Genomic DNA, 241,919 nt, shown 5'->3' on the forward strand with positions numbered 1-241,919 from the left:
GGAAATGTGTGAAATACATTGTGATTACATTTAGTTATATCACTATTGAATGAATCTTTTGTTTTGTATTCCCAGACTCCATAGTTTCTTTGGGCTTTGTAATAGATGAACAGTTGTCTGCCAACTCAGCCAGACTGAGATGAAATTCATCATTAAAAATGGAGAGATGGCAGAATATCCATTAAAATCCTAAACACTGTGATTACTAAAGATGGCAAAGGTCTACGTCAAAAGGATGCTATCAAGCCTCAGAGCTTGAAACAGACCTCAAAAACACCTTGAAATGTGAAAGGATATCAAAATCATCATTTATGTTTGAAGCTGAGGTAGATATTACTGAATACAGTGCTGCTTTCAACTAAAACTACAATATAGCCAAACTGTTTTTGAAACCAACCAAACCTGCCTATAACTATCTACTGTGGTTAAGATATTTAGCTGATCTTTTTCTGAACTTATAACATGATAAATTGTGTTTAAAATTAATTCATGCTTTGAACAATTATTTCTTTGCCTTTCTCCTTTTCTTTCCAGAGCAGCCCTAACTATAACATATTTCCTATTCTATATGAGCTGCACTAATAACATGATTTTGCAACGTACAAGCTGCGGATCACAGTTAAAGCCACCCTTCAGCAGCTTTTAAATCTGGGAATGTTCATTCTGAAAGATTTCTGAGAGGGTAATTGCTCTTGCCTCACACTGACAGGTGTGTCTGGGAGCAGGGATCATGTCTCATCAGTGACACATCTCAGGAGTCATCTTGCTTTGTCTAATCCCTTGCGTCAAACAGTCCTGTGTCACTGTGTTGGACTTTGAAGATCAACTGAATCAACAGCTGCGGGTCACACTGCTCCGTCACTTCCTGAGTAAGAACCGGTTCCACATCTAAAACTCTGAAAAGGAAATTCCTGCCCTCCTCTAAATGAAAGGGACGTCGTCTGTGGCCTGGTCAGGAATCTACAGTGTTTGTTCCCCTGTCATCAGATGTCCCCTTGTTTCCTCTGACTTAAGGGTTTACGGGGTCAGAGTGAGGATGTGTGATGGGTCATTGAGATCAAAACTGGTACAAAGAGACAGGAAATGGGAGCTACTGAGTTTACCCACTGACATGGACACACTAGTTTGATTTGGGAAATGTGTTTAAATATTAGGCAATTGTCAGGTAGAGCTCAGACTACAGAGGTCAGAAACTGACACATTGGTTTTGTGTTTGAACCCAATAATTTAGAACTATAATAAAAAGCTTTTCCTGAACAATTTTCTCATAGAACTTTAAATGCCATACATATTTTCCACTTTTAAGATGTTTTCCTAAGCCCATGCATGTTTCAGAAACAAATATGCATGAATGACACTAGGTGTCACTATATTAATTAATTTAATGACTTGACTACATTGTTCAATCAGAGTTCCAGTGTTTGGAAGTGTAGATGGGTGATGTATGTGAGCAGATGAGCATCCCAGGGGGTGTCAGTGCTGTTTGCAGGTGATAATTGGAACTGACAAGGTCCTCTGCACCTCTTGTCCCCAAAGACCGTTTATTTCACTAGGGGAAACAGAGGGACCAGAAGGGTCATTGATGGGCGGGGCACATAGGGAGTAATAGAGAATGATAACAGTAATGAGTGTTGGGAGGGGGGTTTTTTAGACTGGTACATATATTGAGGAGGAGGAAGAGAATCTCTACAGTAATACGCCTGTGAGACTGCGAGATATTGTAAGATACCTTAGCAACCAAACAACTGAAGGACAAGCAGAGTGAGCCTCTGGAGGGACCTTAAGACGAGATAAAGTTATCAGTTGAGACTACGGTAAGACACTTGTTTACATTCCTACAATGTTTTACTGCATAAATAATAAATATCATAGCAAATATGACAGTGAATGTTGTTGGAGCCCCTGACTTAATAGAGTGGGACTGTTGATATTCAGGGGGCAGTACTGTTCAGTACTTTTACATTTCCTCTGACATTTATATATAATGTGTATCTTTAATTATCATCATAATAATCATTAATTATCATTATCTGAGTATGAGAGGCTAGGAGAACAAGGACATTCCATATAATGAGGTTTTATGTAACAAAGTTCTTGCAAATGCAATGAACATAATGTGTTTGTTAAGGGCAAGCAAGCATTTTAAATTATTACTGCAGTCAAAGGTGAGAACATTTTAAAAGATACTTTATAAAAATGCAATAAATTGCTGGAAATATCAGAATTCTTATAGTTGTCTTCAAATATTAAAAAGCATGTTTGTGTCTTAGCCAAAATCATGATATTGTAAAATATTAGAGCCTTCTTGTGATAACCTTCTCTATCAACCCAGTCTCACATTAAAATGTGTAGAGCTGCCTTGGTCCACAGTGCAAAACATATTAATTTCACAATAACGGCTCTAAAATGGTTGGTGCTAGATTGGATGGGCAGGAGGGACGATTTGCAAAACTCTTGAGAGATTTGTACGCTAACCTTAACCCTAAGAGAAGAGCTAGCTGCAGACTCACCCTACATGACACACCCACTTTACTACACGACACACTACCTGTGATGTTTGTACCTTAACTGTATGTTACACGACACACCCCCAAGCCTAACCCTAACCCCCTGACCTCTAACCCTAACACTAACCATTCCCCTCCTCATGCCTAAACCTAACCAAGTTGGTCTGTCATGTAGTAAAGTGGATGTGTCATGTCATACATTTTGGTTGCCAAGTTCCTTTTTGTTTTACATTTAATTCAGTATTCCTGCTGCAACTGTCACAAAAGATAGTCCAAATATTGTATGAACTGATTGACAATACTGTATATTTTACATTTGTTTAATAATTTAAATATTTTTGATATAGTTTAGATTTCTTAAATCAGATGCTGAAGGATGAAAGAAAAAAAAAGATGATTGTCTCTTTTCTTATAGGCTTTGAATGAGCAAGTGTCATTAATGGAAGTCCATCTCTGTCTGTAGGTAAAGAAGAAATACCATGTGTGTATCTCGGCTGGTTTTGCTGCTGGGGCTGCTTCTATGTGTTGGAGCTCAGCTGTCCAACGCTCAGCACTGGTCCCATGGTTGGTATCCTGGAGGCAAGAGGGAGCTGGACTCTTTTGGCACGTCAGAGGTCAGGACCAGTGTTTGTGTGTGCCAATTTGCATTGTTTTGTCATTCACTGAGCATTGTCTGTTGAGAATGGAGATATTCATAACCTCTTTACTTTTTTCTCATATCTCCACTGTTTCTCAGATTTCACAGGAGATCAAGCTGTGTGAGGCAGGGGAATGCAGCTACTTGAGACCTCAGAGGAGGAGTCTTCTGAGAAACATTCTTGTAAGTGAAAAACAGAGACTAACAGTACCCTGTTCAATGTTGTTTAAACCCGATACAAACAATAGCTGCCTAATGTCTCACAGTAATCATTCAGCATAAGCAGTCATGCTAATAAGGTAATTAATTGATCTAGTAAGGCCTTATTTAGCTCATAAATCTCTGTCAATATAATGTCTTTGGTTGATTTTAATATAAACGTTATAAATCAGCTGAAGATGCCATCCTAATGATATAATATCTCATGTATTTACTGGCTGGACATGAAAACAAAAACTTATACTAAAGCAGTAAGGCTTACTGCTTTGAGTATAGTGGGTGATTGACTCATGTTATATGAAATGACTGTCTTCACAGTTGGATGCCTTAGCCAGAGAGCTCCAGAAGAGAAAGTGACAGCTTTCCACCCTTCACTGCTTTTCTACTGAGTGACCTGACTCTCCTCTTCAGTGTCTTTGTCTTGACTTGTAACAGCTTTATGTTGATCCTATGATCTGGTCTATTGGATCAATCGGTCATATTTGTTATATTTGTCAGTAAATGTGTTTTTCAGCATTAGTTGGATTCTCCCTGTGAAAAACAAATGTTGAAAATATGTCCCATAATAAAGTAGTCTATTTTGATATGAATTTATTTTTTTCTTAATTTTTGATCTCCAAAATTGTCTGTGGCATATGGTGTGAATATATTTCAAGGAGGATCATATTGTAGAAGTAGCAAAAAATGTTTTCGACAATTCAAAATAGTGGGAAAACCATTCAGACACATCTCTTAATAGAGAAGAGTGTTAATGATGGATTACTTCACAATTCCTAATAAAAAGAGCATTCATGCAGATATATAAAACAAAAACATAATAGGAAAAATACAGAGAGCTTTGACTGTCGTGGCAAAAAATAGTCACAGAAAAAAATTAGAGAGAGAGAGAGAGAGAGAGAGAGAGAGAGAGAGAGAGAGAGAGAGAGAGAGAGAGAGAGATAATTGACAAATTATATTTAGAGAATGGGATGAGGGTTGGGGAAGAACTTTATAATAACTTGATAATATTATTCATTTATTTATTTGTTTATTCATTCATTTATTTTAATTTTATTTTATATATAATAATTTAGATTAGATAGGGGAATTGGGTCTTATTTTCAATCCAGTAGAAGGCGCTAATGCTACGTTTTTGGTGCAAAGCGCCTCTAAAAATCAACGAAGAAGAAGCAGCAGAATGACTTCACTGCGCATGCACTGAACAGATAGGGAAAACGATGGACGACAGAAGTGTCTGTACTCCACACTTTGCGGAGTCAGACGCTCAAAATAACACTACCAGTACCCCTATTGCGGCTTCTGCCACAGATGCTGACAAAGTAATAAACACTAAAATAGATAGTACCCAGGTTGAAGGTGAGTTTTGTCTAGAACGTGAAACTTCAGCTGTGCTGCTTTCTACCTGTCGAGCCAACGTTAGCTTTTTAGCTAACTGGCTAGCCACCTCAACTCGCTAGCTCCTTAGCTAAAGACGCTAATGTCAACTGTCTGACGTTAGGAGTAACTTAACATTTTATACCGTCCGTGCGTACAGGACTCGTGAAAGTTATCGCCCACCAAATCACCCTTTTACTCCTTAGACCATCCTGATAGGAAAATCATGCAAAATGAAAAGGTTCCTCGTTATCCCAGGCCTGGAGGTGGTTGGACGGTTGCTAGTGATTTTGCGAGCTAACTTGCTGTCTGCAAACTCAGCCCCCAGTCCGAACAGCGTTTAATCATTTGAACAAGCTGGATACTACAGGTTGACCTATATAACAGGTCTTGACAAATAACATACCATTTAGTGAGTGGCTGACCTAAGTATTAACTTGCCTCAGGCAATAGATTGTGACGTAGTCATTATATACTGAATCAGCCAAAGCAGTGAACTGGAATAAAATACACTACTGGCTAAATGAAAAATGTAAAAAGATGCCGTACTCAGATTGACTGTGAGTTTGAAGGATCACAGATTTCATCAGCTTTCATTCAGTCAAAAAATGTCCATCTGTCCCTGACTGGCCTCGCTTACCTGTAGAATAAAACTGATGTCAAGACAAGGCTGTGGATATAAAACATTTCCTCTTATTCAACATCTGTACACATACTTTTGAGATACCCTATCTTCAATCTCTTTTCTTGTTAACTGCTACTGTGATAATCATTTGGTAAGTACAATATTTGAAATGTATCCGCAGACATGGACATATTTCAAGCAATATCAAGGTGTATCTATCTATCTCTCTATATATATATTTTATTTTTTTTACTTATTGCAGATTAGGTAGGTAAATTAGATTAATTGAGCCATAGATAATATTTTACTGAGATACAGATGCTGTCTTTTAGTGTATAATTGTCTTATTGCATCATATAGTAGAGGTTGGCAAGTTAAACTTCTGCCAGCAGACTGTTAGTATTTCATAATAATTACTTCCAACGCCTTATTTTTCTTCCCCTCAGTTTTGCACTTCATTGTGCTGCAATGGTTATTTTCAATATTGATTAATATATCAGTTTATTTGTGAGTAAATTGTTAATCAGTTATTTACAATGTCAAAACCAGTAACAATTGATCATGGTATATCATCAAATTGTTGATTTCTCATTGATTTTTTCCTGATCAAAATCCCTAAAATATTCATTTTTCAGTTACATTATATATGGACAAAAGGCAAGCATGTGTTTGCAGTTGAGACGCTGTAAATTACAAATATTTATTTAAAATGATCAATTACTTGACAGTTTAAACTGTTAAAAATTGTTAATTATTTTTTGTTGACTAGCTAACTGATTAATCGATTGATCGTTTCAGCTCTACTTACACATTTTCTGTGAGGTCATAAAAGCATGTTTATTAGTCATGTTTTATGGTCAGCTCAATAGAGGATACAGTCTCACACCATGCACCAAACCATGTCATTGTTCATTAATTTAGACTTGTATTAATTAATGGAAAAATTGATTCATTTTTTTTTTTACAGTAATACATCAGCTGCTCCAATTTATTGTCATTTTAACAGAATCTCAAAAAAATGAAACTGAACACACTTTACAAACCGTGTCTTAACTATTTTGGAAAACAAGCCACACCAGCTCTAACTAAATATAAGCCCAACAAAGAGTGCCAGATAAAGGATAAAGCTGTTTGGAAAAAGCTATCAGCTACTTTCTTCACCAGCGTCAGTATCAAGACCACCATGTTTTTCTTTTCAAAAGTAATCCGCTAAATATGTATTGCAAAAAAAAACTAAATTACTGTCAAGTAGAACTGAGTATTCAACAACAAATTAGCTTATTTAAAGAACATAAGGCATAACTTTGGTTCATAAATCAAACTGGTTCTTAAGATTCTTGTTGAATTGGTGCAGTGTCAAAATATATTTGTATACTCTGAGCTCTTATAGGTCACATTCACAAAGTGTTTCATAATTTGTTTTACTCATAATCAAGTAATATTAAAAATGTATGTAATATTACCATTAAATGAAAACCAGTAGCACAACTCACTGAAATTCACAAGCCTGTTTTTAAGTATAATAGGTTTTTATTGTTGCTACAGGAAATCACTTTGAGTAAGCTTTCATATTCCACTGTATTTGACTTTAAGTCTGTCGTGTTAGTTTTGCCTGGGGGTTGTAAAAAAAAAAAGTTTGCATTTCACGTTAGATTTGGGCATTGAAGCAGGCCAGTGCATGTTTCAAGTTAACATGAACAGAGCACGATCATGTCAGAGTGGCAGACCTCCTTCCTACCCACAGAGGTTGACGGCAGCAGTGCAGTGAAACGTGAAAATGCATCGGGCATTGAACGAGCAGTATGAGTGCAGTCAAGTATGAAATCCTGATTTTCTCACATGGTAGCGATAACGTACATGCAACAAGTGTTACGAGGTATTGCTGAATAGCACTATGAGAGGTCAGTGTTGAGTGGGAACGATCCAAGTAATTTTTTTTTTTATGGGGTATAAAATCTAATATTGGAAGAATGCCATGTTTGCTTTCATCCTAAAAAATATTTTTGTTTGTTGATATATAAAATGTTTTGCAATGGTTAATCTCTTGCTTTAGGAAGGGAGTGGTTGAATCTTGTATTTGGAATTCAGTTGAACCTACACCTCTGATTTAAGATGGACTACTATGATTTTAAAGTACAGGAAGTTATAATGTAACGGAGGAGAAGCTGTTTTCGTGTGCTGGGCAGAATTTGTTGCCTACAAAATAATTTTGAATTTTTGATGAGACCTTTATCACATCCAGACAATGATGAATAATGTACCAATTAGTATTTAATTTATGTATTTTGCCGATGCGTTTTTTTCAAAAACAAATTTGTCCAGACAAAAACTCATTTATCAAAACCATCCAATATGACTTTTTAAAGTACAGCTCTTTCTGTATCATCCAATGTAGGTCTGCATTGTCTGGACCTAAATTAGAGACTGTGAAACTATTGCTTAACATTTTAACATTTTTTCTGTGTGTGGAGAAAATTTAAGTTAGTTTGGTGAAAACTTCCAAATAATCTAATTACATAGCTTGTTGCTTGGCCATCATTATCTCCTACTTTATTCAGTGTGGCTTAATTGTAACATTATATTTTGCCACACAGGAGACCAGAGTGAAGAGGAGCTCCTGAAGGGTCTCTTGACTGATGATTACTGCCACGTGTGTGAGGCTGTGCTACTGTTTGAATCTCAGCGCCTTTCCCATTATGAGGTTTGTGCTGTTTCCCAGGCACTAGTCATGGAAATGTGGAGCAGTTTTATTAAGCTCACAAGGTCAGAGCCTTTACAATAACATCTCCTGTATCCCCCGACTGCAGGGAAAGAAACATGCCCAGAAGCTAAAGGTCTACCTGCAAGCCAAGAGAGCTGAGAAGATGAACAAAGAGGCTACCGGACCCCAGGTTCACACTTATATTAAAGATTTTACTTTTTACATATTTAGGTGGCGTCCTTATCTGTAACATCAAACAATGATTGTAACAATAGAATGCAATTAAACCATAATGCTCCAAGCAGCCAGTGGTAAGGAATACTAAGGGTCATAACTGTAGTGCTCTTATTATGTCCTCCTCAGTACAACATGATCATGCAAGAGAGAGATGCACATGAAAGAAATGTAAGAACTAGGCAGAGTTAAGAGGATAGTGGATTGATGCTGAGCACAGACTGCTGTGTAGGAATGAAGGTGCCAAGTCCCGGCTGTGAGTGCCAGCACAAATATTTTGAACTAAATAAAAGCAGACAAGTAACAATGGAGAGTATATACAATGGGAGTGATGTGGTAGAACTCGGAGGGGTTTAAGACATCTTTATTATCTATTACGTTATTAGATATCTTGTGTAAGAAAGCATAAATCTGTCTCTTGCCAAGCCAGTCTTGTGCCTGATTTTTGCAGTTGACAATGATGGCTGATAAGGACCGTTTCTGTGAGCTGTGTAACATGGTGTTTAGTTCTCCCGTTGTGGCAAAATCCCATTACGAAGGCAAAGTCCACATCAAAAATCTTCGTAAACAAGGCCTTCAACCCTCAGGTAAGTGGTAGAATTGTTACAGAAAAGTATTAGTGATCTGAATTACAATATTTGCTGAAGCTCTGCTTACATTCAGAAGGTCAAACACGAAGTAAATTAATAATTTCTCATTGCGCTTACAGACAGGTACAAAGAGGTTTGTACTTCACCAAGTCTGACTCAGGATCCTGGTAATGCTGACCAGCAATCTGCCTCAGAGGGTGATATGGAGCATCTTCTGGACCCAACACCCACCACAGCCAGCGCAGAGGTGGATCTGAAGGACTCTAACAAGTACTGTGCCCTGTGTGCAGCCTCCTTCAATAATCCCCAAATGGCTTTGCAGCACTACAATGGACGCAAACACCAGAGGAATGCAGCTAGACAGGAGCTGCTCAGGGAGCTTGGAGACGATGTTCAAGAAGGTAACACAGAGTCCTGCTGCTCAGCAGAACAGGATAATACAAAGGGCATCAGGCCCTGCAGGAATCAAATTAAAATTTTATCAGTGGCACATAATCATACTGAGTGTATTTTAAGAGGCAATATTGATGTGAAGAAAAATATTTCTTGCGATGCATTTTTCCTTTGTTAGACACACTGTATGTCAGTGTTACATAACTAAGATGCAAGGCGGTAAACAATATCAGTAGAAGCTGAAAACAGCACAACAGCCCGATGCCAGCACAGAGACGATCAACATGAAAAGAAAATAACAGATTAGTGCCCAAAGAAAGGCACAGTAAACAAAAAAACACAAAAAAGCAGTTGAATTTGCTTCCAAGCTTCCTAAAACAACTCGGAAAATCCCTTCAGCCATGAAGATTTGATCCCATCAGAGGTAGCAGGAGTAGGTAGGAGATTAGCAGGTAGGTGTGAGCTTGATGGCCTGTTGACAATAAACTGGTGTTAAGAAGAGGCGGTTAGTCTTATTGTAGTGTTAAATAATTACATTGCAGAGTTTCAATGAGTTAGTAACTGTTTGCAGTTGTTACACAGTGAAATACACATTTTTATTTTTTATTTGATGTATTTCCTTTTTACGTGTGCATTTACTGAAAAATGTAAAAGGACAGTTATGTAGCTTTTGATCTTTAATAAATGATTGCGATGTTTTTTAGTGTGATGTGAATTTTCTGTGCTATGTTAAAATCAAACCATGTTTAGCTGATTTAGAAACTCACTGGACTAACTAGAATTAGAGAAAAGCAAAGGAAGCAGTACTGTATATCTGAGTGCTTATAGGCCATTATTTCATGTTTTGTTCCTCCTCACCCACTGTTTGTTTGTCTGCAGCCGACTCCCTGATGTGTCACATGTGTAGTGTGCAGTTTAACTCTGTGGAGATGTACCAGGCCCACATGCAGGGAAACAAGCACCAGATTAGGTAAGATCAAGAATTTTCTGACAAACACAAGTCAGATGTTATATTGACACTTTCAATCTCTGCTACACTGCACTGTACTAAAAAGGAACCAGATGATTATTATCACCTCAACTCTGCAGCTGTATGTAGTGTTTAGCCATTTTTAGTGGCTAAATGCTACATACAGCTTCTGTCCTGCAGCTGTACCTGTACTTTTAGGTACAGGTACAGGACAAAAACAGCACGTAAAGAAAAAGCAGAGGTTGTTCCCACACTGAATATTGCAAACTCCATGTGAACATAAATTATTTCCTAACGGAGATTGGAGTTACGATATGCAGATCCAAAATATTTTTTCAGTATTCAGTGTGTGAACTACCTTTCCCATTATTATATATACAGCCCCCTTGAAGGGACATATTGCTGTGTGTCTGCTGAATGTAGACGTTGGGAATGGTTTGATGAGCTGTTAAGTTAAGGCACTTGATAAGCTGATGATTTATAAGTTTGTTTTTCTGCTCTCTTGATGTAGCTTTAATTTGACATCAACATTCACTGCTTGATTAAATAGAAACTGAATCCATGTTAACATGTTCTTGAACAGGGAGAAGAAGGTCATTGACCTGTGCAAATCCCAACAGAAAGCCCACAGCACATTTGCAGATGAACTGGCAGATTACATTCAGGTCCAGAAGGCGCGAGGAATTGTCCACAAGACTGGCCATGTTCTTCCTCCGGCTGACGCTGAAAAGGAAGATGAGGAAGATGAACAAGAAGAGCTGAACAAGGGGGATATCGTACAATTGATCAAACCTATGCCCAACCTTCCTCCCACCTCATACCCTCCTCATCCCTCCCACCCTGGTTGTTTCTACCCAGCTGAAGGGTGGCGTCCTCCATATCAGGGCCCACCACGGCCGCCCTGGGGCTGGGACTCCAACTGCCCCCCTCCAGTCCTCCCAGGCTCAGATTCTCCACAGTTCTCTAGTCGGCCCGTAAAGAGAAAGAGGCGCAGAAGGCAGTCAAGCTCTTCCTCGTATACTACCTCATCATCTTACTCCTCCTCATATTCTTCCTCCTATAGCAGTAGCACAAGTGACAGTGACAACAGCGAACACAGGCGAAGAGAAAGGAGGAGGATTAGAAGATCCAGGAAGAAGAGAGGCAGAAGGGCAAGAGATGAGGACTCAGATAAAGAGGAGAGGAGGGGGAAGCAACGGAGGAGAGTAAGAGATGACTCAGAGGAGACAAGGAGAGAGGAATATGGAGAGTCAGAAGAAAAGAGGAGGAGGAAAAAGCGAAAACATCATGGCAAGCGGAGAAGACAAGAAAGGAAATCCCGGGATGAGGACTTTGAGGAGGATGGAGAGGAAAGGGTGACGGACAATTTACAGCAAGAAGACATGATAGAAAATAGAAAAGAGACTGAAGTGCATATTCAGACTGAAATTAATGTTGAGCAGCGAGAGGGTGGATGGGATGAGCCAGCCAAACCCAAATACAGGAGAGAGAAGAAGAAAGCAAAAGAGAAAGCAGACACCAGGACGGAGGAGGAGAAGCTGTGGGATGACTCCATCCTGGGCTGTTAATCTCAAGAGGCTCAGTTTAAGTCTTTTTTCTGAACTGCTGACGTTGAGGCAAAAAATTTAAGTTATGATTAGCATGATATTGAAAATCTCAAAAACTGTATATTAAAATAATCTTGATAGCAGTTAACAAAGCATTTTCCACTATCTGCTTCAGTAGTCCAACAGTGTTGTTCTCCATAGGTGTGCTAGCTGGCTAGCAATGTTTATGCATCCATCTCATTCCAGTGTGTCAAATTTGGTTTCTCACTCATAACCACAACTATATCAGCTTTATTTTTTGTTATGACACTTTATAATGTCTTTGAGTGAATTCATGTGCACAGTTATTAATTGTTGGCTGTAATTTTTTTAAGATCACATATTATTTTCTTGCCTATCTTTTGAAATGATCAAGAAGTCCTCTTGACCTCTTAACTCATCAATAAGTTAAATTATGTGTGATTATTATGTATTTGCACCTGTCAAGAATTTGTTAGATTGTGATACCTTTAGCAGCCTGTGGATGGCGCTGTTGAGCTTCAGTCCGAACATTAGTATACAACATAAAAGCCCATAATTGTTAGAAGCTTAGTCATTTAATTTTCTTTGAAGCTGTTTGTGCTTTCACTCAGGCAGACAGGCCTAAAGGTTGAAGAGGGCTGTTAGAGATGTAGAGAGGCTCAGCATATGTCAGATATAGTGGAATGATAAAATATAACTGTGCCTGTTACACACACTGTAGCACATATTTAAAATTATTATTTAAAATTATTTCTAAAAACAGGACAGTGCAAAGACATTGCCTATCTACAGTGCATTTGTCTGTGTGTTGATGTATTTGCACACCAAAACAGCACATTGGTCAGACAGGTGCAAAAGTTCAAATGAGGACAGTGTTTCACACACTTCAAGATTCCTGTTCAGAAGCAGTCAGTGATGGATTAAACAAAAGCAGTTGAAGATTCTTTAAGGTAACTAAAAAGAAGCAGTTCTTTGTGGATAAAAGGTGACATAGCCAGCCGTTGTTGGAATAAAAAGTAGGGAAAATGGCTTTATTCATTAATTCCAAGCATTTTCTCAGTTCATAATGATCAGCTGTAAACAAAAGGAATGGTAGTTATACAGTAGTCCAAACATTAAGGGTTGCCAGACTTCAGCACTGCTAAATTCACCTCTGTCATCACCTTTTAAAATCCATTAAGTGGTTCACAGATTTCATGAGCCTGGATGCATTACGAGTTATGGCAGTGGTCTAGTTTGGCTTTGTTAAAATTGAGATTTCTAGAAAAAAGTCTTAAAATTCAGTACAGAATAAAGTGGTTGTCTAATATTTACAAACTACTGTAGATTCAAATGCCATGAAAAGCTTCTCAGACAGACAGGTTTTAAGGTTGAGATGATGGACTATCAGGCTTTATCTGCCTCCCTACGATCACATTATGATGCTGGGAGTACAATGGTGCACATTCAACGTCTAGAACAGAGATAACGAGAATGCTCATTAATACGAGGCGTAAATGCAAAGGTCTGTTGATCAGCAGCCGTGATCCAGATCGCATGTTTATATCAGGTGTAAATGGGGCCATCAATACAGGCTTCAAGCCAAAGTAGTGTATTAAATTGCTGTTATAAGGAAAAAACTACATGCATGAAACAGTTGAAAATTGTTAGTGTGTTTAAAAGTTACATACATTGTGAGAAAATTCCAAGAAAACCTTAAACCTGTGACATAATATGAACATTGCTGATGAGAGCTGTAAAGACATGAAATGAGAGGCAAACAACTTCTCAGCGTTTGACTAAAGCGTTGGAGCAGAGAGACCAACAAAGGCTTTATAGCTCAACAATGTGTGAAGAGCAGCTCTGAAGCCCCCTGAGCTCTCCTGTTTTCAAAGAATCCTGTGGTCTCGCTCCCTGTTTCGCTCGAATCTTCGACCCCCGTAGCGCTGTACGGTGCCCACATCCTCTCACTTTAAGACCCCCACCAGATCGTTCCACGCACTAACCTTCTACACACACACACACAATCCACAGACACCACTCGGGTGATTTAAGCAGTCTTAATTTTTTACTAAAAGTTCTGTGGATAATCAGACATCTAAGCAGTCACCCCTCACTTTTTTTCGGAAGGCTGTGTCAAAATGTAATATAAATGCCGATCAATGGGATATATTCCTTTTAATGTGGAGGAAGGTAAAAATGAGGTTTTTAAGTAAGCTATCAACTGCAAGGAAATCTCAAGTGCCTCCTTGACACTTTCAAATGCAGTGAACCACCATAAGTCATTACTGCTCATAAATGCCAACATCTCTCGGACAGTCTGTTGATATATTGTTGGTTTGATGAAACAACGTCAGTGTATCTTAAGTTTTCTGGATTTTCTACTGAATACAACAAACCAAAACTGTTTATTGAAGAAATTTGAGGATGTCACCTTGGGCTCTGGAAAACTGTGATGGCCATTGTTTCACTATTTTCTGACATTTTCTAGCCTAAACAATGAATTAATTGGCATATGAATCAATAATGAAAACAACTGGCAGTCACAGCCCTTATTTACTTATTCCAAAGTCACATATTTCTAACACTGAACCTTTTCTGTCGTGTTTTCATACAACGCGTCTTAACTGCTGGATGGAATTCAACTTAGATGCCAATCAGTCCGTCACCTCTGCATTTTTTACACGAAGCAAAATGAAGACAGTGTGCTACTTTTTACAGCTGAGCGTCTTCATTTTATTTGTGCAGAACAGATATTCTGAGTTATTTAGATAATAAATTTCAACATTTCTTTTAATGATTTAAGCATTTATAAGACAAAACATGGATTGAGGACAGTATGCTGTCAACTGGAGAAATTCAGAAAGGAGTTTCTTTAAAATTCAAATTGAATTGAGAAGCTTAATACAGCTAAATATCTCAACATATTCAGTCTGTTAAAATAAGGGAGAATGAATGATTTCACTGTTAAACTCATTTTATTTTATTCTCAATGATTGAATTGAAATAAATGGATCTTTTCACAAATTATAACTATTCTGAATACATATGATTTACTTAAAATTGCGATGAGCCAGTGTTTTGTCCTTCGCATCACTGTGTTTGGCGTTGATGTTTTGTTAATGTATGTGTTAATACTCTTTAGACCGTACTTAATGCAAAGTTTAAGTAATGTGAAAGAACTGAAGAAGTTGTATACACACACCAGTTGATATTTTACAATAATCTACAGTATTGTGGATCAGGGTTTGTATCACTGATCCTTTGTTTCCACTTAATACCTGAAGTTTAGACTCCGTATATTGGTATTCCCTTGTCGTGCTCTGCAGTGAGGCGGGAAGCTGTGTATGTAGGACTCTGCTGAGCTCTAGGTCATGCACCTGGGCAGAGACCACAGCACTGCAAACTGCAAACTACAAATACACAATTTTTTTATTGCTTGATATGTGGCACTAAGTCAGCTCTGATCAAACATCACCACATCTTTTCAGCTGTTTGTCATGAGCTCGGTGATATAACACTTGATGCCTTGTATGTTGAACTGTGTTTTTCTTCTTTAACAATCCGCATCTCTCTAAGGTGAAAACACAATTTATAATTCTTGGTTGCTTTTTTTAAGTCAAGAAGGTCACAATAGATGAGTTAGCTTTCTGTTTATGCTTTACATGGTACCACTCTGGTGTGTGTTTTATGTGTAAGTCCTCACTCTGATAGGCCCTGTGTGTGTGTCACATTGGGGTGTTACCTTGACGACTCAGGGCCCTGTCAGCTCAGTTCCTCTTATCATCTCTGACAGATAGATAGCAGGAACAGAAACTATCAGCATTATCCCTCAGCTACCACTCAAGATATACACACACACTCACGCGAACACTGGTGACCGGGCAAAATGTTCTCGCTGCCCCTGGTATGGACACTGTTGACAGTATCCCTGTGGACATCAGGTGAGTACATTTCTTTCATTGTTGTTTTTGTAAGCCCCCGGCGTTCTCGATATATATATCTCACTCAGGGGCCTGTAGCGAGGGATGTGTTGTTGTCTACTCAAACTCAGGCTTGTCCGTTGTTTAACTTAAATTATGTCTACATTTATCAAATACAGTCCTAACCATGAGTTGTGCTAAAAGGATGAATTCATTTTTGACAGTCCAACAGATGTACAGTTTAAGTAAACGAAATACAACGCAGCCTTTGGTTCATTTGTTAAAGCTGCTATGGTCGAACTGCCATGCAGTTATAATAACTGTAATTTTAGAATTGTACTATAATACTGACATAAGTTATTGATACTGATATAACATTAATGTAATGTGTACGATGTGACTGGAAGCTGTAATGATGGTAAAATATGAGGGTAACAACACACAACCTGTTAATGCTCGACAGTAGGGCCATAAAATTGACACTTCTGTATTTACTTGTTTTTAAAAATATAGCTCTATCGAACTATTAAAATGAATCATATTTGAGCCATATTGTATTTATCGCAATACTCGGACTAAGATTAAATCGACTTGGTGTATTCTTTAACGACACGCAACTTGTATATTTCGTACATGTTGGCAAGAACAAAAAAAATCTTCCAACAGACTTGAGCATCAGTGAGCTTTAACCTTTCACACAGGCAGGCTTTGAATTGCCTACCTTTAGATATTTCATAAGACTAGTGATTGCAACAGGTATATGTCTAAATACCTGACTCCAAAACACACAATATAGGCATGGGAACTGATTCTAAAATTAGATTAAATAGCTCTTACATTGCATAAATGTTAAATCAGTCTCACCATATAGCAGTTTCAAAATGTCACCTTCATAGTTTTGAAATTTTTACCAGAGGTTTCTTCATAGTTCGGCTTTATTTCCATTCTTGCAACACTTTTGGGGATAGTTTTATTGTTTCTATCCCATATTGGCAGTTACGATTGCACTTTCTCCTGCCTTGCTTGAAGAATGATAACTTGTATGTGCATTTACTTCACAATGAATTTATTTAAGTAGGAGAAACTGCACACACATTGTTGCTAAAGACTTGTCAAACCTTTCTAAAGACCAGCCGATGGACAAATTGGCTTGTAACGTAAAAACAAGACTGAGTAGCCCTTTTGAGAAAAAAATCACAATTCTTGGAAGTTTGGCCTCAGGTTTGTAATTGTGTTATAGCCCCAAATGTTAAAGGTATACTACCCAGAGCTCCTGAGCACCGTCAGAGTTGTTCAAAGTACTACAAGCTTGTGTCCCTCTATTTCCACTCATAGGTTCATGCCACACCCTGCGACAAGAAGCCCTCAAAGTTGTCTACCCCAAGATCCACAGTGCAGAGAATATTGAATGTAACTGTGCCGGCATCTCCTGTGACTCTGTCTACTGGTTCCGCAGCATTTCCAACCATAACAAAGTAGAGTTCCTCGGCAGATATAACAACGCTGACCGTGCTCATTACGCGGACAAAGACAAAGAGGCACAGTTCAAATTCACCAGAGGGAGCAGTGCGTCCTTTATGCTACGCATCAACAATGTGACAGGAGAGGACACAGGAATTTATTCTTGTGTTCTTAGGAACAGGACACACCACGACATGTGGAAACCTGGGGTTCTTCTTCTACCGGGAGGTTTGTATCCTCAAATCTCAAATGTTTGATTTACAGTGTTAAGTGTTAAATATCAGGCGGCACTCTGAATTCATTTGGCCGGTGGAGGAAAATTAATTTAAGGTGCTAAACGCAGATTTGAACCAAACCTCTCCATTTAAATATGTTGCAGTAAGACATTCAACACAATACATTAAAACTGATTATACAGTGAAGATTGTGAGTTCAAATGATTATATGCCACAATGTGTTTAATGTAACTGCCACGGCCCCAGTTTGAGTTTGTCAAGGCAACTTGGTCTCATTTCTCCCTCTCTTCTTATGTTTCTCACAGTACAACTCTGAACTGTCTACTATCCTTTAAAAACTTTAAAATGTACTGTACCTGTGTGTATTATCTTGCTGGACTAGAGTGTTATTAGTCCTGCTTATAGTTTGTCTTGCTCATCTGGTGTGCCATTCTAATACACCACATAGACTAAGTGGAAAACAACCTCCAAACAACCTCAGTAGCACTTAAAATGGTGACTGCTGTCGTTGCTGTTGGCGAGAGATGTATACATATAACAAGTACGCATAATAATTATAGTTCATATGTTTCTCGGGTCTGTGGTTGATCAATTCTTTGAAATAAATGGATGATAAAAGTTTCCAGATCATGGATAAACAGAAACTACATACGGTAGATACAATAAGTGAGCAGATCCTATTTATCTTGAGTTTTCTTGAGTTTTTGAGTTTATTCATCAACACCTGAATGTCTCTTGAGCTGAAAAGGAAAAATCTGGCGAAAAACTGTCCGCTGGCCTAATAGGACTGTACTAGAGAGTCACACAGACAAACAAGACACAGGATGTATTCGTAGAGAGAATCTGTAGCTGAGATCCTGGTCAGAATAATTTCTTACGCTATCTAATGTGCGCTTGGTAAGTAACAAGCTGAATGAATTCATGGCCAGAGCAGAATAGGATAGGGAGCAATCTTATCTGTGTCACAGAGACTTAATCATGGTGAAGTGTACTATATACTTAAGTGTTTTTTTGTTTAGTTTGGTTGTTTGTTTTGTCTCAGCTGTCTTTTGTCACCACATCTGTTTTATATGTTACATACTCTTTACCACTTTATCAATTTATCAGTCTGGTTGACAATAAAGTTCTGTTCTATTCTATTCTAAAGATTGGAAAAGACAGGTCAAAAATCGGCGGGTACTGCTTTCATTTCTCTTAAAAAGATTCCTTATATGCTTGTTTTACTACTTATGTTTATGCTTATGTCACTCGTCTTTATGGCTGTTTGGTCTTTATCTGACAGTGACCCCTCCAACAAAACCTCCTGAGATCAAGAAACCTCAAAAACCCATAAACACACGCTGTAGCTGCAACAAGAAGAAACCTTCACAGAGTAAGTTATTAAGGATTTTTCATTAAAGGAAAAAGAGCACTTGTATGTATGTTGTATAGCAGGTTGCTCTGTGAATATATGTATTATAACAAGGTATAAATCTTGTGTAGTGTATCATATTGCGATGATGTAAATGCAATAGAAGAAGTATTTTTCTACAGCCAATGTGATAACAGGTTGTACTGAAGGTATTAACCATCTACTGATTGATTAAATCATGTGACTTCAGTGCAACAAGATATAATACATCTAAATCAAACCATGCACCGTGTATATTGTGTGTTAGCTCCAGATGGCTGCGGCTCAGTGGTTCTGTGGTCGTTGGTTGGACTAATTGTGGTCCTGGCTCTGGCTATCATCTGCACGCTGTACTACTTCAGCCGTGAGTAGTCCTTCAGATTAATGCACTAAATAATGTGAAGTCAGGTAGGGAAAAGCACACTGTTTGCAGAGATTCATTCCAAGTGATGTACGGAATTATGCTCACAAATGGTTGTGAAACCATTTGCACAGCCGTCATGCTTTGAAATGTAAGTGTTTGAATAAAAAGACAATTTTATTGTGTCTGAAGATTTTTTTCTTTTGTTTGAACATATTCTTGCTTACAGGGCTGCCCAAAAAATGTCGGCACCACGTTGTGAGGTAAGTAGATTACTACAGATGGTGTAAATAACTTATATTTTTTTGTTTAATCCAAATATGTTCCTTTGATTCTTTAATTTTTGCTTTTGCAGTTGTATATGCTGTAATTGACAATATTTTAATCTCTTTCCTATGTTATATTTTCTGTTAAGGAAGAGATAGAAGACCTCAAGCCCTCCATTGACAGCTTATATCTCACTCAAAGTATGTACCTTATGTGTGTAATGTAATATATTTATATATGAAACATATATGTATGTGTAATATTTATCGCCATACAAAATATTTTCAGGTATAAGCAAAATTGCTAAAGAAGTTGTGTATGCTGTATGAATATGAAAAATCTTTCATACCTACTAACACTTGTTTCTGTGATTGCAGTGGTGGAGGTGTTTGACTTAAGCTGAGGTCCAGTGGAGCATAAAGGACATGATTCACCCCGAAAATCTACTCTGTTCACAACGTGTCATGTTTATTTACAGAGAAGAGTTTTATGTTTTCATCAGCCATGTAACATATTGTATTATATTGACTGTTTTTGTTACAAATATCACAAGACAAACAGCTCTACCATGTTCATTCCGAAGCCCTGCGCTGTAACTTGTCATCTATAATATTTTAGATTTGTCAATCAACTATGTTTTCATCAATATGCAGATTATATCATTATTTATCAAGATGCTTTTCCAATTCAGCAGATTCTGTAGCTTTGGTTTTTAGATTATTATTAAATCAACAACAACAAGGCAGTAGTTTTTCCTCAAAGTCCAGATTGTGATACAAATGTGTTGTGTACCTTAACAGAGAAACATAATCTGTCTATTTACATTCAAAAAGCAGGCAGACCACAAAACAGCTGAATAGAATTACTGTATTTGTGTTTTGATCTGTTCTGTAAATTATTTGTTTGTCTTTTACAATATTTTTATGCATTCTGTTCACATATCTATCTTGAAGAAAACAGTAAAGTTGATTTTTCTAATTCTGCATAATTCTGTTACATAAATAAAATTGTGTATTTCCAATCAGTCACTGTGGCAGCGGACTTCTTCTGATGAGTGATGGTGATCATTGCATTATTGCAATGACCATATTATTGCATTATGCATTGCATTATACATTGCCTCCTATACATACAGACAAGTGCCAAAAAGCAGAGACACCCACAGATTAGGGTGCTTAGGGTGTGACACCTTACTCGAGGGCACTTAAGCAACAAAAGGAACACTACAGGTGTAACCTTGAGCCCAAATGCTGTGTGTGTCTCAGATGACAGTTACGACTTGTGCACAGATGACTGAAGTTCGAAATGTTTGTTGTGTTGTGTTGTACCTCTGACAGACGTCTGTGCATGTCTATGAAAGAGAGGTTTGGAAGTGGGTGTTGTACTTCCATTGTCAATATTGTGTTTTGCGGAAGTTGAGTAGGTGAGTAACAGGGTTTGGTTTCTTGCTTTACTTTTGATGTGTAAGCTTGCATCACATTCAGTTTCTGTTGAACTGCCTTCAGTATATGCCAGCAGACTTCATTGTTACAGTCTTAAATTACAGGCTACAAAGTCATTTGGTATGGTATAAAGGATGTGTCTCCTGCTCTCTTGCCCTCTCTCTTACTCTCACACTCAAGCTACACACATGCACACCTGTGCGATTGAGAAGTGTAAAGAATCGACTGTGTTGGTGGTTGTTCAGGTCTCAGGGAGTGTGCGCGACCCTTTCCTGTGTGCTGGAGACAGAGGAAGAACAGAGCCATGCTCACTGAGATGGTATCGCTTCGCTCAGCTTTTCAGCTCTTCATCTAGTCTCTGAAACAAAAAGACCACAAAAATACCACAGACACAACCACAAGCACTGACAGAGATGCAGAGCGCGAAAGACAGACAGAGCGTTACAGTTTTGAAATGAGAATACATTAAGAAAAATGAAAACTTTAAGACAACTTTTTGTTGGAGTGTGTTTTATTGTGTATCATTCAATACAATGTATATTACAATTACCAAATGCATTTAAACACAGTTTAAATGACTACATATACAGTATGTGTGTGTGTGTGTGTGTGTGTGTGTATGCTGTATCAACACTATTTTCATTTTTAAAGCCACAGCCTTTATTTTATACCACATACATACAAAAACAAATTAGACCACACTTAGTTAGATACAGCTACCTCTATTGATATAAATCAGTTGGACAAAATATTAGAAATATCTCTCAGTATAATGCAGTACAGGTTCAACAGCAGCATGAACTACAGTCTCCGCAATGACCACAAAGTTGAATCAACTCACTTCTCAGTTCAACACAGAACTGAGCATCATGAAGGTAGGATTTATTTTAAGGCTGTTGTATTAGCTGGCTTTAGTTTTCTCTTGAATGTTTATCATCATCTTGTTTTAGCATTTGAGGAAATAATCTATTCACATTCATCAGTTCCAGGAAATATGAATGAATGCAGGTAGCAGCAGTAGACTTGTAGATCGTGTGTTGATTGATTTCTGCTATTTTCTGATGACAAATAGAGATGTTTATGATTAAATCAGCAAGGTAAGAATGAAATACATGCAAAGACTATATATATAAACTATACACAATATTTTGCTAACCATTTGTGTGTGTTGTATCCTGCACTATCTTCTGATAAATATATATCACAAAATGACATGTAATTTATATTGTTACTATCTGCAGTATGTTTAATATTATCAAAGTGTAAATAAATTATCAGTTAAAAATGTAAAGCTTCAGAGAGAAACATTAAAGCATAGTTATCTTAGTGTTTGAGAGTTTAACAATTTTAATTTTAACAAATGAATACGCCCTACTCTAATTAGATTTCTTGTTGATGTTAACCATAAATTGTACATGAAGGTGTTAAGTTTTCACAGAAAATATTTTTACTTTTAACTTAAACTGAATTCAGTCTGTTCATCTGAGAAACAGAAACATAACCAACAGAGGAGCAGATGTTGAACCGAAACAGAATATCATGTACAGTAACTACATTACTGCAAAATTAAAAAAAAAAAAAGGTATCACATATGAGATAATATACAGTTTACATGTGAAATGAGGAACTTCATATTGAAAAAGACTAATGTCTCTGCTTTTTTTGCAAGATAGTAAACACATGTTAATGAGTATAAATAATACATATTAAAGACATACAGCATTCTGTATATTCGTTCTCTTGTGTCTCACATTATTTAAAGCCATAACGTTTAAATAATGCAACGCGAAAACACAACAGCATAATATTAAGACAGCCCTGAATGGTAAAAATGTTTGATTTTAAATATGTGAATGTAAAGCAACAATGTTGAACCATACAAATACCACGACACTGGGCCATTTGTGATGAAATCCTGCAGAAAACATATTGTGTAATATATCAGATTGTGCTTTACAGGATCAGTTGTCACAGGATACAGTAAATTTATAGGTCAAATTTGTCACACATTATATAATTTAACAATCACTATCATAAACAGAACAAGAGAGTCCACTGGATGTGTACCCTATACTGTGTACTGTATACTGTGAATTAGAGTAAATTCAGCTTCTTCACCTGTACGATGTCACATTTTGTCCATTAAACATAAAATTCCCAATTAGACACATTTGTCGACTTAATTTCAACATTCTTGGCAAAAGCCAATTCAAGCAAATTTTATTGTAGATGTTATTTGCCCAAGACCAGACATATACAGTAGCATCCTAACAGGAAGTCTTGGTAACATAAGAGATTATGATGTGCTCAATTCCTCAATTTCCAAGCTCTCCGTTTCTACTTACTTCTCTTGATGCTCTCGGTTTCCTTTTCACAACTTGATGCCCCATAATGCCTAAAACTGCCAGTTCAGCAACAGAACAGTCACAGTTGAGCCAAACTGATGAACTAGTGAACAAGCAACTGGTATTAATGTTGATTTACTAGTATTAAGCAAGCTGCTATTTTCAGAATGGAAGGATGTCTCCTATTTTAATGTCAAGCTACGCAGTATTGCTGCACAGGGTTCTCTCTTTCTCACTGGCTTCCCCTGATCACTCACTACATACATCCACACACACCAACACACAAATGTAAGTTTCAGGTTGGAGACCCCCTGTGTGACTAAGATAGGGAAGCCCATGCAGGTGTGTTTGTGAGTGACTCAACCCTGAAACAGAGGGATGGAAAGGTGAAGTGGGCTAACTGAGACCGTTTTGACTGGGTCTCCCCTCTATCAAAGAAGTATCAACAGAATCCCCTGCTTACTGAAAACGATGCAAAACCTGAAACTGACATGGTTTCCATCATGGTTTCATTTGAAATAAATGTCAAAGTAATTCATGGAAAACAAAAAACGAAGTTAAGTTAATAATTAGCATCTGAATTTTGAAGTAATAATGTGACAGGGTAAAGAAAATGCTGAGCAGCACAACTTAATGCAACACAATATTGTCTCTTTCTTTCTGTTAGTTTCTCTCGGTCTCTTGCCACCCACCCATGGAACAAACAAAACGCCCACAACAGAGCAAAATGTCAGCATTTGTTGCCCATTACCAAATCGGTGCATCTACTTTCCATCACTGAACAGGAAATAGGACAAGTCTTGAGTTGTGCCATAGCTGCTGTCGCTCTTCTCAGTTGATCTGAAGGGAGTTTCACTTACTTAGTGTTAGAGCAACTTTCACATGAGAATTATTAATGTTTCATTGACAGGCCTCTCTGTGGGGCAGGTGAGACAAAGCTTGATTTGTTTAGAAGCTACAGTGTGTGTCTTTGTTGATCATGTGAAATTCTGTTTTAAAACCTGGTTTTGGTCATCATCCCTATTAGTTGTGCTAATAGATTACATACCAGTTCAATCACTGAGCTACACTGTAGGGTTGTTCAGGTTCTAATCTCTAATCACTCAGGCAGGATTGCAATTGACAGTTTGGGTTTTATGTTTCTGTTTCTTTTCTCGTAGGAGACTTAAAAGTGACCTGTGGAATTTACATTCAGAATCTCTCACCAAGCGCATTTTGTGTACGCTTCAGGTGTAACAAATGTGTTGAATGCATTTCCACATTTTTTGAACTTTTAGAATTCTGCATTTTGTATATAAATCTTTACTTGCTAGCAGTCATCTTCCTTCCTGCCTTTATTAGAGCACTGCTGCATATCTTGGTGCATTACCGCCACTTCCACACTAATGAAATAGTGTGAAACCAGTGGTAGGATTGTGTATTGTTCATAGGCTGTATATAAAGATGGACATAGCGATGTATGACGTCACCCATTGGTTTGCATTGGAGCCGGTTTGAAGCCAAGAGTTGCTGCTTATGATCAGCGCCATCTTTTCCCTTTGGAGCCAGGACCTTTAAAATAAGGAGTGCAGGGTGTTGCCTTTCACACTCTGGAAACACTCCCCACTACCTCAGACTGAAGCGAACACCAGCTTACTGGAAACACCTAGCAGTGCAGACTTGGGCTAACATTAGCTACTTTGGCTAAATTGTGCTAATAGGGCAGGTATAGTAATCAAGTAACATTGAACTTACCAAAATATTGTGACCCATGCATGGGACAAACAAAACAGGGACCCACTATTTAAAAAACTGCTTCATAGCAGTTTTTTAAGCATTTACTAGACACCTTTAATATTGCTATAGGATTTCTATGCACCCTTCTTTATGCACTTTTTCAATTTGTGTATGAAAAAACATGAGTGGAAACGCTGGAAATTCGAAAAAAAGACAAAATATTCCAAAAAAAAAAAAAAAAAAAAAAAGTTTTACGCTTGGATGAGATGGAAAATTTGATGTATCAATAAAAGCGAAATACGACAAAGTGCAACAGAAACAAATTTTGCAAAAAAAATGATAATGTAGAGGAAGCATGTGATTTAAATGTTCCTGAGATCTCTGGGCAGCATAACGGGACACAGTGCTGTTATCAAAACGCTCCCAAAAGCAAGAAGCTGTGATGTTAGCTGTTCTCTCTATGTCCACTGTCCATCATGCTCTCTATCACCAGGATTTGTGTCTTGTTTCCATCATGGATTTATCAAGAGAATTGGATACAGCGTCGGATGCAGGCCCATTGCCCCATTCATTCCTATGAAAGTTGCTCAGTGGCATGTGAAGCCAAAAAACCCACTTCCTGCTGTAAAGAAATTACCTGTATGAAAACAAACTGCGCACACTCTGAGGGCCCCAGCGCTCATAGAACATGCTCACTAGAAACTTCTACTGGCTGAGACAGCTAACTTCTGGTTTAGCCCTCCTGTAAACTTGAATGGGGATAAAATGATTAAATTGTGCAGCTCTTCCGGACTTTTGAAATGTGATCAGACCAAATGAATCAAATTCTGATAGTGAAATGAGTCATTTTGCAGAGGTTGTGACGCTCAAAAAAATATGTCCACTGTTTTACAACCATCCCTTTTCCCATGATTGTGTGGGAAAAATGCCTTTTGGGCCCCTCTCGGACCTGGAGTTGTAATTCCATAGTTTGGCCACTACGTCAAATTGGCGTCAAAGCCCAGTGCTTTTCCTTGAGGCTTGGTTTCTATCACTTCAGCTTTGACTGTCGCTCTCTTGATTGCATCATTGCGTTGTGCCATCTTCTTCTTTTTGTGGTTTAGAGCATTCAATCACTGCCGACTGTTTTTTTACATGCACTCGACTATTAATATTCACACAGCAGGAGTGGATGGAAACACACATTAATTCACATTTTCTTTTATTGATTTTCTGAATCCATTTGGATGGAAACCTGACTTATGTGACTGTTATCCAGGTTATCTACCATTTCATCGATTTTACACAAGGTCCAGCTCCCTCATCATGAGGAGTACTACACAGCCTGTGAAGACAGTCGTATAATGTCTTCTGTGGCTCTGGAGGCAGCTTTTCTGAGAAAACAACCCTGGCGATGTCATCAGAGTATAAAGTTTCCACTTCACACTTTAGTAGCTGGTTAAGCACCACACTAAAGAGAGTAGAGCAGCAGCAGTTTGGTGGCTCATGAGTCAGTGATTCACTATTAAACAATGACAAAGGCTATTAATCCTGCTTTTGCTGCCATCTAGTGGTTACAGTTTTTATGTTGCTGCAGTGATGAACGACTGTACGATAATGCAATGTTATATTGGGTGTTGGGTGTGGTTAGCTGCGCAAAACAGATGTATTATGGCCATGCTTTAAATCATTTGAGCTACTGCCACAACTTGACAGGTTTATTTCAATGATGTCTATCGGAATGATATAATCAGCAACTATTCTCTTAATGATTTACTACTTTACACACATTTACGTGTTACATTCTGTAAAGCCAAATATTTTGAGCACAACCTGGCCCAAAGTAAGTGACAAAAAGTCACACAAAACATGTATCATCAGTAAGCTAGAATTGAGTAATACGTTTGTTAAATTGGATCATAAACTGTGTGGATGAGTGGAAGACAAAACTCAGAGCTAGAAGGTAGAGAGGCCTGGACAGAAAAGAAAGATTAGAAACCTCACTATAAATAGGCTCAAGCTACTCAGGTGTAGACCATTTCCTGATGTCTTATACTCCACTCTGCCTTTGTCTTCTGAACAATGAAACCACACCAACAGCAGGCAGCTCTTACTGTAAACTGTTCATGACTTCCTGCAGACAGTAGCCTATATGAAATCAATGCATGTTTACACATGGACATTTTTTTCAATATATCACATTGTTTTATTTATCTATTACTGATATTTAGTTAATATTGTCATTATGATTATTTCTTATTTCACTTTAAACTCAGTCAGATTTGTTGCACCAAGAAGCAATTTCACCGGTAAAATCAACAAAATCTCATTTTTGGAATCCACTGGAAGTTTAACTGATCTTCTGTGTTACAACAACATTTAGGAAGAAGGTCAAGGTCAAAGTCAGCAACAGAGCAGTATAGCTGTAGCTGGCAGGAAGTGAATGTCTCACACAGGACAGGTTAGCCAGACAGATTTTTTTGCCAAAGTGTTTGCCAACTGTTGTTTATGAAGACAAATTCATGTTGATGCTTCAAAGAAGTCAAATAACGTCATCAGAAGTTTACCATTTGATTTTTGCAGAACAGTGTAGTTTTTGTGGGCTGCTCAGTTTTACACTTCCCACTCCATCCTTTTCAGCCTACACACTGCACCTCAGCATTTGTTGTGTGTTTTGTTACAGGTCGCGCTGTTCGATGCTTCAAACCAGAGGCAAAGTGATGTGCAGATCGGTGGGCTCCACTTCAAAAAAGTTGCAGATCACGACCGTGCTGCAGTAGGTCTCTGCAACACTCCGCTGCATGGATCCCATTTGATACAGCCGAGAAGAAGGTTACAGCTGGGGCGTGGTTTGATATCTCTTTGAATGATCTCCTATAGCAGGCTCCGACAAACAGCACGAAGACGTGTTCAGCAGCTTATTGTCGTGTGCAAGATTAAAATGGACCAAAAGTGGATTCGTGTTCTAGTGGTTCTGGTGTTTTGTCAAAGTAAGTTCATTGTAAATTTGATTTAAAAAAAAAAGTCTTTTAAGTGTTGTGTGGCAGTTTTTAAGTGTCCCATGGTCTGTTTCCAGGTGAATGATACTTTTCCCATTTTATCACAACTTTCAGAAATGAGCTCAACAGCTGATGAAGTCCAAACATTAAAAGAAGGGGTACCGGCTAACATTAAGTGTGATCCTAACGCGGGACAGAGCATCGTCATCTGGTATCGGATGCTGGACACATCTCACATGGAATTCATTGGATCTTTCACCAATGGCATGCAGAAGACAGAGCCCTCTTCCAACTTCACTTACTCAAAGATTGGCTCGAATACCATAACGCTGAAGTCATTCAACAAAATTAAAGACAGCGGCACTTACACCTGTGCGGCCTTTAAAAGTAACAGATTGATATTTGGCCAAGTAACCCGACTGCAGGGAGGTGAGTTTTGTCCTATAAATGTGTACTAATCGTCATTTGATTAACGCTTTTCAGTAACACTTCACACTTCTTTAGAAAAAACTGCAGTCGCGACCAAAGCACCGCCGACCACCACCACCAAACAACTCACGACCACCACACCGTGTGCTTGTAACGGTAAAAATAAGAAAGGTAAATGTTAAAAACATGAACATTTCTGACTGTGTAATCCTAGATTACAAACATGTGTAGTATTATCAGCTGATAGATGCTGTGGGTGGTAATTTGTCTTTGCATGTTTAGTAGTGGAAACCAGTCTTTCCGAGATATGTTCTCCAATCATATTGGGCCCACTAGCTGGCAGCTGTGGCCTTCTTCTTCTGCTCCTCATCATCATCAGCGTGTACTGCAATCGTAAGTTCACATCTGATATCTTAAACCTAGAAGAGCAGCCTTACATTTAATATGCAGCCAATAAATCTCTGTTATTTTGTTATTTTAAATTCTACAAAATTTCCTCAGAAATTTTCAGTCCATTTTTCTGCTTTTCTTGATTTTACTTGGATGACTTTGCTTTCATATGTAATAGTTTGCAATGTGTTTAACTTTTGATTTGCTGTAGGAATAAGGACACGGAGATGCCCACACCATTACAAAAGAAAGTAAGTTTTTTTTTCTTATTGTCTTTTTTTATCTAATATTGTCTTTCCATTTAGGGTCGTAGCCAAAATTTTAAATACTGAGGTCCTTATTCCCCCCATCAAGCCCCCACCCCACCTCAGACATCTAACAAAAGTAAATCTGAATTTTTGTAATTATTCAGTTTTTTTCATATTTATGAATTGAGTTGGATAAGTTTTAAGTTTTAATTAAATAAAGCTTCATCAAAGTAAATTGCTCTGAAAATCAACAACTGCTCATAAACCGGCTAACTAACTAAACTCTGACTTCAGTGACTGTCAGAGCTTTGTCTCTATTTTCTCTGTAATTATTGCCATATTAAGAAGTTCCTTCCAGTACTCCTGCTAGAAAATTATTAGGGAATTACAGGCTGATAAAATAAATTTTACATGGTAGCTACATGCTGTGTTTCCTTTTCTGATTCCACTGAATTGAGTCACTCAAATAAGCTGCTTATTATTATTATTTTTAAAATACTTTTACTTGTTTATCTCATATAGGCCTCGGACGGTGGCTCCTGAAAAACAAATGATGACCAACAGACATGTTTAATATACATGCAATTTCACGGACCATGCTATTTTACAGCGTTGTTTTCTTGCTATAGAAATAATTTTTCATCTTATGTTGAGTTTAATGACAAATTCTTGGTAAATAATTTCTTTGCATCTTGTTTTAACTGCATTGTGGTTTGACGGCTGACAGCAATGCGCTATTTGTGCTGTTTATATACATTCAGATTAACTTTTTACTAAACTTTAATGAAATTGTATGATATAAAATGTTGAGTGATCCAATCACCATGAATGTGGATAATAGAAACCACTTAAGTCCTGAGAATATTTGAATTTAGAACCCTAATTTATGTGAATTTAATGAAGCAAAAATTGCACATAAATCATTTTATTTTTGTATAGATTTTATTTTCATTTATTCTTATTCTTTTAGTGTATTCTTTTAAGAGCTGATTTTTTGCTGGGTTTTTTTTTTCAGCATTGCCTATTCTGTGAAGACTTTTTTAGCCAAGCTTTTGTTTAGTTTTTGTTCTGAAAAATAAGATTTCTGGTGATTCAAATTCTGTGGTCTCAAAGTACCAGAAAAACAACAACAAAAACCCCACAATATCAACAAGTATTTTTATTGTTTGCATTTGTTGTATCTCATCCAATGTCTGATTTTTTTGATTGAGATATTGTATAAAATAAAATATCACTCAGACAATCACTTTTTCTTGGCGGCAGTGAATTGTATTTGTCTTTATTTATGTTCCTTATTTTATTTTATTAATAGAATGTATAAAACTCAATCATTTGCAACCCCATCAGTCATTCAGGGTGTTGGCACAATTTTTACATTACGTCTGAGCACATTTGTTTTGTTCTAAGCCCTGCGAGTAAAAGGGAAGTGGGCTGTTGAGTGAAATACCACTTAAGTCAGGAGAAACAAGAAGATCTTAAAATACAGTTTCTGTTCTTATAAATTCCCCCTTCAGCTTTCAGGAAACACTGTTTAATGATTTTTTCCTGCAGTACTTCTCATAGGTCTGCATATAAAGGTTGTTTTTGTTCCTTATTTTGGACACTAATCGTACAGAGAGAAAGTCATGTAAAAACCAGACTCTACATACGATACAGCAGCTACAACAATCCAATTTTTACATTTTTTTTATTTAATTAGTTTTCCCACATGTAAAATATCTCTCATATCTTTTGACTCACACCCACACAAAACTTTTGTCATGAAAAAAAAAAAACTTGGGGAAAGTTTTGATTTTTGACTTTACAGTTAAAAGCAAAAGCCCTTTGTAAATTATACAGTGTTGTCTTATATAGAGCAAAAATCTTTTTTTACAGTATACAAACAAAGGTAATAACCACCTTTGCTCACTAAGTGCACTTCTAGACACCAGTATTTTTTTTTTCTTACAAGGCCAAATACATAAAAAAGACCCTCCTCTTGACGGATATCTCTCTACACAAAGTAAAATGGCATTTGCAAGAAGCTCTTGGATACAGAATTAAGCAGAACACCTCCTGAAAATCCTCCACATATTTTAAAATGTAAACTATGAATTCTCCAAAATATAAGCAAACTAAGCTGTACACTAGTGTCTTAATGGCATGTGACCACATCATGATAGAAAACTTGGCTTCTCTGTGTACATCAAGATTGCACAAACATCCCGATACTATATACCCACTCTGTACAGCTCCCACACCAGCTGACAGTCACCACTTCTACAACCATATTATGGCAACATCACAACTCCACCAGGCTGAGACGACGGGTGCGTTGTGACATTAGTGTATCGTTGGAAAAATAGAAACTGTCAGCTGAGATGCACATGCAGGACTCTGACGGGCAACGCCTTCCTTTCCTCAACTTGCTCAACACACCAACCAGCAAAACAAAAATGATTATCACTTGTCTTAAACTCTTCTCTCTTCATACATTTTCCCTCTTTTTTTGTCTGTTCATCACTCGTTCTTTATCTCCATCTTTGTCTCTCTTTTTATTCTCTCTAAAGACAGAAAGCAAAAGCTTCTCGTCTTTGACTACATGTGAAACCGAGCAAGTAAGGCGCTGCACGCAGAGCTGTTGTGTGTGTGTGTGTGTGTGTGCATGATGAGCAAGTGTTATGGGTACGTCTAGGTTTGTCTTTCATCCAGTCAGTATACATTCTTGATGATTTAGAAAAATAGAATCATTATCCAGAGACCAGCTCCCTCACTGGAGCATTCCTCTGGCCTCCGGAGGACAAACTGCATTGACAACCTGCAACATGAGACACATTCAACGGTCAGTGGGAAGGTGACAACGTTTGCTGCATTTTTTATCAGGTCAAATTGTGTAAAAGATGATAGCAAACTTTACCAAGTGGTCTAGCTCTTGCCTCCCCGCTTTGTGGATGTTGGCACCACGTCTGAGCTTAGCTGAGCAGACAGCTCATCAGTGGCAGACGGTTCATCTGAATGATGTTTCTGTAACACAAGGTTAATGTTAAAAAAAAAGTATATATATATATAAAAGGAAGAAAAAGCAGGACTTCTGCATGCAATAATTATACAGATGTCATCTAATTATTTGGGGAAATGAACATGCATCACATGCAGCTGTGTGCCGACACCAGGAGCAGACAAGCTCCACTGATAGAGATTGTTTTGGTTTCAATTATAAGCACACAGATTAATTTTGTCCATTATAGTTCACGTCCAACATAATTACAGTCTTCATGCAGCAGGCAGTTTGCTTACTTTAGACTTTGACTTTGACTTGCTCTTGCCCTGTAACAAAGGTGACACCTAGGTTAGGCTGAACAACTCACTGAGTGAGGGGGTAACCTCTGATACAGTGAGTCCTAGTAAACAACCTACAGAGGGCGCCATGTAACAGTCAAAACAAACTATGTAACATCAGTAACCTTACTCGTCATTAATCAGAAGAAGGTTTTTACCATTAGATGCCAGGCTCTACAAAGATTTAGATTCAGATCATTCTTCAGTTACTCTTTTATTTGATCAATGATACATCTTCATCTTACAGAGATCTTCTTTTTACCTTTGGTTTGTCTGCCTTAGACTTGAATTCTGGGGCATCTGGGAGCAGTGTGCCAGCCATGGAGTCCAAGACAGGACCAGCCATTGGCTGATAAAGAAAAAAATAGTTTTATTTAATTAATAAATGATAAACAAACTTATCAGACATTATCAGCTCATTTCTAAATACTGTAAATGAATGTTTAACTCGCAGTTGTCAAACACTGATATCACAGAGGAACGATAATCATTAGACATACTGTTCCAGTGTTGGTAAAGGTGGCATGTTTGAAGTGATCTCTGGGAAATGAAGTGTAAAACCACCATAACAGACCTTTTACTACTGGACTTGCAGTGGATAACCTATCAAGTCATTTTTGAAGTTTGTGAAATTTGGTTTTCATCTATAAGAAAGATTGTCATATCTTCTGCTAGTTGTGAAATTTTAATTTCTCTATTGAACACTTTAATACCATTTACTTCTGGGTCAATTTTAATTTTTAACTATAACAATTCAGCTAACATCCAAAACAAAAATGCTGAAGTTGAATGCAGCCTTGTCACACACTTCTAATGATTGAAAATCTGTTAGAAGTGTTTTTTGGTGGTAATGTAATATAGAACTGTTAATATCATTATTAGTTACACCTGTGCTTTTGCTGTTATGACATTAAGTTAACTTGTTTTTCTGCTACCTTCAGGGGTTCAGAGTCCAGCACAGGAGGTTCCAGCTTTGTTGAGGCTGCAGATGATGCGGCCGGTGCAACAGGCTTTGGATCAGTAGAGAAATCACTGGACAGCAGGTCCAAAGCAGTATTATCATCCATAGTCTTGTACAGGGCAGAAGAAGACAGGAAACCAAACTCAGTCTGCATGTTGTGTCTATGTGTCACTTCATCATCATTGTATTGTGTGAGGGACTCACCTCCTTGGGTGCTGTGGCGGCTTTGGCCTTTGCTTCTGCCATTTTCTTGAAAATGAAATTGACGTACATTAGACACCCAGTAAGGTAACATTGTACTACTACATACTGCAAATACTGTAAATACGGTAAGTATGTCCTAGTTCACATTAAAATCAACACCCTCACATAGTATTTTAGCCCAGGACTGGAAGATTAACACCCTGCATATCCTTATTCACATGTAGAATAATTTCCTCTTTCTTTATTACATTTTGCATTTGACAAGTTGAAAATGTTTTATTGTTGTATCAGCATTAAAAAAACACTCAAAACTGGATTTACCATTATATTCTTGTTTCCCACAAAATATTCACCTGCACTGTGACTCAAGCTCACAGCAGCTGCTTCCCAAAACTCAAATTCTCCATTAAAACAGATTTTACTGGTTGTAGCACAAACTTGCAACAAATAACACTCCAGCAGGACTGACAACAGGTACAAAGAATAACGTCTTTTTTTAGCAAAGTCATATGAATGGAAATTAACTAATCAAAGTAATTTGGTCTGTTATCCTCAAACAAAAGTCATACAGGGTCTGTAAGCATCTCTGTCTATCACATGTTGCAATAATTAAGCTCAAATGTTATTCATATTGTAAAAATGTAGACGTCTGTTACCTTGCGATCTTCCTCGGTGGGTCTGTACTCTGGAGGCAGTGAGTCATCTCTGTCTCCCATCTTAATCAGCCTCTCTTCAACTGCCTTCTTCTCCTGCAGCAAACACACAAAGGTTTTTTTTTAATGATCACTCTGAAAGTGAAAATATTCTCTGCTTTCTTTCTTTTTTTCATGACATGCTGGCTACCTTGACAATGTCTTTGGCAGGAACAGGGGTGATGGGCTTAGGGGTGGGATTGATATCCTTCAGAGTGTCTGAAAGAGCATCCAGGGCATTGTCTGCATCTGCTGCCAGCTGAGCACAAACACACACACACAGACAAAATGTTCAGCAGGATTGTAGATAGTTTAAGTACTTAAAAAAGGCTTCAGTTATAATTGTGTCTTTACATGTGGGGCGGTTTCTGTGGGAACAAAAGCAGCAGACTTCACTGCTGGGGCAGCAGTTGAGGAGACAAAATCTCCTGCCAAGGCATCCAGAGCAAAGTCTGCAGAGAGCTGAGGGAGAGACACAATGAAACGTATCAAATCTGTGCACACCGTGAATTACATTATTACTGCTTCTGTTGGACTTTTCTATTGCAAAGAGACATCTGTGCATCACATTGTGTTATTTCAGCTGCAGTAACCATGAACAGTTTCATAGTGTACCTGTGCAGGAGGAGCTGAGGGCTTGACGGCAGGAGCCTGTACAGCAGGAGCAGATGAGGAGGTCATGAAGTCTCCAGACAAAATATCCAGAGCCTCACCAGTATCCATGGAGGGCTGCAGGCGGAGGGGAGGAGAGAAAATTATGTGGTGCTCTGATTATGATAAATTTATCAGACAGTGTTTTAAGGTGAAATATGTGTGAGCTCTTTGTCTCCTCAATGCAAATAATGTTTTTCAAAACTGCGAAAGTGCCTCAGAAAGGTTTCAGTTGAGCCCCTTCTGCACTGGATAATTACCTATTTTGTTGTCTTTTAATGTAAAAAATCCTTTTCTAAGGAGGGACTTTATAGTGTTTTGATCTCTGTCAGAACAATCACACTCTGATAGTAAAAAGCAGCTTATATCAATTTTAAAAAAGAGTCTACTCTGTGGACTCAGTATTTTACATCCCTCTAAATGAGACCTCACCTCAGGTTTAGGAGCAGGCAGTTTTTTGAGTTCGTCCTCTTTAAACCTGTATTCTGGAGGAAGTGTGTCCTCCCTCTCTCCTACACGCACACCCTTCTCCTTCTTGAGTTTGTCATGCTATGAAAAGGAAAGTAAAAAAAGACATTACCTTGTGGGAACATTAGTTACTACAAGTGCATACAAACTTTTCTAAACATGGACCACACCAAAACCACAAACACATGGAAACTGTCCAGTTCTCTGGCTCTCTCAGATAATTTGATAAGGCATTTTAATATTTTTTTTCTTTATTGCAATTTTTTTTATATGAAATCAATGAATTTTATATAAATGGAATGTTGATTTTTTTTGCCACATGATAAAATGTTGCAGATGCAGCAAAACAATAATGTGGTTTCTGATGAGTGGGCGCTGAATGTGTGAGTGTGTGTGTTAGTGTATGAGTGACCCATACCGAGACCATGTCCTCAGGTCTGAGTTTGGGGGGTTCAGGTTTTGGTTCTGGTGCTGCCAACATGTCGCCTAGAGCACTGAGAGCATCCAGAGACATAGGGTCACCCTGAAAAGAGAACATTTAGCTGCTTAGGCTAGTCTCGAAAACAGGTGAAAGAAGATATAAGTAGGAAAGGGTAAGTGGCCTATATTTAAAAAAACATGTTATACAGATATAGGCAAACATTAATATTTACAGTAAAAATAAAACATTTAAGATAAAGATAAAGTCATTTTGTATCCTCACAGTCTTGGGTTTTGCTTGCTGTGGTGGTGCAGAGAAGACGTCAATGGTATTAGGTCTCTCCAGAGGACAAACCATTTTCTGCAGAAACACAGGTTCATACTGTGAGACATGTAGACTGAAAAAAGACATGATGATAGAGGATGCAAGGACAGTTGAGAATACAAACAAAAAAATATTTCCATTTATTCTATAAACTCAGTAAGCAGACACACACGACGGACAAAACGGTTCACAGACATGCAAACGCTTTACCTGTGGTGTCTTCTTGGTAGACGGAGGGGCAGCTGCGTGAACTCCAGAAGCTTTAGTTGGAGCCATAAAATCTCCAGAAAGAAAATCCAGAGCTGACAAATCCTCTACTTTAGTCTGAAAAACACAGACAACAGCTTTCAGGGAGAACACGTTGTTGTAATGGCATTAAAACAATAAATTAGGACATCTTGATTCAACATGTAGTTTTCACTTGCTATTAAAATACACATAGTCGCATTCTTGCCCAGAATTCGATGAGAAGATTGATACTACTTGAATATTTGTAGACTGAATATTAAGCTAGAGTCAACAGCTGGTTTGGTTAGCTTAGCTTAGCACAAAGTTTGGAATCAAGGTTCAAACAATGAGTCCTTCTCTGTAAAAAGGTTTTTAAAAAATCCACCTATCAGCACCTATAATGCTCACTAATTAACATGTGAAGCACTAGCTAGCTGTTTCCATCTGCTTCCAGTCTTTATGCTAAGCTAAGCTAATCAGCTCCTGGCTCTAGCTTCAAAATTAACATACAGACATGAGAAAGATATGAGTCCTCTCTAACTCTCAGCAAGAAAGTGAATGAGTGTATTTCCCAAAATGTCAAATTATTCCTTTAATAATTACTCAATGACATAGGCCCACTCTATTTCTCTACATCGCTACCACAAAATCTGATGGATAGAAAGGATATTCAATGAGAGGAGAGCAAATAAGATGTGATGTAAACTTGCTGTTGTTGAGGCAAATAGTTAAAAGATACAGAAGAGAAAAAAAGAAGGTAAAGAAGAAAAATACAACAAAACAAACAAGAAAGTGAAACTTGTACTAAATATAACATTGAGAAAGAAAGAAATGACAAACATTACACTTAGACCATGTAAGCTCTCTTCTACAAAATGTGCATGTTACACAAGTAGCAGGCAAAACTACCAAATGCTTCCATCACTGTTTTATCATGTTCTGATAGGATGATTTATGTGTACATTACACTGTAGATTGTGTCTGCTGTTACCAGTAACAGATCACCAGTGTACCTGTGCAGGAGGAGCTGAGGGCTTGACAACAGGAGCCTGGACAGCAGGAGCTGCTGAGGAGGTCATGAAGTCTCCGGACAAAATATCCAGAGCCTCACCAGTATCCATGGAGGGCTGCAGGAGAAGGGGAAGAGGGAAATATATTATATATCTACATCCTTCAGTTATTATTGTGTTTCTATCACAGTCATTCTTTAAGACCCTTACAGTGACTTTGTCCCAATCTCACCTCAGGTTTAGGAGCAGGCAGTTTTTTGAGTTCGTCCTCTTTAAACCTGTATTCTGGAGGAAGTGAGTCCTCCCTCTCTCCTACACGCACTCCCTTCTCCTTCTTGAGTTTGTCATGCTATGAAAAGGAAAAGAAGAGGAAATAAGGAACTGTTTGGTGGGGAAGTTTTTAATACTCCAAGGGTGAAGACATCAAAGGCTGTGAGAAAGCGTGAGGACAACAGTGTGACTGTTTGTGCTCTTACCGAGACCATGTCCTCAGGTCTGAGTTTGGGGGGTTCAGGTTTTGGTTCTGGTGCTGCCAATGTGTCGCCAAGAGCACTGAGAGCATCCAGAGACATAAAGTCATCCTGATGAGAGAATAAGAGATTGAGTTTTTGCTCTACTGGTCTGTCATTCATGTATATTGTTTAATTACTGGAATAAAATGTTTATCCCACATGGAAGGATCACAAGACAACCTATCGAAAGACGACAGACAAGAAACACGAGAGGGGAAAAAGGGGAGACAAAAAATGAAAACAAAAAATTTGTACATCTCCTGTATCCCACCTGATCAGTCTTGGGTTTCTTGTCAGTAAGAGGAGCAGGACTCACAGCCACAGGAGGAACTGCAGAGGATTCAACTTTCTACATCAAACAACAGAGATGACATTAAGGGTTGCAGTCTGTAAAGTTATCCCATATATACATAAAGTTATGCTTAAATCTCTTTCAAATACCTTACAGTAGTATTTGCCATGATTGCTTTTATATTAGTAATTATTTGGTGTAGGTACTGTCATATCTTGCAAACAATCAATAGTTCATATTGGAATGAATACTGTAGGTGTGTAACACAAAGCTGCGTTTTTTATCTGCATCACAAAAAAGTCAGTATTCAGATTTAAACTGGTGGGTGGATCCTACAACTGGAAATTGTTAGAAATTGTCTAGACAGCTTTACTTTCGGTGTTAAATTGTTTTATACTGCCATTTGTGTATGTTAAATCATGTACGTGAATTAATCAAATAAAACATGATTTGTATTTGAACCCCACCTTCAAAAAAAAGAAAGAAGTTAGTTTAAACTGAAGTAAAAGCTCTTTAAGTTGATGAATGGGGTTTCAGTTTTAACAGTGTGAAATTTCAAGTCAGAATTGCTTTGGGCCAAGATGATTCATGATTTTTCTTTAAAACTAGCACTTGTGTATATACTGGGAGGTGGTCCATTTGGAAATTACATTGATCTGAAGTTTTTGTGAATCATGTCTGGTCATTTTGCATGAACCTTTGAGTCAGTCCCTTACTTCAGCTCTTCAGTCCAATCTACTGTCAAGTTACTCAAAGTGCCAGGCTTCAATATGAACCATGAGTTAAAAATAATGTCAGTTAAGCTTTATCCTGTACTGCACAACAAATCTGATGAAGACTTGTGAAGTTATTGAGGTTTTAACATGCTGAATGTCTAAATATTGAACTTAAAACTATGCACATGGTCATAGAAAATTACGCCTCGTACAGACAACAACTGTCTGGATTACTTTGATACTAAAGAAACGCCTGAATGTGATGAATATGAGCCAAGATCTGAAATTATAAGGAGCACCTTTTTATGATTTCCTAAAAGATTTATGGACGTTTATCCTTGATGAACATCAGAGATCTTGCCACCACTGTAAAGACTGAGTGTGTTATGATTTAACCGAGTTATGATTGAGAAGAAGTGGTGTGATGTTTGTGGTAAAACTGAGTCAATGGGGTGACAGGTCAGTGGGAAAACTCATATCATACAACAATATTCCAGCCCAATTTGGTGGTCATATCTGTTTCCAGTAAATTATCTGTTCTATGATAAATATATGAATGTATTCATATTCGTTTAAGCTTTACAACATCAGTGGAGATTTGCCCAGTGTCTGCTGTTACCAGTAACAGATCACCAGTGTACCTGTGCAGCAGCAGCTGAGGACTTGATAACAGGAGCCTGGACGGCAGGAGCTGCTGAGGAGGTCATGAAGTCTCCAGACAAAATATCCAGAGCCTCACCAGTATCCATGGTGGGCTGCAGGAGAAGGGGAGGAAGGAAACATATTGTATATCAACATCCGGCAATTATTATTCTGTTCATATCACAGTAACTCTTTAAGACCCTTACAATGACTTTGTCGCAGTCTCACCTCAGGTTTAGGAGCAGGCAGTTTTTTGAGTTCATCCTCTTTAAACCTGTACTCTGGAGGAAGTGCGTCCTCCCTCTCTCCTACACGCACTCCCTTCTCCTTCTTGAGTTTGTCATGCTATGAAAAGGAAATAAAGAATTGTCTGGCAGGATATATTTCAATAAATGTTTCTGAGAGGAAATGAGGGGACATCTACTGAATTGTCTACTAGAGAAGCCATCAACGGCTGTGACGACAAGCCAGTCTGACTGTTTGTGCTCTTACCGAGACAATGTCTTCAGGTCTGAGTTTGGGGGGTTCAGGTTTTGGTTCTGGTGCTGCCAGTGTGTCGCCAAGAGCACTGAGAGCATCCAGAGACATAAAGTCACCCTGAGGAGAGAACAGGAGAGGAAGTATATAATCTACTATCTGTCAACAGTCTTCCTCCCATGTGCAAAAAAAGCATGAAAGCAGGAAGAAATGCATCGGATTACTGCACTCCATCTCCTGTTTCTCACCTCATTATTCTTGGGCTTGGTGTCCATCTTTGCTTTTTTATCAGCAGGAGGAGCAGGACACACAGCCACAGGGGGGACTACTTTCTGCAACAGCCAACAGAGATGATGTTTAAGTTTTTTCACATCATAGTCGCATGCATAACAAAGGCGTTATTAAATGACGAGTATAATTGATGTATGATTTAGGAAAGGAGATTACTATACCTTGGGAGGAGCAGAGGGAAGCCCAGCCTCCAGAGAGAAATCATCTGAGACTTTCTCCATCTTTGCTTTTTTATCAGCAGGAGGAACAGGACACACGGTTTTGTGGGGAACTCCAGCAGGGACGTCAGTTTTCTGCAACAGAGATGAGATTAGACTATAAAAATCTATAACTTAAAATAAGTATAATGATATCTCAGAGATGTGAACGCCTACTGTACCTTTACAGGAGGTGGTGCAAAGTTAGTGGGACCAGCAGATGAGGCAGTGACGCTATCAGCATGTTTCTATGTATGACATGTTAGAAAAAAGATGGGACTTTGTGAAAAGCACTTACAATTTATACAAGAAACAGTATACATATACTGTCAAGAAGGTACAAGGGATGAAAAGGTGGAGGATGAATTAGCAGCTAAGTGTAACATGCACAGTTTTGAGTGCCAAGTGTCTGACCTCTTGTTTCGTGGGTGCAGCTAGAGCTGTTGAAGTCATGAAACCAGCTGAAAGGGAATCCAGGGCCTCGTCTGTGCTCAGTGGTTTCTGAGATGAAAAACAAAGCACGCATCATCACCACATGATCAGAGGTAAAAACGCAACACTGAGACATGATCAGATTTTCAACAAAAACCCAGAATAATCTTAGCTGACTGATTAAAGAAGAATTATTCCATGCTATGCTCCATAACAGCCTCCACTAGAGGGCATGTATGACCAAGTCAAAAAGCGAACAAAAGGGCAAAATAATGCAAACCAGACTATGTAGCAACAGTGGAGGAAAAGAATAGACACACCCTTCACATTCCATGGCGACAGAAAAATCTTCAATAAACTTCTCAAAAAGACGCATTTGACACATAGAACTTATTTGATTTAGCAAAAACATTACAAAAATCAAAAGTAAAAAGCACAAAACTCACACTGGAGGTAAATATCTGGGTGGAAACAGGTAGTGAGACACAGAACCAAAGAAGCCTCTTGCAAGACGACGTGATAAAGAGGGAGTAGGCTATGATGCAAATGTGGGTGTGTTGAGGGTGAGTAAATAGTTACCTACATATTGATATCAAAGTATATAACAGACGTATCAGTGTGTGCGTTTGTCTATCTGGTTTGCAAACGTGTGTGTTAGGGTTTGGTCAGACAAGAGTCAACGAGTTCCAGCAGGGAAGGTGGGTCCTGTGCTGTTGGTGGAGACAACACCCACCAGTGCAATGCAACATTCCCCACTCTAGAGGAACCAGCAGATCATACTGTGTGTGCCTGTGTGTAATGTAAGGGTGTGCTCATTTGCTTACACATGTGATAGAAAAAGATTACAAAGAGTGAGTATAATTCTCTGTCTGAACTGTATCTGTGGAAAAGTTTCACTTACAGGAACGTCCTTGGGTTTAACACCTGCAGGAACTGGAGGCTGGAAAATACAAATTCATTTTAGTTCATTTAATTCAGTTTTGTAAGAAAAGAAAATGAAATCCTGAAATAATTCTGGGGGTAAAAATGACTGCCTTAAAGACTCAATTCACCCCAATTGGAAAATAAACCCCATATTTTCATATTTTCTGCTAATGTGTCCAGATTTTGAGATATCTGTCTCTAAGACTGACTTTGAGAGATAACACATTTTTCTGCAAGAAGCCAAACTTCACAAATGCTAAATCTAAACAGAACTTTGCCTGAATAAAATAGTCTGAATTTGGCAAAAAAGAAAGATGAATCTGACTCAATATTCAATGCCAGCTTTCAGGTATGCTACAGACGCATTTCAGTTTGTGTAAAAGAAGTCAGGTTCAACACTCATCCCTGTTTATCTCCACCCCAAAATAATGACGGTGAATGGACTCTTGCTCATGGTACTCACAGCATTGAGAAATTATATTTTAAAACTACCCCTACTCTGGATAATCCACAGAGAGAACAGTTTTCATAGGAACTACATCCTAGTGAAGAAATAGGAATATATTAAACCTACTGACAGTGAGATTGTCAGATGAGACAAATAATACTCTGCTGGCACTGTGACAAAGCTAAGGAGTGAATCCAAAGAAGTGATAAAGTGAAGGAGCCTGGAGAGAACTAACCATATCTTCAAATCTGTAGCCAGGAGGCAGCGTGCTGTCTCTTTCTCCACACTTTTGACCCTTCTTGGAAGTGATGTCATGCTGTGACACATGCAAAACACGCGGTTACTCACAGCAGAGCCATGCTGCATCTCAGCGCATTCTCACACCTGCTCAGTTTTAAGTGTAAAGACTTTGTACACAGACACACAAATGCACACACTGTGGTTATAATGTACCTCTTTGACCTCTGGCCCAGTGTATACGGGCTGTGGTGGTGCGACAGCATCATTTGATGGTAAGCTGCTGGCGAGGGCGTCAAATGGATCCAACTCAGCTGCCTGCACATGCAACATAACTCAGCACACTGGAGCAAGCAACACACTGACATGCTTTTCAAACCCATGAGCACAGTGAGTCTTTACCTGTTTGGCTCCTTTAGATTCTATGGGAGGAACCTCCACCTGCACCTGCAAACCAGACCCAGAATCAGGACACAGGCCTCCACGACATGAAACGTGCAACACAACAAGCTTTTTCATATGATATGATTTCCATGTAATTGTGCTTTTAATCAAGGAAATGACTAAAAAGAGGCATTATGAAAAGTGTTACTGGGTATTTTCCACACTAATTGATTGCAAATTGATCAAATTGTAAATTGTGTGCCAGGCCAAACCACACTTTTCCTCATTATAGAAAGATAGGAACAAGAACAGAAAACAAAATGTGAAGTTTCATATCATTTTAAACCCCATGACATTTCACTAAAGTTTTACACAAATGAAAAATCTTTGCAGGACCTGAAGGCATCTCATGAGCACAGTAGTGCTCTATTCAGTTCAACACAGAGAAGGGACAGAGAACACCACAGAAATATTCAGTGTAGCACATGGTATCCATTCATCTGCTAGAGAGGCCATATTGTACAGACAGGAAGTACAGAGGACAAAAAGTGTCAGACAGCCTCCACCGTTGTTGGTTTCAGGATCATCTACCTTCGTTTGTGTCGGTTTAGCTTCTTCTTTCTTCCCCTGTACAGACACCTTTCCAGCTGCAGCCTTGGCTGCTGCAGCTGGCTTTGATGTTTTGGCCGGATCAACTTTAGGTGCATCAGCTTTGACTGTTGTAGTGGCAGTGGCACTCTAAAATACAATGAATTTGAATGTATTATAGACTGAGTACATGTCAGAAATGGTGGATATTTTTTGAAGAATTTAAGTGGAGTATAATCACAGTTCCACTGTACACAAGTCAACAAAAGAAATAAATGAAAGACAGACAGGAACTGAGTTCAGCAGAAGAAAGCCTCCACCAACTTGATGACAGTGATTAGTCTTTCACTAGGTACTGAGTAATAAAACAAGCACAAAAAGAAAAGCCCACAAACTGTGTGTCTCTTTGCATTTGATCTCTGTGGCTGACTCATATTTCTGACGTGTGTGTGGTGTGGACAGGTGTGCACCATTCGCAAATACAACAACAAGCGTAGGCATGCTGAGTTAAGAACAAAAAGTCCTTGATACTTCTGGTTATTACATCTGGTCACCTCCAAAGTAGAAAAGGCAAGGCCAAAGCAGTGACTTGTTTTAAAAGAAACTCCCAAAGCAAACCATTTCCAAAGCAAGAATCTGAGTGCTCTCAGGTAAAGACAAAATATAAGACTGTGATAGGACTCTGCGACTCAAAGGTGTTGCAGAAAGAAAGAAAGAAAGCAACTGCTGAAGCAAGGCTTGAAAAGTAAACCTTGAGAGAGTCGTGGAGACACTGAAGGGTGTGAGAAGCCTCTAGACGTTGAGTCTACCTTGGCTGTGTCTTTGGGTGACTCTTTAGGTTTGGTCACAGCAGCAGTGCCTGCTGCTGCAGACGCTGTCGCACCAGCAGCTGCAGCTGCTCCAGCAGCAGGAGAAGGAGCTGTAGCTGAGGCTTTGACTTGGGAGACAGGTGTCGTCTACAAACATGTAGCCAAATGATTACTCCAAAACACAAGGATGAAAGATTTATAGCATGTCTGAAGCCAGTAGACATATTGACAAGAGACGTGGAAAACATTTTCAGTGTTAGTGAAAAAAAAAGTAGGAAAAAATGTACAATGATCTCTGGTCAGATCTGTCACTGTAGTCTGACTAAAGCAAAAATACATGTTTCCAATGTGCTGAGTTCAGGCTCTCTGAGATTCAGGACTGAGACTAATCTGACCCTTGATCAGTGTAAATGCTGGTGCTTTTTCTTGCTTTTGCCCATTTATAAATGTATATACTTGACACAAGTGTATACGCATTTGAAACAGTCTGACCTTTTTCCAAACATTTCAGAATGATTTTCTGGCTTCAGGCATCTAACTTGTGGGAGATATGTGATGGAAATGCAGCGAGCACATATTTAGGAAGCCTTCATATCTAAAATTTGAGACTCAGCTGCCAAAAGACTATGAGCAATAAACAATAGGAGCATCATGGATGTTGTGGGAAGGATCACGTGAATTTTCTGGTTTTATTTAAAGGGCTGTTGATGAACAGCTGATACACAAATCATGTATGTTGGAGTTTCCCACCAGCACACGCTGTAGAAAGCCTTTTAGCAGTACCTGAAAGCTGCCTTGTTGGTAGAAAATCAATCTAAAATTTCAGGTAAAGGCTCAGAGGTACTGTAAAAACACAGAATTCATAGTTAATATGATAATCGGGTTAAAGCAAGAAAAAGCACTGACCAGCGCTTTGGTCATGATGACACCATTACCTTGGACATCTCTTTAGTACCGCCTCTCGCCCCAGCTGATGTCATGTCGACATGAGTAGTCCCAGCGGAGGACATGTCAATAACAGTAGCACCTGCCGGCGTAGTGTTAGTCTACAAACCAAGGAGCATGTGTTTAAAGAAAGTTATTCATGAAGTCAGCCCAAAAAACAGTTTGTGAAGAACATTCATCCCAAGCGTGATGATAAGAGAGTTCATTAATGTGACGCAGGAAATGCTCAGCTTCTGATGCAAGTGAAAGGTCAACATGTGTGTGGATGGCTGAGTCAGAGAGAGAACACACACAGAGAGAGGTAAAAATGTTTTGCAAGATGAAGCCAGTGAAGAAGAGATGAGGGCTGCTTCGTGTTGAGACCAGAAGAAGGAAGCAGTGATTCATGTTACGTCACATCAGACATCCAACAGACCCTCCAATTGTACTTAGGGATCCAGAGTTCATCTACCTCTGGTTTGGCTTTAGGTGCCTGTTTTCCAGCTGTCCCAACTGAAGCACTTCCTCTGGCCCCGCCTGTTGCTGTGGCAACCCCCCCAGGCTTTGTAGCCATGGTGGATCCTGATGGTGCTGTCTGAAATGCACCAGGTGTGGAGAAGTCCATCATCTAACTTTATTACCAGGTCATTAGATGCTTACATTCCTTATGTGTGCTCATGGCAACTGCTGATGTATTTTTATAAATTGGCCAGTTTACTGTATATATACAGAGTATAATGTCTTGTGTAATGGGGGAGAAAATTACTGATGATGTCATCTAGGGATGCAACTAACGATTATTTTTATTATTGATTAATCGATTTCTTGTTTGGTCTATAAAATGTTAGAAAATGGTCAATCACTGTTTCCCAAATCCTAAGATACAACCTCAAATGTCTTGTTCTGTCCCAACCAACACAAAGATGTTGTTTACTATCACAAAGGACTAAAGAAACCAGAAAATATCCACATTTAAGAAGCTGGAACCATAGAATTTGGCATTTTTTCTTAAAAAATTACTCAAAGCGATGAATCAAGCATCAAAATAGAGCAATTAAGGCGATAAATGTTTTGTCAATTGACTAATCGGTTAAAGTTTGAAAGACTTGGGGCAGTTACCAGGCAGGGTTTAATTAAATTATTCTATTGGCTGCATTATAGGAAATGTTGGATCCAGTGGTTTTTGGAGCTTGCTTCATACTAGGGACTGAAAGTCGAGGTATCTCAGCCCTTGCTGCTTCAATTTTGATATTTGAAAATTTTTACATCTTTTTTAATCTGTGTCCTGTGAGTCTTTCAACTTTATGGAAGTGCAATACTTCGCTGAAGTATCGCTTTAAGTTTAAGAATAAAAGGAAGGGAGCATAGCTAGGCTGAGGTTTTGAATATGCAAACATTATGTCATGCAATCTGGAAAAAGATTGCCTGTATTATGTTCCATACATAGTCATGGGTTTCTGTGGTTCGATATCATATACTGAACCACAGAAACACTGTGCTACACTGCACTGCTCATACACACTGCTACTGAAACACAGGCAGCTGTTCCCCACTATAGCAAAACCGAGCAACAGGTATGGGGCACCAAGATCAGCTGCTAACAAGCGTCACTTATGATATATGATTATAATAATAATAATAATAATAATAATAATAATAATAATAATAATAATAATAATAATAATAATAATAATAAACTTAATTTATATAGCACTTTTTAAAAACAAGTTTACAAAAGTGCTTCACAGACATAAAAACAGAAAATACACAGAGCAATAACAAATAGAATAAGTTCAATGCAATCAAGAAACAAAGATAAAAGTCAACAAATAAAAATCTTAAGAATAAATAAATTAATAAAAGCATAAAACAAAAAGGAAAACTACGAGAGTGAGAAGGTCGATAATGTAAGACAGGGCAAGGCCACTCAGTGATTTAAAAACAAGCAATAAAATTTTAAAGTCAATTTTGAACACCACAGGTAACCAGTGCAGTGAGCCGAGAACAGGGAAAATGTGCTCATATTTTCGAGTTCTTGTAAGAACCCTAGCTATGGTATTTTGTACAAGTTAGAGGCAGTTGATGGATTTCTGGGGCAGTCCGCAAATAATGAGTTACAGTAATCCAGATGGCTGGAGACAAGAGCATGAATGAGAGTTTGTGCATCACTGAATGAAAGAAATGATCTAATCTTGGCAATACTCCTGATTTGACCGATAGCTGATTTGGTGATATTGTTAAAATGCTTAGAATTGTTCAGGTCCAAATCAAAGATTACTCTCAGATTTCTGGCCTCTTGAGGTCTGATGAATTTATGGACAAATAGATTTGTGTATCGTCCACATAAAAATGGAAAGAAATATTGCAGTTATGGATAACTTGACCCAGTGGTAACGGCAAAGGGCCAAGAATAGACCCTTGAGGGACGCCGCATGTGATATTTGCGTAGCTAGAGGAGACATTCCCAACTGATACAGAGAAGGTTCTGTCACTCAAGTTAAGACTTAAACCAGTCTAGAGCAGTCCCACTCACACCTACCCAGTTTTCTATTAATCAATTGATATTCCATGATCAGCTGTTTCAAATGCAGCAGAGAGGTCTAACAACACCAAAACAGTACAACAGCCAGCATCTGAATTCATAATGTCATTTAAAACTTTTAGAGGTGCAGTTTCTGTATTATGATGAATTCCAAACAGAACTGACACTTTTCAAAGAGTGAGTGGTCATTCATATAAGATCTGAGCTGAGAATAAGCCACTTTCTCCAATACTTTAGCAAGAAAGGGTAATTTAGATATGTGTCTAAAATGATTAAGATTGTTGGTGTCAAGGTTTGATTTTCTCAGTAGGTGTTGAACAACAGCTGATTTAAAAATAACCCCTGAAGATAAAGACTTGTTAAAAATTGTTAAAATATCTGAAGATAAAAAGGCAGAAACCTCTCTTAAAATCTTGTGGGTAAAACATCTAAAGGAGAGGAGGAAGATTTCATGCCCTTAATCATCCTCAGTAAATCTGACTGGGATACTACATTAAATGAATTAAAAATCTGATATAACTCACTGTGTTGTAGAATTAACAGAGATGCCATGATTTGGGCTCTAATGCTGGAAACCTCATCGACAAAAAAAGGACCAAAATGTCTCACATCTCTCAGCAGAGACTTCACTGGATGTGGGAGGGTGGTAGATAAGGGAGTTAATGGTCTTATATAGCAACTTGGGGTTGTGAGGAGTTGCAGCAGTAAGATGTGAGAAGTATTTTGATCTTTCTTCCTTTACAGTGTTGTTAAACTTTTTTAAAAGCTCTTTCATGGCATTTAAATTGCACCTTAATTTGGAAGCTTTCCACTAGTATAACAGTGTAAACTAGTGTAATTAATGACTGTGTAATATGAGCTTAGTACATTTAAAACATGCCATTCTCTCACTCTATGATTCATTACTATTTCAACTATTGTTGCCCCTATTTTCTGCACACAACTAGTTTGAAGGTAAGTTCAAATATCCCACCAAAGCCTTTCTCTACAAGCCAGACACCAAAATAGGCGGCATATAAGCCCTGTTGATGAAGGCCAAGAAAAAACACATTTGTCCTGTTCAAACACTGACTGGCCCGATGACAGCGTGCCCTTAAGAGGATATTCCTGAAAGACAATCAGGCAATGGACTCCCTGTGTCATGGAGCCAAAAGGAGGTTGAACACAAATCCAAAAATTAGTCATTAAGAGACTTTTATACTTTCACTAACAGAGCTGTAGAGAAATAAACTTTCATTTTTTTTGAACTGTCATTGTCTCAAATAAATGTTAAACAGAATACAGATTATACCAAATACCTATAAAGTCTTTGTTGAAGTCAGATCCTAAAAATAAACATCCATAATAGTCACAATTACCAGTTAACATACTGGTCAATTACTTTAGCATGTTCCCTTCCTGAAGTTCTGCAAAACAAACATTTTTGAACTATCTTGACATCTGGAAATTACCTAAACAGATCCTACCTAGCAACAGATCAGACTGAACACGAGAGGACAATCAGTTTGATCTGAGACCATTGTTTGAAACCACCATTAAGGGGTTAAACTGTTTCCAACTGACTGAGAAACTGGGTGTGACGTCTCTTGTTCATGAATGGAAGGAAAAGGAAAGTTTTCTTTTCTGCGTGCTACTGTTCGGATGGCAACAGTTAAACCTATTCCCTGACTCGACTTAAAAATGGTGCAACTATTAAAAACATTGAGAGCTGGAGTAGGAAAGGAAGTGACAATGCAACAGAGAGTCCAGATAACAGGAGGGTCAGGAACAACAGCCAGACAACAATTCACTGACTGAACAGAGGAAGTTCACAAACAGAGTGTGTGACATGAGAGAGAAGAGGTTAAAGGGTATGAAGGTGGAACGTTTGATAGATACAGTACCTCAAACTGTGCAGGCTTCGCAGTGGAGACCTGAGCCGCCGGTTTGGGTGTGGCCTGGCTAGGCTGCGACTAGAGACAGAAAGAGACACAGAGAGAGAGAGAGAGAGAGAGAGAGAGAGAAAAGTTACACATGTGTAGTGAAAAATCCAACAAAAATCATAATCACTTCAACTTTCACACAGAGCAACATCTCACTTAACAACATTTGTGGAAAACAAAACATTCCATGCAACTTATTTCTGGATCGAGAGGAAAATATGCTGTTAATGTCTGTTACCACAAAGAAAAACTTCATTTTTTGAGACAGTGACAAAGACAAAGACGGAGAAAAAGACAGTAATGTAAAGGAGTGGCGCAAAATGCGAATATATGCTCAAATATATTCATCATACAGCAGTCTGAGGTGGTTGATTTAAGCACTACATGCCAGACTGAAGGGTGTGACTGTTTGACAGCAGACAACAAGAAGACGGAGTGTTATTGTTGTCTGTGGTCGCCTTAGCAACTGACGACAGTGAGAACGAATGGCAGATACACAAGTTACTCTTCAGCTGATGTCACAGGGTTTAAAATTAAAGCAGAGATAATTCACATTCGTCTTCAAAGAGACCCAACGAGGTCTGACTTTGACCTCCATGGTAGTGGACTTGAACACATAACAGTGATGACCTCATATCCTCACACACCAACTATCAGTCAGACGGTGTCAGCGGTGCTGTGATCTTTTGCATTAGATTTCCTCTTGATAACATTTCAGTTCCTGTAGCTACTTTATGTGCATACAGGATTTTACTCAGGAAAGACCTCACCAGCTCTGGATGTTCAGGGCAGCAAGTTCAAGAGTTTTCCTGAGTTGAACTATATGCTGTGTTACATCAGTCAGTGGCAAATTTATTGAGTATGACAAATTATTACTTTTATATAGTAATATTAAACATTTTACTGTAGTGTACTTTAGTGAGAAGAGGCATACTGACAGAATACTTTTACTAAGTGACCTATTTAGTCTATTACTTTTTAGTTTCAAAAGCTATACCACAGCTAATGTTTAACTGTATGATACTACTTCATCATTTAAAGCGGTATGTGTATTATTGGTCAGTTATTATATATTTCATATTTCCATCTGTAAGGTATACTCTGCTAGAATTGAGAAACGTTAATGAATTTGACAATTCTGGTTGTCAAAACAGCATCAGTGTACTAGAAATAATGACTTTCACATAGTCATTCAGATACACAGATGATCACATCCTGCTAAAAAGGTCAATTTGCAAATGAAATATATATATATATAGTCATGTGTGATGAATCACTGCCCTAAGTGTCTGAGTTCACGCATGGAGACGTCTCAGCTGTTCGACAGACAATGGTTACTTCCCTTAACATGTGCAACCTTTGTTGGGTCAAATATTTGTTTCTAGCCAAAGTGCATTTGCATTTTTAAATGGTATTTTCTCTTTACCTCAACCAGAAGAACCGACATATGATTTCAGCACCTCCTAAATTTGACACATATGTGAACCACTGTATTCATTCAGGCAGGCAATTAAACCCAAAGCCCTACTGTGAGGTGACAGTGTTAACCACTGAGCCACTGACAACATGTTCCATGTATATGTATGTGTATTTTTTGCAGCTTGAAAGCCAACCTTCAAAAAATATAAATATCCAGTAGATCCCTTCATAGAGGGATTAAAACGAACAGCACAAGCCCAACAACACTATTTACTCGCTCTCTGCTCGAGTCCACTTGTATGGAAGGATGACTGAAAAGAGTGTGTTTTTACTTTAAAATACACTAACAATGTACTAAATAAACTCCTTTTTCGAGGGCAGTCGTACCTGCATCTCAGGGTTTTTGAGGTATGCAGCGGTCTCCAGGTGGAGCCCAGCACACTGCAGAGCCCAGCCCAGTTCTTTCAGGTAGTGTAAATAAAGAGCAGAGAGCCTCCACCCGGCTGACACCAGGTCAGGAAAACCGCAGTTAGTTTCACATCCAACCCAATGTATTGTGTGATGTTGTTTCATTGTGAAGTCAGACCTGACCCAGCCAGTTAGTGAACATTACTACTCTATTGCCTGTTTCTCCAACTTGTTGCAGAATGCCATGGGGTTTTCTGGAAATAAACACACAAGCTGTCAATCACTGCACTGTAAAACATGCTAACGTTTAATCACAGATTACAGTTTTTACGCTGTGTTGTGTGTTTATTATGAATTTCAAAGTATTCTTGACAAATGCTGCAGAGTCCTGTGTCAAAAAAAATATGCTCACAAATTATCATTATCCCATTTCTGTGTACCTGTAAGCCTCTGAGTGAGTTAACCTGTCAAGCCAGCTTTGCATGTATGTTAAACTGAGCCGGCAGGATGGATGTGTGTGAGTGAAAGGTAACAGAGAAATGAACAATAGGAGAGTCACACAGAGTACATAGTGAATTACATCACTCTGAATCTCTGCAATCTGGGACCTGTGATTATGAAATGATTGCAGCTCCACACTGTCAGTGCTTGCCTCACACACTGGTGCTAATAAGGTCACAACCCACCTCGAGTTAGAGCATCTAAATCATATACAGTGTTTATTCTTGCTTTGCGTCAACTGTAGGGAAGCTGTGAGGCTGAAAGTATTCCTCAAAGTTTCCACAACTGATCAGCTTAGAGGGGAAATGAGTGTGAAGACTGTTGAAAACAAACAAAATCAATAAAGTACCTAAGAGACATCTCATATATTACTTCCCGTTTTTCTCCTTTGACGTATTTTTCTGTTTAGAAATGATGTTAATATTAACTGACTGAGTATAAGAGTGTTGTAATGCTGTTCAGAGGATATGGCACAGAGGAGGAAATGAGGTCACAAACAGTCAGGGCATCCCCCAGCTACAGCAGAAGTCATGTTGCTCCTGTGGTTACAGTAAATATGAATTGTTGCTAAGTTACCAAAAAAAAAAATCAATAACTGAAAAAAGGAAGTAGAGTGATACTGCATGCTGGGTGGTATGCATGATAAGTCAGATGTGTTGTACAGATTGACTTTGCACATGAAACAAATATCTGTCAGCCAAGATTTCAAAATGATGAAGCTAACGTTGGAAATTTTCATGTTCTGAATTGTGCTAAGGTTTAAAAGTCCCACATTGGGACACTAAATGATCGAACTAGGCCTGGGTGGTTTTTTTATAACTTTATTTTTCAAAATGTGAGGCACCATAGTAAAAACAAAGTAAAAACAGCAACAAAAAATAAAAAACTGCCCACATTTTTATACTGGTGCTAATATAGAGTACCTGAATTTCACCATCCATACCAAAACAGCACTTTTGACAATAGCTTACGTACACATTTTTAAGATGCTTTTGTTTTCATTTGAAGGAATAATTTGATATTTGGGGAATATTTATTCGCTTTCTTGCAGAGAGTTAGAAGATTGATACCACTCTGACATCTGGTACCGATATTCTCATCTAAGAAAACAAATAAGCGTATTTTTCAAAATGTCTGTGTTGTTGTCTTAATACAAACAGTTGTAGAGGAAATTTGCTTCCTAAATAAAATACAGGATAATACATAATATCGCTCACTTCTGATTTAGGTCATTAGTTAGCAATATCTGATCAAAGAATAAATAAACCCAACAAAGAATCTGACCATGGTTTCCATTCTAGTTTATGGTACTGTAGACAATTTCTACTCAAGTAGTTCAGAGGTTTGGTAAAACCACTTAAAGAAATTTAAAGAAACAACAGTAACATGCTGCTTACACACTGATGCTTCACTATTAAAAATCTAATGAATCGTATATAATAATACATCAGTCAGAGGGACCAAACCACTACTTTTACTGCAATACCTTAATACATCAAGCTGATAATACTTACAGGACTTTACTTGTAATGGAGTTTTTTTACATTGTTGTACTAGTACTTTTGCTTAAGTAAAGTATCTGAATACTTCTTCCACCACTGCATGCACATCATGGCAAACCAAAAAGTTCTCTAAGACCATGTCCTCCTGTGTTTATCATGTCCCAGTTGAAATCAAAGGAAGTTGGCCAACAGGATTTGGTGACTCATTTATCCCTTTAGTCATATGAGCGCAGTCAACAAACAATATGTTCAACCAAAAGCATGGAAGGATGAGACCTACAGGAATGTGCTTTTTTGCTAATCTCAAGCTAATGTGACATAGCTTTTTGCCCTTTGACCCCTCACACACATTCAATAAGTTGCTCTTCTACTAGAGGTCAGAGTGCAAGTATTTCTTCTTACAGAGCTGCACACATGCATGCATAGAGAACAGTGCCACGGTCAGCCTGGATGCATCAGTTGCAAACAAATGGAAAAATTGATAGATACATGACAAGACATTATAAAATGAGCGCCGTCCTGCGTAATCAGTTTTTACATGAAACACCAGACAAAACATACCACAATTTACTGCATAAATGAACAACCACATGCATTTGCATAACCTTCAGTGAGGAGACCTATTTTGAAACCATGCTTCACCATACACAAAGAAAAATCTCCCCTTGAGGCTCAGTCTGACAGCAAAACCATTGCACAAGTTCACCACCAGCTCTGCCTTCATTGCTTGTCTACAGTATGTGTGTGTATGTGTGTGACAGATTCCAGTTTTCAATGACAGGTTAGGCAGCACACACAGTGAACCGCCCAGATATCTCTCCAACAGGCAAACAAACAGGCGGCTTATTTCATTCATTGTCCATTAAGGGAAACAATAGACTGTATAACATAAAGGAAGGGGATTATACAGCTCAATAGATCAGTGTGTTGTTAGTATCAGATGATCATAAAAATGATCAATGAGTAAACATGCCAAAGAGTGAAGCATAAAGGTAACTTCTCTGTACTGTATCTTGAAATCAGAGGTGATATCACCAGAGCTGAGTTTGGCATCTTAAAATGAATTGTTTTGTCCAACATACTCAGTTAATTATCATATATGACAAAGAACAGTGGCGGTGGGCCCCATCAAAGAACAACAATGGTAAAAAGGCTACATCCCCAATTAAGATGAACATTTTATAGAGTGACTCAGAACATAAGGAAAACAACACCTCTGCGTTATTTTGCAAACATCTCTGTAATAAAATACAGGGGATGGATAATGTTTTAAATGTTTTTTTTTCCAAACACATCTGTAGTAAAGACATGGAACTATTAACATTTTGAGAATGAGCTGTTTTAAGCATCTTGTCAGGGAAGCGAGAAGAAAGATTGGTGGAATCAAAGGAGAAATCTTTTGGCTATGAGTTTGTTAATGATAATGACCTCGTTATGGTCAGTTGGGACGTCCCTCTCAATGGACGACAGCAGAAGATCTGAAAGTGTCTGATTCTAAGCTGGGTCTTGATCATCTTCAGTTTGGAGGATGATCGGTTGACTGATGCAGTATCACCAGCAATGTAGCATTTATTTTAAGGAGTTTTGTCTGTTAGGGTTACTCAAGAGGTTCTTTTCAAGATTTCATGACAGGATACATTTTTTAAACTTTTTGTGTTCAATGTTCAGTCTGTAATCATAAAGTAACCCAATGCTAATCTCCCTCTCTACAAGTGCAAGTTAATCCAAGCTAAAGGGTTGTAAATGCATTTTGATAAAGAATACTCTAATGATTATGAATAAAATGTATTCCATACAATTGTCTTAATTGCAATAAACCTTGCTATGTGACCTCCATCACAAATTGTAGTAGGATGAAGGTTACAGCTTTGACTGTACTGACACAAACAATCTAAAGAGATGTGACATGTTCTGTACCAAAATCAACTGAATGGAATAATGTCAGCTATACAACATGTTTTAAGGCTGCTTTATTTTCCTAATGGTCAGTTTCTCATGTTCTTTACTGAAGGGGCACTTCCCCATATTTTTTCTTTCGTTGAAAGAGCACCCAATTCTGCACTTAGGTGAACCCTAAATGGCACTTTTGCTATTTTTTTTCACCAGAGGAGCACCCATACAGAACCTCCAACAATTACAACAGCATAGGGTGCAGCATTACATCTTGTGGGAATACTTTACAGGGAACTGTCACATTTTCTTCCACAAAGGGCATCCATGAGGGCACGTCATTCCAGCATGTCACATATATAAGAACTCTACAGGGCATTTCATCCTGATTTACCCATAACTAAGACAGTGATCACAGAACTTTGGTATGTTTTCTCCTTTGTCCTTTGGCAGTTTAGAGGGCATTTTATCATGTTTGCTGTACTCTGGGGGCACCTTTCAGCATACTTAACGGTATTTTTCTGTCCTAGTGAGCACCAATGATCGATTCATCATTTCAGCTCAAAGCAAAAAAATTATACTGTAACTTACAAATCATACAACAATCACTGTAGACGCAAAGTGCTGTCGATATAACTCAGTTTTCGTTTAGTACTAATTATCTCCTCCTAGTCCCTGAGTTTCAGTTGAACTTCTACCTGGCTAAACTGAACTCTCTGTGCTCACCTGAGACCCACCCAAACTGTTTGCAAGCTGTCTGTCTGCTGAGACTCCCAACAGCAGCATTCCTGCATTCCTCACACCTCCTGTAGAGCAGGCTGCGCTGTGCTTACAGATAACATGCTGTCCATCCACACACACACACACACACAAATAGAGCACATTCCTGGTGATTTTAAAAAACACATTCCTCACACGTTATGCCATTCCAATCACTGCTTTCATCCAAAGCACCATTAAGTGAGATTAATGCTTATGTTTTTGACGCAGGTGACTCCTTGTGCCAATACAATACCTGCTTTTTGGTACTGATTTCAAAGTGTTACTTTTGATAATTTGAGGGATATAAAATTTTCTCCTTATAATTCTACAAATGTTAAATATAGTCTCCAGCCACACATGAACTTCACCTAAATAAAAATGCAACTATCTGATCACAGAATAAGTAAACAACACTACAAATCTGACCAGACAGACATGCAATACCGACTTTCAATACTTGGATACAGACACATTTAAGTCCATATCTAAAAAAGTATTGAGGTCTGATAAGTAGTCATAACCATGAGGCTTAGTCATAGGTGTGCTACCAAACTGTCATTGTGGCTGTAGTTGGTAAATCCTAATAAATACACATAATGCTTTTGTTCAAATGAAGAGAGGCTCATATTTTGCTTCAAATACAGTACTAGATACTGACTGACCAGAAAAATCCCTGAGTCATATTTAGCTTTTCACAAAAACCAAAGAGAGAAAGTGTGTAAAACCACATACAGGAACAAAAGCTAAACTTAATACGAGATTTTTACAGAACTTTCCTCATGCAACTAACAACGGCCATACATGGGGTGGAAAAAGTAACTGAAACACCTTACACTGCAGCAATTTCTACCTTGGTACTTAAATTGTGATAAGATTGTTAAAGAGGTGTTTATTTAACAGCAGAGTCATTTTTGAGGCTTTATGTTATATGCTATATTTCTGATGTTAGTTCATCGATTTAATTATGTTGTGAGGTGTTCCTGTTATTTTGTCCAGCCCGTGTACATAGACAAAATAAAAGTGGTGCAGATGGTAGAAATTTCACACAGCTGTACCTGGTTGAAATTTTGTCTGGGCAGGGGAAGGGGCCGATAGTTGCCATATATCTGTTTCATAAGGGAAATATTAAGGCTGTTAAACAGACGTTCACAGCTGATGGACAAACAGAGATCCTGTCAATCAGTGCACATATAGACTGAACAACAGTACATATAAACACAACGATACATTTGAATCCACACACAAACACATACAGTCATCTCTCATCTTCTCAAACAAGGCCATTACAGGTAAAGCTAGAACACCACAGCTAGACCAATAAATTACCCAGGCAGATATATTGCAGATTTTTCTGTGTATATATCACCTGATAAATAAGCAAAAAAGAAAATGTGCAGTGCAGAAATGCCAAATTAGGTTTGAGGAAATTTAGACACAGTGTCTCCATTACATGCATTACATACATACAAAAAATGGCTATTGGCTGATATACTCATGTTGATATTAAACTCTTAAATATCACTATGAGTATTGACTTCAAAAAATCAGTATCTGTTTAGCTATCGCTATAACCTATATGTTTCAAGTGTGTTCAGGTGCTCTCAGAGACCCACAATGCAACACGGCTTAAACTACAACAAAGGTAGATACAGTAATCCAGATTCAGTAAACAGCCGATGTAAAAACCAACGAGAGGAAATTCTTTCAAAGCAGCAGCAACATCTGTTCAACAAAAGCTCAGAAGTCAAGCAGACTGGAACCAAAACCCAACTCTGTTTAAGGCCACTCAGGTTAGCGTTTGACCATATCTCCTGTGGTAGCCTATGATACATCATCATCATTTTATTTATTTAAAACCTCAGAAAACTCACTGAGGGATAACCCAAATCTTCAATGGTGCCAAGGTAGTAGATGTACAATAAATACAGACACAAGTAAAATCAAATAGCAATAAAAGATGAATGACTCTGTAGGAATTTATGGTTCTTGCAGGGTGAGCCGTGTCTGTGAGCCTGTACAATGGCTACCAGCATTCCAAGATAGGGAGGGGAGTTTTTGTAAAAAAGCTTTATAAATAAATAAAAACAAATGCTGATCGCTCCTTTCTGATGGAGCGGAGAGGCATGATACCCACCCACACACGCACACTGTGCATGCACATAGACAGAGGAAGAGAGCTTTAGCTTCTTTAGCAGTAACCAGTGAGTACAACACTCACTGACGTAGCTGATAACTGCGATAAACATCACGATCATTCTGGGAGACCTGAGCCCAACACTGGCTGAAGCCCAAGAGAGTGAGGCCAAAATAGACACATGAGTTTAAGGCTGAAGTGTTTCTAGCACATGGCCTGGAAAACCAATGATGATGCAGTGAGGTAATGTGGATAATGGTGATATTGCGCCATTTGAACCCATTTCAAAGTGGCATTCTTTCAATTCGACAAATCATCAGATGGAAACTGTGAAACAGTCTTACTCTGAGAGATGCACATTGTTACATGTCTGACCCGAATGCACTCTGAGGCAGCCAACGCATCATACAAACCAACAGCATGACGTACATGAATTCATCATGTATGTGTCCGACAGAAGTGAAGAAACAGTGCAGTATATCTCAGGCGTTACTCAATAACAGCTATTAAAGCAGTAGTTTTGGGCATGTTTTAAAAACTGATGACTAATCCTGGGCCCCACCCAACAAACCACAGACATGCACATGTGAATAGGGCTGGAAATGGCCCCTTAGTTAGCTGCTGCCACGACTTAAAAATAGCACTGGCAACTTGTCTAAATGGTCAGTGGTGATAAAGCGGATCACCTTGGCTCAGAGGTGGAAATGACGGAAGCCGCAGTCAGTGTTACAAGGCGAGACTGAAAAGTTATCTGACTGCTGTTTCAGTTCAGAACTGAAAGAGGAGGAATAGTATCGCTGTAGGGAAGATTTCAAGACAAAAAAGACAGCTGGATAAAGTCAAGAGTGAGGTCATAAGTCAAATCTACTGTGAAATCTGGGCTAATACAGACAGTCACAGTCTTTGTGCTATCAATAAACAGCTGAGAGAGAAAAACATTGCACATATTTTTAGTTTATCACACTGCCCTCACAATATCAGTTATTTCTCACTGTTCTGTTAAATTAAATCAGCCCTCAAACTAAAAGAACCTGGCAGGTTAGAAAGATGCAACTATGGATCCTGAGTACTGCAATGGCAGCTGGCTCTCAATCACAGATGAAAAAAGAAGAAGCACTGAACCTTTATTTAGTTGTATTTGTACTATATTCTATCAATATGCTTTTTTTTAAAATCATCAATAAGCAAAAGAGCCTGACTAACAGAAGAACTAGTTTAAAGATGATTTTTAATCCACATTAAGAGTAATTGTCAGACCCTGAAGACATATGCAGCGTATTAATAGAACCGAATACATAAGTATACATACACAGTTGTTTTTTATTTGGATCCTCTGTCACTGTTACCTTGGCAACAGCTCTCGGGGTCCATAAACATAGCAATTAAAGTAAAAGAGTCATTTTTAGTCCTTTGCCAACTTTCCATAACTTAATACACAAATGGAAGCGAACTCGACCTAAACGCCACATCACGGAGAACTGCTGTTAAAATGCTGACTCATTAAAGATAATCTGCCAAACCACCGACTGTAACAACTGTTCTCAAAGCCATCCAAGTGATTTGACAGGTATCAGTCAAACAGGAAGCCCGTCCACACACAGACATTAACGAAAGAGTGAGCATGAAGAGAAATACAGCTCAGATACATACCATAAGTTTGACTGTGGGTGTATATCCTCTATATATGCTGCTGTCTATACTACTCTCTTCAGGCTGGTTCACCTCAGATCCCCGCTATGGAAACACTTCAGTCCACACTCAAGCACACACGCATGCACATACACACACATACATGTAAACACACATACCGTATTGACACACACCCAGCGGTGGAAAACCTCGCTGCTCCGCCTCTTGGAAGCTGTACAACAAGCCTGTACTGCTCAGGCACCTCCTCACCCACAAACCAGCAGAGCATGCTCAGTCAGATCGGACAGTCCGACACACAGAGACCCACCCACTCCTCACTGGCTGCCAGGAAAAAAACATAAGTCAGCTTGAAGGAAACTTTGGGGTGGGCCTGGGCGGGCTTTTGTGACGAGGGATGTTGCAGCTTGATAACAGACATGATGGCCTACATCAAGATCTTTGCAGGAAGAGTTACTGTACTGGCAGAGCTGAAGGTTACAAGGCAGATGTGGATTTGCTGTGGCAACGTTTGGCCGAGTCTGGGTGTGTCTGATAGACTCACTGCTTAGGAATCTAGACTGCAGAGCAACTCACGGAGTGTGTGTGTGTGGTAGGAAAAGAAAAGAAGAAGAGAGGGAGGGGAGGGGATCACATCACATGCAGTCCAAACCACACCCTAAGACAGAGAGAGAGAGAGAGAGCAGAGAGGATGAAAAACTAGTACGTTTTTTAAAAAAGGCAAAGCTGTTTCTTGTAAGGAACTGACCATAAACAAAGTGATCATCAACACAAGTTCAGACATGATCTCTCTGGCTTTCACTGATCTTAAAACACATGCAAGTAGCCCCAGAACAGAGAAGAACAGACAGGAAACACAAATTCTGGACAGCAGCCAGATGTTATGTAAGAATGTTACAAAAACATAACAGTGTTCCTTCCCCTCGCTGCATGCACACATACACACACATACATACTGTCGGCTTTCAAAGCACTGATGGTTCAATATCTGCTTAAATTAATCCAGAGAGATTCCTCTACTTCTCAGATAAAACACACCACACACCACAAACATGTCTGCAGGCCAAACATGCTAAAAAAAGAGGAGGTATTCAGAGAGCGGCGCCCCCTTGTGTCTAAGAATACTCATAGCATGTAGGTGAAAATGAATGGAGGATTGTGCCGTAGGGGCTTAGTGTGTCTGTCAGTTTATGTATCAGTCTGTTGTTTTATGCTGCACGAAAACAAGGCTGACATAAATGTGTGTCACTGTTGTTTTGTCTCTGATTACATAGTCTGTAAAACAACAGAATACAGCAACACCATGTGAATTCTTGCAAAACAATGGAATAATGTCTTACTTTTGAACAACATTTATATATAAAGTTATACATAAAGGACAAAAAGTTTCAGTTGTTGTTTTTCAGCATTGAAAGTCTGCAGAGATTGAGATTTATGATAGCAGTCTGTGACAGTCTGAGAATTATGGTAGCGTTTGCTCAGTTCCTGTTCTTATCGAGTGCTGCTATTATTGAGCGCTTTATTGATTACAAAGCCATTTATCGCTTTGCTTTTATGTGTGGATCGGGCGGTAGGGGGGACGCTTTCCCTTTTTTGTGGCCTCACAATGAACTCCAAGAAACATTTTGACTTCTTGGAAGCATCTCTGACGAATACATGAATAGACTTGTTTCAACATCATCCAAAGCAAGCTGATGATTTAAAGACACATGATTATTGCTACATTGAATAAAGATACAAAGAACTCAGGAGTGATGAGGTTTTTTTTAAAGTGGTACCTCAGTATCTTCTTCTAGAGAGGAATGGTCTACGTTGTGTCCGAATTGTTCTGACAGTGTCCTATTTCTCTAAAAATATCTTTAAAAGGACAAGTAGACAGACCCCTGATCCCCTTGACTTGTTGCACAATCCTTGTCCAGGCATCTCCATGGTGGAAATATTTGCGTCAATTTTTGGACCTGTCTGAATAAATCTTCTTTAACAGCTTTGCCCAAAATGACTCTTCCGAGTGTCTGACTGCCTGTTTGTGTGGGTGTGAAAGAGCCTGCATGTTTCTAAAAGAAAACATGCATGCTCACACTGGATCCAAATGCCTTACTTGGTAACCCCTGGTAACACTTATCTTTGTTCAGCTCTAATGAGCTAAAGCAGACTGTGGACACACCCATCCAGAGCTGAAACAACCAATGACAACTCTGAAGCTTGAACCGGGAGGTTTCTATCTGAATCTTTGGTTCTGTTTCTAGGAGTTCACAGGCAAACTTGAAGTGGGAGGCTGTATGGTATCATGTTTCTTTCACTTAGCCTGTGGGAAAGTGCAAGACTGATGCTGTTTATTTTAAGGGTAAGTGATTATAGTGAAACTATTTTTACATCAACAATATGTAGGAGGGTTGAATTGGTGAATAAAGATGTGTTTGCCAAAAAGATTTGGAGGCTGTAAGAGTGTGTGAATCAGGTCTTCTTGGTTATACAAAATAGCTGCCAGAAGGAATTTGTCTACTCAATAGGAACCTGTTACATAAACATTTAGCTGTAATATGCTGACTGTGCAGAAAAATAAACAGGAATACCTGGATAACTTTACAAATCAGACAAAAACTGCTTTCACACTAACGCAGTGATATGGACTAAACTTGCATCGGTCTCAAGCATTCATTCTTAATGACTTCTTAACAATCACTCAAATTACTGTGTGTAATGTTTAAGGGGTCACTGGCAGTGATGAACCCAGAGAATGATCAACCAACTGCAGCTCTACGCAGCTTTTTAGCCCATATTAGCCCATTCTTTTGATTGCCCGTTTCCAGCCGCAGCAGGCAGCCTTTTTCAGCAAACAACTGAAACTTAAAAATCTACTCATATGGTAGGCCAGCACCAAATAGTAAACAAACAAAGTCAGCAGTTAGCTTGTGAAGAAACAAGATAAAATATTCGTTTTAACAGCCAGATATTTCCCTCAGGATCCTGTGCAGATCAAAGTAGAGCTGAAAGGAAAGTGAATATCAGACTTGGACATGACTGGACCAGACTCCAAATAAACAGACAAATGTTTGCTAACACATGATACCTTTATATGGTGATCTGTCTGGTTTGGAGATCCTCTACCCCCTAGTCTAGTGGACATCTATTATTACATTACATACTTATTTCACACTGAGCGTATCAGATTAGCTCTACATAGATATTCAGACATTTTCAGTTTTCATCAGTGTGAGCTTTAATTTGTCAGGTTAAGCTAAACATCCATCAGACTCAGCTGTACTTTGTCAGGCTCTGCTGTATAGGTTCAGCTTATCATTGACATAGTAACACAATCACATTTGCATGTGACTTATTGTCATTTGTTTTATCTTATGGACAAGTGGAAACTTCGACCTGCTGCTGGCATTAGATGATGACTTCAGGTATCATCATGAGGATTTATCCGCTGTCTGTATCGAATTTCATGGCAATCCATAAATTCACAGGTAGCAATATTTCATTCTGATCCAAAACATTTGAGCAATAGACTCAACCTTCTTCACCATCCCTTGAGCCACAACACTAGTTTGGCTGCTGAAAACACTGGCGATTTTCCTTAAAATCTCCTCTTTGAAGGTAATATGCACTTATAGATTCAGATATAAGTTGATCCTTATGGCATAAATTTAAATTTAAATCAGCATTTTTCCGGGTGCTGGGCTGCTTGTAATCCTGGTGATTGCTCATATTTCCTTTGAAATTACCCTCATGTGTTCTCTTCCACTTAAATTTTAATTTGAGATGCATTATGAAAATGTTAAATAAATAATGAAGACAATTGTACAATATCTTCTGTCTGCATCAACCTAAATTCATCTTCTGTCAGCGATGTTTTTAAAAACAAGTTCCATATATGATCAAACTTCTGAACTTTTAATATTATTATGGAGGGAAAGCATACTGTAGCTAGTCTGCTGAAAAACACAGAACCAACAAATCACATATTCTTTACATCACTGTCAAACATTTCTGGAGCAAACAGTAGTAGTGTAGTGTTATTCTTGAATGTGTCTATGCAGCTGTTGGTTTACTCATTCCAGTATTGAAAGTTGAGAATCAACCTGATGGACTCTCTCACAGTAAACATCTTCATGTACTGTTTACTTCTGAGAGGTAATCATGTCATGGTTATGCATTTTAAGGTCCAGGCTTACAGGAAGTCTGAACCTCTGTTATCTTTTGGTGCATTCAAGTGCTTATGAGATGATTGGAAAATCTGAACCATGAGAGTTGGCTGGTGAAGAGCACTGTGTGTATTCACAATGTAATATCAAAGCAAACCCAGATAACACACACAGCCATGATTACAAGAAAATTTGAACTTTGACAGCTCCATTCATTAAAAATCACTGTTTAGCAGCTAACTTTGATTGCTTTTTAATCATTATAAAACCAAATCATATGAATATCTTTAATAACTAGAGTTTTATGTCTATATTTAGGTACAAATACAAGTTGTGAGTCTCTGGTTCCCTCTTGTGCATCCGCGTCCCCCACACTAAAAGTAAACTATAGATGTCCTTTGCTCTGCTGCATGTCCACGCACTATCTCTAAATTTAGCACTGCACTCTCCCCCTGGTTTGTTGACCCACGCTCCACCCCACACCAGAAATGCACTCTAAAAATTTCTACTCACCTTTCTACTGTCAGTATATGTTAGCTAAGACCTGTCTTACATCTGCATGACAGAGTAAATAAGCCTCAAACTGTTTGTCATATGTTACAGGATAGAACAGAATAAATCTTTGAAGCACAAGAGCCACAACACCATCAATATATAGTTAGGACTTGTTTTGAAAATTAGCTCATAAATATCACAAGGTTGTTTATATGCCATCACCAACTTTAGCTTGTTACTTTCATGTGTTTATGTGACGTCTAATCCCGAGAAACTCAGTCATTATATCATATTGCAGTTTCCAGTAAGTGTGGGGCTGCAGAGGAGTCTTCATGACTCATCCTTACTTATCAAGAAAAACATCATGTGGTTACAAGCTCTAGCTTTTCCTCAAGCATGGCAGATGTAAACAGGCAGGAGAACAAATTTGCAAGAAGAGTTTGTGCTGAACAACAAGCACATTTTTCAGGTGAGCCCAGAGGCCTGGAGACTCTCCCAGAGTTGATTTTACATAACCAACGTGACAAAAGCTTTCGAGCAACATTTGGATCAGCAGTCAAACTCGAGCCAAACTGACAGTGAAGCGAGAAATCTGACAGCACAAATCCCAGAGTGCTGGGAAATAACAAACTGCCAGCCGACGGGATAAGCACAGACATTCCAAAACACATTTAACAGGAAATAGGAGGGCACTATTTCCCTGCACAGGATATGTGTCAATAAAATTGCCTGTGTATTTATTCCCACATGTACACAATGTGCTCTCTCTCTCTCTTTCTGGCCTGAGGGTTTATTACTGTGTTCCACGTGCTGAAGTATCTCATCAATACTGCTGATTCCCTACTACCTTTAGTCTCTTTAAAACATTTGATTTGTAAGTTTGTTTTTGCTCACATTCAGAAACTTTGCACATACTGAATGGAATTAAATAGCAGACTAAGTTAAATGACTTTTTATGACGTTCAGTATCCAGAAACCTTGTGACACGTAGCCAGTAAAGTGCACAAAACACAGGTTCATTCTAACCAACCCAGATGGTTCTGTGGTGATTTAAAGTGCATTCATTTCCTGACAGTGGAGACGTGCACGTGCATGATATCAGACTTTCATTTGTGTGAATGAATCAGCAGTCTCAGTTTTCGGGGATAACACACTGTTTTGTACTCAAAGTCCACTTTGTGATTTGATTTTGGTCGATTCATCAGGCATGTTTCTTCAGGAAAAAGTGTTTAATTCATTTTAAGTACCTCTACTGAGATTGCTGCCCCCTTTTTTGTTTGTTTGTTTTTGATATTTACTACATTTCAGAGACAAATATTTTACTTTTTAACACCACTGCATTTATATTACAGCTATAATTACTAGTTACTTTGATTTTACACACAAAATCTATGATTATCTTATGAAATAGGATGTATTGTTACAGATTACATTACCCAAAATGAGTTCCACCTCAGCTAGCAACAATAAAATGCTGCTCACATATTTATCCATGACTAATAGTAAGACAGTAATCTAAAACATAATGATATGACAGTGAAAGGGATCATTCCGCCTGCATAATGAGTATATTTATTTATACTTTAAGTACATTTGCTAACAATACTAATGTAATTTTACTGAAATAACATTCTGAACGCACAACTTTTACTTGTAATTTTCACTTCCTGCCAGCATCAATATGTATGAACAATGAAAAAAGAGCTTTGATTAAAATGAAGAAAAAACATGAAAACTGTTTAAACAGTGCTACTGTTTACTTACAATATATTGTTTACTTCACAGATATTGTAAAGTTTGTTCTCAGTAGGCTTTGAAAGATTGAGACCAATGCTGCAATGCAGAATATCGATTAGAAATCAATTAGAAATCCAAATTTTTATTACCCTGCTAATTGTATCACATGCATGCATAAGTGTCGAATGTCAAGACTAATGTGTACAACATCTACTCATCTTGTAATGGATGAATGTGTTTGACAATGAGGAAGTGGACTGGATATGTGTTTAAGTGTTATACTATTATCTTCCTGTCATTCTTAGACTTATACATGTGCCAAAAGACATTTTCCCAGTGGCCATTTCCCCTCAGTCTAATGGTCTAATGCCAGACGACTGAGAGTTGTGGGGGAGGCAGACCACGGCCCTGAGCTGGAAATTTTTGGACCAAACCTCAGCACAGATCCTCCCACTATAGGATCTAACGCCGATCTGTGTACAGATACATTTGCTATTTAACCTTTCACACATAAAGTGACGCAGAACAAACTAACACAGCCCTGATAACAAAGTACCAGCAGCAGAATAGCCAATGTGGACCTGTCAGATATCACCATACAGTCACATTCTCTGCCAGATGTGAAAATCTCACACAGTATAATAAAGCTACAGGATATGACCTACATACAATTTTAAGTTGTGCAAATTAGAAAAAAAGAACACTTAAGCTCATTACAGCTACACCCTTTCAGATTGCTCCCTCGCTACACATTATCACAGGACAATGCTATTTGGGCGAGACAGAAAAACTCAGAACCCTTTGCTGAAAAATAACAAGCAAAGCTTCCAATGCTTCTCTTTATGAAAATAAAATAAGGATACACTCAGCACAGTCTCCACAAAACGAAAACACACCTATTTCCTTCCAAACATCATTAACAGAGATGTATCACTTTTTCCGGTGGTTGGACACTTGCAACAAACAGTAGCAAACAATGCAGGCCTTGTCCCAGCCTTGGTTTAATATCTCACTACTACAAAACACACACACACACACACACTGAACTCGCTGAGGCTGACTGGGAGCCTCACATTCCAGCAGACAGAGAGAGAGAGAGAGAGAGAGAGAGAGAGAGAGAGAGAGAGACAGAGAGAGAGAGAGAGAGGTTTGACTTGGATTAGAGCCAAGACACTTTTCCTCCTTATGTGTGATTCCCCTATAAGTCCTTACAGTACAAACCAGGTTAACAGAACGACAACTGCAAGCAGAGCATTACAAACACACGTAGCTTTATATTTGCCGGCTGACTTACATTAACAAAACAAAACCCACGTGGATACTTTGAAATAGTTGCTCAACACATACCATGGCACACACACACACACACACACACAGATACATATATACATACACACATTCGCACACACCTGCTCTTCCACGGCCACATCCTGAAGCACCGGGGTGTCCCGAGGGCCTCGGATCCAGCTCAGTATCTGGCCCATGTTGGCTGAGAGTGCCTCCGAGTGAGTGTGTGTTTGTCTGTCAGCCTCTGCCTAGTCTGTTGGCTTGCATCATGTTTCCAACAGGCAGGGAAGGGAACGGGAGAGAGAGAGAGAGAGAGAGAGAGAGAGAGAGAGGGGTGGAGGGCGGAGGGAAGGGGGGGCGTGGTTGAGGGGAGCAGAGGGGGCAGAGGGAAGGCTCAGATGTGTTTAAGTCACAAGAGGCCGGGCTGTAACTCTCTGGGCTATAAAGGGAAGTGACCTGACCGTGGACTGACACCCACCCGATGAGGGGACACATCAGGGAAACAGATACTGCTTCTAACACACACACGCACATACACACTTGGGCACACATGCATAAAAATACATGTGTGGGTCTAAAAGTCTGAGACCACTTTCCCATTCACTTGAATGGCTTTTTTTTTTTTTACAGTATACTGTGTCTAAAATACCGTCAGTTTTATCTGAGATAATATCCGATCTACTTATCAACAGACACCCACCCTGATTTGCGATGACATACACACCTTGAGCACACACAGGCATAGAGACGCACATACTTAGGTACACACTTGTTATGTCCTCACAGCAATAAACAAGAGCTTGTGTAACTATCCTGACTGCCTAATTGCTTATGAGAATATAGGGAGGGGTTTGACAGTTTTATATTACATCTGCATCAACTATCTGCCAAAAAAGACGAGGCTTCACTCGAATTCTTGATACCGTTTTACAGAAACATAACCTCTTGAGGATGTTAGGAAATTTTATTTGATTAGATTTCAACATCTGGTCACCTGGTCAAAATGTTTACTATCGAGTAGCCACTGACTGGCAAGTGGATTCAATTTCATCATGATTCCGTGCATTGAAACAGGAAAAAATGTGTTTAAGAAAACAAAGATTGTAGGGAGTGTTTCTGTAGGAGTCAGGACTATTGGATTTGCTGAAGCTTAAGGCATGGGTGTTGGCTTTCTGAACCTTCACCTACCTCAATATTCAAAAGAGAAGTTTCACTTCATTTGAACAACATTTTCTACAAACTACAGAGGTGGAAAGACAGGAATAGACTCTATAGCACCTACAAAGGGGTTTTCAAAGACATTATGTTTATACCTGGTTATTTCATATCATATAAAAGTAATGAGAGTGCAAAGTGCAATTCCAGTCATATCTCTGAGGCTTTACCTCACCTATGACATGGGTGTCCCTATTGGGTCATTCCTGGGTGGGGTGTGTGCTGACAACACAGTCTTTGAGTGTGTCACTGAATGAATCAGTTTATGATCTGACAGCTGAGCTTTTCATTTATGAGCAGTCCTTGTGTACAGGAGCACACCTCAGCAAAATATGGAAATAATGTTGTGTTCTGTACTATTGATGAGTTTAAACCAGATGGACAGGAAACTCCTGTTTGTGCAGCACACAGGTCACTAAAGCTAAAAGTCCAGGATCGTCCTTTAAAGTTTGCCATAAACTGTAGAAGGATTTAAGGATGCCAAATATAAATGACTGGCATTGCAACCTGTAACATCATAGTAAATGCGATATGACAATGAAACTGAGCAGTAGTCATCCACATGGACGTTGGATGTCTTTACAGAATTAAAACATCAACACTTTATTATGAATTCAGGGTGATAAAAAGGCTATTAAAACCTCTGTTATGCTGATACAATTACTTTCTTTCTGATCTGTTTCAATATAAAATGAAATAAAATTAGATAGAAAAACCTATAACTGATGTACAGTACATTTTGTTCACTTATGTGTTATGGATTCCACTGTTACTTTATCAGCCTGTGTGTTCACACAGCGGAATGAAGTCATACAAGTCTGATTTTTATCCTTTTTTTCACATCCGACAGCTTAAGTAAAAACCATGTACAGCACAGGTACATTGTATATATGGTCCTACAGCATATTTATATATATAGACACATAGTTAAGAAAATATTCATGCTTGCACATGTATGTACACATGCACACACAGGCTCTTCCACGTCACCCACAGCATGGTGCACTCCCTGTCAAGCAGACACACCTTCGGCGGCGTGACGTGCCAACTTACTGAGCCTGTAAAACTAGCTGGTGTGCCGTAGGAGACAACAGCATCTTGTAGACACTTGTGTGGCATGTTGGTGGTGTTGCAAATGCAGTTTTGTTTTTTCAACTGTGACTTGAGATTATTAGCTTTGCACAGGAAGATTCTATTCGAAAATAGAAGTGTGACATGAGAGGATTAAGTTAATTAAATGCATCATTAGAATGGAAATAAAATACAGAATATCAGATGTTGGCATAAACGTATTTGTGTGTGTGCCTGTGCCACATACATGTGTACATATGTAACTGGACTCCCTCGCTAAACTGGAGCTCATCTTTATATTTAGATCCATACAGCCACAACTACTGTATCTCCACCTCAGTGGTTCAGACATCTACAGTCTCTGCCCAACACCACTTCACACGCCAGGTCACCTACATATGTATGGCCATGTTCACAGACAGACATGCAGTGCTTCATGTGTGCATGATTGACAACTCTTATGCAAACTATAGAAGTCTGCAAAAACACAATTGTAAGCTTAAAAAGACATGAGAAATTAAACATGGTTTGGGTAAGAGCTGGTCCTGGTGGTGAAATTCTGAAAATAATCTTAGAATAACAGCATTCAGACTTTCTAAGAAGATGAAGATTAATTCCTAGAAAAGATAAAAGGGATTCCTAATAAAGAAATGAAAGCAGTGCACCTCTGTTAAGAGCACAGACAATGACTTTAGGCAGCTCAGGAATTTCTTAAAGGACAAATTCAAGAGTCAGACTGAGGAAAAATGTAAAGTACAGTACAGGATGTTATAAAAGGGCAACACATGAGACTGATGATTGTGCAAGTTCATCTTATCAGATGTGAACTCTCATTTTCCACTCCATGAGTAACACCATTACACCCAATTAACAATAAAACAAGCATTTTTATCTTTGGTTTCAGGAAAGACACACCTGTCAATCAACACACAAAAACTGTCACAGACAGCAGATTTACAGATAGACAGCTCTTATCTGAGAAATCAATCAGCAGAGGGAGACAAACACAAACAGAACTTCCTTCCTGTCTAGGCTGTAATCCTACACTTGGCTTTTACATTACAACAATAGCATCCCATTTAAGGTAATGGCAGTAAGTCAGAGGGGTCTCATTTTTAGGTCCTACTATTAGTTCATCATCATGTAGAAATTACAAAATGTTTCTAACCTTTTTCAAGTTTCATCTATTCTAAATGATCTAAACTGAAGGATGTGAAAACTGAAACCCACGTGGCACATTTAGGCCTCAGTAAACTTTTTTATATAATCAACCCTGCAAGTTTCAGCCAGTGTGGGAAACAAAGTGCTCACTTCTTAGCATCTATGACACAGCAGGAGGAGATGAAGTCAGTACCTTGACACTGTAGGACCCTGCAGTGGGATAGTAGGTTGAAGACCTGCTGCTATGATGTACTTCCAGTGGGGAAGCAGCTGCTTCACCATGCTATACACACACATACACACACAGCAGTTTGTTTTTATAAATCTGAGGGCTTTGATGGCTAAATGAGTCTTTACAAATAAATTCAATGGAACTGACAGGATGCAGTGACTTCAACCTATTGTCTCATTTCAATTCATTTAACATCTGACAGAAAATTTCTTTCAGGTATTTTTTCAAAAAGTATTTTATATATTTTGCATGTGTGTGTGATCAATAACAGCTGCATGTCATTAGAAAATACATTCTAATCTTGAATGTCCAGTTTCAATAGTTTGGAATGAGTTGAAACTAACAAAACACTGCAGAGAATTCTGATCCAAACTCTAACCTCAGGAATAACTGGGACTAATTTACAGCTGCAAGAAGTGTGCGTGTTGCAGCCTAGCTCAGTTTAAACAGTCACACACCCTCATAAATAAATACGGTGCCTGACAGCACATAGACAAAGCCCTTACAACAATATATTTTAATTCAAAGGCGATCTTGTGCAGCCTATGCCAAGTTTTAAGGAGTTTTCAGTCCAGCTGGTATACTTTTTTTCTTTCTTGTGCTGGTTTCCATGCAACAAAAGCACACAAGCGTCTATACAGATGCCAAGCATTACCTAAGACTTATTAAAACGTGTTTGCCAGAGGGTAAAACACAAGAGCGAGGAGGGTGAAAGTAACAGATGTACTCACAAGCCTCATCCAGTATGCTGCATACGCCATGAGGGATCAGGAAACACTGGTCTGAGATAAAGCTTCACCCTATGCTGCCACTCTCTCCTGTCCTGACCGTAAGATCTTTCTCATGCCTTCCTAAGCAGTTGTGCCACTCCCTCTACACACTCCAGATAATTATCACACCAAGCTGTCTGTACTGAATCCTCTGACAGTGAGATTACACAAAATGATTTATATTCCAGCGGGATCAGCTGGCTCTTCCGCATAACCAAAGACTAATCAAGCACTGAACTGCATTACAGCACTTATACCACCCCTTCACTCCCACACACACACACACACACACACACACACACACACACACACACACACACACACACACACACACACACACACATTTTTACAAGGAAGGGAAGGAAGACTACTGTAGCGCTTGTTCCCAGCTAGACTGCGTGCTGGTGGGGTGGGGTTTGCCAAATCTTTGATCTGATGTTTCTCTAGTTGCAGCAAACATCAAACATGACCATCAACATCTGTTCAGCCATCGACACAAACCCCTTATTGATCTATGATGCAGAGTCATGGAGCAACAATTGATTTAAACATCATACAACTGGATGACAGTAAATTACAACTTATTGACTGGCATCACATTTTCTCATGCGCGTATGAAAACAGTTGCAAAGTTGTGTTGCATCTTTCTAGTGAAGCTGTACCATCTCTGTTCTTCATATGCATCCAACGCAACAAAAAAAGGGGTGCTTACCTCTTTTTCCCCCTTTGTGTGTTTATGATGACCATGGCCTCTCTTCTTATGTGGCATCTTTAAATCACGAATGGTTGAACTTTTTAAGTTCCCTGTGCGCACTCAGTCCTCTGTTGGAAACCAGAATATATTCAGGATGATCTGCCCTTCGGAGCAAAATAACTTGCTCCTCCCCGGAGAAAACTTTCGGGTCTGATGAATGATCAAAGTTGGCATAAGTGTTGAGCAACATGCGTATGTGTGTGTGTGTGTGTGTTGGTGGGTGGGTATATGTGTGTGAGAGAGAGGCTTTGAGAGGGGGTTGCACTAACAATGCATTGTTCTTTATCAGATACAGGTCCTTCCTTTTCCATGTCATGTGCAGTAATAGTGGAGAGACTGCACAGAACTTACTTGAAATGCACATTTGACACAATTTGGTCCAAATAAATCCCATTAATCGCGTTATTCAGCGCAGATTCAAAATTCTTATTGTATTTATATGCTTGAAACTAACATGCATCACTTCATTTCTGCGGGAAAAACTCTGGAGTCTGGAGCTTTGTTATGATGGGGCACGCCCCACAGTTGAGGGAAGAGTTGACTCATCATGTTAACCTTTTCTTCTAATTGAGCTGGTAGCTTAATATGACGCAATGCTGCCACCTAGTGGGTAATAAGAGATTTGTTTGACTCGTTGACCCACAGCAGGGTTTATGACTGGACTGTGAACTGTGGCACAAGACTCACTATCATTCTGTCTGGTGTAACACAAAACCTAATGAAAATGCGTTGCATTTTTAAAGCAGCTGGTTGTCCTTGTGTGGCAGATCATTTGTACTTGACAGATTGTAATACAATAGTTTTTTTCCCCACTTCACAGACTCATCACTTTATATATATATATATATATATATATATATATATATATATATATATATATATATATATATATATATATATATATATATAGTCCATGTACAGTACAGTAACTCTGGAGGAATACACAGAGGCCAACTGCACTGTGATGAGTTGTGTGCATCTGAGCGACGATAGTGTCCGTCACACAGATGCCCTTTTGAAGACAGAGTCCACCTGACCTTCACACGTCTTGATAACAGCATGAACCTCAGGTTACATCCCCACGTCAACAAACACTTTCCTCAGTCTGCAGAGTGATGACAATCTGGATGACACATGGACGACATTTCTTCCAGCATCCTCTGATAACAGATGACATTTGTACAACGTTGGCTGAGCTTCAGTGACATGAATTGCTTATTTTTTCTTATCTAGTATTACTCATATCTGCAACAATTGAAACATTAATACAGTGAGTAATTCTCCAACTATTCAGTGTTGTAGACTGAATTAGTTTCTGCTGCTTCTCCACTATAATGACCGACTCCAGACACAATCATCTGCATACACTGTGGCGACTTAGCTACCACTAAAGGTTAAAGTATCAGAGCAAGAAATAACGATGGATTCAATGGCTTTTATTGGATATACTTAACTAAAACCAGAAAACTGTAGTCAGGAGTGTTTTAGTCAGATGCAACTCTTAAGCTTTTAATGAGCATCAGTGAAGAGACCACATCACACCTATCAGAGCATCATTTCTGTAGTTTCCTATACATTTAAGATTTTATCTTAAAATTGTATTACTTACTTTTAAGCACAACTCAGACTGGACTCCATAATATATGATAGATTTAAACCCTGTGAGCCTGATCATGGTCTTATATTATCTAAACAGTTGCTTCTTGCTATTCCCAGGTCCAGCTTTGTAACCAGAGATTAGGATTTTACTGTCAGAGCCCTTAAACTCTGTTTATTTTAGGATGACATTCACACAGATTTGCAATGTATTATTGTATGTGTGCATATGTGTATGCCACGTCTATATACACTCACCAGCCACTTCATTAGGAACACCTGTGCAATCTAATGCAATCCAATACAACAGCTCTGCCATAAATTCTACTTTTACGAAGCTTATAGATTATATTGAAAAGTGCTCCTAATATTTTGCCCACCTCATGTATGTTAATGGAGTGGACAAAATATTAGGAACACTTTTCAATATAATGCACCCCAGTACACCACCACCACCCACTACGACCTCAATAATAAACATGAAGTAGAATTATCACCTTTCTGACAATGTCAACAAAAATTGAAAATGTAGAAGCTTCATAAATGTAGCATAAATGTAATGTAGTGTAGCTTAATAAATGAGTGTGTACATACTGTATGCATGTATGTATACATATGTTTTTATTTCCTTGTTATATTGTTTTTTAGTTTTATTTCTGTTTTTTTTTTTTTTTTTTATCTTTTTCTATCTTCATTCTATCTCGTTTTGTCTTTTATGTTTTTTTTTATTCATGTCTTAACTGGTTTCTGAACACTGTCTATATCTGTTTTGTAAATTTCTATATAAATGAATTACTATTTTTAACTTGCAGCAGAAAAGGATTTCTTTATGTATAAATGTATATAGTGTAAATATGTATTAAATAACAATGTGTTTGCGATATAAACGTATTATCACTCCATTATTTGCATACTTGAACCTTGACTTTACTCTTATATATCCTTTAAATGGCTTTGAAAGTAGAAAAATGTTGCTGCTGTCTTTAAGAATGTCAAATACAGTACATATTTTGTCCTTGCTAGATACAAACACTTCCTAAAACTAGATGATGCTTACATACAATACACAGTAGCATTAAATGGTTTCAGTGTCACATTCAATTGACAGTCATATAATATATGCATGATTCTATATATAAATTTCAGTCAAAATGGCTTTGGGATGTTGACAAGCATCTAAAGCACAGTTGTGTGGGTTTGATCAGTGTTGGTTTGCACAGCATGTTAAAATGTCCCAACCTGATGAAGGTTATATTTCAGTTAAACACCAAACTGAGTAACACTAATGAAAGACAAAATGTTTCTCTTTTAAACTTCAACATCAGACATTAACACAGGTTTATTTTTTCTCGACAACTATTCAGATGTGTGAGTGAGGATTTGCCACTCAGTTGCACAGTGACAGTAAAGATGACAAAGGGAGGGTGTTGGCATGGCAACCGTGTGTCCTTGTTGAGTGTCACAGGCAGCAGATTTCACAGACAGTCACATGTTAGTGAGTGACACGGGAGTATATCGATCCCATTCACTAGTATAATGTGTCTCTTTACTCCATCATATTAGACTACAGACTACAGTTTAATTTTCTTTTAATATCAAACCATTTTAATATTATGTCTTTCTGTACTTGGAGTTAATTTAGAATTTTAAAAAGCACGGTCATGGGGAAACTATATTTAATATACACATGAAACAGACAACAATATATAAGTAAACAACTCTGAAACTGCACAATAGTGTAAAACAGAAACGCTGAACCATAAACTAACCATAAATGTACTCTGAGTTTAGCAGGAAGTGCAGTTGAAGTCTTTACATCTATTTGCCTCGCCTAATTGATTTTAGCTGAATTGCTGTCTGTTGAGGTGGTTCACCAGTCACTGCGGCCTCATCTGCGTCATACTTCAGCTAAAAGCAGCAGTTTTCCTTCACTGTCTGCCTCTGGAGCTGGAAAAATAATTAGCTGATGACACACGGTTAGACTTCTGACCTCATTTGACGAAACTGGTGTGTGTATTGGTTTTGTGCATTGGTGTGTGTGTGTGTGTGTGTGTGTTCTCTCAGTGGAATAAGGAAGGCTGCATGAGTGATCTCAGGTCACTATAATGAAAAGAATAGTGAAACGAATACTCAGAGATAAGGACGGATGATGCAATGAATCAATGAAGACAGATTTAAAGATTTTAAAGAGCCCTGTAATGAAACTATGGCCTGTTGCAAACAACTGTCCATCATGCTGTTTTTTCTCTGCAGCTCTTCAGCTGTTTGTGTCTCTCTTGCGTGACTGAGTGTCTTTGTCAAAGCAAACATTTGTTGCTAGGTAAAGGTGGATTATACCGCTGATCTGGTGCAGACCTGTTTGCACACAGCCAGATGACCGAAGGTATCAGTCAGTATGAGTTATGATAAGTTTAAATCACAATGACTAACAAGCTTATTCTATTTTTAAATAAACAATATTTCCCTGAAATTTGTACATTGAATATAAAATAAAAGAGTCCTTTTGTATAATTGTTGTGTAGTTTGTGTAGCTCTTTTTGCTGTGTTTGTTTGCTCTTAATTAAACAGTTTGTCTGACATGAACTGTGTCTCCACATCCTCCATTGTGTCAGAGAGGGGAAAAGAACATCCACTCTTACAACACCTTTATCTGCGTATCCTTGTACACACCTGTAATTAGAGCTCACTGACCCTCTGTTTCCATCAGTAAACAACTTGAATAGCATCTGAGGTCGGCAATAATATTGTCATAAAAGACTTCAAATAACAGCCTGCAAACAGGGTGCAGCAGAGTGACAAAATAGCAGAGGGACACATTATTCTCTATATTTTATAATTTAAAAACAATACACATTAAATTATCCAGTGCTCTTTGATTTCCTGAATGAAATAGTAGCAATGCCTCCAGAACATTTCTCATTGAAGCATTTGGAACCATAAAGTGTTTTACATTCACATTAATCTCATCGTGATTGTTCCACCATAAAGTTGAGATATTCATACATACTCTCACTGCCTCTTTTCTATAATAACAAATGAAACAATAACCATTTTGATCATTTGTACCATCATATATACTCCCAAAGTGAATGTGCATCCACAGAGCTGGTGACTTTTAAGTAATGATCACATAGTGATCATATGAAGCAATTAGTGGTAAACAGCAATTATAGTTACTCTAGTATATAATTAAGAGCAATTTTGAGGTGCCTGTACTTTATTTCCATTTTACGCTGCTTCATATCTCTAATCCTCTACATTTCAGAGGGAAACATTAAACATTTTTATCACAATATATTTATCTGACTGTCATAGTTAATACAAATATTAACATTTCACATTCAAAACAAATGATAAGTTAATAAAAAAGATTGTATTATTATTATTTAAATGACCCAAAATGATTTGATTTAGCACCACCAGCTACAACATTAACCCTCACATGCTGTTCATATTCTGATCCTTCACAGTATCCCTTGATCATTAGTCTCTATACCAAACTTCTGAACCTTCTCAATACCTTATCAGTCATTAATAAATGGGTGATTAATCCGTAATGAAGCTTTCAGAGAGCAGTGATTGTATTCTTTAGGGTTTACACTATTCGTTTATTTAACTTATTATTAAACTTATTTAACTCGGATCACAGCTGCACAAAAAAAAAAAAAACAACAACAACAACAACAGCAACAAAAAACAAAAATAAACAAAATAGCACCTTGTGTATTGTATGTATTGAACATAACTGTTTTAGTGTTGTAAATAATTGTTGTAAATAATGTAATCTCTCTCAGACTTTTGCTGCTCTTCTTTATTATTTAATTTTTAACTTAATCTATTGTAAATTTGTTTTTGCTTGTTTGCTTGTTTGTTTGTTTGTTTGTTTGTTTGTTTGTTTGTTTGTTTGTTTTTAAAAAACTGACTGGATGAACCAATGAGCATGTACCTTGTGTCTGTGCAATAAAGTCTCCTCAATTCACCTTGAATGTTAATGTTGGTCTGTTTGATGAATTTATTCACAATCAGTAGGCTGACAGGTTGAAATATTTCCATTTTTGTTTCCCTTCCTAAAGTGATCCAGAATATGATTTCAGTCTAAATGAATGATGTTTAGGGTGTTTTAATGCTCTCAAATGTAAAAATTTGTCCAATTTGACCTGAACAGTATGTAAGGATTCAAATGTAAATGCATCACTAATAACAGTCCAATAAAATAACACTACAAGTACGTGTAGCTGATAATACTTCTGTTCTTTACTTCAGTAGCATCTGTAACGCATTTTCTCTGTTGTATTTCTGTTTTTTTTTCTTACAGTAAGTAAATTATCTGAATACCACTCCCACTACTGCTTGTCTCTGACTAATCACTTGTAATATAATTAAGTGAGTCACACTGGAACAACTAATGAACATCTGCTGTTTTATTCTGAATGTTATAATTGTCCTCTGACCCAGTTTCCTCCACATCGCTGTGTTTGGTTTCAGTTTCAGCTCATCTTCTGACATCAATGTGCGGTGTGGACGAGGAGCTGTCTGCGGTGCTGAAACCTCTCTCTCTCTCTCTCTCTCTCTCTCTCTCTCTCTCTCTCTCTCTCTCTCTCTCTCTCTCTCTCTCTCTCACTCTCTCTCTCTATCTATCTATCTATCTATCTATCTCTATCCTGGTGACTCGCCCACAACCTGTGGACAGAGAGAGACCTACAGTATTATCGATCGAGTCACATTTCTTGTCTCTTCCGTGTTTTCATCAAAAAACAGCATAAGCGCAGATACATATTGTCACAGCCTGTGTTAGTCTCATGCAGATTACGCAGACATTGGTTGGGGGATGCGAAGGAGATGCAGTAGAAAGATGCTGCACCACAATCCGCCTCAGAATGATAAAAAAATCTACAAGTAAACACGTTTATATGATCAAATCAGATGTATCTTTTTTGTTTTATGTCTTCCCTGTCCTCTCCTCCTCTTCTTCCTCCTCTTCCTCCTCCTCATCCAGGTAGAAGCTATGGGATATTTTTAGTCGGATCTCCCCCCTCCCGTTTAGACTTTCTCCCAAAGGGACTCGAACTCACATCTTAGCAAAGGTAGACGCCAAACTGACGTCAGAGCATCCGTAATTTGACGTGTGAACACCCCCCATCGCGACCACACACACACACACACACACACAAACACACACACACAAACACAGAGCGCACAAACCAGCCCTCCCCATCACCAGTATTTCCTTTCCCACGTTCCCTCCATCTCAGCCAGCTGTGTCTAGAGGAATACGACAGAAACAGAACACAAGGAGATTTCTTCATTATCACCACAAAAAGCAATTATATCTCTGAGTTGCGGCTGCTTTCTTGGGAGCATCTAAGGCTGTGAAGAGGCTATTCTTTTTCTCCTCTGGTTGAATTCGCCCTGAGATGGAAGTGAGATGTCGTCCAGCGGTGATGTGTTGTGTTTTCGCCATCCTCTGCTCCGCGGTTCCTCCGTCGGTGGGATACAGGGACAGACAGTACCTGAACGAGTGGGCAGTGGAGATCCCAGGCGGACTGGCCGCTGCGGAGGCGATCGCCAAGGAGCTGGACTACGACTTTGTCCGACAGGTAGGCACCAACGCTCTGGAGCGGTTCCCAAACGCAAAAGCATCAGTTTAGACCTTAAAAATAAAGCTTTAAATTACTCTAACGTGAGGTGTGTTTGTTGGCATAAAAGAAAACCTGAAAAATCATCCAGCACAGCTTCATTTTAATATCAAACATCTAATTGAACACTCTCCAAATAGAAACAATAAAAACAAAATGAATCATGAAATATTAATTGAGCCTCAGCAATCTGTAAGCTTTGGACTGTGTTGTAACAGCAGACCAAACAATAGCTGTATCAATTATTCTGCTTTGCTAGATAAGGCCATTAGTGTTGGAAACTCATTGCTTTTATGATGGTCCAAAAGCACACATTGCATTCAGCACCCCACTAAATTAAAGGAGGTGGATTTAATCAATCTATGACTCACTGTTTACACATTTCTGATAAACCACAACTGGGACGCGGGTGTTCATTTCCCTCTTTCCCAGTATTATAGTCTGACTCATGTTGTTCTTTCCTAACCAAACACATCGGGTTCTTTGTCAGTTTTAAGTCGAGCTCATTAATTTCTATGAAACCTGTAGCTCTGAACAGCAGCCATCAATGATTAACAGATCTCTCAGGTGTCACAGACACTGAGACACTCTGCATCCACTGAGTCAGAACTGTCATCAATCTGTGCAAGCTTGTTTTTATATCATGTAGCATTCATTCTTTTGCCCAAAGCAAATGACAATAAGTGCATTCATCCTCACCAAAAATGTTATAGTATGCATGGTTCAGTTGTAGAATGGACACATTGTCTTATCTTACTGCTCAGCATCAATCCATGGTATTAATGTAGTGACTTGATATCCCTACAGAGTGATGTAATATATCCTGAGTAAAACATACACACCTGTAGGTTCTGTACATTCTGCTTACTTTGTTTTCAATAGGAATAAAACCTGCAAATAGTGTATATCTCCTGGTGTGGTAGATTGTTTGTGATGTCCAACCATGCAAAGTAGATCACCATCCACATAATTTAAAAACACATACACTGTATCACAGATAACATATGTTTTGCCATCTGGAAACGAGTGTGGTTGCTGGTGGAATAGAAATACAGTTTCAGATGTAACGCTGTAGTGATGTTATAAATAAGTCACTCTCTGAATGAGCAAACTGTTTTGTGTTTGTTCCTCTCTCAAAATTGAATTCCTGCAGCTTTTGTTAGAAATAATTATGTTTCTAGACTTGCACGGCAGGCCCCGGTGACCAGATGGCTGGTATTATGTCATTTCCTATCAAACACTCAGCTGCGTCTCTCGTGTCTTCCTCTGTGCAGATTGGGGCCCTGGAAGACCATTTCTTGTTCAAGCATCGCAAACATCCTAGCAGAATGAAACGAAGTGCCGAACACATCACCAAGCAACTGTCGGAGGATGATCGGGTGAGCGGCATTTTTTACTCTTATCTGTGCAAGTCAGGTCTTCTTGTCTCACCATAAGACATTAAAGTAACCACCTGTATGCGTGTAGGTGCTGTGGGCAGAGCAGCAGTACGAGAAACGTCGCAACAAGCGAGCATCCCTCGGGGAGTGCAGGGACTGCCCGGTGGACAAGCTGTTTGATGACCCCATGTGGAACCAGCAGTGGTACTTGGTGAGTCTTTGAGAAAGCTTCAGGATCATACAATAAACACACAACACATAACACTGCATTAAAAATTACAAATTAAAAAATACATGAGGAATTCAACAAGTGCCTGGATTTAAAATCTAGTTTGTGCTAGTTTAAAGATGTCTGTACACATGTCCTTTCCAGTGCTCCATAAACCACAGATCTAGGTTGATACTCACTTTACCAGTCATATGTTGCCTACTTTGTGTCTGGTTGGGCTGTCTGTTCACCTGCAGCCAATCTGTTCTCCTCTGAGACGTACTGATGCCCTGCGAGTGCTGGACAGCTCCACACTGCTCACTGCTCTGTCTTCTCTGGGCCCTCATGCTTCTAGCATACACAAGCAGTAAAAACTATCTACTCTCTCATAACCCCCCCCCCCCCTCCACCACCACCACCACCAAAAGACAAAAACACACCCAAAACAATGAAACAATAGCATGCTATCAAGCAGTTCTAGCCAAAAGAGCCATTTGCTTAATTGGTAAAACAGTCTGTGTGGAGATGAGAGGGGTGGAGAGACCATAATCCAGCAGGATGGAGTAGAGTAGAGCATTAAGTCCCAATTTACCCTGAATGGGATGTTTTAGCCCATTGAGGCTAAGTAGTAGCAGAGAACAGTAGATTGTCACAGCTGTGCATGCCTGTGCAGATCCATTACTAACACTTTCACTTTATCCTGACCGTCAGCTGACCCTGACATTGCCACTTTCAATGACATCTTTACTGATTTTGATCCATAAGCTTAGAATGAACTGTCCCGTTGACCACAGTGTATACAAAGTAGTTAAATGCATGAGAGGGGAAAATATGTCTATTTTCTGATGCTGCTCATATATTTATCAAAGCAGATTAACTCAACATATACATCAAACCACCAGTAGCTCATAATTCTGAACATCTTTTACAATATGTAATACATTTCTACCAACATGGAGCAATGACTTTTCATCTAAATGTATTATTAATCAAACAAATTAAAACTCAAGAATCAAAATTTCACTATTACACATCATCTCACATCACCAGGAGTAATGGGTAAATCACGTCAGCCTGATTGGCTATTAAATTGATCACATTCTGCAAAGCAGGGTCACTGAATCATCCTTAGCTCAGTCAACGCCATTAGTTTGTCCATGCTTTACCACAAGATGAAGAAGTGTATGTAAATGTGTGTTGCATCAGCGTTTGTGTGTGTGTGTGTGTGTCTGCATTTGGGAAAAAGAGAGAGATACATATTACGTTCTCTTAGCGTCCACTTCTCCGCACCTGCTCTAACTGAACATGAGTCACACGCTTGTGAAGCATAAGAAAACAAATTGAGATGAATCATTTTTGCCGATGAGGGATGATGACACTAATGGAATTGGCCTTAAAGTGCCGCTTAGTGTATTTCCACATGAGCCCATGTCTGTGTCACTGCAAGGGTCATCTAAAGCATTGTGATTCACTCGCCTCGTTCATTCACAGCTGAAAAAGCTACGTAGGAATAGGTAAGACACTGGAGTGAAAAAAGGTTTTTAAATCAGCCATTTCGATGTGATAATCCCACAGGGAATTGGCACCAATATACCAATATTTGCAAATAAAGACGCATATTATATCTCATTAAAAGGAAACAGGGGGTAATAGTATATAGCCTATGTGTGTGTAGGGGGGTTAAAGGGATTGAAAGGGAACAAAAGATTATAGGCGACTGATGCAGTGTAAAGAGGTGCCACAGGTTAGAAGACGGTGACGTTGGCAGACCTGATGATCACTGACATTAGGGGGGGGAGGTGGAGCTGTGTGACAGGGGCAGTGGCCAGTGGCTGAGGGATGTAATGGCAGAAGGGGGGGGGGCTGCATGGGCCCAAGAACCGGATGAGTGTCTCCATCTATCACGAGTGGGTGACTGCCTCATAATTTAATCAGGGAGTGACTCATACTTGTAGCTTGAAATTCCTCTTGCCTGCACGGCTGTGTGTGTGTGTGTGTGAGAGAGAGAGAGAGACACAGAGTGTGCATGGAGGGATATGTTTCTCCTCTGGCGTGTGTGTCCACTCACTCGTTTCATATGCAATAGGTGCAGCGAGACTTGCATAAGCTGCTGTGTTTGTTTGCTGTGTACCATTAAAATCTATGCATGGCTGACCACTGAGAGCCCCCCCCCCTGCTGCTTTACCAGCATCAACAAGTGAGTCATTTGGCGTCACAAGAAAACAAGCAAACTGTAGATATGAGCTGGTTGGGAGTAAAAGCCTCTCTGGCAAATTGCTACCCAAACACATTGTCTGAAAGTGTGATGTGCTGCACATTTACATTGAGATCTGTGTCCGCTGGAACTGATGCTGTCCAAAAAGAAAGAGATGTATGATAAAGAGATGCCCCTCGCAAGACGATAGGGTGAAAAAAAGAGAATGAAAGTGGGAGCCGAGGAGAGGAAAAAAGGCGATACATCACAGGGATGAGTCACGTCTTGGGGTGGTGTTCTGCAGTGTCTGTGCATAATGCGCAAAGAGCAAAGAGAGTTCTTTTTTTAGTCTTAGCTGTTTCCAGCTCTGAATCATACTCTTCCCCAGGCAGGCAGGCAGGCATCGGCTCTGTTCGCTCTCCATTCCTCCCTGCTGATTTTCCATTTAAAACAGGCTCGGCACCCCCCCTTCACTCCTTGCATGTAATATTAGATAGCCTCAGAGATGGATTTCTAAATAATCCGACAGGGGGATTGAATGTGAGTCAAGCCAGAAGAGCAGTGGGTTTGAAACACAGCGCATCTCTAGGCACTGCAAGGCATCTTGTGGGTTAAATTAATCAGGGGAGCTGTATTGGGCAGCTCAAAAGCCTGTATCATTATGACTCTCTGGCAGCAGTCTGCCTACAAGTGGCCGTAGGAGTGGACTCGAGTCCTGACAAAAGAGAAGCCAACAATCCAGTAATGAATTTCTGTAAAGGTCAGTGGAAGAACTGGCAGGCTGAGTAAGCTGGAGGACTCTACTGTGGCTGACCTTTTTAGCATATATGACAACACTTAAAAAGCCTGTTTAGATGAAGTACTGAGATATAATCATAATTTAGTTTTACAGATGTGTAATTTTGTCATTTTGTCCCTTTCTTCCAGCAAGACACACGGACCTCTTCTTCTCTGCCAAAGCTGGACCTGCATGTGATCCCCGTGTGGCAGAAAGGCATTACAGGAAAAGGAGTGGTCATCACCGTGCTGGATGACGGACTGGAGTGGAACCACACAGACATCTACTCGAACTACGTAAGACACCGTTTCCATGGAGACAGCCCCGTCGTCTGGGCCTGCCGTTGCCATAGCAACGCTGCTGGTGACACCTTACAAGGCGATTCATAAAGACAGTAATAAATCTTCTATATGATAATGTCTGCCTCTAAGGAGCTTTTTGGTTTTTAATTTCCAGATGCAAAAAGGGCATTTTGCTGTAAAGGCAGTTCAGCTATGAATGACTATAATCCTCATGTTTAGGGATGCAGAATTTGAAAATATTTCTCATTCCTCCAATAATGTTTTTGACAGTCTGCAAGGAGATGCAGATAATTATGTGCTAATGAAAGTGAGCGTGGTTGAGGTTCCATTCTGGCATAGTTTTTCCTGTAACTCTAAAAGCCTTAAAAAGCCCCATCTGTGGTTTGGTTTCATACAGTGCTGTTGCTCTCAGAAGCCAGTGCAGAGAACGAAAGAGAAAGAGATGGACTGTGAGGGAGGGGAGAGAAGGAAATAATGTATGACAACAGAGGTGATGGAAACAACTCCCACTCAAATTAAGTTAACACTTACTAATCAAAGAGGCTCAATCAACCGAGACGTTCATCCTTAACAATCAAGGCATATGAGTGGCATGCATTTGCATCACTTAATACCTGTAATTCTAAAATGACAGACACGGGCATCTGATTTCAATCAGATATTAAAGCTGATACTGTGAACTAGAAACTGAGAGGAAGCTTTAAACTGAATAATCATTTAAATGTACTTTTTTATAAGAATAGGCCTACACTAAAATGTTTACATTTTATATTATATTTGCTAGTGCAGGAGAATGATAGGAAGGCAGACATGACTCATAAAGTGTGACAGAGAATGTAACATTCATGACGTACCACACACAGTGTAGCATCTTCTCCAGTCATGACATGACTCTCAGGCAAAAACAATTGTTTCCAGCAATCTGAATGCATCAACAGCTCACCGTCATCCTCAGAGTGACTGCTTTCATATATTTGTTGTTTCACTACTTGGTCAACTCTATCATCACCAATCATATATCTCTATGACAGCAGATTGGTCGCTGAAAAAACTGTACTGCACACTGACATCATCCCAGCTTTTTGAAAAGAGATGCCTGATCATTTTCTGTCTGTTGTTTTTAAAGGACGCAGCAGCCAGCTTCGATTTCAACGACAACGACCCGGACCCTTTCCCCAGATACGACTCCACCAATGAAAACAAGTAAGATGACTGTTGAGAAGTGCAGGAAAATTGAGACAAATCTGCCACTGCTATTTATCAATTTAAGACAACCTCATAATGTATGGTTTCTTTGATGATGTTCTCTGATTGGAATGTGCTTAAAAGGACTTTGTTGCTTTGACTATTGCAGTTTGCATCCCAGTGTAATAATAAGTCCATAATAGACATGAATTGCTGGAACATGGTCAGAGCAGATTCTGCCAGTTGATTGAAAAACTGTTGGATTTTACAGCTTTTAGACTCAAGCACAATTGCTGCTCTTTTGTTAACAGAATACTCAACCATTCAAAGCCTATTCTATTAATATTTGCAGCACCATACAATTTAAGTACCTCCATTTTCAGATGACGCAGAGGACCCTGTCATTACGATCAATACCTTCTGCTCTAGACATGAGATTTTGTGAAAGAAATTATGTAACCAAACAATATAGTGGGCGTCTGTAATGGGTTTTGCATCCTCTGAAATAATAAGGGCAGGCCAAATTGTTCAAAATAACCATCAGGGAAACTGTGCAGTGAAATTCCTGCAAAAAGCAGCATGTGATGTTTTCTTTTTTAAATTTCTTTTGTACAGAAAATATGAAAGAATATGTATATATGTCCAATAGTGTATATATATGTCTAAGAGTGTTTATGACATAATAAATGTTAATGTGTTATTTGTCTGTAGGCATGGGACCAGATGTGCTGGGGAGATTGCCATGCAGGCAGACAACAATAAATGTGGCGTTGGAGTGGCATACAACTCCAAAGTTGGAGGTAAGAGTTTTTTTTATACATATTTTAGAAAGCTACATTACATCATATAATCTATGTCAAGGTGCACATTTGTAAAATAGAGACTTATGACTGAGAGTGAAATGTTGCAGCTCTGCTTGTTGTTGCTGTTGTGGGATTTAAATGATTGTGAATTACATCGGTTTATGTATCAGAAATGATAAACAATAGAGGCGTGTTTTCTGAAAGCTGTGTCTAGTGGATGCTTGTGCAACCATGCTTGTTAAACAGGATACAGAAGAGCAGGACGTAATAAAGGAATTAATTTATGTGGGCGTCACTTTTCCTTTAGATACCCTGGCTGCAACAATTTTATTTATTTTATTTATAGCCAGTAGAGAAGGAAGATTTCCTGATGGAGACCTAATTTTTTTTACACCAGATGGTTGCATAATGTCACTCTCCAAAATTACTGAGCTCCAATCCACCTGAAAAATGGTTTGCATATCAAGGCTGGTTCTTAGTGTCCCAGCAGCTCCTTAAAATATAAACATTACAAATCTTATTTCCCTAAAACAAAATAATTATATTCATAACCTTTAAATTAAGGGCTTTAATACATTTTCTATTATTATCTTTCTCTTAATTTATTGTAACGAGGTAGTAAATTGCAATAGTTGATCATCTTTACTCTCTTCCTAAGGAGAGGCCATAAATTGTCAATACCAGAAAATGATGAATAACCAAAGGGATAACTGATCACTCTGGTATAATATTCCCGTCTCTTTCTGCTTAGGAATTCGTATGTTGGACGGGATTGTGACTGATGCCATCGAGGCCAGCTCTATTGGGTTCAATCCAGACCATGTGGACATCTACAGTGCCAGCTGGGGACCCAATGACGATGGCAAGACAGTGGAAGGTCCAGGTCGGCTGGCTCAGAAGGCCTTTGAGTATGGTATCCAGAAGGTAAATAATGAGACAGGCCTGATCTCAGACTGAAGTTCCTAAAGGGAGCTATTATCTGCAGCACTGATGAATCAGATAGAACAGAATCAATAAGGACGATGTCATTAGTTGCCAAGAATAACTCTTCTAATGATCAAGTACCAGTGGTTGTAGTTGTTAGCAAAGGTTTTGCATTGGTTTATGTCACACCAAATTTCAGTCAAAACATTAAAAACACTGAAACTTTGTGCTTTATTACACCAAATACCATCAAATCTTTTAGATTTCTATATAGTATTATGAGATCATCAGCATCAGTATTGTATACATGGCATAAAATATGTTTTTAGTGACAGCAATAAGTCAAAATTCGATACAATAACACATGTAGCATTTCTTGCTTCAGCTCTCTCCATCATGTCTTCTGCAGGGTCGTGGTGGGAAAGGCTCTATCTTTGTTTGGGCATCAGGTAATGGTGGTCGCCAAGGCGATAACTGTGACTGTGACGGATACACAGACAGCATCTACACCATCTCAATCAGCAGCGCCTCCCAGCAGGGCCTGTCCCCGTGGTATGCTGAGAAGTGCTCCTCCACTCTGGCTACAGCGTACAGCAGTGGAGACTACACCGACCAGAGAATTGTAAATAACTACGCTTGTTTTGTTTTGTTTTGTTATGTTATGTTATCTTATACTGTATTTTATGTTGCGCCACATTATGTTACATTACGTCATGTCAAGTAACGCTATGGGAGTGTTGTTCAAAGGACATCATGTTATTCAAGGTTATCTTAATCTGTGAATTTCTTGTTCTTGCCTGTTTGCTTTCAGACGAGTGCTGATCTGCACAATGAGTGCACTCAGACTCACACTGGAACATCAGCCTCTGCCCCACTGGCTGCTGGAATATTTGCTCTGGCACTGGAACAAAAGTATGTAATACTGCAGATGAAAGGCTCAAATAACCTGTATATTATTATTTTTTCTAATGTTAGGGTCAAAATGTATATCAATATCATACTCACTGGCCTCCCTGTCCATCTTCCCTCCCTCAGTCCAGATCTTACCTGGAGAGACCTGCAGCACATTGTGGTCTGGACCTCAGAGTTTGATCCTCTGGCCAATAACCCAGGCTGGAAGAGGAACGGAGCAGGGCTGATGGTCAACAGCCGCTTCGGTTTTGGCCTTCTCAATGCCAAAGCCCTGGTGGACCTCGCTGACCCAGCCACCTGGAAGCATGTACCAGAAAAGAAGCAATGTATCGTCAGGGATGACTCGTTCCAGCCCAGGTATGTGAATGTCTGACAGCTGCTCTCTTTTACCTGATTTTGTTAGAATGATACAGTTGTCTAATGCAAGAGAGAGGAAGAGGGAAAGTGAGTTTTATTTGACCTGACATTTTGGGTCCAACAAAGCAAACAGACAAAACCATCTGTGTTATTAAAGATGCATCTGTTGCTTTTCAAATGGAGTCATAACAATAACAATAACTCTTAAGCCTGGGAGGGTTTTCTGTGCCATGATAATGAATGAGAAAGGGTTTTTTTTTTTTTAAATGATGACAGCTGTGATCATTTAATTTTGAGGTCAATCATCAGCCATGAGTACTTGTTGATAAATGCTAATTGCTAAATGGGATTAAACGTCCAAATGCAAAGCTGTCAAGCACAGACAGAAACTCAGAGGAAGCATTTCCCCTTCTGTTGTCTCACTAAATGCTCTGTTTGCAATGCTTTTTGGATTAATGACCTGAGGAAATCAAGGGCAAAAGATAACTGCAACACTCTATCCTCGAAACAACCTTTTGATTTTTGCATTGTTCCACCAATAAGCAGCAGCTTTGGCCAGCTGTAGTTGACAACTCTGTGCTCCTTTAAGTGTCCATTTTGCAATTTGCTTTGAATTATGAGACTCAATAGCACCGTCACCCAGTTTCCCCATTACCTTACTACATCCCTGTTTAATCCAGAGGATTTGGCTCTACATTTCCGTCAATGCTTAGTGGTCTACAACTCCCTCCAGCTTTATGCCAGCTTGAACACGAAAATCCTTTCATTCATGTCTGGGAGAGTTAGGGATTAATTGTTTTTTGCAAATGAATGACCAACGGCATTCAAATATGCCTGTACATCTTATGTATGCTTGTGATGTGCTGAATATGTCCCAACGACTTCATTGACCCCATTCAGAAATTGTTTTGGGCTCACTGTGCATTCATTTTTTTTTAACAGTGTTCCAGTTTTTTTTTTTGCATGAAGGTTAAACTGTTGGATATTTCACCATTATTATACAATAATATGTAATGTGTGTATGTGTGTTGTTACCCAGACTCTTGTACAGTAATGAGAGCTTGTCAGGGAACTACATGGCACAAATGATAGACTTCTGTTGTTATGGGGAGCTGTTTGTGTGTCTCATTCGCTGCTATTTTAATGCATCCCATAGGGAGCTGAAGGCAGCAGGGGAGATCACTATAGAGATTCCAACCAAAGCCTGTGCGGGGCAAGAGAACGCAGTCCGCTCATTGGAGCATGTGCAGGTGGAGGCCAGCATTGAGTACACCAGGAGAGGGGACCTACACATCACACTCACCTCCCCAGCAGGTTAGAAACATGCGCACACACATGCAAACACACATGTGAGAGTGAAATAACAAAGCTCTCAAATGATCTTTCCCTTTTCCATTTTCCTCAGGCACCAGTACAGTGCTACTAGCTGAGCGAGAGAGGGACACATCCTCTAATGGCTTTAGAAACTGGGACTTCATGTCTGTGCATACGTGGGGAGAAGACCCTGCTGGTACATGGACCCTGAAGATCACTGACACTGTGAGTTACACACATATTTGGTGACAAAATACCCTTTCTGCTCTTGCTTGCTCGACTATTTGCTGTTAATACAATTATAGAAAGAATTGCCCCTGTTAAACACAAAAAAGCAGTTACGAAAACTTTTATGAAAACAAAAAAAAGGCTTATATGCATTGTGTTATTATGCAATATGTTGGCTTGTTTGAGCTCCTGTCAGTCCCTTCTGAAATTAAAGCATCATTATTCCCATTATTCCACAGTCGGGGCGTATGGAGAATGAGGGTCGGATTTTGAACTGGAAGTTGATTCTTCATGGAACATCAGAGAAGCCAGATCACATGAAGAAACCTCGAGTGTACATACCCTACAACGCCGTGCAGAATGATCGCCGTGGTGTGGAACATATGGATGACATGATGGAGGTGAGTATAAGTGCAACTGCGGTTAAAACTAGAGATAAATGCCCACATAGACACCTGGTTTGGATGTTAGGGGAAATATATGTCGTATGATGTTAACATGTGGGTGTATTTTAGACTTAAACACATAACATTGGAGGCTGAATCTAGTGATGCTGAAATTACACTTGATTACACAAAGTTAAGTTAACTCAGGCGTGACTCAAATGTAACAGTGTTATCAAATACTTGATAATGTGAAGTGTGACAATGCCACAATAGTGATTTACGTAACTCCCAATGGCATATATGAGCAAAATCTCAAATAAAATGCTGTAGACATGATTAATACAGAAATGTATTTAATTGGTAAGGTGAACATTTCAGGATATTTTATTGTTTATTGTTTAGTCCCTGTGTGGAGGCTACCATAACTATTATATTTATTTAGAGATCCTAGGTAACTAAAAACACACTACAATCACAAATGAAGCAATAGATAACAGTGAGTTGTGGTGAATTAAAATATTACACTTTGAAAACACCATCAGTAATGTCAACATCATTGAATACAAACAATTAATTCAGCAGTACAAGAAATTTCCAACCAGACACGCAGAACTAATGCTGGCCAACATAATCAGTGTATCTCAGCTCAGTGACTGCAGATCTGTGTAAAAGTACTGCATCCTCTGATACTCAGTGGTAAATAAATTCCACATACCAGCTGCTGAAAACAAGAGTTTTGACCAAACTTTGCATGAACCTTGTTTAGGTCTGGTCTGTAACATGTGATCAGGATAGTGGTAATGACAACCTGATGTCCCTCCTACAAATGCAAATTATGTCACAGAGACATTTTGGTACATATAAAGGTTTTTGGAAATATATTACATACACAGTGTAGTGTATTTGTGTGTGAAATATTGTCTTTTCCCTTGGTCCTGTTCTCCAGCACATTGGATTTGAAGTGAAACAATGAGGTTCAAGTGTTAAAAGTGCAAGTAAAATTCTAAAAAGTTAGTTTACATCCACACTGGGTAAGCAGTTTAGAAATTATATCCCTTTTTATACCCACAATTTTAGCACTGTGCAAAAAGACAAAGAGAAAGTTTAACTTCACATGCACTGTGCTGGAGTACAGACACATACTGTATCATGAAACTATAACGCTACATGACATATCATTTCACGTGGAGCCAAATAATATGGTACACAGTTATGTCGTCTATCTTTAGATGCGCACTCTGGGATCATTTTTGTCTCATGTCTCCTCTCTGTCTGTCTGGTGATACAGGAGCCAACTCAGGCCCATCCACCTCCAAAGACTCAGACTGCACAAGCCTCCCCTCCTTCCAACCCAGAGAAGGAACCTCAAATTCCCGCAAATTCACCGTACTCCCCCACCTTGGCCCTGCTGCGTCTCCTGCAGACGGCCTTTAACAGGCAGACCACAGCACTACAGCAGCTGCAGTCCATAACCAGGCCCTTCTCTGCCTGGAGGAAGCAGCAGCCGGGCAGGAGCCTCTCCCCTCCTGCTACAAGACTCCCTCCACAGAAGCTGTACCAGGCTCTGGACATGATCAACAAGTACCGCGGCCCGGAGGACAGTGTCTACAGTGACTACAGTGATGGCTTCTACAGCACCAAACCATACAGGCACAGAGATGACCGACTGCTGCAGGCCCTGTTCGAGATGTTAGATGATGATCAGAAGTGAAGGTGTGGAGGAGAGAGGAGAAGAGAGGAGAGGAGAGGAGAGGAGAGGAGAGGAGAGGAGAGGAGAGGAGAGGAGAGGAGAGGAGAGGAAACACGGAAGAGGGGAAGCATGGTTACGTGTTGGTTGGGGAGCAGAGGAACAAGGCAACGAGAAGAGAGAAAGCAGAGGGAGATGAGAAAGGAAGAAGAAATGCAAGTTTGTGTAACTGTTTTGTTCCCCAAAATGCTGCATATCTTATCTCCTGACCTTCATTTGCCAAACACCACTGATAATTTCTTCTTTCATTAATTCGTTCAGTTGTGCAAAATTTCAGATACTTTGTTCCATGAGTCCACACGTGATTCAAAACATGGATTCTCTGCTAAAAACCGTTTCTCCATGTAGTAAAGTGAAAGCATTTAAACCACAAGAAAGGAGGGGTGGGCCTTGTCTCTCTTCTCTTCACTGCCTGCTCAAGCATGCCACATTTAGAATATAATTTTTGTAATAGTATCTATATATTATCTATATATTATACAAAGACAATGATTGTAATATGGTTTTGAAAACACTTTACATCAAAAAATATTCACTTTCTGACTCAAAAATCCTGTTTCTGATCATATTTTGCCATTTTTCATATGTCCTACATATTGTAGTTTGTTCAGTGTGTTTTACACTATAACAGGACACCTACTCACTTTATTCACATTGGGGGACAAATTGATTTTAAAATAACAGACATGAATCATTTAATTAGAGTCAATTAGAGTCATTCAAAATGGAACAAAGATTTAGATCGCCCACATATTTGAAAAATTTGAACTGTGTTGACAGATGATTTATTCTCAGGGTGTCAACAAAGCTCAAGTGAGTTGCAGAATTGTTTTCTGAACTCCTCTAAGAGAAATATATAAAATATGAAAGATTATATAATATAAAAGTATGCAGATGAGATGATACTATTAGAAGAAAAACCTTAACCAAACTCCACTCCAGTAGAATTGTATGACAGAACTGTGTAGCTATACATTTAAAGTGAGAAAAAAAACACTAACAGATGATTCTTCTTCTTGTGCAATTTGTTTAATTTTGTATAAGTACAATGCTGCATTAAATGAAATATTTTTCTATGGATCCTCATAGTTTATGGAAATAATATATAGAGTATCAAACCCTTAAACAGTTTATTTTCTTGTGGCATAGTTCACTCGATTACTGCAAAGTCAGTGTAGTTACAACTACCAATGAACACTGCCAAATTCTTTGCTGTCAAGCTTCTGTGTATTTCAGTGAATGTGCAAATGGCTAATATGTTGTTTGTTCATCATCTGTAATATGCCAACTATAAAAAGTTCCTTGAATCCTCATATTTGCAACTGAACCACTTCTCGGGTATTATTTATTTGGTATTAATGGACCTATCACACTTCAGAAGCCAACCAGATACTGTGTAGAATAGGGGCTCTGCACTGCAACCTTCAAGCACATTCATCCTGAACGCCTTAATATATGCTGTAATAAATGTGCATACTCATCTCCACATGGTGTCGATCAATTTACAGATGCTAGTGTAAGTTTTTATGACATGAATAGTTATGAAGCCTCTATGCAGAGTCTCTATCCTCCAGCATGGAACTGCCTGCCCCGCTTCTCTGCCAACAAGGTGACAGGAAAAAGATGATGAAAGAAAACGCTTCATGTGCACCCTGTAATTTATCCATTCTTTAGTGTAGCCTGTGCTGTTTTTCTTTATGTTTTTTGTTTTTGACTGATGCTTCAGTCCAAAGTTGTTTACACAAACCAATATTATGTTGCAAATTCTGTATGGATGTACAAAAATAAGAGATTTATCGTAATAAATTGCAAAGTGACATCTTGAGTCTTTTTGATTAGCAGCATACAGTTTCAGCAGCTATGGCTAAAGTTAAAGTAGATAAATTAGACTAAAGGGCTGCAATTAATGAGAAATTAAATTTTTATTTTGTTCAATATGTAAAATGACTATATTATGAAAATTGAGTAATTAAAGTGCAAAATTCTAATTTGTCCAATATTTAAGTTTATGACCAAATACCTGCAGAGCTAATGACATTCCCATCAGCCTCATCTGTAGGCTACCTTGTGTTTAGTACTAATTAGCAAGTGTTAGCATGCTAACATGCTAAACTAAAAATGTGACCAGTGACCAGGGAAAAAACTTACCTGCAAAACATCAGCATGTTAGCATTGTCATTGTGAGCATGATAGCATGCTGACGTTAGCCTTTAATTCAAACGGCCGCTGTGCCTAAATACAGCCTCACAGAACTGTTAGCGTGGCTTTAGTGTAGACTTAAGTATGCATGACAGTAAACACCATTGCAAGTGTCCATTCATGTTTTAGCCCTCAGTCTTTCTGAATTAGTGCAGAAAATAATTGTTTCACTCAAACGCATGTGAAATTTCATCATGTAGAATTCAGGAACTAGATGATAAACATCCTTTTGAGGGCTTTTTATTCATATAAAAGTCATATCTTTGACAATATATCTTTCTGACATGGTCTTTCAATATCCTCTTTGAAAATAACATTACACAGTATAATAGCTTGATAAGGGAGATTACAAAAAAAAAAGTGTGTTATCCATCTATGTTTACTGTTGACATGCTTTTTTCATTATATTTTCTATTGAGTGCCACCACCTTGTGGACAGAAAAAATACAACATTACAACACAGTATGGTTCATAATACAGTTTTATGTCTTTCTACGTCCTAATTATTCTCTTATTCTCCTCTACACAACATCATGAGATGTGTAAACTGACATCTCAATGTGAAGAGAATGAATGTTTAGCAATAAAGGTCTACAGAGCTTTTATTGGGATTGGGAGTTGTTGAGCTGACTGAAGTTTTTTTTTCATACAGAATCTACTTCTTTCTGCACTGTGTATATAACTTTACCTTTCAATATATACTTTTTTCTTTCCTTGTTTGTGTCTACTCTTCCTGTTCAACTCCTCCCATTTGCCCAGATTCCCAACACATCTGGTGCTTTGGTTTTGCTTCAAAACTGAATACTGCAAAAGCTTAAGGAGGAATGGAGGGGGGGCAAATACGTGAAGAAAAGGGAGTGGAAAATATTTAAAAAGCCAGGAGAAGAGAAGAGAGGGAAAGAGAGGAGGCAAGGCATAAAAAAAATAATCATGGGCGGAAAACTGTGAGTTAAACAGCACATTTCCAGGAAGAGACAGAGTGAGAGCATTAGAGAGAGAGACAGAGAGAAGCAGGCAGAGATTTTTTTGGCAAAAATAGTGGCCTCAGACAAAGGTTTGTGTGTTTGTTCAGCAGCAGGTCACAGTATGGCGCTGTTCCCATTCTGCAAGACGCCCGCAGGTCAGTACAACCTCAACAACTGCTCCACCTCTTCTACTTGTGTCATTGTTTTCCCTCACTTGTCATTGATTTGTGACTGCTGTATTTGTTCATGCTCAGTTAAAGCACTTGCCTTTAAGACGAGGAGACTCAGGTTTGAGCCAGCAAGCAAATGAAATACCAACGATTTTCAAAGCTTTTCTCAGAGATTTTCTATGAGCAATTTGATCCTGAAAATATGTCCAGGAAGGCAATTCGAGCACTTGATTATTTCAAGAAGTCTTGTGCATTCGTCTTAAATCTCTTGGCTGGTGATGCACATCAGGAGAACGTATGTGGTGAATAAACATCTACTTTCACTCAATTGTGCTTCCACTCAAGTTCTATCTCATGAAGTCATGTGAAACTTTTGGCTCTATTCCAATCTATCTTCTTAAATCTCTAACAGCCATCAGTCCTGTCTGCCCTCTGCTATTTATCTTTACTCATGCAGCTGTAGATGGCAATGTTTTATTACGTTGTATATCCCAGCTTGTTCAGTTGAGGTATCACTTAGCGTTTTACTTAACTTCCTCAAAATCAGAACAGGACTTTGCCCTGTCCTTCACTCTGTACACTCTTATTATCTTGTTGTACATCAATAGTTAGACAGAATTCTACGAATTAGAATTTTATTTAAGTATATAAATAAAAACACTGTCCCACACATATCCATGTCTTACACTACTACCTGATACATTTCAATCCATCGTACACACCTTTTGGCTTGAATAACTATCAAGTAATGTTATATAGCCTATACACATGCAGTGTATTGTGTAGGCTATAGTGTAAAGCATATATATTGCAGTATTGCACATGCTTTGACGATTATATTACATTATTGGTGCAATCACAGGTTGCTACATTTTCTAAGGGAGATATTACTTCAGCAGCACATTCTTTTCATTCCGGTGAGTTCAGGTCTTTCTACCTGATAGGGTTTTAAAGGAACATTTATAAGTAGCATGTATTTAATTGAAGAGCATAGCAGCTATCACTGATTTCATTACATTTGCTTTTATATGCAACCACTTTTGTGTAAATTTTGAATTGCATCAAGGAAAATTTAACATGAGCCTACAATCGAGATATCAAAATCTCTTTTATTTCAGTTATCTCATCTGTATATGTGCATGTGTTTATCCATGTGCATTTGTGTGTTTGTCCTCCAAATAGGAGCAGTCAGAGTGACCAGACTACAGCTGGTCCTGTACGGCTTTCTACTGTCTCTTATCATATGTAAGTGTACAGAAGAATTTGTGCTGCTCTAACATGTTGTGCCAGAACACTACAAATGCACATAAATATTTTGCTTCTAGCACAGTAAATGTAAAATAGTTGTCCAGTTTTACAGTCACCTCAGTTAAACTAAGCGAAAATAGCTTTTTGTCTCTTTCAGAAAGGTTCATTCCTTTCACCGACAGATTGCAAATATGCAGCATGTATGGTGAAAATCATTTCAATGACAACAGTATACTTTGTAAAAACTGCCACTGCTATTTCTTCTACAGACAAAATGTTTTTTTGTGTTGAAATAGTAAATTGTGTATTTTGACTCCTTAGACTTCCTCCATGGACGTAAAGTCGGTGTCAGTGTGAAGTCACCTCATCCTTACTTTCACGCCGTGGAAATGGCTGGGGGAAGAGGAATGACAGACATGGCCGCTGTCAAGGCAGCACCAGCACAAACTCCTGTAGAGACACCTTGGGGTGCTCCTTTAGTGTGGGGTGACACCCGCAGCTCAGCTTGGCGTAGGACCAAATATGCACAACAGGGAATTCGTACAGGTCTACTAGCCCTAGTGGTGGGAACTTATGCGCAGTACATCCGGCGTTTCCTCTCCTCAGCGGAAACCTACTTTCTCCCTGGTCAGATGGTCACATACTACATTCTCACAGATAATCCCCGTTCATTGGATCCTTCCATTGAGCTGGGGCCTGAACGAGAGCTGAAGGTTGTTCCTATTGCGGAGCTGCCTGGGTGGGGAAGGTTGGCGCAGCGCCGTATGACTCTGCTCGCTGATGCCATCAGAAACCCAATTGGCAGTGAGGTTGAATATATCTTCTGTGCTGACGTTGACCAGGAGTTTGTGGCCCCTGTGGGTGAAGAAATCTTTGGAGATCTCGTGGCCACGTTGCACCCAGAGCTGTATGGGATGCCACGAAATGCATTTCCTTACGAAGTCGAAGAAGTCTCATCAGCTTGCGTAGAGGAGGATGAAGGAGACTACTACTACACCTCTGAGCTGTATGGAGGGCTGGTTTCTGAAATGTACAAACTGGCTCGTGCCTGTTCTTTGCTCATTCTGCAGGACCAGGCTAACGGGCTAACGGCCAGGGGCCTCGAGGAGAGCTACCTGAACCGCTACCTGATCGATCACAGGCCGACCTGCGTGCTGTCACCAGAGTACAGCTGGTGGGACTCGGACCTGTCTGCTGATGTACCTGTGCAGAGGCTAGTCTCCTTGGGGAGGCAATGTGAGGCTTTCGATAAGGAAAAGAGAGAGCAGTACAGATGTTGAGGACAACTGTTTTTGTGTTAAATTTTCTTTGGAGAGGATCTCTGCTCAAGCACGCATTTGCATTTTCTTTACCGCACTTTGGAATTGTCTTTTCATTTTCTGATCTCTTTGCTAGTAAATGCTGCCTGAAATAACACAGAAGCAAACTGCACAATCTGCTCTCAATTAAAGAGCCATTTGTGTGAACGGCATCTCTACATGCTCACTATCTCCCCCACACCAGACAAAAAAGAAATTGACCTGTCTCTTTAAACGAAACACTGTCCTCTCCATTAATGTCAGCCTCGGAGATACTGCTCCAGTGGCTTTGTGGTCAGCTGCGATAAGAGTCAACAGTGTAAGTGCACACTTTCCCCGCAGTGGCCAATCATTAACTGCAAGAGCTGCTGTTTCAAGGTCTTTAAATACCAGGTGAGGGGGAAAATGGATACAACATGATGCTGGTTCTCCAAGCTACACATGTATAGAAGCTACCGTGTATAAGCTTCAGCAAAAGCAAAAACAGTTTTGAAACTGGTTCAGGATCTATGTAAGACGTTTTTCATAAAAACTGTTATTTTCCCCCGTCTATGCGGTGAAGTAAAAGGTAAACTCAAATGGCTTCATGTAGGTGGTTGTTATGTTGTCTATGTGTCTGCCTCCCTCTCCCTCTCCCACACACATACACACACACACACACACACACACACACACACACACACACACACACACACACACACACACACACACAAACACACAAACACGCTCCCACATTCACACTCTGCTTTCTCATCCTTGTGTGCTGTGTTTTAATGGGAGGGTTAAACAGCAGCAGATGGCTCTTTCTCACTGCCAACAGAATCTGTCCTCAGGGCCAGATCGCCACGTGGAGTTGAAGTTGGAGGTGAACTGCAGATAATCCTATGAGACTAATTTTCAATTGTTTTTCACTAAGAATCCAGATGATCACTGCTGGCCACGCACATTTTTTTTTTTTTACACAGGCTACCTGCTGGCTATCCATACTGAGTGCCCCTTTTCATGCCATAATGCAAAGCAGTTTAAAGAATTATTGGCTTTAATCCCTGTCATGTGGTTTACTGGTGGTCAAGGAGCCTGTTGGCAGCAGCATAACTTAAAGCAGAGGAATAGGCAGTATAGGAATCCTCAACAGAAAAACCAACACGCCTTGCTTCCAAGATTATCAACATTAAAATAACTTTATTGAATGATAACAGATGGAAATCTCCCATGTGCAAACAAAGATAACAAATAGGCCTCTGTAGCTATACAGAGAGGCTCACGTGCAATTATCATAATGTAAAGAGTTCTGACCTCTGCAAAAACAAACGGTACGGTCTAAAAGCTGTCTGACACTTGTTGTATTTCTTTTCCTATTATAAAGCAGTCAGCCATCCCTATAATGACACTTGTGAGTACACTAGCCAAAGTAGTAGTTGTAGTAGTTACACTAGCCAAAACTACATTAATAAAAAAAGTGAAAAAAAGTAACTTTCCTTCAATTTGCTATCGGTCAACACAGTGTAGTCTGTGTGTTTGTTGGTTTAAAACAATTGTGACCTGCTCAAACACAACTAAATAAAACCCATCAATTAGCACAACTGTTTATTATGTAATTGGCTAATTAATAGTTTGTCCCCAAAATAATGAGCTCAAGGTGTAACTTTTGTTTTTTACCACCGGTCTTGTTTTGTTTTTACTCATGTGAATGTGTCTGGCATGGGCCTGTACCAATTTATGACTGCACAAACAACAAGAGCAAGTCAAGGTGAGTCAACCTCTCCTCTCTTTTGTGCTATAAATCAGTCCTGTACATTTACAGACAGTGAACACGAGGATAATTTGGCAGTGTGGAGTCTTCAGCTCACCTGTCCTGCATGTGTTTGTGCTGAAGGAGGGCGCTGGAGCATCTGGACAAAACCCAACCCCAGGATGTTGCTGTGAGGCAACAGTGCTTGCTAATGAGCCACTGTGCCACCGCCACGCCTGCTTATTAGTCTCAGTTACAGGTCACTTACAGGTACGCTGAACTGCTGGAGGCTTTTTGATGATGGTGCAATTACTCAGTCACGAGTAGGTGTTGATGATTTAATTCCCCTTCGCCTCAGTTGTGTTGTGTACTCAATCACAACATTGTAAATACATATTAAGGTAATTTAAGTAATGAGCCAATTCAGGTTGTACATCACATGGCAGATTCTCATCTGCCAAAATGCCACAGACAAATCATACAGTATGATCTCAGTAAGTACCGCACTTAACCCCAGCTCTATTAGGATGACCTATCTTTGAACTTACATGTGAATGTGTTCAGTCAATACCTCTTTGCCTAAAGTTGACTAAACCGCGTAGACAATATTTTAAAACCGTTATTGTGCAAACATACTGTAGTTCCAACAAACAACTCAATTGGCAACGTAGATGAAAAACTAATTCAATCATTATCAATGTTTAACCATAATCAGAACCACATGAACATATGACCAGACACAGAACAGCAAAGTTTGATGATGACTGATTGACTTAGTTGATGTTCATCAGAGAAGCTTTTCATTCACTTTTTTCAGCGGGTGTGGGTAGCACTACTTGCTGGATTTTCCTTCATTAGCAAAATAGTAAAGGGTCACATGGGAAGGACAAATCAGATTTTGAAAAGAAAACAGCAATTGTAAATGGAAAGACTCTGACCTTGCAACAGAAAAGTAGCATCTTTACTGATTTTTGGCTCGAGGCTCAAGCCACTAAAACATGTCTGATTAGCACCAAAACCGGAGTCTGGCCGAATAATACACTTACTAATGATTAACCTCTGTAGTTATTCAGAGGAGCTTGAGGGGTAGACGGATATCTCTGGTGTTACTCAGAACTTTAATGAAAAGTAATATAGAAGAAAAAAACAGTGAGTAAGGACTGAGCAATGTTAATTCACCCCTATGTTGAACAACTAATTTAGCCACCTTTGAAAATACTAGTCAGTGCTCCCTCTTCATGGCAAACTAGTAACACAATTAAGAAGAACTTAACAGTTATCAGTAGTCTTCCTGGGTTTAATGTTTAGCCTTAAACAAAGAGTGTGTAATTTTAACTTATTCTTCACACTGTGCCCTTAAGCTTCCATCAGGTGACACCTTCAGGGCTTCAGTAAACACAAAAGCCCTAAAATCAATGAGACCTATCCACCCTAAAGCCTTTATTTAATTGTTTGCACAGCAGGCGGCCTGTCAGACAAACCAGAGCACCTTCAGGATTAAACAGACTTGGTATTTAAAATTAGCACGTATTTAAACAAAGTGAAAGCACAATACAGGAAATGCAATGCTCTGAGGCAAAGCTGTCAACCCAGTCAGAGTTGTGTTTCATTATTGTTGAGTAGATAAAGGTGTTGTTACAGATTTGACACTGTCCACATGTATGAATTTTCAAACAGACTTTATTAACCTCACACAGTGCTTGTGAAGTTTATTGCAGTTTATTTTGAGAAATAGGAAGAATCGATTTGTTGATGGGTTAATGTGCAAGAAGTTTCCAATAGTTTAACATCTGTGTGTGTGTGTGTGTGTGTGTGTGTGTGTGTGTGTGTGTGTGACTTGTCAGGGGGATGGGTGCGGTGAACAGCTATGGTAATCTGCTGGATTCACACAAGCCTTTCCCCACCCTGCCCGAAGCTATGCCACACCAAAACATGCTGCCCTAATCACTAGGTCAAGGGGAGTGACACTGGGAGATAGTGGAGGTGCCACTCACTGGGGGGCACACTTTGTGCCCATTGTGCTGATGTCACATTATATCCCACATCATTAAAGAAACCACAAGAAAGAGGATTATAAGCCAATTATGGCTCTGAAAAAGTGGTCCAGGGTGACTCTGGCACATTATAAGAATTTAGTGGGTGCATGGGGGCTACAGCTCCTAAAAGTAGCTCAAATAAAAGATTGAATGCATTACTGCTTGGTAAAACTACTAAGCAGCATTTATTACTTTATTAACCTCACAGAGTGTTTGTGCATGTTTGTGTTTGGCAGTTTATTTTGAGAAATAGGAGGAATCCATTTGTCAACTGATTAATGTGCAGAAAGTCTTGTACATAACAGGCCAACATACAGAATAGTGAAGTAGTTCACTATCTTGTATTTAGATTAGGTCAATATTTATTACAGGGCCTGCTAAACTGTCTTTGGACGAGAGAGTTGACACGATACAGTAGGCCTTTAGTCTACAAAAGCTACCTTTAACAGCTTCAGTAGGCTAGAATTAGTTCTACCATGTCAGCAGAATAGAGCAGGCAGAGGCAGTTTTGCCAAGAGGTAACTACATGTGTGCGTTTGAGAGAGCCTTTGGGCATACAGGGAAAAGGAAACTATAGCTGCAAGAGTTTTTTTTTCTTTTTCTTATAATGGTTTAAAAGAGTAATGGCCCCAGTTTTGGTTCTGTAACACACACTCAAACCCCAGTTGAAGAAGTAAAGCAAATCCTGGTACACTTCTTAAGTACAATAATATATGTTAAAGGACAATAATATCAAAGCACGATGATATATGCCATACTGTAAGTGTAACGTTAGCTACTGTGGCAGTGTGGAAGTGAAAAACTAACAAGCTAGCAAGTGAGGACCAATCCAGTGTAACCAGCCGTGTAGGCAGCAGCTGTAGTCCCTCCCCGGGCCGGAGAGAGCTCAGGGAAGCCGGGCTGCTAAATGCTCCAGCCTCAGAGGGACGATGGTGGAGGGCTGGTAAAGATGGCGGCTCTCTCCGAGGATGGGAGGTACGGATTAAATTGTGGCCGACAGAGCGCAGATAGAATCACCGTTTTACACGTCAAATTGACCGAGACAGCACTGAGAGCGATAGAGAGCTACCAAAATTGCATGGTGAGTGAATCTGCCGTTTATTTCAATTAAAATGAGCCCAGACTGTCAGGGCTGACACGGCTCGTCTCAGCTGGGAAGCCCAACTGCCACGCACAGCTAAAGCTACGAAGTTAGCTAAGCTGTTGGCAGAGCGACTTTCTGCTTGTTTTTTTAATCATATTTTGTCATGTGTCTTTAAATTAATCAACTGAGCAAGATAAATGAGACCTTGGCCTTATGTTCTGGCCAGGTTTTACGAACTGACAAATGTTTTTTAACCTGGAAACCCTGTTGTTAAACTCAGACACTGATTAGCAGACGTTAGCTTTACGTTAGTCTGAAGCAGCTGTGCTGTCCATTTTTTTTCTTGCCAAACTAACGTTACTTTGACCAAATTAGGAAAGTGGTAATTTCATATCGACGAATACACCCGTCATCAGAGTACATATTTATAAACTAAGAAGGTGACACGTCTCATAAACTGAGTGTTTAACGCAAACACTTGGTTAACAAACGTGAACTTTAATTCGACGAGGTTGTATTTTTGTCAGCGCCTGGGTGCAAATATACAGACTGATTATGACTAATGTAACTTCATTAACGCTACAAGTTACTGGCGTTTCAAGCATGTCGCTGTCTGGCCTGCTTACCATATGGTTAGAAGTTTTAGCTAGCGTTAGTCAGAAAACCTAACATCACAACCTGGAAAGGATATGAGGCTCATAACTGCTTAACTTTATTATAAAATGTTGCAGTCCAACAAACTGCCACATTGTAGCTGGAGGATGTAGCTTATTTGAGTAAGTGCCTCAAGGGTTTACATGGTACACATTTTTCATTTGGGCTTGTCTGACATTTACTGACGTTTTTTGTGCATATATGTACCAATTAATGTCAAGAGTAGGCCAACAATTACAAATATAACAACCTCTATACATAAAAATATTTGGATACTTGCCCTTGCTGTCTGTGTCATCTTGTTCAAATGCATTACTATGTATTTATGTACTTTTTTAATTTTATTTTTTTTTAAGCTTTCAGCAAACTACCTCGTCATGTACTGCATTTCACCCCTGAGCTTGACACCGCCAGTCATTTAAAAGCTTTTGAAACTGAGTGTGCTAATAGGGCACTTGCATACCTTCTGGAGATTAAATATAATTTGTTAATCTTGAACTGTACAAATGGTGTAATCTTGTAGAGGTGCTACACAGGTGAGCTAATCTGGAGATACCTCTGCAGTCTGAGGTGCGGAGGCCTGAAGCCAAGTTACCTGACCTTAACTCTGCCAACAACAACGCCATTATATAACACTGACTGGGCCTAGGTCTCCACTCAGGGCTGATGCACTGTCGCATAGCATGGGGCTGTAGTGTTCAGAGGTCTCTGACTGCTTTTTACAGCACATAGTGTGTGTGTAAATATGCATGTCGCACACTATTCACACCCCTGCATGTGAAACTTTTGCTCATTGTCAGCCCGGTATAATGCAGGCGTTGCTTGTAGGGAAATTCATGTTAAAACTGTAGATATAAAGCACAATATAAAATGATTATTTAGTCTGTATCTGACAACTGGCAAATCGAGTGATCACTAAGTTGAAGGAATTCTTTTGTGACCAGCCCATGCTACAACCTTATTGGATGTGGTAATGTTGGTCTATACGCTGCATTGAACGGCAGCCTGCCATCTCTTGCTGACTGAGCAGCCAAAACTGCCTGCTTTTTGTTTCTGTCCCTCTCAGTAATGTGTGTTGTAGCTGAACCAGTGATCGAACTATGGAAGCTGGCTATCTTTGTCTTTCTGTGGTGATGTGAAATGTGATCAGAACTGTGTGTGTGTGTGTGTATGTGTGTGAGTGAGTGTGTGATGGTGGGGGAGGGAGTCAGTCAGTCAGTCTTGGCTTGGGAGTAGCTTAGCTTTAACACAACTGTGACATGGTTCTTTCAGTCTGATTTGAAAATACACATTTTTTATCTTTGTTTATCTCCATCTTGTTTCATGTATGAGTTGGCATGCATATTTTTCAATATCCATGAATGCAGAGAAGCTGTTGTTAATAAAATGCACATTCTACTCAAACCAGTTTGAAGCAGCATTTTAGAAGTCTATGATTTTAGCCAACTGGTTCTTCTGTTGGCTTCAGCTGTGTGAAGAAGCAGGGAGTCGCTACGCTTTCCTATCCCAACTTGCACTGCAGCAGAGAAGCCTCTGCATATTTGTGGCTGTCAGCGCCGTTTCAAGTAGCCACCAACACAAACCTGCAAGCCTACACAAAACAAAGATGTTTCAGAAATAACCTCTTCAAAATATCCACTGTGTTTGAGTGTTGTCCAAGTTCAGACACTTGTGTTCAGATATCATCGATTTTACATATCATACCACCTACCTGTTAACCTCTTAAAATGAAGAAAATTAACATGGTTGCTCTGTAGATTGAAACTTTGAGACACCGTGCCAAACACTGGCTGCTAGTGGCCCGTCATCAAGTATTTTGTAACTAACTCATGGTGTGTGTAGCAACACTGGCACTAGTCAGCCCTTACTGGTGTGCATTTATCCCATTAAGCATAATAAATCGTGGCAAAGTCAAGGGAAAAGCCACAAGCTGACAACAAAACAACACTGTAAATAGATTCCCATAAAATAAAAATCACAAGCTACTTTGTTTAGTTTTACGTGATGCAGGATCTTCAGGGATATGTTTTGTTTGTTTGCTTTTTGGGGATTATGAAGACAGTTTATTGACAGTCTGCTAGGTCTGCTTGGTGTAACAGGACCCTAAGGCTCTGCTGCTGCTGCTGCAACCAAATGAGTTCAGAAGTGTCAGTCAAATAGTGTAACATGTCTTGCAGGTTCTAGACTATGTGTTTTCTTACTTTGGTTTCGTGTAGCTGTACTTAATAACCTACCAAACTAGAATAGCTCTCGCAAAGGTCCTTCACATTTCTTTGGTATCAGTAGGTGTTTAACTGTTGTTTCCCTTCACTTTCAGAATGTACCTTCTTCACGGCCAACGATACAATTCAAGGGACTCCAAGGAGTAAGCACTTTTTTTCCTTTTTATGATAGGAGTCAGGTGAGCGATCACCTTCCCAATTGTGAATTTCTGATGTGGAATAAATAAAACTCTAGTTTTATTTCAGGTTGTCACCAGCAAGCTTAATTTGGTATTTATTAATGACATGTAATTTATGTATTAATTTGTTCATTCACTGAGTTGTATTCATTATTTATTGAGATGCCTCTACACAAGTGTCTTAGAACCAATGGAACCACTGATTTACACTGTTCAGCTACTCAGTTAACACTGATCTATGTTACTGGTATACGTTTATTATAGCATAACAACAAGTGTGTTTATTTATTAAGTGATCAGACTATACATTAATCATGGTATAAGAATGCATTGCATTCAGAAATTGAACTTATTTATCATAGTTATTTATTCAGCATTTCAATATATCCATTTTTTTTTACTTTACAATATTTATAGTATTTTCACACAAAGGACAAGTTTTGTATTGCCTCAAAAATCATTGTTATATTGGAATTAATGTTGTTGTTACATTTTTAGTTATTATCATTGCACATGTAGTTGTCAAAGCTAGTTTTGAGTTGGTGATTAATGTTTATGATTTATAACATCAGCTGTGTCCTCTATGTACACACAAACTAATTTCAGACCCTTCTGAAGTCTGTTAACACTGTCATGCACTGCTCGGAGTCCATGACGCACATGACACACATACAGCCTTCCCTTAGCTGCTGGGTCCTCACGCACCTTCCTGTCTCATGCTAGTTCTTATGTTGTTCACATCAAACCACATAGCCCAGATGTGCATCTGAACTGTATGCACATGCACACATGTTAGATTATAAGGTGAAAATCAAGGTGAGTTTTACCACATGGTAGGGTTTAATATATGGTAGCTATATATTAAAAAGTTAACACCATGTATATGATGATCCTCCTCACTTCAAGTAATCACTTCAGACACCATGCAGGAAACAATAAGTTATTTTTTTTTTCCATTTTTGTGTGGATTTTTTTTTTACAGCACATTAAAATTCCCAAGACCGATTCCTCCTCAAACTCCTCCCACAATTTTGATTTCTACCTGTCTAATGTGGGCAAGGACAACCCTCAGGGAAGCTTTGAGTGCATCCATCAGTATGTGTCAAGGTAATGGTAATCACTGGTCAGCTGAATCAACAGTTACTGTCTTACTACACATTGCTAGAACGTAATCCTCCTTTGCCTCACATTTCTTTCTCATACTCCCTCTTTGTCTGCAGCTCAGGGGCCTCACACCTGTCATTGTTGGAGACGGTACAGGACAAGGTCACAGTGTGCGCCACTAATGACTCCTACCAGGTGACCCGGGAGCGTATGACCCAGGCTGTGGAGGACACACGTGAACGTGGGACCAAAGTCATCAAGCCTGGGGGCCAGTACAGAGGCAAGGCCCTCGATACATTTTTACATATTGTCTAAAATCATCAAGCCTCTGATTTGCAACTCCCACATTCAGATGCCAGGTTGAATCCCCACTCACCAGCATGGCTTTACATCCTATCAACGCCTCTCCTCTCTTTTCAAACCCAGCCCCTTTTGAGAGACTGAATAGGTGAAAGCTGACAGCCTGACTCCATTCAAAGCCATTATTGCTACTGACTAAGCTATTCTGCCATCTCAGTCTTTTCCAGATTAGCAGTCTGACTGATAAGGGCCAAAGGTTGAATTATTTTTTTATTTTGAATTATTTTTCATTGACACACAGCCTGCCAAAATGATACAGAAAGTGCTGAGGTGTCACAGTCCTTGCAGTGAGTGTTGCCTGTGCTTAACACATATTACTGCAACCAATTAAGACTGTTTTCCCATCACACTTGACGAACATAAACTCATGTAGACAAGTTTTCTGTCCATGGCATCAGCCACTGCCTGGATTTGAGTCACACAAGCCGAACAGAAAAAGTAATCTTTGATAACCTAATTTGGCTCATCACTCTCACTAGCTTCTCTCATATGTCTTAACCAACACAGCACAGGTTGGGCAACAAAACAACTCAAACAACTCACTGATGTAATGTTTCATGCCAAATGTGTTTTCCCCTTTCCTGCCTTCCTCTCATTTCAGTATGTTTTTAGTCTCATTATTGACACTTGCTGTACAGTCCCCCAACTACAAAACAAATACATGCTTAAAACACATACAAATTTAACACCAGCAGCCAGACAAGAAAGACTGGCTCACATGTTACTGAGGTATGTACCTGCTTACAGTGAATGTCAAACTGCTTTTTTGGGTTTAAGACTAAGATAATATAGTAGTTCAGATTAAAAAAAAAACGACTCTCTCATTTGGAAATGGTTTGGCTATCAAAGTCTGACAAAATGCAAAGTAAAACTAGGGAGGAAATATCTTGATGATTATATTATTTGTTTAAGTTTAAGAGGTTTCAAATTTCAGGACACCAATAGAAAATATTGTTAGGTATTGTCAACACTGTTTCCAAACTTGAAAAAGGGTTATTACCCAAATTCAAAATGCATTAGACCACAAAATGCACTAAATTTCAGAAGCTCTAATTGATTACTTTATAAAAATATTTTTCATTAAAATGTCCATTAAGCAGTATTATAGTGGTAGCCTATGAGTAACCCTATGTGCACAGTGGAGAGGAATGCTTATTGTTGGCAAAATTCTTACATTTTACCTCGTTTATTTTGCTTGGAGAGTTGAATATGGCTGTATCCATATCAGCATCTTGTTGGTGTGTGCTCTCTGCTACATTTGACAAATCTTCAGCAGCACACAGTAAAGGGGCCGGTATAATCTGTCAGAAATGCTTATCAGATAGTTTAATAGCTTCAGAACCCCCCGCACACCTTTACAACATCAGAATAAGAGGGGCTGTGTAGGGCCATTTCTGTAACTTTTCAAAACTGGTAATCTGACATTCACACTCGCCTCATGCAGTGACTGGCCAGCTCTGTGGATGTGAGAAAGTTGTCAGGGTTTTAACTTGTCTCTCTAGTTCTCTTTTTACATTCTTGACATAACTGTTTCACTTCTAATGTGAACAATACATCTGAAAATATGCGCCGTTATTCTCATATTTAGCTTGGACAGCCACATTTTTTCCATTTGAATAGTCTTTTTTTTAATCAAGAATACAAAGTAAACTGTGGACCATCTGTATATTTAAAACTGGTTTGTTACATCTAACACCTTGTCAAACACTTCTTTGTGAAACCAGGACCAGAAGGCAAGTTCAGTCCACAAAATTTGTTAATTGAATTAAAAACTCCTCAGGCCTGTTTTTCTCGGCCTTGGGGATAGATTTGCATACAGTGGCCCAGATAGAAACTGGGAAACGAGAGGAGCAGCAGAGAAAAGGGGTGGGACAGAAGCTTGTCACAGCTTGTATAGAGTTAGCACCCTATTTACTGAGGGGGCTTTTAGCTACTTGTTTTCACAGGCTGGTAACTTCAGGTAACAATCTGTAACTGTATTTTTATCTTTGTCTGTAGCCTTTAAATGAGAGCTGCACAATCCTAATAATTATGAATACAGCGATAATATTCTGTTCAAATTTGAACATTGTAGTCATCAACATCACATGGTTTTAATAGGATCTAGTTGTGCTTGCTATGTAAGTTGTTATCCAGTCCAGTATGCAGAGTGACTTTCTGAAGGAGACGACTTACTGACATAACCTTTTCACCTGCAGCAAATTGTCATTGGCCTATTGGACAACGTAAATTGTGTGTGCTTACACTTCCTCACATTGCTCCTAGTCTCTGGTTTTTGACAAGGAGGGAGGGGGAAGGTTTTCTTCTCTCTTCCTCTCTCTAACCTTAATCTCTTAAAGAGCTTTAGAATTTCATAATGACTGTGGAGCAGTATAGGGAAATGTACAGACACCCTGACTAAGCACATGGCTCAGCAACATGAAGCAGAGGTGTCTTGAGTTCTAATCACCTAGCCTTTTCCACACAATCACTTTTCCAAACTAGTCTTAGTTGATACAAGGAACTGCAGCCCATTATAGAGTGTAATTTAGTGGTTGCCCCCTTTCTCTGTGGTTGTGTCAGGTGGTAATTGGTGTGAACATTAGGACAATTGGGACCTCCTGCTTGAAAAGCTGAAAAAAAGTAATAGTAGTCTACATGGCAAAGCAGGTAGTTTCTGCCTGTTACTTATTAAATTGAAATATGAGGAACTTCTCTCTTGTTCAGTAAATGGTGTCTGTGACTGTGTTGAGCAAAATGACAGATATTTGATAATCTGACGTAGACCAGCTAGCTAACGTCACTGCAGAGAAAGAGGGGTATTTAACATTAAACAAACACTTTCTCTCTTTAGGAAAGAAAGTCCATATTCGTAAGCCTGCGCTATCAACCCCAGAGGTGGTCCCAGAGCGCAAACGATCCACACCCATCAACCCAGCCAACACTATCCGCAAGTGCCTTTCCAGCAACCCCGTGTCCCAGCGGCCGTTCCGGGACCGCATCATTCACCTGCTGGCGCTGAGGTCCTACAAGAAGCTGGAAGTGCTTGCCCGTTTGCAGCGGGACGGTATCAACCAGAAGGACAGAAACTCCTTGGGGACCACCCTACAACAGGTACTGTAAGATGGCTGTTCTTTTTTTATGGTTTTAGAGTCTCATAATATGTCTTATCAGTAGTTAGAGAGCAATTTAAAAGGGAAGCGGCCCAGTGATTGATAGTTCCACGTACTCTATTAAACAGATGGCCTGGCAGTAATAACTATGTTCTTTAATAGCTGATACTAGGTATTTGACACTAGTACTTGTATTCATCAAGTGTCTAATTTAATCCCAAAGATCCCCTTACCTTTCTTTAAACATGAGACCGAGATACACAAAAATCTACATCCGGTTCACAGTGTAAAGGCTTCATTCACTTTGACACAAAACAAGCCATATAATAGTTATTATTATTTGCATACACAGATGTTTGGCCAGCACAGGAAATGTGAAGTTTCTACACATAATGTATACTTCTCATGCTATTGTAGTTTAACTTTGAAATTGTGTGCATGTGTGTGCCTATATGAAACAGGTGGCAAATCTGAACCCCAAAGACAACACATATTCATTGAAAGACTTCATTTTCCGTGATGTCCAGCGAGACTGGCCTGGCTACTCTGAAGATGAGAAGGTCCAGGTTGACCGGATCCTGGCTCGGTACAGAAATGCATTCTTAACCTCAAGACATGCTTACTTTAACTATTAAAGCATTTACACTTTATGGTGTGAGACTACACTTAAGTATAAGTAATAATTTAAAGTGAGGGTTGTATGTGGTTTTGGTTTTACAGTTGGTTGGTGCTTTGAGTGCTGCTTGAATTAATATTGGTAACAATGGATTCCAAAGTTTTAGTTTTTTTTTAGTTTTTTTTTTTTACTTTTGTTTAATGAATTTCTGTTCACAAACCTGCCAGATATCCTGTGACTGTACAGCTGTGTATACTGGCAGCTGAGGGATGGTCAGTGGATAAGTGAAGTATGCTGCAGGACTGGTTTTAGTAGTTTATATGATGTCATTATTTTTCTTTCTCTATGTTGAAAACTTGTCACCATCGGGGCACCACATTGTCACTGACATGTATTCAAGGTGACCACAGCTGTTGTGCTCTACAGGCAACCAAACTAACTTTAAACAGCCACTTTTCAATCCTAGAGGGAGTGATTGCTTAATGATTATGTTAAAAGAATAGTTGAGCATTTTTAAAGTCTATCAACAGGTTCTCACCTCTCATGTAGTACACTCGTAGGTTTTAATTTGCAGTTTAATGCCTTTCTTTCCTTATTAAACAATTACATTTTAAATCATCCATTGATGTGATCCATTTTGCTAGCTTCAAGTCTCTTATTCTGTGCTTTTGTTAGCACATTGCAAACAATTGCTTTAATACAAGTATGAATTCATTAGCTGAGCCTGGTGTAATGATAGTTAATATGCTCTTTCTTTTCTGTTCCACCGTTCACCACTGATGCCACTCTCTCCTTTCTTCAACAGCAAATTAGGTCTTCCTACTGAGGCACTCTCATCAAGCAGTTCTCCCAAAGACAGTGTCCCTGCGTCCCCCCTGGTACCTGCACAAATACACACACATGCACACACAGACAGTGAAGTGTGTAACTTTCCTCTAAATTCTAGGTGTTCTCTTGCAGAAGCGCCAGCCAGACTTTGACTTCATAGATCCTTTGGCGCCAAAGAAAGCCCGCATCTCCCACCTCAGCAATCGAGGGCCAGCCGCATCTTTATCCTCATCCTCCTCTGACCGCCGTGAGGACGAGGGGAGCCCTGGCTCCAAACGCTCGTCCCTACCCTCCAACGTCACCTCGGGCCCTCCCAGCCATCTCCCCATCTCGTCCCACCCTCCTGCACCCTCTCACCAGCAGCCCAGCCCAGCCTCCAACTCCAACTCACCCAGCACCCCGGAGGGCTGTGGTACCCAGGACCTGCCCATGGACCAGAGTTCCTCCTGCAGGGACCCTTCACCCAGCCCCTTCTCTTCTGATAGGATCCTGCAGGACCGCTATCGGCCGCCCATCCCAGTCCCCAGACCAGCTGCATCCCCCAGCCCTCCTCCTTGCACCTCACTCACAGTTACCTCCACTGTCATCAGCAGCCCTCCCTTGTCCAGCAGTACCACCAAGAAGTTCAAGAAGAAATCCAAAAAGCACAAAGATAAGGATCGAGAGAGGGAGAAAGGGAAACGGACGGAAAGAGGCAGTAGTCCTCCCAGTGTAGCAGAGCAGGCTGAGGAGAGTCGTAGGGCCAAAAAGAAGCGCAGTTCTGAGGAAGCGAAAAGAGAAGTTATCGACAAGAATCCTCACAAAGATCAAGGTGTGTCTCTGTCTTGTTAATTATCTGCATCGGTGAACCAAATGTCTCAAAATGACCATTTACTGCTCTGCATGCACACCTCACATTACTATCAGCTATTTTCCATTTTCCAAATTGCACTTCACCTTTTTTAATAATTTAATGTTACTTTAGGGAGAAATTTGTTCCCATTCATTTGGATCTATTACTGGTTTAATGTAGTTGAAGGCACATCTTCAGAGACACATTAATATTTTTAAAGGGGTCACTCGTAGTAACAAATCCAGTTTTTATCACCCAACTCTGCAGCTCTGTGGAGTGTTGCTTTGTACTTTGGCCTCTTCTTGCTTTCAATACAGTACCTTTAATTTGCCTAGCTATCATTTTCTCTAAAAAAAAAATTGAGTTCAAAATTCCTGTCTTTTCATAGTATTATAAAAGGGTGGGTCAGTGTTACATCACATGTTTAAAAGCACTCTGGAGACATTAGAGGATACACTAACAGAGAAAGGTGTATATATTATCAAAGTCAAACATTTATTTCTGGAAAAAATTAACAAAAACAAAGACCTTTGACATTCAGTAAAAAGTATTTTAATGTAATACAGCACAGTGGAAAATAATGGTAAACCAAAAATACATTGAAATACAGCTTGAGTCCAACTTTAAGAACTTTGCTTCATTAGGGCAACTTTGAGTAAGTGTGTATATATGTGTGTGTGTGTGTTTGGACTCACTAATTCAAGCAGCTTTGGCATGTCTTGTGACTGACATGCCTCCTCTGTCCAAGTTTCCAGACAGTTTATCTTTCAGACTTTGGATTGTAGCTCACCATGTTTCAGTGTTTATCTCTACACAGTCTCCTATGACCCACCCAGTTTGATTACTGTGATGCATGATGTATTTTGGCTGAACATGCTGAGGCATTGATCCGTGTTCTTCTTTACTCTGTGATCGTCAGTTCTGGTTCACTTCATACTGTTAATGTTGTGGGGGTAGTTTGAGACACTCTGCTGCTTCCTCAAGGTCTGTGCCCCATTTACGATCATGGAGTCTTGACGTTGTTTCACACTACACAACGAAAGTGCTGATCCTATGACACCTGTGGTGACGGTTGATTTTGAGTTTCACTCTATAAAACGTCAGTAACAGCTGTAGTAACAGCTGTGACTGTTGGGTGGCAGCAGTACATCTAACTGCAGTGTCTAATATATCAAGGGAAGAAAAAAGGATAAATAATCTTGAAGGCTTGTATTTTTTTTGTCAAAGACAGAGAAAGATTCTGTGTATTATTATTGTAAGTGTAGTATTTACATGCTAACACTTTACTTTTTCCTCCTCAGACTCTTCAGAGAAAGAGAAGCCAGTCCAATCTACTGAATTCTCATCTACAGTTGATATACCTGACTATGTAGTGTGAGTAACTGTAAATATACAGTATCTTAAAGGGCCTATTATGCTACAATGTGAACATCTTTACCTCTCAGGTCTCTCAATTTATCTCTGACACAAAAGAAATCACACAGTTTAAAACATTTGACCATAATTAAAGGGGATGTTAATAATAGACCCAAGCTTGAGAATTAGATGCAGCGTTAAACACATCTGTGTTTAATCTGTGCAGTCTGGTATTCTTCTGTCATCACTGTACTAGGACTGTTTTGTAGTTTCTTCACCATTTGTAATTACTTAAAGGAACGTGTCGTCAATGCCACATCACAGGTCGAAAAACTCACTAGATGTAAAACATGATTCCCACCTCTCTTTAAAGGTTCTATGTGCAGAATTGTGACGCAATTTACATGTATTAATTATTTTTTTTATTGACAATGAGCCAATGAACGGGTTGTAATGTAACTTAAAATGAGACTTTCTCCAACTTTCTTGGTAACAGCCTTTAGACTCATTTCTATGTAAAAGACCCCAGCCAGATTTTACGCGAAAATCCAAGGGAGGTGATGTTTTTGCGCGCTCCAGAATGCCTTGTCTCTCTCCCACTAACGTCAACAAATGACTGGCATAACGAAACAACACAAAAAAACCCGTGCTATCCAACTAAAAACACCCTGTAGATATTAGCTCTCCAGCTAATTCGCTGCCTCTGTCGAACACAACACATTTCACAACAAAACAGCCCTGCAATGACAACATTATTTCCTCAACCAAGGAGCAGAAAACAAGCTCCAGATCGATAGCAGAACCTAGCTTACCCCTTTTGTTTTTTCTGTTAGTAGTCCAAAGGTTGCACATTTCACAGCAAAACCACAGCGAGTTGCTGCCTGGATATGCCACATCCTGCAATAGTCTCACGCCACTGCTCGAGCGAGTGCGCAAGCAACAGGATGTTGACTGCAGCTCACTTAACCGCCACCAGTGTCACTAATGAGAGGGAATTTCTGATTCTTACAAACAGAACCTTTTTAAATATCGTGACTTTTACAGAGATGTAGGATGAGGAAATTTAGGGGGAGAGTTTGTTCATAGTAGAGTTCTGGTTTTAGTCTTGCACGACAATTTTTGCTGAAATAATTGTATATGTGTATCCAATATCAAAAGATTAATTCAGTTTAATTCCCTTTCCTATGTTAACAGAAAGTACATGCCGTTGGTGTCCACGGACCAGCGACAAAGCTACAAGGATGACTTCAATGCAGAGTATGATGAGTACCGCCAACTGCATGCCCGTGTGGAGAACATCACCCGCCGCTTTACCCAGCTGGATACCCAGTGTCGGAAGCTGGTACCTGGCACCAAAGAGTATCAGGTCAAAACCATTTGCCTGCATATACTTGATTGATGTTGCTGTTACTCCATTGATTTCAGTATCTACACAGTTATATGCCAGTTTTTTTGTTTTTGCTGATGCAAAATTGATGAGCAACATAGGAGGCAGGATAATTCTTTTTTGTTTGTATTTAATTAAAACGATTAGTGTTACATTTCCAAGTGTTCCTTGATGCACTGAGATCTGCAACCACCATGAAACAAACACTTTTAATGTCTAATGTCATCATGATTGATAAATTCTGAGCATCTGTGCTGCTGTTGTGCCAAGTTATCACATAGAGTTTAATGTCTGTTTAAGCTTGACATAAAATTTACAGTATTTTCAACCATACTGGCTAAATACTTTTTCCTGTTACAAAGTGAATGCAGGGTGTGAAGTTTGTAATATCTGTGAATGATATGCATTAGAAGTGATCATTTTTTAAATCGTTTTTATTTTATTTTACAGAAGGTGCAAGAAGAAGTCTTGAAAGAGTACAAAAAAATGAAACAAGTAAGTAAGGCAGAAGCCTCAATAGGGTGATTTATTTATTTTATTTTTAAGACCACTGAACTTTGGATTGTTCATGATTACTAACTACATGTTTGCTAGTAGATTTTTTTGTCAAATACAGCAAGAGTTGTGGTCAGATTGATAGCTTATGTGTATTTATTTATTTTTTTTTACAGCACAGCCCCAACTACCATGAGGAGAAACAGCGCTGTGAGTACCTGCACAACAAGTTGGCCCACATCAAGCGGCTAATAGCTGATTTTGACCAGCGCAGAGCCCAGGCCTGGTGCTGAGAGCACAGCACAGCCCACCAGGCCTCCCACAACATCTTCACTAATCAGTATTGAGAATGGAGTGTCGAACCAGGAGGGGGTGTCCAACTGGCTCTTATTTATTAACACCCCCACAGTTACTGCCTCCACAACAGCCCCCCTTCCTTCCCCTTTTTCTTTTTCCCATCATCCTTCATTCCTTCCTTCTTTTCTCATCTTTGATTCCACAGGCAGTATTGTTGCCTGCATTCTTGAAAATCTCTGACTCTACCCCCCCATCTTTTGCTTTCTCAATGAGCTCCTGTGGAATTTCATACCACTGGACGAGTGGAAGGGGCTACATGAGGTGTGAAGGAGTTTGGGGAAAATCTTTAAACTCTTCTAACCTTTGAAGGACTTTATCTGGCAAAAAAAAGAACAAAAAGTATTTTTGAGCATCAGAGAAAATAACGTATTTAAGTAAAAAAAAAAAAAAAAAAGAGGGAGATCTATTTATTTTGGGACTCGTAGTGCAAAAGAGTCCGCAGATGATATATTAACTTTTGTTGAAAACAATGCAAAAAAAATTACCGCGGGCCTTATGTGTTTTGACTTTGTGAAGCCATTTTGCACGCAGGATCCATATGTCATCTCACTCGGCAATGACGTCTCTCTTGCCTCATTTCCTCTCTATTCACACAAAACTGTACTGGATAACCTTGCTTCAACACACTGCCGTGTGTCTGCTGAGTTTGAAGAGGAAGGAAATGAGACAGGCAGGAGAAATCAATGAGCTGGCTGAGAAGCAACAACAATATGTGTGCATGGATTGTAAATTTAGTTGTAATGGCCACGTGGAGTGGTGAGGGTGGGGTAACTAAAGGAGTATGTTCCCCTGTTAGCAGGGGGCAGTATTCCCTGCACCAACAGTGTTTAATGTTCACGGTGCATTATGGGTGCCTTAAGGTGTTTACACTCAAACGTCGAGTTAGGCCGACCCACAGGCTACACAATGGAACTACAACTGCCTGGCAACAGGTTGTGCGTGTGTGCGTGCGTGCGTGTGTGTGTGTGTGTGTGTGTGTGTGTGTGTGTGTGCGTGCACAAGCATGTCTGAGCAGGGGAGGAAGGAAGAGATGTTCAGTCTGAAAGGCGTCAGAGCGTTACAGATTGTATGAGTTTGTGTATTTGTATGGTTGTGGATCACGTGGAGTGAAAGGTAAAAAAAAAAAAAACAGAAATAAGGGGGAAAAAAAGTGAGAAATAAGAAAAACAACAAAAAAAAAGCTGCTATAGTGTTTGACCAGCCAGAGCACTCAGGATCAACCTGGCTGGAGTAACAGTACCTGATCTTAATTGAAGAGATATAGAGGATCCTAATATTAATTTTCCAGAATGGTTCATCTCTAAACCTTGGAAAAGACTGCGCCCACCTCTTCAGGCAAACAGTATGTGTTTCTCTTCACCGGAGGACAAATCTGTATGATGTCAAATGTATTTGATTCTCAGTTTGAGTTCTGCAGAGCATTGAAAGATTTCAGAGTAGCATTTTTTGTTTTCAACATTGAAACAGATATTTAGTTCAATGAATGGATGAATGGATTCTATGAAAAATGAAAATTTATTTTTGAGTTTATTTCAACAAGGGAAAAATTGTTTACAAAACCTGTGTTAGAATGTTTGCCAAACATTAAATACTTTTCTGGTACTGCATCCATGGAGTAAAAATTTCTGATTGGGACTTAATTTTAGGATTCATTTATACTGGAATATGTTTCTCATTCACTGAAGAATAAATCCAATAATGTTGCATTTTGGGGTGTGAAGAGGAACTTAGTTACTGTGCCCCTAAATAAAAAAAATCAACAGTTGAAGGGTATCGACTCTGACGTCTCTGTAGTCATCAGCTGGTCAGCCCCTTCTCAGCAGTCTGGTCTGAAATATATTCAGCTAGTGAGGACATGTAAGAGTCTGTCTCCTGTATTGGGGGAAAAAATGTAGCACCATTTTTTCCCCCCGCAAACTGGAGATTTAAGTAAATACGGGCCAGTTCTGTTCCACATATATTTTGGTTGTGGCATCCTGTCGAACAGTCAGTCTCTGCAGTAGACTGGCTGTATTTGTCGGCTGTCAGAGTCAACTTTAGTGTAATTGCAAACTTGGCTTAATGTGCTTGTTTTCTCTGAAGTTATTTTGGACAGAAAATCAGCACTTGTATATTGGAGGTGTAACAACAGCAGATAAAAATGTCCACAAGAGGCTCCACTCTACATTTACATTTATTACAGCTGTGGGATATAGGGTCAGTGTTTTGGTTTATTTTTCCTGTTTTCTTTAGGTGATTCTTTTGGTCATTCTCCAGAATCTGGCGAGTGCCACTCCAACCGCTGAAATAGTGCAGGAGGCCAGGGCTTTACATGTTGTCCATCACCTGCGGCATCCTCGCAGCCCTCCAAAGATTTCTGCTCCTATCAAAGACAGATAAACTTAAATGGGGTTTGAACAACAGCGATTAGCATATAGTGACTCATTATTATTATTGGAGGAAGGGGAGAAGAGGGTTAATCAAGAGTCTTAATGAGGAAGTGACTAAGTTTAAAAATGCCCTGGCAGTATTTGGAAAATGAAAAACCACTGAAAATCAAGTGAATTTTGAGTGAAATCTGATCCTGCCCACCTGAAAATGTACAAGGCATTTCAATAAAAATCAACTTAGTTTTACCTGGAGTATGTCTTTTTTCTCTTTTGTCCTTTTGTCTCCTTTTCAGCCATTTGAAATTGTTAAAAATCAGAAACATTATATGCTTTAATGTATTGTTTTTTATGACAGAACTGCAAATGTTTTCAAAGCTGACACCATTAAAGCAAAATTTAAAGGATTTGGTTTTCTTGCATAATGTTGAAGTTATTGTATCTGAATTTAATGTGCTGGTTACCCAAATATCCAAGTTGAGTGTTATAAAGTGAGTCCAGATAGTGCTCTCACTATTCAGCTTTGCTGGATCTACTTCAACAATAAAACAATGTCTGCTAGATTAATGATGAGATAGAAGATAAATCATTATTTGGACTTTGTTCTTCCGAGCATTTTTTAAGAAGTATCTTTCATCTAGCTGCTTTTATGTTGAGCAAGGAAAATATGTAGCCCACAGTACTGACACACATTTGGGAAAGACACTAGATCAGAAATGCTGATGTTTGTAAAACAATGTTTTACATAAAACAAGATAAAATGTATAACAAAGCAAACGCACCACCTGTCAGCAGTTCATGATTAAGATAACTTCAGGAAGTTACGTTTAATATACAGTGTCCTTAAAAAGGTTCATATGTCCACAAGACTTGAAAGACTTTGACACTGTTGTCGTACACTGATTATTTGCAGTTTCATGGTACATAAATACATCAGATTATCAGTCAACACAGATTTGGCTCCTTCGTGTCTAAGGCTCTGTTGACCCTAGTTTTTCTTGGCGTCTGCAGTTTATATACTTTAACATTTTATCCAAAATGCAGAAAATCTGATTCATACCAGCAACATCTGTACATAAAAAAGGGTCTAAATAGACCGCTGCCTGCAAGCAGAATCTGCCTTCAGGTTCTGTTACTTAATACCTGAGAAAAATAGGAGACTGGTTTTAAAGACGTGACCAGAAGTGTCACTGACTTAAAACATATATTTGGTTGCAGCCTGCATCATTAAAAGTGTAATTTAATTTAATAACATACTAAACCAACTTTGTTTTTCTTAGCATCAGCAAGGGAACTGAAATCATGTTTGAATTACAGCGAATTTAAGATGAAAGATGTGATATTGGACTATACTATGTTTTTTTGTGAGTAGATTTTATTTCCATGGTCAACCAGGACTGATGCAACCTGCTAAACCAGTCAACATTTACTAATAAATGTCTAAAAGAGAGTACTAAAGCTCAGTGAATGTGACAGTTTATGTATTTTTTGATGCACCATAGATTTATTGGCTAACATTAATTGAAAGGCATAGACAATTCAACACTGACAGCACCATTAGGCATTATTTGTTTCAATATTCATTAAAGTACTAACAGACCTTGGTCTCAACTTATCTACTGAGCCTAGAAATTGAAGTCTGTCCAACCGACGAGAATATCATAACATGAGATTTACTTATGTGAAGATTTGTTTAGAAGGTTATCTTATTTTAGTATTGGTTGGATGTTTTACGTGATTTGATTAATGGTTCGTGATTTGATAGGTATATTCTTTATATGTTTATGTAAATTGGGAACTATATTACACTATGCAGCTTGTCTATAGTGTTTAGGATAGTTTATATTGGGGGGAGGGATACGCTGTACAGTGTAAGTGTGTGGTCTGACTGTTTTGACAGATATTGAAGTACACATGTTCCAAGGATGAAGCTGACCCCGCACCCAAAACTTAATATGAAACTTTGTGGTCACTTTTTTCACTTTTGCTGCTGAATTTTTCAGTCTCAGTTCAGAATTTTTCTGATTAGTTCAGACGCAAAGCTCTCATGTGGCTGCGTCCCTATTAGTCATTTACATTTGGAGGGACAGATTAACGGTAAGTCGTACTACTTGTTGCATTTCCAGACCATTGAAACTGAAAAATTCTGAACTGAAACTGAGAAGTTCAACAGCGAAACTGAAAAATTCAGCAGCAGAACAGCTGTGAAAAAAGTGACCACAAAAGAGAAATCCAGATCAGTTGAAGAAATGTGGAGAGTATTGTAATCAAATGTTTTGCTCTTGTATAGTTTTATTGTAAGTTTTGCGTTTGAGGTCACTTTTTTGCTTTATTTTTCAATTTCAATGACTTTTTTTTGTTTTGATTCTTGGGAGATAGTGTTCAATTATCATGAGACAAATTTGAGACAAGTCTAGGCTATCTCATTTTAATTTCTTTCCCTACACAATCAGGATAGTAAAATATGGATCATATGTCTGTATTTACGCATCTCTTCTCATGTGATGTCTTTCCAGCCAATCAGACTACCCCCTTCCACACATCATATAACTACGTCAGCATGTTATTTTTTAAACAATGTGGCTAGATTTGTAGGTGGTGTCAAAAAGTTGTTTGTCTCAATAAATATGTGTATTTTAAAAATTATACATTTACGCCTATTGGTTCTTTTGGTTATGACTTGTGTACAATAATTGTACTCAAAATATCATTTTAAGCCTCTGGTACCATACTTTAACATTTCCTATCTTGCAACGCTGCAGACCACTTTCTCCCGTCTTTTCAGCCGGAGGGATGATTTGTGAAACTCTCGCAAGATTTGTACATGTCGTGTTTCTTCATTGTATGTGTAAGGCTGGAGATATATTTGCTTTTTTAACCACGCATTTACATAGACAACCAGCTGCGTTGTGAGCATAATTGTTGCGTATGTAATTTGCGTATTACTGGAAGATTCCACTAGAGGGCACACCAGAGAACTCAGGATATTAATAGAAGTTATGGATTTGCATGATGTAAAATCATGGATGTATCCGCCAAGAAATGCAAAGAAGATGCATGATGTAAAAAGTAAACATGGCAACACTCAAGGAGGTTACTGCTTTGTTACTTGAAGCATATTTGTCTCTGTGCAGTGGCAATGATATGTCGTACAGATGCATGTAATTGCCATTGTTATTGCTGTTCATGTGCCTACTGACCCTTGACCCTGTCATATCCCCATACTGTCCCTACTGTTCATGTTAGTATTGCATCTTGTGGATGTGTTATGTTAATTTCTGAGGACGTGCACAACCAACACTCCAAACAGACGCAGGATAGGCAAGGCAGCCATCACGTGAATGTGTAGTTAGAAGCAAGTATATCTCCGGCCAAACCAGCCTGATTCATATTTCTGCGTTGAGTCTACACCGTACCCTAACCTTAACCTCAATCCTAACCCTAACCACACTCGTGAGAGTTCGTCCCTCCGGCTGATCCAACCTATCAGTGCATAACCAATGGGTGGAGCTCAGCCTAGTCCAGCTCCACCCCAAATCACTCGTACAACTTAGTAGTGCTAGTTCAGTGAGCATCACTTGGAAAGGTGGCGGACAGACACAACTCGGAGCGACTGCTGGCTGGGCGGGCTCTTGAGAAAGAGGAGGACGACCCAGAGGAGGAAGACAGCCAAGTTCAAGACGGCTGTGACGACAGTGAGAGGGCAATGCTTCCTGAGACTGACCATCAATGGTGGGAGGCTCCGGTGGTCTTGGAGGATAGTTTGGTGAAAGATAAGCAGGAAGAGGGCACAACAGAGAGGTGGAGAATGTGAGTAGGCCTATGCAGCGGATTGTGGTTCATGAAACGTAATAAGTTTTACAAGTTGTCCTCTTTTCCTCCAACAGACTGTGTGACCTATGATGACATGAGGAACCTCGCCATGATGTCCTGCTACATGTGTTTAAGAGTTTGCAACTTCAGATACTCTGGATAATGTGATACTGTATTTATTTCAGTGCTTCACAGCATGGACTGATGATGATGATGCTGGCAAGATACACAAACAAAATTATTTAAGTCAGCTTTCTGATTCTCAGTTTAAGCAATGACCACCATATTGTAGCTGTTTCACCCAAATAAGAAAAAATGGGAAGCTCATGAGCTGCCAAAGTGGCCCATTTTAGGCATACTAATGCACTTATGTATGTGATATTTATTTGTTTCATAAACTTAGTTATTTTTTGATGCATTTGTTTCATATTTAAGGAAATTAAATGGGTAATATTCTGGTTTTGACTGGTTTTGAATCGTTCTGTGACTGCATTCTGTGTCTTATTATTAAATTAAATACACTGGTTTAGCTATGACCTGTGCGTGTGTGCAAAAGTGCAATTTAAATAACAAATTGCATGAAGTTTAGGCTTCAATAAAAGAGGGGTGGAGCTGGACTAGGTGAGCTCCACCCACAGTAAGCACCCTTTGCTTCTTTTTTTTCCTCCACTTCACTCCCCCCGGCAGAGTGAAAATGGCGCAGCAATTTGTGCAGACCAAAATCAAAGGAGACAAAGTGGTGCTGTTCATCAAGCCCACGTGCTCGTTTTGTATCATGGCCAAAGACGTTTTGTCCAAATATAAATTCAAACCGGGACATTTAGAGTGCATTGACATAAGCGGCCGCAGCGACATGGGCAGCATGCAGGACTACTTCCTGGAGCTGACCGGAGCCCGCACGGTGAGCATTTTGTAAACAACTGGACAGTTTCATCTGAATTATGTCCAATCAAGTTATTTATACCTCCAGAAACAACAGTGAAGGTTATTTGAGCGACATATCAGTGACGCCACAGGTGATAAAAAAAACACGTTTTCCGTGAACTGACGGAAGTTGAGCTTTTAATAAATCCATGTTTGTGTTCATATACAAGACTTCATAGCAGTGCTAGCTATATTAGCTAATATCAACAGTTAAGACACCTTTCTGTTTTTGGTTTATTTACTTCACTAAACTTCCCCATGAAGTCTGTAAATGGTTGAGGATGAGATTTCATCAAAAGTTGAGCATTATGAAATAAATCAGGGCGTCTGAAAGAGGAACTGCTGCATGCAAAACACAACATGACCTCACATGACTCAGCAAAGTATAAAGACACGTCAAGATCCAAAACCCAGTATATGACTGGACCGACCGTGGATGGCCAATGTGTAGTCAGTGGTAGTGTCTACAATGTGAATTCCTGGATATTAAATGTTCATCTGCAGTTTTTTGTAGTGGTCCCAGTAATATTTGCTGGTAAATTGTACTGAAGTAGCATATCACGTGGCATGGTTAAGCCACGTTATAAATGCAGCTGCCAGAACAATACTTTCCATTCATGTATTGGGATGTTTGATTTGAAAGAGACCTTATTTTAATTCTAATTTTAACTATTATAATTACCTGTTAACTCCTCCTGCTCTTTCATCTGTTTCTATCTGTGGATGTTTCTCGTTTTTCACTCTGTATTGAGTGTTTTGTCAGAGTGATGGTTTTATTTGGGGTGCTTTAACTGTGTGCTTTGCCTCTATGCACCTTTTTTCTGCCTCTCTCCTGGTCGATGATCATGGAGAGGCTGTGGTGGAACTTGTAAATGACAGTTTTGACAGCATTTTAGGTGCAAATTCAGAAGGCTTATCTCCACCCAGTAACTGCAGTTACAGTCAAATCAAGTGCACCTGCAGAGCACTGAACTGATGTAACAACTACATGAGTCACATGTTTTATCTGCAAGACTCCTGTTCTAATGCTGTTGTTTATCATTTGAGATGTGAAAACGTCAGAGAAATAAAAAAGCTTGCATCCTGGTATTCAGTTATAAAATCCAAACGCACCACAGAGCGTCTCTCCTGTTGGCTGAGAGTCGATCACGCTGGATGGTAGAGGAGGAGACGGTAGAGACACTGATACGTGTCTGTTTAAACAGGAGTTTAGCCGACTTCACTGCTTTTAACACCAGAGCTGAGAGCGTCAGAGCTCAGAGCAGGAAAACACAGTCACTCTGTGTCACGGCTGCCCTCCGCTTCCATCATCTTGCTCCGATTCATTTTGAAAGATGAACTGCCAATGAGGAAACTCCAACACAGCTGGCTGACCAATGGTGTAACTTCATCACTCAGTCAGTCAGTCAGTCAGTCAGTCAGTCACTCACGGACAACCGGGGTTATAGGGCAGATCTGTGGCTATGTCTTTGCATACATTAATAGGGGTGGCTGATAAGATAGAATATCACGGTATATCTAATTATATATTGCTGTATCTGTATATCCTGATACAGTAAAGTTTATGGAAAATCAGTTAGGAAAACTTATACCAAACAATAACACACAAAAATAAGAAATATATATATAATTACCCAATTCTGTCATAAAGCAGTCCTGCATATTGACCTGCAACACATCCAGAGATGTTACAGGACAATTACCAAGATAGAAACAGTATGGCAGAGTTTCTGACAGGAGATCAATGTATATTGTCTCATGGCATGTATCATAACCTTGAAAATAATCGAGTATCCCCAATTCTCTTGTATTCATTTGATTGTAGGTCCCACGGGTGTTCATTGGTGAGGAGTGCGTCGGAGGCGGCAGCGATGTAGAGGCGCTGCATAGGAGTGGTAAACTGGAGGGCATGCTGCAGTCTATTGGAGCCTTGCAGTGACCCTCTGAAGACCTGCAGGTACAGGACACCGCACAGACTCACACACTCATGTGCCTTGGTATAGACACTCATGAAAAGTGAAAGACAAGTGAGTGAAAGAGGGAATCCATTTGTCGTAGCCCACAAGAAAAGGAGGTGGGTGCTCAGAGGATCCAGAGCAAGTGCATGAATTAGTAACAGAAAGCTCTCATTAGTGTAGAAATGAACAAATGAAGGGAAATAAGATGAAAGAACTAATTGTTTGGTTGTAAAGACAGATGTAAAATCTGCTCTAAGCCCATAGTTTATCACATCCTGATGGAAATGTACAGATGGGTGACAAGTTAAAGGCAAACCCTGAATAAATGACTTGAGAAACATAATTAATGTAGACGCTTCCACACAGGGCACAAGGGCTCACTGAATGGTTTAATGAGTATCAAAATGATCTCACCAGACCTCAATCCAACCAAAAAGTTGAGACATGTAGAGTTTCTAAGCTCATGATGCCCCCATGACTATAACACACTTTATGTTAGCTTTTGTTTCGTCATATATCTGTATGTAAAACTGGCTAAAATACCAGAGATAGAAGAAAACGTAATCCATAAAATGTACACACACACACACACCTGTACACACACAGCAGAGTACAGACATTCATGAAGTCTGTGGTATGTTCATTCTAAAACATGTCTTTATTTAAAGTCAGACGTCATGTTATCTACAGTCTGTACAACACTGGCCCTGTGGAGCCACATGTGTGTCTCCACGAGTGTGGATGCAGCACTTGGACACACTTTGTTTTACAGTCCAGTGTTTCAGCTGCTGTTCACTGATTGTTTTTTTGTTTTTTCTAAGAGAAGATTTTGGATTTACACACTTGCATTGATTGTTGTGTTGCAGCAGCAGTCCGACATCATTACCGTCAAAATCTATCAGCGGATGCTTGCTTGTCCGATATGTACAGCCTGCTGCTGCAGTACTGGATACAAATACAGCTACACGCTGTTTGTTCACTATCAAATACCTGCACAATGTCACTATAAATGTTTTTGTGCATTAAGTTTGTTGGTTTATCTGACAGATTAGTTGTCTTACAGTGAAGCATTGATTACACCTGTTAAGTAGATATCAGTGAAACAGTAGACTGTAAAATAAACTGACCCATTTATCTCCTCTGAATGTAAAAAAAACAACAAAAAAAAAACATAAATGTTCACACACAGTATAGTTTACAAAAATAATTGCAGCACCAATAAATCATAATCTCATTATGATTAAAAACAACCTCTCAAATTAAAGAAGAGGATCAAATAAACACTGTGTATCCACCCAGAGGCATTGTGGCTTTTAGTGTACCAACTTATGTTCATGATATGATATTTCTCCCAACTGTTTACCCCTTTCTGTACATGTTAATGCTACAAAAGGCTTTTGCTTTTTTGTGGGACAGACATAGACAGACTATTATTATTTATTATTGCAAACAGATAAGGAACAGTTTAACATTATTTCATATCAACCTGCAAAGGACACAGTGTTAATATCCTGCTCACGCGCTGTAAATAAAAATTAAAAAAAAAATACATAGTTTGATTATTGTTGTTGATTTGGTGTATGGAGCACATGATTTTTAATACAGGCTAGTTTAATTTGAAGATTTAACTGTGAATGAAAGTGCGATGGCCTCATTTGACACAGACTACGACCACAATGTATTCCAATAAAATCGGTTCTGAGACACTTACTGATGTTGCATTATAGATCTGAAAGAATCTAATAAATGTGTGCAAAAGAACTGTAATTAAATTGGTCCTGCTCGTATGCTAATCTGAGTTTCTGTTAGATTACAGATGAAAATGAGCATGAACGCGCCACCAGCAGCATTACTAGTTGCTTCACACTTTCCGCTGTGTTAATGTAGGTCACCGCTCATCTGAAATACTAATCGAGCCACTGGAAAGTGAGACGCTCAAGAGTTATTTCAACTTGAGAAATGATTATGCTGCATGTTCACATTATTTTTTTTTTTTAGATCCAACAGGACACCGATGTGTCATAGGCCATGGTTTGACTGGAGAGGGAGCAGCCCTGTGTCCAGCATACAGAGGATACACATACCGACTTCCAGGTGTCGAGTAGAGAAGAAAACACCTTCCTGCTTGTTCAACCTGAAGTCGCGTTATCCGTTACTGTTGTCTGAACCAGTCTGCATATGACCCTGGTTTGTTTTCCAACAGATGTATGGTCATTTGATGTATCTGTACTCCAAACGGAGCCATTTTGTGTCACTTTGCAGCTTTGAAATCCACCATTTTATATCCACCGATAGAAATATAATCTCCCACAGAGCCTGTGGCCAGCCAGTCATTTTATATTCATATTGGGTTTTAAGGATCTGTCATTTTGCATTGCCCATGATGGAATAGTCATTATGCAAAGGACGCAGAGTCATTGCTCCGGGGGGGGGGGGGGAGAGGCGTGTCGCAGTGGTGTATGTCACTGCTCGATGATACTGTCCTGTTGGTTAAGGAGTCTTGTGACGTTTCCACTGCAGCAGGGTCTCTCAGAATCAGACCTTCAACCAGCAGGACAGACTGTAAAAACTGTTTGTTCTGTTTCTTCGTCTCACTCTTTGTCATTATTTTCTCCCCTGTATTCTCCCCTGCCTCCCCCCCCCACCCACCTCCACCACCACCACCACCACCATGTTCTCCACAGGGTTTCGGCATCCAGGTGGGGGTCACATGACTATGCAGCGGGACTTGCGTAGTTTGCGTCGCCGCTGCTGGTACTCGCTGAGCTCCTGCAGGTAGCCTCTGGACGGCCAGCGTAGCCTCTCCACCTGCTCACGCTCCTCCTCTAGAACACATAAACACAAAGACATATCATAAAAGTAAACTACCGCAAACACCGACTATAGGATGCTTTGCTGATAAAACAGTTGCATTAAGTATTTACTATACTTGGCACATACTCACACAAACACATACAGTAATAACTCCTTGGACTGTTGCCATGAACACGGCCAACAAGGCTGAAATATCTGATATGATTTTGTTTACACCAACAAGCAACTGAAGACCAGTGGTGATCAATCATGTGCTGTCTCTTTATTTTGGCCTTTGACTTTCGCTTGTGCCCTTCAGTACCCGTCCAGTGAACTTTAATGAGTTTTGTGTGTATGACTAATGATGACAATAAAATGTGCTACTGCACCTTACAGGAGCGATGCTGCAGTTAATCTTTTTTTAACGAGCCTGTCTGTAATTGCTTTTATGTGGCTTATTAAACACATGTGACTATAATACCTGAGAAACAATCAGAGTATTATAATCTGTATTCCTCAAGCCCTCAAACATAAACACTGTTTGCAGGTGTCATTCTGAAGGGCTGCTATTGCACAGATGACACAAAGCTTATTTTCCAGCTTTAATGTATCAGCTTATACATACAGCAGATTCTGCTGTATGATGAGACAGTGCACATAAATACTGCCATATTCTCTATGGCAGTGTAGCATAAAATACAGAGGTTGTCACAGGTGTCTGAGATCAGATCAAGATCACTTATTCTCTAAAAATGAATTAAGTGAGACGATAGTAACTATTATTTAATTCCATTTACCAACTGATGAGTGGACACCTTGATTACACCTCATGTATTATGCACACCAGTGGGCCATTTGACAAAAAAACTGAAAACAAGCCTGGCATTCACACTTTTTCTAAGAGAGACGGACTAACCTACATACACTGTTTCAAAAAAACACAGCAGATCCTAAAAAGCCTGGAGGCCCTCTGACCTAATTATTTTTCAATTTAAAGTCTGAAGCCTTCTAAAATTGAAATGGGCACTTCAACTGTGCTATCAGTCTGTGCTGCAGTTTTAGTTTGCATAACCATCACTCAGGAGGCTTATTCAGAATAGTCAGATACTTGTTTACAAGTTTACACGCTGACCTGAGAGCTCCAGGAAGTCAGGTTTGTGACTGAAGATCAGGTAGTTGTTGGCGATGAAGTGGAGGAGCCAGACGTACAGCTGCTCTGCGTTGTGACACTTGAAACAGAGACAACATGCAGAATAACAATTACTCTCTTTAGAATTTCAGCTTTTTAAAATGTGCAAAACATGAATATCTGTGGCAGACAAAGCCTAAAGCAACTGCAAGTTAAAAGATTAAGCTTGCCTCAACAACACATGGCACTGGGTGATTCTTTGACAAACAACTACGTTTTCTTTTATACACAGAATTAGCATCTCAGTGGCTGAAGGAAATGTTACATAACAATGAAGTAGTAAGTGGTTTCTTCAGACACACTACCTCCTGGAGGTCTGTTCATGCTCTCAAATCATCTCTCTTGCCCTCTTTTACCCTCACATACTCAAAGTTGCACTGACCTTTGCTCGGCGGAGTAGTCGAACCACGCTGATACCTGTTGATGACAGCTCTCTACTGGGCATGCTCTGAAGGTAAGCGCACACACACACCTCACACAGGTGCTGCAGTCGTTTCACCTGGTACATCTCGGCGCAGACGAGCACGGCCATGGCCTGCAGCACACTGGCTGGACACACAAACACACACACACACAAAACACCGTCTAGTATATATGTAGTATGTTTTATACATCACGTCACGTAGAGTACGTTTGTTCTAGATATAAACAGCAGTAGGTGGACACACTTTTTAAACACATTCAGAAGAAACCAGAGAAAATGCCTGACTTAATGATTGTTAGTCATTGAAATAAAATTGATCACAACCACACTGTGATTGTTCATTAAAGCTTAACACAACCAATTAACATTTAAGATATGTTGCATATCCATTAAATTGTCCACTTAAAGCAACGTTTTTATAGGGCACTTAACCGTAAGTTTATTTATTTGCACAGTGTACTCAAGGCAAAGAGTGCAATGAACATGGTTGAATGCTTGGACCTCTCACTGTAAAAAAAGTATATAATACGTTGTTAATAAAGCATAAAAAATAGTGACATTTAAACAAAAAAACTGATGTCAAAGCTGCACTAATCATTATTTTTATATTAACAATCGATCAAAGGTGTAATGTGAAAAGGGTTGCTTGTAGTGATGAACCCCCAGAATGATCACCAGACTCTGCAGCTCCCCTCATTGTTTTGGTATTCAGACACAAACTCTGCTCTCATCAACCTTGTTTCTTGCTGCAGTAAGAAAAAAAAAAAAGCTCTGATAAACTCACTCTGTGCTACCTTTCTGGGACCTAAAGACACCCAAGTTATCCACTAGCTGATGAACAGTGTGAGGCATTTAGAAGCTTAAGAGTCAGATGTTTCCCTCAGGAGCTGGTGAAGACCAAAACAGAGATAAGGACAGTGAATATTGGACGCCATCCGCCAGGTGGCCAGAAACACGACTCCAAATAAATGCTAATGCTGCTCTGTGTCTACTAGATGTCTAGACAGGCACGTGATTGCTGAAACGTTCACCATAACAACTATCTGAGGTGACAATATGGCAGTGTTGTGCTTGTTCCACTGCCCCTCAAGTAACCATTCAATGAATGCTGCTGTAATTGGAAAATTAAGACATAACTGAAGTGCATAATATGGCTCGGCTACAGTATCACATGCTATGTTCAGCTATCATATGGTTCAGAAACAATGTTCATACAACGCTTTTCTTAGATAGTCTTGCAAAGTGCTTCACAAAAAAAGACAAGATGAGCTAAATCAAGAAATGTATGTCAAGCCCTTAAACACAATTCTGAAACGCTATTAATCACAAAACAAGAATACAAACATTATTATCAACATTTTTCAGCCATTATATTTCTAATTTATTAGTCATATTTTACTCAGGGCAATAAACATTACCACCTGTTGTGTAAAACCTCTGACTGTGCATAAATTTCATGCAAATCTCTTAATAAAAGCCACATGATTTCTATGGTTACAGCACACATTATCCTCACATGGACGACTTCTTAGCTGTGCTTTTGAATCCAACTCATTAGTCAAATCACATTAAACATATCAATAACTAATTTCCTATTGCTCATTCTGAGCTGTCTAATGACATCCTTACATACGTGCGAGAAACAAACATTGTGCCGTCAATCCTATTATGTAATGTCACCATGTCAGCTAGAATTACTCCTGATGTAACCCAATTCCTGCCATTTATGTCAGTCAAACACCACCCTCAGCATCTTTCTGCAGCCTGCTGTAAACACTGATTCTCTGCATGCTTCTCTGACAGGTTGATGCACAGTCTGAGCAACAGTCATACAGAGGTTTTGTTATATATTGGCTGCACAATATTCTAAATATGTAACTCAACATTGGCAGTGTATTCTGCTATCATATGTGCAGTGTTTCTCTGAAATGAAATGCTGGAATCATGCTCGTCATTTGATTTCACACCATTCCTTTTGCTGGTGTGTTACCTTGCTTTGACCTTGAATGCTGAGCACTTACATAACAGTGCAGTGGCTGCAGCCTCTGGAGCTGTTGCATGACTTTAATTTCCTGTTCCCACGACACAACATCAAGCTGCATCTCTGGAAACAGCTTTCTTACCCTCTTTGTACCTAAGCTGGATCTTAAGGGTTGCTGGTTGATGTTTTTAATGATTTTTTCATCAAAACATCTCATGCCACAGAATAAAGGGATCATCACACCAGCTGGTTCCTTTGCATTGTCTATTCAGCGTCTTCATTAGCCTATATAACAATACAACAAAGGAGGCTTGCAGCCAGTGTTGTAGGTAACTCATTCAGTAATTATAAGTTACAGGTATAATATGACTCTCTGTTACATAACACATCACATTTTTGCGCTTTCTGAATCTGTAATCATCTGTAGTTGTAAGGCTTGATTCAAGAGGGACTGCAGTTGTGATATCACTGTGGATGTCATGAAAACGCGCGCACACAAACACACACACACACACACACACACACACAAGTGCAAATCTTGTCACTCAAAAATGTATTTAGCACTTTTCACCACTAGGGGGCAGAAAGACTCAAAAATAAACTCTCAGCAGGGGACCTTAAAGACCTTTAAGACATGTTTTAGGATGTATAAAAATCCTCTGCTTGTAATAATTAATTTTGTCCAACATGTTTTTTTCCACAAGAAATATTCAGTTACCTTATTAAAAATCCTTAAAATGACATATCCTCCTTCTCTCTCATTAGAAAAGTCAGACTGTATGACTATGCAAACAATTTAATTTCAAAAGTTTAACTGCTGGAAACAAGATGTCTCCTACTTCAAGGAAAAGTCCATTCTCAGTGTTTGTGCACTTGACACTTCAAGTTTCTACATCACACTTGTGTAAGTTGCATACTGGGCCTGGATTGGCGCCAAACTAGTTGCAATGTCACAAATCATGCTCGTAGGTACACGACTTAAACTCAGATTTTCAATGAGCACAGAGAAACTTTCCACTTTCAGCAAGTGAATGTAAAAACAGCCAACATATTTCAAACTCTGCACATTCATCATTCTGCACAGTGAAGCTCAAACATCCAAGTAACAAGGAACAAGAAGAAAATACATTTTTGGCTGAAGGGCGGACTTTAATATATCAGTTTATCCTGTTGTTTTGGCTAAACAGTTGCCCACTTACACATGTGGCAGACACAAAAACATCATCAACTGGAGTCCCTCTGGTCACTCGATAAAGGTTAAGTCTCTTTCTGCATGTTCAACTGTGTTCGCCAGTCTTTCACTTTTACTCTCTGCCATTAGTCACTGGATGGGTACAGTTGGGATGCGTGAGCTTGTGTACGGAGAACAGATGCCTACAATTTTCACTGAACCAGAATTATTCGAATTGTTGAACCAAAACAAGCTGAAAGTGACTAAAGCTGCAGACTGAGCGTTGATTTTCAGTGGGATTGACACTATAAGCAAAATTTTCACATTACAAGGAGTTTCATATACTGTAAAAATATTGTTTAATGCAACTTTATGGTTGTAGAAGCTCCTCAGATGTCATTCTATGCATGTAGTGTACTGTAGCTCGGTTCCAACACCAGGGAGAATTATCAGCACTAATTACTTTGAAATTAAACACACAGTGTGACAGGTAGTGACAGGAAAACAACAACAACAGTAACACGTGCAGGACTGTGATCTGGCACCATTAAAAGCAGATGAAGCAGTGATGCCACAGCTTGATTTTGTCACCACTAAATATAATTTCATTTTAAGCTCAGTGCTGTTCTCCACACGCCTCCTGAGACCGACACTGGCAGCATGTCGTAGTCACACAGATGGCTGATGGGACTTGTCATCTGTGCTTTTGTTTTAGGCTGCGTTTAGTGAGCAAGGCCTCGAGGAAAACACTGCTGTAACTCTCTCAAGTGTTTTTCCGATTTAGGATTGGTGCTGATTCACACAGTACATTAAAATGATATCAAAGGTCCATTGTCCTTCTGTAAAAGAGTGTCTTATTTTGTTGGTCAGATCCATAGAATCTAAAGCGACTTTTATCTGAACCAACCATCTATTTTGACTTATTGTGCCTTATTAAACCAAGCAAACTCTATTTTTATTTGCAGCAACAGCCTGAGGGAGTAGTTATAGGCGGCTGAATGAATAACACACTGACTGAGGGTTTCCCAGTGCAATCAGTCCCAGCACCACACAAAATCTGCTACAGGCTTTAATTAGCCCACAAGATAAAGAGGAGAGGAGCGCACTTTTCTGGCTATATTTAGAGATGTGTTTTAGGTGCCATTTGGTCATTAATCTTATGCAGTCATAGTGGTATCGTTGAGTACACGTCTTGGCTGTGTGTAGTAAACTCACCAGGACAGCAGGAGTCAGTGTAGAGGTACTCCAGGAAGGACAGGAAAGTATCTGAGGAGACACCATGGATGGGCACCACTCGGCTCCGGGCCTCTGCATACTTCCCACTGAACATGGCCGCCATGACATCACAGCGCGCTACCAGCACTGCTCGGTGGGCTGGCAATACACTCCCTAGAACACACAGACACACACACACACACACACACACACGTGCAAAATTAACATCTAGGTTTAGAATTTAGCATCTGAGAAAGTCCCAAAGAGGTGTGAAGTGAATGCATGAGAGTATAAACTGTCCATAATTAATAGGTTGAATCTTAAATGATAATAACAGAATACATCTTTGATCTTAAAATTCTGAGGATAGTTATAAATTCAAACACTTTTTCAAACAGTCCTAATATCACTGACATGTTACTTTCATCACAGAAGTATAACACAACTCAGTTTGGCTTGATTTATGAGTAATGATCTGTCATAATGGGCCATTTAAATCACCAGGAAGCAAATGACATAAAAAGCCTGCGCACAAGTCCTGATATAATCGCCGTCATTAAGTGCCATTCACAGTCAGTGACAGCTCTGCCAATACTCCATCAGCAAGTCGAAGTTATAAAAAAAAAAAAAAAAAAAGCAGAAATGAACAAAATATTCATGCAGAATTTTTCCTGAACTTTTTTGAACTTGTAGCTCAGAGGTGCAAGAGGACAAGAAAATCTGTCCTTGCATGAGATAAATATTGATTATGAGAGGCTTTGGGGCATTATTTCTGGATTTCTCTGTTTGATCCTTTAATAGAGAAATGGCTAAATGCAGCTCATGGAAAAGCTTTTGGCGAGATGAAACATGACAGAGACGGAAGGCAGCCCGTCCCTCGGAACGTTTTATCTTATTTCGTCTCCAAATGGATGTCCAGGCCCGGGACTGAGATCATAATTCAATCAAGGCTAATAAAATGTGACCTTCCTCTGCGGTGTGACGGAGCATGCAATTTTAAATGTTTGTACATCTCACAGATCAGCACGGACCCACCTTGCACCATGAAGATGACATCAGAGTAAAGAGGGGAGTTGAAGAGGTTGACGAGAGTCTGGGGGCCGAGCTGAGCCGTCCGTGCACTTGGGGTGTCCCTGGCGCCCTACATACACACACACACAGCAGAGAGGAAGAGAAAAGGACACAGAGGGTTAACATTCCTCTGCTGGATGTCAGGTACTAGTTACCAGCGCAATTGCCATTCTGTGCATTTATACCACCTCCCCTGTGGAATACAAATGGCCCCTCTGCCAGTCTCGCTTAGCGCTACCCAAACACACTTGAACTGCAATGCCAAGAACGACAAATGATGGAACTGGCTAACACTGAAAACAAACTGGAAACCAGATGGTCGTCCAAAGCAGTTCATTATTAACTAAATCATGTGCGTTTTAAGACATTTGAAGAATGCATAATACAATATTTGTATTTACAGTAAAATGCACAGCACAGCATGTGAAACCAGCAGTCTGTGTGTGTGTGTGTGTGTGTGTGCGTGCGTGCGTGCGTGCGTGCGTGCGCACTCATTATTTGAAGTCCACAAATGAGTGTCATAAAAGCATCCCATTACCATTATGTGACCTTTCTCTGTCAAGGAAAGCAGAAAGAACTCCATATTTTCGCATTGCTGTGCTGCTGAGGGAGTGTTCGGCAAACACAGTCTTCAGTAGAATCAGTCCTCTTTGATTTCGTAAATCAATGGAAAGCGAACTGAAAGCGAATTTCAGCCGACCTGGGGGCATTTTTGTGGAGGACGAGATCAAATCATGACAGGACATTAGGATGTCTCATTGTGTTAAAGCGGGCCAGCCCTCTCTCACTGTGTCAGCTCGTCTCAACACTTCCTCAGGTAGACCTAGTTCTATCCAGATGGGTTGGTAGACCATGCATGGTGCCAAAGGTTTGTCAGACGCAGCCATGTCATATCTCCTGTTCTCTCTCTAAATATTAAAGTCTGCTGCCTAAGGCTTTTTACATGGAGCCACCTCATGTTTTCTAAAAAAGACACAGTACACGACATGTTGAATTTCAGAGCTGATGTCCATTGTGAAGTCCTCACAGATCTTGTGTCGTGCTTTTGCTCCTTTGAGAGCGTCTCTTGTTTATTTTGTGCTAATACCCACAGTATCTGAGAGCTGATTACGGGCAGTAATTATGTAAATATGCTAATTATAGCCACATGATTACTGCTCTGTTTCTAAACAAGGCCTTGCTAATTAAGGCACTGTTAGTTTGCAACTACAAAAACGTGTTTATACCTTCAAAGACCAAGTTTTACACATTACAGATATTTAACCTCTTTTGTTGGGGAGGGCTGATATCGCACACACACCATAATATATTCTGGTCTAAGATTATGCAATCCTTATGGAATTTGTAGGTGTTATAGAAATTGGAGAGAGTATAAACGTGTAAGCAGAGTGATTTTGAACATATGAGACCTCACCCTCTCTCTGCCGATGAGTGATCGTATGCGCTCCATAAGCTGAGCCACGGCCAGCGAGTTCTTCAACTTCTCTTCCAGGGCCTCTTGGAGGTGATCCCACTCCCACGCTCCTACAAGACATCCACAAACACACTGATTCTGTGGACTCACAATAGTACAGTTTACAGAAACAAAGAGGCAAACTCTTCTCTAGCTGGCACTGAGCTCTGACCACCCACATACCTTACACCCAACTTTGAGGGGCTGTTTTTGTCAAAGTGGGTTTGTTCTAAAAATGTGTCTGCTTATATAATCTACAGTGGGTATGGGTGGGACACCCAGTCCAGATTTCAAGAACGTCAGAAACAGTGACCCACGAGCCTTTACAGAACACATCAAAGACCATAATAATTCTGCCTCCACCTCAACTGGTTGATATGTCTTATTTTGTTTTAATTAAATATAATTTTAGTCTCTTTTTTTAGTCGCAGCACAAGGTGAACTTGTGAAACTATTAAAAACACAAAAGAAGACAAAGTAAAACTGCATTATCAAAAGGCAAACATTGATGCTGCATTTATTCACTTCAGAGGAATACTCCTGTATGTAAGCCTGCAGCTTGATTGGGATGGCGTGCTCTGTCTCACCAGGACATAAACAGACTGTCGAGGGAAGAAGGGAGCTGGACTGGGCAGGATTTAGCTCATCATTAGTTCATAATGACGGTATTTCGGCAGATAGAGGGATTACCTCAACACACGGTGGCGGATAATGACACTGCACAGCACAGACACCTCTTAGGCAGGGTGAGAGATTAGCTCGGTAGCTGTGGTGCTGATGCAGCCAGACATGAAAAACAGTACTGGATGCACTGGTAGATGTTGTTAAGAAGTGGGATGAAAGGGAACGGAATGAAAGGAAAAAATATATGCAAAAAAGCAAAAACTTCAAAATGCTTAGATCACATCTAAGTTTCAGTGTTGATGTGTTTCTTCTCACCCTCTTACACAAACACAAATGCTAAGACTGGATCATTTTTAGAACAATTAGTACAGATTAACACTCATTCCCCAACGGTTTTCCTTAATCTTATCCATAACTGCTACATTCCTGACTCTAAACCTTAACCTAACTTTAGTCAAATCCCCAAAACAAAGACACAAACCAGTGTAATTTACGCTACATTCAGCTGTAAGGAAAACAAACTAAATCCATTTTTGTTCCAAAAACATCTGGTTTGTGGTCTAGAATGTGACTTAGATGAGGTCAGAGTGACCACACAACACAATAATCCCTCTGTGTCATAAACATGTGCTAAACATGCACAAACACACAATAGCAACCCGGTGACAAATTCAATAATTCAGCAGCACACTACACAAGGAGACACAGTCTCACAGTGTTAACATCACACTAGCAAAGTCCACCGCTGTCTGTCCGCACACACACTCAAATCACAAAAACCCAGAGCAGGGAATTATAACACGCTGTGTGTTTTCAGAGGTATGATATTGTTATGGAAATTTGCTCTACTAAGCCAATTAAATTAGTTACAACTGACAAAAGAATTGAATTGAGAGCGTAAAACATTTGTCTCAACTCTAGGAAAGCAGAGTACAGCTTGTTGTGGGTTTATGAAACGAAGATCAAACACTGGCTCGCAGTGCTGCGAATGTTTCCGTGGGCAAAGAAGGCACGCATTCACATCTGATTAGCCAATTCAAGAAAATGCACAAATACAGAAATGCATAGACTGTATGTGAGGTCAGCTATTTTAAACATACAATCAGACCCACCACCATGTTTAGACTTAACATTAGTCATTTTTCACATGAGACTTAACATTGTCTCCCTGTGGCGTTTTATGGAAACGTGACATTCGTATTCTGCTCAACACATGCTCACATATTCCTCTTTGCGCTATTCTCTCCAAACCACATACACACACCACCCAAACACTCTCTCACCATCATATTATCTCCCAGAAACACAAGCAGCACCTCTCCTCTCCTTCAACACTCCGCCCCCTCTCTCACCCTCACGTCCCACCACCTTCGTTTCTCACCTTACTCACAATTTTCCACTCCTTGTTTTCTCTCTCCTGTTACTCAAAAAAAAAAATCCACTCAAGGACTTTTATATGCCTGCGTGTAAACATACACTGCACCCACCGTCTTTCAACCGCTGGCTTTCTTATTCTTATTCATACAGTCACTCAGACTCAGTCTAACCCTATAATCTTCTTTCCTTCTCCGCTCAGCACACATACACACCGAGCTCATGTGTTTGTGTGTCTGCCTCTGTATGTGTGTAAGTGTGTGTTCATTCAGACCATCAGTACCGCTCACATACATGTGAGGAGCTATGAATCAGATGTTAACACAGCTTTTTTGCCATAAGGACTCCTGCACGGCATGCAGCGTGTGATGAAGAGCTGGCATGCACGACCGCGGCAATCTAACATGCAGCAGGCACAGCACTGCAGACTCTGAGCTGCAGACTGAGAAGATTTTCATTACGGCACTGAACTCACAGAAAATATCACACGGCTGTTTAACTAGGCTTCATATGCGGAAAGAAATACACAACTACGGAACATTTTGCAAGCCCCACAATTTACAACATCTGTAAAGATTTTATGCCCCTACATGCCTGAATCCTTCTCATTCAGTTCATCATTTGTTAATGTAAATACAAGGTTACTGTAACAGGCTACAGAGTTTAATTCTCTCAACAACATGTTGTTAGCTGTCAAAATGATGTAAGTCCAGTTTCTTCAAAGACTCAGTGCCTCTGTGTACAATCCATCCTAACTGACATCTATAATGTTTCATAGAGCCAAGCCCGGTGGAGATAAAGGAATCAGGAGAGGCCTTAGGCATCTAAGTGTAAATGGGTTAACAAAACACTGTGAGATCACACAATTGTACAAAAAAATGATCAGGTCCCAGATTAAAATACTACAGTTGCTTACGATCAAGGACTTTTAGTTTGATTTCTGTTCCTCAGCATAACAGAACACTGGACAAGACCCAACAGTAGACAAACTGCCCTGCGCTGCCAGGAGACATTAATCATCACATCTAAGTTACTGGGAAAAAAAGAGTAACTGCTCTGATGTCAGTCCAGCTCTAATAGTCTTATTTAAACTCCAGTTGTAGTGTGTAGAACGTATCTAAAGTGTTAACAGGAAGCATCAAGGCTGAAACACATGCGAAAAAACATCACTAAAACATATTATCTTATTATCTAAACAGGGTTATCAATGGTAAATGCAATTCAGCAGTTTAAGCAGTTTGTAGCACTTGCTGAGCCCAGATTTCTCTGGACCAAGTGCATGTTGGCCTCAGTTTCGGAGACAGTTTTGTACTCTGATCTCTACTTTCTATTTGGCACTTCCCATGCAACTGATCCTGGTGCCAAACAGTCAGTTTGGGCAACTTCACCCTAGTGAAACTTCAACTTTTAATTAGAGGGGACAGGATGCTTTTCTCTGTTGCAGCCCTGTTGTTGTGATTTAGGTTTCTACATCTTTGAGTGCAGAAGTAATTTAGCAGCATTCACTAGAATTCAGATATGATTCACCCACCTGGAGACACCATATTTTAAGTTTTCAGTCGTATACTCTGATATTAATTGTACCTGGATTCTTTTTATGACAGGGCTTTGTTTTAAAAATGACCAAAAAGAGGAGAGTCTAGTCTATTGATACATACTTTATATGTAGTTGAAACAGTTAGTAGATTAATTGATAAGTCAATCAACAGGAAATTATTCTGCAAAAATTTTGGTAATGAATTAATTGTTTAAGTCCTTTTTATGGATGCAATGCCAGCTCTTGATTGGTCCACCACTTTTGTCAAAACCGAAATATCTCATCTAGTGGATGAATTGCAGACATGGTCCCCAGTGGACGAAGCCTGTTGACTTTGATGATCCCTGACTGTTCCTCCAGCACCACCATGAGGTTCACATTGGACCACTATTTGATGGATTGCCATATAATTTGTTGCAGACATTTATGTTCCTCTCAGAATGAATTATAATAACTTTGGTGATCTATTTGTCCGATAGTTTGATTTATGAGCAAAGCTGCTAGAATGGTTGTAGACTCTTAGACTTGTTTAAGAAAAAATGCCAAAAATTCAGCAGTTCCAGTTTCTCAAATGTAAAGATTTGCTGTTTTTCATACTTGACATGACAGTAAATTGAATATCTTTGGGTTTTGGATTGTGATTATGTGTCAACTTGGGCTTTGGGGAATTGTAATTTTGGGAATTATGTGACATGTTTCACAGTTTTCAGGTGGTTTACCTCTGTAAATGAACATGAGAGTCTCCCACAAGCACATACACAGGAGGGGGTCCTTCACCACTAGACGAGACAGCCGTCCAGTCAGGTGTCCCTCTGATCGTGGCATGTCATCAATAATCCCACCGTCCCAGGTGGAGAGCAGCGAATGGGGTCCTCCATCCCGCTCTCTGCAAACACACCGCGACTGGGGACGTTCCCTGTCAAACCAGAAGATGAAATTCAGCACAAAATCCTTCACAGTTCTACTAAAGATGAGTTTGTAGTGAAGAGGTAAGTTCCTCCTGGCCACAGACTTAGATGGCTAAATAGCTCATTAAGCTAAATCCTGTGAACAAGCTAATATGTCTCCTACCTGGTCTTGGGCCCCAGGAGCAGCTGTCTGAAGTACGGGCTGACAGCACACAGCACAGCCGCGTGCGCCCACCCCAGTTCTTTCCCAGAGTCCCCAGCATAGAAAGCCACATCGGCAAACTGCACGCCACGCTCCAACAACCACTGCATGTCCTGGGAGAAGCTTGATTCCTCCACACGTATAGGGGGAAGACGTGCTGAACGGAGGGAGCATGAAGGGTGTAAAGAATAGAGAGAGGAAGATAAGGAGGATGGGTTGAGTAAATGAACAATCAAGTTTGTCCTGATTCAGAAAATAAAAAGGGAAAATCCAGCAAATTTGTTATATTCAACGTCTGTCCAGGGGCGTTGTGATTCACAGTTCAAGTATGTTCATTTTTGCTGAATATATCTTGTCTACTTCTTTTTGTGGCAATGACTTTTGACAACTCGAGAGAAATGCGGTTCTCTACACTGCCCACAAAGCAGGTAGAGAGAGACTAACATCTTTTACTCAAGAAAGACAGAGCAGAGAAAGGCCGAAAGTCATGTTGTGCTGTTGTGCCCTGTTGCTCAAGTTAGAAAAAAGTCAAAAAAAGGCTTCCAGATATGTTTGTCTTTGCACTAATGACAGACTTGCAAAGATGCAAGCAGAGGCTGCTGCACTGCATTCTGGTCTACTAAAATAAAGTTGTCATGTGTGCCTGTTGTACAGTGGATTTGTCCCTGCGTCTCTTAATCTTGAGGGACTGACACTAAAAGTTGACCTTTACTATTTATGTTTTAGATTGTTTTGGCAATAAAAAAAAAACAAAACATCAGCAAGCAACCAAATCAACCCAGCACACAAACACGTCTAAAAGCTTCTTTTATAAAGGTTAATGTTTAAAGAAGATGTAGGAAAAACCCAGACAACCGTAACAGAGAAATGATTTGCAGTGAACTGTGTAACAATGAAAACAAGAAAAAGGAGAAAAATGCTGCAATGAAAAAAGTACAGAGCTGGAAAGCCTGTCTGGAGCAACAACCCGTAAAGAAAGATTTCATAGAAACTTTGTGCTGCATATATTCATGAATTCAGGTTTATAAAATGTGGAAATAGCACTGAGCAGGAGAGTAAAAGAAGAGGGGTAAAGGGCTTCGCAAATCACTGTCTATTATATTCCCATGTATGCTTAATACACACTGCACCTCTGGACCTCATCTTTTTTTTATGGGGGTTCAGATTTGGCTGTGAAAACGTTGCTGTCCCTGAATCAGTGTCCGTCATATTTAATGCAAGCTACACTGTAAGTACAGTAAGGTGGTGTTGGACAGGCTCCAATAACTTCGCCAGCACTAGCTGCTGTTTTGGAAGAATTTAAAGCTGACAGTCATGCATCAGATTTAGACATGTAGCAGCAAAGTGTTCAGATCAATATTTAACACTAGTCTAACAGTGTAGTTTACCTTTAATATTTTTAGGTGATTTATGTTGTAAAAATTAACTACAGGTGAGTGCAGTTAGTTGGCTAAAAGTACAAAAACAGAGATACAAATTATTCACCTTCTTAAAGAAGGAGCTCTGGATTCCCATTTTTAAAATAAAACGATCATACTGGGAGTTTTGGGTCCTTTCTCTGGTGTGGTAGTGGTGCTAATAGACGAATGAATTTGTATGTGATTTCATATCATATTTTTATGTTAATTTTGAAAATTTTAAATTTGTACTTGATTATTTCGACTATTTAATATTCTGTTTCAATTCAAATACATTTTTAAAAACTGCTTTGAAATGACTTTCATCAATAGAAAGTCAAGTACTCCATGTCTGTGGTTCTGTGTTTTAGACTCTTTTGATCATGATTAGCATTGGCCTTTTATAGGTCTACATTTTGGGAAATATGCTTATTCACTTTCTTGCCTTGAGTTAGATGAGAAGAGTGATACAACTCCCATGTCTGTGGCGTAAAATAAAATATTCATACTAAGCTAAGCTAACTGTCTGCTGGCTGTAGCTTTATATTTACCACACAGACACGAAAGTGGTATCAATCTTCTCATCTAATGCGTATTTCCAGAAATGTAGAACTATTCCTTTAAATCTGTAACTTCCTGGACGTTGCTGCCACAAACTAAAAATGTTCTGCAATTGAGTTCAAACTCGTGGCCGGTTTTAAACAATAGAAAATCCTGAATTTCAAATAAGCCAATAAAAACAACATTCTCCATCATATTCATAAAAATTTAAAACAGTAAACAGTAAACTGCAGCAGAAATGGTACCGGCAGGACAAATGTTTCTGGAGTTCACGGTGTTCAGGTCAAATACCTACACTGATTAAGAAAATTTGGTTGAAGATAAGCTTAATGAGTAATCCTTTCCAATCCCACAATCACTGAGCTGCCTCAGAACAAGGCACTAAACTCACAGTTGTTGCTGTGTCTCGTGCTGAAAAGAGCTCAGTCTAAAATTGATTCAGACGTCATTGAATAAAATTGGTCTACCTAGCTCTTGTCTCTCTTCTTATTTCCAGTTTGAAACAGACGATATTGATCGGAATAAAAACCTCTGTGCTCAGCTCTTTTTATGGCTGTAAGCTCAAGAAGAAACAATCCCTTCAGTTCAATTGAATGATATCTATACACACCAAATGATGATTTTAAGAAACAATAATTACCTGATAATATAAAAATGAGATGACTAATTGAAACAGTAATTAAATTAGTTCAATGAAATGAAGAATCATTTAAAGTTTGCTGAAAAACAGTTAAAACTCTATAGAAATCATCAGGACACAGGTTAGTTTTCCTCTGACCTGGTTGTTCCAAGTGAGGTGGACGAAGCTCGTTCACTTTATTTCCTCGCCTCTTCTCTGGCCTCTCTTTGGCTTTGTGTTTCAGACACTGAATCATGAAGTACTCCAGCTGAACAATACAGAAATACACACCTTAGTTCAAAGACAAGGCACAAAAATAGTTGTTACATCATCAGTTCTTCGATTTGGAAACAACTTCCTTGGAAGAGTCCTTGTCTCCTCCATTCAATACTGGATCTGTCTCAAAATGCAGAGTTCTTTAATTGATAGGAATAGTATGAAAAGTTGAAAGCTTTGCATTGCAGCTGCTCAGCATAGTATAAGAATCACAATGCAACAAAAGCAATTAAGGGCTTATTCAATCACAGCAGCTGAAAAAATATCATGAATAAATAGTCTGTGGTGACATCTGACCCCATGTTAAATTCCTATTTTAATGATTTGACTCCTGTGTGATGTCCTCACTCACCACGCTGCCAAAGTAACGGCCCACGAACACATGGTTGAGAGAGGGCAACTCCAGGTAGGTGGCCCCCAGGTCCCGGGACAGCTGCAGACCTTCACTGTGAGGCACACAGCTGCTCCAGTCAGACGCACACAGCGGACACGTACAGGGAGGGCCTTCATCTGAACACAGAGAGGAGAAATAATGGTGAAATAATGCAAAGTGCATACATAGCAGAATCTAATAAATGTATGCAGGTATCTGACAAGCAATGGGTGAGTCATTGATATTGCATTATGCTTTTTAGAAAGCATGAACCTAGTATAATTGAATTACTAATGCTGACAATGCTAGTCCCATGTTTGACTGAATAGCTGCACCGGACTATAGCATACAGTCTGTAGAAAGAGCATTCAGCACAACGTTCATATTCATTAAAATATTCAACTAAAAAATTAAATTTACTGCCACACATACCCTCAAGCAAAATAGTCTGATACAAAATGTTAATATTCATACCAGTTTCTTATTAACTGGACAGAAAAGTACTAACTAACTAAAAGCATTTTTCAAAACAAATAAAAACAGAAAAAATATTTCGCAAAACAGAACAGAAAACACAACCAGATGCTTCAACCATGTGTGGTTTTATGGTGCGGTTACCCTTCTTCCTAATTTCTCCAGTCAGAGTGAAAACATAAACATAACATTAGATTTAAAAGGGAGATAGTGCGTGTGTATCGTTTTCCGTTTCATTAAATAAAATAAATAATTACGTTTTTGGTTTTCTTAATTTGTTCTGAGAGACAGTGATGTCTTTTCCATTTCCATGCCTCCCTTTTTAAATCTTCACTTAGTTCCCGCCCCCACCCCCTCACCCCAACCACCACCACCAGAAAAACATCTAGATCATCTTGATATGGCATATCTGCAATGGCACGTGGACTAGAACCAGCCATGCTATGGCACTGGGACCAAAGACCAAAGAGAAAGAATGAGACAGAAAATTAGAGGGATTAGCTTGAAGGAGGAAAAAAAAGCCCACAAAAAGACTGCACAAAGGAGAAGAGGGCCAGGGAGAGGTAGAGAAAATGAGCGGGACACACAGCTAAGTGCTGAGGCGTTTGATAAATCATACTCTAATAACCTACAGGCATGACACAGAGACGGAGCTAGACGGTGTGTGTGTCTGTGTGTGTGTGTGTGTGTGTGAGAGAGAAAGAAAGAGACAGAATGAAAACGGGAGTGTGTGAGTGTCTGACAGGCGGTGACTTGGCATATCAGTGGTATGTTTGTGTGCACGAGGGTGCGTGTGTGTGCCCTTGTATAAATCTGTCTATACTCCTGCACTCGGTGCTGGTTTTATGGCTGCATTAATGCACGTACGGCAGCGCCACAGCTGTGTGGTTAGGTGGTCGAAGTCGAGCAGCGGAAGCGCTCAGAGCTCAGCTGTCATTCTCTGCAGTCATGAGGGGATAGCATAGAAATATTCACAGCAGCCACAAACAAAAACACAAACAAAGGCTCTGGTCTACAGCTACCCACTCCCTCTCTTTCCTCCTCTCCCTGCAAAGACCTGACTTACACTGTGATCATTCTGCAGCGCAGCGCTGACAGGATCTCAAAGTATGTTGAGCAGGAAAGCTAAAAATACCTGCTGTATTTGATGAGCTTATTTACAGAATTTTGATTCAACAAAGGTCAGTGTGTCTGCAAAAACACTTGCACTGATCTATATACATATATGTATATCTACACTGCAGTGCATATATATATATATATATATATATATGTTCACTCCTGATGTGTTGAGCAGCCTCCAGTAAGGCTACACCCTAATGTGCTTCTCCTGCTTGACGAAGTCAGGTTGTTCTGCACTTTTGGGCCATGACAGTGTATATATTTAAGCTTGCACATGTGCTGTGGTAGCTCTCTTCTGCTTGCAAGGCTTATAACAGCCCTAAAATATAAACTTTATGTCTTGCTTTGGTGTGTTTCCTGCCGGGAAGCTGACAGCCCGAAGGCAGCCAAGAGTAGATTTAATCATGAGCATCCTCCTCATTGCTGTGAGGACATGCTAGAGGACACAAGGATCAGAACAGGGATATCTCTAGACCAACAAGATGAACATGATATTGTCCCAAAATCAAAATCAGTAACTGAGGCAACAGAAAATGAACTGTAAAACAGCAGAGAATGAAGTAATGACTGAGAGCAGTGGTTCTCAAACTTTTCCACATGCCGACCCCCATCTGATAGGATTTTTGCTTTTAGATGTTTTATTACAGAAAGTGTATGAAACCCATGACCAGAATAATCATACATTCTGTCATTGTGTTACTTGGATAGAATTAAAGTGAAAATAAATTATTCCCCTTTTTGTTGGGGACCCCTTGGGACCCCCTCAAGGATCCCTGGGGGTCCCCAGACCCCACTTTGAGAACCACTGTGTTAGAGGAACCGTCAGTTGTCAAGGCTTTGTTGGCAAAACTAAACTGACTCTGGCGCCAACCAAAAACACAGAGCAAAGCCATCCTCACCATTCAGCCGCGCTCCAACAGCGACCAGGATGACAGGCACACCCCAGTGCCTCAGTAGTGGGCGGAGTCTCGGGGCGTAACCGTTCCTGACTTGCTGGAAGGCCAGTTTGTCTGTGACTGAATATTTAATGACCAGGATATCTGCCTGCTCAAGAACCTTCCGCACGCTGGCCCAGTCGCTGTCCAGCAGGTCCTGGAGAAGCCAGAAAAGGACAACAAATATAAATAGTATGAGGTTAAAGGAGGACAGACACATGAGTAACACAACTCAGAGTTGCCGGCATAAGATCACACTCAACCCAGACCACAGATCTCACCTCAGATAACCCCAACCCTTCCCCTCTATGTCTCCCTAAATACCTAAGTATATCTCTTGACTTTACCCCCCAGGACCTGTGTGAGGCTAGCTGCTCTTAACCAACCTGATTCCACTCATTAGTCAGGGAAAAACACTTCAGAGAGCTTTGAGCAATTTGAATAAAAAAAGGACAAAGAGACATAGAATTAGACTGACAGACTTTCCCAAGCACCTCCCCTGACAGGGTTAGACAGCCTTATAATAGGACGCATACAGTGCTGTTACAAAATCAAAACAGTGCTTCATTTCATATGCTATTAAGAACAAAAGTTCTTTCATCAGTTTTTTGTGTGTGCACAGCATATTGAAATAGTGTCCTCCTAAAAATAGAGCCATTCTTATAAGCCTGCAATCAGCGCTGGAAGGCAAGTGGCCTTGGAATTTGAAATGTTGTACTTCTTCTGAGAAACAGAGGCAGAGTGAAAAGTGACGCACATATTCTCACAATGACAACGCTCTGGCAAAATGACACTACTTTTTCATGGTGTGTTTTGCCATCTTGGCTTGGCCTACACTTCTTGTGCAAGTCCAAATTAAATTTGGTATCACACAAGCAGGACCACATCTTAAAGAGGGCAGGAGAAAAGAGACACAGCAACACGTTACAATGACTCTCTCTAAAGGGTGGACACATGAATGAGCAAAATTTGTGTATCCACCCCTGCAAGTCTCTCTGTCTCTTAGTCTGTTGTGCACACAAACAAACCACCAGGCCCTTACCCAGCTGGGACAATCCCGAACCACTACAGTGACATCTCCAAAGACACGTGAGGTGTACTCCATGAAGGCCGGGTTGTGCAGGCTGCTCTCCAGGTCGCAGGGTCCGACCAGCGCTCCGTGACCCAGGTAGCTCCACAGCAGGCCTCCCTGCAGCTGCCCCTGGCCCATGATCTCTTCCCCAGGCCCGACCCCTCCAGGGCACTCGCTGCCCAGAGCCACAATGTGAATGGACCTGCAAGCCAGACAACTCGTGGATGAGAGTGAATGGATGCATCAGCCAGCAGCATACAGGCAGAGGAGGCACCTCTGTTTCCTCTGGTCCTTATTATTCATGTCTATCACGGAGACAGTGCATCACTGTTATGTCACTGAAAATCTGAGAAGAAGCTTGGCAAGGCCGTTATTATTATTATTATTGTTATTATTATTATTATTATTATTATTATTATTATTATTATTATTATTATTATTAGGCTACACCTGAGCGGGTGTTATGGTTCACTAAATCAGACTCTTATAAAGAAATATTGCTGTATTTATATGTATCAAGCTGTGATATATTGACAAAAAAATCAAAGCATGCAGCCATACCAGGACCCCCCCTCTTACATCCCATAATGAGTTGCAGCTTCAGAGCAACTTACATTGTGGTCACCGCGGTTTTGTTCCGCTGCTCTACGCTATGGAGCCCGTTTCCCTCACGGTGCGTTTCCACGCCAGTCTGCAGTCAGACTCGGCTTTTTTTCCGCAATGAGCCGCGGCTCCGCTCCGCCGTTAATCCCTCTCATCGGTGGCCGGCCCCCCGGGAGCTCGGCTGCTGGGGAGTTTCGCAGTCACTCGCATTTCTCCCCCCAGGTCTCGTTATTCATTCATAAAAGCGGAGCCCGATACCGTCCCGACCGACCGCAGAGGCACACCGGACAGCCCAGCCGGTGGAGCAGCAGAGTGCGCAAACAGCAGCGCCCATGGGCAGCCAATTGCGCTAAAGACAAACAAGTTGTCAGTCGGTAGGAAACACAATTAACGACGGAGAGGAGGAGAGGTCTGCCTCGCGCCTCGCTGTCCAGACCAGATGAATGACGTCGGCGGATAAAACAAAGTCTCACTGAACAACTGGAGCGAGAGAGAGAGAGAGAGAGAGAGAGAGAGAGAGAGAGAGAGAGAGAGAGAGAGAGAGAGGGGAGACACACACACACACACACACACACACACACAGAGAGAGAGAGAGAGAGAGAGAGAGAGAGAGAGAGAGAGAGAGAGAGAGAGAGAGAGAGAGCAGCCGACTGAACCGAGAGTGGTCGCGCCTGACTCAGCAACACGCACACAAACACACTCACTATAGGACCATGCTGTCTACGTGAAGGAAATGCCCGTCTTTGTTTTGTTCAACTGACACATAGTTTTACACGTTGTTGTTTTTTCATAGACGTCTAAATGTCCTCTGGTGTCTGCAGTACACACAGCCCATGTGTGTCAATAACTTCCACTCTCTTGTCCTTGACTCACAAAGACAACCACCGAATTCAAACACATGAATAGAAACAAAAAAGAATTGCCAATAGGCACGAGCATGGGGTGCAATGTTAATGACAATGGTAACAATACCTATAATGAGAAGAGTTAGGAGATTATTTGCTGATGTAGCAAGAAAATATAAAATACTTGGGGCTTTGTTGTAGGAGTCAGTAGTAGATAAAAGGTGATAATGAGTTCTGGTTGTCCCTATTGGACAAACTCCAGGGCTTTCAGAGCTTTTTAAGAGGAAGAATAGCCTGAGCCTTAAAGGTTTAATCAGAGCCTTTTGTGTCATTCACAACCATGATGAATAATGTAACACATAAAACCAACAGAGAGTATTTAGGCCTTGTTATGAATGCCCTGCAACACCATAAATCTGTGCTGCTTACTTGCTGTGCAATACTTGCCTTCTTGAAAAGGACACACTGGCCCTGCTAGGCAGTTTCCCCAGACAGTCTGCTCTTTATCCTGACAAGCAGCCCTCCATTTGACCGACTGCAAATGACCACCTGCACATAATGGTTCCTGCCTTGTATCAAGATTCTCAATTTGACTACATAATCATATATTAATATTTAATGTGTAGTAACTTTGCACAAGTGCTCACCCTACTTGTTCCATAATCCAGGGTCCTGCATTTCTTGATTGTATTCAAAGCGTCACATAGGCCGAGGCCTTCAGAGTCTATTGTGAGTTTGCTGTAGGCCAGCTAGAGAGACCAACATCGTTCATGCATAGAGGAACATCATACCCCACAGCCTTTGTGTTCTCAGCCCATTGGCAGTTCTAGGGCCATGTCACCATTTTAGCCTGCACTGTGGATACAGAAACAAAGAAATAATCTGAATGTGACAGGCTGTCCTGACTTCTTTATATCAAATGGTTAAGAACTGAATAAACCTAATTCTTTTGCATATAGCTGAGAAATACAGGAAAGCTATAAATAAATTATAACTAGATTTTCAACAGGAGAAGGAGGTTAACGGGAAATGAGGGGAGAGAGAGATGGGTAATGATGAACTAAGGTCCTCCATCGGATATGAACTGGGTACATTACAATGCATGGTCAGTGCCTTTATAATATATAATATATATGTATGTATGTATGTATGTGTATATATATATATGTGTGTACATATATATAGTGTCATCTGAAGGGAGCTCCCTAGATCTGAGAAAATAACCCTGATGACATCATCAAGAGTATCTCAGTTTGGGAAAGCCTTACAAGTGCATTACAAACTTGGGTGATGGGAGGGAAATGTCGTGCTTTTGGAGCTTGACCCATATTAGGGACTAAAAGTCAGGATATCTCAGCCTCTTATGATGTCGAATATCAATGCTAAACATGGTCAAAATTCCAAAACTTGAGGTTAACGCATGTAGGAATGCTCCCTGCAAGTCATAAACGTAGGTTCAACCATAAACAGCCGTCTGTTCCATAGCCTTTGTTACTAAGGTTTTTCCATGTGTTGTTTTTGATGTCCACTTGCATATTTCAGATGGGATTTCGGCTCAAACATGTACAGATGTATTGGACTGGCTGCATAAAAGGTGAGTATGACTTAGATAAGGAGTTTTTAAAACTGTAAATCATGCAAAGATGTTCCAGTAGAGTCCCAGATTAAAAATATAGATCCGTAAATGTGCATAATATGACCCCTTTAAAGTAGAATAAGCTGTTTGTTGAATGTTCACAGCAACCTGAGCTTCTGCACAGATTGTGCACCAGGGGCCCTCCAGCCAGCCACAGTACCTGTTTGAGGCTTGCTGTCAACACACCTTATGACACCCTGGGGGGTTTGCTGAGTGTCTTACCTCTCTCTCAGTCAGTGGAGAAATTCTTTGCCAATGGACAAGGTACATGTCACAACAAAAATATCAAACGCTGGAATCTATGCAGCCTGTGACCTGATGTTTATGCTTTGTGATGTTATCCGAGGCAGCAAACGTACATGGATATTACAAAAAGAGGCCAATATTGTGGTATGATCTTTTTATTTTACATTAATGACTTTCCACTTTAGGGCATTATCGATCAGTATAAACCTTTTTATGTTATTTATTCAGTCACTGTATGCATAATACATGAGGAGTATTGAAATGCATAGGGATACACCAGTGTGGACATACATCTTTCTACCATTGCTAGAACAATAACTAGAAACTAGGGATGCACGATATTGGATTTTTTGCCGATATCCGATATTTCCAACTCATTGTGGCCGATTGCCAATGCCAATACCAATATATGCACATATTTTTTTCCAACCGGCTGAGGAGATAATTATGCATGCAAGCATAGATTGTACTAATTATGATCAAGAAAGACAATATATGAAGGAAGAACTTAGTAAGACTGGAGTTCAGGAGCTCAGCATTAAAACTTTGATGAACTTGCCAAATAGGTGGAGCAGTAGAGTTTTCTTTGAGTTTATAAAACAGACAGGATTAATGTGTAGGATTTAATCTCTGGTCCACACTCTGGAGCAGAAGGTGGCGGTAATGCACCTAATACGCTGGTTGCCAACCGCCGTTATAAACCAAAAAGAAGAAGTTTTTTTTTTCCAAACAGAGTGGTACATCCTGGCAGCCGAAGTGTTTCCGATCTGTGCAGCCGAACACAGCAGCTCCTCAACGGACTGTTTCACTTCAACGGTCCTGGTGTTTCCTCCGCAGGCTTTACTTCACTCAGCTGCCCATCAGGCCCGTTGCTTCTTATCCCCGGTTCTGCATGTGGATCCAACTGGAGCACTGAGCCCCGGTTTGTTATTCAGGTTAAAGTGGGCAGAAGCAGCGGGTCTGACGGGCAGCTGAGTGAAGTGGAGCCTGCGGAGGAAGCACCGGGACCGCCAGGGTGACACAGTCCGTCGAGGGAAGCGCAGTCAGGCGGTGGAGGGGAAGGCGATATATCGGCCTCTTGTAATCGGCAGAAATGGCCGATGCCGATATTTCATTTCAGAGCTTTTATCAGCCGATACCGATGATGTGCCGATAATATCATGCATCCCTACTAGAAACAATTATTTTATCAAAACTTTTATTTAGTGAACTACATGATGGTTTTGAGAACCAAACTTATAGGAAACAAAAATGTCAATTTGTGACCTAACTTTCTACTAAAACATCACCATCATGTAAACAATTGATAACGCAGAATTAAAGGAATTTCAAATGATCTGTATAATTAACTGTATCCTCCTCACCTCACTAAAAATTAAACTCACTTGAAAGCCTGCTGATTACTTGAGGTAGAGTACTAAATGCATGTCAGTCATCATGGAATCATTTAGAGGAGATCAGAGGAGACCAGAACAGACAATTCCTCATCCACAATCAAGATGTTTTCTTCTCAAGTTCTGCAGCTTTGGCTCTTGCCACCTTGCCGTCTTCTCCCTGGAAGTAGTCTGAGTCGAGCCAGTCGCAGTCCTCAGACATCGTGACATAGACATCCCCGTCGGTCTCTGTGAGTGTGTGGGTCCGCTGCTTCACACCCTTCGAGAACCATCTGGGCTTTTCTTCCTGAGGGTCTTTGCCCTTGTATAAGCCCTCCCCTTTGGCCAGAGAGATCTTGTACTTGTGATTCGGACAAATTATGCACAGCTTGCCATCAAATTCCTGTGTGTGTGTGTGTGTGTGTAATGAAAAAAAAAAGCAGGTAAACAACCTCATGTGGAAGAGGACATTTAGGACATTTAGGCCCTTTGGCACATTAACATTAGCATAACATTATATTAATATTATGCAGGTTTGATGTCTTAATTAAAGTCTCCCGTTAAGATTTTAAATACAGATGGAACATCCTGTGAGAGCATTAAATGTGATAAAAACAAAAAAAGTACAGCACTGTACTTATACTCAGACAAAAACAACTTCCAATCTCTTATGTCAAATGTAAACCTCACCTCGATGTCTCCATTCTGCAGCAATGTCCCAGCATCTGTTGAGAGGATGGAGGATCAGTGTATTGCAGAATAAGCAAACACTTTACAGCACACCAACCTTTCGCTGACTGGACACACTTTAGAGGCGTTATGAGCTAAAATGGCCCGTGGATAACAAAGACAGGCAGTCCCAGTGTTAAATGCCCCTATGACAGGATTACATTAGCTTCTTTTTGAATTGGTTCAGTGAAGGTCGGCATGTCTCAACAACACCTGATCAAGGCGTAAATATATAAAGAGAGTATTGTTGGGTAAAGTCTAGTGGCCATTTCAGATTTGCCTATAAAGTAAAGCATCACTTTCCTTCTCCCTTAAGTAGCAGCATGTTTGAGTTCAGCACTGGAACAAGTGTACTCACGATAACAGTAGGAGTCCATAGCATAGAAGGCTCCCTGGTGGTAGATGATCAGTATATCTCGACCCTCTATTGTTCTGAAAGAGCGCTTTGCTTCAATCAGTTCGTCTTTCTTCCCCACAAAGTGAGGCCCTGGTGTTGGCTGCTTTTTCTCCTCCATGGCCTTGTGAACAGGGAAAGCAGAAAATGTCACATTTTTAGATTTATCACAAAGAGCCACCTTATTTTTATTACAAGATCTGATGTAAGTATCCCACAATCAATGTGCAGTGCAGTAACAGTGCTGTATTTTTGGGTGAGAACTTCAACTTAAATCTTAACTACACATGAAAGTGTGTCTTTTGGATTTGTCACAAGGATTATTGTGTTGGCACCTCCCATCACAGCTGTCAGCTTAAATTTAGTCCACAACACCTCCAAAACATTCAGCATCAAGAATCCAAGCAGGACACGTCTTGACATTGATCAGCTCTACTCCAAACACACTCAGGCCAGCAATACAATTCTGAATATCTGTCTCAACACCAGCCTATCAATCAATATCAATCAATATCTGTCCCTCAAGGGATTGGAAGTGGAACTGTATCTATCTAAAGATTAAGGATTGTTTGTTATGTGTTACACAGTACCCACCCAGAGATTACAGTATGTGCCCTACATGAAGACACAAGTAGGCCAAAAGAAAATGACATAAAACATAGATTTGCTATCAGAGAATTGGTCATCCAGTGACTAAAGTCTAAGATCTTCTCCAAGTGTAATCTCTGTGACAGTTTATACCAAAAATATCTCGATGCAGGGGAACCTGACCCCAAGTGATTCATGTATAGCGTAGTGAAATAATGAGCACTTCAGTGCAGGCTGAGTAAGCACAGTAGTAGCAGAGAGCGTCACATGTCTTGAAGCCTCTGGCTAAACCACAGACAGCTACATGCTATGAAGGAAGGAGCTACAGAAAACAGCAAAATGATGATTTTTGTTAGGAAAACAATACATATTCCTCAAGTGAGCCCATAGGGACGATATCATATACAAACATTTATTCTTTCAAATGTTATGTTTATCCATCCTCTCAGTTCCTACATATTTTTGGTTTCTGCTTGAAAATAAGAAAACACATTTGGACTTTACCTTGAAATTCAGCAGCAGTTTCTTCTCCGTCAAGTTGAACAACTGTACTGCTGACAGCTCTGGGTTATGTAGGAAGGAGGTCCAGTCTCGATAATCTTCAGACACAAGCTGTCTTCAGTTGCCCCTATCTGCTGTACACTGGGTACATTTCTTATCTGTTTCCCACAGGCACATCAGCTATTTGATTGTGAGGAATATTTATCAGTTTATCATTAAAGCATTTGCTTAATTTGGAAATGTTCGAGTCTATCATTAGGAAATGTCAGTCACAGGACAGATCTTATTTCTTTTCTAAAAATGATTATTATTTATGAGGACACTGTAATCTTATCAGGTCACCTGTTAAATTATTCTATTTCTATTAGTAGAAGTAGTGGAAAGTAACTAATTGCTGTATTTAAGGACAGTTTTGGTGCACTCATCATGTTCTACCTCAGGTACTTTTCTTGAGTATTTCCATCTTCTGCTGCTATATACTTATACTCCACTACATTTCATAACATTGAGAAACACTGTACTTTTTGCTTCATAAAATGTATTTGACAACTATACTGGCTAGTTAATTTGCTAATTAAGATTTAACAAACAGAAAATATGATCAGTTTATAAAATACATTGTTATAGATTAACGTACCCAGCAGTAGGTCTAAATAAAACAATTGGCAACTACAACACTAGAATAACAAAATAAACCATTTATAGAATTACCACTATATAATATAGTATAGTGTATTATTATCATTATTATTGTTATACAGCACTGAATAAAACGTATTTTTACTTTTTATTTTGACTCTGACTTTGTTTTACAAAGCGGAACTATTTACGTCAGTCTTTGTGGAGGACCGGACTAATTTATCGGTGCACCGCTGTGCTCTCTGCCGGTGAGAAAGAAACTGTTTCCAGTCAAATCTTGTCCCAGACCTGTCAGTAAACCGTAAGTTTCCATCATGTTTTGAAGATAAGAAGATAAAGTAAAATCTCTGCAAGAACAGCAAACATGTCGGCAGATTAGATAAATAGAAACTATTAACATCAAACCTGAGCAGGTCCAGTTGCTCCAGGCTGATACTGGACATCGGATCTGTGCAAACATGCTGGAATAAACAGATTTCTGTGCTCCTATAAACAGTCCTATTGTTGCAGCAATGTTATATACTGTATGGATTCAGACTCAGTCATATAAGTCACAGTGTTTAAATGGTAATGACTTACAAACCGTCTACTGCTAGTCAACTATTTAAAGAAGCCGTTTAGTGTCCTTAAAACGTTTGAATTCACAGATAATGAAAACTTGACCAGATGATGCATATTGCCTCACTTTGTTCACTTAATTAACGTTATCATTTTTGCTTGGCATGTTCATACTTACCCCATTCAAAAGCAACCACTCGATTGGTTTAGTCATCAAACAAATACTAAACTTAGGCAAATACTGTTTTTTGATAATCTATTAATCGTTTTTGGTCACTTTTTAAGGATAAATGTCCAAATTCTCTGAATACAGCTTCTCAAATGTGAATTTTTTTTTGCTTTATTTAGTTCTCTATGATAATAAAGTGAATATCTTTGAGTTATGGACTGCTCATCGGGACATGCCCATATAGACATGAACCTTTTATTGAACATTTGTCAAGGCATAATGCACATCATCTGTGTCCCACCTGCATCAAGACTCTATCTGTCAAATACACTTAAAACATACGTAACTTTGTAAAATATTTGTGTAGATCTACCATCATGTAGAAACAACATTGTGACAATATATTAACATGATGCTTTACAATTAATCTTTCAAGTTACATTATTTTGAAATTCAGGTTTATATAACAGTTTCCCCAAAAACGTTCATTAACTCACAGCCCTGAGAAACACTTTGCTCTGCCATGAGGGGAAGCTGCTCTTTATTTCTGCTATAGCTCTTCTTTAATACAGGCGTCAAACTTTTGTTTTCTATAGAGCAAATCTGGAACACAATGTAATGCAAAATGTGTTTGCGTGAAAATTCCTGGAACAGGAAGATGGCGCTCCGTGCCTGTGGCTTCATTGTGTTTCGTCGTCTCTTGAGCTGTGTTTCTCCATCAGACAACATCGAGTACCTCCTCTTGCAGACCTCTTACGGGGAGCACCACTGGACCCCACCTAAAGGTATGTACAAGTTCAAAAACAAGTTTTTTTTTTAGAGCTGCAACGATTAATCGATTAGTCGATCTACTGCAACTATTTTGATAAGCGAATAATCGTTTCAGTCAGTTTCAAGCAAAAATGCCCAACATTTTCTGTTTACATCTCCTCATATGTGAAAATTTGCTGTTTTTCTTTGTCAAATATGATAAATACTATTTTATGGTGAAAAAGTATTTTTTCAGCTAATTAATCAATAATGAAAATAGTCGTTAGTTGCAGTCCTAAATGTTTTTTTTTACTGTCGCCACTGTTTCTACTTTTAAATGTCCTTTTTGCCAGTTACCTCTAACCTGTTCACCATCAGGTCACGTGGACCCAGGTGAGGATGACCTCACCACAGCTCTGAGAGAGACCAAGGAGGAAGCGGGGCTGGGCACGGAGCACCTGCGGGTGATTGAGGACTTCGTGCAGGAGCTGCACTATGAGGTGCGAGGCAAACCCAAGGAGGTGCTGTACTGGCTGGCCGAGCTGAGAGACCCCGGGACGGCGGTGACTTTGTCTGAGGAGCACCAGGACTACCGCTGGGCCCGGCTGGAGGAAGCCTGCATTCTTGCCCAGTACAAAGACCTGCAAGATACACTGAGAGCAGCACAGAGACACTTAGAGGCTCAGCAGAACAAACAGTGACATGGCAGAGTGTAGACTGTACAGACAGGATGATTTTAAAAAGGGATGAATTGTTGTATCAAGTGCTTGTACATCAAGTACGTCTTCTAATTCATGTGATTATGGATGCTGATCAGTGTTGAGTACTGTAAGTCTTGGTTTAAATACTTTGTCTTCCCTGTGCAGTGTTCAGTAAGGAGGAGAAAGCTGCAGGTGCAGTGTCCCTTTTGTCAAAGGTGAGCAGGGAGAAAATGAACCAGTGGTTCAATCAGTGTCTTTGCATCTTCCAAGTCATATACAATAAGATTAAATTCATTAATGTCATTAATTTGAATGTAAATAAACTAAAACACAAACTCAGAGCACAAAACTGAGTGAAGGACAAACACAATCAAGGGGGCACCTATCACTATTATCACTAGAGTCCTGCTAGAAGTCAGTAATACACTGTTCCAATAAAATATATTTGAAATAACATGTTATGTCCTACGTCTTGATATTTTGTCCGTTCAACCTGGAAATTTTGAAAAATATTAACATTCCAAAGAATTGATACAAGGGGAACTCACACTCCAATTGGGTGAAAACAGATTGCCAAGTGAAAATGTGCATGGATAAAAATAAATTGCAGGCATTAAATGCTGCCACAGGGTGGAGACAAAAACACAACTTCTTTTCACAACATTTCTCTACATTTGCTACTGTAGAGGAGAGAATACACACCTTAGATGACCCATGATTTCAGAAACAGCCTTCAGGCTTTTTTCCCATCTCTCAGTATTGAAATAAAAATGAGATACACATTTCTCTTTTACAAATTAGTTCCTGTCCCAAAATGAAAAGCCAGTAATGGAGATCATTTTGATCATTATGTTAGACACTGGTCATAAAATTGAAGAGAGACTATTATTACGCCATCAGTCTATGTGGATGTACTCATAGATGTCAGATAATGAACACTGGGATAACCGTATTTGTCAGGGATAATATATTAAACTATATACTATACAGTATAGCACTGTGTAATGAAACCATTTGCAAATACATAAAAGTGCTGCATCATAAATTGGATTATGGACACATGAGACATTACCAAGTCTAACTTACGTTTTGTGAGTTTCTGTCCTAGTTAAGCTATTCACCTCCTCTGTGAAACACAAAGTGATCAAAGGAAAGGAATAAGCTCATCTGAAACCGAACATCATTGGCAGCCCCTCCTTATTTTGAGATGAGATAATGGAAAATGGTTTTGTCTACAGGCAGCATGATCAGGGCAAAATTATATTTAATATATTTCTTTATCCAGTCAACTACTCCTCATTTTGTACAACAATCTAACAGTTTATATAAAATATATCCAGTGTGCTTGTACTCTTAGAGGCAAAATCTGAGTTTAAGCTAATTTGTAGCATTGACCAACTCTCTTTTGTACAAATGGTCAGATTTCCTTGAGTTGTATCCCTTCCATTGAATCATGTGTTCAGATGACAGATGATTTGATCTGCTCATCGGAGACTCGTTCAAGTAACTCAACTTGCAGCCAGTGTTCATCTGTTATAAATGTGGCTGTGCCTCAAGTTTCCAGCAGATCATTGCTTACTAAGTAGTGTTGTGATAGTGGGAAACATGGCATCAGAACTAAGTGAAAGTGTCAGAAGACAAATTGTCATTCTAAGCAAAGAGGGGCTTTCTCAGTGTCAAATCACGGCAAGACTAAAGGTTTCTAAGGGGGCGATGCATGGAATTCTAAAATGCTTTGGAGAAACTGGATCAGTTGTATCCAGAGCACGATCAGGTAAAGTGACCACACCAATAGAAGATCAATATATCAAGCTTAGTTCCCTAAGAGATAGAAAAGCAACTTCATCACAGATACACAATTTGCTAAATAAAGAACGCAAGACTCCAATCAGCAGAAGTACAGTCAAACGAAGGCTGTCTTGTAGTGGTCTCAGAGGACAGGTTGCAGTTTCTAAACCACTTCTCAGGAGGGGGAACGAGGCCAAACGCTTTGGATGGGCTAAGAAATACCAGCATTTCACTACTCTCTACTTATTGAGGAATCCAAGTTTGAGGTGTATGGCAGTAACACAAGGGTGTATGTAAGGAGACGAACATGAGAGAGAATGATAGCATAGTGTATCAAACCCACAGTGAAACATAAGGTGTGAATATTCAAGTCTTTGGATGTTTTGCGTACTCTAGAGTTGTACACCTGCACCGAATAGACTACACTCTGACCCAGAGAAGTACCACTCCGTTCTTCAGAGACATGCTGTACCCTCTGGTTTGCATCTTTGTGGATAAAGATTCATTCTGCAGCAGGATAATGACTACAAACGCACCTCAAAGCTTTGTAAGAACTACTTGAAGACCAAAGAGGACCAAGAAGTCCTGACCGCCATGGACTTTCCTCCACAGTAACCTGACCTCAACCCCATTGAACATTTAAGGGGGGCACATGAAGACTGAGGAAGCCGAGCAGTCTGGAGTCCATGCCAACTCGAGTGCATGCTGTCATTAAAGCAAAAGGGGGACATACCAAATACTAAGATATTATGAAATTCATGTACATTTTTCAGCTTTTCACTCAAATTTTTAAGCTGATATTGTCATTTGTAATGAAAATAGTATTACATTCAAAACAAATGCAAAATAGAAGTATCTTGACTAGCAGTCTCAGGCTTTTGGACCCCACTGTACAAGGACATGGTGATGCTGCAAGATTATATTAATAGCCTCTGCTGAAGAGATGAAATAAAAGTAATTAAAAAGACAAAATGTGCTCCAACCCATTAAGCAGAATAGAATCGCTCACTTTAATTAACTGCCATTTTTCTTCTGGGTACTGGTCAGTAAAAGTTCCCACAGGTAACCTGTGTCGTTTGACTCTCATGAGATATACACAGAATACAATAAAGTAAAACAGTTGTCCACTCTGTTGCTTTAAGACCCATCTGGCATCATTGAAGCGGTAATTAATTTTATGCCTGGCAGAGCAAAAACACTCCTCTCCAAACAATAAAAGAGTGCAAATTATTCTGAATTTAAATGAGCAGTTCTCTTCCTGTTCAAACATTTACTTTGCAACTTGTTAATTTATGTGTTGTCTTATTACTGAGATGCATTCAGTGTCATAAATCATTTTAATTAGCTTGCAATTATGGACCATGTGGAATAAGTTTGGCCATCAAGGGTTTTAAAAGGGTCGGTTCACCCAAATTATGAAAACACATACTCCTTTACCACTTGTAGTATTTAACTACCCAGATAGTTTTGGTTTTCTGCCTTGAACTCAAGACATTAGGGGTGAATTGTTTTTGCTGCTCTTTGCTTTGAAAATGGACATTTATAAACTGTACTGATAATGTGACTTCCCAGAAACAATGTCAAACTGTTATTAAGGCTTATTAAAAAGTATTTTCAATGAAAACCACTCACAGTGAAGTCTGTGGATTCTCCAGAGAGACCAGGGACGTTATTTTTGGATGGCAAAATAACCTTTCAGCAGGCTTCAATGACAGGCTTCAATACTGGTTTTATTTAGAATGATTTTCCAACTTAACCACAATAACGGTATTCCTCAGTTTGCATATCACTCCTCTAATTTTACTCCAAAAACCAACTTGCTGTGTTGTCTCTTTTCCATGACATGTGGGCTTAGCAACAGATATCAAAGCTATACTGCAAACAAAACCAACAATGTTTTGTTTTTTGTTTTGTTTTTTTTTGCTTTTTTTTTTTTTTTAACAATAGAAACTTTATGAGTGACATTTGCATCCTCACAAACACAAAATGATGAAGAAAATAAAATGAATCAAAGAAGAAACCAACAAGGACAGCATTAACATTAACAGGTGTGGACACATTGTGGTAGCACTGTGGACACACTCAGGTCAGTCTATTAAGTGTGTGACCTTGTGACATCCTCAGGAGGATCTCACAGCGTCAGTGCACACTTCAAAAAATACACACTTGTGCACACACATGCTCACACACACAGATTAAATGAACTAAATGATTTCATTCAGGGTTTTTTTTTGTATGTAACAGTGTGGATGGAATAACATCTCAACATCTTAGACTGCGGCCCTTTTTAGTGAATAATTTCTTAAGGTGAGTTTGGGAATTTACTCGAAAGGCCTCCTTAGCTTTTTTCCATCTGCCCTCAGTAGGAAAACAAGGCATACATTTAAGTAAAAAAAAGTGGAGGATTTTAAGATGGAAGAGCTCTAATCTCATCAGTCAATTGCTATCATACAGGCTACACTACACCTAAACTTTACTAAGAAATAGAAACAATGACGATTCCGATTTCCAAATTTGTAGTGGGGAAAAACCTGGTTTCAAAGCAACAAATCAATATTTGGGAAATACACTTATTTGCTTTCTTGCTGAGAGTTAGATGAAAAGATTGATACCACTCTCATGTGTGTCTGTTAAATATGAAGTCACTGCCAGGAGCCGGTTAGCTTAGCATAACACAAACTAGGGACAACCTGAAGTCACTGCTCCTGGCAAAGAAATAGTCCGGCCTGTAAGCCCCTATACCATCACAAATGGTAACTTTTACATTTCAGTTTTTGTACAGACTACTCAAACAAGTCAAACATGTTAATAAGTGAGCTTCAGAGGTCCTGGTAGGCTGTTTTGTTCACTTTGGGATGGAGCAAGGCTAGCTGCTTCTCCCTTCTTCCAGTCTATATGCTGTGCTAAGCTAAGCTAACTGGCTGCTGGTGGCAGCTTCATATTTAACAGACACACATGAAATGAGTACTTATCTTAACTTACTATGACTTAACTTATTTTCTATATGGTGAGAAATGGACAAAAAAATTGGGACCACCTGAAGCCAAGTCCAGAATCTCTGACATCTACCCACTTCCTATTGTGCCTTGATATCACATCCTTTAAAGATCCCGTTTAGGAGTGGATTTCCTCTTGCCTTTAGTCTCTCCGCATCCTCAACAGAATTCAGTCTCTGTGGGTTTCCAAAGCAAAGGGTCTAGGGGGAAAGTTTCACTCCTTTGGCTTCACATTAAAATGCAAAACGCATCTCTTAAAGAGTTTCAGCTTGAAAATCCTTTACATGCATCCATTGCTCCATAGTCTTTAAAATTAATGGTTGTTGGGTTGTACTTGGTTTCCTTGGCATAAAATCCATCCATTGGAATCAAAAGCTTTGTCCGGTGTGCTGTTGTGTTGAACAAGTCAACAGATTCACACCAACAACCATAAAACGCATCTCTAACGTGTGAACTCATGGTTTACTTGATGCCACACAAGTAATATTAGTCACATTATGCGGCTCTGTGTGTTCAAAAGTTTAATACTCAGAGGGTGTTTTTTTTTTTATCAGTCAAATCCTCAGCAAGTTCAGACCTCCCAAAACAGCACAGTGCAAACACACATTGAATGTTTTCTCAACTGGACAAAGTCCAAAAGGTCATTTGGGCAAAAATCACTCTAGTGACAGAAGTCTGCACTGATTCCACAGAGACACTGTAGTCAATAGATGAATAGGAAATGTAACTATACACGCACACACGCAAACACACACGCAAACACACACACACACACACACACACACACACAGATAACAGGCAATCAGTGTCATATTCATTCAAATGCTAATGTGTAGCTAAGCTGCATGTTGATTTTGTCCCTGTCGATAAACATACTCTGGATGTGGTGTAGCACAGTAACAACGTCCAATTTTCACTAAGTTGCATTAAGCGTAAGTTGGAGTCACAGCGCAAAAATGTAACATTTTCACATCTATAGCAACATAATGTGAGCATTGTCTGGAGGAGAAAGTCATTAGTTCATATTTAGATTTTTTTGTTTTTCCATTTGAGTCTAACCTACCAAGAAGGAAACAACTTAAAAGGACTCTTATCAGGACCAACAGCAACACTCTGCTGGCGGTGAGATTAGAGACTTTCAGGTCACTCTCTGCCCTCTAATAACACCAGTGATAGAGAAAATCAGAAATAAAATGGAGGTGAGGAGCAGTTTGTGTGTTAAGTTTCTATTTTTACTGTTTTTTTCTCTCTCAGTGAAAGTCTTGTTGAGGCCCTGAGGTTTAAGAGGCAGAGAGAGGTGTAGGAGGCGACGGTAGAAAAGGTCTTCACCTTGTTGACCCCCAACCTAATGAGTTTACTTTGAGGGATGGTGAAGGGAGCAGTTGTGATGGACACTACTGAAGGTGGGTCCAAGAGGGTGGAGTGAGTCACGGCAGAGCCTGGGTTTGCAAGTCTTAAGTTGATTGCATCAAAGTCGAACAGACAGGCGTGAGCAGGACAGAGGTATTCTGCCATGGGACGGTGACAGGACAAGCCGGCCAGCTCATCGCCTGGTTAATGAGCCAAACTAAATCATCCATTAGCCAGACTGTCTGCACCAGCCCAGAAAATACAAGACACAAGTCGAGGAGGACAAAATGTCAACTAAATAAACATTTAAAAAAAACATAAAGGAGACAAGGAAAGACATGGTGGATAGAGCGAGTCTTTTAACACAAAACCATACAATACCGAGGTTGACTCGCCAGACAAAGAGCTGACCAGCGACAGTGGGGTTCAAGAGACCACCACAAGGACAGTTTGTTTTCATCATTTATCAAAAACTAAGACAATTTATTTACTTAGCTGATGGTTTTCAAAACAATACATTACTAATAACTGATAAAAGTATTTTTTTTATCTTTGGAAAGTGCTTGAAAGTAACTGTAATACTGCTGTAGGAAACAAGTGATGGGAAGATTTTCTAAAAATGTTGTTTTGCCTTGTGTAAAGTATCATTCAAATATGAACCCATGTATGCTCCTTCTACACTGTTAATAGTTATTATGATTACTGTTTATGCCTGAAAATTTGTCTATCAAAAGAATTTTGCAAAGCAGCCATATTATTTTTAGAGGGCTGTAAAATGCAGGCTGGAAAGATTTTGAAAACAAACAAACAAACAAACAAAAATCAGGAAATTTTCAACCAAACCAGGACAGAGATGGCACCAACTGAATACCAGAGCATAAAGCTGGCATGTTTACGAGACAGAACTGCATCTGCATCCAACAGACAAAGCCAGTGGAACAAATGAAGTCCTATTCTGACTAAACTATAGTTAAAAGACCAACAAACTGTAGGAAACCACTTCTTCAATGAAACGAGTCCTGATGATTTAGTGTGGACTGAACAATACTGACATTTTACTGCTCTAGACTCGAAGAAACTTTTGTTTCAACCTCATGGTGGCAACCAAACAACTTGCAGAATAGGATGAGGAGCTGGTTGCATGAAAGTACAATACGAAGACAACGGCGCAACACGTCTCTACAGAAATACCGCTCTGTTCTGCAAATGCGTGCCATCGATCCTCATCAATGCGACTATTTAAAAACTCTCTGGGTGCTCTTAAACATTGCTGGAATAATTTCAATTCTCAAACTCTGCAAAATGTTTGTTGCCAGACAGAGTGCAAGCTGTAATTAAGGCAAATGGTGGAAACACCAAATCTGACTTTCAGTGAAAACAGTACCAACAAACTTTAGCTGAAAACTTATATGATAGTATTGAGAGCTGTTATTTGACAAGTCATTTGTATTAGTTTAATAAATGATGAAAAGTTTTTGGCAGTAGACTTTTGACCCCACTGTATGTGCACATACAAACACACACACACGCACGCACACACATACACACACACACAGAAAGTAACACATAAAAGGAGGAGGGTGGCGGGGGGAGTTGGCAAGGAGCAGTTATCATCCAGATCATCATGAGTCTTCGTTGCCAGAGTCGTCCTGGTTGTCGTAATGTCTGGTGGACGTCCCACCGTCCTCCACGGCGCTGATCCCCCCCGCTTCACCTATGGACTCCATCTCGCTCTCATCGTCCTCCTCGTCCTCCTCCTCCATGTCGTCATCATAGAGATCATCGTAGAGAAGGTCTGAACTGCTGTCCTGGGAGGGGACCCTGGTCTGGACGCAGTACTCCGCCAATGTGGTGGGCACCTTGACGCCATCGCGCTCAGCCTCCGCCGCCGTTGACATCACCTGTTTCCTGTAGCAAAATAGGAATAAAGATAAAGTATTTCCAAGTTAAGGACATTTTTGTTCTGATTACAGGGCAGCAACACACTGCAGGTCTTGAGTGTAAGCACAGTGTATATTTGTGTGTACATGGATGAAATATGCATACTGTGTTTTACCTGATAATCTCTGCATACTCCTTGTCCTTGCCTTTGCTGTCCCTCCATTTACGAAACATGACAGAGGCGTCCACATTGGCCGGGGAGAAGGTGTTGGGCTCATTGAGCAGAGAGATGACACTAAGCAGGATGGTTCTGATGAGAGAACAACACATAAACATGTGCGCACAAAAAAAAAAAAAAGAGGACACTCCGATATCAGATTCTGTCGTCATCCCAAAGAAAAGCTGCGCACAGGCAATTTGAAACTGTAGTACACCGTCATCCCGGCCCAGACGGAGGCGTTACTTCACCGCTTTCCCCTTGCAGCTCAATTACATGTTCCGCCCAATCTGCTCAGGTTCTCAAATGCAAACTCAGCACTTTACCTCTAGTCTGGGAGAAAAACGCATCTTGTTGATGTGCTTAATTTGAAAGAAAATCTTAAAGCTACCCAGCAGTAGTGTCTTGTTCTTTAGATGTAACACAGAGAACTGTTAATTTACACCATTCATTTATTAAACATAATCTTCATTTATGCAGTATGTACATCACATGACCTTTCATGCTTTTCTTTTCTTTTTCTTTTGATAGACTAGTGGGGCCAGTCCTCTACTTGCACCTTTCTTACTCTATGTTCTGTCGTTTTAATCAAGTTTATTGCACTTCATGGCTGACATCAATGTCCACATCATAATTACAATAACAGAGAGCCTATGAAAAGACCATTTAGACAGCCTGTCTGCGCTGTAGGATGGATTAAAGTGCATACAGAGGCAGAAATCGTACGGCAGAGATTACCTGACGTTCTGTGTGGGGTTCCACCTTTCAGAGGGCAGCTCCCCGCTCTGAGGGTCATCGACAGGAGGGTGCAGGATGGAAATGCACACATCCCCGTTCTGGAGGGAGAGATAACCACTGACAGTCAAACAAACTGATGCAGAAACATCCCTCACTTGCCAGTGTGTAATTTAACCCACATACAGTAAAAGGCAAGATAGCTTGATAAAACTAAATAAAAGAGTGACTGAACAAACACACAAACTAAATACACTGTATAACATTTGTCACAAAGGAGTGAATTTGTTTTATTAAGCAGAAAACCATATAAATGCCAAATCAGCAGTGACAAATATAAAGACGTTTTACCTCATAGATGTTGGGGTGCCACATCTTGGTGAGGAAGCGGAAGGTTGGTGGGGAGTACGGGTAGTCAACTGGGAACTTGATGTGAGCCTGGAAAAGTAAACAGAAGTTGACAGTCAACATGTGTTAACAGACAGTCTAGTAAGTCCTTTCAGGCTGTGGGGTAGATGATGTTTTGGGGATTGGAGTTACACATTGATATGTGAAATGTGAGAAAATACACTTTTTACGTAAAAATACATTCAGGTCTGTGATCTTTTTCTGGTGAGAGAAATAAAATTCTTCAGTGATGCTTCAATAAACAAAAATGAAGTGAAATGCATGAAAGAGTGACATTTACTTCAAAGTTTCTGCACACAAGTCTAAATGACAGGTGTGTCAGATAATAGAAACCAAAAGGTTGAAGGATTGAATTAGGGCTGCAACAACGATTGTTTACATTATAGTGAATCTGCAGGTTATTTTCTTGATTAATCAATTAATATTCAAGATTCATTCATTATCTTTTTACAACACAAGACTGTATAACGAAATGTAGTTTGTTTTTGTCTATAAAATGTCAGAAAATAGTGGAAATGGACAGTTGTAATTCCTTAGAGCTCGTGGTTACATCTTCAGATGTCTTGTTTTATCTGATCAACTGTCCAAATATCGAGAGATATTCAGTTTACTACCATGTGTGACACAGAAAAGCATAAAATCCTCACATTTTGCAGCCAGCAAATTTTGAGTGTTTGTGCTTAAAATAGAAATGACTAAAACGATTATCCGATTATCTAAACAGTTAATAAAGTGAGAACAAGTGCCTGACAGTGTGCAGAGTTTTTTTCAAGAACCCTCAATAAAGCCAAATTTGATACAGCGATTTTTAATATCCTGTCAAGATTAGCACGATATGACAAAATGTAATGCAATAAAAACACATCTTCTCTTGACTGACAAGCCTTGCAAGTTGACTAATAACAAGTCTCTAACAACAAAGTGGCTTCCTTTTCACATGTAAAACATAACAACAGAGAAATATATAACACATTCAGCCACAGCTAGAATCACACTGCATAGCAGTTGAGTATTTCAATAATCTATATCAATAGTAATTAGAAATAAACAATAGACCTAGAAATGAACTTAAAGGTGCTTCTGGTTCTGTGTTTTCTTTCCAAATGATTGCGCAATTATCTAGGTGAAAGGCTTGTAGGCTTGGGTGTGCATGTGTAACACCACCCCAGCTCTCACTGAACTGCTCAGATAGGACTATCATTACTCCACAACTAGTCACTACACTGCTGCAGCCTTGGGACGTGAACCAGACAGATATAATAACACACTGACACGAGTTTCAATGTTTAATATCATAGTACTAGTATAACAGTAGTAGGTGGCTGCTTAATGGCACAGTCAATTTTCTAGAAACAGAAAAAAGAAAAGACATGCAATCAGCAGCAGAAATAAAGATGATGAAATGTATATGCGCTCACTTTAAAGGCAAATATCAACCCTTTATTTGCTACACTAGTCAATCTCTATTACCCACATTTCATTTAAATGCAGGTCAGTTACACCAGCACCGAACTAAAACAGTCAGAGCATTCCTGTCTCGTATACCAGACTCAACAAGTCAGCGTTAAAATTATATTTATTTATGTCATTATATGGGTGCCAAGGTGGCTCAGGTTTAAGCACTACAGCCTCAAAGCAAAGTCCTGGGTTCAGACCTGTCAGTAGGCCAGAGAAACTCTGTCTTCTGTGTTAGATGTCTTTTTCAAAGACATCTAGGGTGTGAACTGGAGACTCTAAATTGCCCGTAAATGTGTTTGTTTCTCTGAGTTTGTTATCCGTCTGACAGATAAGAAACTTCTTCTCACTGCTTCTCACAAAATGTACGTTAGAATAAGCTCTAACCCCCTCGTGACCCTGGACAGATTCCTCCATACTCTAAGTCTACTACTGCCACTTGTGTCTACTCTGTACCTATAACATCTACTGCATGTTTATCTGTGCTGGAAGAAGAGATCTATCATCTGTTGGCTCTTGAGGTTTCTCCTTTTTTCCTTTCCTGTGATAAAATGGTGTGTGAACTTATCTGAACTGAAGGTCTAATGATAGAAGGTGCCTGTATGCTGCTGTACAGATTGTGAAACCCTCTGAAACAAACTTATGATTCAGGGATTTAAAAAACAAAAATGATTTGACTTGACTACAGATAACAGATAGATGTCACCGTAAAGGCAAAACATAACATAATCAACAAGATATAAGAGTAGAGCGCAGAAAACACCTGCTCTGTATTATTCTGGCCTTCCTGGAAGGCTACGGCATCACATCTGCATTGTCCTGACTTGAACGCGGCGTCTCGCTGTACTGAGCTTTCTGGATGTTTCACTGAATAAGTAACATGAAAGAAAGAAAGATGAATCTCATCATGCCCTTCTCTTTTACTCTTTCTCTGCGCTGAGGTGCCATTTATATCGGTCTCACAGCTAAAAATAGCCATCTGAGGCACAACCATCATACAGCGAGGGGGGAGGAGGCTGGACAAGGAGAATGGAGGGACAGGGAAGGAAGACTGAATTTTTTTTTTAAAGAAGAAATACAGGGTTTGCTCAGAGGACTGTAAGATTACAAAAAAGGGTGGTGAGCAGGTAGAGGTGAGCCAGGTCATTGCTGGAATATAGTTTTAAAAAGACTTTACATGATTTGACATATTAGCAGTGAATTACCTAGATATGTATCCTACTTCAGAAGGACACATGTACACAGGAGCACCCCTGAACTATACAACATATTTATAATACGCTGCTGCATCATCTAAATTAACTTTATGAATGCATCTTATTAACTAAACATGTCGCCTGCTTTCTGACCTCATCATTTTCTGACCTTTAGCTATTAGAAAGTTTCTGTCCCACCTTAAAGTAGCCTCCCTCATACAGGGTGTTGGGGGGCCCGAAGATGGCCACTTCCCAGTTGTAGAGGTCAGACTCCTCCACCAGTGTGATGCGGAAACCCTCCACTGGCTGCTCCTGCAGAGACTTCAGCTCCATCATCAGGGCCTTCTGGGAACTAGGGGTTGCCTGGTGGGCCATGTTAATCCCACTTCTGACACCAGTGGCCACAGGTCAGGAGGAAAGAAAAAAAAATCATGGGCTTAATGATACAGTCAGGTATCTTTAAAATCCAATATATCTTACAGTTTCACAAACACCAACAATCTGTAAGCTTTGTTGGCACTGACATGAGTCTTTCTAGAAAAACGTTGGGATAAAAAAGAAACAGCAAAAAATCTGAATAGATAACAGTTCAGCTGGTAAAATGAACACAACATTCAAACACAAACAGGATATGTGGCCTGCCAAGCTAGCTCAGATCACTGGTTTAGTTCGCAGGCCCTTCACTGGGGGGGCAAGCAAAGTTAATAAAAAAGTGTTTACCTCTGTCTCCTTGCACTGTAATAGGTACTCGTTTCGTTACAGCTGAAAACTGGAGGGTAAAGTCATTGGTTGTCCATGCTAGCCTGGCTATGTGTTGACAAAGAGACAGTGGCAGGAGCAGTGGGTTTTCTGCTAATGCCTATGGCTGGTCCTCGTGTTGTGTTTCCGAGATTCTTTGTGTGCCAGTGTTGACAGTTGACATGGAGCTAGTGTCAGTGTGAAGTCACCGTCTCCTGCGGATCATTCTCGGGCGCAGAAGAGCAAACTCGCTCCCCCTGACATCTCTCCGCGCTGCTGGCTCGGTTCGGAAACGGGCGCTCAGCTGATCCCTGCGTGTTTATGTTTGTTTATCTGCTCTCTGGCAGTCTCAACTTCTCCACACGTCAGCTAAACCCTCTTACCCGAGCAACTTGGTTTCAAACGGAGCAGCTCTTCTGCTCTCTGCCGTCCCCTCCGTCTCAGTGGCAGCGTTAGAGGCCAATCAATTCGAGCCTACGGTCGCGGAAAAAGGACAAAGTGAGAGGTTTTACACTCGCGAATTACAGTGGTTTTAATCGATTTTTATTTTCCTCCCATCGATGCTTCCGGCTATCATTGCGCGTGTCTGCGGAACGTAAAAGCACGTACGGGTCTGAACGTGACGTGCGCGCACTCGCTGCTGAACAAAACATAAAACCTAAATACAGTCACAAATGGGTTTATTACACAATTGTAGATATTTTGACAGTTAAACCTAACCCTATAAAAGCATATATATATATATATATGTGTGTGTGTGTGTGTGTGTGTGTGTGTGTGTGTGTGTGTGTGTGTATGTATATATATATATATATGTATGTATGTATGTATATGAATGTATGTATATGCTGAACAAAACATAAAATCTAAAAACAATCACATATACAATAGATATTTTGACAGTTAAACCTAACCCTATCTAACCCTATAAAGGCACACACACACACACACACACACACACACACACACACACACACACACACACACACACACACACACACACACATACACACACACACACACACACATATATTTTCATTTTGATCAATAAAATGTCATAGAAGCTTATTGTTACCTTTTATTTCCTGTTCATCTTTTATTTAAATTGCTACATTAGAGATTGTGAGTTCATGGAAAAGGTGATTAACACTTGACATTGCTGCTTGTCAGAATCAGTTCTGATAACAATGAGTGGATGAGCTTTCCACATCATCTTTATAACCTAATTGATTGCATCTGTGGTGCCCTTATCTGCTGTCATCTTGAAATAAACAAAGGTTTTGGGAGTTTCATTTCCGATTTTAAAAATGTGGCTGCCTAAGTGGTGCATTATATTCTAAATTTGACCACTTCATTTCAGAAATGAATAAGATAGTAAGGTTTAGTTGGTCTGTCTACTAGAGTGTCAAGAAGATAAATCCGTTTTAATAGGTAGATCTTTGGTAAAGAATTGGAAAGATTACTCTCGATGTCTCTTAGCCTTTAGTCTCTATTCAGACATTTTGAGGGCCCCAAGACTTGTTCAGACAGTGATTAACTAAATAAAAATATAATACAACCACATTCAATTACAAAGAAATATATAGTTTCTTTGCAAAGTTGATTTAAATATTAGTGGCAGGATATTATACACTTATCTGAGAAAAGACAATACTGAAGAGAATTACATTAAAGGGCAGCATAAAAAAATGGTATGAGGCAATTTAACGGTTAATCCAATAAACTCTTTGTTTTTACCACCATCGTCACCACCATCATAGATTTTTTTCTAACAAATACTACAATAAAGATGACATGCAGTAACCCCCCACCCACATACATACTAACTGTATGTGCACATTTCTTATTGTTTATAAGTTGGATAGACTCAGGGTACTTTCTAAATTCAATCATGAAAAGTTCAAACGATCGGCGACACCTTGGGAACTTGGATTTATGGATGTGAAATTTTCCCAGTAAAATTAATAACTGACAGTCAGATAAACTTCCTGTTTTTTTGTTTTTGTTTTCATAGTATAGTATTACATCATTGGCTTCCAGTTTAATTGAATGGTTGATTTGAGTGTAAAAATAATGCTATTTTTCCACAATCCTGATGTATACTGACACTCATAAAATAGATGTAACTTGTGTCTTCTTTTTTTGTTTTGTTGCTGATTCCTACAGCTGGAGGTAGTTTTGTGATGTTCTGACGTCATCTAGGTGAGTGACGTCAGACAGGAACCAGTGGGAAGGAGGCTTGACAAATCAAGATGGCGTCCCACGTTGAAGCAGGAAAGAGACTTCAGTATAAATAAAACTCGTTCGCAGGCTAGTTTAAAATTGGAGTGTCACCTCGACGAGACGTCGTTTTGGATTTTGAGAGAAGAAGACGGAGCAGATACAGGTGAGAGGAGTCTGTGTTTGTGTGTTAGCGCAGGTTAGTTTCAGGGCGGTGGCAGCAGACACATAACGTTACAGTCAGGCCGAAGCTAAGTGTGTTAGCATGTACGGCAGCTTTCTCCCTTAAAAAAACATGATGGTGACTGTTAATGAATCCGTTTATTCGACCTTAATACCACACTAATACCAAATCCTTATCTAAACTGTCACTGTGCGTTGGCTGTTAGCGCCGTGAGCGAGGAGTAACGAAATACAGTAATAGCTTAGCTTGTTGCTAATTAACGCCATCAATAACTTAAGTGATTCCAGCTAATGATTATGTCGTGCTTCAGTTCATTTGCTGGCGATATTACGAGTCATACGTGATAGTTGGGGCTTAGCTATTTAAAGTTAACTTATCTGTAAATGTGACGAAGTACAGTTAATTCAGTTCCTTTCGTTATCGTTTTAAGTTAGAAGCCATGTAGCTTCCGTGAAGCTACTCCTCATTTAGTTTAAATTCCCATCCACACATGTATTAAGACATACAGAAATACTCTAGTTTACAATAATGTGTGTCTAATGTCGTTTTTCTACAAAAAAAAGTATAATTACCATGTTGAAATTCATAAAATGGCATCTACTTCTTCTCCCTCATTAAAAATTCCAGTCAGTGAATCTGCAAATGTATTTCATTTCAAATGTGTAACTACTTTACGAAAGATGTCTACTACTTCACTGTTAAGTCAATTTTCAGTGTATGTGCACTGGAGGCTTCAAGTTTACACAGCACACTTGTGTAAGTTGAATATTTGACCACGACTGACTCCAAACTAGTTTGATGTCACCAATCATGCTAGTAGGCCCACCACTTAAAATTGGATTTTCAGTGAACACAGAGAAACTTTCCACTTTCAGCAGATGAATCTGAAAACAACCTTTAAGTGTCAAACTCTGCATCTACATCATTCTGTACAGTGAAGCTTTAACAACTGTAAGAACAAGAAAATAAACACATTTTCTGAGTGGAGGGGGACTTTCACTATCTTAACAAGCCTTACTGTGTTGTTGTCACTGATACATTTAATATTAACACAAGATAACTTGATTTTAACTGTACTCTAAGTGTGAGTTAAGTTTGAAAGTTTCAAGTGGCAACTTAAGGTGAATGGGTGTTACACAACGTTACTAATAAGCTACTAATTATAGGTCAACTACCAAATTCCTATCAGTTAACGCTTAATAAGCGCCAAAGACATCGTCATGAGATAGCTCCTGATCATGTGTTGCCCCGACTCCCAGTTCATACATGATGAGCCAGAGAGCTGAGTGATGATTAATCTTCAGTGGATGTGTCCAGTTTTCATGTGAGTGTATTTTAAGTAGCACGCCAGTAGGTTGCAATTTTTAAAAAATGTTTTAAATATATATTTAATAATTTTCAAAACACACACACAAAACCTACACCAACAAAGAAAGAAAAACAAAACCTCCAAACAAAACGAAAAAGAATCATGACAACACCTAAATCAAGAATCACAGCCATGTAACGACAGACATTACAAGACTTGTGTAACACAAAAAGAGATCTACTGCATTCCAGTATTAGGTCGCTAGTTTTCAGAGAAAGAGGATAGGAAAGAGGAGACATTTGTAAAATGTCAATTCACTATAATTTCATGAGATGGGATTCACTCTGAAGGTTAATCCACCTCTCTGTAGTAAGTCTGAAATTTAATATGCTAAATGAACTAAAACTGGTTGCCAGATATGTGTCATCCCCCTTTTAAAGTAGTAGAGAAGCTTTCCATAGGTAAAACCTTGTGAAATTCTCTGTACCACTGTGTTACTGCTGGGGGCTTGTCTTCAATCCACTGGAACAAAACACATCATCTTGCTAGCAACAATAGTTTGGTTACGAGAGTATACTGTGAGGGGATCAAAACCTTCTGCCGAGAATCCCAACAAAGTCAATTTAATTTCCATATGCAAGATTGTGCAAAGCCAGAATTGTGCGATCACAGGGCATTGCCATATTAAGTGAAAATAAGTTCCCACCTCCTTCTTACATTTTTTTGCACATGGGAGATATGTTTGGGCTAGTTGTTGAGAAACTGAGGAGGCTGTGACCTATGAAGTATTTTGGTTGCATTTTTACACAGATGTGTTTAAAAGTGTAGATTTCCTCATGTGTGCTGCTGGTCATTTCTACCCTGTTCAGACTGACACACACAGGAGTCACTGTCTGAAGGGAGTATTTGAGAGCCTGGGGCTTTTTATGACCGGTACTGGAAATGTTTAGCAGATTGCAATGTATTACTGACTGGTTTATTGCTAATCATTTTATATTCTCAACAGAAGGCATTAAATGAAACAATATTACTAGTAGGGATAGGCTGATAACATTATTTTTTATGTCCAAGCTTTTAGAACCTTTCGTGCTAGAGAATAACTTCAAGTGGACTATAATAAATCACATAGCTATATTTTAGCCACACAGTATTGATCTCTCTTTGGTGAAACCTTTCCTAATACAGTGATGATGGTTAAACTGTTAATCTGTAAGTGAATCTATGACTATAGTCATGTCTCACTCAATTATATCAGCATTAAAGCTGCATTAAGCATTTTTTGACAGCTGGGGGACATAAACACTTCAAACTGAGCATTATAGTATTGGATTATCAGCTGTTTATGGTTATTGTGTAAGTAACCTGTTAACCACCTACATGTCCAACAGACACAGAGCAACCCAGCTGCAGTCATGTGAGTCCAAGACCAATATCCACTTTCCTTTTTAGTACTAGTTTGATCCCACAAATTCATGAGAAAGGTTTTTGTCTTTCTTTGGCTTGCTAGATGTTCAAATGTCTTCCCCAGTCATTCATTTTCATTTTTGATGCTGAGAGAGAGCTGTATTGTAGGGTGTTGATTTTCAGTGGGGTAGTCAGTACTAGCAACCTGATCGTGAGCCATTTGATTTAAGTACTTTTTCTAACAAATCAGCCCCTTTCAGTTGTATAAGTGGATCAAATTTATCACTTTTTCTGCTGAACATTGGTCTACACCAGCACACAGATCAAAGGTCTGTGTTCAGCAGATGGGAGAACAGTGGCTTCTCTATGTTGATAATGTCAGGCATTGTTGCACGGCATGACCAAATAACGGATTATGTGACTTAAGATTCAAAGCAGCGGAATGTGCAAAGCCAATGGAATAGTGAAGAATTATAATTTGAATAGAAGGGACTATTTGCGCTGCCATGTGAGAAAGTGTCTTTGCTTTCATGCTTCGATTTAAACTGTTGTGTAGGACCAAATTCTAGGCTCAGTGAAAGATAAACTGTAAATATTAGAAACTACCGTGACAAACACGCAGGACTGAGAAGCAGGACTGGAAAAATTTACCTTTGGCTGTTTTCATACTGTTTAATCATGGTGTGTTTTTACACATTGACATATGACTTATAATCATCAACTTTCTTCGTCATTTTTAAAAAAACATGGCACTCCTGCTGTTCACTAAGTGATGTACTAATGTCTTTTTTCAGAGTCTCTAAATGGCTGCGAGGAAGTCTGGATCAGATACATACAACAATGGTGAGGGGCTATTTTTAACACTATTTTCCTGTTTAACTGTTTGGCCATACTGAGGTGTGAGTAGTAGGTTCATGGTCTGCTGGTGTCTGTGGTTCCAGTGTCTGCTCTACTAGCATATGCTCACTTTTTATTTTAATTCAGGACCCATCAGCTACCTTGATGATGTTCCCTTCAAGATCAATGAAAAGTTCCGCTGCCCAGCCAAAGTGGGACTGCCTGTTGGCTTCTGTCTGCCAGACTGTGGCTCTTTGTTGGTGGACACACAGGTAAGTGACATACAGAGAGAGTTGTGTTGTGTTAAGCTGGAGTTGTAATATCATGTGGCTCTTATATTCATAATTCTGTTTTTTCTCTCTTACTCTATTTCCTTACTTTGCCCATCATCCCCATTCTTCCTTTCAGTATGACTTCTCTCTGGAGAAGCGTAGTGTGCGCTGGGGGTTTGAACTGGCTGAGGCCAGAGCAGCAGAGGCCAGAGCAGAAGAGGCAGCAGCCAAGCAGGAAGCAGAGAACAGGGAATGTTTGGCTAAGGCTCAGGACATTGATGGTGGTGGAGGGAAGAAACCCCTGTCTGCTGCAGACGACCAGGACCCTCCACCACCGGCGTTGAACCCCGTCCTGGCGGGACTGAGACATAACGCTATCCTCACTCCACTGCCGGCACCAAGCCTTGGCCCCAGGAAAACCCAACCTAGCACTCCTCAGCCACACAGCCTCAACCTAGCTGACTTTGAGCGGGAGGAGGACCCCTTTGACAAGCTGGAGCTCAAAACTTTGGACGATAAGGAGGAGCTCAGGAACATTCTCCAGAGCCAGCCCCAACCTCAACCTCCTCCTTCTGTATCCCCACCAGAGGTCTCCCAGCCAGGGTCAGCGTCACGTGGAAACAGCCCGTCTCCTCCCAGCACCAACACCAGCCTATCATCCAAACCTGGCTTCGCCCACAAACCCAACGGGTTGGTTTCCTTGCTGGACATGGACAGAGTTGGGCATCCTGGGAGAGCAGGGTTTGACACAGATGATCGACCCTGTAACATCCGCTCTCTTAGTTTTCCCAAGCTTTCTGACTCTGACCCAGTGAGGTACAAACCACTCTCTGCACCCATCCCTGCCGCACGACAGAACCTACCCAATGGAAGTCCGCCAACTGTACCCAAGACGCAAGTCATTGTTGCTCCTAAGCCACCCAGCAACACCAAGAGCGGTGCACCAAAACCAGTAAGTATGAGAGTACATTTTGCGTACCCTACTAACAGAATGCATAGTTTATGAGGGATATAGTTATACAGATAAACTGGAGAATGTAAATAAGGAATCTCTGAACCTCATTGACATTCACTGATGTTTCTACACTAGGTCAACCTGGGGACAGGATCTGCTGGTCTGCCGTGTGGCGGTGCCCTGCTCAGCATGACCCCTAGTGAGCGGCAGTGTGTGGAAACCCTTGTGGGCATGGGTTATTCTTATGAGGGCGTCCTACGGGCCATGCAGAGACAAGGGCAGAACGTGGAGCAGGTGCGACTCCCTCTCACCCCAATGCGCAGAAATTTGGATTCCTAGTATATTCTCTATGACTTGGTTAACATTTTCATTGTTTTTGTTCTTGTGTTATTGTGTTCATTGAAACATCAATGTGGTACATGTGTAAATATAGCCTTAACTTAAAATAAAGGTGTTGCATTCACATCGTACAGTCTGTTGTTGTCGTGAAAGTCGTGTGGGATAAAATAACAACACAACATAACGGGTCATGTGGACTCAGATATATGCCAGATATCATTTGTAGCTGCTGGTTTTAAATGATGAACTAGCATTGGGCATATAACTTCTTAAGATGTCGGGCACATACAGCAGAAAGAGGGCAATAAACGAATATATATAGATATAGATTGTTATTAGGTAATTCCTATCCACAATTTAACCTCCTTTATTTTCTCAAAATAAAACTAGCCACATCCCATTGGCCTTTTATTTGTCATTTGTGTAACTGAATGTAATTTAAGCTTCAGTAACAATGTGATCAAAGCAGAGACATAATAAACGTGCTTATTGTTTGTCTAAGGTACTGGATTATCTGTTTGTCCATGGACGTCTGTGTGAGCGGGGCTTTGATGCAAGTGCAGTGGAGGAATGTTTAGAGATGTACCAATGCTCAGAGGAAAAGGTTTGTACTTTTGGCCAGTAGGTAACAGAACATCTCAAGAAAAACAAAAGTTCACACATTGTGTTTTTAAGTTAATATGTCGAATCACTGGAAAGCTAGAGAACATTTTCTTTGAAATAAGAAAGACCACCTGTTCTTTCAGTAACTGAGCCAGAATGTATAGGTTATGTAATATTACATATTAACATTTTTCTCGTCCTCACCAGGCCTTGCAGTTCCTTCAGCTAATGTCGAGATTTGGCGAGATGGGATTTGAGCGGGATGCTATCAAAGAGGTGTTGCTGGTCCACAACAATGACCAGGACAAGGCTCTGGAGGACCTGATGGCTCGTGCTGCAGCAAGCTGAGCCAAGCTAACCAGTCAACCAAAGCCCAGCCAAGGGCTTGCCTCCCGCTACCACCCAACACAGCCCCTTTCCTTCTGCCTACCCTATCACACCATGCCCTGCCCTTGCCTCGGCTGTGGAAGGGACAGCTGGGAGACACTTATATTTCTCTCTGTGCTAAAACGTATTGTGTCTCAGCACTTCTTAAAGACTATGTGCCTAGAGTGGAGGGGTCAAAGTGTAACAATACTTCATGGTGGTGTTTTTTTTCCCTAATAAATCCTGGGGTTAGATTCCAGGATTTGGTTCTGCTGGGGTATTCAAAAATGTGAGGAATGACTGAGCTGGGAAAGAAGAGCTGGAAGAATTGGGCAGCGGCGCTTTTGATACCATTTTGATTTGCTTCCACTTGGAAGTGCTTATCTCACTGCGGGCCAAGCTGCAGGACCGAATGGAGAGGAGCTGGTGATGTGTGTGTGCATCACAGAAAAACAAGTTTGAACTCCTGAAACTCCTTAACAACTAAGCTGCCATCTTCCACTGCTCAATGCAGACCTAGTACATGGTGGAGGGGACAGGGGCCTTGAAACATCAGCAAACATCAGAAGTATAAAAAGAGAGGAAAAAACAAACAAAGGCACTGTCACCAGACAGAGAACTGACCCTCAAGAAGTGCCCTCTTTGTGCTGGTGCCCTGCACCTGGTTCTGTGCTGTTTAATGCTTTCATTCAGTCATTCATTCATTCATTCATTCATTCATTCATTCATTCATTCATGTCTTTTTCTGTTCATTTGGGCACTTTTTCATGTCAGTGTAAAGATTTCCATCTCTTTGCTTTCTGTTTTAGAAATTGCATAATAGCTCCTTTGTCATTATAACTCAGAACATAAGAGATACTACTGCCCCAGTACGCTCTTCAACCTGCACTGGAATCACCTGCTAAAGAAGGGGGGAGAGATGGGGGAAGTCCCCCTGTAGGAAATATATAAGAAATATCCTATACCCCGCTGACACAGACGTGTCACATACTGCACAGGCGTGCACACACACGTTTCTTAATTATCAACTTATTTAAAATAGTACACTGACACTTTCATTTAAAAATGTAGAGTTTGATATGATAATGTAAGATATGTTAACTTACAAAAGTGACACTTTTAACTGTCATGGACTTCTGTTTGCAGACTGGAAAAGGGTGAGTGGTTAAAAAAAAAAAAAAGTAAGTGTATGGTTGTCTTTTTCAGCCACATCACAGTGCAATAGAGACATTTCATATTGTGTGACTGTTGACTGGCACTTTGAGCCACAGTAATTGTTGGGAGATAAGGAATGGTCCTCAAGCCTTGCTGGAAATTTGGATGGAAAGGTTTGATTTCAGTGATTTCTATCATTCGTTCTGTCATTGGACTTCATGCCACAAAATCTAATCAAACATGACTTTAGGTTGTTGACTTGTCTGTATGTATTTTTTTCTCTCACATGGAATAAGAAGTGAGTGTTCATCTTTATTTTGAGGTTTGTTGGCATCTCTGCTGTCTTAAATGAAAAGTAAAAAAAAAAAGGTTTAGTCTCCACATGTTAAAAGCATTTTCCAGTTGGGTGATTTGCTATTTGTTTAAAAGATGACCAAGATCCTTTTATTTTTATAGTATGTGTTGCTGGGTCTCTTGAGTTAAATGCTATGTATGTTTACGAAGCATGTCTGCTCAGTTGCACCAAAGGGCAAATATGGCAGAAACTTCCATAATCTTGACCTCTGTAGAATTGATGGGGATCGTAAAATGCATGGTAACAGATAAAGGGCTTAAAGTTAGCGAAATTTGAGAACTTGTTACTTTCCTTGTGCAGATCTAATACTTAATCCTCTGTTCCACAAATACAAAGAGAACATTTCTAATCACCAGTCTATTTTAGTTTGACAAATGTTTTCATAGTGCATTTTGTTGCCAAAGCAGATCATATTTTACTTGTTTGATAGAAAATATTAGTCTGCAGAATATTAAATCTGCAGAATATACAGTATCAACTGGACAGTTCAAATTGGTGGCTTTCTCCTTTTCTTTGTGGTTAGAGAGCATCCCCAATACACATCCTAGTGTTTCCTCAAGTGACACACATTATAAATCTGTCCTTCAGTCCAATTTTAGCAGTTCTGTTGTGCTATTAGTACAGTTTGCTTGCACATTCGCTGTAGGCATTTAAAATATGAGCAAGGTGAGATGTTTGACCTAGTATCCACACTTCAGCCAATATTTTAAGTCTGATATGTGGTTCACATTATGATAGACAAATGTGTTTTGCTCTAGTTCTGTTTTTTAATTGCCTTTCTTCTTGATTTACTGTGATAAAAAGAGGTAAAAAGTACTCTTACCTTACAGACACATAAGTGGTATTATTGTCTCCATACATAACTTGTGCATGGTTTCCTTTATCATGCATAAAGCAAGCTGATGTCCACTTACCGCTCCTCCAACAGCCACACAAATTGGCATGAATGCAGTATAGGTGGTTCTGGACCTTCTCCATCAATTCCTCCTCCCATTTCTGTGATGATCTAGTTGTGTGGGGATTAAATGCAACTAGCTTATTTGGGGGATCAAGTTTAAGGGTTTGTACATCAGAGCCTCTTCTAAGTCATCACATAATGGAACACAGGGCTCTAATGAATCTAATCTTAATAGTATATTAAACGGTGGGTGAGCTGAGTGTTCTTTCCCAGGCTCTTGAAATGTGATTTGCAAAATGTCCAATTTCCCCTTGAATGATTTGGAAGTTCCACATGATTAAATGTCTACATCTTTTCAGTGGTGAGACTGTTGATTGTTGCTGGTGTTGCTTTTTGAGCTTAATTTTATAATGGTCATTTTCTCAAGTATGATCACAACAGATTAAATGTGTTGACATAAAGCTGGTGAGGAAGCTCAACTCTCCTGCTCCTCCTTTTCTGTCTTCCACAGCAAATACACTGCATTTTTATTCTGTTTGTTCAGTTGACAAGATGGCAACAATACAAATGGATGATTGTCCATCCAGGTATTGTCAGTGGCAACTGGAAACGTCCAACTGCCAGCAGCCTAGTCAGCAGAAAAAAAGACTAATATGCAAGAAAATAGAGGCCATATATGTCCTGCCTGATCCCACCAGAGTAAATACACTGAGAAGATTTTATTGTCGACTGTTTCAAATTAAGATCCTACTGGAGGTAGTGCCCAAAATAATAAAACATATGATTGCTTTCCTATAACCTAAAAAAATCAAGGTGGCTACTAGGAAGTCCTTAATGCTGGTATTTAAGAAATACTCAAAATAAAAATTGTAGCCATGCCAGGGTACAGTATGTGACCTACATAATAGACACAAAACACATCCCAATAAAATAATTAATTAATAATTATATTTGTGACTCAGACAATCATATATTAAAACACTTTGAAGGGAGCACATACGTTTTTATATTTTTCTGGTTCTGTGGGGGATAATGTAAGTACATATATTTCCTAAAAATCAATTTTAAAAAATAAATGTTGATTGAATTCACATTCATACATAACAAACGTGCATATATGTGAACAGAATAAGATGTGAAGTCAGAAACAGGTCTGTTTTACCATTAATTTTGCAAAATCATAATATGTTCTCAAAACAGAGAAATCTAAATCATCTGATATGGTCTGACGCAGTTGACGTGAACGAGCACGCAATGACGCTCGAGTTCACGTACGACCTTGTTTTTGTTGATGTTTAATTTGAGTGCGGCTGCGCGCTGCTCAATGCTTTCGCCGTTGCTGACGCGACTCGCTAGGAAAAAAGAGTGTGTGAACCCTCTGGTTTTAGCTAGCGACTCTGTCAAACCTAATAGGTTGTACGGCCTGAGTGTAGTATTGTTTTTGGAGGCTAGGAGGCAAGCTAACGATAGTAATTCGGCAATAATCTTAGCCTGCGACCAACCGACCTCTCCCGTATGTGATCGCCCTTCCTCGTCGTCGGACGCTGCCAGCTAGGGCCAAGGAACAAAATAGCATATCGCCATTATATGATCCAGTGTCCAGCGTCAGTTTTACCCTCCATGTGGGTGAGGGAACTGTGTGTGTCAGACTATGGCGAGAAAAACAGTTAGCAGGAAAAGGAAGGCAGGAGAGCCCAAGGACCAACAACAGGTAGGCGGAAACCCGGTGCTAACCACTCAGTTATGTTAGCATGCTAACTAGCACGGGGCTAACTTAGCCTGGTTTAGCTGAATTAAGCGATGTCAGAGGGATAATATTGATGACATTTTAACACATTAACAACTACATTATATCGCCAAGCAATCACAATGTTTGCCTTGTTTAAATAATAATACAATGTGTTCGCATTAAAAAGTCAGTACCTGCTAATGTTAGCATGACGTTAGCCAACGGCAGTCCGTTATCAATACGACAGCTAACGTTAGCCAAAGGTCTAGCAAACCTAATCTTATTAGGGCTATTATTTAATTGTAATTACAATTTAGTATCTTTGCCTTCAATACTTAACACTGACAGTCAGTTGTTCGGTTGGGGTAATCACTTGTCACCCACAGTCACCATGCAGAGTAGTGTTAATCTTTCTTTTCTGTTTTCCTTAAAGTAAACATTTATTAGGCATAGCTGTAGCTAACGTCAACGTCAGCTAAAACGTTAATATCAGTTAGCGCTAGTTAACTTACATTCAGACTAACCGTAGATCGGCTGGCCCAAAACAATGAAATTAACCTTTGATGAATTGACAAATAAATAATATTTCTCATCAGCACGAATATCTTTGCCTATCCAGTCGGTCCTTAACATCACGACTGAACCCAGTTGTGACACCATAAAATATGCTTTGACATACTGGTGGCAGATCTTTGTTTTAAAAATTATTGTAAGATCTGCTTTTACTGCATTGTATGTCAACTGTGTCAAGGCATGTCTCGGGCCTGAGGGGCCACCATTATTCACAGGTAAAACTGAACCACATCCATATTAACTAATTCAGTCTATTAATCACTCACACCAGACAAAAACCATCTAAGACTACTTGAAAAAAATAATCAAAAAACAGCTAGCAGCACTGATTCCTTTAAGACCCTGAGCATATAAATACTATATGTGTGTTTATGTCAATATGTTACACCACATATAATGGGTATGACTAATTTTGCCAGGTTAAAAATCAACAGTAATGTTTCAAATTTTTCTGTGATCTAAATTCAGATGCCTCTGCCAGTGTCTGTGTGAGTAATTAAGTGTTACAACAAAATATACACTTAAAGTGACAGTTTTCAATGTTTTATTTAAATTACTAGATAAATCACACAACTACGTTTAGCCACTTGTGTATACTTCTGTTAGTAGGGAATACTGTTGCTCTTCATGGATCCCTGAAAGTTTCCTGTGTGCTCAGCATTGTTTTAGCAGCTTTTAATTTAATGAAAAGTCACCCGTCTGATGATGTCTTTTGATTATAAGACTAGCTTTTCTGGCAGTGACCTCTTTCATTTGTAAAGAGTCCCATAAAAAATATCTTGGCATTTTCACAGATTGCAGTTCTTTTACAATAATATTGAATTAGTTTTTATTGTGCACTGAAATGTCAAAACAAACTAAATCAAAATACTAAACCAACAGCATAAACTGAAATGTCATTTTTAAAACCGGTGCTGTGAACTGAGGTTGTCCATTTTGAGTTGTGAATAGGAGAACTTATTTAATTTAACTGTACAGACCAAATTTTATTTTATTTGCCCATAGAAGTCTCAACAAACCACTCACTGCTGCAAAGATTAAATGTATTGACTGACAAAGAATGCGCCTGGTGTGTGTGATGTGACTCATCCTTGTGTGTTTGTGTGTGTGAAAGAGATTTTTATTGTGTTCATGACAAGTGATAATGCAGTCAGTACCTAGAGAGGTTTTATGAGGTATAATGACTAACAATAGGTGTAGACTTCACCTCCATTGTAGACAGCCAATAATACTGGCCTACCTGAGCAAGATGTATCAAATTCAAATGTGATTTTGCTGTAGTACTCCTATGAGCCACTATTGCTCTTAAATCTGTGCCAATGAGGGAGTGGTATCAAAAAAGGGATTAAGAAAGCTGAAAAAGATGTGACACAAATAGATCTTATTTATCATTCATTAACGTCATTGCAGGCTTCCCCACATTTGTATGTAAAACATAATTATTGATTATCTATAAATCCTTTTTTCTCTTTCCTCAGCTGGGCTGGTGTCAGGCACCACACAAGCGGAGCCGTGTTTCATGTTCATCACGTCATGCCCAGCAGTGGTGGTGCAGTCGGCGCTCAGTGGTATGTGCCCTTCGGGGGCGGGAGTTCAGACCTCAACAGCAGCATGAGTTGCGGCTCCAGCGGAGCCTGCGGGGCTTTGCTGCCGGCAGGCTCCCTGGCATCCTCAAGGAGAGGGAGTTCTCTCTGGGGCGACTTAACAAGGTGTTCGCTTCACAATGGCTCAACCACCGGCAGGTGGTATGCGGGACCAAGTGCAACACGGTAAGATGTTCTTTTGCTACTAACCTGCATTTATTGCTTAAGCATTCCTATATATTCCAAGGCCAAGACTTGGTGTTAATCAGAGAGTACTATCACTTAATCAGTAAGTGATTGATAATAAACAAAGAAAAGCAATTCTTAGATTATGGCAGCTGTCATATAAACACCATAACCAGATTGCAGATAACAGAGCTGAATTAGCTGTCAGACTTTCTTGTTTAGATTCAGTGAAACAAAACGTAAAACAAAAGTCAGCAGGGTTTACCCAAGGAAATTTGTTAGAGGAGGTGATATATTCTCAGGTTAAGAAGACTAATAATACATTTCATTATATATAATAACTAGCTTTCAGTACATTTGAATAAAACCAAGTTGAAGTTGTCAAGAACTATCAGGTTGAAAATCTTTTGCAACAGAAAGAAGGATATTGTGTCTCAGACATGGGTCTCATTTACGAGTAAAATGCTTGACCAGTCACTCTACTGTGAATATGTTGTTTCTAAAATATTATCTAAGAGTGCCCTTAAACTAACGTTCTTATTTCATAACAAGGCTTTTTGACTTTTATGTTAAGGAACTTGCAGTGTTATCATTGATACAGGGGCATATTGATTATGCCTGTTCTGCTTGGTATGATGGTTTAAATACTAAATTTGGGAACTAACTGCAGGTGATGTAAAATAATATTATTCTGCATTTATTAAGTGTTCCCTCAAACTCATGTTTGGCAATGATTTCAGAAGGTAGGACTGCTTCCAGTTACAGCTGAGCTCAGGAAGAACAACAGAAGCTGCATCATATGTACAATATTACTTTACTTCTTTCACACAACCAGCTGTTAAAAAGGAGTGAGTCTTACAAGAGTTAAGCAAAGACTTATTTATGGAATAGGGTTACAGATTAATGAAGAGATTTTCAATGACATTTATACTGCAGCCATCAAATTGTCCCTGTTGTACATAGGTGTTTTCATGTGGGTGGTTTTAAAAATGTATTTTTGAAATTTTATTATTCATTTATTCTGATTTTGGATTTCAGGATTTTATCGTTTAGTGGTGTGTCTTGTGTTTGTCTTTTACATCTCGGGACCATGTTTCAAATAAATGTTTTCATTTTAACATGGTATCCCTCTTGATTTCTATATCTGTGATCCATAAATAAATAATATCATATCATATATTCTGACCTTAGTGGAGGCTCACTTTATTTCAGGCAAGATGGTCCAATTCCACCATAAAACATTGTGGAAAACTCAGGTCAGTGAGTGAACCAAATGTAGAGCATTGTGTTTGGGGGAAAAAGGCTGAGATCATGACAGAATTTCTAGGTGCTGATAAGGGGTGAACTCAGGATGGCTGAGGCTCAACAATTCCAAATCTGAGGCCATGTTACTCCATTTTGGTCCAAAATAGGTGGTTTGCCCAAACCGAGTTGAGCACGAGTTACTGCCTCAAGTGAAGTTTAGTGTATTCACATCTTGTTCATAAGCCGAGCATGGTTGTACCTTCAAGACAGTGGCAATCATCATTTATTGGGACAAAAAGTAAATAAAAAAATCCACCATCCAATAGGTGTCCACAGTTTTTCATATGCACAGCTGCTTTGGTTTATTGTTTTGATAAGAAGTGCAAACTAATATGAATTATGCACTAGCATTTCCAGGAAAGTGCCATGTTAAACTTTCTATCATGCGTTCACTCAGTAACTAATTTTAACATGATTTTGTTTCTTAGATCTGCCCTGATATTTCAATCAGATCACTGGACACACAACAACATTTATGTGTTTAGTTCTGGCTCAGGACTTTTCTTTGTTTTAACTCCCAAGCATGTTGGGATAACCAGATGTCTTTTCTTCCTTTATCTACAGCTTTTTGTAGCCGATGTCCTGACTGGGCAGATAACGCGTATTCCCATGCTGAAGGACAGGGAGTGTCGTGGTGGAGGCTCTGGGGGGCAGGGTGCGGTGGTGGCAGGACGGCATTACCACCCCACAGCAGGCTCTCGTTCCCGGCTGGACCAGCAGGGCTGTGGGATTCACGCCATTGAGCTCAACCCCTCCAGGACACTGCTAGCCACCGGAGGAGACAACCCCAACAGCCTGGCCATCTACCAGCTGCCCACATTGGACCCTGTTTGTGTTGGAGATGTAAGTGGTTTGCATCTGTTTGAGTTTAGACATCCAGTAATGGATGGTCCACCATAACTTGTGTTGATGTAATCCTTTCAAACTATATTGAACTGTCCGTTTTGTTTGTAAAATCAGCTCCTGTATTGTTTCCCCTTGCTGTGGGTTCTTTCAACTCTGATTGGAGCAGCAAATACAGTAACTATACATGTTCTCTAGTGTGGCAGCTGCTCTCCACCTCCTTCTTACCGCCGCTATCTTGTTAACATTGAAGAGGAGCTAAACCATGTAATTTTGGTCATTATTTGTCAGGGACCATGTACAAAAAACATAAATCTCACATAAGGAGAAGAAATGTATTGTACCAGATTTAGCTGGTAGCTAATTTCCATCTGAAATAAAATTCTGTAAATTCCATGATATGAATTTGTTAGTATTGCCCAGCCACTGTGTATCATTGGCTTTGCAGCTTGTCGAGCTGAAGCACTCAAGGTTGTATGAGACTTATTTTGCTTTTACATTATAGTGATTTGTTTTTTAGGATGGCCACAATGACTGGATCTTCTCCATAGCGTGGATCAGTGACAATATGGCAGTTTCAGGTGAGTTGTTTGTATCAGCTAAGGCGTATGAATGAACACTGCCGTCCGAAACTGTGAGGCAGAACACATTTTTAATGCAATTAGAGATAAATAACTAATCTAGATACGTCTTATTTATATTTCTAGGGTCTAGAGATGGCTCCATGGGCCTGTGGGAGGTGACAGAGGACGTGATGAGCCAGGCAGAGCGGAGTCAGAGTGAGCAGGTAGTACCCTCCTACGCCCACATCTCCCACCGTGCCCTCAAGGACATCCCCAAGGAGTACACCAACCCATACAACTGCAAAGTCCGTGCTCTGGCCTTCAACAACAACCATAAGGTAAAGTTCACCTTGACGCAGCTGTTGAGAAATCATTTGACTGTGTTGTTCTTACAGATCTAAATTTACTGTTAGGATACAAGAGAGAGATAATTTGTCTAATTGCTTATTTATAACGACTGAAATATTTATGAGGGTTAAATATTAGTCAATGAGTAATCTGTGAGGATAAGGAGATCACTTCTCTGAATGGAGAAATTGACTACGATTAACAATGACTTTGTCAGTGAGAGTGTTTGATTCTAAAAACATAAAATGTACATTATGGAACCTTTTTTTTTTTTTCTTCTTGCGAAAAGGTGATATGCAGTGTCTGCTGTCTCTTTATACATCTGCTTCCACACACCTCAGCATCTGTTATGTTCCCTTTTTTTTTTTTAAGGAGCTGGGTGCTGTGTCCTTGGATGGCTATTTCCACCTCTGGAAAGCTGAGCACAACTTGTGCAAGGTAAATAATACTATATCACAAATCAGTAGTAACTTTTCAATACTAGTTCAGTGTAATATGTCCTTTAATTATATACTGTACTAAGCTAAAACTTGATACTCTCAATCGTTCAAACATCAGGATTGTACTTGATATAATTTATTCAGTGTTAAAGCTAAAATCCTTACTTGGTTCTCATTTAATACACTGTGTTGCTTCCCTCCAGCTGCTGTCCACCAAGCTGCCTCACTGCAAAGAGAATGTGTGTCTGGCATATGGACAGGACTGGTCAGTGTACGCTGTTGGTTCTCAGGCCCACGTCTCTTTTCTGGATCCACGGCAGCCTACACACAGCATAAAGTCTGTCAATTCCAGAGAGAGAGGAAGCGGTGAGTGATCCGTAAACTACTTCTGTAAAAGAAGCTGATAGCACAAGCAGAAGGCAACTGACCTTCCTAAACTACCACTACATAAACCGTGTGTCTCAACCTGTAGGATGCCATCTTGTATTCTTAAATATATGTTCCTAAACGAGCAAGCGTCCATCAACCCATGGTTTCTGGTTTAGAAATGAAAATACAGTATATAGGGATGATATCGTAGGCCATCCTCACTGATGCTGTCAGTCGATGTCACTCAGTGCATTCAGCAGCATGGCCTTTGATAGGGTAGTCCAACTCCTGGCCTCCCCCGTCACCACATCTCGTACCATACTTTGTTTATATTTCGGTATCAGGAAGATGGCTGGCACAGAACATCATGCATCAGTGCTGTGTCGGCAGCTATCTATAGTGTTACGGTGCTTTCAGACAGCAAGCAGCTGCTGACTGGCAACATCACTGTTTCTTGTTTTGAACTGCTGGCAGCGAGGCGCTACAGCTCCCAGCTACTGCCGATCCTACCGGCCTGTACATCACAGACTGCCGCTGTCCACCTAGTAAAATCTCATCACACAGCTAAATGGACCGGTGTTTATGCTTAAAAAAGAGGAAATGCTTAGCAACATATAGATAGTTTATTGTGCCAGACCGGATAATCAGAATTTTAAGCTGATGCTGCTCCAATACTGTTTCTTTGTTCTTTCTGTTTCTTCATTGATCTGTCTGCTCTCTGCTGTTGAAGAGGTGGTTAATTCAGGAAACTCAAGTTGGAAACCTCACTAGTTTCTGTGGTTGCCTTGTCTAAGTTAAGCACAAACAAGTGGGGGGGAAGGTTGATGTTTACCTCTTGTTTACTCTGCTCTTAATATTAACAAAACGCATGTCTGTCTGTGCAGGGATCCGTTCAGTGAGTTTCTATGAGCACATTGTGACAGTGGGTACTGGCCAAGGTTCCCTCCTCTTCTACGACATCCGGGCCCAGAGATTCTTGGAGAACCCTTTGAATCCAGCTGGGGGTTACCGGAAGTGCCCAGGAGATGGCATCCTCAAGCTCACTACAGGGAAAGGCTGGCTGGTACATAATCTTTTTGTTTATTTGTATACATTAAACTTCTCTTTTATTGAAAGATAAGGTGCTAAACTAAAACGTATGTGATACAAATGTAATATTGTAGTTATATATTACTTGCATAGTTATATCTCCCTCCTTCTTTTCTCCTTCTCTTCCTGATCTTCAACTCTCTGTGTTGCCTTTTAGAATCATGATGAGACGTGGAGGAGTTACTTCTCAGACATTCATTCCTTCCCCAACGCGGTGTACACCCACTGCTATGACGACTCCGGCACCAAGCTGTTCGTAGCAGGTGGACCTCTCTGTTCTGGCCTGCACGGCAACTACGCAGGACTGTGGAGCTAGCCTCTTCGTCCCCCTCCATCGCTCTGTCACTACATCCTCGTCCAGATTTTTATTTAACCAGTCCCTCCATCCCTCTCCCTCTTCAAGTCCATTGACATCACAGTCTTTGGTGTCTCTCTGTTTTGCATTTTGCTCACATGTGGACTCAGGAGCATGATCTTGCCCTCACCGTATCACAGCTTTGAATATTGTCGTTGTGTTTCTGTGTCCACATTACACTATCCATTCTCCTCCAGTTATTCCTTTGCTCCTTCCACCTAAGCTACTCGAAGCGAAGTCTGCCACTGAGGAACTCAGAACAGTTTATAAAGTTATACAGGCGCTCATTTTAAACAATGACATACCACTCGCAGGGATTAGGCTATGGTCTTTTGCTGGCTTGTTTTTGTATGTAAGGATAGTGTTTCCGCTGCTTCCTCTGTGATAAATGACGGTGTCTTTGTGAAATGCTTGTGGAATTTTCTCCCAAAAGTTCCTTTTCATTCTCTCACTGAAATGGACGGCAATAAAATAAATAAAAAAAAAAGAGAGGGAGAGAGGAAGAAGGACTGAAGAGACAATTAATTTTGAAGGACTGAACCGGAGTGGAGTTTGACATTTGATAGAGAATATTTACTGGTTGGAACAGCCCGTCCTGTCCCACAACAATCACAAAGAACTTCTTTCTTCTCCCGTCAGAAGTAAAACGAAGAAGACAGCCTGCCCAATCGAAACAGGACTTTGTGTTCATATTGAGATGATGTAAAGGAGAAACATTAAGATTGCTAAATGCAGTGTTGTTGTTCTGCTATTAATCCCAACAAATGCGTATTTTATTTTTTTGACACTGTGTGATTTGACAGGCATACCCCCTGCTGATATTCTAATTTGCTTTATGTGTATTTATTTTCCCCTTTCTCTGTCACCCTTTTTCAAATGGTCAGGGGTGTTAATATCTGTTTTTTTTTTTTTTTTTTTTTTTTTTTTGAAGGATGTATTGTCTTTGTCCTTTGTTTATGTTCTCGTTCTCTTTGACCAGAATGCTTTCAGCAGATTTGGTTCAAATCCTGATCTGTAAGTGTTGTGGTGTTACTAGAGAATTTACCCCAAGATTTTGAGTTTTGGTAGCAAGTTCTCAAATATGATGATTCATAGATTAACTGGGTTCAATCATCCCTGTGATTCTGGGACTCTTCCACAGGGACTGAGGAGAAGATCTGTGGTAGCTCACTTTGATCTTGCCAACCATCCACCAAGAAGGATGCAAGGAGAACTAACGAAATTTTTTGGACTCTACCCTGAAGTTAGATGCTGCAGGCACATACACTTGTTGTCACAGTTGTAGAACTTTCTTTTTTTCCTCTTTTTGTATCAAGGAGTGAGTGATTCTGCTCTTTTCCTTGTTTGGTAGAGGCAGGGTAGGCTTGAGTTACGTTTTTGTTTTGGTTTTTTTTGCCTCTCTGAAGTCTTTCTGTGAAAGACTGCCATAGGCGATCATAGTTTTCCTTTTCTACATGGAACTTTTCTCCAGTTTTCATGATAATGACAGATTGAAAAGAGAAACCCCAATTACGACCACGAATTGATCAAATAACCAACACTTTTAAAGTGTATTTTATATATAAATGTGTATATGTATGTGTAAAATACATAGGGACAATTGCATACATTTTTATGTATATGTCTGAGGAAGTGTGTGGATTGATGTGTCTACTTGGTGATGCCCTGTTTTTTTATACACGCCTCATGAATGTTTTTACAAATGACTGAATCTGAGGATATTGTAAGATATAAACATCTGAAAAAAAACAAGCTATTAAATCTATAAAAAGAGTAAATAATAAAAATTAAACGTATATTGATGTAATGTTTCCCCTTTTTCATGGTCATTGATCATTTCACTTCTGTAAAGTATTGTATTAAAACGGGTCACTGCTTATTTAGATGTTGCCATTAGTGATATCAAACCATATGGTGTCACTGGTAGACCAGTCTGCACTATTGATAATAAAGAAATCATGCACTAATGTACATCTACATAAAGCACAATATGGAACAAACAATATATAAACTGGTGAATTTAACGTACAGTTGTAAAGGATGCGTGTTTGATAGTGAGCGTTGGATGTGTGGAAGTTGTGACCCGGAGAGGAGAGCGGAGCATCCACCGCGGCAGCGTAAATCACGTGACCACCTTGTCTGCTGCTGGCTGAGTGAAGCGTGTTAGCAGGTAATAAAAACACCAATTTTCTTATGTTTTTACAAGTTCGGTTTCAGCATTTTAACGCGTTTAAACCATATTCCTAAGCGCGCTTTCGCTGAAACAGTTGGTCGGGCGGCTCGGTTGTTTTGTTTTCACGGGGTTGTGAGGGGATGTCTTTTCGCAATTTTCTGTTGTCTTGTTTCCCGGCGAGCAATGTCGGGATGGGATTGTGCTCCGCTGCGAGGCCCCTTTTTTCGTTAGATTTGATACAGCTTTGTTGTTAGCCGGCTAGCCTGTTGTTTAGATGTCGAGGACAAACCTGATGTGGCTGCCATTATGGTTAGATAGCTGTAAATACGCATAATAAGACTTTGGCGAGTTAGTTTGACGGCCGTTGGCTATCAACTTGGAGCAGATTTAGGTAGCATCGTTAGCTAGCTTCAGCATCGTTTGTTCGGACTCGACGGTGTAGTGTCAGCATTAGCATGTTAGGTAGCTAACTTCAGTCCATGCTAGCGAGGACAAAGGGGTCCCCAATCGGCCAGAGTTGTGTTGAAAACGACGCTATCTGAATTGTTTTGGCAAGATGTAATGCCCAAGATATAAGTCACAGCATTTGGCTACGTTAGCATTGGCTCAAAACACCGCTCCGCTTATTCTACTACTAAATTAAAGGGTAGGTAATTGTCGATTAGTTAGCTGCAAGTTAACCAGGTAGATGTTAATACACGTAAACACGCACACTTTTAAGTGCAACTTCACTGATTTTTGATTTGTCATTTCTGTTTACCAAAAATAAATGTAATAAACAACTGAGATGTACAGAGTTCACTGAATGATTGTTTTGTTATTGTTGTGTACAAGACCGTCGATGCCCATACTTGTAGCGATATGTAAACATTTGGTTTTTGAAACACAGATTGCAGCTGCAGCTGCTGTTGTACAGTTCTCGGTGTGGAAAAACATATTTTGTCGCAGTTACACCGAAATCTTGGATTGAAATTGCTTTTGAAGCCAGTTCGTCCTTTTGCATTAGCTTTGTTCAGTCCAGCAGCCAATAGCGACAGTGCATTTGCCAACGTCACTCAGCCACTGTAAGCTGCATTGCTATTGTTCTCTGACATAAAACAAATGGGTCAGTGGAGATATCTGTAGTTATTATTCTAGAAATGGACACCCTGGTTGAAGTTTACAACTTAATTTGCACTACGTGGTATTTTTGCATTACAGGGTATTGAGCAATCACAGCTTTTATGTATTTGCAAGTGAGTAATAAAGCCCGGTGTGTATGTTGTTTTGTTAAATATTTGCAACTGAAAAGTGCCTGGTTATGTAGCCATACCCAGTTTGAATATCTATATGTGCAGGACTCAGTTGTCAAATACGCACAAGAAGAATTCAGCGTTTTACTGCGTTTGTTTAGGTTTCAGCCTCTGTAATGTGTGTATATTATTATAATCTTAACTTTCTGTAAACCATCTAACATCGAGAGGGACTGTAGGGTCAAGATGTGTGGTGTTTGTTCTGCTTCATACACACACACACACACATTGCTGTTTGTAAGAGGACACTGGGTCACTCTCCCTCCTCGACCTAGATTTTCAGCAAAGCTGTTGCGTCACCAGGCCAACTGTGTGTCTTACAGCCTTCATAAGGGCAGTATTCATGATTGTGCAATAAGGCTTAGCTATGCTCACAACACATATTTCTTGTATTAACCGCTCGCTACCTTCTGTGCACTCACAAGGGAAAGCACTGAAGCGGCTCTGCTGTAACAACATTGTAAATGAACTGTGTATGTGTTGTGGACAGATCTGTGGGCGTAAGAAGTGTGGTTGATTACGCTCTTCTTTCCCTCTTATTTCCTTTTGCAGATTTTTCTATTTTGTACATACAGAGTTTTGTATATACTGTATATGATGAGCTCGCTGGGCAGCGACAAGGCCCGGGGCCCTCGGGAAAAAGCGCTGCCCGCTGCCACTCACACATCACAACCACAGAAACAGATACAGGTGAGCCACCGCAACCACATGAACATGAAAAACATTATGAAAGCAAGTACATTCACACCTCTCAGCCGCAGACACTTTCAGACAAAAACACAAGTGTGCACATGACTAGCCTTTGCCATCAAAACCACATTGCACACATTATGCAAGGAGACCTTCTTAGTCAATATCGAAAAGGATTTTGTAGTTGTCGTTTTTATTGCGACCACACAGCACACATATCTTTTTAATTCTGGTAATGGTAGACATTTGTTTAGTAACTATTTCCTTGTTTTAGTGATTTTAGACAATACAAACTAAGTTAATGATAACTTTCATTTTTTATACAAGTGACCTCTCACTTAATTCTCACTTTTTTTCTTCTCTCCAACTGAAATTGGACCCATTTGTCTGTTTGTATTACAGGCTACTGCAGAGCAGATCCGGCTTGCCCAGATGATCTATGACAAGAATGATGCTGACTTTGAGGACAAAGTTAACCAGGTGAGGAACTGTTTGGGTGTTTGCCAGAGAGCACAAGGCTCAGTGTCTGAGTAATGGACTGAATCAAGTTAAGCTGTTATGTTCATGCATAACTGGACGAACTCTTGCACTCTATATTGACATCTGATCCGACAATTAGACATTAATATTCGATGCTATGAGTGAGGCTTCATGACTTTGTGCTGGAGTGCAAACTTGCATGTTTAAAAGGTTTTTATAACAAATTGCTACCCCTTTGTTGACTGGCACATGTTTGTAATGTGTAATGTGCTCGTTGCTTTCCCCAGCTGATGGAAGTGACTGGCAAGAACCAGGATGAGTGTATGGTAGCACTTCATGACTGCAATGAGGATGTTAGCAGAGCCATCAACTTCCTCCTGGAGAGCACCTCGGACATGGTAGGTATAGAGAAGTGGTCTGCTATGTCTCATTTAATATATTCATGTGGCTTATCACTTAACTTCCAATGAAGTTAAGTTCTGAATTTACTCTGTCAGACTTTGTGAACAGATTTCTTTTATTTGGACGGCAGGAAGTGCAGCAGCTGTCTATGATAACTATGATATAAAATTTGGGAACTTTATGAGCACAGATTAAAAAAAAAACACCGTGAACTATTTCAAATTGTACGTGTTGGGCCCCAGATTGAATTAAGTAACAGGGACAATTTTACAAACAGCTGATTTTGTTGAAAGTTGACAGCTGATCTGGATTTCCGGGCTTTTTTTCTTTTGGTTATTGAGATTATGTGGAAGTTATGTGGAAGTGGCATCTTATAAAGGATAAAGACCAGAAATATGTGTTATAGTTTTCAAAAAAAACCAAACAGTTGGCATTTTTTGAACCTAAAATCAGTCTGCTGTCCTTTGCCACAGTTCAGCAGTTGTCCCTCTCTAACATCAGGGGCTTTTTGGCAAGCATGAAGGCTTACAATTGTACATCATGTTTCCCTCTTTTGCCCAGAGAAACAAGTCAAACAGGCCACCAAATGTCTGGCGAACACTCGGGTGTTGTTCTGCCTGTGTGCTGTGATTCTGAGCGAGTGTCCCAACATTTCTGAAGAATACCAGCTGGCACAGGCAGGAGAGGCTGTCAGGGCAAGGCAGCCAGCCAATCAGCTGCCATGCTCTTGTTTTGGTTTCCTGGAAGTCCAAAAATAGCAAATAGCTGATTTTTGCTTTAATATGCAGGTCTTTACTGTTATCATATATACTGCAAGCTTCTGATTAAATCTACTTCTGCTATACTCCTCAAGATCTAAACAAATTAATGATTACTGAGTGAGTGTTGTTATGCTGCAGTGACTAGTAAGACTAGGTGTAGACCTATTAAATAATTAACACACAAATCAAAGTGACTGTATAGTTCAAATCAGTGTTTTATGTGTTTTTTTCCTGCCCTTTATCTCAATCTCAGTGACTTAATACTGAGATACTGTGTATGCACCAATAACAAGTGCTCATCTGATATTTGTTTCTCTTGTATAACACAGCTGCACAGTGGGCACTTCACTACATAAGTTGGTCAAAAAATAGCCTGCATCACAGCCTTCCTACAATGGTTTCCACTGGTGTCTTTATAGTGCAGTGTTTGGTCTAGTGTTGCTTTATACAAGTAAAAAAAACAATTAAAGCTTTCTTTCTGTTATGCTCACTGAAGCACTTTGCAAAAACGAGTGTTTTTACATAAGCGCAATGAGAAACATGTTAACTATATAGTTTGTGCTTGTATTGAACATTGTTTTGTGTTTTTGTTGTTGTAATTTATTCTTTCTCAGTTCTTTCTCCCTTTTGTCTTCTGTTCTGTGTTTAGACCTCATGGGAGACAGTGGGGAAGAAGAAGCCCCTGGTGAAGGAGGGTCCATCAGAAAGCAAGGAGAACAAGGAGAACAGAGAGAAAAAAGGAGAGAGGGAGGCTAGCAAGGGCCGCGCGGCAGCCAACCGCAAGGGCAAAGGGGCCAATCGCAGCCGACAGGGTATACAGATCCTTCACATGAATTCATATCTTGTTCAGAGTCACCTGTCTCCTCTCTTGCTTCTCAGTATCATGTTTCATTACATCATTCTGTCACTAATGTAGTTTCTAAATGAATTTGTGTGTGCGCAGCTCGCCCAGAGGAGAACGGCGTGGAGGTGACACCAGTGGACAGAGGTTCAGAACGAGGTCGGAGGCTGAGAGGTGGCCGAGGTGAGCAGATGCACATTAAAACACTGTCTGTTCACCCAGCACTTGAGCAGATGTTGTTGACAATTGTGTGACTTTTATGAAGGATCTGGAGGTCGAGGAAGAGGCAGAGCACCAGCAGGGAGCAGGTTCTCAGCCCAGGGCATGGGGTACGGCAACAACAAGACACAATCTCACACACACTCGTAGGGGTTATCACCTAATCTTAAAATTGAATTAAATTAATACCAAAGTGTTGGGAAAGCAACACCGACTTTTGTTTATGTAGATATGGTGTCTCAAGAAGTACAATTTTCTTGCATCTGACTTTAGAATTGGGCATTTAAAGCTATATGTTTACACCTGAAAGATTGTGTGCCCTCAATCTGACACAGAAACTGGGTAAATGATAGTTTTATCCTATCTAAGTTAACACAGAAGCACCAGAAACCCAAAGGCCAAACAGTCAGTAATTAGAGTTTAATCTGGGAATACAATATCTTCAATTACCTGTGTAATTTTCATCTTGATATTATTCAGAGTGACAGTTGGGCTTATTTGACAATCGTAAGACCACTGATGAAGATATCAAGCATGTTCAATCATGATCAGGACGGCACATATGAGGTTAGGAAGAGCATGGGAGGGAGACTCAGAGGTTTCATAATGACTCTGCCACCATGCAGATTCTAAAAACACAAAGATGGGCTCACTCGTCTAATAGGAGCTTTGTCTGAAAAAGAGTAGACGGACACTGTTTATTAAGGAAAAGATCGAATTGAGTCTGATTTCACTCACTGTCAGATACTGCTTGTCCTTGTAGTTTATTTGTGTAGTTGAATATTCCTTTTCTAAATCTCTAACATGATGTAATTCCAATATTCTTCCCCAGGACCTTCAATCCTGCGGACTATACCTCAGAGGCCGGGACAGGGACCACACAAACTGAGACGTGGGACACGGTGGCCAACAACAGCACAGATGGGACAGGTGAGCTGTAGAGAGCAGACAAGTCGCTCTTTACTTGTACGGACAGTTTCTGTTTGCTCGATGTGGACGTTATTTGAAGCAAATGTACATAAGCTCCAAGCATCCCGAATCTTATTCACCCACCTCTGTATTTGAACTTTGTGACTCATCGTTGGTTGTCCTCTAGTTGCCTGGAGGAATACCTTGGAAGACTGGGCAGCTGAGGACTGGAGTGAGGATGTTAGTGTGAGTCGACAAAAAGGTTTCAACGATTGCTGATGAAGTCTGTTAGTCACAACGAAATGTTTTGGTGTGTATTTAAAACAATGTTGTGCTCCTGCAGCTCTCAGAGACCAAAGTGTTCACCTCCTCATGTGCACCTGCTGCAGAGAATCACATCACACCTGGACAAAGGTAAGCAACTGGCTCACTTACAGTATGATACATCTTTTATTGTATTGTAATAACAGTGTAATAAGCGATAATTTCACAAGAAATACTAACTATATTCTACAAGAAGATGCTTGGTAGTTTCAGTTCTCCCTATTTTAAATTCTGACAGTAATGAGAAAGTAGCTTCACTTTTGGGTGGTATGTGTTACATGAATGTAATGTAAAGTCACTGTATGTTAATGGAAAATTGATGCCTTACAGGGTTAATTTGACCTGTTCATGATAAGATACATGACCTTCCATTAGCAATCTGGAAGTTGTCGATGTTTGTCCCGTAAACATTTTAAACTTGAATTTACTGTCTGTTTCTGCGTTAGTCTGGACCTCGCCTCTCTGCTGCAGAAGCCTGTGGTCGGAGGAAGAGAAGCACCTTCCTCCTCTTCCTCTCAGAGTCTGGTCTTCACCAACTCCCACCACCACCAGCCGCCGCCGCCGCCGCAGCAGCAACAGCAGGCGCCCCCCAGCCGCAACACCACCAGTGGCACAAGCTACGCACATGCTGCTCTGGTAAAAACAAAACGTGCTCGGTTTCCTGAATCTTTTATCCATCACACATTAACACAGATACACAGAGGACTGATTACACACTCTCCTCCTGTCTGTGCCAGTCGTCAGTTCTGGGAGCCGGTTTTGGGGATCTGGGCCAGGCCAAGAGGACTCAGCCCAGCGCTGGAGCGCAGATACTGGAACAGCTGAAGGGTCCTGGCTTGGGTCCGCTGCCCTCATCCCAGGCAGCCCCTCCTGCTAGCACCCAAGGAAGCAACACTTCCATTGGCCGACTGCCAGGCCTGGGAGCACCTGTACCTCCACCCTCCTCCTCTAGCTGGGACATGAAGGCTTCAGAATCCAACGCCACCTCGCTGTCCTCACAGTTCAGCCGTAAGTGTGCAATTGGAAGCGAGAGTATGTCTGTTTTTTGTCTTATGTATTCATGTAGGCATATGTGTTTATATAACTGTTTTGAATCATTGTCCTGTGCCGGTGTTTTGTTGTGTGTCTGCAGGTGAGTTTGGCCTTCAGCCAGAGCCTTCTCTCGTGCTGAGCCAGCTGGTCCAGAGGCACACCGGCCCCTCTTTGCCTCTGGCACGTCAGCCCAGTCCTCCATCGCAACAACAAGCGCCCCCCGCTTCAGCCTCGCCTGCCCCCCAGCACACCAGCACGCCAGCACAGACAGGCCCGGTGATGGCTGCTGCTGTTACTAAACCTCCTGCCCCCAGCGCAGGGCTGGACCCTCAGGGCGGCAGCACGCCACAGCAGCAGCGGGCACAGCTCAAAGGCCAGAAACGAAGAATACCTCCGACATCGAAGGTAGGGGATGCAAGGTCGCGGATACACTCAAATGCACATTCGGCTACTTGGGGATTTTAAAATGAAATAAAATCTTAAATAAATGACCAACTACCAGCAGTTAAACTTAATCTCATGGTGCTGAAACCTGGCTGTGTTCCCTCTCTCCTGTCAGATCCCCTCCACGGCGGTAGAGATGCCAGGCTCAGCTGACGTCCCCGGTCTAAACCTCCAATTTGGAGCACTAGACTTTGGCTCGGAGTCGGCATTGCCAGAGTTTGGAGTTGTGGACAATTGTGTCAGTGCGGCATCCAGGGAGTCCACGCCGGCCCCTGCTCCTGCACCACCTGCATCAGGACCAGGGACACAGAGCCAGACAAGCCTGTACTCCAAACCACTCAGGTACTGTCGCTGCTTACTGACTAGTTACAACTCTATATGTTAATACAGAAACTGTGCATTTGAGGGGTTCAGTTCCAAAATACAGAAATTAAAGGCTCACAAGATAACGCAAACCAAACAAATCACCAGGACAAATATACATGCTAGAAAGTTATTGCTAGCAGAAATTTATTAATATTTCAAAACTGGAATTTGAGTCTCAATGCAGCTGTTTTGTAAACAAACATTTAAAAGATTCACAGTGTTTTTATTACACCGAGACATAGCTTTCTTTTATAGCTCCAATTATTTTCCAACACGCCAATTTCCTCTTTGTGACTTCTCATCTGGGCTGATTTGATCTAATATTTGAATCTAATTCTTCCTCCTTCGTTCTTTTCTCCCTCTTGTTTTGCAGCGAGTCGCTGGGCAGCCCTCTCTCCGTCGCCCTCCCCCCACCCCTCTCCTCATCAGAGCCAGTATATCACTCTTCGTCGGTGGCGCTACCCAGTCTCACGCCCTCCTCATTAGGGACTGCCAGCTCCACCAATCCTCCCTCCTCCTCTCTGACCACATCTGCCACCTCCTCCTCTGTACCCTCCTCTCCGTTCTCCACAGTGGGGGGAAGTTACGACGGGACCATGCCCCCTCACACACGACTGGCCTTTTCCCAGAGCAAAGAGGCCTCGGGGCCAGTCATGGTGAGTTGATATAGAAAACAGAAAACTTCATCCTGCCTTTTAGTTAATTTACTGAACCATCCAAATTTAAATATGCCTTGAGGGGAAAAATGTGCAAGTATTACAGCCTGCTGCAATGTAGACAACTGCATCCTATTTCTGCAGCTTGTATAAACAGCTTGACATTGAGAAATTACAGTTCACAGTTCATTTGATCCCACTTGAGTCAGCCCCATGTTAGGAAACAATGACTTTCCCGATTCTGTACTACATACTAATTGCAATAATCCTTATAGCATACTGTTTTTTTTACAGTTAGTATACAAGAAATCATTGTTTTATACTAGCAGGAAATGATGCAGTAAGTGTGCAAAGTCAATCAAACTGCAACTTCAGAGAGCCAGTTGAATCAAACATAAAGACAGATTGTTTTTTCCAAAAATCAAGAATTATTTTTTGTTTTCTGAGGTATTCTGGGGCTGTTTAACTACCATCCATTATCACAGTCCACTCAAAAATCAAGAGCTCTACATTACATTCAACCAACTTAATTTTGTCACTTTTACAGTGTGAACTGGATGGATTTCGGATACAACTTAAGACTTAACAGTTGTTTGTGCATTTGACTGAACCTGTAGCCATGTTTGAGAATTTAGGTTGCCAAATCAAGACTGAAATTGTCAGACGTAATAGGAATAATATGAATTCTCATGACGGTTCATAAAAAGATTTTTACTTCTTTATGAGGTGAATATGATCATCCGATCAGTAGTTCAAGCCTAAACTGAATTAAACTGAGGTCTTGCTCATGATATGTATGCATGGTCTTGATCTATTATCCATGTATACAGACACTTACCTGCTTTTTTTCCTCTCACCAGAATGGTCTGAATGGCGTAAGGTCCTCTGCTGCTTTAGACAGTAAGTTAACCACTACAGATTTATTTGTTCAGTACGCTAGTTATATTGCAAATTATTTACCAACAACCATTTTAATCAGGCTGTTAATATATTTGGTCATTTAGGAATAACACAACATATGGGGTTATATTATGTATTTTTTTATTTATCTTTTCTACCTGTCTCTCTGTAGCTTCATCAGCGTCCTCCACACCGAAGCCTGAGTCACCGTCTCTCAACATCAGCACCAACGGCGCTCCAGCACCCTCCTCCCACTTACCCTCCAACCTGCCTGCACACAGCTCCACCACGCTCTCCAGCCTGGCTCAGGACCTGCCCTCAGCCAGCCAGCTCAACTCGCTCAACAGGTGAAACACGTACACATGACAGACCAGTTACCAGCTTTGACTTGGCTAAAAAAGAAAAAAAAAAGTGCAGTAATTAAAAAGAAGCAGGGTAATGTGAGCTGAGATACTTTAACATCGTGACTTGCTGACATGTTGAGGAAGGAACTGATGGTCATTCTCCTCTCTTTGCTCCCTGCAGCCATGCCAGCAGTCATTCCTCAGCTCTGGGCTCCAGCTCACTCACTGTAAGTACCTTTCTAGTCTGCCACAAGCATGATGGCTGAAACCTTCTGTTTGAATGCTTTTCCTCCGTAACAATATACAAGCAAACAGCCGAATGTCGTCTCCCCCCCCCCCCCCTTCGTCCGTCTCTTCTCAGTACACCAGTGTTGACAGCAGCAGCGTGAGCTCTCTGGCTCCCTCCTCTGGCTCTTACACATCATCGCAGCAGCCTTCAGCCTCCGCACTCCACTCGACCCACAACAGCAGCAACAGTAGCAGCAGCATCAGCCACCTGGCCAACATGCCCAACATGGGCAACAACATGAGCAGCACAGTTGGCGGAATCACTGGCACGAGCGGACTTCACTCTGCTGCCACCGCCGCCTCCAGCACAACGCTGGGACTTGGCTCCAATGGAGCTACTGCCACGTCCAACCTCTCTGCACCTAGGACCACACCCCTGCTCTCCTCCTCCACTGGTACATGCACACACCTCAGACACTGGGAATGCATAAAGTAATATAGTAGTGATAAAGTATATAAAAGTGATGGTTGTTGTCATTGTATTGACAGGTAAAGCTCCTCCTAACCTGTCCCAGGGAGTGCCTCCTCTACTGCCCAACCAGTATATCATGGGCCCAGGGGGGCTGCTGCCAGCATACCCAGTAAGTAACCCTTCAAGATTTTAGAGTCATTGTAGTGTTCCTGTTTATACACTCAGTGAACACAACACACGCTACCTGCCAAACTCATGTGTTCAGTCACTTTGGTTCAGATGTCTCTCTGTTCTTAAACTACACCTCTTATGAGCATCAAAGTTAATTCTACAACTGTGGTTTGACAAACTCATGATCACTATATTAGTACTACTTCTTAAATGGCATTTAAGATTGTCTAAACATGTGTATTTGGACAAGTGTTGTGTTTATATAACTGACGTCACCTGTCCTTTGTGTTTCACAGCAGATATATGGCTACGAGGACCTCCATATGCTCCAGTCCAGACTGCCAATGGTGAGCCTCACTACCACACTTCAAGGACAGCCCTTTTACTAATAATTACACTTGCCTGTGTTTGGATCTTCTACTGATCCCCTCCTGTCTTTTTAGCCCTCTCTGCAGGATTACTATGGAATCACATTCCCTGGCCCCGCAGCGACTCTCTCTGGCAGAGACGGGAGCCTAGCCAACAACCCCTACTCAGGTAAGGCACCTTCACTCTTGGCTGGTCTCATCTAAAATCCTAAAATCCAGTCACTTGACATCTTTCCTGTTGTTCAGGTGAAGTCACGAAGTTTGGCAGGAACGACTCCACCTCCCCAGCACCCCCCACAAGCCTGGCGGCCCCACAGCCCCCCCAGGGCCAGAGCCAAGGACAGAGCCAGGCCCAGCCTCAGCCTCCTCAGGCCCAGCCTCAGCCCCAGGGCCAACCACAGCATCACAGCAGTCAGCAGGCCTTTCTGCCTCCCGGCTACAGCTACACAGGCCTGCCTTACTACCCCGGGGTGCCCGGCGCCGTACCTAGTGCTGCCGCATTCCAGTATGGCCCCACCATGTTTGTCCCTCCCGGGGGGCCAGGACCAGCCTCGGCCAAGCAGCACAGCATGGGCCTCGGCCTGGGAAACCCCTCTGCTAGCCCCTTCCAGCAGCAGACACAGCAGCAGCCCAGCGGTTACAGCCAGCACACCTTCAGCTCAGGTTAGTAACAAGAGCACATCAACAAAAATAATGTTTATGGTTCGGAGACTCTGTTTCCAACACTGAAGTCTATGTTTTCCTGTGCAGGGTACGAGGAGCTGACAGCAGGGCCAGCAGGAGTGGACTACAGTAAAGGCTACAATTCCTCCTCACAGGCACAAGCCAAATCTGCTGCTGCTGGGCCTGGGAAAGGTAAGAAAAAGAACATTTCTATTACTGTTCTTCGTTTTTTTGACGTAGACTTGTGATGTATTAATTATGTTCTTATCGTGCTGCCAGGTGTCTCAGTGACGTCCAGTAACTCGGGTGTGCCGGATATCAGTGGAAGTGTTTACAATAAGACCCAGGTGAGTCTTAAACCCCCCCCCCCCCACCTGCTCTATAATTAGTGTTACTACTAATTACTGATCAACTAATGAGCCTAACCTGCTGTGTCTCTTCTGCAGTCTTTTGATAAGCAGGGTTTCCATGCAGGGACCCCCCCTCCCTTCAGCCTGCCATCAGCGCTGGGGGGTCCAGGGCCTCTGAACCCTGGAGCAGCTCCGGGAGGTTATGCACCGGCCCCTTTCCTCCACATCCTGCCTCACCAGCAACCACACTCACAGCTGCTGCACCATCATCTTGCTCAGGATGGACAGGTAACACTCACAGATATTTTTCAGCAGTTGTAGAGGTTTGAATAATAAAAATAACCTTTTTTTTTTTTTTCTGGGACAATTTTTGTGTGTGTTTCTTGTTTTGCTTTGATTTGATGTTACGGGCTTGAACTTTGAATAGTATAAAAACACCTTTTTTAAAAATGCAGAAAGAATGGCTTGTTTTTATTTGTTATTATGTTTCTATGTTTTATCTGTGATTCTCATTGTTCAACTGACAAGGAAGCTGTTTCAGCAAAGCGAGCAGCATTGACGTCTTCAGCAGTTATTAACGGGGTTGAGGGATTCTCAGTGTTGATCAGTTTATTGTCTGTCTGTGTTCAGGGTGGTCCGAGTCAGCGCGGCCAGTCCAGCAGCCTGCAGCAGAAGAGCCAAGTTAACAAGTCGAGCTACGGCAGCTCCCCCTACTGGGCCAACTGAGGTGGATACATCCACAATGTGTGTCTACGTGTGCGTGCGTGTGTGCATGGACAGACACCAACACACAGCACCACACCTGCGCATCTGACTGACGAGATCATAGAGGGACAAACCATTTTACAACACAAGCTAAAACACACACTACCACCCCTCCCCTTTGCTCTGTATATCCCCTTTTCAAATTTATGGCTGTTGTATGTAAAATATATTTATGTATGTATTTATACAGTATATATGTATTGGTAGGACATGAAATGTGGTTTTCTGCATTCTGTTTTTATTTTGAAGGACATTTTATTTCAAAAAAAAAAAAATGTGGAAAGATGAGAATGCTAAATCATGGAAATGAAGTTGGTGAATATACTTGAACACAAGCATCTTGTGATGTGGATTTTTTTGTATGCATACATGAACTGAGAATGATGTACATAGATTCTACACATCATTTTCATGGCAAAGGCCTTTTTTTATTTCAGAAGAAATGCCGTTTTTGTAACTTCGGTCTCCCGCATCTGTGAATCCTTATATTGAGGGTGACTTGAGTTGATAGCTTGACTTTTCTTTTTGCCCCGTTCCCTTCCATCCGTCTCTCATTCCTCAACTCTTAATCGTTGGCTGGTATGACCAGCCAGGCCTTGGATTTGATGTCATTTTAACATTGGTTTAATCCTTGTTGTCCAAATTAAAAGTTATGAACAGTTTGTCTGGCATCAATATTTCACACCACATTGGGTTTTTTTTTTTTTGTGATCAGACCCACACGTTTGTTTCACACACATGATCATACTAATGTTTTATGGACCAAAGTCAGAATGATACTACACCAGTCTAATAATGTAGAGTAGTCAAGGCACCAAGTAAACGCATATCTATCTATCTATATCTATCTATATAATAAATAACCAAAGAATGTCATTGTACAGATATCAGTACATTTGAGCTTGTGCCAAAATACACAAAGTACCAACTCTTTAGTCAACACATTGTGCAGGTTCAGTCGCCATTAACAGTGAAACTTCCAAGTGTTGCTGTTGATAAAATCTGATGTTGAAACTGCAGCAATAACTACAAAAGATGCCAACTAACAATAAAGGAGGGTAACGTTCATTTTTTAGTTAGTTCACTAGTCATCTTTAACTATTTACTAGGTTTTAGTTGTAAAGGGAGAGTCAAAATAACTTGTAATATAATCCGAAACAATAAGACATTTTGTCAAAGCAGGAAAAGTTCAGGTGCTGTTAATAACAGCTGAAAAACAATTAGTTTTTCCAAATTCATGACCCTGGGTAGTGCATGATGGAAATGATGTGCAGATGCTTTTCCTATCATACAGTGAATCATTACTCCAGTAACTTCAGGCATATACCAGTGATTATATGTATGTGGTGTAATTGACAACATACCATTCATGTGTATTAGTTCCACAGCACTGGTATTGTGCACACCTGTTATTAGTTACACCTGTACTTTCCCCTCTATGAGACAAAATGCCTGCTGTGATGAAGGTTAACAATCTCCGGGTATTAATAAAATGGAGATACAACAATACTTAGACATCACACACACGAGATGTCATGAATTCCAAATACTTTGTTCAGGAAAGTATTGAGGTTCCTTCAAGTATTTCTGGAGAACATCAAGCAGTTTCCATCAGTCTGAAAGCTAAATAAGTTGGACTGTGCCACCAGACACATTTCAGGTGTCAGTTTTAAGTAAAGTTTTCAGGGAATTACGCTACAGAGGCCAGATGAATGTACTGATGTTGTAGTTAAAATGTGAAAAGTAGATTAAGTCCTAAAAGAGAAAATAGGATAACTGCCTTAAGAACAGTGGTCACTTGTAAATCATCACATATTTGCTTCAAACTAGTCTCCCAGTGACTGAGCTCCTAAAACCCTTGAACCTGATTAAAAAGAAAACTTACTTTACTACAAGTGGAAGTATTTTATTTACAGAAGTACAGTTTCATTGAAATCAAGGCACAATGATGAGCATTTATTTGCAGTCTAACCCACTTTGAGGTTTCCAAAAAGACAATACAACATAAAGCTGCTAACATAAACAAGCCTCAGATAAAGTAAAACGCATAAAAAATAAACTATACACAAAAATGATTCAGTCTTTGACCACATTCTTTAGTCGCCGTTCTCCTTTTTCTTCTTTTTCTTTTTCTTCTCAGACACGGGTGCTTCTGAGGTCTCTTCTGCCGGCTCTGTGTCCATGGTCTCAGTCTTTTGTTTCTTTTTCTTCTTGGCTGGAGTACTGGTGTCCTCCGCCTCCTCTGCTGGGACCTCTACCTCCTCGGCCTCAGACTTTCGCTTCTTTTTCTTCTTTGCTGGAGTGTCCTCTTCTCCGTTTTCTGCTTGGACCTCCATCTCCTCAGCTGCTTGTTTCTTCTTTTTCTTCTTCACTACAGTGGCGTCAGCTTCTCCGTTCTCCACCTTAAATGAAGCAAGAGAAAATACAGTCAGGGAAAAGTACCTGACAACCCATTCATCTTCATGGCTAGCCTTAAATAATGCCAAATATTAAAGTAGCTGCAATGTCTGACTCGCTTCAGTGATCAAGTCCATTGTTTGGGACCAGCCAATGGTTCGGAGTCAGGCTGATCTAGCATGTCGTACACTGAGACAGGACCACAAGTCTGGGTCAAATCTCAAATCAAAACACGCATAACCAGACGGTATGATCAAGGCTTACCTCAGCTTCACCGTTGGTTTCACCATTTGCTTCTTCTTGCAACTTCTTCTCACGCTTCTTGCGTTTCTTTTCCTTCTTCTCCAGTTTCCGCTTGATCTCAGCTGCAACATCAGTAGCCTAAGACAAAAGATAAAAAAAAGAAAAAAAAAAGTAAAAATGTAATTACAATCAGGGTGAAATCACTTTTTCTGAAGAATCATAATGCTGCATCAGACTCATTAAATCAGTTTTTACCCTCACAGTGATGTCAGGGAGAATGATGTCATCATTCACAGCATTGACAGACTGAATGATCCTTGTCTGAGCTCACCTCTTTCACAGCGTCTTTCATGACATCCACATTCTTCCGAGGTACATCGCCAGTCTCATAAAAAGACAGGCGCTCTTCCACCTGTTCGCGCAGCTTGTCACCAAACACACATGTGGGTATTTCTGTAAGAGAGTTGACAACAAAATGAAAAATCACAGTCAGCAGGACGCTATAGTAGGCTTAAAAAGCATCCTAACAGATTTGTGGCTTTGCTCAGGAAAAAAGCTTCTCAACATCAACCCGAGGGATGCATACTGTTGACGAAAAATATGAGCATCATTGCAAGTTATGCCACACGTTTGCATGGGCTCGAATGAACTGAAAGCAATAACATTTGACAAAGGTCTTGTCACTCACCTGAGAAACAGTCGATGCGTGAGGCGATGGTGCACTTGTTTGCCAGATATCTGGAGATGCGGCCTTTGTTCTTGGCAGCAGCCCGTCCAATGAAGGTCGAGTGGAAGATTAGTCCGTACTTGGGGGTGTTGCCACGTGTCTTCAGGGCTCTGTGTAAAAAATATTGCTGCTTTCACATTCAGGATGAACAGTTATGTTATCCAACAGGCATAATCTACCAGGCTACATAGATTAGTTAAATAAAACCAAATGAGAAATCAGGGTAAAGCAAATGTGCTGCCTTCATTGGATTACTTGATTCAAAGTCCATGTGCCTAACAGCTTTGATGGCTGTTGTGTTTAGTCGTGTTATTGGTACAGTCCTCAGTTCAAAAAGATCACAATCAAAATCAATCAGAAGAAGGATGAGAGGATCTTAGAACATCCAATAGGAGACTAGGTCTTTACATTGATAATGTGTGCAAAGCTCTAATGATTCAGCTGCATAACTAGCATTTCCAAGTCACTACCTCAATGCTGTGAGTGGCTGCTCAGACTGTGGGGGTGCATTAGGGCGAGAGGGATCACTCCAGAGAAGACTTTAGTCTTTCCCAGTCACCCTGCTCTGCTCCAGCCCAGCCCTGCCATCACTGCAACCACTTCTTTCCCCAGCAGGGAGGGGGCGCCCCAGTACCTGAACAGGGCCTTCTCTGCTCCCAGGATCTGAACGGTGGAGGCTGGGTACTTGGCCAGGTTGGTTAGACTGCCTGCATGAGAGATGAGACGAGCACCCACCTAAAAGCAAGAAAGTGATAGTGTCACATCAGGCAGCAGGGGGGCTCTGGTAGAGCATGTCTTCAAGAACTCATTAGATAAGCAGACCATCAGCACCGGATTAATTTTTCATCACACTGATTCAGTGGATTGACAGATTTTGGTATAACATCATTGGTCTCATAGGTCATGTAAAAACTGTACAGATCAAACAACTCACCACTTCTCCAATTAAGGCTGCCAGGTTTGGAGCCACTTGGCTCATCTTGGATCGCAGGTATTCCTGCAGCTCCAGCCGGTAGGCAGCCAGAGATACAACACGATTGGAGAACCTCTCGATGTTGATCAGGTCAATGGGAGAGATGTCCATACCTGGAGAAGAACAATCAAGAGAAATTATTGAGGGGAACACCGCTACTCAAATATTTCAGTTTGTGCTGTAGATGCAACTTCAAAAACAATTGGATTTTACACTTCACATGCAACATGTTTGTTTCTCCCGACAGGATCCGCAGCGAGGATTTGTGCCTTCACTACAGGTTTATGAGAGAGCTTCTCTGCCCCCCTGTGTTAGTCACCAAGGACAATAATTGGTCCAGGGTGGGCAAATAAGGGGCACTGTGTGGTTTAAGTCTAAAACATGGTTCTGAATTTCAAGAATCTACAAAATGAGCAGGTGTTGTGTTATACAAGTGTCAAAGTTTGATTTTGGAAGCAAGCACATTGGCTCCTCTGCAAGCTAGTTATTCAGAAGTGTTTTGCATCAGTAAGTTAAGGCCTATACACTGAGTTAGATTGTGTGCTGACCCATTGAGGACCGTGATGCGTCTAGGATGGCCTGGGCCTTTGCGCTGTCCATCACCACCTCCTCCAGGCTCTCCAGACTCTCCTCTGACAACTCCTTCCTGTTGCCGATGAGCTGAGCCAGGCGGCAGTACATAGAGTTGTCTGACACAATCTTGATCAGCTCCGGGAAGTGGTAGCCATACCACTCACTGAAGACACAGAGAAGAGATGGTCAGCCAAGAAAACACTTGTGAAGCCACTGTAGTGTCAAGAGGACAAGCTAAAAACTTCATACACCTCCTGCCAGACAGCACCTATAGAGTGTGCTGTCTGTGGTAAGCATTAGGAGGATGCTCAAACATTATGAATATTTCAAGTAACTGAAATGTTAAATCTTTTACCATAGAAACTACAAAACTAAAGCTGTGTCTAAAATTTTGCACGTGACAGTTTTAATCAGACAATCCTAAGCCAAGAAAATGACCCTTACCGGACACGCATGGAGAAAGTGTTGATGTCCTTATCTAGCTGATCCAACAGAGCAATGGACTGGATGATCATGTTGTCGGCCCTGTTGACATTGAATTTGACTTTTGCTCTGGAGTAGCTGTGGCCGAGACCCAGCTGTGCCTTGGAGGCAGCCAGGCCGGTCAGACCCTTCACCAAAGAGTGGAAGTGCAGACGTATACCTGATAAGACAAAGAGGAAATAAAAAGATTTGTTGGGGTTAGGTGGAACAGCAGCAGGAGCAGCATGTGACCAGTGGCTGTTCAGATTTTCAGTATGAACCTTCATGAGTTTCAGGATCACAAAAATCACATCACAACAGGCCACGTTATCTTCTTAAAATACTAGGATTCACACATTCTAGTAGTATGCTTCAGTTGTAGGAACTGACTTGAGAAAACCTCAAAACAGTAAACGTGTCATAGGTTAGATGTCTTCTCACCTCTTGTTATCTCTGCCACCACCCCACCGGTCTGGATGGAAATGGTGAATTCTTCTTGTAAAGCTGCTCCAACTTTGGAATCAGAAACCCCCAAAGTAGCTTTCTTCTTCCCAGAGAGAGGCAGATTTGTCTCAAGGAACAACTTCAGGTCTGCATGAACCACGCCTGCAAGTAGAGGAGGAGACAAAGCTCAACTATTTGTACACACGTGGTTGATGTGTGTATGTTCTGCAGTAATGCCATTTTGAAAGTTGTGCCATTTAACATGAATTCTGACCTTTAGTGTGCTATGTATGCATCTTGTACACACTAGTTTTTAATACAGGGTTTTTGAGCAAAAACAACAAGTGACGAGACCACTACTGACTGTTCATGGTCTCAGATTTAATTTAGCCACTTAATGCAATAGCAAGTGTTGCCCAGCAGGTGTCGCTATTTTGACTATCGCCCATATTCAACAGAATAGCTTCATGATTCAGTACTTCAGAAAGCTCTGTCCTACCCTCACCCATCACTAGCTTTAATAATGGTTGATTTTATTAGTCAATAGACAGAAAGGTAGTCAACGACTAGTGAATAATGGTTGATTTGGCAACTTAATCTGTTGGTTTCACCTCCTCAAATGTGAATTTGATGCATTTCTGTTTTAGACTTTTAGTAACTGAAAAAGGCCTACTGCTAATCTATGAAGTTCTGGGTGAATGCATAACAGTACATTTGTTATTAGACGGTGATAAATGGGTACATTCTTTTAAAATTCACACAAGTTTAGCGTAAAACAAAAATCACCAAATTTGACATTTTCTGCAATTGTCAGGTCTGCATATTCAAACACCACTGCATTCAAAAAGGCTTTCCTCAGATGTTCAGGTTAGACATTAAAGCTGTCAGCACAGTAACTCAGGGGATTGACAGATTATAGAACATCATTACAACTGAGGAAACTTAAAAACTACCAGAAAGAAAGAAAACAACTCACCTTCAGAGATGGCGTTCATGTTCTCCAGGGCAGCCTGGGCAGACTTGAAGGGGAAGAAGGCAGCCAGGCTCACCATGCTATTGAACTTCCCAATGTTCAGCACGCTCTCCTCAACCTGCCACACACAAACATTATTAAATGTGCTGCATGGGGAATGGATAGTTATCACCAGCACAGAGCAGTGAGGACAAACACCTACCTGAGGCAGCAGCATGCCAATCTCCTCCACCTCTTTGACAGCAAACAGTGCATATCCCGCCGCATGTTCGAACAACACGTGCAACAGCACCTGCAGAAGGTAAAACACATTAGATCAGTGACAGAGCCAGACATCAACCAACTGATGGGACCATCTATTACCAAGACAACCAGAGTCAACACTATACAATGTTGAAGTGTTACCAGTTCTCGCATGGTAACCATTAACTCAACCTTACACGTTATCTTGGGCAAACATGCAATATTGGATTACATGCAGTTATTATAATTATGTTTTTAACTATTGAACTACACAACATGTAGTTGTATAAAGGGGAGTTTTTACTTGCCACAGTTGCCAAGTGCTTGTTCATGAGGGAATATTGGGTCCATAACAAAGAGTACTGTCTAGACCTATTCTATGTGAAAAGTGCTCTGAGATAACTTCTGTTTTGGCGCTATACAAAAAAATGACTTGAATAAATTGATTAGTCAGACCGTGTGAGGTACAGCTTTGTTCTTTAAAAACAGCTTTACTGAAACAAGTATACAAGTTTACAGCACCTGTTATATACCACTTGAGTCTACAATCACACACATGCCAGGAGGACTAAAGGTTGTTAAAAGAAAAGTTAAATTTCTTATAAAGCTGACAGTGGTTATAAGTTTGAACAGCTTTTAGTTTGTACATTCAGATATTGAAGAATTGTTATTTTAAACGGACAAGTCAGCTCTGAGAAGTTTGGTTATTTACTTAAGAATTTAGATTTGTAAGTATAAAATTTGGTCAAAATAGTAAGCAAATATGTAGGCAAGATGAAATTAAATGTTCCCCACAAAAAAGTACTAGCATAAAAAGACAACTTTCATCAATGTCTTTGAGTTTCTATAAATAATGATTAGTTGGATAAAACCTGTGAAGCATCTCCAGTTTCACGCAACCACGTTGTCGTGATGATGCACCCACGTGTCGACCTGGGCCCGTGCGGGAAGGTGCCATGAAGCTAACTTGTGCTAACAGCCTAAAATATACACCAGTAACTTATGTACTGCGGCTAAAAAACACGAAACACTGGGTTTCACTTGCATGACTGAAACTTAGACGCTGCTCGTGTTTCCTGACAGTAATGGCAGTTTGAATAGTTTAAATAAAAGACGCATATTAGACACATGGGAGGCTAAGTGCTACACTCGTGCTGAGCGGCCTTCACCCGCAAAGCAACAAACATGTGCAAATAGACATTTATAAGATTAACAGTCGGTCATCTCAAAGAACCTTCGACTGTATCATACAGTGACAAACTTTATAAGTACAACCTGACACCCAGCACCACTTTTCTTACCATGATTATTAGTGTATCTCCGCAGCAGCCCGCAGTGCGTGGCCGCTCCTCTCGTCCGCTGCAGGAAAAAGACGGCGGGGCGAGAGAGAGAGCACACGTTTCAACTCTGCCACGAGCGAAATACCGCGACATCCCATCGCGAGACTCCACAAAAGAAGCTCTCGTGACACCACCTACTGGATACAGAGCAGAAAACAAACTAGCAATATTGCCTTATATTGATCCACATTTGTTGGAGATATGTGCTGGGAAAGAGTTTGGCTAATGCTGCATAAGTTTTGTTTTGACCAACAAAGTCAAATAGATCCTTTAAAATGCTTAACAGGTTTTATCAAACTAATCCGTATTTGCAGAAACTCAAGAAACACATTGAGGTAAGTTGTACCTTTTGTGGGGAGCTCAGATTGGTCTTGACCGCACACAAAACAACCGTGGAGTAAATCGTCACCATTTATTACTTATATCATATCTACCCTCACTTTTTATTACTTTGGAAAAATGTATTGTTTCGATTCACTGAATATGACAGAAATCTGCTCTCAGTTCTATTTGATTTTCTTACTATATAGATAAAATTTTATATTCACAAATCCAAATTCTTCAGAAATAAGCCAAACTTTTCAGAGCTGATTGTCCATATCAAACAATACATTTCCTCAATATCTGAATGTACAAACAAAAAAGGTGTTAAAACGTTTAACCACTGCAAGCTTTACAAGATATTTAACTATTTTTCTTTTAATTGTGATTGTAGACTCAAGTTGTATACACAAGGTGCTGTAAACTTGTCGTATACATATATAAATTAAATATTAGGATAATAGGATATGGCAGACATTGATTTATTCATCAACAAATCCCAAGAAAAGACCAAAATCAACCATGTGACAGTGCATCTCTGAATACTATTCAACGTTTCCACCCTGCTGCACATGACGCCACTCAGCCCCATGTCATTTATGTGAATACTTGCACATTCACACAGATGTTTTCAGTTACTCTGGCTGATTAGAGTCATGTTGAAGTTGACTTCAGGAATGATGCAATGTTACCAAACTGTAGGCCTATAGGAATGATAATAGTTCTGCTCTAACAGATGCAACAGATGAGTGAGGGAGATGCCAGTCAAGCACAGTTTGCACAGGCCAACGGGTCTAATGAGGCAAGGCAAGTGAAAACAGCTGTGTTACTGGGCCATAGGCTGTGTGGAACCTTTTTTTCCAGTTATAAAAAGGGTAAAGTCATTTCCCACAAACAGCTGGGCAGTATTTTTAGCAAATGTAACTCATGTACTATTTTCAGACACTGATCAATACACATTTGATAGTCAGTGTTTACAACAACGGATGTGGGATAGACTCAAAATAAACTATAGTGCCCATGCGCATCATAAAGAGGGAACATGCTCACTGATTTGTTAGTTTTTGGACACCGTTTATGTGTAGAGAAGTATGCTGTTAGACTTTGTCTACATAGGCAACATTTGTTAGTAGGATCAGTTCATTGTTATTTTTTTGCTTTCATGGGATTTATTGACAATAAGAAATACAGAACAATGTCATTCTTATCCTTTTAAGTCTTATACAGATAAGCTACAGTACTCAGTCAGTGCAGTAATTAGTGACACAGTTTCAGTGATTTTGTGACACTTGTCCGTGTTGAAAACCTATGGACTGTACTGTAAATCAATAAACACTGAACACCTCAGCTTTCATTTGTAATTTGAACAAATCTCTTTTTGAGCTGATCACCACGGTATAGTGATTATTGAGTAATTGGACAACTGAGACACCATGACAGCACCCCAAGTTATTTGGATGTATTTTAAACAAAAACTCTTCAAGCACACTGAGTTAGTGAACTGGAATAAGTCCAACAAGTGTCACTGGATGATACGTCTTGATGTTTTTATTCCCAGTTTAAGATGACTGTTGTCTCTGTGTGTAGATATTGATTTAACAATACAACACAACTGGAAAAGGAAATTCTTTTCCTTGATGGACTGAGTCGCTAATCTGTATGAGCACTGACACAATGGCAAACAGAAAAGGCAAGCAATCCATTTCCTGCAAGTTACCTTCACTCAATGATCATCATAAGACAAACATCACTGAACAAATATCGTTACTTTTGCTGAACATGTTTTTCTTTATGCGTGTGACTCACATGAGTATGACAGTGGTAGTATCTGAAAAACATGTACACCATGAATATTTAAAAAATAAAGAGATATTTGAAAAGATGGGATAACACTATTTTGCTAGAAATAGTGATAAGATAGGTGATGGAAAAATGTAACTCGAGCTTGTGCGTCAGTTGTTACATTAAGTGCCACAGAGGAGAGTAAAAGTTGTACTCCTGTATTTGAATTGCAGCAAATCGGATACGACGGTGGCAATATTTTTAATTGTCCACTTCTACAGAGTATTCTGACAACAGCATAAACCCAACCTGCAATATGCCATTTCACTGCCATGCAGGAAAACAGTGAAGTGTCATATTTAGGAAAAAGCATCATTAAAGTTCTTTAGAGTCATGAGGTTTCCAAGGAGCGGATGCATGTGGGTCTGTTTGTGCACAAGTATAAATTGCCGGCGGGTCATAAATGTCACATTATGTTAGATATTACTTTAAAGCAGAGGATTTATGGCTGACCTCTTTGGACAGATAACCAGATAGTTGGGCACAACACTCACACACAAACACGTACACAGTTGAAGTCCAGTACATTAATCAAAATAATCTTTTTCAGGTTGAACTTTGTTTCCTTTTCCTAACTTTCTCAGTAGTATTCTATTTTAAGATGAGCTATGGATACGTTAGTTGCAAATTATCTGTTAATTTTATTTCAACAATTTTACAAATTCAAAGTTTGCTGTTATAATATGACTATTAAAATAAATGAGACAGAATAGTCATTGCTTTGTTTTCTGCGAGGGCATATCCAATCTGACAAATAATTCATTATATCACATCAAATGCATCCAGCATGTATAAAACATATGCATCCTATACTTAACTTAACACACATCACAGGAATCCTCATCAATGTGTCATTTTGTCAGTCTTGTCAAAGGCCTGCATACTTTCAGCACGGTGAGCTTACTATCCTAATAAAAAGCCAGATTCCTGAGTAATATCTGTGTTTCCAGGAACCTGGATGAGAGTGCTTGAAGGAGCCTGTTGAGGAGCGGATGTGTGGGAGGATAGTAAAAAGCTCAGGGATCAGGAGAGGGCTTGATATAAAGGCTGACTGGGACAAGCAGACTCTCAGACTGGTGGAGCTCTGCTCATCTTAAAGCACAATTCCTTAAGCAACTGACCAAAGCTGACATAGCACGTGAGTATTGTACGGCTTCTTCTGCTTCTCTGTCTCTCCCTCCCACTCCTGGGCTTCCCCCCTCGCCCCTCTGTTACTCCTGTCCTTCTCCTCTTTCACGTCCTCCCGTCATTCTCTCACATGTGTGTACAGAGCTGTCTTGCTGTTGTAAGTATGGCCGGTTCACTCCTGCTTCTTATCTTGCTTGTCAGTGGAGCCGTTTTGTTGTTTGTTACTTGCACGCTCCCCCCTCCCGCCTCTCTCTTTCCCTATCTGTTCTCTATTTGTCAACCTCTCCCTTACATAATGACATGGGATCCCCTGTGTCCTTTTTACGGCTCTTCTAAACTTAGTTATTGTTTCTGGCACGGACACACACACGCACACACACACACACACATACACACAGTGTACCTCAAGTCAAATACTGACCTATTTTGAGTGTTGCCTCTGTCATTCCTGAATTTCTGTGACCTCAGTGCCACTCACCCCTGTCTGTGTGGAAATACCTACTGTACTGCATGTCTGGATGAACCCTCTTGTTCTGTATGTATAGCTATGAACAGTATATGTGTATGTGTCCAGGACAGAGCAGAATGAGCATGCGCAGAGCAGTGGCTGGTTGCGTGGTGCTGGCATGCCTGGTGGCGCTGCTGGCTGAGAGGACAGAGGGACACATCACCTTCTTCAGCCCAAAGGAGATGATGCTGATGAAGGTAAGCGGCTCGTGTGTGATTGGACGGTGTGCAGAGGTAGGACTGGACAATAATTTGATAATAGTGTTGAATGTCTTTTTGAGTTTTGCATCACATCATACACTCCTGTGGCTCTGCTGGATGAGCATCATGATTATGTAACGTGATTTTTGCATAAAATGCAGCAACCAGAGCTGAAACCAGTAGTTGATTAATCAGTTAGTTGATTGACAGAAAAGTATTATCAGTATTGATCAAAGTATTGATCATTCATGTGTGTAATTATTCAAGCAACATTCCATATTTCCAGCTTCTCAGTTGTGAGGATTTCCTGTTTTTCTTTTTTCTTTCTTTCTTTTTGCACTCTTTTCTGACATTTTTAGACCGAATAATCGATCATTTAATTGAGATAATAATCAATCAGATCAATCAATAATGACAGTAATTGTTAGTTGCTGCCTGAGTAGCAAATAACATATCAACATTGACTTTATTGGAGTGATATTTTGTCCACTTTACTAAACTTTGTAGTTACTGAACAGTGAATGACACATTCAAACTCACAGTTCTCATGAGTTTTACAGAGAGTTACAAAACACTCAAGAGGAAGGTTGCCTGCAGTGCCAAATCAGTATAAGGACCTGATAAACAGTCTGCTGCTCATGAAACAAAGTAGTTTATTGATAAGGGTTGGATGTAGGTGTCATGGCTCTTCATACTTGTATAAAATGAAAATGCACAACAATAGTTTTTCATGTTTGTGTTTGTATATGTGCATCTATTTTGTGTTTGCAGGAGCGAGAGGGTAGGAAGGACATGGAGCCTCGATCAGAGGACGGTCAGTTCGAGGAAGTCACCGTCCAACAGCTTCCTCAGGTCGAACGTGGTGGAAATCCTGTGAGTACACAGACAAACACAAGTACACACACACACACCCACACTGGTATCACTGCTATTTCAATTAATCCACTGCTAAAAAAAAAAAAAAGCCTTTAAATGCAAGGCATTGATGCTTATTTTCTGTGTTTTTGTGTGTGTGTTCAGGATAAAACAGTGGAGATTGCCATCCGTCTTTCACCCAAACAGCTGGATCATGTGGCTCCGGTGCTCGAGGAGATCATCCATGAAATAGTGGAGGAGCGTCAGAAAGGTAGAAGGATTTGATTGGTGCAAGAAGAAGTGAAACTTTTTTTGAAGACTTGCACTATGGCCATGTTTATTATTTTACTATCAGAAGATGATTAATAGACACAGACTCTCAAGTGACAGTACTTTGATTAAAAGTCTCTTTGATAACCATAATGTTCTTTCACTATCTTTATCTCTGCAGCCAAATAGCGAGGCCAAAGACACGAGTGGATGAACGCTGTATAAATTCTTCAAAAAGCACTGAATGCCCAAATGTTTTATTGTGTTTTAATGAATCAGTCAATAAAGGGAAGTGATTGTGTCACATTATTGGAGCCTCTGTTGTAATTTCTACTTCTGAAAAAGCATGTCAACCCCAGCTGGCCACATGGTGTCAGCATTTTTCTCAGGAAACGTCATTTCACACATTCACTTACCTTAACTCACAGGACTCTTTTGAAAAGAAAAAAAAACATAACCACCATTTTCCAAAAAGACAATTACTCCAACAACATGGCAACTTACTTTTTAGTAATAGGGATTAACCTATACCTACCTAATCTTTGGCCTGTTATTAAAGAAGTATCCACATCAATGCAAGAAAGAGTGACAAAGCATAATTTACACATTTTAGGAAATGTTTATTTTATATACTGAACGGAAAATATTTAGCGGTCATAGTCAGGGAAACAGCTATTGAAAACATGTGTTTTATGCATTCTTTTGTGTTAAAAAATAAAAATGCATTCAGTTCCCCTGAAGATTTTAGACACAGCTCTTCACATAATGTCACAATTGTTCACTCAACAAAAGCTTTTGCAGTAAAAGGATGGAATTTGACCCCTTTTTTGTTATCAAGCCTCCATTTCCACAGTTGTTTCACAGCTTTGACGTCAGTCTCTCACAGATCTCAAAGTCCTTGACTGCGAGGGCAGCATCTCGAGCTAAGGGGGCAGGTAGAACCATGGAGCAGTCGGAGTCAAAATACTTCCCAGTTATCCCCTCCGTTTCCTGTGCTACTGCACAGTAGATAGTGCTCACTGCCCCCTCTTCTGACGACTGAGAGGGAGACAAAGATGGAGAGGAACTGTGAGAGTACAGTCAAATATATTACTGAAACATCTATGACCACCAATGCTGATAAATATGCGAGCACAAGGTTTGTGTAATCTCTGCTCAGATTCATATCTAGTATAACCAGTTATTGAGCGTAGTCTTGCCCAGTAGACACACATCACAGATACTGAGCAGGCAGGAAGCAGGTTAAGTGTTAACTGTGTAGATCAAGAGTTTGAACACAGTTAAAATATTATTAAAGCTGCAAGCAGCGTTGAACGGGCCCTCGCACCTCCACGCACGTCGGGCCACGACGCAATTGAAGGGCTTCTGTCATGGGCATGTAGATGTCTTCAGACCTGGGCTGTTTTCAGACAATGCAAGAAGGAGATAAACATCACTTCCTTTGTCCACTGTTTTGCCTGCTGCTGGGGCTGCTTTGCTGCAATTTTTTAAGGGGCACTATTTAGCCAGTTTGCATCACTGATGGAATATTGTCATGTAGACGTCCTCAGGACGGACTCTTATCAAACATGTAAAGTTTGGTGCAGACTGCAGCATGTACAATAAAGTTATCGCAACTTCCTCTGTCATGGAGAAGCATCAAATCTAAATGGTGTGAAGATGAGAATTTTCTGCAGGGTGAGACATGTCTGTCTTGCTCACACCTGTGGCATCAAAATTATGCCAGTTTTGGGCCCATTCACTTGAATTTCAATCAGCAAACAAAACTCTTGATGAGTTTTATGTGTAAAACAAATTAGTTTCCTAATTTTCATCAAGTTTATTTTTAGAAAAGTAAAGACTTTTAACCCACATGACCTGGTCAAAGTTTGATTGAAATGTGTACTGTCAGGTGTGTAGAGACAATAAGTAACTGCAGCTGGACACAGAAAAATACTCATATATTTGAATGGAGAGTGTGAGTGAACCGCTAGGTGCTTGGGCCCTAATAAAGGAAAAACTGCAGTACAGAGCTACAAATGTTAGTTTTGATTTTATTTTTCTGCAGCACTTTATCACTAAACTGTCACTCTCACTCAATGAGCTCCATTCAACCCCCACACCCATCCCCCCCCTCCTATTCTCTCTCTCGCCCTCTCAGTTGGAGAGGAGAATGTCACTCTTCTTGTGAAATATCCTCATAAATCCCATGACTTTGGCCAAATCCTACATTAAAAATCACATTGTTGTGTAGGAAATTTAGTCGCGAATCTATTGATACAGGTTTCAAAGTGGTCAGACTTATAGTTTAGACATCAGAACCATTTGTTTGACACAAAGTCCATGCCTAGAGATTGCCTCCCCATTGGTTTACATTGTAAGGTGTGATGTGGCACTACAACTTTCAGGACTTACAATATCTGAACCGTTCGAGTTATTATAAAGTTTTTAACAACTTTTGTTCAGCACAGTGTCATAAGTCATGTATTCAAGTTTGAAGCTGATACCATTAACGCCCTAGGAGGAGATAGCGTTTCTTGGGGGTCCAAAATTGGCGCAAAGTCATACTTTGATGGGCATATTGCGGACTTCCTGTTGGATTTAGGTCAGGGGTGTCAGCGTATGATTTGTAGGTCTTGATGAGACGAATAATTGAGTTTTGGTTCGATCTCTCTACAACATTCCTATGGACCGTGGCAGCCATATTAGATACATAGGTGGCGTTCTTGGGCACGTTTTGGCACTTTGGCGGTTAATTTTTACATTTTATCCAATTTTTCACCAGAACTGATGTGCGTGCCAAATTTGGTGAGTTTTTGCACATGTTTAGGGGGTCAAATTTAGGGTTGAAGTGGCGGAATAATAAAGAAGAAAGAAAGAAACAAACACACAAAATACAATAGGGTCTTTGCCCCTTTGGCGCTCAGGCCCTGAATATTAAACAGAAACACTCCAGTAAAAGATCCCAAATGTGAAGCTCATGAAGCAATGATGAAGCAACCAGGCATGAACAAGTGAAATGGCTTATTAAATGTACAAGTGGTGTATGTGAGCATTTGCATGTGATATACTAAGTAATTCTATTATTAGTGAATTCATTTAAAGGCCCTGAAAACCTATTTTCTCAACCAGCTTCTCACTATGCGTGATGGGATCCACATGAATACACTATTGTCTTAGAACAGTTTGGGTTATTTCACATGAAGAAGGTACTTTCATGCATCAATCAGGATTTAGAAATATTTGAATTTGACAGTTGTGAGGCTGTTTGATCTGTCAATCAAATCTAATCAAATCACACCCACACAGTCCTACAGAGGCCAATCAGCAATAGCTATAAATATTTATCTATAAAATGCAATGCATTGCATTGTGGGATTGTCAGCAGAAAGTAGAGTCCATGTTGTCCAGAGATACAGTGCACTAGGCTATATAGTGAACAGGGAGTGATATGGGAATTTATAATTTACGATGACAGTCCGCACTTCATCTTTAACATATTTAATTTTAAATCCCACATCCTGGAGTAGATAGAGCCAAAAACAAAACCAACAACAACAACACCAACAGTTGTAATTGCTTGTTCCTCATATCTTGTGCTGACTGTTGTGCTGCATCTGGTTTACTGAGAGTCAAAGACTTCTTTGAAGAAAAAAGAATTCCTGGAACAGTGATTACTTGCACCAGGTTTTAAATTTAGTTCATTGTATGAGGTCTCTACAATGAAACATGTGGTAACATTTACATTTGTGGTCTTGGGTTTTGGCACAATGAGTTTTCATTGTGCACAGTGAGTGTTCTAGCAGTCAAAGCTATTCATTAAAACAACATACTGCAGACAGTTAGACACTATGTTATATAAGACACTGATCCATGCATACTTCTTTTAATCAAGGTTTGGGCTAAATTACATATTTTTTCATTCTTATCAGCTGTAGTTTATCATTTCAAGGTCACAGAGGTTCCATCTGCATTAGCAGTAAGATTTTTAAGATTTGTCCTTTATATTGAGTTTTAAACAATCTGAAAGCAACACAAGTATTCAAACAGCCTAAATTTATGTTTATATATATTTATATATCTATTTATATGTGTGTTGTCACTATGAGCACGAGTGTCTGTGAGTATACATACACTATTATGTGCATGTATGTTTCAATTCTTTGCTCTGTATTACAGGCAATATATTAATGCTCTAAGTTGTTTTCAGATATGATTTAGAACATTAATATATTGCCTGTAATACAGGTCAACTCTCTCGCTGGGGCCACATGCTTTTACTTAAGTGTGTTTCAGAATAATAAAATTCATCTGATAGTCACGGAGGGTTTCTAGCTTTCCCAGTTGAGGAAATTGCAGATTTCAATCTCGTCTCTCTCTTGGTTCTGGCTTCTTAAGAAACCGGGCCTCTGTCACACTAAGCATGCTCAGATCAGCATAATGGGTACCTTAAGAAAAATTTGCAATAATGATTCTGCTAAACCAGTCTCTCAGTTTGCAGTGTATACTCAGGGAGCTGGGTGAGAGTGGATTTATAAAACAGAACAACACATTCAGCATGGACAGTAGAAAAGCTGATGGCAATGAGTGTGGATACATTATGGGTAAAGCAATAAAATACAACAATTTACTCACCTTGAAAAAGAAAAATCCAATTAAGTTGAAGAGAAAACGAATCATGAAATGATAGTGTCTCATTACTTCTGTTGTGACAATACCAGGATGCACAGAGTTTGCAGTGACTCCTGTACAGACACATACAAAGACACACATATATTCAGAACACAGAGAGAAAGAGAGAGTGACAGAGAGAGGTAAAGAGAAACTGTAAGTAAGGGCAGTAAGTAAGGGCAGTTAGCAACTCAGCAACAAGTCTTTGAATGCAGATTTATTCTCTAGATTGTTATTTATGGTCTTTTGACTCCGCTGGGAAAAAGCTAGCATGCCGACATCTGTGTTCTTTATGGAGATTAAAACTCAAAAGGACAGACAGAAGACATAAATGTTTATTTTGCTTTCATTTCTCAGAAGAACATGCTGTTTATCTGTTTTGTCCAATAGAATATACATGAGGCGTGATGAAACCCACATGAACTTCGCTGAGCTGGATTTACATAAACAAACTTATGCTTGCAAACAAAACCTGTTTTATGAACAGTGTTTGACACAGATGTTGTTGTTGTTCTAACAGTCAGCATATAAAATAACTCCTCATTCAACAGAAAGACCATACATTAGCTATACTAGTGTATGATAATCATAATCATCTTCATTTAAGCATACCTGTGCCCTGCAGCCTGCGTGCTAGCTCATTGGTGCAGATGATATTGTGCAGTTTAGTGTGGTTGTAGACTTCATCCATGTGATAACTGAGGTTCTCCCCATGAAAATGAGAAAAATCCACTTTACCCCTCTTGTGGTTGACTGAGCTAAGGGTGACAATACGTGCCGGAGCTGATCGCTTCAACAGGTCTGCAATAAAAGACATGCAGAAGAGAATATTAAGAATATTAAGCTTGTCATGGAACAGATAGAGCATTGTGTAATTCCCTTTTTGGGACATTTTTGCCTTTTTGTGATAGCTGACAGCGTAATAATAAATAGGAAATCTTAGGGGGAGAGGGCTATGACACACAACAAAGATCTCATTGTGGTTACTAACCTTTAGACTGCTCTGTAATCAACATTTAACACAATATAGCTGCTGTATTAAAAATAGACCACATAGTCTTACCCAGCAGCAGATTAGTGAGGAGAAATGGTCCCAGATGATTGGTGGCAAAAGAAGCTTCAAACCCATCTTTGGTTATCTGCCGGGGTAAACCTAATAGAAGAGTTAAAAAAAATGTGTTACGCAAGTTAGATAGTACAGACACGTTTGTGCCTCTATACTCCTTATCACTCTGAAGGACATTACGTTGACTTATTAACTTTTATCACTGGACCTGAAGGCCAATATGGAGGCTGAACTTGGCAACTGTTTTGGAACTGTGCCTGTGTCATCCAGGAAACGGCAAAATTCAGTTAACTCTTGTTGACTCTTGTGTTCTCCAAACATACAAAACTGCAGAGTGCATGCTCAAAAGAAATTAATTTATTCCTGCTGTGGGTGCATGTTTCACCTGATACTCCAGCATTGTTGACGAGGATGTGAAGAGCTTTCTCCTCCTTAAGAATCCTCTCAGCAAATTCCCTGACGGAGTCCAAAGACAAAAGGTCCACCAGATGCAAGTGGACATCAGAGTTTCCTGTTTTCTTCCGGATTTCTTCAAGAGCTGCTGTCCCCCGGGACTCACTTCGACAGGCCAGGATAACACGGGCCCCACGACGTGCAAAGTCTAGAGCAATGAACTTCCCGATCCCTAGCAGGAGTGGAAGACAGCAAAAATGAATCTGCACTAGCTGATAACAAAATTGTCCATAAAGCAGATAGCAATCAACAAGTGACTTTTTGAAGTGGGAATAATACAAATCGTTGAAGAGAGCAAATGATGACATACTGAATGTTTGAACTGGGTGTGCTACAGGAAATGTAGGAAATGACCAGCTAATCCTGTTCAAGCATTAATGTCCAAGCTTTAAAATCTCAGTCCTGTCTCTGTGGAATTTGCATGTTCTCCATGTATTTGTGAGGGGTTGTTTCTTTCCAGAGACATGCAGCTCTAGCAAGTCATCCGCTTAATACAGTCATTTACAACATGGTATGTAAAGCCTTTGAAAAAAGCTCATGATAAAAAGATATATGAGTAATCTTTCCTTCAAATCCAAGGCCTTCTGAAACAGTGATGCCCATAGGCACCTGAGCAATGGAGTGGAAGTGGAGCAAATGCATCCCCATTATTCAATTAGGGGGAGCAAAGTTATGGTTTTGCTACCCCACTTTTTGTCTTTTTAAAAATAAACTTATCATCATACAGTCCCCACATTCATGTCATTATATTTAAGCAGCCCATATCAATGATCATTTTTTCTATTTTCAGCAACGAACAAAAACAAGTAATCATGTTCAACAGTCAAATGTTCAGCGGTGGAAAGTAACTTCTTTAGACTTATACTTTAGTTTCAGTTTTAGTCAGACTTCGGATGTACTTATTTTTAAATATGATGAAGCATCACTCTGTGTAATGATCTCTAATCCAGCTGCTCTGCGCTGTGCTCTCATTATTATGATTATTCTCTTATTTTCTCATAAAGGCTAAATAAGAGCTTCAAGTTTATGCTAAGGGGCAGTGAGGCTTAGTCCTCAACTAAAATGGTCCTTATAAGTACAAAAATCACCTTCTGAGTTGTGCATTAAAATAGTCCTTGATATGAGATAATGTAGGTTAAAATAATCTGCTTTTGAAGTTATGATTATTCATTCTTGTATAACATTAAAATTACAATAGCTACCACTAGAACCTGTGTGTGGGATTGGAAGTAGATAGTTGTTGTGAGGCCATTTCATTCATCCAAATTCTTTGTACTTTGTTGCAATTGTTAGAATTTGAAGATGCCTTGTGAGTATTGAGAACAGTAGCCCTCAGGTTTAACATTGTTTAACCAGGTTTCATTATACAGATCATATTTGAAGATGTCCTAGTAGCCTGCAAACCTACTGACATTTTAGGCTAAATAATGATTTTATAAATATAATTTCAAATTTGAAATAGCCATTCCTCTAATAATCACTTCCTGTCCTCATCCACCCAATTATAAACTGTTCTTGATGTATTCTTGGTTTTCATAGCATCCTCAATCTAACTAATCTAGACTAGAGGAGGTGGCTGTTTCTTAACTTAATCCAAGAGGTTGGGTGGTGTAGAAATGCAGGAAATTTGTTTTAAATTACATTTTCTGAGGGGAGGACCCCTGGGTTGGCTGGGTCATGAGAAGCTTCTCCAAATTTTCCAAAACAGAGGAGGAGTGAAGGGACAGAAGATAAAGAACATCCTGGCAATAAAAGATGCGGGTAGTGAAAATGCAATGGTTATCCTTCAGCTTTATTGGGGAGGTTATTTGAAGATTTTATTGTACCTAGATAGATGTTCATTTAAACATATTTGATCAATATTAAGATATAAATTCAATTGTCCTTATTTGCACAAGTATACAACAATACTGCAATCATGTGCTTAATCATTGATCTACACACATCAAAAACACTGCTCTTCCACAACCTGTTTTACTCCCTGTTCTACCGTTGCACCCATACTGGACTAAATATTCTCTTGCTTTATGGCCTGTGTTTTAGTGTGACAACATCAACATCAGGAGGGAGTGTATCCTCAAAAGCCTTGTTGTCTACCTCAATGAGGATCCATACTCTTTCTTCAAGGAGTACCTTGTAAGTTTGTGTTTTCTGTGTAGTGCAGAGCAGTGCTCCCAGTTACTTCCCTCAGTAGCACACTATTATGGAATAGGATGAGCTACAATATTAATGAATGTGTAGATATCTATTAGTGATGTTAAGCATTGTATGTAACATGAATGTTGTGTTTTTCTGTTTTTTAGCCCTCTGTTGCTGAGGATGGACACTACAGTTATGGGCATTTACACATTCCGAAGAAATGAGTTTGGTGAGCCCAACGACGTGGGGGTTGTCATTGAAGGTGTGAAAGTCCTCTCCAATGTGGAAAATGTCATACTGGCTTTCATCTTACTGTTTGGGCTAATCTATGCTCTCGATCTCAGTTACCCAGACAACCTGAAATACACATTTGAGTTTGTGCAGAAAATCCTTATGAATCTGGATGGACACAAGGTTAACACCAAAATACAGCAACTGAAAATCACGCTGTTCAAGTAAAAGGAGACACAGGTGACAAATGACAGTGGGACTGGGAATTTGTACTGAACAAGAGTCTGCACTGAACCAAACCTGGTCTGAATGGTTGATAATTGTCATTGTCAAGTAAAAACCACCTATCTTTGAAAGTTTGAAAGTTTCATGAGGAAAGTATAACAGTCAGCTTTGTGGCAATGATATTTTTCAGATGATTCAGTGGATTTGTAATTTTTTTGTTTGGATTAACAACTTTGAGAATTTCTTGAGAAGTCTTAAAACAACACACCCTCTTTCAGTTTCACACTAATTTTGGAGATGTGGTATTAGTTGGACAGTGAGCCAGTGGGAGTGGGGTATTCTGTAATTGCTCCCCCTTGGTGTTTTGCTGCCTGGAGCAGTTGTCTAAACTTGTTATCCTGTTCAGTTTTTATTGCTTTTGAATAAAAGCACCTCAACAGGTATAGTCTCATGTGTTTCCAAAGGGGTGAGGGGTTAATTTCACTAATTTTAATTCCAATTAATTATACATTTGAGTTGAACAAACACAAATCATTTTAACTACTTTAATGTAGTTATTTTATTTAAGCTCTATTTGACACAAATGAGTAGAACTAACTTGATTAAAGTATATTACATAGATGTTTTTAGTTTGAGTTGGACCAACAGGAGAAAAGCAAGTTGGCCAAACTCAAATACATTATAATGCAGAGATGTACATATATTTATTGGATGGAAATTCTGCCCACAATTGAATTGAGTTCCAGATCCAAATGAGTGCTTTAACAGTCCTCTACACCTCGTGTCCCACATAAAACATGAAGCTTTTATTGGAGTTTACTGACAAAGTTTTCTGTATGATGCATACGTGTAAATTTTTCAATGATCTAGCTATATTCTACTATCACCTTAATATCAAAACTAGTCATAGAGGAGATAATAATCTAAATCCTTGGAACAGCAAGGAATTTGCTTTGTTTTAATTAAGAACCAATTCATGGTTAACGCCAAATTCTTCCGAGGGCAAATTTTTGTTAAAAAGAAATAAGAAAGATAGAAAAGAAACATTAGACACACAGCAGCCTGCAGTGCTGTCTGCTGCAGTGTTTTTGTTTTTTGACACCATTACTGTCTGATAAATAGCTCTGAAATAAGTTACAGGCATCGCTATTGAAGCTGAAGATAATGTTTGTAGTAAGTAAAAGATGATCAGCTGTATCAAAGGCTTTTCTTAATTGCGAAAATATGGAGGCAGGGTGTTTCTCATTGGCTGGTTTCTCATTTAAAACTAAGATAACAGATTCAGGTTGATGTGAACCATGCAAACTCCTCTTTTGCTGCTTTTATGCAGAAGGACCACATGAGTGCATTTCCAACAACACTGTGGATTATGCATGAACGATTAGATATGCAATACATGTTAAATATACAGTGCTGTGCAAAAGTTTTAGGCACTAAAAGTAAAGTTAGAATGCTATGAATTGTTTTAATTTATCAATTAACTTCTTACAAAGTTGAGTAAACAGCAGAAACCTAAATGAAATCAATATTTTCTATGAGCAGCTTTGCCTTTAAAACAGCAGCAGTTCTCTTTGATTCACTTTAGCACAGTTTTTCAGGGTAACTTGCAGGTAGGTTGTTGTAACCATCCTGGAGAAAGAATGTTCTTCTGTGGATTTATTATTTAGGCCATCTCAGGTGCTTCTTCATGTAGTCCCAGATTGACTCCATGATGTTGAGATCAGGGCTCTGTGGGGGCTGTACCATACCATCTGATGCAGGACTCATCATTCTTCTTGTGGCTGAAAATAGTTCTTTATGACTCTAGCTGTATGCTTGGGGTCGTTGTCATGTCATAAATAAATTTGAGACCGATCAGACACCTCCCTGATGGTATTGCATAATGGATAAGAATCTAAACATCTAGGGTGCCTAAAACTTTTGCACACTATGGAGTGATTAGTGCAGATAGACATGTAGAAAGGATCCAAGTTGTCCTCATCTTTAAACTTTCCAACAAAACAGAAAGCCACAGTTCGCTGAATGCATGACTAATAATTGCAATTTCCTACTTAATGCCAAACAGCAGATACATTCATACGTTAAAGACAAAGACGTGGTTTTTTAGTGTAGTCAGATTTAAGAGGAATTTGTGAGTAAGTCCATTCAGCATTCTGCCAGGGCAGTGCTGACCTCCGCTGGGCATTTCTGCACCCCTGTTCAAACAGATTAAATCTACAAACAGCTATGTCACAATCACTGATATCATATCAGATCTTGGTACAAAGAGTCACAAAACATACAGCCAATTTGGGTTGTTCAAATAAAGAGCCCTGGGTCATTCTAGGTTGATGTGATTGTGGATTGTCCAGAGGAATTGTCCAGAGGTAAAGACTTAAGCAGCAGAGATAATGGTACAGAGAAGAATTGATTGAAAACATAGCAGAGCTTTTTGGGCACTGAGTAACATGTCATCATTCACAACAGATGGGATAAGTCAAGCAGGGTGAACAACACTAACACAGTGGGAAAAAAACATTAGAAACCAAGCCCTCTTTTCATTATGAAAAGACATAACATTATCAGGATTATTTTAAAGTAGAGTTAAAGTTTTTTGTCATCGTAAAGTTTCACTTGTAACACAAATGTTAACTTAACTCCAATATGTGTTTAACAAATACATTTTTAATACATGTTATCATGACTTCATCATTAGAGCTTTAAGACTGTTTCATGGTCACAAATGGCATTTCCTGTAAAATCCATGTGGTATTATTAATGAAACTTGTGAACCAGAACTTTAAAAGTGGATAAATAGAATTTGCACCCATGGGTCATAAGTTTGTTCACCCTTGTTGCAATAGCAGTATTCCCACTATAATCCAGTATAGACAGATGGTTAGTTGATCTCATATGGTATTCCTCTGATTTGTGTGTGTGTGGGATTAAGTAAAATATTTACTTAAAAGTTTATTTATTAGTAGGGTACAGCAAAATCAATACACCATGGCTCGCAGCCGTGCATTATCAGCCTGGACATGGGAATGAACCAGTGACACTAACCTGTGTTGGCTCCTGTCACTATAGCGGTCTTCCCTTTCAGCTGCACCGTACAGGCTTGCGGGTCCCAACTCCCTCTCCTCTGGGTGCGCACAACCAACGCCAGCAGCGCGGTGGAAACTGCCCACAGCGGGTGATAAAGTATATCCAACCAAGCCATCTCACTGCCAGAAAGAAACGAAAAGAGAGAGCCGCTGGCCAGTGCGCGACAACTTCTTATACGTCGGAAGGGAGGGGGGTTGTGATTTTCAATAACTTAGTACTTCCCTCATGAGAGCGTCCGGTTTTAATTATCTTCACATTGTTATATAAACTCTGAACGTCGTGAGGGTATAAAGTACAGATTACTGTAATTTATGAGTTAGATTCTGTTTTGTCAGCGCATGTCCCATTACTGGAGAGATAAATACTGGTTTAAAGTTTAAGCCGAATTTAGAGACGCCAGCCAAGTGCCACGTAAATTATCTTGTTTATCCAAATGTCAGAGTCAAATCAAAGTTAGTATTTCTGTCGAGTTTGGCATTACTGGAGGTTTTGTAGGCAGCTACTGCAATATGGATGTTTCTCCGGGCATTTCTAAGTCCCAGCAGTGAAATTTGGGATTTATGTTAAAATATAGGCTATATAATGCTTTGCTTGATAAATATATACAGCGTTATTACAAATCTTGATATAAAAAATAATAACTAAATAATGTGATTGAATAAAATTTATGAAATGTGTCATGGGTCCAAACATCACTTTCAGAGAGAGACAAATTCAAGGTGAGTTATATATTATATTGCAAATACTGTCTATTGTAAATTTAACATAAACATGTCATTTTTGCAACCATATGTGACCTGCCTAACTGGACGGTAAAGCTAATCCCACCTTAATCCGGGCTAGCCCCAAAACCACCTACTCTATACAGGTCAACACACAGATAGGGTGATGTCAGGTAATTTGGGACATCAGGTATAATGGGACATATAAGCTTTGAGGCACTCTGCTCTTTAAATATTAGCAGCCAATCACTGAAAAGGTCATTGAATTGTTGCTACAATATTACTTAACATAAAACAATCATTTTGATTTGTCTGTGGTACCCAGGAAGTGTGTGGCAAAACCTTCAAGGTCATCAGGTCAGGCAAATCGCTCAGTAAGTGCTGTGACATACTGAATTGTACTTTTGCATAATAAGGGTGCTAAACCAATAACAGACTATTTAACAATTTGCAGAACTGTATTATGATGAAATGTTTTAGGAAGTCTTTTAATTATAATAGACATATTTGCCAAATACACATTGTTTATTTGTGAATAAGCATTTGAAGCACCGTCCCATTTTATCAAACAGCGTTTCGTAAAATGGGACAAGAATTTCAGCTAAATTGGGACAGTTGTGTAAGTGTTAATATTTGCAATAAGATTGTGATTTAATCAATTTTATAGGCTTTTTCTTGTATTATTTTGACCATGTCACACATTTTGCCTCACACATATACACAACACGCTAAGCTAATGTACATTAGCCTAGGCTAATCTACATCCTGGTTCAACAATTTCATGAAACGTCACAAAGAACTGAAGATCAAAAAACCTGAAGCACTGTCTGCAGCAAGGGCTGCGGGCCTGAACCCAGTGGTGGTGGGAAAATGGTTTGAGGAGTATGAAGCCCTGCTCACAGAACTAAACATCATGGATGTTCCCTCACATCTGTGGAACTGCGACGAATCAGGACTACAAGACCAGTTCTGCTCCACACGGGTAGTTGGGGAAGTGGGGAAACAGTGTGTGGAAATAACGGCTTGGGGGAAAGGCTAATGTACATTAGCCTAGGCTAAAGTGTGTACATTAGCCTAGGCTAATGTACACACATTAGGCTAATGTACACACACATTAGCCGAGGCTAATGTGTACACACATTAGCCTAGGCCATGTCACACATTTTGCCTCACACATATACACAACACGCTAAGCTAATGTACATTAGCCTAGGCTAATCTACATCCTGGTTCAACAATTTCATGAAACGTCACAAAGAACTGAAGATCAAAAAACCTGAAGCACTGTCTGCAGCAAGGGCTGCGGGCCTGAACCCAGTGGTGGTGGGAAAATGGTTTGAGGAGTATGAAGCCCTGCTCACAGAACTAAACATCATGGATGTTCCCTCACATCTGTGGAACTGCGACGAATCAGGACTACAAGACCAGTTCTGCTCCACACGGGTAGTTGGGGAAGTGGGGAAACAGTGTGTGGAAATAACGGCTGGGGGGAAAGGCTAATGTACATTAGCCTAGGCTAAAGTGTGTACATTAGCCTAGGCTAATGTACACACATTAGGCTAATGTACACACACATTAGCCTAGGCTAATGTGTACACACATTAGCCTAGGCCATGTCACACATTTTGCCTCGCACAGATACACAATATGCTAGGCTAATGTGCATTAGCCTAGGCTAATGTAGGTAATAAAAGTTGATCAGAGTTTATTCATTCATGCTAGCTCTGTTCACTTGCTAGCTCTGAACAGTTTAGTAGCCTAAAATTAACATTTTGTAAAACTATTTATTGTAGACATGGTACCAAGGAGAGAGACAGGGAAGAAAAGACAGGGAGAGAATGTCAAGGTAAAATACAATCAGTGGAGAGAGGACAGGATGGAGGGTGCCATTAAAGAATATAGGGAGACAGTGGAGGCAGGGCAGAATCCCAAACTAAGATTCTTGGCAAGGGCATGGAACGTGCCAAAGTCAACTTTGGAAAGACGGGTCAATGGGAAGATCAGTGGCTCCAAACATGCCTCTGGCAGGAAACCCTACCTGTCAGAGGCAGCAGAAAAAGAACTTTCCAGCATAGTAAAAATGCTATCTCATCGTGGTTTCCCCTTGGGCAAGAAAGATATTCAAAAGCTTGCTTTTAGCTTTGCCAAAGCTAATGGCATTAAATGCTTTTTGGAAGCTAAGGGTTCAGCTGGTTACCACTGGTTCAACAATTTCATGAAACGTCACAAAGAACTGAAGATCAAAAAATCTGAAACACTGTCAAACTACGTTTGATACTTAGTTCTGTCTTCTGTCTCTTGATTCCCCTCAGGCCAAGCCAGTGACATTCATTGACCTGATTCCCATTCCAAAGAGAGAGAGAGGGATCCAAAAGAGGGCTAAACCCCCCAGCTATCGACATACCAGAACAGAACATTTCGACTATGTTTCTGCAAAACCTAACAAGAAGCCAACAAAAACCAAGAAGCCAACAAAGGCTAAGCAAGCAGCCAGCCAAGCAGAAAGCCAAACCTGCAGCAGCCACCCCTGTGAGGTCTGTAGGAAAACGTATGGGGACAAAAGTGACCCCAAGGTGACAGAGGAGTGGATTAGCTGTCAACAGTGCCATTGCTGGTTCCACGAGAGCTGTGGGGAAGACTATGGCATAATGGAAGATGAGGGGTTTGTCTGCAAAGACCGTGTATAATTTCACAGTAGCAGTAGACTACGCACAGTAGGCCTATGAATGGTTTCATAACCAGTATTCTGGCTTGTTTCACTGGGAAGTTCAGCCCTTTTAAGTTTTAACAATTAAAATTAAAACCCAAATAACATAGTGGGATGAAATATGATGAATATGAAATATGAAACATTTAAGAGTTATGTTAAGGTTTACGGTTAAATCATTTTTTAATTATTTTTGTATTCATACAACACCTGATTCCCTATTTTACTCTGTTCAGCCCTTCTATTACTATGTTCAATTGTACTATATACTATATGTTCAAAAAAAAAAAAAAAAATTTCAGCTGAAAATGAATGTCCCAATCCTTACCAGTTGTCCCATTTTACCTGAACATGCCAACAACGTGAGAGAAGGGGTCTTGGTGTGTTTGAAGGTCTGTAGTTTCTAAGCAAGTATACTTTACAACATAATTTCAAAAGAGGAATACTGTAGAGATTTGTGATAATTTATAAAAACATTGGCAGAGTGAGTAACTAGCTTTTTTGATGGTCTCCTGGTAATCTTACCAAAAAGTGTCCCAAATTACCTGATTCCACCCTATATAATGCTTGATAAATATATACAGCGTTATTACACATCTTGATATAAAAAATAATAACTAAATAATGTGATTGAATAAAATTTATGTCATGGGTCCAAACATCACTTTCAGAGAGAGACAAATTCAAGGTGAGTTATATATTATATTGCAAATACTGTCTATTGTAAATTTAACATAAACATGTCATTTTTGCAACCATATGTGACCTGCCTAACTGGACGGTAAGGCTAATCCCACCTTAATCCCCCCAAAACCACCTACTCTATACAGGTCAACACACAGATAAGTGTAAAGAAATTAAACAGAGACGTGGCTTCGAGTCCAATTGTATCAAAATTTATTTAAAAAGATCAATTTATAAAAATGACAGTGGCGTTGTAATACATCCAGAGATCAGAGTTAAAATGCCTCACGATCATGCTGTGTCTGTGTGTATAATAAAAAAATATATATATTCAAAATACTCCTCACTCTAAAGGAAAACAAAAAAACAAACAAACATATGATTAACAAGCCAGGCTGACTGGTACAGGATAACCGCTTTTTCCACAACTTTATCACCATGTGCCTTCACAGCACTGCCACCACTGCAAACACACATGCACACACACACCAAACTAACACCCCTAGGTGCCGTGTAATACTTATTTGCATGCAGGTGCACAACAACCCATACGGCTAGAGCCCCCACACAGTACAGCCCGGGTATCTAAAGCTAAATAAAGGGGCACAGAGACAGCATTAATACACCTGACGAGGTCCTTCAGGCGCAGTGGGTTCGTCCGATAACACAAATCAACCAATCCTACAATCAGTCAAAATATACTAAACCAAAAGAGGCAAAAACAACACTAAATATAATTAAACAAAAGAAACCAAGAAAAGAGAAAAAATAATAACCCCCCCCCCCCCCCCCAAAAAAAAAGAAAAAAACTATAGGCAAAACAATAGCAAACTATCCTCTACCATAATAACACCGGCCAATTATGGCGCAGCTCAACTGCTCCTCCGCACTGGACCCCTCTACTCCCTGTCTGACAGCTGATCACCGGGGACTATAGCACTCTGCCGCACGCGACGGGAAAACACTTCTCTCTGTGTGTGTATTCAATGAGTAGCTATTTACAATGTGCCCGGATGGTAATTGAATGGGACCTGATTGCGCTATTGGCTTTTCCCTTATATGGAAAGTAACATACTAACAAAAAAGTGAAGGCGAGACTAACCCTTCTACACATAGATGAGACCAAATTCATTCACAATATTCTGGATCATGTGCATACCTTTGAAAATGCTTATAAATAATTTTGTGTGGGTGTATTTCAACCGAGCCTCTGCATGTGTCATATCTTGGTTGGAACACAAGGCTACACCCACATGGCCCTTTGCGGATAAGATTGGACACCACTGACATTATGGGAATATGAGAGCATAGAGCTCATTTTTAAATATCATATGATGTATGAGGTGGAATATCTGATCATCCTTCAACATTGGTCTCAAACTCAATACCTCCAGGAGCGCAGTGTCTGTGTGCTTTAGTCAAAGAATGTGTTGAAAGTTCAACTCTATTTATTATTATTTATATATAATTTCAATTGGTAACAAATTAAACATAGTTTAATGTCTTGTGTGCTGAAATAGTTCTGAACCATCAAGGATGACTAAAACGCACACAACACCCCAAACTGAGGCAACTGTCAGATAATCTTAGGCAAAGGAGAAGCTGTGTTTCTGCACCTTGCAGACATCCCTTGATAATTAAATAAGATGAGAGGAAGTTGTAGAGTTATGAAATGAAAAGCCAAGAGAGGCTTAGGGAGGTTCCTTTTTTCTTTTTGCAGGACCCCTTTTTTCCTCACGGCCTTTTGAGGCATCTCTTTGACACTCTCTTTAGTCTTTTAATTTTTGCTTTTTAATTTTTTGCTTAAGTTTTTGTATTTTACTTTTCGCATTCTTAAATTGCTTGTTTTGTAAAACCAAATAAAACTTGTTTGCATTTTTATACACTCTAACCAAAGTCCCCGACTTGTGCTCATCTCTGAGGTCCTCTGGTGTTCCTTTAAGGTAAGCAAAGACGCCTCCTTTGGGATAGGCTGACATTAGTTTTGAAATTGTTCAGATTATAAATTATATTGTTATTATTATATTTTGCAAAGGTAGAAATTAGTGCTGTTTATTGAATAACAGAGTAGGAATGGTTCAGGTTTAGAGACTGAGGATAATATACTGCTGTACATGTGATAGAGGTATGATTTCAGTGTAAAATTAGGTTGAGAGATTTATAATTAGGGACTAAATTGGCTAAACTGTTAGGGCTAGGGCTCTGAAGCTGCCCTATAGAACCGGGCGAGTGCCCTCGACTGACAGAGTGGGCCTCCTCCAGAGATGACCTGTTAGAAGGCCATCTTGGAGTACTTTCAAACCTCCAACACCTATTTGCACCAATACACTTCGTTGTGACCTAGGCTGTTAGGAATTCCTGATTAAATAGGCCCGTTGGTAGTGGTTCAACGACAGCTGGTGATAATAGAAGCCAGGCTGAATTTGGTTCCCTAGGCAAGGCTAGGATGGTTGTGTGTCTGTAGATTTTGGGAACTACGTTTGATACTTAGTTCAGAGGTAGAGGACAGCCGTCTGTCGGTGCCTTATCCACACTGGAGGGGGTATCAGTTATCTGTAGGCAGAAACCATTTCAAATGCACAGGGTAGGGATTGACAGGTTTTATCAATTCAATCAATCAATCAATCAATCAATCAATTTTTATTTATATAGCGCCATATCACAACAAAAGTCATCTCAAGGTACTTTTCACATAGAACAGGTCAAGACCGCACTCTTTAATTTACAGAGACCCAACAATTCCCCCATGAGCAAGCACTTGGCGACAGCGGTAAGGAAAAACTCCCCTTTAACGGGTAGAAACCTCTATCAGAACCCGGCTCTTGGTGGGCGGCCATCTGCTTTGACCAGTTGGGTTGAGAGAGAGAAAGAGAGAGGCAAAAAGGGAGGGGGGACAGAAGAACAACAGTCATAACAATTACAATAAGTATAAGCATCAATAGCCAGGGAAGGATGCCATCAGGATTGTGAAGGACCACGAAGGCTTGGCCCAGAACCCAGGGTTTCCTGTGAGATGAGAAAGCACAAAAGACTCATTGTGTGACTGTGGTTGTACTTGTGCCAGAACCAAAATAGTGATCTCAAGGTGCATGATGCTTACTCACTCAATGTAGAAAGAACTCTGCTCTAATTTCAAGTAGTTTCCAGTACATGTATCAAAAGCCTCAAAGTTGCAATAAGTTTAGTCCTCGGGCTGAAATGTGAAATAATTGGACTTGATACACAAATGTAATTTTGTGGCAAGATGCTGTTAGTGTTATGACTTTGTGTTAGTGTATTAAAATTAATGTTCATGCCACATCAACTTTAGGCCATAATATTTTTGAAACATGAAAATCAGTCTTTACTGCTATACTATCTTTGACACATGAATACTTTCTGTTTTTGTCTGTTACTGTTGCTCTCCACAGTAGCCTATTGGTAACATTTACCATTAACATGGTGTCCTTGCCGACAGAAGATGTAATTACCGCAGCAATGCTTTATTTTAACTCTTATTATGATTTTTATTGGCAAAACAATATTTTAACATTTAAGTAGAGTGACATTAGACACATTAGAATTGCAATATCTATCATAAAAGGCAACAGGTTTTATCTCTTGTGTGTATGAAGACAATTAACATCTAATGTTACTGTCTAAATTTTCCATGGTGTAGAGAAAACCATGAAATCTCCTATGTTTTATTCTTATTTTCATATCAGTACTTACAATGATTCAAAAACCTTGATGATAATGAATTTAAATGTCTTAAAATTTTATAGAAATTAAAAGGAAAATGTATAAAATGAACGTTATTGTAATGTTGCGGTAAGGACATTTTATAAGAACAAGTGATGAAAACCATAAAAAATAAACATGTTGCAGATTAAAATCTTAACGACTATATGCAATCAGACTCTGATGGTTAAAATTAAAATTAGAGGTTGATTTTTTTTTGTAATTTGGGAAAGTCAAAAGTGATTGTAGTTGCAGAAACACCCATGTTATGTCTCAAAGACCTATTGTGTTAAACTGCTGTAGTGTTTGCTGTAAAATTGCATACCACATACAATTATACATTATAAACAATGATGTGCTATGCACTATCCACTACTTTGCTTAAATAACATAATCGTATTGTAGGGCCATTTAATGGCCTGCCTTGGTGTAATTATACTGTCATATACTGCTATCCTTTGCAGTACAGCCATGGAGAATTAGTGTAATACAGTCTCTACAGCTTACATACCATATGGTATTTTTATTGTGACACCACACACTAATTTTTCAAATACATGTAAATGAATAATCCCCTTAATAATCCCCTGCTGTTCTTTTATTCTAAAGGCTGGACGCCAGATTCCAGCTAATTTATTTTCAAATTATTCTGGCAAATTCTATGCATAATTGTCAGGTTTTTCTGGTTACTGGCGTACATTAAAAGTTACATTTGGCATTTTAAAAAAGTGAATAAATTGTCAATTTTAATGAATAAATTTTAACTCTAATCATGTTAAATATTTTTAAAAGGACTGAAGAAAAGAGCCCGACAAAAGAGGATTAGGGCAACATGTGAAAATTGTATTTGAGTTCTGAGTGTAGAGTCAGAATTCTGAGAATAAACTTTATTCTCAGAACTCAAATGCATTTTTCACATGTGGCCCTAATCCTCCTCTGTAGAGACCAGGCATTCACATGCTCCAAATCAATCCCTAGTCAATCATTTACACTAAAAAAAAACCCCCAAAAACAAAACAAGCAACGTTGAATGGGCCCTCGCGCCTCCACGTACGTCGGGCCACGACGCAATTGAAGGTCTTCTGTCATGGGCATGTAGATGTCTTCAGACCCGGGCTGTTTTCAGACAATGCAAGAAGGAGATAAACATCACTTCCTTTATCCACTGTTTTGCCTGCTGCTGGGGCTGCTTCGCTGAAATTTTGTAGGAGGCGCTATTCAGCCAGTTTGCATTACTGATGGAATATTGTCATGTAGACGTGTTCAGGCCAGGACTCTTATCAAACATGTAAAGTTTGGTGCAGACTGGAGCATGTACAATAAAGTTATAGCAACTTCCTCTGTCATGGAGAAGCATCAAATCTAAATGGTGTGAAGATGAGAATTTTCTGCAGGGTGAGACATGTCTGTCTTGCTCACACCTGTGGCATCAAAATTATGCAAGTTTTGGGCCCATTCACTTGAATTTCAATCAGCAAACAAAACTCTTGATGAGTTTGTGTGTAAAACAAATTAGTTTCCTAATTTTCATCAAGTTTATTTTTAGAAAAGTAAAGACTTTTAACCCACATGACCTGGTCAAAGTTTGATTGAAATGTGTACTGTCAGGTGTGTAGAGACAATAAGTAACTGCAGCTGGACACAGAAAAATACTCATATATTTGAATGGAGAGTGTGAGTGAACCGCTAGGTGCTTGGGCCCTAATAAAGGAAAAACTGCAGTACAGAGCTACAAATGTTAGTTTTGATTTCATTTTTCTGCAGCACTTTATCACTAAACTGTCACTCTCACTCAATGAGCTCCATTCTACCCCCCCCCCCCCATTCTCTCTCTCTCCCTCTCAGTTGGAGAGGAGAATGTCACTCTTCTTGTGAAATATCCTCATAAATCCCATGACTTTGGCCAAATCCTACATTAACATTTTTTTTGTAGGAAATTTCGTCGCTAATCCATTGATACAGGTTTCAAAGTGGTCAGACTTATAGTTTAGACATCAGAACCATTTGTTTGACACAAAGTCCATGCCTAGAGATTGCCTCCCCATTGGTTTACATTGTAAGGTGTGATGTGGCACTACAACTTTCAGGACTTACAATATCTAAACCGTTCAAGTTATTACAAAGTTTTTAACAACTTTTGTTCAGCACAGTGTCATAAGTCATGTATTCAAGTTTGAAGTCGATACTATTAACGCCCTAGGAGGAGATAGCGTTTCTTGGGGGTCCAAAATTGGCGCAAAGTTATACTTTGATGGGCATATTGCGGACTTCCTGTTGGATTTAGGTCAGGGGTGTCGGCGTATGATTTGTAGATCTTGATGAGACGAATAATTGAGTTTTGGTTCAATCTCTCTACGACATTCCTACGGGCCGTGGCAGCCATATTAG

At 39.8% G+C, this 241,919-nt stretch overlaps 18 protein-coding genes and 2 non-coding genes across 52 annotated transcripts; 12 read left to right on the forward strand and 8 right to left on the reverse strand.

The window, feature by feature from the left end:
* Positions 1-1,779: 1,779 nt before the first annotated feature.
* Positions 1,780-3,835, forward strand: gnrh2 (gonadotropin-releasing hormone 2). Its single transcript, XM_042406790.1, has 4 exons — positions 1,780-1,814; positions 2,971-3,121; positions 3,244-3,327; positions 3,682-3,835. Exons 2-4 carry the CDS (start codon positions 2,987-2,989, stop codon positions 3,718-3,720), a joined length of 258 nt encoding a protein of 85 aa, XP_042262724.1. The 5' UTR covers positions 1,780-1,814; positions 2,971-2,986; the 3' UTR covers positions 3,721-3,835.
* A 698-nt stretch (positions 3,836-4,533) lies between these two features.
* LOC121893976 (zinc finger matrin-type protein 1-like) lies at positions 4,534-20,459 on the forward strand. Of its 2 annotated transcripts, XM_042406215.1 has the most exons (11): positions 4,534-4,719; positions 7,957-8,063; positions 8,170-8,253; positions 8,749-8,884; positions 9,007-9,288; positions 17,056-17,409; positions 18,700-18,789; positions 19,076-19,171; positions 19,398-19,431; positions 19,584-19,635; positions 19,813-20,459. In XM_042406215.1, exons 1-10 carry the CDS (start codon positions 4,581-4,583, stop codon positions 19,591-19,593), a joined length of 1,332 nt encoding a protein of 443 aa, XP_042262149.1. In that variant the 5' UTR covers positions 4,534-4,580; the 3' UTR covers positions 19,594-19,635; positions 19,813-20,459. The 2 variants fall into 2 exon arrangements, with proteins under 2 accessions (XP_042262149.1, XP_042262148.1); XM_042406214.1 differs by lacking the exons at positions 17,056-17,409; positions 18,700-18,789; positions 19,076-19,171; ... (1 more) ...; positions 19,584-19,635; positions 19,813-20,459 and adding exons at positions 10,160-10,250; positions 10,834-12,846 and having other exon boundaries at positions 4,544-4,719.
* Positions 20,460-26,299: 5,840 nt separating this feature from the next.
* On the forward strand, positions 26,300-30,653 carry cd8a (CD8a molecule). The gene is made up of 6 exons (XM_042405822.1): positions 26,300-27,907; positions 28,031-28,345; positions 28,421-28,516; positions 28,628-28,738; positions 28,947-28,986; positions 29,506-30,653. The coding sequence occupies exons 1-6, from the start codon at positions 27,784-27,786 to the stop codon at positions 29,555-29,557; spliced, it is 738 nt and encodes a 245-aa protein (XP_042261756.1). The 5' UTR covers positions 26,300-27,783; the 3' UTR covers positions 29,558-30,653.
* Positions 30,654-31,419: 766 nt separating this feature from the next.
* Positions 31,420-73,141, reverse strand: cast (calpastatin). 26 transcript variants are annotated; one of them, XM_042405795.1, is made up of 37 exons: positions 73,000-73,141; positions 72,689-72,798; positions 71,168-71,257; positions 49,559-49,627; positions 45,606-45,728; positions 45,145-45,255; positions 44,210-44,356; positions 43,404-43,550; positions 42,831-42,875; positions 42,645-42,746; positions 42,427-42,507; positions 41,721-41,759; positions 40,802-40,888; positions 40,570-40,635; positions 40,352-40,483; positions 40,148-40,231; positions 39,915-40,019; positions 39,651-39,767; positions 39,422-39,535; positions 38,044-38,121; positions 37,737-37,841; positions 37,493-37,609; positions 37,264-37,377; positions 36,233-36,346; positions 35,981-36,058; positions 35,696-35,800; positions 35,242-35,358; positions 34,774-34,887; positions 34,513-34,620; positions 34,310-34,417; positions 34,123-34,215; positions 33,467-33,511; positions 33,237-33,371; positions 32,564-32,650; positions 32,260-32,289; positions 31,880-31,986; positions 31,420-31,780 (listed from the first exon to the last, which is right to left on the reverse strand). In XM_042405795.1, exons 2-36 carry the CDS (start codon positions 72,743-72,745, stop codon positions 31,888-31,890), a joined length of 3,363 nt encoding a protein of 1,120 aa, XP_042261729.1. In that variant the 5' UTR covers positions 72,746-72,798; positions 73,000-73,141; the 3' UTR covers positions 31,420-31,780; positions 31,880-31,887. The 26 variants fall into 26 exon arrangements, with proteins under 26 accessions (XP_042261729.1, XP_042261728.1, XP_042261731.1 ...); XM_042405794.1 differs by lacking the exon at positions 73,000-73,141 and having other exon boundaries at positions 72,689-72,947; XM_042405797.1 differs by lacking the exons at positions 72,689-72,798; positions 73,000-73,141 and adding an exon at positions 71,938-72,206.
* Positions 73,142-79,605: 6,464 nt separating this feature from the next.
* Positions 79,606-92,652, forward strand: pcsk1 (proprotein convertase subtilisin/kexin type 1). The gene is made up of 14 exons (XM_042406728.1): positions 79,606-79,923; positions 81,237-81,341; positions 81,430-81,552; positions 84,671-84,817; positions 85,950-86,026; positions 86,720-86,808; positions 87,563-87,735; positions 88,145-88,357; positions 88,547-88,647; positions 88,771-89,004; positions 90,161-90,318; positions 90,410-90,543; positions 90,786-90,947; positions 92,221-92,652. Exons 1-14 carry the CDS (start codon positions 79,741-79,743, stop codon positions 92,641-92,643), a joined length of 2,322 nt encoding a protein of 773 aa, XP_042262662.1. The 5' UTR covers positions 79,606-79,740; the 3' UTR covers positions 92,644-92,652.
* Positions 92,653-95,816: 3,164 nt separating this feature from the next.
* Positions 95,817-99,124, forward strand: LOC121894475 (globoside alpha-1,3-N-acetylgalactosaminyltransferase 1-like). The gene is made up of 3 exons (XM_042407089.1): positions 95,817-95,998; positions 97,196-97,258; positions 97,583-99,124. Exons 1-3 carry the CDS (start codon positions 95,965-95,967, stop codon positions 98,539-98,541), a joined length of 1,056 nt encoding a protein of 351 aa, XP_042263023.1. The 5' UTR covers positions 95,817-95,964; the 3' UTR covers positions 98,542-99,124.
* A 4,034-nt stretch (positions 99,125-103,158) lies between these two features.
* On the forward strand, positions 103,159-119,508 carry ell2 (elongation factor for RNA polymerase II 2). The gene is made up of 12 exons (XM_042406845.1): positions 103,159-103,408; positions 106,383-106,430; positions 107,449-107,573; positions 107,687-107,850; positions 110,764-111,023; positions 111,484-111,608; positions 112,444-112,516; positions 112,599-113,277; positions 114,600-114,672; positions 115,849-116,020; positions 116,492-116,536; positions 116,713-119,508. Exons 1-12 carry the CDS (start codon positions 103,235-103,237, stop codon positions 116,827-116,829), a joined length of 2,055 nt encoding a protein of 684 aa, XP_042262779.1. The 5' UTR covers positions 103,159-103,234; the 3' UTR covers positions 116,830-119,508.
* A 4,203-nt stretch (positions 119,509-123,711) lies between these two features.
* On the forward strand, positions 123,712-129,145 carry glrx (glutaredoxin (thioltransferase)). The gene is made up of 3 exons (XM_042407222.1): positions 123,712-123,973; positions 125,822-125,953; positions 128,639-129,145. Exons 1-2 carry the CDS (start codon positions 123,767-123,769, stop codon positions 125,933-125,935), a joined length of 321 nt encoding a protein of 106 aa, XP_042263156.1. The 5' UTR covers positions 123,712-123,766; the 3' UTR covers positions 125,936-125,953; positions 128,639-129,145.
* rhobtb3 (Rho related BTB domain containing 3) lies at positions 128,661-149,816 on the reverse strand. The gene is made up of 13 exons (XM_042407223.1): positions 149,340-149,816; positions 148,696-148,927; positions 147,618-147,810; positions 145,102-145,259; positions 144,633-144,741; positions 141,858-142,053; positions 141,506-141,702; positions 137,213-137,322; positions 135,763-135,868; positions 134,728-134,901; positions 130,319-130,485; positions 129,880-129,976; positions 128,661-128,779 (listed from the first exon to the last, which is right to left on the reverse strand). Coding segments are annotated over exons 1-13 (1,860 nt in total). The 5' UTR covers positions 149,342-149,816.
* Positions 149,817-152,990: 3,174 nt separating this feature from the next.
* rfesd (Rieske (Fe-S) domain containing) lies at positions 152,991-156,327 on the reverse strand. Its single transcript, XM_042407007.1, has 4 exons — positions 155,644-156,327; positions 154,516-154,675; positions 154,119-154,153; positions 152,991-153,831 (listed from the first exon to the last, which is right to left on the reverse strand). Exons 2-4 carry the CDS (start codon positions 154,670-154,672, stop codon positions 153,550-153,552), a joined length of 474 nt encoding a protein of 157 aa, XP_042262941.1. The 5' UTR covers positions 154,673-154,675; positions 155,644-156,327; the 3' UTR covers positions 152,991-153,549.
* A 147-nt stretch (positions 156,328-156,474) lies between these two features.
* On the forward strand, positions 156,475-158,913 carry nudt2 (nudix (nucleoside diphosphate linked moiety X)-type motif 2). Of its 2 annotated transcripts, none has more exons than XM_042406837.1 (3): positions 156,475-156,580; positions 157,661-157,791; positions 158,135-158,913. In XM_042406837.1, exons 2-3 carry the CDS (start codon positions 157,665-157,667, stop codon positions 158,455-158,457), a joined length of 450 nt encoding a protein of 149 aa, XP_042262771.1. In that variant the 5' UTR covers positions 156,475-156,580; positions 157,661-157,664; the 3' UTR covers positions 158,458-158,913. The 2 variants fall into 2 exon arrangements, with proteins under 2 accessions (XP_042262771.1, XP_042262770.1); XM_042406836.1 differs by having other exon boundaries at positions 156,485-156,580; positions 157,603-157,791.
* Positions 158,914-161,954: 3,041 nt separating this feature from the next.
* On the reverse strand, positions 161,955-171,846 carry ube2r2 (ubiquitin-conjugating enzyme E2R 2). Of its 2 annotated transcripts, none has more exons than XM_042406926.1 (6): positions 171,605-171,846; positions 170,682-170,871; positions 167,776-167,862; positions 167,428-167,525; positions 166,648-166,782; positions 161,955-166,499 (listed from the first exon to the last, which is right to left on the reverse strand). In XM_042406926.1, exons 2-6 carry the CDS (start codon positions 170,856-170,858, stop codon positions 166,214-166,216), a joined length of 783 nt encoding a protein of 260 aa, XP_042262860.1. In that variant the 5' UTR covers positions 170,859-170,871; positions 171,605-171,846; the 3' UTR covers positions 161,955-166,213. The 2 variants fall into 2 exon arrangements, with proteins under 2 accessions (XP_042262860.1, XP_042262859.1); XM_042406925.1 differs by having other exon boundaries at positions 171,204-171,845.
* A 1,584-nt stretch (positions 171,847-173,430) lies between these two features.
* ubap1 (ubiquitin associated protein 1) lies at positions 173,431-182,476 on the forward strand. Its single transcript, XM_042406892.1, has 7 exons — positions 173,431-173,607; positions 177,133-177,181; positions 177,323-177,447; positions 177,584-178,399; positions 178,538-178,696; positions 179,244-179,345; positions 179,552-182,476. Exons 2-7 carry the CDS (start codon positions 177,142-177,144, stop codon positions 179,690-179,692), a joined length of 1,383 nt encoding a protein of 460 aa, XP_042262826.1. The 5' UTR covers positions 173,431-173,607; positions 177,133-177,141; the 3' UTR covers positions 179,693-182,476.
* A 932-nt stretch (positions 182,477-183,408) lies between these two features.
* Positions 183,409-193,299, forward strand: dcaf12 (DDB1 and CUL4 associated factor 12). Its single transcript, XM_042407399.1, has 9 exons — positions 183,409-183,829; positions 185,899-186,189; positions 188,059-188,337; positions 188,858-188,918; positions 189,045-189,238; positions 189,621-189,686; positions 189,892-190,054; positions 190,942-191,120; positions 191,304-193,299. The coding sequence occupies exons 1-9, from the start codon at positions 183,770-183,772 to the stop codon at positions 191,460-191,462; spliced, it is 1,452 nt and encodes a 483-aa protein (XP_042263333.1). The 5' UTR covers positions 183,409-183,769; the 3' UTR covers positions 191,463-193,299.
* A 396-nt stretch (positions 193,300-193,695) lies between these two features.
* ubap2a (ubiquitin associated protein 2a) lies at positions 193,696-207,013 on the forward strand. Its single transcript, XM_042407397.1, has 27 exons — positions 193,696-194,909; positions 195,519-195,656; positions 196,059-196,136; positions 196,424-196,534; positions 197,949-198,111; positions 198,243-198,323; positions 198,406-198,469; positions 199,192-199,289; positions 199,456-199,514; positions 199,612-199,682; positions 200,039-200,228; positions 200,330-200,600; positions 200,725-201,029; positions 201,184-201,410; positions 201,808-202,090; positions 202,951-202,990; positions 203,163-203,337; positions 203,516-203,561; positions 203,696-204,017; positions 204,112-204,203; positions 204,502-204,552; positions 204,649-204,742; positions 204,820-205,236; positions 205,324-205,428; positions 205,516-205,583; positions 205,683-205,874; positions 206,217-207,013. The coding sequence occupies exons 1-27, from the start codon at positions 194,898-194,900 to the stop codon at positions 206,310-206,312; spliced, it is 3,849 nt and encodes a 1,282-aa protein (XP_042263331.1). The 5' UTR covers positions 193,696-194,897; the 3' UTR covers positions 206,313-207,013.
* Positions 207,014-208,241: 1,228 nt separating this feature from the next.
* Positions 208,242-214,834, reverse strand: nop56 (NOP56 ribonucleoprotein homolog). The gene is made up of 12 exons (XM_042407398.1): positions 214,688-214,834; positions 213,346-213,435; positions 213,147-213,261; positions 212,168-212,332; positions 211,709-211,907; positions 211,240-211,427; positions 210,653-210,804; positions 210,353-210,453; positions 209,680-209,828; positions 209,323-209,444; positions 209,013-209,129; positions 208,242-208,753 (listed from the first exon to the last, which is right to left on the reverse strand). The coding sequence occupies exons 1-12, from the start codon at positions 214,817-214,819 to the stop codon at positions 208,448-208,450; spliced, it is 1,836 nt and encodes a 611-aa protein (XP_042263332.1). The 5' UTR covers positions 214,820-214,834; the 3' UTR covers positions 208,242-208,447.
* Positions 209,219-209,286, reverse strand: LOC121894867. Its single transcript, XR_006095641.1, has one exon. It is a non-coding gene; the product is annotated as a small nucleolar RNA SNORD57 (small nucleolar RNA).
* On the reverse strand, positions 210,921-211,040 carry LOC121894860. The gene has a single exon (XR_006095634.1). It is a non-coding gene; the product is annotated as a small nucleolar RNA SNORA26 (small nucleolar RNA).
* A 52-nt stretch (positions 214,835-214,886) lies between the features above and the next one.
* On the forward strand, positions 214,887-220,159 carry mlnl (motilin-like). 3 transcript variants are annotated; one of them, XM_042407404.1, is made up of 6 exons: positions 214,887-215,061; positions 217,840-218,027; positions 218,592-218,722; positions 219,497-219,598; positions 219,746-219,851; positions 220,032-220,159. In XM_042407404.1, exons 3-6 carry the CDS (start codon positions 218,603-218,605, stop codon positions 220,037-220,039), a joined length of 336 nt encoding a protein of 111 aa, XP_042263338.1. In that variant the 5' UTR covers positions 214,887-215,061; positions 217,840-218,027; positions 218,592-218,602; the 3' UTR covers positions 220,040-220,159. The 3 variants fall into 3 exon arrangements, with proteins under 3 accessions (XP_042263338.1, XP_042263339.1, XP_042263340.1); XM_042407405.1 differs by lacking the exon at positions 214,887-215,061 and adding an exon at positions 215,861-215,922; XM_042407406.1 differs by lacking the exons at positions 214,887-215,061; positions 217,840-218,027 and adding an exon at positions 218,087-218,174.
* Positions 220,160-220,253: 94 nt separating this feature from the next.
* zgc:64106 (uncharacterized protein LOC393348 homolog) lies at positions 220,254-233,706 on the reverse strand. Of its 3 annotated transcripts, none has more exons than XM_042407402.1 (7): positions 233,697-233,706; positions 231,657-231,817; positions 225,952-226,191; positions 225,564-225,653; positions 225,113-225,301; positions 224,465-224,574; positions 220,254-220,888 (listed from the first exon to the last, which is right to left on the reverse strand). In XM_042407402.1, the coding sequence occupies exons 2-7, from the start codon at positions 231,811-231,813 to the stop codon at positions 220,709-220,711; spliced, it is 966 nt and encodes a 321-aa protein (XP_042263336.1). In that variant the 5' UTR covers positions 231,814-231,817; positions 233,697-233,706; the 3' UTR covers positions 220,254-220,708. The 3 variants fall into 3 exon arrangements, with proteins under 3 accessions (XP_042263336.1, XP_042263334.1, XP_042263335.1); XM_042407400.1 differs by lacking the exon at positions 233,697-233,706 and adding an exon at positions 233,236-233,437; XM_042407401.1 differs by lacking the exon at positions 233,697-233,706 and adding an exon at positions 233,236-233,437 and having other exon boundaries at positions 231,657-231,847.
* Between the last annotated feature and the right edge of the window lie 8,213 nt (positions 233,707-241,919).

The sequence above is a fragment of the Thunnus maccoyii genome, chromosome 3 (assembly GCF_910596095.1).
Source record: "Thunnus maccoyii chromosome 3, fThuMac1.1, whole genome shotgun sequence".
Taxonomy (NCBI): domain Eukaryota; kingdom Metazoa; phylum Chordata; class Actinopteri; order Scombriformes; family Scombridae; genus Thunnus; species Thunnus maccoyii.

Excerpts from the sequence above, each read along its gene's own strand:
- gnrh2 (XM_042406790.1), top strand. The coding sequence starts at position 2,987 with ATGTGTGTATCTCGGCTGGTTTTGCTGCTGGGGCTGCTTCTATGTGTT. Across the intron at positions 3,122-3,243 it reads ACTCTTTTGGCACGTCAGAG|ATTTCACAGGAGATCAAGCT; the intron begins GTCAGGACCAGT and ends ACTGTTTCTCAG. Across the intron at positions 3,328-3,681 it reads GTCTTCTGAGAAACATTCTT|TTGGATGCCTTAGCCAGAGA; the intron begins GTAAGTGAAAAA and ends CTGTCTTCACAG.
- LOC121893976 (XM_042406214.1), top strand. The coding sequence starts at position 4,581 with ATGGACGACAGAAGTGTCTGTACTCCACACTTTGCGGAGTCAGACGCT. Across the intron at positions 8,064-8,169 it reads AGCGCCTTTCCCATTATGAG|GGAAAGAAACATGCCCAGAA; the intron begins GTTTGTGCTGTT and ends CCCCGACTGCAG. Across the intron at positions 9,289-10,159 it reads TGGAGACGATGTTCAAGAAG|CCGACTCCCTGATGTGTCAC; the intron begins GTAACACAGAGT and ends GTTTGTCTGCAG.
- cd8a (XM_042405822.1), top strand. The coding sequence starts at position 27,784 with ATGATCTCCTATAGCAGGCTCCGACAAACAGCACGAAGACGTGTTCAG. Across the intron at positions 28,517-28,627 it reads TAACGGTAAAAATAAGAAAG|TAGTGGAAACCAGTCTTTCC; the intron begins GTAAATGTTAAA and ends TTGCATGTTTAG. Across the intron at positions 28,739-28,946 it reads CATCAGCGTGTACTGCAATC|GAATAAGGACACGGAGATGC; the intron begins GTAAGTTCACAT and ends GATTTGCTGTAG.
- cast (XM_042405795.1), bottom strand. The coding sequence starts at position 72,745 with ATGCCACATAAGAAGAGAGGCCATGGTCATCATAAACACACAAAGGGG. Across the intron at positions 35,801-35,980 it reads AGCAAGCAAAACCCAAGACT|GGTGACCCTATGTCTCTGGA; the intron begins GTGAGGATACAA and ends TTCTCTTTTCAG. Across the intron at positions 32,290-32,563 it reads CTAAGGCAGACAAACCAAAG|GGCAAGAGCAAGTCAAAGTC; the intron begins GTAAAAAGAAGA and ends CCTTTGTTACAG.
- pcsk1 (XM_042406728.1), top strand. The coding sequence starts at position 79,741 with ATGGAAGTGAGATGTCGTCCAGCGGTGATGTGTTGTGTTTTCGCCATC. Across the intron at positions 81,342-81,429 it reads AACTGTCGGAGGATGATCGG|GTGCTGTGGGCAGAGCAGCA; the intron begins GTGAGCGGCATT and ends GTATGCGTGTAG. Across the intron at positions 86,809-87,562 it reads ATACAACTCCAAAGTTGGAG|GAATTCGTATGTTGGACGGG; the intron begins GTAAGAGTTTTT and ends CTTTCTGCTTAG.
- LOC121894475 (XM_042407089.1), top strand. The coding sequence starts at position 95,965 with ATGGCGCTGTTCCCATTCTGCAAGACGCCCGCAG. Across the intron at positions 95,999-97,195 it reads ATTCTGCAAGACGCCCGCAG|GAGCAGTCAGAGTGACCAGA; the intron begins GTCAGTACAACC and ends TCCTCCAAATAG. Across the intron at positions 97,259-97,582 it reads TCTACTGTCTCTTATCATAT|ACTTCCTCCATGGACGTAAA; the intron begins GTAAGTGTACAG and ends TTGACTCCTTAG.
- ell2 (XM_042406845.1), top strand. The coding sequence starts at position 103,235 with ATGCTCCAGCCTCAGAGGGACGATGGTGGAGGGCTGGTAAAGATGGCG. Across the intron at positions 107,851-110,763 it reads GCCTGGGGGCCAGTACAGAG|GAAAGAAAGTCCATATTCGT; the intron begins GCAAGGCCCTCG and ends TTCTCTCTTTAG. Across the intron at positions 112,517-112,598 it reads GTGTCCCTGCGTCCCCCCTG|AAGCGCCAGCCAGACTTTGA; the intron begins GTACCTGCACAA and ends GTTCTCTTGCAG.
- glrx (XM_042407222.1), top strand. The coding sequence starts at position 123,767 with ATGGCGCAGCAATTTGTGCAGACCAAAATCAAAGGAGACAAAGTGGTG. Across the intron at positions 123,974-125,821 it reads AGCTGACCGGAGCCCGCACG|GTCCCACGGGTGTTCATTGG; the intron begins GTGAGCATTTTG and ends ATTTGATTGTAG.
- rhobtb3 (XM_042407223.1), bottom strand. Across the intron at positions 145,260-147,617 it reads TGTTGGAGCGCGGCTGAATG|ATGAAGGCCCTCCCTGTACG; the intron begins GTGAGGATGGCT and ends CTCTGTGTTCAG. Across the intron at positions 141,703-141,857 it reads CTCCTGGGGCCCAAGACCAG|GGAACGTCCCCAGTCGCGGT; the intron begins GTAGGAGACATA and ends CTGGTTTGACAG.
- rfesd (XM_042407007.1), bottom strand. The coding sequence starts at position 154,672 with ATGGAGGAGAAAAAGCAGCCAACACCAGGGCCTCACTTTGTGGGGAAG. Across the intron at positions 154,154-154,515 it reads TATGGACTCCTACTGTTATC|ATGCTGGGACATTGCTGCAG; the intron begins GTGAGTACACTT and ends TCCTCTCAACAG. Across the intron at positions 153,832-154,118 it reads TGCAGAATGGAGACATCGAG|GAATTTGATGGCAAGCTGTG; the intron begins GTGAGGTTTACA and ends ACACACACACAG.
- nudt2 (XM_042406836.1), top strand. The coding sequence starts at position 157,632 with ATGTGTTTGCGTGAAAATTCCTGGAACAGGAAGATGGCGCTCCGTGCC. Across the intron at positions 157,792-158,134 it reads CCACTGGACCCCACCTAAAG|GTCACGTGGACCCAGGTGAG; the intron begins GTATGTACAAGT and ends GTTCACCATCAG.
- ube2r2 (XM_042406926.1), bottom strand. The coding sequence starts at position 170,858 with ATGGCCCACCAGGCAACCCCTAGTTCCCAGAAGGCCCTGATGATGGAG. Across the intron at positions 167,526-167,775 it reads GGCACCCCAACATCTATGAG|AACGGGGATGTGTGCATTTC; the intron begins GTAAAACGTCTT and ends CTCTCCCTCCAG. Across the intron at positions 166,500-166,647 it reads GAGTATGCAGAGATTATCAG|GAAACAGGTGATGTCAACGG; the intron begins GTAAAACACAGT and ends ATTTTGCTACAG.
- ubap1 (XM_042406892.1), top strand. The coding sequence starts at position 177,142 with ATGGCTGCGAGGAAGTCTGGATCAGATACATACAACAATG. Across the intron at positions 177,182-177,322 it reads ATCAGATACATACAACAATG|GACCCATCAGCTACCTTGAT; the intron begins GTGAGGGGCTAT and ends ATTTTAATTCAG. Across the intron at positions 178,697-179,243 it reads AAGGGCAGAACGTGGAGCAG|GTACTGGATTATCTGTTTGT; the intron begins GTGCGACTCCCT and ends TGTTTGTCTAAG.
- dcaf12 (XM_042407399.1), top strand. The coding sequence starts at position 183,770 with ATGGCGAGAAAAACAGTTAGCAGGAAAAGGAAGGCAGGAGAGCCCAAG. Across the intron at positions 183,830-185,898 it reads AGCCCAAGGACCAACAACAG|CTGGGCTGGTGTCAGGCACC; the intron begins GTAGGCGGAAAC and ends CTCTTTCCTCAG. Across the intron at positions 188,338-188,857 it reads ACCCTGTTTGTGTTGGAGAT|GATGGCCACAATGACTGGAT; the intron begins GTAAGTGGTTTG and ends TTTGTTTTTTAG.
- ubap2a (XM_042407397.1), top strand. Across the intron at positions 200,601-200,724 it reads GCTGTCCTCACAGTTCAGCC|GTGAGTTTGGCCTTCAGCCA; the intron begins GTAAGTGTGCAA and ends GTGTGTCTGCAG. Across the intron at positions 205,237-205,323 it reads CCAGCACACCTTCAGCTCAG|GGTACGAGGAGCTGACAGCA; the intron begins GTTAGTAACAAG and ends TTTCCTGTGCAG.
- nop56 (XM_042407398.1), bottom strand. The coding sequence starts at position 214,819 with ATGTCGCGGTATTTCGCTCGTGGCAGAGTTGAAACGTGTGCTCTCTCT. Across the intron at positions 209,445-209,679 it reads ACGCATCGACTGTTTCTCAG|AAATACCCACATGTGTGTTT; the intron begins GTGAGTGACAAG and ends ACTCTCTTACAG. Across the intron at positions 209,130-209,322 it reads TGAAAGACGCTGTGAAAGAG|GCTACTGATGTTGCAGCTGA; the intron begins GTGAGCTCAGAC and ends CTTTTGTCTTAG.
- mlnl (XM_042407404.1), top strand. The coding sequence starts at position 218,603 with ATGAGCATGCGCAGAGCAGTGGCTGGTTGCGTGGTGCTGGCATGCCTG. Across the intron at positions 218,723-219,496 it reads AGGAGATGATGCTGATGAAG|GAGCGAGAGGGTAGGAAGGA; the intron begins GTAAGCGGCTCG and ends TTGTGTTTGCAG. Across the intron at positions 219,599-219,745 it reads TCGAACGTGGTGGAAATCCT|GATAAAACAGTGGAGATTGC; the intron begins GTGAGTACACAG and ends GTGTGTGTTCAG.
- zgc:64106 (XM_042407402.1), bottom strand. The coding sequence starts at position 231,813 with ATGGCTTGGTTGGATATACTTTATCACCCGCTGTGGGCAGTTTCCACC. Across the intron at positions 225,302-225,563 it reads CCTCACTAATCTGCTGCTGG|ACCTGTTGAAGCGATCAGCT; the intron begins GTAAGACTATGT and ends CTTTTATTGCAG. Across the intron at positions 224,575-225,112 it reads ACGCAGGCTGCAGGGCACAG|GAGTCACTGCAAACTCTGTG; the intron begins GTATGCTTAAAT and ends GTGTCTGTACAG.